Genomic DNA, 248,671 nt, shown 5'->3' with positions numbered 1-248,671 from the left:
CTTCTAATTAGCCCTTCTTTCTGTTTCTCAATTTCCATCCCTCATTCAACCCTTGCAGACATTCAGGCATGACATTCTATGGATCCTTTTCATCTGATATTTCTGTCCTTTGTGGACCCTTTGCTTAGGGGAACTTTTCCAACAATCCCTAACTGGTTTTCTCGTTTGTGTTCTTCCTACACATCAAGAGTCATTTTGATTAGGTCATTTCTCTCTTCATACCCTTTTAACGAGTGTCCTTGCTTCCTTCCATCAGCTGGCATTTGCTCTCAAGCCTTCCTTCTCCTGTCCTCTGGCCTGGACATCTCAAACCTCACTGAACATTAGAATTAGCACCTGCCACCTCCTATGGGCTCCGGCGTGATTGTTTAATCTCTTCTATTAGATTATAAAGTGCTCTAAGGAAGGGACCTCATTTGTCTTGTTATTTCCCAGGACACATTAATTGCCTAATAAACATTTCTTGTATGAATAAATGACTAATGAAAAGGGCATAGAAACGTATTACAGGTGGTTCTTTAAAAGGAGTTAACCATTTTTCTGGTTACCTGGGGCTCAGTTGAACTCTATTATCTGGCATTTTGCCAATCAGACTTCTCCTTCCCAATATTAATGATGATAATTGGTGTTCATGGTGATTACCCTAGGGCTGTACAAAATCTTGAAATGCCTTCTCAGTCATTTAAAACAAGATCATATTAAGATGTTTGTTTCCTGTTAAAAGATTCATTATATATATCATCATAGATTATCAATTTTCAAAGAATTAAAATACAATAAAAAGCACAATAATATCACAATGAACATTAATCTTCCTTTGATCATCAGTTCATTCAACAAATAATTAGCACACGTTTAATATGTGCAAGTTAATAGAGTTATTAAGCAGGGCAGCCCACTCTAGTCAATTTATATATATTTGAGATGGATTTTTCATCTATTGTGCTAGATAATGGTTTACTGTAATTGGCATACAGTGTGATATTTAATCACTCTTTTCAATAGACATTAAGCGAAATATGGCTACTTAAAATAGTGTTTTTTACAGAGCAATTACTAAGAAGTTACCTACGAGAAAAGTTCTATAAATCAGATCTAGTTCTCAGATATTTTTTCAAAGGTGGTTGAGGTCGGGCTGGCTGCCTTATCTAGCGCTACCTTTGGTCTCTGTCCCCAGACTTCAAGTGATGGGATGTGCATAGCTCTTCTCCCCACATTTGCTCGGTCTGGGACAGAGTCAAAACTAGAACTGCAGACCCTTGCTAGACACTTTACACAGTGGTTCTCAATCCTGGCTGCACTTGGCAACCATCTGGTGACTTTTAAAAGCCACTGATGGCAAGGACTCCCATTTTATTGCGGCAATGTGTACAGCTAGCGTTACAGTTCTTGACCAGGGAAAGAACTGAGCGGCACACGAAGAGTCAGACAACAGTCTTTATTCTTCCACAGCAGGCTCAGCACCCCTAGCCTTACAGCTCTCCTCCCCTCTTCTGATCTTTTGACCCTTCTGCCCTTATTCTCCTCCTGCTTTTATACCCTTGGTAGGGCTCAAAAAGTGTCCAATCAACTACAAGCTTTAACATCCAATCAACATCAAGCTTTAACGTCCAATCAACATCAAGCTTTAACATCCAATCAACATCAAGCTTTAACATCCAATCACCATCAAGCTTTAATATCCAATCAAAAACAGTGGTATTCAAAGCATGGCGGAAACAGGTAGCAGCACGTGGGGGGGGGGGGCGCATTCCAGCACTCGTGGCTCCGTCCCAGCAGTGTGCCCTCCAACTGGGCACTCACAGCGCTGGCCTGCAGAGATGCAGAGCGAAGGGGAGGCGGCAAGCGGTGTCTTCCTGGTGCCCGACATTTTCCATATCAATTTAATTGTTCTGAGATGTTTCCCTGCATCTCTTTCATGGTTCCAGTCTCACTGGATGAGCCTGCCGGCCTCTCACAGGTGACCCTGGCCCTCGGGGCCCAGTAACACGTCCTCCTTTACCCCGTAGCCCAGGGGAGGTGGCAGCTTCCTGCTGTTGCTCCCTGAATTTCCTCATCGTCCCCTGTTGGCTTCCTGGATTGTCCGTCACCCACCCCTGTAACCAGTTCCGTGTGTCACATTCCTTCTGCCGTGAAATCTCCAAGCAGGTTCCCTGTTCAGCTTCTCCTTGGACCCCAACACATCCAGCTTGCAGTGAAAACAACAAGCATCGTATGGGGCAACTTGGGACAGCCACCCCTCACCTGGGTGAGGAGGCAGGACAGCCTCAGACAGGTGGAGACGGGCCCTGGGAAGGGCACACCTTTGGTGACCATTTCTAGAGGCTACGCATTTAGTGGCAGAGACACCTGCAGATCTTCTATAACAAATCTCATGGATGAATTTAATGAAATATTACAGCTTCATCATTTTTGATGATTTAATTTCCTTGTAATAGGTCACACTTATATTTTATAAAGTCTGTCAAGGAAGAAATTAATTTTTAGCATGCCTATCTATTGGCATATAGGGTTGATTAATTCACCCTAATTGACCTTTTAGTCCATACTAGCCAAGCTGATGGAAGTTAAATGTGAATTTCTTTTTAAATTCTGAGTTTCTTTTTTACAGAACCTTGCTATTGCTTATGCTTCACATTCGTGATCAAACATAAGGAAGGTTTGAAAAGCCTCATCCCTCTTAAAACAAAACACTTCAAAAAAATGTCTGCTCTTTGTCTTGTGTGGTAAGAGGAGGTGTTCTGTTCTAGATTACTTAACTGTGCTGTCTCGCTGGGGCTCTGCTGACAGCTGCCTTGTAAACAGGAGGAAGCAATCCCAGTAATCAAATGAAAGCCACATGTATTTGCTGGTGACATACATGCACACGCAGGGCCTTCTTTCAAGTAAGCACAGGGTAGATCACATGCAGACCCAGAGCCTTTTCTACACACACACACCCCTACACACACACATACACATACGTACACACACGTACACACACATACACACACCTACACACACGTACACACATACACACATGTACACACACATACACACACGTACACACACGTACACACATGTACACACACATACACACACATGCAGACTCAGAGCCTTTTCTTGACACACACACACATACACATACGTACACACACGTACACACACATACACACACGTACACACATGTACACACATACACACATGTACACACACATACACACATACACACACGTACACACACATACACACATGTACACACACATACACACACACCAACACACACATACACATACGTACACACATACACACACGTACACACACACATACACACACGCACACACACACATGCACCCTCAGCTGATCCTGCAGCCTTCACCCAACTGTACTCTTTTAGTGGCCTTGCTGAATTGGATTCTCATGTCTGCTGTTTTGTAGACCCCTTCAGAAAGCAGCAGGGAACATCCTCTCCATTTTATAGAAAAGAACTATGTTGGTCAAACATAGCATTTTTGCCTTAGGAGCATCACCGCTAAAAGCCAAGAGACTGAACCCCATTTCTTTGGAACTGGATAGTAATAAACATTTATCAACCCCTATCTTTAAAGGGCCCGCCATTTAATGGATAAATGTCATTATCTCCATTTTAAAGACGGGAAACAGGCTCCCAGAGGTTAATGGCATGCTGTCTTAGTCCGCTTGTATTGCTGTAACAGAATACCACGGACTGGGTCATCTATAAAGAACAGATATTTAGTTTTCACATTTCTAGAGGCCGGAAGTCTAAGATCAAGGAATTGGCACGTGGTGAGGGCCTTCTTGCTGCATCCTCACGTGGTAGAAACAGAAGGGCAAGAGATCAAACTAGCTGAATGCTGTATGAAGCCTATTTTATAAGGGCCCTAATCCTATTAACAAGGAAGGAATCCTTGTGGCCTAATCACCTCTTAAAGGTCCCACCTTTTAATACTATCACATCATTAACACCTGAATTTTGGAGGGGCCACATTCAAACTGTAGCTTATGCCAAAGGCTTACAGCAGGAAAGGGGAGGCAGAAGTGGGACCTGAGCAGGCAGGATTGCTCCGGAACTTGCACTCTGAATTATGCATGGCCTGCGCTGATGGCTGTGATGTTTTCAATGGCTGGATGAGGCCGGTGCTTCTCTGCGCCTGAGCTAATAACTCCTGGGGAAAATTCAGGGCTCAGAAAAAGACCCAGCAACTAATTTAAGTCATTAGTGACTATTCAAGTTAGGTTCACATGGGTTTGCTTGAAAAAATAGCCACTGATTTACAAGGAGAAGAGACGCTGCTGGCTTAGAGAGCTGCACAAAGCCCCTGCCGTTTCTTAGACGGAGAGATTGTAAGTGGCACAGTTGTAAGACAAAGTACTTACTTAGATTGGCAATAAAAAGTGCCTTAAACACTCCAATCCAAACCACTAGTGAGTGGGGAAATCAGAAATTACCATTGCTATGGCTTCATGGCAGTGTGACCAGAGCAATTATATGCACAGGTCCCGAACTTGGTTAATGTTCTTCTGCGACTGTCTTAAAATTCTTAATATAATGTTCTCTTTTTGAACTTGTGTTTTGTGATGCTGTCTGATGGGCCAGTGCAGCACGCACGTGGGCAGTGGGGACAGGCCAGGCAGCAGTGCACACAGGACAGTTGTGGTACAGCAACAGGCAGGGGCGTGGGGGTGGGGAGGAGTGTGCGTGCCTCACGTGCATGCCTTGGGGACATCCAGGTACTGCGGTTTTCTGAGGGGGTGGTCAGGCCAGGATCTGCCATAGCAGCCGCAGAAGTGGCAATGGCAGCTCCAGAAATTATAGAAAATTTCAGAGATGATATTCAAGTAACATTGTATCAATTCACATTGAAAGTTGACTTCAGACTTACATAAAACCGGTTTGCATAGAACTAAAACTTTTAGGGAAATCGTTCTGTGAGAATCATCAGTTTCAGGTGTAATAAAATTTGTATTTTGATATAATTTATCAGAAATTTATCCCCATACAATATTGCAAAATATTCCCAATGATGTTTTCACAGCCCAAAAAATACCCTTAATAACTCCAGTAACAGTTACATACCCAGAAAGACCCTTCTCAAAATTAGAACTTATTGAAAATTATCTGTAATGTTGCATTTGCAGAGGTAACTAATATTGCTTTCAATTACCTGTCTACTTAAAGTTGCCGAATGTATAGATTTTCATGGTCTAATCAATTTCTAGAAAAGTGAGCCCCCAAAATCTTATGATGAATCAAGACATCACATTAATTCAATATTATCATTTATTGCATTATATAAAATTGACACCAAAATAGTATTTTGCAAAACTATATGTTCACATTGTTATTTGTGCATGACTATTACCCCATTACCTTTTTGTTAAGTATGAAGATATTTTGAAAGGAAAAAATCTATATATTTCATTACCTTTAATAGTACTTTTTCCTGCTTTTTAAACAAGAGGTCTTCATTTTCATTTTGCTTTGGGTCCTTCAAATTAAGTATCCAGTCCTGATTCCGGGAGAAGGAAAGAAAAAAGGAGGATTCGGTTCTCTTGCAAGAGTCCACACTCCCCTTTTATCATGATGAAAACTACAGACGTGCAGCAGAGGAAACAGCTCGGGGTGGGTGGACAGCGGGTCTTGAAGCAGAAGGAGCAAGTGCCACCTCCTGGCGTCTGGCCAGGCCACGCCTCGGTTTAGGGACAGGCAGAACTTTCTCCTGGTTGCCAAAGAAGCACATGAGGTGCTGGATGATATTAAAGATGAAGGAAATCTAAGGAAAAGGGATCTTTTTCCCTCAGCCATTACTCTTGCAAAAAACATTGGCATGTTTTATGAGTATTTTTACTTTTCACCCTCTTTTCTTCCTCCAGAATCCTAGCTGGGTTATTAGGGAAAAAACGATTACGGAACAGCCCAGCATCCGCGGTGCTGGAGGTGAGCCCAGCTTTGCCTTTTATCACAATGACCTTTACAAACTACTCAAGTCCTCAACTCTCCACTTTCTCCCTATGTGGTTGTGAAGGGCACGATGACAACTGGCACATTTTGGGTACACTGCTTTGCTTCATGCTGAGAAATCAGCAGTTCCTCCTACCATTGCTTTTGTGTCATTGGAGCAAATGTCAACACAGTGGAAAAAGCAAATAACATGTTATCATTATTATGAAAGTAATTTTGATCTTGTAGATCCCTGGAAAGAGCCTCAGGGACCTCCAGGGCTCTGCAGACCACCTTGGAGAAGTGCTGTTCCCTGGTGTCATTTGGAAGATTCCAGAAGCAAGACCTGGGGCCCAGGATTGGGGTGTGAGGGAGGAGTCCAGGAGGCTGAGAGAGGAGAAACAAGCAGAGCACACATGGGAAGCCCTTTAATGAATGGATTAAAACTTAAACCAAATGTAGAAACACACAAGAGCAGTCAATTATATTTTTAAAAGACTTTTGAACTGAAGATGCTAGTAAATGAATGGAAGAGAGTGGCAGTCACTGCTGAGACTTGTCCCACTGTCCTAGAAGTTCAACTGGAGGTAAAATACAAGGAGAAGACCATTGTGAGAGAACATAATAGGTTTCTGGAGGATGTATCTTGGATACATGAATGTGAATAAAAGAAGATCCACAGAAGAGAAAATGAACAGATGGAGAAGAGGCAATGGTTAAACTAATGCAAGAAGAAAATGTCACTGAGATTAACAACAACCTGACAACCTGAATGTGCACATTGAAACTATTCACCATGCTCCAAGCAAAAGGGGTGAGAAAAAAAAAAAAAAAACAGTTGCTGAAGTTAGTCTGGGGAATTTTTAATTCTCAAGAATGAAGAGAAAATATGACAAATTTCTAGACAGAAATAACCAGTTATTTAAAGAATCAGACTGTCATTCAATGTTTCCTGTGCAACACCTTAAACAGAAGACGGTGGAATGGCATCCGACTACTGAGAGAAAGGGAGGCAACCTGAGACCCCTGCACCCACTCGGGATGCCATTGGCCTTTCTGGGAGGAGGAGGAAAGCACAGGGGTGCTGTGATCCAGAGCGTGTCACTCACACATCTGGGATACTAGAGGAAACTACTAGAGGAAGACTATAGCCAAGCAGCATGGTAACCACACAGCTCCACCACCAAAGACAGAGCAGAAGAGCAGGGAAAGAAACAACATTCTGCAATGCTTATGTCATTAAATCCAATGACAACAACAGACCTCAGTGAGAATTCCGAAACTAAAAAGGACAATTCTAATAATAATCTGGAACTAAAAGTATTAAGCTATTTCAGAAAAACCTAAAAGTTAGGAGTGAAGGAAGAGCAAGATGAAGTGAAGCAAAACACCTTAAAAGATTTTATCTCGGTCTAGGTAAAGGTAGAGGTGGGAAGAACAGAGAAGTGAAAATGTTCTAGAAGAATAATCTTGTTGGGATGACTATCTTGGTGAAGGAAATAAATTACAGTTTGTTTAGTTAAAAAAAAAATATGACAGGAATATGTGTTTTCTTGTGAGCTCCGAGAGAGGGGAGGTGTTTATGGAACAGAAAATTACAGGAGAATAGTACCAACAAAAGCAAAAAGATAATGAAAAGAAACTTATGGAAACCAGCAAAAAAATAGCAAAAGGAAAAAGAGGAGACAACAAAGTAAATCAAAGTGAACACAAAGCAAACATATAATTAGGCGGAATAAAAGAAAGTACAAAAAAATGCAATGAAGTCATCAAAAACAAGGGAAGTCTGAGAAACTGTCAAGCCAAGAGCAGCGTGAGGGACAAAACAACTGAGTGTCCCGGATGGGATCTTGGAACACAAAAGGGATATTTGACAAAAACTAAAGAAATCTGCTATTATTTTTAGTCTAAGCCAAAAATGGAATTATAAGGCTACAGCAGGTCTTACAAAACCCAAGGAATGGGAGCAATTCAGCCTCTGATTCAAACTTTCAGTGGGGACTGATGTGCTCTCATGAGCCAGGGCATTTTGTTTTCCTCCATGCGTCAGTTCGGCTTTTTCCTTGCATGTCTGTCTCTGTTATCTTTGATGCGGTGGTCTGGCTTTCCAACCCCATGGTGGAAAACGGCCAGTGACAGTTCCTGGATTTATATCTCCTCTAATTTGAACACACTCTTTGTTCATTCATTCATTCATTTATTCATTCATATAAAAATATTTATCGCTTGCCCACTGTGTGTCAGGTTGTCTGCTATGCTCGACTATGTTTTGAGACTAAGATAAAGCAGGCATCCCATCCATGGGGCTTCTTTGATAGTAGGAGAGAAAGACATGACTCTATTCCCTGTACACATAACTATATCATTACAAATGAGACAAGTGCCAAGAAGAAAAAGTTCTGTGCATTGTGACACTGCTCCCCAACTGAGTCTAGGGTGTCCAGGAAGTCTCCTGTGGAAAGTGACATGAAACTGAGACCTTAGCCTAAATAGGACCTACCCAGCCTATGGGGACAGGTGTGGTGAACACCATTATTGAAAAGCTCAGCGATGGGCCAAGGGAGAAAGGTGGAAAGTTCACCTATTTATCCTGAGCCCATAGTGAATGTTTAATACAAGGTAGATTCAACAAATTTCTGTTTACTTAATACAAATTTATTTATTTAGTAATTCCTAAAGAATGTGCAGTTTTTTTAATGTCCAGGTAATATTTACAGAAATAGTTGCTCATATACTTGACCACATGCAAAACTTTTAATCTCAAAAAGGTAATTTGGAAGCCTAGAAAACATTGAGGGTTTCCTAGGAAAATATAAATCATTAAAGTGAAGTGCAGAAGAAGTAGAAAATTTGAATAGAATAAACACTGTAGAAGAGATTAGAAAAGTGATTAAAATGTGTTGCTAAAAAAGCTAACAGGATTTGATAACTTCATAGCTGAATACTATTTAACCTTAAAGAATGAGCAATTCTGATGTGACTTAAGCTATTTAACATGACAGAATAAGAGGGACAAGTTCTTATTATATCTATGAAGCCAATCTGATTACTAAAACCTGATAAAGATACCATAAAAAGATCAATATCAACTATTAGAGGCAAAAAACTCTAAATATGATTTTAGCTTGAACAATCCCCACATTGTATTAACAGGCTAATACATTATGGCCAAGTAGAATTTACTGCAAGAGCGCAAGGTTGGATGGGTTCCAGGAAATCCAGCAATGTAATTCATTAAATCAGCATTTTAAAACAGAAAAACAAATGATCATGTCAATAGATGTTGAAAACTCATTCTGACAAAAATTCAGCAGCTATTCTTAATAAACAACTTATGAAAATATGTACATGAGGACCCTTTTAAAATATGATGAAAACTACAAAAATAAGCAAACATTGTTCTAAACAGCAAAACACTTCAATTAGGAACTAGATAAGATCAGGAACTAGATAAGATTGCTTGGTCTTGCCATTATGATTACCTTAGAGGTTCTAGCAAATTCAATAAAGAAAGCAGTAAAATAATTTTTAGAAGCCAGGCAAGGTGGTGTGCACCCATAGACCCAGATATGCAGGAGACTGAGGTGAGGGGATCCCTTGAACCCAGAAGTTTGAGTCCAACTTGGACAACATAGTGAGACCCCTGTAACTAAAATAAAATGTAATTAAACTAAAAATAATTATTTGTATAAACACTGGAAAAAAAACCAGTAAAACTCTTTTTGTTGATAATATTAATATATTCCTGGAAAACCCAACAGACTTAAGAAAAAAAATACTTAAATTATTAAGAAAATTTGATAAAATGAAGAGATATAATATAAATATACATAATAATCAATAGCAAAAATAAACTAAACATGGAAATGGAAAAAATTAATTCATAATTATAATAAAATGCAAAGAAATACTGTGTGAAGAAAACTGTAAAGTCCTGAGAACCAGACTCAAACAAATGAAAAATCATACTAAGTCCTTAAGGGTACTAAGCTTTTAAGTATGTAGATTGAAAATAATGAAAATGTTAGATCTCCCAAAATTCAAATAATATAAAATAATATACAATGATCTTAAAGCCTATATGGAAAAATAAAATGTCCAATAATAAAATATATGAAAAGAATAGCGAATGTAGATATTAAAACATACTATAAAGTCACTACAATCAAATAAATAAGGCACTGATTTTTGAAATAAACATGTTAGAGGCATTGAATAGCAAATCTAGACATAGATTCTAAAGTACACACTATTTTAATATATTATGAAGCTGAGATTTCAATTCCATGTGAGAAGGAAGGTGGTGGCTCAACTTGCTGTCCATCCAGAAGGAAATAGAAATGAGCCCTTGTCTCTCAGATTATATATAAATAAATTCTGGATTCCTGAAGACTTCAATGTAAAAATAAATAAATAGATAAATGAATGAATTAAGAAAATCTAGGAACCTATGCATACAATTTAGGATTTGTGGAGACTTCCTTCCTAACCAAGACAAGAAACCACAAACTGTAGAAGGTTGAAACAAGGTCAGCGAGAAATTACAGTAACAGTGTATCTGTATCATAGAGGATAGATAAAAGTTAAAAAAAAGTTAACAAAACACCAAGAGTTCTTACTAACGGGCAGCAAATAATAGAAAATAGACGTGGATGGATAATTTACCCAAAAGTGGGTACAATGGTCATAAACATACAGATACTCAAAATTACTGGTAACCAAGGAAATGCAAATTAAATTAACACTGCAGTGTTCTTTCCCAGGCATGTCATTGACAACATCAACAAAATAGAACTTTGATAACACTGTCACCCTCTTTAGAGATAAGGATGTAGAGAAAAAGGTACTGTCATTTTTTGCAAATGAAGTGTGAATTTTCCTGGAGTTTTAGCACATTAAGAAGAGAGGCAGGAATCTGTGCGTGTAAAAGGCTTTGCATGGTAACTCCACGCTGGGAATGTCAATAAAACTGTGAGACTGAGCCTTCCAGCCGTGCTCAGGCCATCTACTCACCTGGGGACCACAGAGCGGCTGCAGAGGGCGAGGAGTGCTGACTGCTCTGCATCCGTCAAACACCGCCCAGCCCGTGGTCGGACCTGGTCCCCTGATTTTCTCCTCTGCTGGGCTCCTCCTTCTTCCCCTGCCATCGTCTGCTCATTCCCTGACAGAAGTCTTAGGGGCTTTGAAGACCCACCATTTATCCTTATTGATCAACCACAAGGTTAGTTTAGAGCCATTGCCGTGTTAACTAACCTTTAAAGAAAGTGCACCTGTGGATAAATAAAATGTGGTATATGCTCACAATGGAATATTACTCAATTCTAAGAAATGACACTGAGCTAGCGCCGTTTATGCTATCCTGGATTAAGCTTAAGCCCGTTATCCAAAGTGAGGCTACACAAGACATGGAAAACGGGCCCCACATGTACTCGCCATCAAATTGGTACTGACTGATTAAAACTACGGTGCTCAAATGGTGTTAATGTTCACCAGGGATTTGGGGGGAGCGGGGGGAGAGACCCAGTCTTAGGGATGTGGCGAGCACTTTGGAGGGGAAGGGCATAACTCGAACCCTTAGGGAGAGGCAAAGATATACACTGTAACCAAAATGTCAAAAACAAACAAACAAAAAAGAAAAAAAACCAACTTTTCATCGGCTGATGGGCAGGTGGGAGGGGGAGGAGGAGAAGGGTGTATACTTACTTGTGCGGAGCGCACCACCTGGGGATTGGACACGCTTGAATCTCTTGCACATGGGGGGAGGGAGGGGGGCAGGGGCAATATTTGTAACCCTAACAATATTTGTACCCCCATAATATGATGAAATAAAAGGAAGAAAAAAAAAAAGAAAGTGCACCTTTTGAATGACCCTTGCTACATACAGACTTTGAACAGGAGCTCAGCGCTCTCAAAGCAGCAGACTGGGGAGGAGAGGTCTTGCAGCCCGTTCCTGTCTCTTCACGGGAAATGCTGCCTCCTCTTCTGCAGATTCTCTGCTGTCACACCCCTGTCACTCTCTCCCTCCTGCCTCCCTCTGGTGTGGCACTCTGAGTATCCTGAGCTATTTTTCTGGTATTAGAAACAGAAAGCAATTCATAGCATTACTATGATACTTACACTCGCATGGAAGGGTAGAGGTTCAAGACAGAATGTTTGAGAACAAACCTCTCACAGCTTGTCCTCTGGGGGAAAAAAAAAAAAAACTCAGGCTTTCCAAATTTTCAGGCTTCTCAGAAACTGCGTTCCGCATGCTGCTAAGAACTGCTCTGTTCCCGTAGAGGTGGGTGATTATGGGAAAGTCATTTCTGGGAGAATGGCCACATTACGCAACAGCAACAAAAGACCCGATGAATTGTGCCACTTTGTGTGACCCCCTCTTTCATCTAAGTTTCAGAGATGTTAATGCACTGATAAGAACGGCTACCACAGCTTTAATTTGCATAGAGTTGCTCGGAGCATAAGTTCTTTGAGAACAGCTGGATTTTGAGGCTGTAGATTCAAGAGTCCTTCTGCTGGGGCCCGAAGTGTGCCCTCATATGTCCACTCTTCAGGGCTCCACTTTCTTTTATAGGTCCTCATTTTTGAGAATGTCCAAGCATGCAAATGTCCAATATGGTTGGAAATGGTCATTCTTTAAAACTGCATATGAACTGGCTCAGGCATTGCCTGCTGACCCAGTGGGTATTTGCTCAGGAGGCGGGGGGTGGAGGTGGGGGAAGAACAATATCTTCTGAGACCTGGAAGCCCCATTATAGGGGTCCTTTTTTTTACTCCTCTTCCTCAACGAACTCTCTCCCCAAATCTAAAGCTGCCTTTCTGCTTTGAGGTCCAAAAACAGCTCTATGAGGCTGCACACGCATTTTCTCTCTCTGAGCTCCCTGCCTGGGAGCGAGATCGCACTCAGGCGGTTGCTCAGTGAGGACAGAGTTAGGAGGCAGGGCTGGGCCGCTGCGCCCTCCGTCTCCTTGGAGAGATGCACAGACAGGGGAAGCAGCTCGGGAAGCCCATGGCCCAAGGTCCCTCTTCCCAGGCAGGCCTCTAATGGGCATTCCCGACTTTCGCCTCTGAGATCCTTTCCTGTGGTTCCAAGACTGGCCAACTGCCCATCGGGGCAGAACCTGCTTTATGGTTCTATAGAACCAGCTTCCCGTCACTCCGAACGCAGTCACTCAAGGTGACTGCGCTTCTCTGCTTGGCGCCCTGTGTATGCCTCTCACAGGTTTACCGGCTTTGCAGGCCTAAGTGTGAGAAGTGCCCGGTGCCACCTCCCAGCCCAGTGCTGGGCAGCGCCTCCAGCCGGGAACTGATGCGTTTACTTTCCTCTGTCCTGTCTTCCTTGGTTAAGTCTATTGCTGATCAGGGCACATGGAAGGGGTGTTTATTTGGCACATTTCTCTTCCTCTCTTGCAGGGGGAATCTAGGCAAGGAAGCTAGAGCACGAATAAGCACAAGCACAAGCCCAGGTGGGTTTCAGATGAGGGTTCCCAGGGCAAGAGCCGGACGTGCTCTCCCTGTCGCCCTCATCACCATTTTCTAACAAACAACCGGCCAGATGGCCAGTGGCCCTTAGCAAGTTCTAAAGGTGATAACGTAGACTGTAACAATTCACCCTCTGTTTACAATACACACCAGCCAGTCACAGCTTCCTCCAGAAGCGAGGGTGACAGTCCTGGCCGGGCGGGGTGAGGGGAGCCGTGAGCAGGAACGTTCATTATTGCACCACCCGAGATGATTTAAAGACAGAACACCACCAACTAAAATTCAAACTGCTTTTTATTACCACCGTGAGTTGGCATCAGCGCTAAACACTTTTAGTGACACATTATTCTTCCCTGAGAAAATATTTTATTGTTCTAAGTTCCAATGAATTGCTGCAGTGGCTGCTGGGTTTTGATAAAATCCGTGTACGCTTCAAATTAGCATATTTTTATTATCTATCCTTCCGTAAACATTTTAAAAGGCTACATGAAAGTTAATTCGGAGAACTCATGCTTTTAATCAGTCCCTGACCCAGGCAGACTTAGCTACATGGGTTTGTTTCCAGAGTAAATAAGAGTTTGGAATTGTCCTGTTTTGCTGTGGGCAAAATTCGGTTCCCATTTCCAATCCCCGTGATGTTGTAAACTGTGGGGTTGAAATAAACACCGACAGCACAGTGATTGTAAAGAGGAAGAAGCAGAACTTGAATTAGTTGGGTTCTTTCATTTCACGCTATCACTCGGAACTTTGATTTTCGCTGAAAATTTAGAACCGTGAACGATATTGAGATGGCATTTCACACTCGCTGAGATGACTACAATCCAAAAGGTAGACAATGATGTGAAGAAATTGGAATCCTCACGCATTGCTGGTGGGAGTGTAAAATAGTGCAGGTGCTTTGGAAAATTGTTTGGCAGTTCCTTAAAAAGTTAAACAAAAATCTACCATATGGTCCAGCGATTCCACTCCTAGGTATCTACCCAAGAGAAATGAACCTCTGACAAACAAACAGGCTTTGCAAACCTGTTTTTTCTTTAACCTACCCTTGGAATCACTCTCTGTTATTTCTGCCGCATTCTGTCGTTAAAGCAAATCACTACATATAGCCCACACTTGAGGGGAGGAGAATTAATTAAGCTCTACCTCTTGAAGGAAGGGGCATCAGATAATTTGTGAACATATTTTAGAAACACCATGCCCTCTTAATCACATTTTGATCTACACTTTTTTTAGGAGGGAGATGGCTGTAAATATGAGATTGCTATAAGGAAAGAATCATTTTGCTTTCCTTTTGTCTTCCATTGACATTATATCATCCATGTCAAGCAGATGCCTGTGCCTTTTAAATGTCTTATTTGATTATTAAAAAAATTTTTTTCTGTTTCCTATACATTTGGAAAATATCAGTACATTTTGGGCTTTAGGCATCTTGACACCATTCTTAGAGGTTATGTTCATCTTTTGAATTTCTTCTTGGTATTTTGCCCTATTTCCAAGAAACAAGGCATAATGCTAATGCCATTATGTATTATTATTGCCAGGAACCCTGGAATGCTGAAATTTCTAGCCCCTCTTACCAATCCCTCCCACTAGGCTATGAAGAATCTCTGTGCATGGGAACAATAGCAGAAGGGAGTCAAAATGTGTCTATATTAATTGCTGTGCAAATGTCTGAGAACTACAGTGAAAGGCAAGGGCTACTACCATGAGTCTAAATCTTAGGACCAGCATGCCGAGGTTCACCGCCAGCCAGGAGGAGCAGGAGAGAGGAGATTCATCTCTTTACTCACTGGCCAGCTGCATGCTCACGGGAGTGCACAGGATGTGTGCCACCAGGCAGTGCTGGGACCACATCCAAACAATGGCAGGAACCCCAGTGAATTACATTAGCATCCCCCCTCCCCCAGCCGGGTGCTGGGAAGGGCTGAGCAGAAGCTCCCAGGCTGGAGGAGTGGGAGGTGGCCCTCCCTACTGTGCTTCTTCACCTTTTTAAAACCTGAATTCATCAGAAAGCTTGCTGTGCAGTCTCCTTGTCGGTAGTGTCTTCTTCACTGTGGAGATTATTTGCAATTATATTCAAAATTATACTCTTTAGACAATACACTCAGCTGACTTCTGCCCTGGGAGAAGCAAGCAAAACCTCCTGACTTCCACTCTGCATGGCTTATTTGATCCTCCCATCACAGAAGAGCCCTCCTTCTCATTAAGGGCATCAGCAGAGCAAAAGCCAGATTGCCTGGATCTCAGTCCTGGCTGAGTGATTTCAGGGAAGTCATTCATCATTTCTGTGACTCAACTTACTGTTTTAAAAAATAGAAATAGTATCTTGTTGTTGCAAGAATTGACACATAAATTATATAAATATATAAATATACATATACATTGATATACATATATATGAGGGTCTTCAAAAGTTCGTGGACAATTCATATTATGAAAAAACTACACAAGGATTTCAAAATATTTTTGCACTAAAATAAGTTCATACTATCTTGTTATAACATGTCTGAACGGGACCTGGTTGGAGGCTCTAAGAAGGATAAGACATCAGTTTGAAAAGAGCCCTTATCAGAGAATTCTGCTAAAGTTGAAGCAAGAACTAACAGACATCAAATTTACGGTGTATCTTGGGTGCAAGAATGGTGAAATCATTGCATCTTTACAAAAAGTTTATGAGGATAATGCCCCAAAGCAATCAGGAGTTTACAAATGCATAACTCATTTTAATAAGGGAAAAGATGATGTTGAAGATGAAGCCCACAGCAGCAGACCATCCATATCAACTTGGGAGGAAAAAAAAAGGCATCTTGTTCATGGCCTAATTGAAGAGGACCAATGACTAATGGTATAAACAATAGCCAACACCATAGACATCTCAATCAGTTCAGCTTACACAATTCTGACTGAAAAATTAAAGTCAAGCAAACTCTCCACTGGATGTGCCCAGATCAGCTGCAGACAAGAACAGAGCTTGCAATGCAAATTTTAAACAGGTAGCATCAAATCCTGAAGCATTTCTTTGGAGAATTGTAACAGGAGATGAAATGCCGCTTCACCAGTACAATCCTGAAGACAAAGCACAATCAAAGCAGTGGCTACCAAGAGGCGGATGTGGTCCAGTCACAGCAAAAGCAGACTGGTCAAGAGCAAAGGTCATGGCAACATTTTGGGGGATGCTTGAAGCATTTTGTTTGTCAACTTTCTGGAGGGCCAAAGAATGATAACATCTGCTTGTTATGAGAATTTTGAGAAAGTTAGCCACAGCTCTAACAGAAAATGCCCAGGAATGTCACCAGAGAATTCCCCACCATGACAATGCTCCTGCTCATTCCTCTCATCAAACAAAAGCAAATTTGTAGGAGTTTTGGTGGGAAATCATTAGGCATTCACGTTACAATCATGATTTGGCTCCTTCTGACTTATTTTTGTTTCCTAATTTAAAAAAAATCTATAAAGGCTAGGCATGGTGGCACACTCCTATAGTCCCAGGTACTCGGAAGGGGCTGAGGCAGGAGGGTCACTTGAGGCCAGAAGTTCAAGACCAGACCAGGCAACATAATGAAACCCCACCTCAAAAAAATCTGTAAAGGGCACCTATTTTTCTTCAGTTATTAATGTAAAAAAAGGTTGCATTGATACGGTTAAACTCCCAGGAATCTGAGTTTTTTAGGGATGGTCTAAATGGCTGGTATCATTTATTTGCAAAAGTGTCTTTAACTTGATGGAGCTTGTGTTGAGCAATAAAGTGTATTTTTTATTTTTATCTTTTAATTCCATTTCCATAAACTGTTTGAAGTCCTCTCATGTGAATAGTATATATAGATATGCATGTGTCCTTGTGTGTCTGTATATGCACATATGAGTGGCCCCTGGTACATAGTAAGACCCCAGTGTATGCAGTTGTTGCTTAATGGGGATTTTATTTCACATATGGTTGGTGATGACTGAGACAGGGAGATGAAGAGCACAGAGCATGCAGAGCATCAGCAGAGCTGCCCAGTGTTTACGCGAACTCCTAGGCCTGGAGTTCTGATCCACCACGGTTCTCCCTCAGTAAGCCTCAAATTTCCACTTGGAAAATGCACAGGCAGGTTGCCATGCCTGCTCTCTGCTTGGCACGATTTTTTGTTGTCCAGCAGGACACAAGTACTGTTCAGCCCTGGGTCCTTCTTCTGGCCTGGATTCCCTTGTGGTGGTGCTGCAGCCTTAACCCTGTCCTGAGAATGACAGCCCTGTCACAATGTCACGTTGAGCAATCTAGTTCCAATCTTTGCATAACATCTTGACTCTAAAATGTGGGAACATGAGGAGCTGTTTGTTTTGCACTCCCAAATCCTTGAACAAAAATGACAAAGTGTTCTTTTTTTCTTCTTGGAGTGTGAAGGTCCCTCTCCTGTCGCTATTCAGTTCCACGGAGCAGCAGCTGTTGCTGAGTGCGCCTTTGTTCACGCAGAAGTCTCCTGCCGGTGCCTCCTCTGCGATGAGCTGAGCCCTAAACAGTCATTTAGTTGTAACGGCCGAGGGGCAGTGGTGGAGCTCTTTTAAATATGAACTTTGAGATTTATGAGGAAAATTAGGACAGCCACACAGCTCTCTGAATAGTGAGCAATGCCGTCAAACAACTGCTGCATTTTGCCTGAAATGCTGCATAGCTGCTTCGAGGTTTCCGTTGAGCTGGCTGGTATTTTTGTGCTGTGTACACACACTGCTGGACTTGCACTGCAACCCCTGAAAACTGGCAGAACACAGAGAAGAAATTTGCTCTCTTTTGCCACTTCCAAGTGTCTTTGGAGTCGAGCATTCTATTTCAGGTGGTTCTAGAGGAGAAACATAGCTCTGGAGCATTTGTTCCTTCCACCTGCTGCCCCAGGCTCAGCCTCCCAGGTGGTGGTTCCAGCAAAGCCCAGTGACGGATGGTGAATCCCACCAGTGACTCCCTTTTGGAGAACTTATTTAATTTCAGATGACTGGAAGTCTTATTTCTTATTTCTGATTTGCCCATTTCCGTGGAAGACAGTGCTCTCTATCTGTGGCTTGTAAGTACCAATCCCAGGACTGGTGGTTAGGCTGATTTTCTTTTTAGTTTTCCCTGCAAACAAGGGAACAACAGAGAAACTAGAGGACCACAAGGAAAAGCAACGAATAGCACAAAAGTCCACTCATCCTATATTTTTGTCCAGTGCTCCTGGTTTGGTGCTTCCTCATACGACATGGGCAACTTGAGTCCCTTTGGAGCTTGTGCACATCCTGCCTCTGTTGCCTCACCAGGCGGCCCCTTCTCCCCTGGCTCTCACCTTGGTCCGCCTGGGTCTTCCTTGGGCAGAAAGTTCCTGACAAAGCTGTGAATTACAGGATCGAAGCCAAGTGGGTACCACACATAATCTTGGTAATTTCTTCAGCAAATGCCTGATGGGCTTGGAAAACCTGAAAAACAAAAGCACTGGGGGGTCTCCCAGAAGAAAAGGTGGGTTTGGGCGGCAGTGACATGGATAGAGAAGAGGGACAAGGTGAGGGAAGGGTGGGCTGGGCAAGGCCACAGCAAGAGCTCCTCTGAGTTTAAGGCAAAGCTCCCCTCCCCAGACTGTTCTGGGAAGGTGCAGCCCCCCCCACCCAGCCTCCCCGGGGAAGTAGAGGCCACGTGAGGGCAGAAACCCCTCCACCCCACACAATCATCTTAGAAGAAAGGTCAAGTCGACTTTCAGGTTTAGGCTTTTCTATGTTGCAGTAGCATTTCCAGCTCTCCTTTGTTGCAAAAATAGCTCTCATCTACCTGCTGATGCCTGAAATCCACGTAACAGGAGACAAAGCATCTGATTCCCAATAAAGAGATAAAAGGCTTAATTATGCAAATATGGAGTGGAGTAGCTCTGGCTGAAACTCATTCATATTAAAATGTCATCAGTCAGCTTTTCAGCAGGTGGGATGACTGATACACAGGAGATGGGGTTCTGGAACAGGAAGGTACTAAAGACACCTGCTCCACCTTGCTGCGAGAACAGGGACCCTGAAAGGGAAGGCGGTGAAGTCATGTGCTCTACCCACCTTCCCCGGGGCTGCCAGAGGGGGTGGGGGTGGCTCTTCAGCTGTGCCCAGGAAACTACATGCTGGTGTTGCCCATGAGATAACCCAGATTTAGGGAAATGAATCAACATTTTGTCCATTGTGTGATTATCTTCTGGGGCCGAAGGGCTGAGCCATGACTCATAGGTAAGTAGATGAGAGAGGCTTTCTCCCAAAATCAATTGCTATATTCCTGCTGCTGTCACATCATGTGTTCCTCACGTTATGAGGTCTCAGGGGACTCAGGCCTCAGAGCGAGGAGGGCTTGGGGTCCCTGGGGTGCTTGCCTCCAGCTGAAGATGTTCACTTTTTCCTGGAGTGGAGGGGCCAAGCCAGGGCAGGCTGGGTGGACGAGGTCAGGTTTGGGTTCATGGGCGGGAAGAGGGGCCACTTTCATCAGCGGCTTCAGGTTACGCTCTGCAGGCGCTTCCCTTCTGCCCAGTCTGTCGGGTGAGTCTGACTACCAGCGACAGCCGGCTCAGGTGTGCCGCGTGATGTAGCATGCCTAGCTAGACTCGGACCGGCTCCAGAGGGGTGTCAAGGAGAGAGCCGGTCCTCCCCAGGGGGCCTGGTGGGTGTTGACGGAGCAGAAGGGAGATGTGTCCAGCAGGCAGTGAGCTGTTGGGGTGGCAGGCACAGGGGTGGCAGTGTGTGGGAGACGAGAATATTGAAACTGAGCAACGGGGGCCACCTCTGAGCACCCAAGAGATGCTCGTCTTGGAAACTCTCCGAAGTATCTGGGGGCCTTTGAGACATGCTAATTTCTGGAAATCAGATCAACTGGGGACTTGTTCTGTTATCACATAGGCATAAAAAATAAACATTGCAGCCTGGGAAATGTGGCTTTCTGACATCCGTCCATCCATCCTTGCCAGCCCCACCTCCTGACCGGCTGGAAGACGTGGCCGTCTCACCTCAGCAGGCAGGGCGAACACAAAACGCAAGTTATTTCATTAGCTTTGGAGCACCCTGCACAGTGTTCCTGGGTTATGGCTTCCATTTCTGTGAGTTTTATCATCTTCATGTGCAGTTTTCATATGCCTGGTTCTTTTTAACAAACACTTATAGAGTGATGCAATACAAACATCCTTCCAGATGGAGGTTCAAAATAACATAAAACATGGTCCCTGTCCTTAAGAGCTTATAGTCTAGCAGGAGAGCTAGGCTCTGGATGATCACCAAAAAGGAGGGGCGGGGAAGGCCAATGCAAAGTCACTGGGAGTGAAAGACTGATTGGGTATCGCCGAGCCATTAGGTGCATGGTGAGGAGAGGCAGGCATGACATGACTCAAGTGAATCAAGCAAAATACCTCCAGGCTTGGGCACTCATCACTCTCTGGAATTTCAGACCTTGTATTAGCCAGAGTTCTCCAGAGAAATAGAACCAGCGGGAGATATATATGGAGATTTATTATGAAGAACTGGCTCACATGATTATGGAGACTGAGAAATGCCCCAGTTTGCTGTTTGCAAGCTGGAGACCTGGGAAAGCTGGGGTTGTAATTCCGCCTGAGTCTGAAGGCCTGAGGAGAACCAATGATGTAAATCGCGGTCTAAAGGCGGGAGAAGATAACATGAGATGTCCCAGCTCAAGCAGTGAGTGAGGGAGCAAAAAAGGGCAGATTTCTCCTTCCTCCACCTTCTGTTCTATTGGGGTCCCCCATGGATTGGGTGGTGCCTGCCCACATTGCAAAAAGCCGTCTACAGTTGACCTTTGAACAACGTGGGGCTGGGGGACACTTGATCCCCCCACACAGTCGAAAATCCACGAATAACTTTTGTTCCCCCAAAACTTAGCTATTAAATAACCTACTGTTGACTAGAAGCCTTGCGGATGACATAAATAGTTGATTGACTTGTATTTTTTTGTGTTATATGTATTTTACAGTGTATTCCTACGACAAAATAAGTTAGAGAAAAGAAAATGTTATTAATAAAATCATAAGGGAAAAATATATGTATTATTCATTCAGTGGAAATAGATCATCATAAAGGTGTTTATCCTCAGTCTTACTGTTGAGTAGGCTGAGGAGGAAGAGGAGGAGGAGGGTTGGTCTTGTGTCTCAGGACTGGCAGAGGCAGAGGAGGTGGAGGGGGAGGGAAGGCATGCTCAGTGTAACTTTATCGAAATACATCATAATTTCTATCTTGAGTTTTTTGCTTTTTCATTTCTCTAAAAATATTTCTATATGGTACCAATCCTTCTTCAATCAATTGCCTCAGTGTCGGTGCCTATATCATAGAAGGGTCCGTGTTGTACAAGAATTCAAAAGCAGTCTTCAACAATCAGAACCCTCTGCCAGATTGTCCAATGTCCATTTGTTTTTTGGCACTGCTTCTTCTATGTCTTCTTCCTCATCATCTGGCACTGATTTGGAGGCACTCACCTCTGTCCAGTCATCTTCTGTTAATTCCTCTGGTGTGGTGTCTATTAGCTCTATTTGCTCTTGCATTTTTCCAAGATCTTGAAACTCTTCATCCCCCACCTGTGTTTGGCATATTCACAATCTCTTTCATGATCTACTTCATTGTCTATGCTGCAAATCCAGATGCACAACATCTGGACACAGTTTTTTTCCAGCAGGAATGTATTGTTTTGGGTTTGATGCCTTTCACATTTTTTCCTATATCTACGACAGCATCTTCAATGGTGTGATCTTTCCAGACCTTCAGGTTTCTCTTCTATGACGTTGACAATCTTTTCCATTAAGTACCTTGTGAAATAAGCCTTAAAGGTCCCTACGGCTCTGTGATCTAGAGGCTGAATTAGAGACCTTGTGTTTCAGGGTAGGTGGATTACTTTGACGCCTTTGATGTTAAACTCATGTGGTTCTGAGTGGCCATGGGCATTGTCCACTATCAAAAGAACTTGAAAAGGCAGTCCCTTATAGGCAAGGTACTTTGCTGGCTTCAGGGACAAAGCATTGATGGAACCAATCCAGAAATAGGGTTCTATTTCAGGCCTCCTTGTTATATAACCAAAAGACTGGCAGCTGGTGTTTATCTTTTCCCTTCAAGGCTCTGGGTTAGCAGCTTCCCTTAGCTTTCAGGCTAAGGGAAGTCCTGATCATAAACTTGACTGCATTTGCAAAAAACAGTAGAGTTAGCCCATCCCTTTCTGCCTTAAATTCTGACACTTGCTTTTATTCTTTACTAATAAATGCCCTTTGTGGCATTTTCCTCCCAGAATAGGGCATTTCATCTGCATTAAAAACCTGCTTAGGCAGATATCCTTTCTCCTCAATGATTTCTTTAAGGTGTCTGGGAAACAACTCGTCTCCTGCCTCTTGGTCAACAGGAGCTACTTCTCCTGTTATCTTGACTTTTTTTTTTTTTAAGCCAAACCTCTTTCTAAAATTATCAAACCATCCTTTGCTGGCATCAAATTCTCCAAATTTAGATCTGATCTTTCACATACCTTTTCCTTTAAGTCATCATACAATAACCTTGCTTTTTCTTAAATCATATTAGAGTCTATAGAGATCATGCCCCCACCTAAAAGCTGCATTTGCAATACAAGATAAGAAGGTATTTCACAAAAAGTGCAAGGTTTTCACGCCTGCTGGTATACCTGCAGCCATGGCTTCATGAATTTCCTTTTCTTTTCTTTTCTTTTTTTTCCCTTTCTTTATCTTTTTACAATGATACTTACAATGGATTCATTTATCTTGAAATGGCAGCAATCCTAGCTGCAGATCTCAATCTAAAGCCGTATCAAATTTTCTTGTAAAGTCAGGACTTTTCTCTGCTTCTTGGGAGCACTTCCAGCATCATTAGAGGCACTTCGTATGGGTTCAATGATGTTATTCAAGGTTTACGGTATTTCACTAAACACCATAAAATACAGGAAAAATGCTGAAAAATATGGGAAAGCTGCAAGAGATCACTTTTTACTGTGATAAGCAATTTATTGGAGAGACAACTGCTCACATGGAGATGATTAGCATCACATGGAGTTTTAAGCAAATACTTGCAACACTTGAGCTCACTGCAATAGCAACAGGAGGTGACTACAAAATTATTACGGTAATACAGCATGTACTACAGTCAGTTTTACACAGTTATTATTTAATACTGCATCTTTATGTTTGTTTACATTTCTCTCTCCTGTGAATGTCACCATATATGATTTGTAAGTGTATGTGTAAATTCTGATATATTTTAATTTTTTATAAAAGGTTTGTGTACATTTTATGGCAGAAAATGATAAAATATAAACTAGTATCTACATATATTTTGTGCATTCATAACATACCTAACTTTTTCTTAATTGCTTGACATTTCTAGGCTACAAGTTTCTTCTGCGAGTTTTTTCAAGCTGTTGAAAATTTTCCAATATATTTATTGAAAAATATCCACATGTAAGTGGACCCGCACAGTTTCAATCCCTGCAGTTCCAGGGTCAGCTGTATTCTACTGACTCCCCTGATTCCAATGCTAGTCTCATCTGGAAACAGCTTCGCAGACGCATCCAGACACCATGTTTAATCTGGGCATCTCGTTGCCCACTCAAGTTGACACATGATATTAACCATCACAGACACGGATGTCTGACTGACAGCTGGGCGTCTCCCCTGGCTGGCTCAGTCATCACGCACACCGTGTCACCAGAGCTCACCTGGCCGTCCTCTCTCGCATGGCTCCCTCTCTGCCTGCTGCCCGCCAGAAACCTGGTCTTCCTCTTTTCTGTCCCTGTATCAGCTAAAGCATTCACCACACACCTGTTTTCCAAGCCAGAGGACTAAGAGTCATTCTGAGCTAATCCTTTTCCCCACCCTTATACTACCAGGTAGTACACAGATCTTATTACCGTGTTTCCCCGAAAATAAAACAGGGCCTTATATTTGTTTTTCCTCAAGAAGACACCCTAGGGCTTATTTTCAGGGGATGTGTTATTTTCCCCTCAAAGCCTCAGCTTGCAGCACGGACAGGATGGCCGGGACCTGACAGGGGGAGCTGACCCTGTTGGCGGGGCTGCCCGCACCTTTCCAGTCACTTCTGGGATAGTAGCTGTCACGAAGGGGCAGATGAGAAGGTCTGCTCGTCCTCTTTACTGCTCCGAGACGAAATGCATGGGTTGTGCAGATGCGCTGCGTAGCCACGCCCATCACTAGGGCTTATTTTCAGGGTAGGGCTTATATTGTGCAAATGCTTAGAAATCCTGCTAGGGCTTATTTTATGGGTAGGTCTTATTTTGGGGGGAACATGGTAGTTCTACCTTAGAAATATCTTTAAAAAGCTATCCACTTCTTTGCTCACAAACATTTTTCACCTGTTACAACAGTCTAATTGCACTCTCACCATCACTGTGCCCTTCATCCTGCCAGTCCATCCTCAGCAAAGCCACCAGTCATTCAGTTTACCAGCCCAGAGAATCTCCTTATCCCCCATTGGGTCCTTCACTAGCCAGAAAAGGTCAGATTCCAGTGTGGCCCTCGGGAGGGGTCTTAGCTGCATGGCTTGGCCATGGCTGGAGTTGTGGGAGGAGGCAAAGGGACAGCTCAAGCTTGGCTTATACAAATTAAAGACTTCTTCTGACAGTGAGAAGTGGTCCAGGCTTAGTGCTCTCTCATCAGCTGGGCCAGCCTACGCCTGTGACAAGCAATGGGTGTTATAACAAGACAGGGAGGACTGAGCCTGGCATTCCAGCCTTTCCTGCTGATTTGGAGTTTGTCGTTGGAGATCTCACCAGTAACCTCCTCTTATCAGCTCGTGCCATTTTCGGATCATGTAACACCCAGACAGATCTGGTGCTCCCTGGGTCATGGCACTGAGGGTATCATTTTGGTTTTTAAAAGTGTCTTCTTTGAGATTGATCAGATGAATACCAAATTTACCTAAATATTCCACATTAAGTAGGAAATGGGACAGCAGTGTGTCCTCAAATGAGTGAAAAGGCAGGTTATCTTGGATTAGTGGCCACTCAGGAAGGCCAGGTTGTGAGACAGCTCTAATGCTGTCTAACACGGAAACCAAAGGGGTGAAGAATACCGATAAAGATGGGGATAGCTTCAGATCCCTGCTCCTGCACCTAGCAACAAGCCAAGTCTGCTTTAGTCCATTTTAAGTCTCTATCATCAAAACTAATGTGATTTCACTTCTCTGCCTCTGGGCTCTAGTTTGCTCACTAGATAGAGTCCAAACTTCTCTGACCCAGGGAAGACATCTTGTCCTCTGACTCCCCTGGGAGTCACTATTGCCTCTGGGCTCTCATAGACTCCACTGGGTATTCTATATTTGTGAATTCAGCTACCCACTAGCCTTTATTTGTAACCCCAAATCAATATTTGCAGTGATTTCATGGTCATTTGTGGACATTCGCAGAGTATCAGAAATTGGAGTCACTGATGTGTGTGCACATTCCCAGCTGAGGTTGAACAATGTCACCTCTGCCTTCTTGCTTCAGCTCCCATACTTTTCATGGCCATGTTTATTTATTACCATGTCTTTCAAATTTTTGTGCTTTTTGCTGGTAATTTCACTATTTAAATGGCACCCAGGTGTAGCATTAAAGTGCTGTCCAGTGCAGGGGTATGCCTTATGGAGAAAATATATGTATTAGATGAGCTTCATTTAGGCCTGAGTTATAGGGCTGTTGGCTGTGAGTTCAATGTTAATAAATCAACACGATGGTACCTCCAGAAAAAGGAAGAGGAAATGCACCCATCTGTACATGAGGCTGCTCTGGAAAGTGCTAAAGTGACACCCATATTATGTGATAAAAAGGTGGAAAAGTGGCTCAGTTCATGAATTTATGAGATGACAACTGATATTTTAAAAGTGTATTAAAAACTGCATTGTTGTGAGACTGAAAGCCCAAGGATTTACAGTCCCATTAGCCAGGGTCAGAGAAATGTTAAACCCTTCCCGGCTAGGATTTTATTTCAAAGAACTACTGCAGATGACTGATTCATAAGAAATATATTAATGTATTAAATAAGGTGTCTTTACACAGAAACACAATAAAAAGGTCATGTAGTGATGTTCGTACTGTGACCAGAGGCTCACAGGAACCTCACCCTGTATTTCCCCTAGGAGCAGTGGTTCAGTATTCACAAATTCCGTGTTCACATGACTTTGTAGAACAGAACTACCATGAATAATGAGAATCAACTGCATGTCACTGTTTCTGCTCCACACTATGTCTTCTCTGTACCAGCACCTCTGCCTGCCAGTGTCCCGCTCCTGTTCAATGTTAAATAAAAGCGTGTTGAATAAATAAATGTCTTTGTGCAGGCAAGCTTGCTTCAGATGCAGTGTTACTTGGAATTGTGAGCCTCCACTGTACATGAGGAGTATGTGGGCTAGAAGTCATCCAGATGGCCTCATGGGTAGGATTGTTAGAATGGAAGTAAACACTACCTTTAAGAAAAATCTACAAAAGATGTAGTCTGTCTAAGGAATGTCAAGTTGCACATTGTCAGTTGTTCAAACTTCATGCCTTTGCAAAATTACAATGCATCAAGGTCAGGTATTTAAACTCCTTGTACACTCAGCACATATTGATTTTGCTTTTGAGTCTGCATGTGACATTCCACTTGGCTGGGGTCTATTTTATTCTTTTACCTTATTTTCCTGAGAATAAGTCACATGACCAGTTTTTCTGTGACCCAATGTCAAAACACAGAAGTAGAACAGTTTCATATCTAAGAATTTCAGGAAATGTGTTTGGAATCAAATCTGAGTACCCAGGACAATATTCATAGCCTGTGGCTGCCAGAATGACAACCATGTTCTCTTCTTTCATGTAGAAGAGGAAAAGGGGCCACTGAATTCCCCCTTTGCCTACCATGAAAGTAGAACTTTCAAGTAATGGAAGAAGGTTATGGGTGAGATGAGCAGAGAGCAGAGTTGGGATAATTTTTATGGGGACATATCATCTTTTGGGCTTCTGTGGTTTTTGAAGCCTGTAGCTGAGAATGTTTCAGAGCTCCTGCTTATTTAGTTAGGGGTTATCTTTACTGTGTTTTAGAAGTAAAGCTCAGAGAGAACAAGTACCAGGATGGAAGGGAAGAGGTTCAGAGTCACCTGTGGCTACTTTTTATGGTCTAGTGGTGCAGCTGAAAGTCATTTCCTCAAATCTCGATTTCTTGTCCACTCAACAAAAATAAAACGTAGCTAATGAGTTCACTAAATCTTTGAAAAAAACATACTATAAATGTGCTTTTCTAACTTTCAGATTTAAGAACAATAACATGTAAAGAAAAACCAAAATCCCCACCCATCACTTTGATGCCTTAGACCCAGGTTAAGGTAGCCTGGCTGTTGGTGAATGTTTACTGATAACAGCATCCTTGTATTTGAAGACAGTATTGACTACAGGCAGTACCAAGGAGTCAAGGTCATGGCAAGCTATCCTTGAGAGAGATCTTCCTCATGAAACAGGTTTTCCGCTCATAGGATGAATCATGAAAATCAACATCTATTTTATAGAAAATAGGAAATATTTAATATATATAAATTTATTTGCCTTGGCAATTATTTATTTACAATTAATGATTGATACCAACAAATGAGGTAAAATATACATGAGGTATAAATATAATATTTAAATGCAATATTATACTTTATTTCCGTTGGCAAGATAACAATGAATAAAATACTGTGGTATGACAAATAAACTTGATGCATCTTTCTTCTCCTTATTTTCCCTTTTTCTTTTTATTAAAGATGCACTGTGTTGTTATGCAGCAGTGATGTGATTAGTATGCGCATAAAAATTTAAAAAGTCAGGTAATTTGAAGAGGAGGGAGTCAGAAATACAATCATATTTGTTTTTATTTTGTTTAACACATCCTCTAGATCCTTGTTTCTCAGAGTGTGGTTTTCTGGGCAGCAGCATGGGCTTTCCTGAGGCTCATTAGAAATGCACGATCTCAGGCCAACCTCAGACTGTCTGAATCCAGGCTGCATTCTAACAAGATCCCTGGGTGGTTTGGTGCATGTGAAAGTTAAACTTGGAGAAGCGCTGCTTTGGGTGATACAATGCCATTCGTCCTTGTGTGCCTATCATATTTTCCAAACATGCAGGGTCCCATCTCTGGAGTAGAACCAGTGTTTAGCCAGATTCAACTTCACTAATGATCTTGTCGGTGCATATAAAGTAATCCAGCATATGTGGTTAAATTTAAGATGTGATGGCAGAAGTGAATTTGTTTTGCTCACAGAGCATTGCCCAAATGGTAAATTACGGATTTGCTGCCACCTTCTAAGGTACACATGAGAATGAAAAATTCCTAGGTCATAATTCAAACAGTATGATTTTTCTCGCACCATACCAAACTCATATATAGCTTTTTTATTCTTCTCAATAAAATAATTGCACATCACTGATAACAGAAAATATCACATAAATGCATATGATACAAAATAATACCTGAAAACACTCCTTTGTTTTTCTTTTTCCCTCCAACATCAGTTGCTAAATCAGATATCAATCTGTTATGGACAACCAAAAAAAAAAAAATCTCTCTCCCTGAAACCAAACGCAATAAGTTATCCTTCTCTCACAGTTGTTGAAATACAATAACAAAAACAACTTCCATTCAACAGCAATGGGTTAAGGAGAGTCAATTTGCTTAGTCTGTACAATAATAAATAAGGCTGGGTCAAATGCATAGGTAGCCTGAAATCGCTAAGGAAGAAACATGGAATTAATCAACCTGATTATATTTTCTAAAACTAATGAAAGAACATAGTTTTGGTCTTATGTTAGTTTAAAACCCTGTCTTTCAAATTGCAAAATTTCAATGAATTATATTTTAAGAGCATAATACATAGCAGAGTATGAATTCCCTGAAGCTGTGACGATCCAGATTCTTGAACTGAATGACCATCACCTCCCTTTGTGTGTTGTCCAGACTTAAATTCAGTGCAATACATTGGTAAGAAAATGCCAATTAACTGTGACCAAATGGGCCACTGGTCAAATAGAACGACATTTAACAACATTATGAAATGTATTTATGAAAACCCGGGGCAACACAGAGGCTCCCTTCGGCAGTGAATACGTAAAGGCTATTATCTCCAGCTCGCCTGGGGGAAATACCATGTCTGTTTCAGTCACTGTTGCTGACTTCAGGGGCCCACTGAGGTCTGACACCTCACGGAAATTGCACCTGGTTGGGCCCAGTGGCAACTCCCAATTTAGCTTTGAATTTAGGGATGGCTTCTCACCCTCTGCTTTCCTTTAAAGAGAAGTAGATACTGTTTCCCTGGCTTTCTCCCAACACTCTACTCTCAGGTTTTGAATAACAGAAACAAATTATCGACACATAAGAACCTTTTAATGGCATTTTCCTTTGGTTAGCAAATCTTTGGTTAGACATCAGGGCATTTTCACACCTTGGTATTAGCAGCAGGTTCTGTGCAGCTTAGAGGACAGTGGGAAGAATGGGCCCAGAGCCACCTGGATAGAGCAATGTGAGGGAAGGACTCCCCGAGTCAGACAAGGTCCTTTTCAAAACACTCAATTCTATATAAAATCGGTATTTTACATATATACAGTAAAGATGGAGATATGCACACATATGTACATATGCTGTACATACATTTATTTACAGTTAAGAATATGCTTCTTAGAAGCCTTTAAATAGAAAATTAGGCAATGCACAAGGAATAATCCATTTAATTTTAAGTAATATAGATAAATGTTCAGATTTTAAAAAATATATTAGTAGGGATATAGCCATCTCCAGGAAGGCTAGGAAAGTTCTCAGAAATTCTTGCATCTTCAAAATCCTGACTTCTCAACGTCTCCATTTTTAAGCATTAACCAAGTCCGTCAGTTCCTCTTCGTCTTGTTCTCTCACACACACTCTCTGCCACGAGCTTTCGCTGTAGCTTCCTCTTCCCTGAGTTTGAGGTCATGCTGGGGAAACTCAGATTTTAGTTTCTGGACCCTCAGCAATGAGGGGCTGGAAAGAGTTTCTAATCCTGGCGACTTCCGCTGCACACAGATGTCCAAAGCCTTTGCTGTACCATTCGGGGGAGCGGCCTCTGCAGGGAAAGAAAGCAGAAAGGAAGTGGGAACTTTTTTTCTCCCCAAATCACAGAAATTTGTCATGGCAGATGGGACTGTCCCTGGGCTATGATGACCGGTGCACTTGCATACAACCCGGGCTGCTGCCATGAGTTCCGAAGGACCTCATTCTGTCATCAGGTGCCTTGAACAAGTCTTGGCTGCCCAGTATTCACTCTGTCTGTTCAATATTCACCGGCCAGGGATGGGAACCCTGTGGCCTTAAGGCCATATGTGACCTTCTTGGTCCTTAAGTGCGTCCTTTTGACTGAATTCAAATTTTACAGAACGAATCCTTTCATTTTTATTAATACATTTTTGTTCATCTTTTATATATATATTTTAAATGAATGTATTTAAAATACCATAGAATAAAATAAGTTTCAAAGAAATAATCCTCCCAGATTGACCAGCACAATGAGAACATTTGTAAGCCATGAGGGCTAAACTGACGGCTGCTACGCTCATGGTTTAGTTCTAACTTGCCCCGCCTGACTGGCACCACTACTGCAGGAGGCTAGTTGGTGAGAGTTTATGGGGGTCAAGTATGCAGTACACTGTGTTTTTGTTTGAAGTGGAATTTGTGAATAGTTAAACAATTTGACGTTATTTTTTAACTCTGTCTGATTAATAGCCCATGATGTCAAAGAAGACCAAGAGAATGCTGAAGAAAGAAAACACATTTTTAAATGGGGATTGGGGATTGCAATATTATCTTGTTTCTGCTAAAGATATGATGATTCGCATGCTTTGTGATACTGAAATTATCAACATTTAAGAAATTTAGTGCTCATCAGCATTATAACACTCATAAGGAGCATGAATATTTTGAATTAGAGAGACAGGCATGAAAGGTTATACTGCAGAAATTAAAAGATGAAAATCAAAAGGAAAGACAATTCTTTTAAGCAGCAATGAGACCTGGAAATAATGCCAATGAAGCAACTTATAAAGTAGCTTATATATTCAGGGGGAAAAGGGAAACCATTCAGTGATGTAGAAATTGTGAAAGAATGCATTGTCGAAGTTATAGGATTCTTAGATCCTGATAATGTTTTAAAGTACAAACAACTACCTCTTTCAAGGAGAACCATAACTGATTAGCAGCAAGAATTAGCTTTCAACTTAACAGAACAGCTTCATGCAATACTTCAAAAGGAAAATACATATTATTCAATTGTTTTGGATGAATCAACTGATACTACAGACTTGGCGCTGGTTTTATACTTCATTCAGGTCACAATGGAAGATTTTCTTTGCTATGAAGATTCTTGCAAACAGAACACATTGCTGCTTATCTTCAACATCTTTCAAAATAAATGTGAAGTTGGACTGAATTTGGTATATTTAGGGAGTGTATGTATAGATGGTGCACCTTCCATGACAGGAAAACATGAAGGGTTTATTGCACAGATTTAAAAAAAAGTATTAACAGATCCAGATGCTCTCATTTCTTTTCATTGTATCTTGCATTAGCAAAATCTCTGTGCTAAAGCTACTATTTTATTAAGTGACACTTTGCAACAAGTTACAAGTATTGTTAACTATATTAGTGCAAATGCCACATGGCACCATCGTTTTTATAACATACTAAAGTTAAAGGATGAGGTATTCAATGTGGATTTGCTGTATCATTCCAACATGTATTAGCTATCACAGGGAGAGCTGTTAGCCAAAATTTTTTCTCTGCAAGAGCAGATAATTAAATTTTATAAAGAACAGAATCAGCGATGTGAATTATTGAAAGATTTCTATAGGAATGCAGCATTTCTTTGTGATATGTTAAAGTGAAACTTGAATATTTCTTTGCAAGGTAAAACTAAGTCTATATATGATATGTGGCAAAAAAATTCCAAGCATTTCTAAGAAAGCTATTTTTTCCAAACATTTCTTCAAAAGGAAATTTTGGATGAACATTTTCCCCAGTTAGCAAAAGTCATCGATGAGCATGATGATATATACTAATCATTTGGAGAATACATAGCTGTTACACACCTATTAATCGGAGAATACAATGAAAGGCTCATTGACTTTGAGAATCATCACATCACACTCGAATTAGCATTTCAGCCTCATTTAGTTGATATTACCAAGTCACCTAAAGAACTACAGATGGAATTGATTGAGCTTTTAGTAGATGACATTTTAAAGTCATTGTTTGATGCTAAGAAAGATCCAATTGAAATATGGAAAAATGCAGTAGAATATCCACAACTTTGGCAACATGCCGAAAAAAATGCTTCCTTGCTTTTTAATCAGTTATTGCTGTGAATTTACATTCTCCTGCCTAGCCCAAACCAAGACATCCTTAAGGTCACAAATGACTGAGACCCATCTAGAGGATCCACTGAAACCATGCACCTCCATGCTGCAACCAAATATTCCAATGCTTTCCAACAAAAAGCAGACACAAGAAAATTATTAAAAGGTTAGTTAACTTTAAAATTAACAAATAGTTTTCAATTTTTGAAATTATTACATATAGTAGTTAAGATTTTTACAAAATAACGCACATTTTTGAGTATTACTGATTGAAGTTTCTCGAATGCGGCCTTATTTGATTACAGCTAAATTAATGCAGCCTTCCAGCATGAAAAGGTTGCCCACCCCTGGACCAACTCCTCGGGGTAAAATGGGAAGATTCTGACTGAATCTAGAATTTACCCAGAAAACTCAATTTATATCTACCCAGACCAAGGACTGTTTCACATCATGAATACCTTGAATGGGTTGGGTTTAAGTTAGTTTCTTCTCAAAGTAGAGCAAACTAGAGGCGGCCGCAAAAAGGGGAAGGCATTAAAGAAGCCCGAGAAGGGAGCTCAGATTCGCTGAGCATCTACTCTGCGCCGGGCCGCATTGCTCGTGTGTGTTCCATGGGAGAGACACAGACACAAAACCAGGCAGAAAACAGAAAATAAGCAAAGCAAAGGGGCTGCAGGAAGAATGTCTGAATTTTAGGAACGAGGGAAAGGGAGAGGGGAGGCATATGTAATCAGGTGTGAGGGCATGTTCATGGCCGCGAGGGGAAAAGTACAGTGAGTCAGCCCTTACTTCAGGTCTGTCCTGCAGATGTGGGTCAGTCTCGACTTGCCAGAGCCGCACGGCTCTATCAAGTGCTGCGACTCCATCACCACGGCACGCACGCCACCCAGGAGCGGGGCCTCCTCGTGCTCCACGGAGAGGGACACCAGGGCGCACATTCCTTTGGGCAAATCGGTCCTCCAGGTCCTGCAGCAAAACAGCCCGCACCTCAGAGTTATGGCCGAGAGAGAGAAAAAAACCTGAACACAGAGCTAAGGTTCACACTAATATTTTCCCGTCAAAAACCTGGGCTCGAATCCCAGTGCCAGTTACTTGGACTAAGCTGATGGTTTCCATAAGCTTGGGTCAAGTTTATGCAGCGCGGTTCAAAGCAGGATCTCAGCTCTTGGACTCAGAGGCCAGAAATGTTTGCAGCTTTCAGACCTGCGTTTGGAACTCCACACCGGGGCCCCACTCTGCTGCAGAGGCTCCTGCCTATTATGGAAGAGGTGATTTTGCAGTTTAGGAATTAGGACTTGCTCAGTCAATTCATTTAGCAGACACCTAGTAAGCACATAGAGGAGCCAGCCTCTGAGAAGCCACCAGGGACACAGAGATACACACAGCCTGGTGGGAAAAACCGATGACTCTCCAAAGGATTCTAAAAACACTGTGGCTAGTGCAGTGATAAAGCTATGCACGGTGGGATCACGTGGGAGGCCTGGGGGAGGCATCTGGGAAGGCTTCCTAGAGGAGGTGATGCTTGATCCAAGTCTTCAAGGATAAGTGAACCAGTGATGTTTAGCTTGAAGAGAACAAAACATACATGGACCTGCTAATTATGTTTAAATACTTGAGTGGCTCTTGCATGGTAGAAGAGATAAACATGGTTGATTTGACTTCAAAAGGCAGAGGAACAGGAAAGCACCTTTTGGTTCAGTATAGAGAAGAGCTGTCTACCCATGTGTACTATCCACAAGTGGACGGGGGTCAGGGGCCAGGAGAGCGTCTGTGTGGCCACCTCCAACTTCTCTTTCTACCCAGGGATCTATAGTAACAGACTGTATCATTAGAATTCCTGTTACTTACTGCACGAATCCTATTCCCTCTCCTAGTCGTCTCGGTCATGACCACACCAGGGAGAGAAAACGCCATACGTGCCCGGCAGGGGCGTGGGAAGGACCCAGCCCTGCACAGGTGCTCAGCCACGTCCCCATGGCTGTGACCACTCTCTTGCCATGCACGACTGCACGACAAATTCTGAAGACTGAAAGTTGTAAAGATTTGTGGAGATAAAATGGGAAAATCATGGGAAAATATTCAGTAACTCTCTAGCTTCTAAGGAGCTAGCGATGGATATAAAATGAGAGATAACCATGGCAACCCTGAAAGGTGACCAGCCTTGTACGCATCTCAATCCTGTGACTTCTTCACCATACTTGTCACTCTCTACCTCCTCTTATCACACACATAAGGAATTCTTGTTGGCAGGAACCAGGGCTGGTTCACTGTTAGCCCTTAGGGGGTGGAGGCCTCATGGTTCACACACCTTCTTCTCAAGTGTTGGATCAAATACCTATGCAGTGAGACTCAGCCCTGACTATCACGTTTAAATGCCACTCCTTACTCTCTCCCTATCTCACTTGTTTCTCCCATGATAAGTAAGCCCATCCCCCTTTATGATTTACTGACTTTCTCTCCCCACTAAAATATGAACCCCAGGAGAGTAGGACAGTGGTTTGTTGCATTCACTGCTGTATCTCCAGAGCCTACGACAGTGTCTGGCACAAGGCAGTGATGGGATGTAATAAACACTAGTAAACAGCAGGCTAGGGGACAGCTGGGAGGATGGAAGCAGGGGGCTTCCATGCATAGCCTCCAGCCCTCAGGCTCCTCTGGAGGGAGGGAAGAGAAACACTATGTGTGTCTCTATGTCACGGCTCCAGCCCTGAGGCTGCCATCCTGCAAGGACTGTTCAACTATTCAATTTTCCGTGAGAGTGAGGGTGTGAAGGTCACCTCCATAAGATGACTAATGTCCCAATAATGGTGGTAATAAGCCACCTTCTAACTGCCCACATTTTCCACCAGGATCCCAAGGATGCTGTGATAAACACATATATTTAGGGAAAATTGACCTTTCAAAGTCAAGGTCTCCAGGACCAATTCCAGAGGCATAAAGAGCCCATGTGAAAAGTAACCTTTAGTTTGTCATCAAAACTAGTTTCATAAAGAAACTCTTCCAAATATACACTTGGGAATTTCCTTAGTGGCTCCTTTTATATGGCTGATCTGTGAGATAAGACAAGGTTTGCCAAGGTTTTCAATAAAAAAGGGATATATTGATCTAATTACATTTTATTTGAGTTCTTTAGTACCCTTGATCCCTGCTCTTGCTGATGCAATACTGTATTTGTACTGTGCAAACTTCCTACTGTCAGCTGAACGCCCCACTCCAAGCCCAGAGAGCCGGGGTCTGGAACTCAACCCACAAATCAGTCAGAAGCGACATTTCAATGGCAGATGCAAGACTCGGCACGCCCTGACAGGTCCTGAAATCTGACTCTATGGTCAGCATAGCTGGACTTTCAGGGCCGTGCCAAGGTTTCCAAGCACGGTGATTAGTTACGAACATCTGAAGTGGCACAGATGAGTTTTGAAGTTACACGTACTCCACGTGTTGAAAGTTACACAAACGGAAGACTTGCTTTTCCCAGGGGAAGAAAGGCAAAATCAGGAGAAAAGCCAGTCAGATTCAATTTACGTAACTTGGCTGAAAGTGCAACTGGACAAACAGCAGCGATTCTGGGGCCTCTGTTCTGAGGAAATGAGCACTGTTTATGGCCTAATAAACTGTGTGCTCCACCAGGACAGGGGCCACATGAGGGCCCAGGCGGAGCTGTCAACTGGGTGAAAGCAGCAGGAAGTTGGGCACAAAATACAGCAAAGTCAGGCTGCACCGAGGGAGACGGGGACGGGCCTGCCCGGTGTCCCGGTGGAGCTGGACTCAGGAGGCAGAACTCCACACTGAGCTCTCCACAGCTCTCGTCTGCTTCTGGAACAGATAATCACAAGCCCTGGAGTCGGGCTTACCTGAGAACCACGAAGTCTCTGGAAGGGTGGGGGGCCATGCTGTTCAGCACGTACTGGTAGATTTCCGTCTGCCTGTCCAGCGTTTCCACGACCTTCCACTGCACAAAGTCCTCATCCCACAGGTGACGCTCTCTCAGCACGCGGTTCAAGACCACCGAGGGGGGAGCTTCCACTTCCACGGAAGCCTTCCACAGCTTCAGCGGGTTCCCGTCGCCCACCTGGGACAGACACCATCAGAAGCTGAAGAGGCCACCGGGTCTGGCAAGCACCTACCATGCTTCGCCAGGCGCTCAAACACCATCACTGAGGTGCACTGAAGGAGCGACGCTGCGTACCTCAGCTTTGACGTTTAAAAAGTGCAATCCTTAAGCTTAAAAGAATAACAATGATGGTAAGAGTAATAGCCACCAACACACATGGTGCTTACTGTGCGGCAGGCACCATTCGAACCCATCTGATTTGTGAATGGCCTTTCTCTGATAGTGGTTCTCTTACAGTGTCCACTTTGCAAATGAGGAAACTGAGGCACAGAAAGGAGTGTGACACAGCGAAGGGGGAGACAGGACTGGGATCCAGCCACCTGGCTGCCCAGACGGCACTCTGGTTATCCGCAACAAGGTGGCTGAGTGGTCTCTACACTGGGTCTTTGAAAGGTACATGTGCCTTAACCTTAACGTGTGTGCCAAGCCCTGTGGATGCAGCAGGCATTTTAAAAGTAAAAATAAATTCCTGGTTGCTAGATGTGACTCTGTGAAGGTAATTGTTTTCCAGCCCCTGAGGTTACCTTTTTGAAAGCAAGGTCTGTATTGTCCATGCTGGAGCACACGACCCATCCTTTGAACTTCTCCCTGGCTTCTTTCTGGAGGCCCTGGATGAGATGCTCCAGGTACGTGTGGAAGGTCGCCCCACTCTCCTCCAGCTGGGCCCCCAGGTCTTCCAGAGTTGGCAAGTGGATCTCAGCTTCCATGTATGAGCTGCGGGACTGGGCCACCATCTCATGTGGGACCTGGACCAGGGGACGCAAGAAAGAGCCACACACTGAGACAAAGAAATGCTGACACTAATAGAGAAAGCAAAGCCATTTTACCAACAGGCAAGGTCTGAGCAACGGGCCGAGGGCCGCAGGGATGGAGATGTTTTTCTACGATCAGTGCCAAGGCCAGAAGGGGCCTTCCTGAAGTCAGGAAATACAAATATGTTTCCGAGGCTATATTTATCATTCAAAACATTGCAATGACTCCCATTCATTCTTTCCATTTCCCTTTCATTTTACTTTCAATGTCTTTGTATTGTTTGGCAGAAGGTGGGCTCAGACAACTTCACTCACTGCGAATAGACTTAAAGCATATAGACTTGCTAAGGGAAAGAAACATCAAATGTGACTTAGGAATAGCTTTACCTTTTTAGCACACTTTCCCCATTGACAAATGCCAGCTTCACCACAAACGGCATGCCAGCAGTCTGGTTTGCTCACTTCTTTGACATACCTGCGGCTGTATTCATAAGCTGTCATTGAGTCTTAGCCACAAAGATTGCTCAATATCACACACACTCTCCCACAGATGCTGAACCTAATCAAGTCCTGAGGTAAAAATCAAATATAACATAATTGGCTGACTGGCCTTGAACCTGACAATGCCTGGTGCTACAACTGCTTGCATGAAAACCATCGGTATGGTAAACCCGAGTGTCTTTATCAAAGCCTCGATTGTAGAGCTAGCTAGCTCCTCACATTTCTTAGAGGTAAAGACCGGAGCTATAGAGCGTACCATTGTCATTGTAAGTCAGGAACAAACAGATAGAAACCATAAATGTAGCAACCATCCCAAGCGTCGTCTCATCTAGTTCCAAGAGCTACAAGGGAGGCGGTTAGAGCCTTTTGCTCACCTCAAAAAGTCTGTCGCATTCCATGATCATGTGCGCCAGCCCCTGAGCTGCGGCCAGATTCTCATTGAGGTCCTTTTGATCTGGCTTTCCCGTGGCATATTTCTTCTGTATGACTCTGTAATTGAATGTGAGTGTGCTAAGCAGATCCCACACCAAAGGGCTTGTCACAATACCCAGCTCATCCCTTCTGTTTTCTGTTCATGCCCAGATGCTAGCCAGATCCCAGGCTGTCTCATTTCCAAATAAAAACAATGACCACACATCTTAGATATTCCAAATCAGGCTAACAGTCTTGTCAGGTCAGAGCAAGAAAAAAAAAATCTTGGAAAAATACAAGGGCAGGAAGAACTGTGGGGTGTGTGTGGGGGATTAATCTGTTTTTCCAAAGTTTGAAACCACTTAAGTGCAAGACCCTGTGCTTTGGTCTTATATTAATATATAGCCTTTTTATTCAGGATTGTAAAATACTACTTTGTGTACTTTTTCCCTCCTTCCCACTCACACAAACAACAACAACAAAAAACAAAACAAAACTCCTCTGGCTTTCTGGATCACCACCGACATTCTTCAAGGCTACTTTGATCATTCCGTGAACTGGGGACCCATGAATTAGTGCCTCAGAACCCTTTCTGCTCATGAAATGAGGGCTGACAAATCCTGAAGTTGAAACAAAATGTTTCATTCATTCATTCATTCATTCATTCATTCATTCATTCATTCATTCATCCTATGAACTGTGGGGATGCCTCGTTTGGGGTTACTATGATGCTGAGAAAAACCCACCTTGGCGAACTTTCTTTCTTCAATAAATTAAGGTGAAATAGGGAGGGGGCCAGACACACGGCCAGGTTCATGGGCGTCATCTGATTCTCTTCCACCAAGTTGACGACGTCGTTCAGGAAGCACAGGAGGGTCTGCAGGACCTCCCTGTTCTCGTCAGCCAGCAGCAGGATGGCAGCCTGCACGGCCTGCAGCCGCTGCTCCTTGGGGACGTCTGAGGAGAAGTGGGTGGCAGGTCATTAGAGGGACAGTCACAGGAAGAGCCTGCGGGGAGACAGTGCGAGGCTCCACCTTCCTGACCTGGAGACAAACTCAAGAGACTTCAGTCCCCACCACCAGAGCCACAGCTAACAGCACAGAAAAGCGACTGCGCAGGCCTCGTGGCTCGGGAGAGGCTGAGCTGAACGCCAGCCCCAGCAGCTGAATTCTAGAATGGTCTGGATGTCCAGGCAGGACTCAGAAAGGGGTACTACCATCCTGGCGGTTCATAACCTGAGCGACAACCTGCTCATCGGCTTTCTGAGCCCTTCCTGTTCTGGCTGAGGTTGGCGACTGACTGGGATTCTGTCAGCCTGGCTTCCTGCAGGACGGCAGCCGGGCTCAGTTAACCATGAGTGGGGTGGAGCTGGCTGGTCCTCTGGCCTCACGCCTAAAGGGTGAGCTCCTCCAGGGGAGGCCTGGTACCTCTTCCTCTTTCCCACTAGTCGCCCAGGGTTTGATTTGCAGGATGGACGCTGTCGACTTCATCTGGAGACCAAGTGTCACCTGTTCCATCATCTTGGGGTTTATGGAAATTAAGGTTATGCCTGGGGAAGAGGAATCAGGCTCCCTAAGGCAATGGGCCCTTCTCAGTCCCATTCCCCTTGAGGGTGGTCACAGAGGGCGTTGGTTATGCATGCTTAAAGGGAATTGGTCCCAACACCATGAGGTGAACTAAATGGAAAAATCATAGCAAATGGGTGTTAGGTGCTGCCCTCCCCCACAGCTGTGTTTATTTAGTGATCATTTAGGTCTGAGTCCCTGTCCTCAGTCCTCTCTGAAAGAGACAGTCAGGGGAGCTCTCTTCGGTTAACATTGTTGTCTCTCTTAAAATGCCACCTTCTGGAACAGCAGTCTCCACAGTAGGCCATCTGTACTCCCAACGGGTGTGGGCATTGCTTGAGGTGTGGGAAGACAACAGTAGAACTTGCAACTGTGTTTATGTTTTCTCTCATCCATTAAAGGTACCGACTGGGTGTGCTTTATAAAGTGCACCGTATATCACAGTATGATTACATTATTAGAAATAAATACATACTCAGATATTTACTACTGGGGTGCATGATGAAGGCATATTTGGAGCTTGCTGCTTTAGAGGGGCTTATGTGTGACCTCCTGCCTGGGCCCTGGGTGGCCACAGGTCCTGTGGGCTGGCGATGTTGGGCTCTCTGTCCTTCCTCATCGTCATGTAGGAGGATCTGCCACCCCAGGGATCGCCACACTCCTGGCCCCAGTCATCCAGCAACTCCAAATCCCTGGAAAAGTCTGATCATGCACCTGGCATTCTGAAACCTACCCAACCCCACCACATCCACTGTGTACTGGCACAAGATACACCTGGGTTCACAGAGACAAGCTTTGTGTTAAAACTACAGCAAAACCATTTTCTTTTTACTTGCTTGTGTGAAGCAGAAACAGATACTGCTAATGATTTCAAGCTTGTGAGAGGTGTTATAGATTCAGCTGGAGCCACTGGACTGTTTTTAAATATGCTGCTACAGGCAAGCTGTCTAGTGTGTATATTCTCTTCCATGCTAACATTTTTCTCCCAAGCCATCATTTTTGAAGAGTCACCTCTATATGTTGTTTCAATTTCCTTTCTATTCACTTGTTCCTTTATCTCTCAGAAAATACCTTCTGTCTATTATTTTCCACTAAAAATGCTTGAGAAGGTCAATTATTAATCTCTAAATTCAGCATTTGTTTGGGATTCTGTCCTCTTTGATCTTTCTGTTACAAACCACACGGCCGTGGGTCCTGCTCCTCTTTTGACTCTCAGGAGACTATTCTAGATCTGCATTTCTAAGTACTGAAAATTTTCAACTATGTGGATGGCTGTTGGCACCTCAAAGTCAGCCTCCTGGAATTCTGAACACTTTTCTCTCCCCTGCCCTAAATCCTTCTGCCCCTTCTCCCCATCACCTTCCACATTCTCTCTCTCTATTTTTTTTTTATTTCTGAGACAGAGTCTCACTCTGTCATCCCAGGTAGAGTACCATAGCACCATCATAGCTCACGACAACCTCAAACTCCTGGGCTCAAGCGATCCTCCTGCCTCAACCTCCTGAGTAAGCAGGCACCATGACGCCTGGCTAATTTTTCTATTTTCAGTAATGATGGGGTCTTGCTCTTGCTTAGGCTGTTCTCAAACTCCTGAGCTTAAGTGATCCTCCTGCCTTGGCCTCCCAGAGTGCTAGGATCACAGGTGTGAGCCACAGTGCCCGGCCTACCTTCCACATTCTCTTGGTCATCAAGCATTAAAATCTTATGGTTCTTGGATCCCTCCATCCTTCTCTCTCCTGTAGACTGGTAGGCTGCAAATATTTTCATCACCCACCCAGCACTCCATCTGAGTTTATCGTTTGACGAAAGCTCAAGAAGTGGCAGAGCTGACCACAGTGCTGGAGGAGGAACGGGTCCCCCCCCACCCAGGAGCAGCTTGGAAGCTTTCACTCCGGGGTCTTTCCATGAATATCTTATCTCCAGTCTCACTGCTGGAAGTCGCTGCAGGTAACTCAGAGCCTCAATTAGTGTGCTGACTCCCTGACCCTCTGTTCTCATCTGGTTTCCCCTCCAACAGATTCCTGGGTCACGAGCACAGTGCTGACGGACCTGACCCTTGTGGCAGACACGAGGTTGGCCACCTACTCAATACCCACTCTCCCCTTCTTCCTCACTAAGGAAACTCACGTTCTGTTCAGGTGTGGGCGGCAATGTACTCAGGGACACGGCCCCTCCCTCAAACCCAGCAATGACCCATGCTGGCCTAAACCAAAAATGATAATCATGTTCCCCTTTTCACAGTGGTTGGTTTAGGGAGGAAGCTGTAAATCATTTCTGGCCAAGGGCACCAAGAGAAATGCTAGGAGCTTCTCCAAGATTTACCTCTCTGATAAAAAGAGGCATATGCCCTAGGAGATGTGCTTTCACTCTCTTCTTGCCTTGAATGTGATTTTGTGTAGATGTCATGATCCTGAGCTGTGGCAATCATATCATGACCCCCGGGGGAAAGCCAGGAGAAGCTGATTTAGCCCTGGCGTCTCTGAACTGTGAAATTACTTGACTACAAAATTATTTAATTCCAGATTTCTTATCATGTGAGATAATAAAATGTTTAAACAATAGTATGTTGGATTTTTTGGTTCTGTCTTCACAGCTGGGAGCATCGTAACTGGTAAGTCCCTCGGCAACAACCCCAGGGTTCCCCAATGCTTAATGAATCAAGTCTGAACTCCTTGTCCTAACACTCAAGGTCCTTCCTTGTATGGCCCCAGCCTAATTTTTCAGTGTCATTTGGTGCCACCTTGCACATTTACCATACACACAAGCCAGACGCGCACCCTGCACTCTGCTGATACGTGCGTGCTCTGCTGCTCTCTTCCCCAGAACGTGCTCCTCACGTATCTCACCTTCAGTTGTCACTTTCTCCACCCGCCCTCATTGCTCGTCTCAACCTCCCTGGACTCGTCTTTGTAACCTTTTTAGGGAGTTTCTCCAACCTTGTTGTGTGGCAGTTATTTATGTTCATGCCTCGTCTCCCTCAGTTGTAAGACCCTTAAGAGCAGAGAGCGAGTCTCACCCACCCATATGCTCTGCCACGCTCGGCACGGTGCCCCTACAGAAGCCGCGCTCGGTAAATGTTTGCTCAGCTAAAACAAAGCCCTGCTTTGATCTAGCTTCTTGCTTGTGAGTCTCAGAAAGGGCCAAAGGCATTTATCTCTTGGAAATAATCTGTCTTTAGCCCTAGACTAGTATCAACTGTAACCCAAGAACTGATTAAACTTCCAAACCACACTTCCAAGCCATAAAGGAGTCTTAATTGAAAAATGCAGTTCAATCTCTTGTGACAACAACATGAACTCTGTGTTTGGGCTCTAGCAATGTATATCATTAATTTAACTTAACCTATTCACTTTGACAAAATAATATTTATTTAGGAGGTTGCCACTTTAATCTGTTTTTACAAGTGGTACTGATTAAAATCCTTTGAGTTTGGAATATTATAGACTCTTTAAACACATTTCGTACAGAATTCTCTAGAGCAGGGATCTTCTTCAAATTGGATCAATTCCATGTCAAGATCCATTTCAGGTATATTTTGCTGAAAACTCAAAATCCATGGGCCAAATGTTTTTTCAAGAAATTGGGACCTAGGCCATCAAAATAATTCATAATCCTAATGTTATTGTATGTAGAAAAGAGTCATGTGTTTATTTCTAATATCCTCCATTGTAACTGCCTTTAGTAGGATATACTTAATTAACAATTGTTACTTTCAATGATTATTTCAATTTTATGGGCTTGCTGAGAACTACTGATTTAATATCACTTAAAAAATTCTAAGTGAAAATATAAATTAGTCGGATTAAGCTTAAGCCTTTGGTCTGGTTACTTTTCACCAAGTAAAATACATTGTGTTAAAAAACTCTCACTTTTTATTTCTAGTCATTTCAATACATGTCACTTTGAATTTCCTATAGTCCAAGGAAATGCTTATTTTTTAAAAAATTATATAAGTTTGAATAAATACATGCATATAAAGCAACTTCTATTGTTTCCTTTTCATTTTAAATTTATTGTAAGTATATTGAAAGTTGTTTTAGATCTTACACAGAACTCTATAGAGGAAGAATATTTTGATGTCAAAAAAGGTATTTTCAGAGGCATAAAAATGGCCTGGAGGCTTCCATAACAAACTACAAACAGAGGTTACTTCTGGAGAGGAGAGTGGGATTATACACTTCTTTATGAATTCAGGTATTATTCATCTAATTAAAATGCAATTAGTAGGGAATTATTCTTTGCCCAAGTGGACGAGGCAGGCGAGAGCCCCATCCCATCGTTCGCACTTACACTGGTAGATGTGGAGGAAGGTCTCGCTGAGCTTGCTGGTGAACAGGGGCTCAGGAAGGTCCCGGAAGAACTGCTTCACCATGTCGGCCACGTCGTACGCAGACTGATCTTCGTAGCTGACGTTCTCAGGGAAGTTCTCGTTCATCTGGCGAAGCGCGTGGATGCGAGACTTCACCCCCGACTTGCGAAAAAGCCCCACCTGAAAGAAGCCACAGGGACGCGTTAGCCAGGGCGCCTGTCCCGGTGGACCCCGTGGGTGTGAAGGGGAAGCAGGGCGCCAGGATGGGACCTGCTGCAATTGCCTCTGGGTTGGTACCTTCTGGATTACCGGTGTAGCCACTGTCGGCAGTAGCGGAACACGAACTTCTTCTCCTATAACACCAAGATAAGAAAAATACCCACCTCGCAGGGCCACTGCGGAGACTAAATGAGGAAATAGACGTGAATGTGCTTTGTGACCTGTCAAGTCTGATCACATCGTAGATGCTATTATTTTACCCATTTATTCAGCAAGTGGTGATTCAATTCCCACTGTGTATCCGATATATCTAGAGTTGCAGACAAAATCCCCTGCCCTCTAGCGTTTACACTTTTCTGGGGGTTTTGAGAAAGTCGGTCAATGGGAGGTTTGGTGGAAATAAGTGAGTGGCGGAAGCAGGGATCCAGGATAGGCAGCCATATCCTGTCCTCTTTGGGGGAGGGTTTATGGGGAATATGTTCATGAAACAGAATAATAACATAAGCATATGTTTTGATTTAAGGGTCTTATTTGCTTTCCCTTCTTTGGAATCTTTGCCACTCGCCAGTATGTTTCTCATGTTGTGCCTGGCACTTACTCTACCTGGTTAGCTACCATGTGTATAATCTTTGGCTCTAGTGAGAATGATTCCTGGGTGGCTTTTTTCCAGACTTCAAGATAATGTCACAGCATGCCCTTTCACCCTAGGGCTTAGGCTCCTCCCCTGCCTGACAAGTCAATGGGGTGATAAGGTACCCAGGACAATTAAGCTCTAGGCATCCTAGAGGCCCCTTCCACTCTGGACTTGCCTCTATCTAAAGGACTGAGCTTTTCTGGGAGCCCTGGTTTATAGCGGAATAATACATCGTCTATGTTTTAGATGCCTGTAAGGCATGGAGTTGCTCCAAACTTGCTCCTTCAACCCTCAATTTCCACTGCTGTCATTCTCCAGTGGCTCACCGGTCGGCCCGCTTCTGCAAAGCAAAGTGGGACCTTCCGAGTGGTCTAATGGCAGTGGCTGCTAGAGTGGCCACTGCTCTTCCTCCCTCTACCTGGATAAATAAATGCATAGCGTGGGTCATCTCACCAGCCGCTCTGTTTGCCAGGCTGGCCTCGACTCCAGTTCAGGTGTCTGAGAAGGCTCTCTTGATTGTTGCTACCAATGGAGACAGCCCTAATTCTTTTACACTGCAGTAATGGCACGGGAAGATTCCAAGCCATTAGAGAACACTCAGGTTTTTGCATGTCAGCTGCACGGATCACCAGGGAAATTACACACTGCTACTTTTTGTGCCCATAAAAACACAATTCTTAGTCATACGTCCTTGTATTTTAAGGCTTATCACCCTAATCCCACCGATCAGGATATTCAGGTGTATTGCCACTTAAAACGTTAATTATCTTCTTTTTTATTCTTAAAGTTTGGAATGTCTAGAAAGTGCAAAACTTTGCCACACTTAAAGGACTTGCCATGACGTAGCTAAAGAACAATTTATCTTCCTTGATCTGGCAACTACTCCAGATTTCATCAAAGTGCATGGGAAGAAAGCATTTACTGTCAAAAGAAAGAAAGAATTCAAGATCTCAAATGAGTGATTATTGAAGTGAGATCCACCTTCAATTTGTTTATATCCTCAACTTCTCTAATTCTGGACGGAGGCCCAGGACTGTGCACGCCACGAGGCTGGGCTGCACAGGAGTTCTCAGAAGCTAAATGCCCCGAAGGTGAATTCTTACATGTGACTCACAAATATTTATCCTCACGTGAGTCGGTATTATTCCATTAGAGAAGAATTCCTATGGTTTTTTAACAGCAGAGAAATATTGATCAGGATCTATAAAAAGAATAAAGCAACAATGTTTGTATTTAAATTGTTGAGCATGTTCCTCTTTTGCCTACTGCGTCTTGCGGGCTGTTTCTGGGTACACACTGATGAGCCTGCACACACACATCCCGGCGATGCTATCTTTGTATTGTTCGGTTTCCAGGTTTCTTCCTCGTTTTAGCAAATATTGTTATTTTAATTATTTTAGACATGTCTGGAGCTTTCCAGCTCTGGGCTCTGAGCTGCTTGTTCTGACTCAGATCTCAGGATGTCCAGAGGGTTGTCGGGATTTATTTGTTCTGCCTCAAATTCTGACAATAACCTTCCCACCCCACCCTTATCTTCCAGGGGATGTGGGAAATATCTGTGGGTTTTGTGGATTTTTGTTGGAAGCTCAGAAGGAAATTTTTTTCCTAAACCTAATAAAGAAAAGGTGGTCTCAAATCAGATCAGATTTCAGATGTAGTAGCTGAGGATGGCAGGAGGGAAAAGACAGAAAGCACCCTGGTCTTCAAAGATAACAATGAGCTGATGAAGGGACTAACTCCAGAACCTTCTTGACTTTTTGTTATTATTAACGTGAGATCATGAATTTCCTATTGTTTAAGCCATTTAGGGCTGGGGCTTGCCGTGGAACACCCTGGGACACAGTGAGTAGAAGGTCCTTCTAATGGCCTAGTGGTCCTGAGACCAGAGGAGAGCTTCCTCTGTCTGTCCCCCTAGAGCAACACCGGGTGATGGCACAAGGCATTGCAAGTCATCATTTCTTCTTCAACAAGTTTCCAAAGCAAGGGTAAAGTCTGCATTTTTGACTAGAGTTTTTTTTTTTCCGATGTAAAACATGGAGAACTGAAGAAACCATGCCTTTTCCTTCTTATCACAGCTGATGGGAAGCAGCTCCAGACCCCTTAGCTGCATTAGGAGGAAGATGCCAGGAGGGCAAAATGTCTTTAATTTCCCTCCGTGTCTGTCACCCATGGGCAGGTGGCCTGGGCAGTCACACAGGGCCCCACATTTGGTTTAATGTGCTGCTGTCCCCGTTTTGAAATTCTCAATAATTTATTAACATGAACAAGGGATCCCAAATTTTCATTCTGTACTGCAAACTACACAGCCCAGATACGCTGTCTAGAAAGGAGAGAACGGCCATTAGCAATGCAGAGTTCACTGGAAGCATCTCTCTTGCCTGTGATTTCTCAGGCAAGAGAAATCTTTTAACGCCTTGACTGCCACACTAGAAAAAATTTCCTTGGGGCCACAGTGTTTTATTACAAAAACAGAATAAAAACTTTGAAAATGAAAGGATCCTTTCTAATTTAATGAAAAATTTGTTATTTTTTATTGTTTTCTGTGCGTGAGTTATAAGCAACTTGAAAAACAGTTCACGTGGCTCCCAAGGTAAAGAGATCTGTGAGTTACATATGCTTCACGAGTCCCCGGCCTCAAAACCAGCGTGAGTTAAATGCAACTCATGTGGCAGTTAACGTGTTAAAGGTAAAAGGATGAGGGATGAGTGTTCCCTTGGTCCAGTTTTCCTGTCCTCTCTCTTTTGTCTTCCGCTGAAAAACCCAGCAATGCAAAAGTGAGGACTTAAGGTGTGACTTAAATGGATGGGCCCAGAGCATCACTGTTTCTGAGGTGGGCACCGGGCCAAATAATGAGCAGGCAGAGGGGCAGGGGACACTTGTAGTGAGGATGAAGTGTCTTCCCTGCATAATTAGGCTTTTAAAGCTCACTGTTCTATTAGGAGGAGAGATTGAGCATGAGTGCTGCATTAGAATTCAAATTTCATCTAAATAATATTAAATCTCCTCCATGGCATCCTGTTTATGCTAATTCTTTTGGACTTAATGATGTTTATCAGGACTTACATTTCCTCTTCTTTAGAAGTGTGCTCAGCTAATGAAGAAAGGTTGGTTTTGTTCAGAAAGAGAAAGATTCATAGGACGCGCGTGCAGTGGGTTTGCAGGTTTAGCCCCTCACTGCAGCGACTTCATATTCATCAGGCCCTGGGTATAACCTATCCTCTGTGCACAGTTGATTTAGAGCAGAAATAAAAGCTCGAACAACAAAGCAAGGCTCCTCTCCTACACTACTACGTCTGAATACAAATGGTTCATAATTGAAGGCTAAACTTCCTCATTTCATCCGCAGCCAGCTGCAAAGGATGCAATAGATACTCTGCTGCGTCGTATACAAGCATCACATATGTCATGAAAGTGCTTCAGCCCTTGGAGCTGGGTTCCACTGTTTGAGTGCTGATGCTCGAGGAGGATGCTCAGCGTGAGGGGAAGGGGCTAACGCACTGCAGGAAGCCTGCTCCCTGGCCCAGCGTGGCTTAGAGGGAGGATGTTTGGAGCTGTGCTGGTCCTCTGCAACTCTGAGGCCGCAATCTCAAGGCCCAGTGAGGACCTGACTCTCTCCAATCCCAAGAAGGTGCTGTAGGGGAGGAGACAGCACTTGTTTGGAGCTGGTCTCCTTTTCACTCTCGCTTCACTTTCTTTCGGATTCACTTGCTTTCATTTGCTCTTCCTTGTTCCTAGATCTCTGGGACGGTCTTCTTCCTGAGCCAGGTGTTCTCTGATTCTTCCTTTATGTTTTTCCAGTTTTTCCTTCCCATTACCACCTTCCTTTCTCATTGGGCCTGGGGGTGGCCTCTGCAAGTCCCATGCTGTGTGACAAGGAAAGAGAGAAACACCAGGCGGGAAGCCCTGCCAGGGCTGGGTGCTTCATAAGGGAGTGACTGGCTGTGGTGACAGTCCCTTTTGACACCCTGTAGATTCTTACCTGTGACTGACACAAGAGAAGCATGGCTTTATCCATTCTGGTTACATTTAGAATCAGTATTTATGTCCTTGAAATCAGTCTGTTTCCTACAAAGCTCTGCCAGCGCACTGGTTTTCAGCGTGGCGTTCTTCTTCCAGATTTAAGAAATAGACTCGACATGGACACTGGGAATAAGGCAGTGAGCAGGGATGGAGGAAGTTCTGGTGCCACTGTCCGTCTCTCTATCTGTAGGACTTTTGCTTCAAAAGGGAGACTGGCCCCAATAACAGCAGTAACACTGTTGCTACACGTTATTCAGAATCTATGGGAGGCGGGAATGGTTTATATTCTACACTAAAGACTCGGTGGTGAGTGGAACAGTGGCATTACAATTCATTTATTTATGCCCAACCTTGTTCAAGAAAATTCAAGGTGACTTACAATAACCTATAAAACACAATAAGATACAATTAAATTAAAGATAATAGATAAGAAAATTACAGCAAAAGGAAAATAAAGATAGGAGAGGGTAGCTGAAACTAAAGGTGAGGTTGATGCAGAAAATTCACGCCAAAAAATTACACATTTTTACTACGGGCAGAACACATATTAATTTGACTTCAAGCTTTCTAGCAGCCAACACAGCGAGGAAAACACTCCCAAGTAAATAAATTTGGTGTCCATATATAAAAAAAAAGACCAGTTGTCCAAAAGAAGCACAATGCTTTTGGATGCTGAGGCCAGAGAAAAAAATGCTCCCTCCCATTTTCACAGAAAGGACAGTATGTGATATACAATGACCAACAGTCTGACGGGGAATTCATCAGTGAGCTGTGTCAGGCCACTTCTTATAGCATCCCTCAGTGCTGGACCCGGCATCACCCCGAAGTCCGCTGGGGAAGAGCAAGTCTAAGGAGCAGCCATCGAGTTCAGTGGTTAGAAACTTGAACTCTGGAGTTGGACAGATTGGCAAGCAAGTGTTGGCTCCACCACTGTGAGCTGGGAATCACACCACCCAGGGTGGGCGTGGGACTAAGTCAGGCAACAAATACAGAACACTTAGTACGAGTGCTTGAAACCTTTGAAAGATGCCAGGGAGTCCAGAGAGGCTATTATTATTGAACCAATGGCGTAGATGGACTGCATTTTCTTTAGGCATTACCGAACAAACACTATTTTCGCTTAATGGAGCTTTTGCTGATAAGCATCAGCTGGCCTGGCTTCTGGAGCAAAATGTTCTCTGTGCTTGGTAAAGGACTTTAAGAGAGCCAAGAGGGAGGTGAGTCTGATACATAGCCTTACAGAAACTGAGAAGCCTGGACAAACATGTGTCTGAATAAGAGGCAACTCTCCATAAAACACAATCCTGGGTCTGGACCAATAAACACAAATACAACTGAGGCCATAACGTTCTATGCTGAAGAGCATGGTTGCAATACTTTCAGCATTGGAAAAGAGATTAGATTGGCCATTCCCAAATATTCACCGTCTAAAATTTTTCTCAGTAAAACACCCTTACAACATTAACTTTGAATAAGGTATGTATTTGGTAAAACCTCTAAAATAAAAAAAAAAATCAAAATTTATGCTTAAGTAACCAGATTCATTGAATTAGTCTATTGGGACATGATTCACACGTCAATTACTATTGGGACATCTGCCCAAGAAAAGCTCCCTAGAAAAGTAGTTTGTTGCCCTTATTTCTGAGAAATAAGAGGCAAGCTCTTAAGGACATTTATCAACACAAAACAGCCATCATCACAACAACAGTGACAACGGCCACCCACCCCTCCCCTATGATATCTAAACATGGACAAATGTATATCTTTATATTCTCCAAATTAGAAGGGGGAAAGGACAAAGGGGCTCATATATTGGATTTAATCAGAGACGGTTTCAAATGAAATAACTGCTGTTTTGCTCCACCGAAAACTAGTATCTGATTCATTAAGAGACCGGCCTGATTTTAAGTGTGCTCTCAGTATCGGGGTCTCTACAAGCATCAGCAGCAAGGATCTTTGAGTTCATGTAGCTTAGCTCTTTCCTGTCTACTGAACCCAGAGTAAATCAATAAAGAGTGCAAATAATCTTGGGTTGGTACAGATTCTCTGCAGGGCATTGAAGAGTATTATGGGCAAAGACTATTATAGAATTGCCTAAAAACATCCCCCCTATTCAAGGTTGCAGTTTATAAATTAGGAACCTGGCTTTTACTTCGGACAGAATGTCTAAGAAACTAGTGGGTGTTACTATGGAGGGACAAAGGCTTTGCTTTGTAAATTACAAGGTGGGCTGCGCTCTAGACCTAATCACAGTCCACCGTTGTGGTGGCCTCCAAAGAGTCCTGGAGGTGGAAAATGATCTCTGAATATTTTATTTGGCTTGAGGTTTTAATCAACTCTATAAAAGGAGAGGATATTTGATTTAGCTGATACTGTTATCATAGTTTACTTGCAGATTTTTAAAAGATGTAAAAAGAAGTCTGTCTTTGGTTTAAGTTTTACTGGTCTTGATGCCGCTTCAAAAAAAAAAAAAAGAATTAATAAAGGGAGACATGAGAAACTAATTCTGTTTTCAAAAATAGTATAACAGGGATAAAAGAATGCTGTGCAATCAACGGTGACATTGGAACAATAATTAAAAAGGAAATGCAGTACCTAGCTTAACTCCCGTTTCTAGGGAATGCAAATTAGACATCACAGGAACAAACTATTAAGGTTAACTTTCTGCAGTCACTCCAGGGTGTCATTTCAGTTGCCAGAGAGGAAACAGCCTCAAATAGCTTCACAAGGATGTAGCCTGTTCACATTCAATATTGCCAGATAAAGGGTCACGATGCCTTTTTTTTTTTTTTTTTTTTTTTTTAATTGGTGAGGCATGTCTTGCCTGATTCTGGACAGATCTGACTCACTCTGGCACTCCACCAGCCCCAGCCTGCACTGGGGATTTCAGCCTTACCTGATCCAGGCAGTTGCTGCGTAGGTATCTCAGCGCTTGCTGAATGCTCTGCGGCAGGGGCTGTCCCGTTCTCTGGACGTGGACTATGAGAGGAACGCCAAAGACAGCCTTGTCTCTGTAATCAGGAACTTTCATCCTCTTCATGAACTTTGGAACTGACCTAGAATTCACAGAAACCAGGTCAGGCAAGCCCCCTGGGGCACCATGTGGGGAGGGCCCCTGGAAGTACGCAGAGGGAAGCCAGGCCTTTGTTTCAGTACCTGACAGGCACAGGGGGAATTCAACATTCTCTGTGAATTAATCACATTACATGGCACTGCTACATGGGGCCTTGTCTATGTGTTATCTACCAACCAGCACGGGTCAGGTTAGCAGAATGGATCTGTAGCTCTGTTTTCAAGTCAGGTGGACAACTTTCCAACGTAATTGTGACTGACACATCTCTCAAGTGATGAACACTTAAAAGTCCCCAACAAAACAAAACAACTTTAAAAATTATAAGAGGAAGAAGAAATCTGGTTGGGGTTGGGGAGAAAGGAGAAGAGATAAGATGGACCATATTTCTTGGCCATATCCTTACTTTTGTAGATATGTAAGTGCCAGTTGGATTTGTTAAAGGGAATTTTAATACACAAGCATATATTGATTTGACCATGCAGTTTATACATTTCTAAAATATTTTTATAAAAGCACCACCCCTTTTCTATATACATAACATATAACATTGGACAATTACTGACATATTTTGCATTTTTTCAAATCTACCAACACATCTACAAGGGGTCCATGTTCAAGTTTCAACATATGCTTTTGTCAATTCCTTATTACAAAGGTTTACTCCATATTCTTGTTTTTATTTGCCAATGAAATAAAGGCAGAAATGAATTTGAAGAATTAAATGCCCTTTGAACGAATCAGTGCTCTAAATGGTGAGCTCTGCATCGGGCCAGAAGGTACAAGTGACAGATGTTTCTTTGCAAACTGCCAGAATTATTTTATGGCAAGTTTATTTTTATTCCCTCTGTTCACAATTAATCACCCTTTACTTGTCTTTTCTTTCTTTCTTGGAACCTGACTGCCTTCCCTGGAAACCAGCTGAGAGCCACAAATACAGCAAGGCCTTCCTGAGGCCTCGCTCGCAGCCGGGCTGCGGCAGAGCTGGGCACATCACGCCCAGATCGTCGGCCAAGGCAAGGAAGGGGCCCTTCAGAAATCGGCGAGCGAACGCTGAAGCTTTTGCCATCGCACCCTTAGCTCTGGAACCAAGGGTCCCCTCCCAGGTGGACGTGCTACGCACCAGGTCCAGCCGTGCTTGTTGGACATGGAGTACTTCTCCATGACGGCCGTGAGGCGAAGCAGCGAGAAGCGCTGGAGCAGGTTCAGCTGGCCGGCCGTCTGGCTGCTGACGTGGGGCGACGCGGGGGCCGGCCGAGGCTGGTGCGAGAGCTGGAAACTGTTCCACCGGAGTCGCCTTTACCAGAAAGACCGTCAGAGAAGCCAGTCACAAAGTGGGCTTGGTCTCGGGAAACACGGGGCGTTGCCAGTACGTAAGTAGCTTAATCAAAATAGTTTCCGAGCCAAGAACATCACAACGCAAATGGAACAGAAGACACAAATGTGCAGGATAAACACAAGAAATGATTTTTTTCCACGTTGGATAAATCCAGAAAAAGTCACATTATCTGTTTTATGAGGAGGTTTAAATAAATGACATAAAAATTTTTGTTTGGTTATTCCCCAATTTGTTCCCAAAGTGTTGAGAGCAGTTGAGACAGTGTGTGGGTGTATGTGTGAGAGACAGAGAGAGAGAGAGAAGCATAGAGAGACAGAGACAGAGAGAAATAGGACAGAGAGAGACAGGGAGACCTCTCAAATGTTTGGGGGTGATAGAATATGTTTGCATTGCCTTCTATGTGTCCATGCTGTAATTCTTGTTTGGTGTACAGATGGAGCCTAAGGTGACAGGCACAGATGATGACACATCTGTGAGCTCCATCACTGCCTCAGCCAGAAACCTAGCAGCACGCACAGTGAGTGGTTCTGTTCCTACTAGTTAGGGCCTCCCAGGGCCATTTTTCTAGTGTGCTTCTGAAATGGCCTATGGAAGTCAGGTTTTATGTACTTTGTAATCAGCATTTTAAAGCAAAACCAAACTTACAAAGTACACACTGTAGGCCCCAAGAATTTCTCACAGAATTAAACAAAGTTTAAAATTTGGGGTAGACACATTTTGATCAATAAATACTATTGCCAGGTAGTGTGCAGGGGCTGTGCAGAGGAACTGGATCTTGGCTACCCAGGACTCCCCAAGGACAGTGCCTGGCATAGTGCTTTGCACAGAAGAAGCTGAAAAATTTTTTGTGAATAAAACTAAGATTGGGCTGGGAGCTGGGCACTGGGCACAGTGGATCATGCCTGCAATTCTAACACTTTGGGAGGTTGAGGTGGGAGGATTGCTTGAGGCCAGGAATTTGAGACCAGCCTGGGCACCAAACATAGCAAGACCTCATCTCTACAAAAAGCACAAAAATTACCCAGGCATGGTGTAGTGTGCACCTGTAGTCCCACCTACTTGAGAGGCTGAGGCAGGAGGATCAATTGAGCACATGAGTTTGAGGTTGCAGTGAGCTATGATGATGCCACTGCATTCTAGCCCAGGTGACAGAATAAGACCCTACCTCAAAAACAAACAAACAAACAAAGAAACAAACAAACCACACACAAAAAACCCACAAAAAACAAAAAACTAAGATTGAAATACAGGGTAAATAGGCAGAGAAACAAATGTGAGTCAATGTGGATTCAGTCACCATGGTATCTATACAAAAGATATACTTTTGTTCAAATAATTCCTAACCACATATTATCACTTAGAACAGCGCCGGGCATTGATTTTAATAGTAAATGCTCTATAAATGATTGTTAAAGAAACAAAGCACAATTACTAGGAGTGGATGAAAAATCATTTCACAAAAGCATGCCACCTACCTGTTCGGCCTGGTCAGAGAGGCCCCTACACCAGAATCCCTCCTTTCTCTGACCCCAGCGGCCTCAGCGTCATTAAGAGAAGTCCCATCTCTTTCCACATCGCTGGGTGTTGTCCGACCTTCTGAGACAGAGTTACCTTCAAAATCTAAGGTGATCTGATTGGGAGACGGGAAGGGGGAGGAACCAGGTTCCCCAGCCAACGCATCCTGCGTTTGCAGCTCGGGCAGGACGTTTTTTGACCAGTCATCGACCACCTCCTGGAGCCCGTTGACATGCTGCAGAATGTCGTCCAAGTGAGGGAAGAGGTCATCTTTCTCCAAGTCCAAAAGATCCCCTGTGCTGGCGTACAGGTGGGAGCCCGGGACGTTGTCATAGATGCTGACGCGGCTTGCTCTGTGGCAGGACGCCGGGAGCCTGGGCTCCCTGGCGCCGGGGCCCTGCTGCCTGCCCAGGGAGATGCTACCCGTCCTCCAGTTCACCCCGTTGCTGTTGTCCGTGGGAGAGAGGCTTTCGATAGAAAGCGCCTTGGGGAATGTTCCCGGTTTGTGATCCTTGGGAATATGCACCAGCAAGTTCTCTTGGGAGTGAAACTCGTGCCTGTGGCTTTGGTCCCCTGCATCCCTCAGTGCTGGCCCCGCCAGCACATCCAGGTCCTCCAGGTACATGCCCCCGCGCTTGCTGGCCTCGTGGCACTTGCGCTCCTTCAGGCACGGCGTGCTCACCCCGCTGCTGCTGTGTTCCGACGAGCTGCTCTCGCCGCTCGATTTGCCGGAGCACGGAAGCCCTTTCTTGCAGGCAGCTGGGGGCGAGTTCTGGAGATCTCCGTTTGGTATCTGGATGCACTGCATGGCCTTGAAGGACTCTGGCTCCTGTTGCAACACGGGCCCGCTGATCACCAGGCCACCTGTCCGCCCTGAGCCCTTGTGCCTTCCATGTGCGCCTTTCGCTCGGAGTGTCTCCATGCGTTTCAAAAATGATTTGGCCCTGGTCCTTGTGGGCTTCTCATTCTTGGGGTGGAAAGGGTGGTGGAGGACGTCTCTGGGGGACGGTGGGAGGCCGCTGCTGGCCGGCGGGGCATCCAGCATGACCGGGCTGTCCGTGCAGAGCTGGCCCGACTGGCTGCGGCCGTCACTGCCTCCGCTGCTCTCGCTGTGAATGGAGCAGACCTCGGGCTCACTCAGGTCTGTGAGGACACTCTCACTGCTGGTCGTGTTCCTCATCCCAGTGCCTGCCGGCGACCCATTTCTGTCTCCTCCAGGGAACAGTGTGTGGAGGTCATCCACGCGAGACCACCTGCGGCTGGTTCTTTGGAAAGTCCATTTGTTGCTGATACAAAGATCTTCCTCATCGGAGTCGTCACCCTGCAAAACATCAAGGAAAATGCTCATTTGCAGGCAGTGTGGCTGCGGTGGGAGCTCCAGGTGAGCTGGGGACAGGCCGGCATGGTCCTCCACCTCCCTCCCCTCGGTGCTCCCATGCACGGGTACCCTTGGGCTTCTTGCACACCTCTCCTCCATCCTTCCCCCACTTTCACTGTCCTATACATCCTCTTCCTCTCCTGTGGCCTGAGGACCTCTTCTCAACCTGCCAAGCTTTCTTCCTTGCCATTTCCATGGAGTTTGTGAAGCCTTCCTGCCTCTCTGAGAAGTTTTCAGACTGATTACAAAGAGGGTGTAATTACCATCTGACTAGACAGTCTAAATATAAAACACCTGCAGTCCTCTTTTTTGCAAAGAAACTCAACTCGGCCATAAAAGGCACTAACTTCTTTCCAGAAACCTCTTCACGGAGCCCCGCTGGGACCATATGTCCAGCTTTCCTCTTCTGAACCTTGGCGTCCACGTATCTCAGAGCTAACACTCCTTACCTGAGTCTCCCAAACTTGATTTTTACTGTGTATTGCCTGTATAAGTTAACAGCAAAACTATCTCCTGAATTTCTCTAAGCAGCAGTTTGGGAGCCATTCTAGGGGTCACTATTTGAAGAGTGTCCACTCAGCTGTGTCACTCAGACCCAGAATCGGAATGCCTTTGGCAGGACACACACTTCCACGTGGCTGCAGAGGGGCCCCGAGGCCTTGCGCTGTCTCATACTTTGCACCGCACACATTTACCTTAGCTGTCTGGTTTCTGCCTGAATTTGCGGCCCCTGAGAGATCAGAGTCAGCCTTCTCTGAGGCCAGAGACGACTTTGTTTTATCTTTTCATATCCTTGGGCCTAGCACAGACCTGACCTAGAGCATACAACTTTCTTCTGAGATAAACAGAATTATCAGCTCCCACCTGCTCCCCCTGCATGTCACCAAGACCCAGCTCTGAAACGATTTTCAAATCTGTGCCCTCGTTTGCATGTTTGATCTCATTCTCTTGGGCTCAGCCCTTGCCACCTCTATCTGGATCTATTACGGTAAAAAGCTGGCTAGAATCCTTGTCGGCAGCATCTTCCCCATCTAAACGGCTTTCCATGGTGCAGTCCAAATACAACCACGTCATTTTTCAGCCTAGAAGCATTTAGCTTGCGAGGGGTGAGCTCATTAAGGGCAGGGCCTGTGTTTCTCTGTTTTATTCATATAAAACATGTTTAGTCATATGTCTTTCCTTCCTAGTGCCAAGCACAGAATAATTTCTTAATTAGATTGAGTTTATTTCATACCACTTGAGCATCCAGTTTTAAAACCTGGTTCCAAGCGTCAGTGGTATCAGTTACGAGCTATGTGACTGTCTGCAAGTTACTTCCCCTCTCTAAGGTTTCTGTCACTTATAAACATGAAATCTATAACAGGCCCTGCCTCATAGGTTTACCTAGGGGATTAAATAAGGCAATGCATTTAGTAGTTCCTCATTGAGGAGTGTTTGTTATTTTTCAATGTTTCTTCAGTTGCTTATCTACCTTTTTACATATCTAGCATCCACGTTAATTCCCCTTAATCTTGCAATATAGTCTGTTTTCAAGGAAAAGTAGACAAATGCACAGTTAATAATTGTTGGGATCTTCCCATTCTTGTTTATTCCTTCAAAAATCTAGTTTCTGTATGGGTTGGACTAAATGACAAATTCAAACATTCAAGCATAAGATGGAGGGAAGTACAAAGCCAAGGCACTAACAAGAATTCTATGGCTACGAAGCCAGGTTGGTGGTATGCACTGTAATGCCAGCTACTCGGGAGGCTGAGGCCATAGGAACCCTTGAGCCCAGGAGTCCAGCCTGGACAACACAGAGAGATTCTATTTCTTTAAAAGAAAAGACAAATTCTATAGCTTTGAGATCACAATGGAAAATTACCTTTGGTTTTTAAAAAGTTGTAGAAAGCTTTAGTGAAAGAGTTTAGAAAGTTGTAATTGTACAAGTGGAAAAAAGGCAAGATTCCGGGACAATGACTCAAAATACACTTTCTTGGTAGACTTTCTATTTCCTCCTTCCCTGCGGTTGATATAATAAAAACCCACATCTGAGGGCCATTTATATTACAAGGCACCATGTTAGGCTGAAGGTTGGGTTTATTGGACTTTCTTACTGCATTTTAGGAAGCTGGTGAAAAGAAGTTGATACTAACGTAAGCATTCAGAAGAAGGCCTTTTAGCAAACAATGTTTGAGAAGGCAAGAGAATGATATGCTTTTAAAGAAAATGCAGATATTTAAAAATAGAAACTACAGTATTTAGTGCTGGCTCCAACTGTGTCTCTCAATCCCGGTTACTAATGCTAGCAAACCACATACTAGTTGGATAAGGACTCCTTTATTTCAGTCGAGAAGAGATGCCAAGCTAGGCACTGTGGCCTGAGGATGGAAGGCCTGGCCTTGTGTGCTGGGCTCTGGGAGCTTAATACTAGCTTTGGCCAACAGGAATATATTTACAGCCCAACTATGGCATGTGAAAAAAGTGGCAAACTCCTGGGAAAAAAGACAAACAGTTCAGGAAAATTTTGCAGTATTTAGGTCATTTAAACCAAAGCAAACAAATAAAAACCAAAGCAATAAAAGACAAAACAAAACAAAGGAAAAAAAACACCAATTTTCCTTTGGCACCCTGAACATACAATTACCATAGTAGGTCCCAAAGGGTATCAAAATGGTTCTGTGACTGTGTCTTTCACTAATTCTGGATCTTTCAAACTACTGATAGTGACACATGATAAAAAATATATTTTCCAATTTTCCATCACAAATCAGAGCATGCATACAGATTACATTAAGCTAAAAAAAAATTTATGGTAAAATAATTATCGTGATTTATTTGTGCTCTGATATTTTATAGTTTGGTTTCGAATGTTTCATTTTTTAAAAATGTTATTTGTGGCCCACCAAATTCCTTTGACAACTCACCAAGTGGCCATGATCTACAGCATGAACAACACACTGCAGGACAGTTTACGTTTTTTTTACATACTTGAGACACAGCAGAGTATCAGGCACATGACAGACTCCCCAGTAGTATTGGTGGAAATGTGCCCACTATCTAAGATTTCATTTGTTTGATAATTTTTTCGAGGTTAAAATGGAATAATTTGTGATGACTCTGAAATGCAAAATGGAGCTCTATAGGAGTGAGATGTGTTTATGAAGAAAAAAACATACTTTATACTAACTTTATTCTTCTATCTCCATGGTTTAGTAGACCATGGACATATTGTGGACATAGAATGTCAGGACTTCAGAAAGCACCTGACAACAGGCTCTCATGATTTGCTGTGGTCAAGATGGCCAGTGGTGCTGGATGCCACAGAGAGTTTTGTTAGTAACTGGTTGAGTGACTCCACCAAAACGTGTGACCAAAGACTGTAAGCCACTGAGGGAGGGTCTCTGGAGGCATGACTTAAAGTTCTGATCATTTTAAGAATAACTTGAATGAGCCAGAACTCATGTTTTTCAAGAGTAAAAGTGGCACAAGGCTATTCAATAAGGGATCTTTGAGACTCAGCTTTTCCAGCTGTAAATGAAAATGATAACAAACACATCTAGCATGGTTTATGAATGGAACCAAATGAGATGATAAGGGAAAATGCCATATAAACCCTAAAGTGATGGCTCTAAACTAATTATTGTTGTTAGAGAATAGCAATATAGAGATACATAAGGATCTAAACAGAATTGAAGGATGGCCTATAAGTATGATGAAATTTCATAAAGCAAAATACAATGAACTTCAAAAGTCAACTACAGGATGTGCAGAAAGGAACAGAATTTGTTCAACAGCCCTTCCTGTCAAGATGTGACCTTAATGTGACTTAACCATGTAATAGGGCTACCAAAGACATCAATTTTAGGATGCATGACCATGGCACAGATCCCAAGACTCAGAATGTCAGAGCCCATTGTATTCCACACTGGTCACATAGATTGAGAACAATGGGCTCTCAGTGCCACATTTTAAAGGGTGCATTTCTAGAGAATAGTAATCATGATGGCCAAAGATCTAGGAACCACAACCTCCGGTGATGGATGATTGAAAGAACTACTAGTCTGATTTAGAAATGAGGAACTCTAGACAGTGTTACTCAAAGTGTGGTCGGGGGGGCTTGCCAGTCCTCAAACTTAGTCTTTCCTGAGTTAGATACAGAAATTGAGAGTAAGCATTAACACCATTTGACAAGGCTGAGCTAGGCAAGCTCATGATCAGTGGACTTGTCCACTGAACAGGGTAGAGACAAGTTTGGGCGCAGTCAAATTTAAATAGCAGGTCACATTTGGTGACAACTGTGTACTAGTCATGCATGGTGGGCCTACGTTACAACATGTGCTAATTCAAGGTTCATTTACCTACTATAACCCCAATGAATCCATTGTTTCACAGAAAGATAATTTAAATTTATAACTTTATAATTGTACTGATTGGCTAATGATAAAGGATTGAAGATAAATTCTGAATAAAAGTTAAAATGGAATACCCTGAGCTTTCAAATTACCTGAAAACGTCTTCTTTCATTCAGTCAACATACTCTGTAAGGCTAGTTTCTCTAAGAGGCTTGGTAGTCAAGGAAGTATTTTAGATATACATTATTCCCTGTGAGTAGTATTGTTGTCAATCCCACCTAAATTAGATAACAAATAAGAAACTCATTGCCACGTTAAAAATCTTATATGCTTACAGAGTGTTTGTTTGAAGTAGGCATATATGTATTTAATATGAAGGATTGCCATTTCAAAGTAAACTTTATTTAGTTACAACAGGTGAACAACAAAAAAGGTATGAGTGTAATCATGTATATGCACACTTTTAAGAAAAAAAATGTGAACTTTTTTTTGTAATTCTTTTTTATTTCCTGTATTTGTCTTGATTATATTTATTGGAACATACTTTTGTGTCTTTTAGTTGAGCCTAACAATAAAACATTAAGGTCTGTATTTTCTATAACTTAAAAAAAATTCATCTATCTTAATAATTCCTTTGTATTGAGCTCCACAAAAGTATCTTGGTCTGTGGCAGACTGGAAAGTGAAAATAAAACAAGAAAACTGGTCATTCACCCCAGACAGTTTGGGAAACTTTGCTTTAGATTGGGCAGGGATAAAAATACTTTTTCTGTAAAGAGACAGAGAGTAAATATCTTAGGTTTATGGGCCATAAGGTCTCTGTCACAACTACTCTGTTGTCTCAAAAAGAAAGTGCACAGCTACATTCCAGTAAAACTTTATTTACGAAAGCAAGAATAGTGGTTCGTTGACGCCTGCTCTGGAGGATAGAGCCGAGGCTGCCATGTGAAAGGGGAAATCCAGATTTTGTGCTTCTCCTGAGGAAACATCTAGGATCGTATGGGGGCCAGTTTACAACGAATCGGCTTTTAGCTTATTATATGGAAGACTTTTCTAGTACAGAAAATAAAATAAATTGCCCTGAGACATAAAGAATTTACCACAAGGAGGCTGACTGAATTACAGGGGATGCTCTAAGAAATAAATCTTGCAGTGAGTGGGTGGGAAGTTGGAAAACATGACCAAAGATCCAACTCAAAGATCCTACACTTCTAGGACATTCACATGTAATTATCTGCAATTTAAGATGGTTAATACTTTCCAGCCCAGTGAATGATGGAATAAAATGTAGTTTTTCTCTCATTTGACTCAGCTGTTTGGAGCTGCCAGGAGGTGTCTTATTTGGAGGGAGACGCTGCAGTGTGCAAGGCAGTGGGGGCTGGGGTGGAAGCCAGGCCCCTTGTCAACAGCTGCAGAGCCTCTGAAATGCCAGGAGGTGCTGGCTGCAAAGTGGCAATTAGTCACGGTTTCTGTGTTGCTTTCCACCTTTGGTCATGATTTCAGAGAGCCTCATTAAAACTGTAACTTTGACCAGGACCTTCTTTGGAAGCTGCTCTTTCTCTCTGGCGAAAGAGGAACGCAAGAGTCCTGTGTGGGTATGTGTCCTTCTCCTTCCTCATTTAACAGACAGACTTATTGGAGTCTTTCGTCTCCCACTTTTACTTTGAACAGAAATTGTTCTCAAACACTAACCATAACCAGGGGACTTCAATGATATCGTGAAGCAAATGCAGATTTTGTAGGTAATGAAGAAGAGCCATTTTTCTGAGAATGAGCAGCTTTGTGTGTGTGCTTCCTTGGAGTTTTTAGTTTAGATGAGCCTCCAATGTTTGTTTTTTTTTCTTTTTCCTAAAAATGAGAACATTCTTCACTGAAATTATATATTCCTTAGAGACAGATGCCAACCAGACAGACATTCCAAAAAGAAGAGCTTTTTTTTTTTTTTTTTTTTTTTAATGGAGCTTGGCTGTATCTTTACGCCGGAAACAGGAACCCACACGGATCCACAGCTGCAAAAGGCGGCTTATCCATAGTTACACAGACATTTGGAAGTTCACTGGAGCTAAGTGGCTAGGCCCGCCTGTTGGGAAGCAGGAATGGGCCACTTAGAATGTTGGCAGAGTGAGGAGCCCGAGCCGCAGGCCGCAGAACCGCCGTGTCCTTGGGCTCTCCAGAAATGCCTGTTGGCTGGGTCGTAGCCAGTCTTCCGTGAGGCGCGTGGCCAAGATCGAGAACACACTTCACCTGCCTCTCACAGCGGCAGAGGTGATCTTGGATCTCACGCAGGGAAGGTAATCTTGAATCCTTAATGGACCACTTTTCTCTTCTGCAAAATGGTTAGGAACTACCTTGTGGGAGGACCGGTGCAAAGTCACTTCTGCAGGTGCCTCACAAGCGACATTTAACGTACAAGGAAAGCACACGCCTAACCAAGCACGAAGAAGTCTTTGCCATTGTCACCTATTTGTGGGCTTTTCACTTTCTTCCTTGGGTCAGCTCACCCCAATCTTCAGAATTAAATAAAATGGCCGTGAAGACAATAAATGAATTGTGGACTTTAGTAAAGATGGCAAAAAACATCCCTCTTGTGAAAACAATAATACAAATAGTGCACTGAATGTATTGGTGGGGAAACACCAGCCCCTCCCAGGTCTGAGAACAAGAGCCGGCTCACTCAGGCTCCAGGCCGTCTCTGAATATCTTTGAAACGTGAGGAGGGGCAGGGTGGGGCCAGGTTACCTGGATTCAAGTCAGTCGTGCCCTGCCATTTCTGCGTGGCTTTGGGCAGGTGCCCGAGCCCTTCAGTTTCTGCATCTGTGATGCGCTGTTAATGATGGGAGTAGTGCCTGGCAGAGAGGGGGTCCTGTGCCAGTGTCTGCTGACAAAACTGCCGAGCACGACATGCAGCCCTTTCCTAGGCCCGACAGCCCCAAAAGGAGAAGAATAACCATGACCTCAGATAGTTATGCTATTTGGGAACAACTTTCTACAGAATTAAACAAGTCTGGGCCTCTGCAGATTGGAGATAAGGATTCTATTTCTTAGATCACTTAAAACGGGGACATACCTACAGGAAATGCTGTTGTCTTATTTTTGTTCCAAATAAACAGATTTCAAAGTTTGTTGAAATGTTCCAGGGTGCTTGGCTCGCAAGTTTCCCTTTCTATTTTTGATCATCTGGCCTAGTCTTACCCGCTATTCATTTTTTCTATTTTTTTGTTTTTACAATAAAATAAAGGACTTGTCCTTTGTGCAAGGGGCAGATCACAGAAATGGGTGCCACTGCACAGCACGTCCTGCGTCGTTGCTTAGATCTGGCCACGGATGCTGGTGGTTACTGAGACTCACCTGGTGAAGACCACATGCGGGAATTATTTTTGTAGAAAATTCAGGCCACGACTCTCCACTTAACAATGTGAAAAGCAACATTTTACTCAAGTGCATGCATTTGTGAGGCCTATAGCTAAGCAGGGGCTCTGAGGGGGTATGCCACTGGATCCGATATAAGGAATACATTAAGAAGGTCGGAGGACCAAAGTGACCCATTTACAGAGGTGCTTTTGTGCAGGTGACGCATAAAGAGCTGAACAAACGTTATTCAAGCCAATCTCGCCTGTGGGTTTTGAAAAGCCGGTGACAGCGTAAAAATCCAATCTCTCCATTTGTGGAAAACAACTCATGTCATTAGTTTTTGGCATTTTCTTTTGTGATCCACTGCGGCTAATGCTCAGTATTGGCAGCTGTATGGACCGGCCATTTGAGGGCCCACACTTTAGACACACAGGCATGGCTGTGTTCAGTTTAATAAGAACCATGTGTTCCAATCAAAACAACATCTGACCCTCATGCTTCAAATAGTATGTATGCTTCTCAAGGGGTCCATTCAGCCAGACAGCTGTTGGGAGGTTTATTCCCACACTTTTAATTTGTCTTTGGCCTGGACGAATTGCTCATGTTTTAATATTTCTCTAGATATTGTTTTTCCCCCTTTTACCTCCTTAGTTTAAATCTTTCATTCCTAGCTCAAATCCCCATTTTTTTTTTAAAGGTGAGGTCCAACAAAATTCATTTTAATTTTTTTTTTTTTTTTGTGGGGGGAGTGCTATTTTAGAACAGAAATTCAGGTTAAAGTTATTTTTAAAGATTAGGTTACTCAGGAATGACTTCAAATCTACTGGATTTAATGATTTCTCTGTGTAGACCAGAATAAAGAAATCTTTCTTTCGACTCAAAGATCTTTTCTCTGCTCCTTCAAAATATACTGGGGCTTGACTTGTTACATAGTGGAGATGTTAAACAAAAAAAGTAGTTAACGATCTTAACTCTGAATTTCCTAAAAAGGCCCAAGTCAGTGAGAAAGGGAGAAAGACAGCACAGTGGAGAGGAGACTTAGTTTTGGATTTAGACACACCTGAGGTTGAAACCTTGCTTTGCATTGGCTGAAAGATCGTGAGTAAACAACTCAGCCTGTTCGAGGTTTACTTTCTTTATCTAGAAAGCAGAGAAGCCCTACCTGTCTTAAATAAGGTGACTTATGGTAAGTACATAACCTAGCTCTTGGAGAACAGTAAGTGCTCAATAAAGTATAGCTTTATTTTAAAACTGAAATCTCTGGTCTTATCCATACAGAGGGAGGAGCACACACAAAGCCCTATTGGGGTTTTGAAAATCCCAGTGAAACAGTGAAACAAACAGATCTCAGCCTGGGTTTATAATGGATTTCCACATGACAGTGTGATAAGATGGGGTATTTGGAGAACACATAGGTGGTCAGGCATTGCAGAATTTTGCTTAGGTTCATGTTGTTTTTCATCTGTGAATGCAAGCTGCTTCTATTGGGATAGTCAAGGTCTCAGTAAGGTATGGACACCTACCTTTTTCCTTTGGAAGTTCACATCAAGTTTCATTGAGGCACACTTGTTCAACGTATTTAGTCGTCTAAAATAAAAGAAAAATGTGATGATTATCACCACTAATGAACCTAAATCTTCTTCCCAGTTTGATAATCCTCCTTTATTTCCTTCAGTAAAGTTGAAAGTACAGAAACAGCCAATTATGTCCCAAGACAGACCGCACCCATGGAAAAAAGATGCTATAAAATAGTTCCATTTGTGCTCCAGCCTCCTGATCTAGGAGGACTCTACCCTAAAGCCTGTCAATCTCTGCCCCTTCTGTAATCTAAATCCAGGCCTTTTCTGATTTCTCTTTCCACCATTCTTAGAACGCATGGCCAATCATTCCAGCCATACTTTCATCAGCCCTTCAGTTCCTTGACCTTCCATCAAGTCTATCCTACTAATCCCATGATATGGACCAACTTAACCATGTGTCTCCTCGCCTGCTCTCAGTTGGGTATAAGTAGAAAGATAACTCACATTACAGTTCTGAATTATAAATGCTATGGACTGAACCGTTTCCCCAAAAAGATATGTTGAAGCCCTAACCCCCAATATGATTGTATTTGGAGTAAAGGAGTAATTAAGGGTAAATAAGGTCATAGGGATCAGATAGGATTAGTGTCCTTACATAAAGAAACACCAGAGAACTCCCTCTCTCTCTGCCATGGGAGGACCCAGAGAGAAGACAGACTCTCAAGTCAGAAAGAGGGTCCTTTCCAGGAACCAAACACTACTAACTCCTTGATGTTTAGCTTTCCAGCCTCCAGAACTGTAAGAAAAGAAATGTCTGTTTTTAAGCCAATAGTCTGTGGTATTGCCATGGCAGCCCATGCTGACTAATACATACATTCTGATTTTCACCCTCCACTGGGCTCCCCAAATTGCTACCAGCACTCCTCGCATTTTTTCCCCCTCTGGTTGGCTCCCAATCTCAGTCAGATCATCAAAAAGACCCAATCCCTCAACAGAAGATATTGCCACTGCTGCCAGTGAGAAAATATAAGCTATTAGATTTGAATTCTTTTAATAATCATTTCTGTCATCATAAATTGTATCTATAAAATAGTATGTCCTGACACTTTTCTGCCTTACAGGAAAAGATGGTCCTTTGCTTTTTCAAAGCTAACCATTTATCGTTGTTTTGTTGTTGTTGTTGTTGTTGGGGGGACAGGGTCTTGCTCTGCTGCTCAGGGTACAGTGCAGTGGCATCATCATAGCTCACCGTAACCTCCAAATCCTGGACTCAGCCTCCTGAGTAGCTGGGACTACAGGTACACGCCACCACACCCGGCTAATTTTTCTTATGTTTTGTGGTAATGAAGTCTCGCTTAGTTGCCTGGACTGGTCTTCAACTCCCAGCCTCAAGCAATCCCCCCAACCTTGGCCTTCCAAAATGCTAGGATTATAGGTGAGAGCCACCATGCCTAGCCCCTATATCCTTTTTTTCTGATTTCAACATCCACTACTGCATCTGGGACTTTAATATCTCATTTATTACCTATCACCTCAGCATTTTTCTCAACTGCTTGCTTCTCTTTAAGCCCATTCCTGTCTTAAACAAATGGACTAAACATTTAGTTAGCTACCCCAAGAACTATAATCGAGCAAACTATCAATCTTCCTTCAAAACCATCTTCCCATCAAGTAACTATACTAACTACCCCCACATTCCCCTTTCTTTTATTGCTTAACTTGTTGAGAACATCCTCAGTTTCATTCACTTTTTAACCCTTTGAAACCTAATTTTCATGAAATTCTCTTTGCAAATACCCTTACTGTTTTGTTTTACTTGATTACTGTAAAAATAATTCACAATTATGAGTGCATATGGTTTAAAGAGTCCAACATTCCCCTTGTATCTTCTTCCATTTACTACTCTGTGGAGGTGACTCTGTTTCTTTTGGAGTTTGGAAGATTAGGTTCCCAAATTCCACCTTTGGCTGACCTTGATAATACACATAAATAGGAAGTTATGGCTCAGGCAGAGTCATCAACTTCCTCCTGGAGCATGGAAACCATAATGTGACATGCACAAAGAGCCCCATGGCAAAGGCTGTGAGACATATTGGTTCAGGGTATTACAGAAAGCTCCATCCAACTATTTGCTGACCACAAAATTAACTGAGTAGAGACTTCAGTGGCCCTGACAAAGGGTACAGACTTCAGAAAATTAGTTGAGGAAATTCACAATAGCAAACCCTGGGAAGGGAGAATCTGATTTTGAGAACATATGAGAATGTTACTATACTTAAAATGTCTGGTCTTAAACAAAAAATTATAAGAAAGTAGATATCTACAAATTGATTCTAAAGTTTATATGAAGAGGCAAAAGACCCAGAATAGCCAATACAATATTGAAGGAGAAGGACAAAATCAGAGAACTGACACTACCCAAATTTAAGACTTATTATAAAGCTACAATTACCAAAATAATGTGGTATTGGCAAAAGAATAAACAAATAGCTAAATAGAAAAGAAGTGAGAGCCTAAAATAGATCCACATAAATATAGTCAGCTGACCTTTAGAAAGGAGCAAAGGCAATACAATGGATAAAAGACAGTCTTTCAACAAGCAGGGTTGAAACAAGTTGATATCCACATTCAAAAAAATCAGTCTAGATACAGACCTCATATCCTTCACAAAAATTAAGTCAAAATTCGTCATATACCTAAAGGTAAACATGAAACTATATAAATTCTAAAAGATAATAAAGGAGAAAATCTAGATAACCTTGGGTATGATGATGACTTTTTAGATTCAATATCAAAGGCATGGTCCATAAAAAAAATAATTGATAAACTGTACTTCATTAAAATTTAAAACTTCTGCTCTGAAAAAGAAACTTCAAGAGAATGAGAAGACAAGCTACATGAGGAGAAAATATTTGCAAAAGACATTATCTAACAAAGGACTGTTACCTATAATGTATAAAGAACTCTTAAATTCAATAATAAGGAAGTAAATAACCCCATTAAAAATATGGGCAAAAGATCTCAACAGACACCTCCCCAAAGAAGAGGTACAGATGGCAAATAAGCATATTAAAAAGTGCTATAAATCACATGTCATTAGGGAATTGCAAATTAAAACATGGCAAAAATCTAAAACACTGATAACACTAAATGCTGGTGAGAATATGGAGCAACAGAAACTCTCATTTATTACTGGTGGGAATGCAAAGTGGTATAGCCACTTTGGAAAACACAGATGGGCAGTTTCTTACTGCCAAACACACTCTTACAATATAATTGAGCAATTGTACTTCTTGGCATTTGCCAAGAGAACTTGAGTCCACATGAAAACCTGCACACAACTGTTTATGGCAACTTTATTCATAATTCCCCTAACTTGAAAGCAACCAAGATGTCAAGTGAATGGATAAATAAACTGTGTTACATCCAGACAATAGAATATTATTTAGCAATAGAAAGAAATGAGCTATCAAGCCATGAAGAGACATGGAAGAAACTTAAATGCATATTACTAAGTGAAAGAAGCCAATATGAAAAGTCTACATACTATATGATTTCAGCCATATAACATTTTAGAAGAGGCAAAACTATGGAAATAGTGAAAAGATCAGTGATTGCAAGGGGTTGGGGGAAGAGGAATCAGAACACAGAACATTTTTAGGACAGTGAAACTATCCTATATACTATTGTAGTGGGTTTGTGTCATTATACATTTGTCCGAACGCATTGAATGTACAACTCCAAGAGTGAACCTAGTGTAAACCCTGGACTGTGGGTGATAATGATGTGTCAATGTAAGTTCATCAACTGTAACAAATGTACCACTCTGGGGGGTGCTGAGAGTGGGGTGCTGTGCAAGTGTGTGTGGAAAGGCAGTGTATGGGAACTCTCTGTACTTTCTGCTCAAATTCATTGTGAACCTAAAATTGCTCTAAAAAGCAAAGTCTATTTTTTAAGATGTAGCCTTTGTTTTACTCATTTAAAAATAATTCTATTTCTTGGACTTTGAAATTACTAACATAAAGTGACCTGCATTTCTTTTGCTCTCAGTCTACTTGTTAATCAGTTCTCAACCCTACCTACAAAATCATCATCAGTGAAGACATCTTAGAGATTTGGGGTATAATTTGATTCAGGAATCCCACTACTGGGTATTTACCCAAAGGAAAAAAAAAACTTGCTATAAAAAATACGTCTGCACTCAAATGTTTATAACAGCACAATTCAAAATTGCAAGGATGTGGAAACAATCCAAGTGCCCATCAATACATGAGTGGATTAATGAAATGTGGCATATATATACTGTGAAGTACTACTCAGCCATAACAATATGGTGAACTAGCACCTCTTGTGCTATCCTGGATGGAGCTGGAGCCCTTTTTCTAAGTGAAGTATCACAAGAACAGAAAAGCAAACACCACATGTACTCACCATCAGATTGGTACTAATTGATCAAGACTTATGTACATATATGGAAGTAACATTAATCGGGGATTGGGCAGGCAGGAGGGGGAAGAGAGGATGGGTAAATTCACACGTCATGGGCGAGGTGCACACTGTCTGGGGGATGGACACAATTGTATATTTGACTTGGGCAGTGCAAAGGCAATTTATGTGACCAAAGCGTTTGTACCCCCATAATATTCTGAAATAATAAATAAAAAGTAAATAAATATTCTTCGGTATGATCTTCATATAGGTAAGACCATGTCAAGGCAGTGTCTTTATGTAGGTAAGATGGTTTCCCTGTGTCTAGAAAGACGAGAACAGGAACAAACAGGACACACAGAAGAGCTAGAGATAGAAAGAAGATGGCAAAGAAGATGCTAAGGGCTATTTTTAGAAAGAAAGACAAGAGGGAAGGGAGTGATTGTCAACCTGGAACACTGTTGAGAATTTGGAAATAATAAACCAGCTTGGCTTCCTCCCTGAAAAAAAAAAGAAAAAGAAATTTGGGGTAAAAACAACCATCCAACTTTTCTTAATCTTGCCATAGCCAAAGATGAAAATACTCTCTATGGTTGCCCTAAACTAGGCACACATTCCTGGCATGGTGTAGCACTGGCCTGGGATTCATTTTGCAGAAGGTAAAATAAACTATGGCTATACTCTGCAAGAATACAAACTCGATGAAACATGTATCCTAGAGAGACGCAAATGCCTCTTTAAGTTCTGCCTGCTTCAAATAAAAGAATAGGTCAAATAGCAGAAGTCATTCATTATACTTTATAAAAAAAAAACAAAACTGTGAAATTCTGGTGTAAGAGAAGCCAACCTGCATTGTGGAAAGATATTTAGCGTCGGTATTTGCTTCTCTCTAACTTAATCATCAATAAAAAATCCTTCAGATAATCTGAATTGGTCTGATTCTTGTTGCCTGGAAAAATGTTTCTGCATGGATATACATTTTGAATATAAAATTTATTTTATTTGCTGCATGAATGGTGTGTCCTCCACTGGATTAGAGCCTTGTTTGAGGCAGGGACTATAATTTATTCTTCTAATCCCCACAAATCCTAGAAGGAAGTTTTATACATGACAGGCTTTGTAGGTTTTTCTTTTTTAACTGAACATACTTTGTTTATACAGGTACAATCAGTGATTGACTTTAAGTAGTTACAATAGACCTTGAAGAGTCAGAATAACAGAATTATTCTCCATGGCGGGTAGAGAGCTGCATCTCATTTGCATCTCTAATGTCTAGCACAGGTGCTGGCTCAGAGCGAATCCACTCAGCAAATGTTTGCTAAGAAAACGTTAGCACTTGGCCCACTCTAGGGACCGTTTGGACTGACACTTTTATTTTCAGATGAGGAGACAAAGCCTATGAGAGGACCACTTGCTCAAGGGAGACACGCATTAGTTGGCAGCTGAGCTAGAACTTCTTCCTGCTCCATGAATTTTCCGCTCCCGCCTACCCGAGAAGAATTTTAGGATGGCCCAGAAAATGAGAGCACACATCATGTACCTAGCACAGGCTGTTCAGTGAATGGCTGTTTCCATTCCCTCTCCACATTTTCATGGAAGGAGAAAGCCCACGACACATGATGAAGTCTGTCTTCTTTGTGCTTTGAGTAAAGTGAATTCATGTGTTAACACAAGCAAATCAGTTTGACCCTTTCAGAAGAAGTGTCCACAATGATATTGCTGTCAGAACCTGTTAATTTTTACCGTTGTCTTTAGAATCCTTTAAAAGGGCTAATACATTAGTAAGGCGGATATAGTCGGTAGTCTCAATTTAAGAGAGAAACTTGAGGTTCTAATAGAAAAGTCAATTAAGAAGAGAAGGAGCCAAGGTGCTTTTATCCAGCAGTGCACTATGTGCTGGAACAGGCTAGGTGCTGGGAGTACAGAGGCGAGCAAGTGTGGTTCCTGCCCTTGAGAATTTCATGGTCCCATGTGGGATATAGACATGATAAATAAGAGAAGAAACAACTCACTTCCTGGGAGTAGAAGGACAACACCCCCCAAAGGAGGCAAAATTTGAGCCGGCCTCCGAAAGTGTAAGAGAAATTTGCTGCTGAGGCTAGGAGAATTGTAGGCAAAGGAAACAGGTATGGAATAGAATGCTGTAGTCCAGGAATTGCATTTATGTGAGTGGGAATAAGGCTGGAGAGGTAGACAGGGGCTAGATCACAAAGGGTCAAAATGAAGCTGTGAGGAGCAATCTGTGGGCAGTGGAGATGTATTGAAGGATATTAGACAGGAGTGTAACATCATCAGCTTTGCATATTAGAAATGTAACTGGTGGCAGAATGGGAAGAAATAGGAGAGAAATTGGACTGTTCCAACAGTCCAGGTGAGAGACAGCAAACAGATGAAGAAAGCAGTAGGAGTGGGGTTGTCTGAGTGAAAATGAAGACTTGGCCATGGGTTGATGGGGAAGAGGCAAAGAGGGAGAAACAGAGGACGACTCCCAGATTTCAGGCTTTTACGAATGTGCCATTAAACATAGAAAACAGTGAAATAGGGAAGTCAGTAGAGAGCGATGATATGGGGAAGATAATGAGTTCATGATTGGATATGTTAAATTTTAGGGGCCCTATGACTTTCAGACCCACTTGTGCATGATTTGCATATAGATGAGCTACATGGAAGATATATGATAATGAAAGCAAACCATCCAGGGGGGATTCAGGACCCTGGAGAACTCCAGTGGTCAAGGCCCGACCTGAGGAAGGGGGCCAGGCTCCGGAAGGCACAGTCAGAGATGTAGGGGGTCAACAAGGACTCACTGAAGGTGGAGTCCTGGAAGCCAAGAATGAGCATTCAAAACAGGAGGGAGTACTTGGTTGGTTGTATCAAATATTTAAGGAACAGCAAGTGTTATAAATCCTAAAAAAAATCCTTTTGGATTTAGCATTTGGCAAGGGCAGTATTAGTGAAGGCAGAGATGGGACAGAAGCTTGGGAGAGGGGCCTGGGGAGTGAGTGGACCCTGAGAAAGTGAGGACAGTGGGCACAGTGTATTCTTTTAAGGAGTCTGGCTAAGAAGCAGAGTGATTTAGGGTATTTGGATGAGAAGCTGAAAAACTTATCATCACATAATATTCTCTAACATGAAGATGCAATAAAATCATTTGTGAATGGGCAGGTTATTTGCTTTCAGGTTCCAGTTCAATGTCACAGTCATTGAAGTCCTGCTCAATATAAGGCTGGGAGATACCTAACGCTCATGATGTGCGACTGACTGATGCAGTCTCCACTACCGAGCACTGAAAACTGGTAGAAAGTCCCTTGTATGCCCAACAGACAATAATGGGGGTGAGGTGTGGTCAGCAGAAAATGGAGTGCACACAAGACTGCCCCGCACACAGGAGGGAGGACCAGAGAGAGGATGCCCATGGCCCAGGAGGACGGCCCAGGAGGACAGCCTGGAGCACAGGAGCAGAGAGCTCATGCAGAGGGGCCAGAAGAAGGCTGGGCAGCTGTGTGCTGGGAGAGCCCGGGAGTCCACGCTATAACAGAAATCTGGGGGAGACGGCCAGCAGCCTTCTGCCCATGGATGTACAGGAACCCATAGGACCCTTTCTCTCCACGTGTTTTAGATTCATACTTGACATCTAAGCTGCCAAACTTCAGATTGGTCATGAGGTCACCCTCACTGATTTAATGGCCAGTTTCCCGTGATATTTCTAATATTCCTGCCAAAAGCATGAGAGGAATAACAACCAGGGGTACAAGTTCATCTCTTGCGGACGATTCTGATTGCAGCCCGGCAGCCTGAACTTCTCACCCTGGCTCCCGAGTCCGGGGCAGGAGGTATCTAGCCCTGTCTGCCGGGGCGTGTTCTGGGAGGGGCCCTCAAAGACATTCAAGAACCAGAGTCACTGAAGATGTGTTCCCAACCCAGCGATCAGAGGCCAGCGAGTCAGGGAGCAGCTCCTCCTCTCTGGGCCACAGCCGCAGGGCCTGGGAAAGGTCTCCACGCTGGCGGGGTTTAGAAAAATACAGGTTCTGGAGCGCAGGGTGGATATGCTATGCCAAACAGACAGTGCTGGTATGCAACTCTGGGAGGGTGGGGTCTTTTGAAAATCACAGGCCATCCACCAGGAGGGTTTTATGATGTCTGAGGGGTAAAAAACCAAAAGAGTGTAGTCGGGAGTCGGCAAGTGGCTGCCACCTGCCACTCTGGAGCCAGGGGAAGGCCACGCCTCTGCTCCACCCAGCTCTTCATTCTGGCTGTTCTATGCAATGGTCAGGCTGCAGCAGGGATACTGACCTCCCTTCCAGCCCATATACCTTACAACAACTGCCTATGACATGGGCTGAGATGGGGGCAAAAGCAGTTAAGCATCAACTGGTCTAGTTATACCAAGAAAATTAAGTATGTGCATGCTGTCCAGGCAGGGGATATATGTGTGGAACTGTGTGATTTTATTTGGCTTGTATGAGAAAATCATTTTAGATAAGTGATATGCTCCACTGACCACGGTTTTAAGGAATAGCATAATCTTTCTTGTCCAATCAATGAAGGATGATGGCCAAAGTGGGCCAAGGGTAAAGAACTCAAAAAAAAAAAAAAAAAAAAAAAAGTCCAGGTTTTCTTGGACTTCTTTAGTTTGTACAATTTCAGACAAATTTTATATTCACATATGCTTGTATGGGAAAAATTGGATGGGATGTCCTTACTTAGCTTCTTAACTGTTTACAACCATTGCATCTGATCCAGATAATTTCCCTAGTGAGAACTAGTCCAAGTTGAAGTAAGGGTCACAGCTAGAGATTTCTGAGAGAGTTTCAAACACTGAAAGCAAAGCAAAAGCAAAAGCTGGTGGGAAGGGCCAGATGGACCCACCCACCCACACACTGATGCCATGGGGGCTCCTTCCCTTCCGTTCCCCAGTGCCCAGTCTTGGTCCTCTTTTCTTATTTTGCTCCCTCCTTCTGCTGTTCTCGGGTGACCTCACCCACTCTCAGGCCCTCCAGACCCTCATGTGTTGGTGATGTCACATCTGTGTTCATCAGAGGCCAAGCTCCAGGCCCACATAGGGACATCTCTACCTCAGTTCTGCTCCTCAACCCACCACATCTCCCCTCCAGCCCCGCCTAGGCCTCTTCCTGCTCCAGGTGCTCCCTGCCTCAGGGAAGGGCATCTCCACCACCCAACTGCTCAAACCAGGAGGAGTCTGATCACTCTTAATTCTGAATAACACTGCCACCACCTAAGCGTTCAATGTAAACAGAGTTGAGCACACGGCTTACACCACTGCACAACGACACTCCCTAAATGCCAGCCATTATCATCTGGCAAAGCAAGGTGTTTTTGAAAACATTGCTTATGTTTTTAATGATGCAATACCAATACTTAAAAATTATATATAGAGAAGTGAGTAACACTAAAAATATAAGGTCCCTCTTTCCCCCTCAATCTCCTGCTGATTTTGTAGCTTCTTGTTATTCTTCCTGAAAGTTTAGGCATATAAAAGTCATTTCGAGCCGGGCGCGGTGGCTCACGCCTGTAATCCTAGCTCTCTAGGAGGCTGAGGCGGGCGGATTGCTCAAGGTCAGGAGTTCAAAACCAGCCTGAACAAGAGCGAGACCCCGTCTCTACTATAAATAGAAAGAAATTAATTGGCCAACTGATATATATAAAAAATTAGCCGGGCATGGTGGCGCATGCCTGTAGTCCCAGCTACTCGGGAGGCTGAGGCAGAAGGATTGCTCGAGCCCAGGAGTTTGAGGTTGCTGTGAGCTAGGCTGACGCCACGGCACTCACTCTAGCCTGGACAACAAGGCGAGACTCTGTCTCAAAAAAAAAACAAAAAAACAAAAAAACAAAACAAAACAAAAAGTCATTTCGAGTAGCTGGTTGGAAAAGGTCAATGTTTTATACGAAACAATATATACCAGAGAATTCCCCTATCTGTGACCCTATCCTGTCCTTTCTTGACTGTACCCCAAGCCTTGCCCTACTCTAGCCTGACCTCACCCCAGGCTAGCACTGGGGTGAGGTCAACAGTGCAGGCTGGGGGTGGGGATGAAGATGCCTTCCCTGCACATTCATTTAGTTAAAAAATAAATAAATAAAAGCTAAAAGTTCAAACCAGCCACATCAAAATTTCATGTGTTCTTGCCTGGGTAATTACTACTACCATTTACTTAGCTGTTAGTGGGCAAATTATTTCACACTTTTGTGCCTCAGTTTCCTCTTGTAAAACAGGAATGTGGCTAGAGCCTGTCTTATGGGGTTGCTATGAGAATTCTATGAGTGAATATTTGTCAAATTCTTAAGAGCAGTGCCTGGTACATGGTGAGCACTTTGTAGGTGTTTTTAAAGAAATAAAATAACTGTGTATTGGGATTTGTATTTATTTATAGACTCAAGATTCTAAAGGTAGAAGTGGTCATTATATCACCCCAGTGACTTGTCAAGGATTCAATAATCCAGTTTATTGTCACATATTATTATGTGGCACAGTAATATAAGATGTAATATTGCACATTTTCTGTGATAAATATTCTAAAAGGGAATGTTTAAAATACATGATCAGCATTCATAAAGACTACTGCAATCTAATATACTTCATGTTATTTAACATACCCAAATCAAGTATAGGCCTTTGTGCACAGAGGTAAATTGTAAATATTGTTCTTGTCAGGACTCCCCTGCCCCATAGGAAACTAATTGTCATTCATTATCCTTTAAAATATGAAGGGCAATGATAGATTCTTGTATAATCCTAACAAATACCATAGCTCCAACAAGCAGTACTGAACAAGGTGAATGCCCTTGTTTTACACATGGTATAATTAACTAGTATTTATTAATAACACAAATTATGCAAATGGTTTATACTGGCTTAACATTAAATTAGCTGTCATCTTGAGCATCAAGGCCCTTAGCAGCCTGAATGAATACTGCACACCAAAATGGTAATAGAACATATCGCTTTTCCTTTAAAAAATTTCATTCCGGAGCTTTGGTTTGTTGCAATTTGCCTTAAAGATGACAAACATTGCAAGCTATTTTGAAACCTTGGCTATTTCTACATTCTGATATAGTGACAGTTTCAATTAGCTCACCTATGTACTTAAATGTGCAATTAGCTTTTTATGACTCACAGGAGAAAATATTTTTCAGTTAAGAATTCAGTTGAAACATCAGAGTTATAACTATGATTATTAAAATAATAGAGAGTAGTACACTCTCCTGCCTTGCAGAAACAAATATTTACAGAGCGCCTACTATGTGCTGGTCTTGTCAGCATTGCTGGAGCAACAAGGAGATACAACTGTCATTTTGGAGGTCACACCTTCAGCCAACACAGCAAACCTGTCTAGTTTATGGGGCCTGGATGAGAGCTACAAAAAATAAAAATAAAAAAGAAAGAGAGAGCTACACATACACATATTTGGGGCCAGGCCGAGGTCCCCTCTGCCAACCATATCCCTAGAACAATATATACTTCCAAACCAATCAAAAAAGGTAACAGTATTTAAACAACTTTCCAAGAGCAAATTGGGACCTAGAGCACTAACTGTCTGTCTGCACAAGACAGATACTTGCAGAAAACCAAAGGGGAGTAAAATTCTCGTGGTGGCTGAGACTTTCAGGAGGTCTTCAGCTCTCTGGTCTCCCTTTGTCTACCTGGCATAAGTTACCTGCCTTCTGGATGTGATTCCCTTTATGACCTGCATTAGCTCAGCATTTCAAGGCGAGATGTAGAGCCCGCAAAGCTTTAAAAATAAAACAGAGACAGCTCCATCTCTAAGTCTACGGCGCACAAGGAAGAAAACGAATAAAATCACAGCCCCCTGCTGCTCTCTTGGCATGAATCATGACTTCCCATCTGAGTGGGCGAGTATCTAATGAACCACTCATCAATCTCAAAGTTTTAGAAGTGCTGTCCTTCCTTTCTGGCTGGAGATCTTCCTTCTGCCTGCTTTCCGCTATTTGCAACTTGGGAAATCTGTCTTGGTGAAACTTGCAACGAAGGGAAAGAAATTCCACACTTTTTAGCCAAGACAGCTCTATCTGTCTACCTACTCTGCCTGCTTCCTTTGATCCATCCCAGGCGCGACTACTCCTTTGGCCTCAGTTCTACCCACAGCTCCTACGCCCCGAGAATCTCAGTTCACACACCTCCAGCCAAATGGTTTTCTTGCTTCGCAATATTTTTGGAGACACAGCTCCTGTAAGAATTATTCCACTTATAACAGCCTCTGCCGCTCTAACCATTTTTACACAGCTGGGCCCTCACCTAGAGCGCTGCGGTGTCTCGCATTGGAGCCCTTCCCCATGTTGATGTGGCTATGCCTTTCAGGGTATGTATGTACAGGCTGCATCATGATGGCTCATGGGCTCTACAAGAGAAGACTTCCTGATTTTTCTGACACTAGAAACTTTATATCTCTAAATGATTTTGTATTAATTGTACTGGCTGATTCCTGTAATATGTCGGAAAGACTTTTTTTTTTGTCATTAAAGCACAGACTTTGATGGAAAAGCCTATAACTTAGTCAAGGCATCTCAGATCACATGCAGCTGTAAGCAGATAAGGATTTACCACCCACATGTCTGAGAGTCAAAGTTTGGCCCACTAAGCCACATACATCATCCTGTGAATAGAACTGCACAATCAGAGACAACGTTTGCCCCTGCAATTCCCATTTAAAAATATGTAATAGAATTTTTATTTTTGGTTTAAAAAAATGTAATCTTTCATTAACAGTTGAGACATGAATTCCTAAGGAAACTAAACTAAAGCTACTGGAAATAATGAATGAGTTTAGAAGACTACAGTATACAAGGACAACATACCAAAAAACATTATATACTAGCAATAAACAACTGGAAATTAAAATGATAAAAAACTATGCCATTTACAATAGCACCAGAAGCATGAACTCCTTAGGTACAACCAGTGTTTACTATCCACATGCTGAAAACTACAAATTGCTATTGAAAAATATCAAAGGAGACCTAAATAGAGACATACACTGTGTTTATTAATATGAAGGCTAAATATTGTTAAGATATCAATTCTTTCCAAACACAATTCAACACAATCCACATCAAAACCCTAATAAGGTTTTTAAAATAGTTCTTGACAATATTGACAAGTTGTTCTAAAATTTACATGGAAAGGCATAGGCACTAGAATAGCCAAAATAATCCTGGCAAAGAAAAACAAAGTTAAAGGACTTGCATTATTGGATGCCAAGATTTACTTAAAGCTAAGTAGTCAAGAAGGTGTCATATTTATGAAAAGACAGACACAAAGAAAAATAAAGCAGAATAGAGAATCTAGAAATAGACTCATACATATACGGTCAAAGACAATTCAATGAAGCAGTACAATTTTCAACATGGAGCTGAAACAATTGGACATTGTTATGCAAAAAAATGCATCTTGACTCATATCTTGCACCTTTTACAAAAATGAACTCAAAATGGACCATAGACCTAAATATAAAACATAAATCTATTAAACTTCTAGAAGAAAAACAATAGGATAAAATAGTTGTGACCTTATGTTAGGCAAGGATTTCTTAGAAATGACATTAAAAACATGGTAAAAATAGATAAATTGGACTTCAGAAAAATTCAAAACTTTTGTTCTGTGAAAGACATTGCTAAGAGATTGAAAAGATGAGCTATAGACTGGCAGAAAATATTTATAAAACACATCTGACAAAGGATGTATATCTAGAACATGTAAAAACTCTCAAAACTCAACAATAAGAAAACAAACAATACAATTAAAAATAGACAAAAGAGGTGAACAGATACTTTGCAAAAGAAGATATGTGGATGGCAAATAAGACATGAAAAGATGGTCAACAGTAATAGTAAGAAAGTGCAAATTAAAATTACAAAGAGATAACACTGGACATCTACTAGAATGTCTAAAAACAACAAAACAAAATGAAAACTGACAATACCACGCTCTTAAAAAGATGTGGAGCAATTGGAACTTTCCATGTATTGTTGGTGGGAATACAAAATGGTATGATCACTCTGGAAAAATCTGTTGGTTTCTTATAAAGTTAAAATAGACTTATCATATGGACACCACAATCTCATTCCTAGGATTTTATCCAAAAGAAATAAAAACTTATGCTCGCACAAAAACTTGAATATGAATGTTTAGAGTGGCTTTATAATCACCCAGACTGGCAACAACCCAAATGGCCTTCAACTGGTGAATGGATAAACAAACTGTAGTACATCCACACAATGGACTATTACTTAGAAATAGAAAGGACTGAACTATTGAAACACATAACAACATAAATGAATCTTAAACATATTATACTGAGTGAAAGAAGTCAGACTAAAAAGGTTACATACTGTTCAATTTCAATTGTGTGACATTCTGGAAAAGGCAAAACTATAGGAACCCTCCCCCCCCCCACACACACACAAAATCAACTCTTTCTGGGGATTGGGAGTAGAGGTAGAAGTTGATGATGAAATATATGTTCTATGTTCTAAATATAAGATATAAGACCAACTGGTGAATTGTGGAGGGTGATGGAGCTGTTCTGTATCTTGACTGTGGTAATGGTTACGTGGCTATAGGCATTTGTCAAAGATCCAAGAATTGGATACTGAACACAGTGAATTTTACTTTATGCATGTTGTACCTCAATTTAAAGAAAACATAATTTTGAAAATTCAATTGGAAAAAGATAATGTAACATAATGCAATTTTAAAAATAAAAATTATTTCTTTTTAATAAATGACAACTAGCAAAAAATACACTTGGTTAACACTAAGAGGGCGAACTCAGAATGAAGCACTGGTTGAATAGCTCCGAGTGGAATGAATGCTTATGAGGAGGAATCCACTCCTGCTTGGCAGGTATCATGGACATGCAGACGAGGAAAGCATTGCTTTTCCAATCCATTACCTTTAAAGAATCACAACCAAATCATCCATTCATCTCATAAACTCTCACAAATAGCATCTTGTGCTTGTTTATTTTCTTGTCCAAATAGCCTGTTCCTGTAATTTATGATTTGAAGAGTTCTTTGCTCTTCTGCCCACTTAAGCAAACCCACATTATTGTTTTCTTGAACATTAAGAGATCATTTCTTAACACAAATCTATTTTCTCTTTATATAGGAACCACAGAACGACCAGCTTGTGAACACAAAAACACATACATCTGAGAACCAGCAAGCCTAAAATTAGATTATTGGCACACTATTGTAACATACCTTGGTCTTGTCTATGTTGACAAAGTTGCTCATCATTACTTTTCCCTTAAATTACCACCTTTTCTATGCCAAATGCAGAATGTACTAGAAAGAGCACTGGATTGAAAGTTACAAAGACTGGAGTTTAAGGTCATTTTGGTCCCTACCTAGTTGTACGGCCTTGGTAAAATGACTCATTTCCCATGACTAATACCTCCAGCTCTGACCTCTTTCTCTAGGACTTTCGTTAGGAAGCTTCAAATGCCTATACACACACACCGATTCTCATGCAGCATTTCATTGTCCAGGGATATAGAGGCCGTTGGATCTTTTATTATTACCCAAATTGTCATTCTTACTTATTTGTTCTTGCATTCAGACCTCATTTCTTCAACTAGGTTTCTTCAACTGGACCATACATTATTTTAAGGGAAGAAAATGGTTCATGTATACACCTTTGTATATCATACATCTATCATAGCAGAAGCTCAAATATGCCAGCTTGCTGATATAATTACTTGAGCTTACATAGCTCAGTTTGAGGATATAATCACCTGACTTTGCAAAAAACACAGCCAAGCTCGACATACTCATGGAGCTTTTCAGAGCCTTCCCTGATCACACATGCTGTGGCCACCAATGCTGTGACCCCCACTAACCCATTCATGCCCCACAATCACTGTCTGTGTCCTCATCTTGTTTTACTTTGTGCATAGCATTAACACTCTCTGAAATGTCCTTTCCTTCTCTCTTTCTTTCACTCACTCTCTTTTTCCTTTCTCTTTTTCTTAATCTATTGTCTGAAGCCGCCTACTAGAATTTAAGCTCCATGGAAACAGAAACTGATTATGCTTGCTGTAGTACACTTAGAACTTGGATCCATGGCCAGCACATAGTAGGCATTCAATAAATACTGACTGAATTATAGAAATCACCCCTCAATACAGTGATACCTACTGGAGATTGAACAATAGAAGGAAACAAAAATACCTTACATGACTTACCTGTAAAGAGGTTCTACAAGGTCCTTTTCAAGAAAATCATGATCGTTCTTGACAGCCACAATGTTGATGGGAAATTGTGAATCTGAAAGAGAAAGAACATGATGAAAAGATTTATCACCTTGTTTTATTCAAATGGGCATCAACATATGCAGGCCATCAACATCTGTACAAGCCACTGATTTTAATACCAGTTACTGCCCATCACCGTTGTTGGTAAAGTTTAAGAGAGCAGACAATTTTAATCGCAATAAATGCTTTTAAGAGTACAACATAAGTGTGAAATATGAGATCAAGCACTTGACCTTAGTAGGATTTAATACTAAGTGCTTGCGTTTTTATAGCTCATCTTCCTCATAGTCATAGGTTGACATGGACTTGGGGAAGAGTGTTTACACTCTTGCCATCCACCCAAGGTGTAGGTCACTGACTTCTATTCTCATGATTTTATGAAATACTAAGTTTAGCAGATTTTTTTTTCCCTCAAAAAGAAAATTTCAAAAAAATACCCAAAGCTCAATGGTCTCAAGAGTTTTCTTTTGCAGCAAAATCTTGAGTCACTTTGGAGTATCAGTGAAAAACTCAAACAACTTATTCCATCCAAAAAGAAGAAGAAATCTCAACACCATAACTTTTCTCCAACAGACTATTCCTGCCAACTTTGAAGGTCACAGGCAGTATTTGGAACATGGTGTTAATTTTGGGTATCTCACTCATGGAGGTAGCAATCTGGAGATCATTGGAATAGAGGCCAAGGGTAAATCTTACAAGGTTGGTTCATTATCATTATCTTGGCACTTTTTTTCTCTTTTTCATCTTATATTTTGTATCACCTACACCTTGCCAATCATGATAAATGTAAGGGTATCTAAATATGAGTGTGAGTTGGAAATAGAAAAAATTCCCTTTCTGATGAAAACAATAATGTGAGTGACTTCCAGACGGCACCAGGATGAAGACTGTCTTGTCCTGCTAGTGAGGGAGTGTGAGTAACAGGGAGAAACACACACAGGGAAGCCTGTCTGCCCTGGCCTTGAGTCCCGGCTCTATCCCTCCCTAGCTGTGGAACTGTGCACGAGTCACTTAACCCCTTTTGGGCCTCTGTTTCCCCATTTGTAAAACAGGGATGATGATAACTATATGACCTATCTTATGGGGGTCTCGTGACTGTTAGATGAACAGTATATATAAAGTGCTGGGAACAGTACCTAGCACACAGCTCTCTAGAAGTATTTGCTCTTACACTTGTTGCATTTATTCAATACATTTGGCTAACCTTAATTCTTAGCCATTTATGGACTCTTCATGTTTAAATCTCATAGTATTTTGAGTTTACAAACAGTGCACATTGCAGTGGAAAATATACCATTAAGGATTAAGAGACTGGGATTTTAGTTCTGACTCCTCCACCTTATAACCTTTGAAAAGTCACTTAATCTTTCAGCAAAGCTGCTGATGGCAGAACACTGGAAGGGGAACGAGAGTATGGGTCTGTGGTGAAGAGAGGAGAATAAGCAGTGGGCAGCAGAAAGTAGCATGGGGCTGGCAAGCCACACTCGTTTCTAAATTGGTATCAGGATAAGCCCTAGGCACTGCAAAGGCTGATGGGAAAAGAAAGCAAAGCAAAATGGTCAAGAAAAAAACCTGGAAGTCTAAACACCCCATAGCATACATGAGAATCATTATGGATTTATTGTCTCATCAGAGCGAAGAGAAGGGCCCGTGTACCTTCATATAACTGGGCGTATTGCGGAAACCCAGCCGCGCGGAGCCAGTCACATGCTTCCTTCGCCTCGATTTCTGAAACATACAAGAGAGGGAAAATGGTGAGTCCAACAGCCGCACCCTAGCACTCCGCCTTCTTAATCACGGAGACACTGGAGAGCTTTATGGGAGTTATTACAAAGCAAAATTGTTCCCAGGGAAGTCCGTATGAGCAGGCCTACCCAGGACTCGGGTAAAGTGAGGCAGGTGAGACAAAGGTGCTAGTTTCATGTCTACTAAGATTATCTTCTATATTGAGCCATAAGTATGTGGATAAAAACAAAACCACAGGCGACAGAACACAAAGGCTAAGTATCAGGCGGGGAAAATTGTCTTATTTATACACCAGGAAACCAGAGGACTAGGGGGAAGGAGGAAATACTTCTTTATAATCCATTTTTTTAAAATGGATTTTTTTAAAAAAAATTCAAAGATAAGGCTAAGCATGTTTATGCAACATTCCTTTATTCTTTCACTCTTGGGATAACACAAGAAAGACTGGATGGTCTATGAAAATGTATTTTCTCATGAAAAAAGGTATTACAAAAATCCAACGTATTTTTTTTTTTTTTAATTTCACTAATGGCCTCAATTCCCAATGCATTATAACAAGATGTTCATTCATCAGGCACATTGGAACAATTTCAAGCTTTGGAGTGCAACAGGGAAGAGGAAAGTTGACTATCCGGAACTGAAATTTGAGTTTGATGGGACTGCCAGAAGCTCTAAGGACCAAGCCCAAGAGGTTGAAACGTCCCTTGGGTGACCATTTTTGGAGTGGATGTACTGACGGCCCACCAGACCACCTGCCTGGGGAAGCTGCGGAGATGGGAAGAGCCTACAGTATGTGAACCAGGTCACTTTTTGACCTTGTGAATCCTGGATCATTTCCCAACCACAACTCTGTTAGATAAATATGCATTCAAGGGAAAAGAAGTTCATCTGTCAAAAGTCCAATTTCTCCAAATGAAATTAAACAGCCTATTGTAACAAGTCTTCACCACGGCCCCTTTCTCTGCTGTTAAGGATGGGTCCCTGTCAGGTCATTTCCATTTACTCTGACATTTGTTTCCTCCTCGTAGTCAAAGCTGGGGAGTACAGGGCGCTCCTGGGACCAGTGCACAAAACCGATCTCCACTGACACCTCCCTGGGCCAGATAATACCTCAACGTTGAAAGTCAGTGTCTGTGCAGCAAGATGTTGGATGTGACAGCTATTTTGGTATATGTCAGGAAAAGAGACCAAAGGCCAGATCTTAGTCAGGCCCCAACAGGAAGAGCAAAAACCTACAGCCCGTTTCCACCGATCTGGTTAGATCTAGATTGAAATTTGTCATTAAATTTGGGGAAACAGAGCCTGCGGTGGCTCCCATCCCAGAGCGCCTGCTTCCCTTGGCATCCTTTCATCTGCTGACACTCGAGGGACTGAGTTTCTAAAGCTCAAGTTTTGTGTCAGATGTGAGGGTTTTCCACGTAATTTCAGTCAGCACAGATACACATTCTGCCATGTGCACGTGGCTCAGAAATACCCAGAGCCCAAGCTGGAAACAAACGTTTCTGTCAGGAGGGGAGTCTCTGAGTTCCCCAAGCACTGTTGAGATCGGAGCTTCCTCTGAATTGTGCTGCACTGGCTAACTTGGGCTTTCCCTTCGGAAGGGACGAAAGGCAACGATTGATTGTGTCGCTCGAGAGTTCTACTGAGCGCTCGATTGGGAGTCCTTATGTGAAGGACTTTGATAACCACACAAACATTTCAGAGGAAGTAGGAAACCCATATTCTATTTGTAACTTGTAGAAAATGTGGCCAGTCGCTCCTGATAAAATGTTGCCGTATAACTTTTCAAGCTTCAGCTTTGCCTTCACTATAATACAGTGGGGATAGAAATGAGAAGATGTCTAATGTCTAGACATGCTGTAAACCTAATACCAGTCAACAAGTCTTAGAAACACAGAATTCTGCATTGTCTCTTTGAACTACATGAATACTATGCGTCTTCTATTTTATTATTACTTTTACTACGATCAAAATGTTAAGCTAAATTGTTCACTCAAATAAGTTGATTTTTTAACAGGTAGGCATTTAGCTTTTAGGTCTCAGAGAATCAAATAATGACAAAAACTGCAATTTGTAAATGATAATGAATCAGAAGAAGCCACATTCCAGCTGTGGCAGAAGGCCCTTTGGGCCAATGTTCCCCAACACCCAATTTACCATACTATTTGCCCAAACATCCCTCAAGCCCTCACCCTCCTTCTACATCCCCCAACCCTAGCTGTAGGCCCAGCATCTTGGTATCTCAACTTTTATAACAAACTCTCATTTACCAGTTGATGACAAAGAAACCAACAAAATAATCTGACATAATTAACCACAATCAAGTTTGACTTTGCCCAGCCAATTGAGTTGGGAGAAGGTAAAACTGTTTTATAATTATTATCAATTCCTTACAGTCCCTACTAACTCTTATCAGCCAAATGCTCATGTTTTCCCCAGGGCCCTTGCAGTGGCCAAAATGACTGGAGAATTAAAAAGGAATCATTATTGCCAGTGTCATCATTTCACAAGGATCTACCTAATGAGATTTAAATGACATCTGAAGAGCAAAGTGTGAAAATTCTCTTTTTTACTATGCTCTTGGTAGCCAGTGTAATATTATGTGAAAACATGAAAAGCTATTAAAATCCCATTTCGACAGTTTTATTTGTTCTCCACTTGCAATCTTTCCTGCCCCTGCAGTAGCTCCAGGGCTACGAGGCAAAGCATCAACTCATGTACGTGGGGTGGACCCAGAGAATGCCTTTGGACAGAAGGACCCACAGGTCTCTACCAAGGTTACTGCACTACTTTGCTGGGGGAAAACAATCCATTTGGCTTGGTGTCATGATAGGATTTCAATAGCACTTTTGTCATTATTCTGGGTAATAATCATTTCACTTTTACTCTCTAACAGGTGTCTATTTTTGCCTGTCCAACATCCTTCCCCACTTCTTCCGATAACAGACCCTCTCTAAGCAAGGAGCCTTCTTCTATATGGTTTATGTGGGACTGACAGCCTTGCTACCCAACCACACACCCTAACCCTAAGATCAACACCCATGCAGGGGTGGCCTGTCCCTCACCAGCACCTCATCCCCCTTGGTCTAAGGAGACAGAGGAGATTAGGGACCTTAAGTCAACAGTCCTATGAGAGTTGAAATCAGCTGGATGAAGAGGGAGGTACCCACTGTATCAACTGGAAGCTTGGTTTGCACAGAAACCAAGCAAACCCTTTCACTTGTTTACTCCATAAATTCAGTCAATGGTTTGGTGCTAGGCACACTCTCTGCCACATAGCTGTCACTCCACTTGAGGAAAGGTCACTGCATCAATTGCCTTATCTATATACGCTTAGAACATGATGTGACACATTACCATGGACCTGAGAACAAAGGTGCTGTGGAAACAAACCATGGCCTGTGATAGGTTTTTTACAAAGCATTATCATGTTTCTTTTTTTTTTTTTTTTTTTTGAGACAGAGTCTTGCTTTGTTGCCCAGGTTAGAGTGAGTGTCGTGGCATTAGCCTAGCTCACAGCAACCTCAAACTCCTGGGCTCAAGCAATCCTTCTGCCTCAGCCTTCCGACTAGCTGGGATTACAGGCATGCGCCACCATGCCCAGCTAATTTTTTCTATATATATATTAGTTGGCCAATTAATTTCTTTCTATTTATGGTAGAGACGGGGTCTTGCTCTTGCTCAGGATGGTTTCGAACTCCTGACCTTGAGCAATCCGCCCGCCTCGGCCTCCCAGAGTGCTAGGATTACAGGCGTGAGCCACCGCGCCCGGCCATGTTTCTTAAGTATACATGCTCAGCGTTGAAAACGTGCTAAAAAATACAGGAAGCCTCAATGAAAAGAAAAAAGTCAAATCTTGTCCCATTATTAACACATAATTTGATATATGTTATCTGTCAAAATGTAATATGGTTAATATCTTTGGTTGACTGCTTTTTACACATAATAATGCATTGTGAATATTTTCCCATAGAATGATATTGTTTGTAAAAAATGGGAAATTCACTTTGTTTTGAGAATGATGCTCATTTTTTAAATACTTGAATTTTGAATACCGCCAACTGCATTTCCCTGCAGGGAGATTATAACAAGAGCAGCCAAGAGAAAACAGTTTGGTAGGACCTCACCAATGCAGAACGATTGAAGGGAAGGCTGGAAGTCTATGTGAGTTAAAACAGATTTACAAGCTGTTTCTTTAAAGAAACGTCATTTGGTGACTTGGATACAAATAGTCAGTGGGCAGGAGGCAAGATGGCCTCATCAAGTAGGGGTTATACTGAGCACAGCAAATTTGCAACCCAGGTTTGCAGGCCTCATCTCAGGTTACAATCTCATTGTATTTTTAAACTGGTGCTTCTTGCGTGCTTGGGAACAGTGTGTTCTCTTAGCTAAGCATTTTAAGTACATGTACACTTTGGTTTACATTATTCTCAGCACAACAAATACTTTTCCCATAGCTAACCCATAGGTATTGAGTATTCTTTATCAATGACCAAAATTTCAAATTTAGGGCCAACTTGAAATTTATTATCATCAGAAATTTAGCTGGCTAGAAAGAATCTGTTCCACCGTGGAAAGTTTATGAAATCATTATATACGAGCACACGTATTTATGCTGTTCTTACAAATCTCCTTGAATTTCCATAGACAAACTGGCTCCAATTTAAGTAGGTCTTCTCTCCTAAATGGTCATTAAAAGGACTCAAGAGAAGTAGGGGAAGAAAGCGTGATCTTTGTGTGATTTAGGAAAGGAAGCTTGAGAACAGTGTTCTGTTTTTTGATTTCAACTGGCTAACTTGGTGGGCACCCTGTTTCTGAAAGATTACGGTACCACCAAGCTCAGCAGGATTACTCAGCCACCACAAGGAGTCTACAGTGGATGCAATTATCACTGTTAAAGTATATCAGAGGTATTAAGGTTTCAACGAGCTTTCATGGTTGTTGGCTTAGGATAATTTATATGGCTGAGTTAGCTTCATTATTAATGTACTACTTAAGGAGAATGACTTCTTTGTCTTCACACAGAATTTTTCGAGTGAAGCCTCTATTTGTTGAAGGTGTATTTCTTTGGCCATACACTAGGCCAGTTTTGTTAAAAATCAATGCCAGGATATCCATCCCATCTATATATGGACATGAATAATGCAATCATTAATATTACGTAGAACCACACACGGGCACCACAATCATCCCAGGAGGGTTTATAACCTTAATCACAGGTACAGGATGGAATGTCAGGTTTTTAGTAGTAACAGACCTTGATTTGGATCCTGTGGCATGGTGTCAGGATATATCTTTTTGTACTTTTAAAATTATCTATTATAATACATTATTTTGATGTGCAAAAGGCCTGAATGAATAAGTCTTAAATGTATACCAAGTAGAATTTTTTCTCCTAACAGCATAACATTTTCTTTCTATGATATTTTAAATCACTAAGAGGAGTTAAAATACAGGTTATTTAGAATAAATTAAAGATTATTAATCGTTGAATACTCAAAACAGTGAATCAACTTATGAATACCGACTTTATTGCCCATAATTTCAGGCAACTTTTTCCTTGATGTGTAACAATTATCTCATTGTCAGCAACTATGTAACTGTAAGAGGAAGAAATCTGGAAGAGCCACACTTGCTGTGACACCTAATTGTATTCAGTTAAGACAGAGATTCCTGGCCGGGTTTATGTGGACTTCTTTCCCAAAAGCAAGAGTCATAGACATAATATTCCTTCACCAATTCTAAACACTAGCCTTATTTCCCAGACCTTGAAATATCTTCTGCAGTTTGCATTCATAGCAAACCTAGTCACTTAAAATAATTTCTCTTAGAGTAAAAGAGGATCGATCAAATGCTGTACCTAAGTAGTGGGTTTGTTCCTAGTCACTCAAGAGTTGTTTTTAATCACTCTTTTTCAGCCTGGTTGGGGAAATCATATATATAATACAATATATATCATATAACATGTGATATATATCATGATATATGTGACATAACACATGATATTATATAATATACACATAACATATATGTATAAATCAAATATATTATGCACATTATTTATTTTAAATTATTAAATATATAGTTAAAACATATATATACTGTATATACACAAACACATACACTTTGTTTTTCCTTATATGTCCCCAAAGGTCCCCTGCCCTTTCCAGTTGCTATGTGATTTGCAGTTCTCTGCTAGGCCATATGACCCACTTTGGCCAGTGAAATGTGAGCAGAATTAACATGTGCTAGTTCCAAGCAAAATACTTCATGGGCCATCCCCTCATTCTGCCAGCTGTCCTGCTCTTTTCCCTCCACCATGAGTCTAGCAGGTCTTTGATGGAACTATTCCTTCAGCCTGGGTCTCAGAATGATGACACTGGGGACAGAGGCACAGCAGAGTAGCTGCTGACATGGAATGTAAGCGACAAATGCAATTCTTTTGTTTTATGGACCTATAACTCGGGGGACAATTTGTTAAAGGGGCATAAGCCAGCATAAGCTAATGTAACGCAGCTGCCAGCTATTCATTCTATAGCCGAAGGGTGTGGAAGGCGCTATGAACCTGTATTTGAACTTGAAGCTGTTGCTGGATGTCTGTTAGTTGTGGCATAGAAATGAACAGTCAGTCTCAGTAATCACTTCTGCTTGGAATTCTGCTTCCCTGCCCACAGCGCATGGCCTACATGAATTCAAAAAAGTGTGTAAATGATCTTCACATGCATCCACATGTGTGAGAGTACACACACACATACATCTGCACCACAGAAAATCAAAAGTTCAGTGGTAATTGAATAAGGAAACTCTTCAAGCATATAAATACTATTTTCCATGCACATATTCCCTATAGTATTTACAAAAATTTTACAAATCCCCCAACCCCAATCAATCTCAAAGAAAAAGCCGAAAATATATGCTCTCCCAGCCAAATAGTTTCTGACCAGATTGTTTTGACTCAAGTTTTCCATGAGGCAGAGTAGTTCTTTATTCTCCTCTTTCATTTGGTACAGATTGTTCCCATCAGGCGCTTGTGGTATTTCTTAGGGAGGCTGCATACATACACGAGCGTGTGAGCATCTGCAGCTTTTTGAAGTTGTGGAGCCACTGCCTACCACTAAATCCCATGAGATTCTTCAAGATGGAGGCAGTTAAGCAACTGAAATGCAAGGTAGGGAGCAGAGAGTTGATTCAGACAATTAGGAAGAAGGTCATAATATGTAGGCTTTGTCCAAAGTGCCTCCATGTTGACCCACCAAGCTATGGAATAGAGTCTTCAGTAACCCTTCCTGGGACAAGTGCATGAGATTCTGGAGATGGTCTTAGTCTTGGTCTCTCTCTCTCTCTCTCTCTCTCTCTCTCTCTCTCTCTCTCTCTCTTCTCTCTCTTTCTGACTCACTTTCTCTGGCTTCTGTTGGAAAGATGGTGAATAAGAGTCCATGGTAGCTTACTAGATATTGGCGTCCAGAGCAGAAGCTCTAACTTCCACTAAGTGTCAGAATGGCTCATGAATATTCACCCTGTTTCATGTTAATGACTTTTTCCCTTGGGGAAAAGCAAGTGATTTGGACTAGTCCTGCTACCACTAGGAAGTAAGATTTCTTGGCTTTTGACAGGTACTCTATCATCCTACATTGTTTCAAGACTTTTATATTTTAAATGCTAAAAATATCATGCATGTTTTTACGGAATCAAACTCCTTCTGTACTTGTTTTCAGATATATCTGAATGTCTATACAGAGGTTATCTGCTGTTCGATTTGCTTAGCTCAACTCTTTTATAGCTCTGGGTACTCCAATTATCCCAGAAGCTTTCATGGTATCAGGGAAAACTTTGCTATGTAGGCAAAAGAAGGAGCACAGATTCTGTTAGGATAAAGTCACTCCAAGAATTCCGCAGGCCCTTTCCAATTCTTTCACTCCTTGTAGGGTTGTCATGGCAAGATGCAACTTGGCCAAAGCTTCTGATTCCTTTCTCAAGGGTTTCTGCAACTGTAATACCTGGGTCGATCAAAACTAATTTTTTCTTAATTTAATTCCAAGGAATGTTTTGCACAACTCAAATATCAGTATATTATCTGACTATACACAAAAACTGGATATTGTATATATATATATATATATATATATATATATATTTTATTCCTTGGCAATGGCTCAGATTGGTAAATAAAATGTTTACTGAGAATTTTTCGATGTGTCTTTGCCAGTTTTCTGAACTCCTTTCTACTTGTCTTCTAAATGTAGGCAATAGTATTGGCTGTGTGAATGATTTTCTAAATATACATCACTCATTCCAGAAAATAAGGGTCAGATTCAAGAAATTAAATTGTTATTAGGTTTTAAGCTGCTGATTCATTTTTCTCCATGTTCTTCAAGGCCAAAGAGACTGCTGAGCCTAGAGGTTTGCTAAGTATTGGGATTTTTATTTTGTAGTTTATTAATAAATATTATATATTGCATATTCCTTATAGAAGGAAATTTAAGATGAGTCAGGTAGTTGAAATAGCTCTACTGAATTTGGGATGGAGATTAAGCTCCTAACTGAATGGGTGGAAAAATTAGCTGGCATTGTTGGAACTTCCTTTTTTTTTTTTTTTTTTTTTTGAGACAAGGTCTCACTGTGTTGTGCAGCCTGGAGTTCAGTAGCATGATCATATCTCACTGCAGCCTCGGACTCCTGGGCTCAAGCAATCCTCCTGCCTCAGCCTCCGCGAGTAGCTGGGACTACCGGCACATGCCATTATACCTGGCTAATTTTCCTATATTTTTTTAGAGATAGGGTCTTGCTATGTTGCTCAGGCAACATAGTACCTCAAGCACTCCTCCTACCTTGGCCTCCCAAAGTGCTGGGATTACAGGTGTGAGCTACCATGCCCAGCCTGGAAACCCCTTTATTCATCAGACAGAGTGATGCATTCATGATTTGTGTCATGCTATGATATAACCACATGGCATATTGATATTAAGGTCAATTGAGGTATCCCATAAACATATTACAAATGCAATCAAATAGGTAAAAAATAGTTACACAAACTATAAAAATGTTTTGAAAATTTAAAATATAATAAAAGTCTAGAAACTCTTGAATATTTCAAATTATATAGTAGATAACATAAAATTTTAAATAATTTGCTGGGTCTTTATAATTATTGTCACAAAATCTTAATTGGCCCTCTTCAAATTTGAAATTTAAGAAAAAAGGAAACGGCAGAAGGACACACCATACCATGTAAAGATACAGTTACTTCTCAATGAAAGCCCAGGTAGCTACCTCGTCTAATATGAATATAATTTAATTCCCTGGCTAGCATTGGTGGATATAATAATTTTCATTAATATCGTCAATATGATGGTCTTGGCTAAAATGCTTGCCCAAATACTCACTGAATTCAGGGATAAAAGGATTATTTTCCCCAACAATAGACAAATAAGGGATAAAAGTGATTTAAAATTCTTCCTTAAATAAAATCTAATAGAAGAACAGCTCAGTGTAAACCTAAGACATGAAACAAACACACACACTCAAACCAAGGCTAAAGTATACTCAGGAGGAAAGAACACAAACCAAATCTGCAATTTTAAGGCATTACCAAAGACCATTTCCTTATTAAAATACCAGCAAAAATGGGCACTATTGAAAAATTTTGGTGATGTTAGTTGCATAATGACACTGAATTCTAGTGTACTGCACAGGATGGAAAATCCATCAGAGCCAACTCAAGGACTGCTGATCCAGAGACTGTGCTGGGTTTTAGCTGCCTTCAAGTATGGTGGTATGATACATGAGACATTGTCAAGTGAAGGCACTATATGCGTTTTTATTTTCAAAAATCTAATAAGAATAATTTCAATTTTCTGTTCCTAAGTAAAAAGATAAGCAGAAAGAATAAAAGGAAGGAAGGAAGGAAGGGAAAGGAAAGGAAAGGAAAGGAAAGGAAAGGAAAGGAAAGGAAAGGAAAGGAAAGGAAATGAAAGGAAAGGAAAGGAAAGGAGGAGGGAAAGTAAGGAGGGAGAAAAAAAATCACCATAGTTCTACCATCTAGAAATTGATTTACCTTTTGTTAGCAGAAAGTTTCTCATTCTTTTATTACAAAGATGTGTGTGTGTGTGTGTGTGCGTGTGTGTGTGTGTGTCTAGGTGAAGTATACAAGCTATTTTATATAATCTTTAAATAAAATTGTAGTCTGTTTTTTCGCCTGACAATGCATTTTGAACATCTTTCTATGCCAACAGATGCCCCTCTCGAACATTCTAGATGGCTGAATAACATTCCTAGTGCCATTACTTTAAAAAGCATCTTCTTTTATCAAGTCAGGTTTCCATAATCATGAGTTAAAAATAAGACATCCAGTTAGTTCTCTGGAGGCTTTCATTCTAAATAAAGAATTTCACCAGAATGTGCATCCTGATGAATGTATTTCAGGGACTACTTCTGGGTTGACATTTCTCATGTTGTTTTACATTCTGGATTAAGACACATCTCATATGGTTTTGATTTATATTCTCAGCAGACTTCAAAAAGGAAATTCCAAGTGGAAGTTTATTCATACACCAGAACTATGTTTAAATGATGCTACAGGGATGTCTTAAACTAACAGGAGTCAGGAAGTTCAAAGTTAAGGTTAGGGCCCGGGCCATGTTCCCACCTCTTCTTTCTTGGATGTCTTAGGTATTTGGAAAGTTGAGATTTTATGTAACAGCTGCTCTACTTGTCTTTGACCTCCTGCATATGTACTTAGACAATTTCAAAGATGCACTTTATGTAATAACCTGGTATTTCCTGGTTGCTGTAGTTTCAAGGTTGTACTTAAGAAACAAAACAAAACAAACAAACTAGACCAAATAAAGAAAATCTCCACATCTTGTTTTAATGGCTAGATGAGTATCTGGAGTCTATGTGACTCCCAAAATCCTTTAAATAATCAAAAGCAAAACCTGACCCAAGTCTGTAAAACTAGCAAATTCACCAAAAGCACATCTTTAAGACAAGACAATTCATTTTTGTGCATGGTTAATGTTATTGCTTTAGAGGAGAGTTTACAATGAAGACACATTCTAATTTCATTTTGCTTTTAACTAATGGCAAATCTATTTCTTAAATAAAACTCAAGTTTATTCTCTTATTGAAAAAAATATATATGTACACTTAAGTTTCTCAAATGAACTTTTAAAAAAGAATCCGACAAGTTGTTTAGAAAATGTTCCTCCATCTGAGGGCATAAAGCAGACTAACTGGGTAATATGGCATAAAGCAGTTAGAAGTGAGTACACATTCTAGCTTCACTTCTCAATTCCTTTGTGACTTTGGGTAGGTCAACTTCAGCATGCCTCAGTTTCCTCATCAGTAGAATGGGAATAAGCAGCAGTACCTACTTTAGAGGGTTGCTGTAAGGATTTAATGATTAAATCACTGTGAAGTGGTCAGATGTGTAGGCGGGGCATAGTATTTGCTGCTATTACCAGGGCAAAGGTGCTTATTGTTACTTTCCCATGATGGAAAATAGTGGTTCTGATGGGTGGTTCTTGATTCTTTCCACTCAGCTCCTCTTCATTTGGCCTTCACAAGTAATTACAGAAAGCATTTGTCTATTATTTATTCAATAGACATCTGCTGGGTGCCCCTGCTGTGAAAGCCTGCTGTTAAGTACTATGGGAGGATGCAAGGCCCTGGGCAGCGGGGCCCTGCCCTGCAGGTCCCTAAGCCAACCCATCTAGACATCACTACAACCCAAGAAAGCAAATGCCTCTAGAGCAGGATAATATCCTTTGAGGCTTAGAGCAAGAGGGGGAATTTTGGATAAGGTGACCAGGAAAAGCCTGGCAGATGGGGTGGGGTTTAAGTCAGAAGGTTAGCCAATGGTCTTGCCATGACAACCCCTCTTCTGCCCACCGATTGATTTTGGAGCTGGGATTCTTGTGAATTTGGCGCCTTCCTGGAAGTAAATCTTATGCTCCTCTATCTGAGCCTGCAGGAGGATCTTGGGGCCACATGCTGCCCATCAACCTGCACTGAGATTCTTATGACAAGTATCTAACAGGCAATTCCTTTTTCACAATCCATAGAACATTTCATTATACTCTTTCTGCTAAATGATGCTGTACCAAAGAAAGCCATGTTTCATACATGGTCTTCAACAAGACGTAATGGGAATTATAAATGAAATGTGACACTTTGGATATGTGACAGTTGGACACATTAGGAAATGTGACACTTTAGGGTAATGGCAGTAAGGGCCTTATCCTAAAAGGCTGTTACTTTTAAGATATAAACACCAGGTTGGGGAAGACAGTCTTGCGATTATGGTTTACAATGTGCTTACCAGTTAATAAGTAAAATATTAGCAGCAATATGCCTGGCAAGTGGGGATCTCAAGGGCAAAGATGTGTTAAAACATAACCAAACACAGCAGAACCTTGGGAAAGAAATCTGTATCAGACATGTGGGCTTCATTAAGGGAAATGCCTTCAGAAGATTATTTTTCCATGTTATGAGAAAAAAAACTGAACAAATAAGTAAATTATGAACAAGGGATATGGGCTTCCTGTGGATTAATGACTGGTAGAAGTTGAGGTTAAGGTGGAGCCCAAGGTCACTGACCTCAAGGGGTCATGAGTCTCCCAAGTAGGCTTCCTGCCAAGGTCATTCTCACTTTGAAAAACACTGTAGGTGTATATTTGGAGATCTGCTTTGTGAGGAAGCCACAGAGTAATTCAAGCACTATGCAAATACTTAAATGCATTTACATTTGAAAGCAAAGAAATACTTTGCTCTTATGCTTAAAATGATTATAATTAACGTTCCATGACTACTCAGATTATACCTAATGCTGAATGGAAAATTTAGAAAGCAGTCCTCCTTGAACCTTTTGTTCCTCCAAAATAAGGAACAATTAAATATTAACACATAATTTTTTTCTTAATTGAGATGTGTCTTTTTCAGGCTAATGCATAAACTGGGAGTTCCTAACTCAGGACTTTAGATAGAATTTAGGGCCTCCTGGGAACTGGGAGGCTTTTTGTATGCAAACATTGCTGTGTAGGTGCTTTTTGTTTGCTGAGGCTAAAAAGCTTTCATCAAATGGTATTTATCTCTAAAGTACTCAAGCCCAAGAAGAAAACTTTATGCAGAGGCTCTAAGAGTGTCAGCTTTATCCTGCTCTCTTCCCCATGGCTATCAATTTTTGATTTTGGAACTCTCTCTCTCTCTCTCTCTCTCTTTCTCTTATAAACATACACACACAAATGTATATTCATGCACATACATTATATAACTACATCATAGGTAAAACTGCAAGCATCTTTAAATAACTATGTGGATTTTTTTATCCTCTTAAATTAGGACATTGCAGGTACATGTTACCAGACTGTAAACCAGACTGCATTTTTAACATCTCCAGTTCTTAGCCTAGAGCCTTGCGAAATGGTTATTGGCTAGTGAATGTTGACTGAATGCATAAATGACTATATGAAGAGGTAAATATTTATAGACCTGGAAGCCAATAAATACCCTAAGGGTCTCTTAGATACTCAGGCCCCTCCAAACTCACAGGGCTATTGTAAATATGGAAACATGTATTGTGAAAGTCCTTTGCAAACTGTAAAGCCCTATATGAAAATAAGGTAACATTATTCATCTCGTGATTCTTCCTCTGGGAGAGGCGTGGCTATCCTTGGGCAGCAGTGTCTGTGTATCTCCACATTGCCCTGTTTTCTGAGGGGCGGGGAGGCTGACGCTGTCCTGGCCCTGACTGGGAGGCTGTTGCTGCTGGCACCAGTCCCTGCTCCCTTTCCCTCTGCGCAGAATCCTTGGGAGCTCCAAGTGCACAGAGTGCTGTGGGACGTAGTCTCGGAAGAACAATAGCAAGAAAAGATTTTTCTGTTTGCTTGCAGAGGAATCAGTCTCCCTTTCAAAGATCATCTTAAACCTGATTGGGGCGTACTCACACCTGAAAATGACCAGTCAGGACCACTGAAAAATAATATCATAGGACTTTCAGGACTTTCAAATATTTTGGGCACAATCTTTAGTAAGAAATACACTTCTATAGCTGTGAGCACACCCACGCATGCACACAAACCATACACACATAGACAGAAACGAAGTTTTGCAAAACGAGAGTTATACTTCAGATACGGCAAGGCCATGTGACATTTGCTGTCCTATCCTATCCTATCCTATCCTATCCTATCCTATCCTATCCTATCCTATCCTATCCTATCCTATCCAAAATTGCATTAACTCACTTCACGACCCCGTCCTGGCTTAAAGAACATGGTCTAGATTATACTCAGTTATACAAAAGCATCTGGTTAAACTCAATGATGAATAAACTGAACACAGTTCTATGAGTCTGATACCGGGGGTCTTCTAGGCACCTCCTCTCTCTTCCAATCCCCATATTCTCACCACATCCCCCCAAGGACCTGCTGAATTTTTCTTTTAAATATAATTCTCAAACTCCTATTCTCCTTCCAGCTCCCTTCCCTTTGCCTTGGTTTTTAGACCCTCACCACATCTCCAGGACTGCAGTAGAATCCCAACAGTTCCCCCTGCTTCAGTTTTTACTTTTCGTACATCCCTAAAGTGCAACTATGATCATTCTCCTTAAAACTTTTCGTGCCTCCCTGTCACCTGCAGAATAAAGCAGTGGCCCATTTCCCCAGGGTAGCCTGGCTCTTTTCTGGACTTTCACACATCTATTACCGCCCTTATGAGATTATGCTGGAATGTTCTCCTTACACGTCTGTCTCCCCCACAACACCACAGCTCTTCAAGGGCAGAAGTTGCCTCATTCATTTTTTGTGCCACTGGCGCCCAGGAAGCATTTGGAACCCAGCGTGTGCTCAAGATACGCTGAATGAAGGAAGAGCTGAGAAGTCCTTTTCTTGCTCTGCATTAATCTTGCACTAGAATTGACTGAAGCCCCTTGATTTATTCTCAGCAAAGGACCTCCACATTGCTGCTGGTCCCAGGTCTTTGGCACAGGGACCTCCTGTCCCCTGAGAAAGCTCTCCTGTTTTCTTTTTCTTTTCCTGGTTTGATTTAAAGGGGCTGAGAGGTGCATGCCAGGCTTTCCTAGCTTTCCGTTCCACTCTGCTTGAGAAGCCTGCTGCTGCTGTTGCTGGGGCCGAGGCTGGGCTGGTGCCAGGCCCTAGCCTTAATTAATAACAAATTGATGACATGAAATCTCAGGCAGCTTAGAGGCCGTCCAGATGTGGGCTTGGAATAGTGCTAGGACATCAGATTTGGTCAGGGGAGTCATTTCCAATCCGTAGGACCCTGGGAGAAGGAGGATAGTTCTGGTGATGAGTAAAGGATTAGGTCCCCTCATGAGCAGGTCTGAGGCCCAGTTCAGTCGGGACCATCCAAGATCTCCCTGGATACACCCTGGAGGAAACCCAAGTCCCCTAGGCTGCCCCATCCATACCCCTAAGGGAATCATCCAACCAGTCCATAATGACACCTTTGGGCCAGTTGAGATGTGGGGATGCATTTAATTGGAGTAGAGCAGGTGTCCTCAAACTACGGCCCGGGCCCGCGGGCCACATGTGGCCCACCGAGGACATTTATCCAGCTGCCGGGTGTTTTTGTAGCCACTGCCTGTCCTGCTTAGCAGCCAACTCGTCCCAGGTCCACAGAGCGCATGTGTGGAATGTGCGCCGCACTCTCCAACAGCCCTCCAACGGTCTGAGGGACAGTGAACTGGCCCTCTGTTTAAAAAGTTTGAGGACCCCTGGAGTAGAGTAATGCCTCCCTCCCCCAAAACCTAATAAATAACCTTCAGCTATGACTGCTTTGGTTCTCAGGAGCAGCAGGAAAATGTGTGATATAACGGACTGAGCTTCTTTTGAGCACTGAACTAGTTGGCCTGTCTAGAAGACCCTCCTCTCTACCCTACTTAGATAAAGCTTCTCCTTCCTTGAAGGTGTAGCTTGGTGGACACCTCCTCCAAGAGGCCTTCCCTGAATCCTTCTAACAACTTGCAGCCAGCACTGCTCTAGGACCTCTGGCAGTCTTGAATTGTTATTTGACCTGTTATAGGTAACCCTGACTTCCATCTCTTTGTAGATTAAAGTCTGAGCTCTGTGAGTCTGCACACAGTGAGGGCTCAACACAGGTTTGTGGTAGTTGTGGCTGCTGTGGCTGCTGTTATAACTAAGATGAAAACAAGGTTGTATGTAGGCTCGGCTGATGGTGGATGATGATGATGATGATGATGACTGAGGGCCACTGTCAATTTCTAGAGAGAGAAAAGTGGATGGACTTGGGGGAAAGAAATGAATGTCGTTAGTAGATAAAGTAAAGGTAGAAACAGATAAGGGGAAGGAGACAGCAAGTTGGGATAAAAAAAAATCTTTCAGAGAGGGAAGTGGCGAGGGAAGCAGCACTGAGCATGGGCTCACTGTAGGGGTCCGCTGAGCAAATCTCATTACAGCTCAAATCTCCAGTTCCCTCATCTGCAAAATGTGTACAACGTTGCAAATACTCTTTGGAGTAGTTGTAAGTATGTGAGAAACTCCAGAAGGAGAAAGGGCATTTAGTTTACCGCTGCAATCCTGGTTCCTGGCACAGGACTTTGGACTTTATGTTTACCTTTGTTGAACGAAATGAATTATGTAATTTGACACAGACCAGACACTTAAAAATCGGAGCTATTATTATTATTATTAACTGAAATGAATACTTTTCACATTTTTCCACGGAGATACCCAAATGGCAGAAGAGAATAAACAGATACCCCCAATGGATTTATTTACTTCCTTCTCCCTAGAGTTGGAATATAACACAGATACACTTGTTTTAATAAAAAAAGCTTCACTTCAAATTTGAGGGAGGCCGATGCTCCAAGAAGATGTAACATCCTGTAGCTTCTAACACTCTGGACATAGTGCCTCACTGAAGAGGCTCAGATGTAAATTTAAAGAAAAAAAAATCTCACTTTTAGAGAGATGATCTATTTATTTATTTTTAACAGCAGCCTCCCTGGGGACCAGAAAATGTGGGGTTGAGGCAAATTCTCACTCCATGGAAACCGGATGAGATTATGTTGGACCCAGACATCTGACTTTAAAGACCTGAGAGACACACAGGCCACCAACAGCCGATGCTGGCTAAGCTCAGGATCACAGGATGAAGGCAGAAGCTCTGCTCAGCAACATAAAGTGCTGGCTTGAAAGCAAAGATTTTCTTGAATATATTTCCATAAAATATCAGGACATCTTATATTCTGAAGGCAATTTGTGCATTTTATTCAGAAAGCCCAACACCATGCTAAGATAACTTCAGGTTCAGAACCCAAATCTGATCACTCACTCCCCTGCTTAGCCTCCTCCATGGGTCTCACATCGCTCCCAAGTAAAATCCAAACTTCGGAGGACAGCAGGAAATTCTAAGTCCAGCATGGGTCCCTGGCAACTCCTTCTGTGCCTCAACTGCCCACATGCCCCGGACAGTTGGCCGGTGGTGCTAAACAATGTGAGGTTCCCTAAAACTGACACCCCAACTGCCATCCTCTGTTCCCTGGAGGCTTTTTTCCTTGTGTCTAGAACGACCTTCTTCTACTGCATCTGACCAGCCAGTTCTTATTCTTCTGTACCCCTCTGCTCCTTTGATTCTCAGCTCCAGTTTCATCTTTTCTGCTAAGTCTTTCCTGACCTCCACTCTTGCCACCCAAGGCTAAGTAAGGGTCACTGTAGTCTCTTCTTGTACCCTCTGTGCCCTTCTGACCCTGCACTTACCCTGGTGCTGGAATGTTCAGTTCACTCTGCTTTTCCATCTCCCTCCACTGGCAGTGTCTTTGCAGTTCCCTGCACCAGCACAGTGCCCAGCACCCCAAAGGGGCTTGGTTCACGTTTGTGTGGAGAATTGAGGAAGCTTCCAGCACAGAGGTTCAAAGAAATTTAGAGCAAGGAGCAGATAATTCTCTCCCATGCTTCCAGCTGCCAACAGTGCAGAGGAACCTCACTGGTCCACTGTGACCTTCGAAGCCTGGGCTGAGATTCCAAGCCTCCACACTTCCTTCCCTCATTGTTTTCGTTCACATTAAAAAGGAACACCAAGGATTTGCATCACAGCCTTAAAATAAAGTCCCAGGGAGAAAGGATTCTGTTCAGAACAGAAAGAACCACGCTTTCCAACTGAACCAAACCCCTAAAGAGGACTAAAACGTAAGGTGGGGTATGTTCCACTCATTCACAGTATCAACAGGGTCTTTTAGTAGTGAACAGAACTCTCCACTCATAAAGAAACAGTGCGAGAGTTACATTATAATTCCAATGGTTAATCTTTTGTTTGAAATTTCCAAATCTTTTCTTACATGCCCTTTAAGACCATAAAGACACTTTAATAACATTCCCCAGTTGACTAAAAGTAGCAAAGATGATGTTTCTAAGAGACATCTTTCTTCATGGTACCAAAAGTACCCTCATAGTACAAAGCAGGTACTAAGGAGCTGATGCTTGTGACCTCTATTAAGTTTTATGCTTCTTTTCTCTGCCAAGTGTGGTTTCTATTTACATTGTAAAAAGTATATTATTAATTATACATTCCATAAACTCACTTATTTCATAACACAATAGTGGACATCAGCAAATTTAGAGTATTCAAAATAAATAATCTCAAAATAGCGAAACAATTCTTAAGTTTATTAAATGCTAGGTTTTGAAATTCTCTTTGGTATAATGGCTTCTATTAGCACAACCCAGACACCACCAAACTACCCATAAATTCTGCCAGAAACTTCCTACACAACTCTGATTCAAGCATTTACAACACTCTCTTGAGGCTTTACATGGATGCCTCCTTGTTTCTAGTCGTGCTGTGCGAACAGCTGGGAAGAGATTCACAATAGTGTTTTCAGATGCTTGTCTGGGAAAGTGGAGGAGTATCCCTAATGCTGATGTCATTGTCATTTCTGAAATTCCAGTCCTGGTCACTCTTCCATCTGGGCTACTTTTTAAATCTGGAATTCTCCCCTCTTTCTCTCACTACCCACACACCTGACCCCCAGGGAATCACTGAGTCACTTCCTGTCCCTTGAATGCGTGCCTTAACTCCCTTTCCATAAGATCCTTGACCTGGGGTGTGAATGACAGAGAGAGGGTTGCCAGGAAGGCAGGCAGAGGGAGAGAAAGGTCCTGCTCCACTCCATCCTGGTGGGACAGGAAGTTGCTGAGCAGGGCTGACTTTCAATTTTTAGGAGATAATCATTGCCATCACAGTAATGACACGAGTTGTGCATTACTCAATACTGGATTTCCCTCCAAGATCCCCTCTTTGCCTTTCCATTGCTTCTTTGCAACTTCAGAAAGGATGGAGGGTAAAAGAAATAAAAAGCAAATTCTATCTTACATTTATGAAAAGTCTGATTGTGTAAACCTGAGAATCTATCTGATCAAAAGAAAGGGTTTGGATGCACATAAATTTTATTGAGACTCTTACCCTTATTTATCATTAACTATTGATTTATAATTTATACATTAATGAACAAATCGGATATAGCACATGAATGTTAGCTTTCTAGGTCAGTTTTTAATAAAAGGATATTTTTATTATATTTTACAATACATAGTAAAATACATAGTACTTTTACTATGGTAAAAATAATTTTTTAATGAAGACTTTTAAAGCAATCTTGTGGCAGAGACAAGCTAACTATGGAATAGATGCATGGGTGGACCATGGCTCCCAGCCTAGCTGGCTGTTAGGACAAGGGCATGTGGGTGAGTCTGCCATGTGATCTACTACCTGTTCTCCTTCTCTGTCCACCAGCAGATGTGCCAGTGCCCAGGAGACTTCAGAAGCTTGTGTTAATGTGGCAGAGCTTCAGTCAGCCCGGATGTGAGGCAGCACCTCCTACCTCCAGTGTGAGTGGGAAATAAACTTTTAGTTGGTTAAGACTATAAACACTTTGAAGACAGGAAGTTCTGCCATATTGGATAACAATCCCCAGTGGCCACTATATGCCTGGGAATGAGTAGGTATGTGGCTAATGTTTGTGGGAATAATGAGATCAAACAAGATTGGGTACATTCAGGGTGGTATGGCTGGAGACTGTGGGAATAATGAATATTGCATGAGTCATGAGAGTATGTACATAAAAAATAAAACTGAACATAGAGAGTTAATTATGAGAAGAATTTCTGATTAACTTTGCTACTACATACACACACATACACTCAATACTCTCAACGTCACTATAAATATTACTCAAACACTCTTGTCTTTTATGTCCGTTTTTGTTTTCATGGAAACTGCCTGACTTTCAAGATAGGTTGTGAAACAATGTCTATTGAAAAGGATTCATTTTTTCCCCTCTACAAAACTATTTCAGTTGACTGAATAGGTTTGTTTCACTGCTCATGGGTTTTGGAGAATTGAATACATTTAAAAGACAGTTTGGGGTGATCTAGATGCTAAAGGAGATGCCCTGAGAGAATACTGACTAGGTGGGTAAGGTTTCCTGGCTCCACGTTCTCTTCAGAAAGAATCCCCTTACATTAGTCCATGAGAATGACAAACAGTACCATACTTTGGCTAAATAACAAAACCCGCCAAATCCCTTATTCTTTTGTATTTATTTTTCATGCTAAACTTGATTTCTAGGCTTAACACTATGAAGTGACATTCAGTGTTTCCTTTTTAAACTAATTGCCATTGTTTACTGAGACAGACACTTACTGTCTATCAGGTGTAAGTCAGGGATTCCCACACCTTGTATTTATGCTTCTCTGTTGTTTAGAAATGTTTCATTTTCTTTCTTTTAATTGTTTGAAAGATATCATGAATAGCTTGATGCCTCATAAAATCATGAGGAAGAATTACAAATTAAGATTTTTTATTACTTTTGCATATTTTTGAGAGGTAACACATTTATAATTTGGTTGGAATCTCCAAAGTGGCTGTATCTTTTAAAACTAGTATTTAATGGCAGGTATAACCAATTTTTCGTTACAAGAAAGAAGGAAAGGGGAAGGGAGAATGACAGGAAGGAAGGCAGGAATAATGGAAGTGACTCAATATTGCGCTGTCTTTTCAAATTGCCTAAGCAAATCCAAATCTCTTGCTGACACTCTGATCATCTAGCACGAATATGCCAGGACTTCTGTTTGGTCACCCAGCTGCTGTATATCAACCTCCCTCCCAACTAAGACCTGTTATTTGCCCTTCCTGTTATATATATATTGGTGCACTCATTATGGCCACTTCCCAGTTATAGCTATTTCTCAAATCAGAAACTTCGACAACTCTCTCAATTCCATCTAAGTACAACTTTTCTGCTTGGCTCAGTTACTCTTCCATGTACAAAATGGTTTTCTGCACCCTGTTCTGTCTCTGTCCTCCCTACCTGTTCTGAGTTTCTAGAATGAGTTAAAGGAAGTCATTGACTGCAATGTACCACCTTAAACCTCACCTTATTTTCAATTTCAACCCACTCTAAACTATTTTAAATACTATTGTAAAAATGATGATTCCCAAACCTAACCCTAGATTTATGTTATTTTAAAATTTAGCTTCTCAACCCCCTCTGGAACAAAACAACCTTCTCATTATACTAGGTACTCTGTAATCACCCAGTAAATTCACATTAACTGCTGAATAAATATTTGGCTAAAGTTCTATCATGGCTAGTGAATACCTGTTTGAGTTGTACTTTACTCTATACCTGGTTTATTTAAAAAATATTGTGAGGAGTTACAGAGATAGGCATGAAAGCAATACCCCAAATGTTTTTAAGTCCCCAGTGTGGCTCTTAGCACCACCATGGTGACAGACCAAAAGTAAAGGGTATACAGTTGGAGTATTCCACTCATATCTCAGTGTGTCCAATATAAATTACATAATCTTAAAAAAATTTAAGCATTCAAAACACAAAACTAAAAAACCCAGTATTATCCCAACACATTATTATACTCAAGTTTCTAAAAAGATTTTGGGATTTTGTAAACAATTTACAAGGTATATTTATTTTAATAAGTTATGACATAAACACAAACAGTTTTTGAAGTGAAGTCATATAAAAAAAGAAACAAACAAAACCATGGTTTTCAGCTTTTTAAGTGTATTTTTTTTTGGTAAGATTTGAGGATTGGCCTACAATGGATTACTACTTAGTAAGTTAAGTAACTTCTGAATGCTTTTTATTTAATTCTTAAAAAACTATTTGGTTGGTCATAGTCCATCTCTTATTATCAAAAGGTTTACAAACACTTGCCTTCAACTTTTTTTTTGGTGGGTGGGGGGAAAGAAATGTATATAGTCAGGAAATAAGAGAAAAAAGAGAGTCTGCAGAAGGCAAAGGCTTTTACAGAACAAGTATTTGCTCCAGAAGAAAGGTGAGAGGTGCCAATGAATGGACCTGACAAAGTGGCTAGCTAATTGTGTGACCTTGGGCACAAAACTTTACCCTCTCTGATCTTAGTCTACTTGCCAGTAAGATAAGGGCTTTTTTAGATTCTTTCAATGCTTTAAGTGCTATGATTTGTAAGAAGAAATGTTATGCCGAAGTCAGTGAAGCTAACGTCACTTTGGAACAATGTCACTAGACAACAGAGAAGGTAAAATGTGCACCAGTGTCCTGGCTATCTGATTGTAGACAATAGCCATACCATGCTAACTAAACCCAAGAAAACCCATATGAATGTTGTGGGAAAGCTAAGGTTTGCCTGACACTTTGTTGCTAGGAAAGCATTGTTGATGACCTCAAACCCAAACGGTTTATGTGATTTCATACTGTGGTCTCTGACATAACAAACTAAACATCCCCAGAGACCACAGCCTCAGCTGCTGTGTCTTTGTCCCTGACATCAACCCCATTGGTTCGTTTTCAATTTTATTCTTAAACATAACATTTCTGATCTATCCTGTTTTATAATCCAGTTCCAATAAAAATGAGAAGACTGTAGGGAGATGAATAAAACTGCATTTTGCAAGGCAGTCAGTTATTATAAGACAGGTATTAAAACATTGGGATAAATGGCCTCAGACTGCAGGCAGCCTGCAAATCAGTCGGGCAGTCTGGCCCTTGGTACATATGGCCTTGGATGGCTTTCTCTGAAATCAGGGTACAGAAGTCTGTGAACTTGAGTCTGTTTTTCAGCAGTTCTCACAGCACTTGACACAGTGTCAGGCATGGAGTAGCATGGTAAAACTTGTTGGCAATTCATGAAATAGTTATTACTGAAAAAGGAAAAAAAAATTTCTAGAGCTTTTGGCATTTTGTAGTTTGGAGAGAAACATTCTTTATAATGGCAGTACTTACTAAGCAGGGAATATGCTACTTAGAAGCTAAAACCAGTATATTGGTAATGGAATTTGTTGACTGTTTGGGAGTCATTAGAATGTTGCAGGGTTTTTTTACTCACATTCAGGAATGTTCTCCCTGATATAAATTGTATGAGGAATGTTTATAGGGCCCACAAAATCCATTCAGTTTCTTTTTTAATTCTCTCATATGCATACGCCATTCAAACATTCTGCTAAAAGGTATCTGCATTGTTAACGTTGATATTGGGTGCCAGGCAAGATGATAAGCATTTTATATACAATGGCTCATTTAATCTTCACAGGAACTTTTAAAAAGGTGTTACCATTCCCATTTTATGGAGGAAGAAACTAAGGCTTAGGGAGGTTAAATAAGGTGACCAGTGTCACACATGGGCATATTAAATCAAGACCTTCTGCTCCAAATCTAGTCGTCATTCATGAAAAAATGGGAATAAGTAGTGAGAAAATAGCAACGCTTTTCCAAATATTTTTGAAAGAAGGTAGGGCATAAATTATAAATTAAAATGCAGCTGAAAAAAAACAAGAAAAAAACTGTTCACATAATTTCTTCATTGATTTATCCATATTTAATCAGTCATTAAATATACATGTTCACCACTGCACTGGTAGCACGAGGAATAGAGAGGTTATCTATGCAGCAGGGGTTAAACTCTGATGAAAATTGGGTTGTGAGTGATAAGAAGGAAAAGGAAAAGTTGAATCATTAAGCAATATTTTCCAAAGGTCTTGACTTCTGTGGAAGGTTCTAGGTGGAAACATTGGGTTTCCCATCAGAGTGAAGTCTCTAAGAGCTTTTTAAGAGGTGAGGAACAGTAACAACAAGAACATCAATGTAATCGAGGTTGTTATTGGACACACACTCAGCCAAAGCACAGCACGAGGCCCTTTGCTGCATTCTTTTGTCACCCTCATGACACTCTGGGGTAGATGTTATTGTCGCCATTTTGGAGTTGAGCAATGAGAACTCAGAGCAGTTGGAAAGCACACACAACTAGTGACAGTGCAGGATTCAAACCCAGATCCATCAGGGCCCCAAACCTTCCACCTTTCCACAAAGCCATACTGCTCAAAGTTGTCTTGCCACAGTGGTTGTTTTGTGTGTATGTTGTGTGTGTGTGTGTGTGTGTGTGTGTGTGTGTGTCGGGGGGGGGGGGTTGGCTGCTATGTATTATTTGCAGGAGGAAAATGAGGAAACCACACGTGCACACCCACCCACACACACAAAGATCTTAAGTTGGGGGACAAGGGAGAGAATGTATACTGATGAGTAAAATAAATGAGGAGGTTTATCCAGTCATCTGTACTATTAATTAAATTTCTCTATCTACCAGCTAAGTACTGTGTGGCTCCATGGTGATTATCAAGGCAGTCAGGATTTCAAATGGCGCTGATAACTAAGTATAATAGGATTATGCATTTTTCCCCCCTCAGAGCTGAAGCAAAAAAGTTCCCCTAAGCCGAGGTTTTCATGTTGTTTTTTCCTATTAGAAATTAGTCCAGATTGATGCCAGAGACCTCAAGGAGTGTCGGAGCTTACTTTCACTTATATAGGGGAAAAGAAAGAATTCTTGCAAGATAAATACAAGAGCCCAGAAACACTTGGCTCATCCTGCCTCAATCTGGACTTATATTCAATGGACTAAACTTAGCAGAAAAGCCACAGGAATGGGGCAATGAACACAGCCCATGCCTAATACCACATTTTTATTTGATGATGTTTGAACCCTAAACATGCTTCACTTTTAAATACTGATATTTAAAAAAAATTGTGTGTTAACTGAATTTTTGTAAATAAGTCATAATTTAAATAGGGAGGCATGGTTAATATTTCATTTTGAAAATATTCTTCTGTGAAATTCAGTTTCCCAAGGGGACTAACTTTTTCACTTTAAAAAAAGTATTTTGACTGAATCTTTTAAAAAACACTCCTGATTTATGTATCTTATAAATGTAGATTATTTTGGGGTGAGAATATACAAAAAGTTTAACCAGCATTTGTTTTAGGCTTAGAAACATGTTTATACCTAAACATAGTTTAAGGTATTTAGTACAGAATGAAACTGCTTTAATATGAACTAGATATAATTTGTCATGTTTGTGAACAGAAAACTTTTCAATGCTATGTTTTCTTTGTTGTGGGCAGACTATAAAACAAATTAAAAATAGCAAAGAATTAAAGAAAATTTCTTAGAATGGTTCTTAAAACCCAGATTAAAAAAAATGGTTCTCAACTCTGATATATAGGCTTCTTTGGAGAAAGTGAAAATGAATTTTTAAAAAATCATAAATGGACAACACACTGCTTTTTAAAAAAGAGATTTATATGTTGTTAGTCATTTTGAAAAATGACCATAGCTACCATAGAGACTTTGGTTCACATTTTTCTGGTGATACAACCCCCTCTTGTATAAACATATACACATACCAATATGTTATGTGAACTGCAATCTTGCAGTAACTTCAAGGAAAAACTTGTTTTTATAAAGGAACTCATATTTTCCCATGCTTCTTCACTTCTTGTGCAAGAACTTTTATGAGATTCTTTATTTATTTTCCTTTGTTCTTCTCTTTTTACTGGAAGAGAACATTATCTGGATGTAATCATGTTCAATGAGAATAAATTCTGACTAAGGAGATGATTTAAATCAATGGCCAACAATTAAAATGCCTGATCCTACCATCACTTTGGCTATGGCAATTGAATTTTACCAGGTCAACACATTAATTTATTCTAATGCAATATATGTTCCCCCCACAGGAAGGAATGCTATTTCAGTAACCTTCTGTTTCATCTTTGCAGACTTGGCTACCCTCTCTGTAACTTAGCTGGCTAAAGTTGAAGTTCTGTAGTAGTAGAAATACAGTGTGAACATCTCTGGACTACTTCATCAAAGTCCCCAGAGACTATGTTTTTCTTTCAGGAGACTACCCTATAGCACGCTAAATCATTGCTTGTATTTATCTACCAGTAAGTCTGTCTGGTGTTCCAGCCACCTGGAGCTGACACAGATTTTTCCCGTGTGAAGGATGCCATAGCAACCAGATTTGTGGCATGGACAGAAACCAGCCATAATGATGCTGCAATTTTAGTCAGGAAGCCAACACATAGCACCCACAACAGTATTATTATAAAGAATGTCTTAAGAACTCAAAATTCATCACTTTTCAGGGCTTAGTTTTTTAGACACTAGAATGGAAATTACCCCAGACTCTAAGAGAAGGAAGGTGGTAGTTAAGATTGGAAAGATCTTCCTGTTTCAAATCTGTCCCTGTTTCTTACAAGCAAAGCCACTTTGGACAAGTTAACAAACCTCTCTCCGCCTCAGTTTTCTCTTCTGTAAAATGGAGACAATACTCCTGCCTCAAGGGGTGGCCGTGAGGATGAAGGAGGTGATCTGTTCTGCGGCTGGCAGAAGAGAAGCACATCACAGCTAATAGTTTTTAATCATTAGGTTAGGGAAGGAGGCAGTAGACATGGGACAAGAGAAGAGTGGTCCCCCAAATAGGGTGCGGATGAGTAAATTTATTAGAAATGTTGTGTTTATTTTGAATATTTTATGTAAATACTTTAAATATTTTTTAAAGAAATAAATCGTTATGCCAGTATTAGATGGCAGGACGTGATAGGAGATGCCCTCACATGAGCTGGAAGCCTGCTGGTGGTTTCTGGGAGGGAGGAAGGGAATTTCCCAGTAGGGAGGACTGGCACCAGCCATGTCACCTACATCCCTGCTTTCAGTGCTGCCCTATATCATGCTGTACTGCAGTCTGCACGGACCCCATTGAGAAGCTATTTGGGCTACACTGCTTATTCTCAACCGACCTAACCCTCACACAATGGAGTGGTGACTTCAAAAGATTCTTGTAGAGAAACCACGAAGAGAAAATATTAATTACCAGCAACAACTAGTCAGCAAGGAAGAGGCCAGACCTGAAATGTTCCTACTCCTAGTACTGGCCCTGTTAACACTCACATCTACAAGGCAAGAATGATAAAAACAGATTTAGACGAGACAAGAAGCCAGCTGAATTAATTTAAAATTGTCTGGAAGACTATTTGAAATAGGAATTTATATAATTGTTAATGAACATTGGCCTTTATGACTTGAGATGTAAGTTAATGATAGCAGAACATGTATGTAGCTTATAAATTATGCATAAAGACAGATGTATTGGGAGTATTGCTCAAAATTTTGTTACTGATAGGAGTGCACATTCATAAGAGGGTGGGGCCACAGTGCTAGGGAATGTGAGTACCGAGTGGGCACATTGCGTGCCTTCTGACCTCTTCCACACGTGGCACACACAGTGAGCCTGCACTGCATGCTGGATAAAATACTAGGCGATGGGAAGCCCAGGGTTGCCAGACAAAAAGCCTTTGGCCACCCCTGGTCCTACTCAGCCAGCCCAAGGCAGAGGGGGTTGGTATCTTCGGCACATCTATTAACCCTTTCAAAGCACACTCATATCCCATGTATGGCACCCTCTGGTTGGAAACTCAGTTCTACAGACAAATTTAGGGAGGGCTAATTACTGAAGAACACAGCTACTTGGTTCTAGGTGAGTTAGCTCTACAGACAGGAAAAGAGAAAGTTTTTAAAACAAATGAACCTCTTGAGAATCAGCCCAATAAAACTCATGGGCTTGTTGTCAGAGTTAAATATTTATGCTACCTCATTCTCTCAAATCTGATAAAGGAGCAAACTTCATATATTTACAAATATTTCCTTTCCTCTCCTCTCCATCAGCAAGCATATCCCAGCTCTGCACATTCAGCATTCAGCCCAGTAAGTGCGAACTGCATGTTTGCCGAATGGATAAACAAGCCACAGTTAAGCAAAAACACTGTTCATCAACCCTTATATTCCTACCTACGAAGGTCCTTTTCCTCTTCCTCCCAGAGGCTAGTCCAAAACCTCGGCACAGATTTCCACGTCCCAGCCCTGATCCCATGCTACTAACTCACTCTTAGCTGACTGCCCCTCGTCCTTGATGAGTAGGACAGTCTCAATGCCAAATATATCATCCTAAGTCATTCAGAAAAAAACCCAAGTTGTCTTTGACTTATTTTTTGTTAACCAAACCCAGCAGTCACCAAGGGATGCTTTGTTGAAATAACTCTTCTCAGTCCTTTTCCGTTTTCTGCCCTCTCTGCCCCAACTAGCCAGTCAGCTCTCGAGGAACCCAGGCTCAGCCCTGTTTGTTTCCTCTGCTTGATGCGCTCTTAGCTCAGACATCTACAGACCCTGCCTAAACTCCCCTTCCTTTGGGTCTTCCCTCAAGTCCCCTCTCCAGGAGACCTTCCTTCGTTACCTCGTATTTGTTCTGTGCACTGTACACAAAGTTAACCTCTCTCCCTCACATGCATACCGCCTTTCCCTGTTTTATTTCTTTTCTTTATCAGTTATCGCTAAACTAAACATAGTTCCTTTATATTAGTAAAAGCTGCTCATATAAGCTCCATGAGGTAGGAAACTTTGTTTTGCTTATTAGTATATCTCCACAGCCTGAAATTGGGCCTAGCACATGGTAGGCACCCAATAGTTTAATGAATGGATGGAAGGATGGATTTCTGCAATGGACCTATACATGGTGTCTCTAATGCACCCTTCTACCAGAATATTCACCCCAGATTACAATTTAGAAATCACTACCCTCATCATAAATTGTAACTACACATGATTTATTAAATAAAATCTAAAACCCTTTAAAACATCTAGCCCTTAATGTCCCTTTCCAATTCCATTTCCCAGCGCAGCTGTCTCTCCATACATCCTAAGGTGTAGCCAAACTGGGACTACTCATTTATTTTGAACACATTCAATGCTTTAACGTCTTTGTGTTTTTAGACATGTGTCCTTTGATCTTGAGTATCTATTCCCTCCTTTGCCTCCTACTGAAATCTATTGATGTTTCCAGATTGTGTTTCATATCGCTCATGAAGCTTTTCCATCCTTCCACTTAGATTCAAACATGTGCACCATATAGTACATTGCTTAAGCCTCTAATAATTAGCATAAAAACCATTCTTTCTTAAATTGTGCCCAAGATGGGACTATAACATCCCTGAGAAGACATTATAGGCCTGTTTCCTTTTTGCAGTTCCTTGCACATCGTAGATGCTCAACAAATGTTTTTTAAAATGAATACACAATGTCACTAGCTGTGGATTTTGAGACCAGAGAATTTTAGTAAGGAAAACATTTAGGTCCTTTGTAGATGTAAAACACCAACATCAAATAAGTGAATGGCAGTGAGACTGGAAAGAAAAGTAACATTATAGCTTAAACTACCATGAAGCAGGAGATACCATATCTTCTTTCTCTCTGTTGTAATGCCTGGCACAGAGAGGTCACTTAATCTGGAGTTTGATCCTCAGCTAAAAATAAAGTGCTTTTATTTAAACTGAGCTCTCACTATTGTTGTTTAAATCTTTTGTGGTTTTATTCAAGTACTTGCAAGACCCAAAGAACATCAGTCAGGACATCTCAGTGTTATATAAGCGTTCTTTTTATGGAGTAATTTATGGTTAATTCAAGAAATCATACCTCAACTGCATACTGGGTTTCTCCTCCCCCGGCACGTCCTGTAATGTATACAGCCAGTCACTGGCCGGGCCCAGTGCAAAGGGACCAGGATGCAGGATAATAAGCACATGTGGAAAGAACAGCAGTTCTCGGGAAATTGTTCTAAATCATTGTTTTCTTGTGGGGAGTAGAGAACCAATAATTCTAAGAATTTTTTATAGCACAATTTTGCTGAGGCAGTAGAGTGAGTTTGATTTCTAGACCCGGGAGCAACTAACAGTGTCCTCTGGCCCCTTGCTGAGTGTAGAATCAACAGGTCTCCCAGGAGGCCTGAAGGTAACTGCTTGTCCCCTCTCGCTCTTCCTCTTTGGCATGCCGACAGAGCTCACGCCCTTCCTTGGCATCCTATACGGCCTCGCCTCATGGGGCTGGAAGATATTGAGTCTTTCTAGTAGATGGCTCTCTGATTCCCTTCTAGCTCCCGTAACTAGCTCAGCTCAGCTCCAGTGTGGACAAATGACCGGCCCACCCTACACTGCCCACCATTTGAATGTGGAAGCCACTGGCCAGGCACGAGCCACCGTTCTGCCCTGTGAAGGCTTCCTCTCAGTATTCCAAAGCTTCACTGAGAACGAGACCACTTTAAGTAGCTCTCTTAATCATTAAGATTTAGGTTTCCTGTAGGGTAAACTTCTCAGGACTCCACTTTCCCTTGTTCCTTCCACCCTCAACCTGCCGGCTCTGACATTGCCTGTTTGCTTGGTCGTGGCCCATTCGGGGACTTATTTGTGTATTTCCTACTGTGTTTTTACTCACTTTTGAAGTTGGCATACTTTCACCATTTAAACAATGAACTTTCTGAAGCAGAGGACTTGTATCATTTCTTCTGTGGCACATGGAACATACATCCCAACAGGACCACTTAGAGACGTGCTTAAAGAAGACTCCTGCTTCCCTATACTTGTAGGACTAGATGGATAGAAAAATGTTCCTGCCCACTAGTGATGCTCTGCTCTGGCCCCTGTACTGAGAGCTTCAGGGAGTGGCGCTATTAGTGGGGATGCATTTTGAGTATTATTCTGAGAATCGAAAACAGAAACCCTCCCCGCATGAAGACAGAGGTGGGTGATGGGGGTACATCTCAGTGGCACGGCCCCATCCAGTCTGGGGCTGCTCCTTCCGCTCCACGTTCAACAGGCTACACAGCCCCGATTTGGTTGGAGGCTATTCCCGGTATTCCTGCGGTTTATCCTGAAATAACACGTAGAAACTATTATGATAACACGGCTTTGCCTCTGCCAGTTATTCCATGTAAAAAGGGATTAAATAAGAGATTACAAAAACCTTCTACAATTTACATAGTTTCCTTCATCGTCATTTAACAAGTAGACTCAAGTTTTCTTCTTAACTGTTTTAAACCTCTTAGCTCAAGAGAAAAGTTAAACCAGTCAGAGTTTCTGTCTCTCTGTGACAGTCTAGTTTTGAATGGAAAGGGATGAGATAGGCTTTCTATGCCCTTCCTGATGCTAAGATTATTGTTCTGTCAAAGAGTTTTCAAACTTCGGCCTCAAAGTTTGCCTTATTTTCAACATTTTCAAAATTTTTTTTTTTTTTTTTAAAAGGAGAGTAGTAAAATTAGAAGACTGGTAAGAAGTTGCTAAACTTGATTGCTCCAAGTATAGACTTGGTTCTGAGTAAAGTACCTTAAAAAGGCGGCTCTTGGACCAATATGATTAGTAGATAATTGATCAGGCAACTTTTGGATTCTTAAGAATTGTTTTCTGATTATAAAAATAATGCTGGTCACTTATTGGCCATTTTTCATTTTATTTACGAACAATATGCTAAACATCTTTGTTCAGAAAGTTTTGTCTATTTTTTTAATCATTTCTTTAAGAGAATTTCCCAGAAGGAGAATTATTGTCAGAGGGTCTTGATAAATACTGCCAAACTGCCTTTCAAAAAGATGGTCAGGCCGGGCGCGGTGGCTCACGCCTGTAATCCTAGCACTCTGGGAGGCCGAGGCGGGCGGATTGCTCAAGGTCAGGAGTTCAAAACCAGCCTGAGCGAGACCCCGTCTCTACCATAAAAATAGAAAGAAATTAATTGGCCAACTAATATATATAATATAAAAATCAGCTGGGCATGGTGGCTCGTGCCTGTAGTCCCAGCTACTCGGGAGGCTGAGGCAGGAGGATTGCTTGAGCCCAGGAGTTTGAGGTTGCTGTGAGCTAGGCTGACGCCACGGCACTCACTCTAGCCTAGGCAAGAAAGCGAGACTCTGTCTCAAAAAAAAAAAAAAAAAAAGATGGTCATATTTTCTTTTTAAAACATATCTAGTCAGATATATTAAGCCCCTCCAGGAAGAGAGACAGTTGCATGATAGTTTTAATTTTTAGTTATCTAGATGTGATTAGTAGGATTCAGATAGGACTAAAAGGCTAACAGTTTATCTACTGGTGACTATATACTGGGCTTTGTGTTGTTGGAATCTTAGGTTCCTAGCCTAAAACAGTCTATATGTTATTATACTATAAAGGTCAGATTATTCCGGACACACAAATGGGTTCCTGGATTCTGTCCCAAAAGGTATGTAATGACAGTCACCACAAAGGAAAGATATAGAAAGGCTGACTCTTTCATTCATTCAACAAACATTACTTGAACGCCAGTAAGATGTGAAAAACTCCAGTAAGCAGCAGGAAATCAAAACAGCATGACACCTCCCCTGTCTTTGAGGAGCCTGGGAAAGGAGGAAGGTGTGTAAACAAAGAATGAAATAGAACAAGAAGTTTATATTAATGAAACTATGAAAGAAGAGGACTCCAATTCTGTAGAGAAATGGTGTTGGAGAAAGTTTTGAAGACTAGTGATGTTTAAGGTAGCTTTGGAGGATAAGGAGAATGTTGGAAATTAGTGGAGAAAGTATTTGGTAGACTCGGGGACTGAAGTTAGGAGAGCATGGAGGTGTGAAAACATGGGGTATGATGGTGAGGTCACCTGGTGGGTAGCAAAACTGGTTCTTTCTGAGAAGTGACCTGGGGGCTCCACAGGAAAACACCTTTGAGGGGATCACAAAAGGGCAAGGGCTAAGAGAAGCCCTTGAATGATGGTCAGGATTTATTAAGAAAGGGAAGAAAGGAAGATGTCAATGTTTACTGACTTTAAATAACTTCAAAGTTTTCAAAGCATCTTCATACACATTGTGCCATGTGAGCCTCCCAACCAGCACGTGTGGTAAGACGTGCATTCTTATTCCCATATTGCAGCAGCAGAGCTGGGGGGCAGTGGGGCTAAGTGACTTGCCCAAGGTCACACGGTTGAGTAAAGCTGCCACGCTTCACGATTCCAGGGGTCACCACCCCTGTGTTTGCTGACTAGCACCCTGGTTCTGTGTGCAGCACAGTGGTGTTGGCAGCTGAGAGCGGCAGGTCTGACTTCTGATGTCCTTTGCACTATACTAAGCTGCTATCATGTTCATCTTTTACAATGAACATGATTTAAAATGAAAACATACTAATGACTCCTATCTTTTACTCAATATTTTATATGCTATTGTGCTGTTACTTTTATGGGATTATTTTGAAAGATAATATATATATGAAGATAAACATATTTATTTTTAGGTGGTATATACATGTGTATCATTAAAATGCAAGAAAATATTAGGTACCTTAATTTGTACTACCATCCATTTTCATTACATTAAGAAGTTTAAAAATTACACACATTCAGTCATTCTAGATCAAAGCGGTCTTGTACCAATTTTAACCCAATTTCTAAAACTTCAACCTATTTGAGGAAATGAGTAGTTTATACATTGCTAGAAATTGTGATGAGAAAATCAAAAAATAATTCCACATAGAGAAAAAAGATGAGTGCAAGTAACTTCAAGAGTAGGCCCCTACAAACAACATTACTTCTACATAAGATCATGGAATTTTTTTTTTTAATGATTCAGAGTGCTTTGCTTTTTCAGTGTGGTGCAGAAGTTCTGTCTAAAAAAATAAAGGCAATTTCATCAATGGCATATGTACTAAAAGCTAATAACACAAGATGCATTATAAATCATCTCACTAATGTTTGAAATGTCCCTGGGAGACAGAGATGGCTAGAATTACTTACTATATTTGTAATCAGTGAAACAGATTTATTAAAAGGTTAATTATCCCCCTCAAGGTCGCAAAGTTAGGCAGCATACGGCAGTGGCTGAAATCCAAGGTTTCTGCCTGTTACCTTGGTCCTTGCAATCAATCTAAAATGTTTCCACAACGTCTGACGTGGGTACTGTCAGAAGTTGGCGAAAATTCTTTTACACATTAGAAAAACAGGTCTGGATGCTACCCTGTCACATGCCAGCATGTGTCGGCACATGTGAGTCTCGCTCACACAAAATAGGCTGGCTGGCACGGAGGGGTCCCTCGCGTGCAGATAGGAACCTACACATCGACAACAGCACGCGCCAGCACTGCACAGAGGACCCGGCGCACGTCACTAAATGACTACATAGGTGGCTCTGAGTCTACGGAGAACCCTGTCTCCTGATATTTTCTTCCTCTCACTTTTTCAAACCTAGACTGTAGGAAACAGGTTAAGCTACCGAAAAGAAAGTAAGAGAAAACCTTCAGTTTCCGATTTCCCCGAGAAGAAAAGACCTAAATGTGGCATTTCTTATGAAATGTGTGGAAAGGGCCCTGCAGAAAACCATATGGCTGTCAGTAACAGCACAGTCTCATTCAAAGGTGCTAAGAACACTAAGGAGACCAGGATGTCAGGAAAAGCAGAAATAGATCAATACTCCTCCCCCACGTGTAGGTGTCCCCACCATCAGTCTCTGTGCCCACTCTATGTAAATGAAATCAATCAGTGAGGATTTCTGCAAAATGCATAAAACAGTTGTCTTCTAGGCTCTACCAGAAGATAAATGATTCCAGACGTTGGCCTGTGGCCATTTTCCCACACATGCTACAGAGCTCCGACATCCATATTGGGCCATAACACTGAGTGGTTTCTGCTTTTGCGAGTTTACAGCCAGTGCTTCCACTTCTGGCTTGGACGAGATAGCCTGCTAACGCAGATGCTAAATAAGTCCCTTTTCTGCCTGCTAAATAATCCCTTTTAGATTGTAAGAGAATTGCCTTTTCCCAATCAAGGGGCTCCTGCGAGGGGCTCCTCCTCTTGAAAACTTTTTGCCATTCCTCGTAGACTCTCACCATCCCAAATCGCTGCCTTAGATCCCTTCGGAATTAAACACGTCCCAGCCATAGAATGCAAACCACTTAGATGGGACATACAATTACAAACAGCACGAGTCCAACTTTGAAAACGAAGACATTGGAAAATGCATGAGACATAAATAGCAGGATTGTTTCATATGGTAGTTTATGTTCTGGAAGAGGATAAGGGACTTTTAGAGAGAGATAAACTAAAGACTCAGAAGCAGCTTCCTTTAAAATGATGTCAGCATCAATAACATTATTTGGAAGGTACATGGGAAGTCTAGGTCAGATTCAGGGCTATTTAAGTAACCTCTCCCATGGAATTAAGCATCCTAATAGACAGTATTGAGTGCCAGCCTCTTAAATCTGAAAGGTGGGTCACTTTCTCACTAAACTGACTTTGAGGAAAAATACAGATAATTTTGCCTCTAGTTTAAAGAAAAAAGAAAGAAAAGAAGGAAAGAGGGAAGGAAGGAAGGAAGAAGGGAGGGAAGTCCTTATCTATATTTATAGTCTGAAATAAAACAATTCTCTCTGAGGTTAAATAAAAGTAAAATAAATCTTACTAGTAACTTCCAAATGTTTTTGAAGTGAATAATCAAAGTGACAGGCACTGCTTTTTAATTTTAAATCAAGTTCTTGTGAAAAGAATGTTCTTCTAAATATCAAATCCACCACACAGAAAACTTTACACATCAATAACAAAACTCACGATCCAAGTAGGAAGTAACTGTTGTCTTTCCCACCACCACAACCTCTTTTTCCATGGCACACAAAACTTACTTTGTTTAAAAATGTCCTTAGGCTGTGCTGTACCTTTGAAACAAAACTCCTCTCTTCTTCAGTTCATTTTCTGCTTTCTTGAAAACTGCTCCTCAGAAACTGACAGACGGTGCATCTGTCACCGAATGTTTTCTCTTCATTATCTCTGCCAGCTAATATTTCCTCTGTGCTTGGCTGTTGTCTGTGAGACTTGTCCACATCATTCTAGCCTGATCAATGGTGTGCCTGGTTTTGGCCCCGCCTCCAGCTCTAAGAGAAAAAATGAAAACTCACAGCTGGATTTCCTATAAATCCTCTCTTTTAAAACTGGCTCTGCTGCTCTGGCACGTATCAGAGGAAAACGCTGCCAGTCTATCGCAAACCAAGAGGGGCACTCCTTCTCCCAGGTCCCCCTGCCACCAGTGTCAGGTGCCTTGGTTATGTAACAAATCCAATTTTAAGTGAGTCTAAAACTTCACGGGAGAGGAGGGAGCATTTTAAACCTGGCTTAGGTTTCTTCATGCCTGATAAGACTCAAAAGAAGATGCCCAGGACTGAAACACACACGCACATCCAAGACCAAATAATTTTTAACATGTTAAAATTGTGAAAATCACTTCCAAGGAAAAAAAACATGGAAAAGGAGAAATCACCAAAATAGGACATTACAAAATTGGTGCCTGTGTAATTTTCTCTCCTAACACTCAGGTCCTTATTCACATTCCAATGACATTACACCCTAAGCAACAGGATTTGCTGGTATTTATACTAGCAGTGAAATTGGCGAATCAGGAGTACACACAGGATGCATTTCAGGTTCTAGGTTGCATCGCTGGGTTAACTGCTACCAAGTGGGGTTGAAGAGGCCACCCTGGAACAAGCAGTCTGTTCTATAAACTAGCAGGACAAACGGTGCCTTATAGACTTACATATTTGGCACAGTTAACAGTAATCAAATTTTATCAGCTAGTAGAGACCACACTTTGAGTGCAAATAGCACATGTGAGTGTTCCTAAAGTAAGGCTAAAGAATTTGAATACTGTACTAGGATTCAGAGTCAGAGGCTCTGGATTCAAGTCTCAGTTTTGTTTCTTGGCAGTGTCCTTGAACATGAAAGGAACAGAGTATGCCCTGGAGACCTCACAGATGACTGCAAGATTAAATGAAAATGATAAAGTACTTTGTCGTTATTGTGCAATGCTCGTATTGTTCCTTTCCACAACAGAGAGAATATTAAATACATATAAATATTTAATCTGGCAAAGGATGATACCAAGCAAAATACCACAGTCCGTGATAAGGAGAGCTGAAGATAAAAGGATCCTGGGAATAGGGTGCAGCTATAAAGTGCATGCCGAGGACAACAGCAACTCATACTCTCAATATTTGAACTCTCCAGTGAGAGAGAAAAAACCGGTAAAACAGAGGTCGGAGTGGGACTGAGCAGTGAAAGTTTGACACCTTAGTTCTCCGTCCACGTTCTCACCCCATAGAATCCTGGAACTGACATGTGCCATTAGTCAGTGAGCCCTTAAGGGCAGGGACACACACAATTGGTGTCTGTCCAATAAGTCAATGAATGATACAATGGACTAGAGAAGAGGGTGAGCTTGGGATTGGTGGGGAGAGAGGCTTTCTGAGTCACTGAAAGGTAATATTTTGTTCAGGGAGCCCTGATCTGATCTGGCTTTCCACACTCACCCCCCCACCTCCTGCCCTCGCCACTTCCTCCCGTGACATCATCCTGTGACAATGAGCTTGAGTCAAGAAACAAGATGTTTGTAAACATCCTTTTAATGAGAGTGCATGGATTTTTCGGGTAAATTCTTACTAAATGGTGTTGCAAGTCCTTGCTTGCTGTGGCTACCAAGAAGTAGTTTTTCAACTTCAGGGGGGACTCTGCTCCATGAGGGCCGTGTGACAGGCAACTGCGAACCCCTGCCCCCAAGGAAAGGTGGATAAGAGGGGCTGTGCTTGCTCCTACTCTGCCGGGCACCTCACCACCCATGAGTTTCTGTGTTCTTGACTAAATACACGGGGAAATTAATCTACTTTCATAATAGCTTCAGGTGTGCTCTCTTGTCTCCAAGCTGAAGGATTATGCCAATTTTGGGTAAGGGAATTTGCCAACTGTGAAGATCTAATCTAATAAATACTCTTTCTTTTTTACTCCTATAATGTGCAAGGCATGCTATGCCAGCCACCCCAGAGGATGCATGCTGCCAGCTCCCTCCGGAGCAGCTGGTCTGCGAAAGCACGTGCAGTCAAAACCTAAAACAGGATATGAGGGTAGCAGGAGGTAGAAGGAGCCAAGATTGGGGAGCCGGAGTGGGGGAATCCAGAAACATGACGAGGATGGTAGCACAAAGCTGCCCAGGCAGAGACAAGGGAGGATATCCCAAAGAGACGGACACTCCCAGAGCAGGCAGTGAGCTCTAACGCACCCAAAAAGACAGGAGGCAAAGTGAGCCTGGAAACTCATGCACCATCTGGCACTGCCGAGGCAGAAGGGGACTCAAGGGGAACCAAGTCTCCAAAGATGAGATGGAACCATGTATGGTATGGCCTTGCATGCTGGGAGGGGGTGTGGGGAGTTCGCTACCAAGCTCAAGCAGCAACTGTGAACCTTTGAGCACAGGTGCAACTTAATCTGAGCTATGAGATCCAGAAACCATGCTTAGGATGGATTACCAAGGGAGGAGTAGGTAGAATGACCCATTTAGGAGATCACTGCAATGATTTAAGGAAGAAGTCAGGAAGTCTGAACTAGGAGGCGGCTGCTGACAACAGGAAGGGTGCTAGAGGCAACTAGAAAGGCATGAGAGTTGGGGGAGATGAGTCAAAGAAAATCCATGGAATTTTTCCTGGAGATATTTGCAGACAGGTGTACAAATATATGCAAGTTTTTATATTGGCATTATTTGTAACTGTAAAAGATTGAAAATCACTTATATGCCCACCAATAGGTATTTAGTACAAATAGATTACAGTACAGCCATATAGTGAAGTATTTTGCAGCCATTTAAAATAGTTATCCAGGTAGAAAAGAGCTGTTGTAGTGTGTGGGGATAGGCACCAGATTGCCAGTGGTTACGGAGTATGTATAGAAGAGAAGTTGTAGGCAGGGAGTAAATTCATAGCAAAGGAAGGAAAATGGTGGGGAACAGTATAAGCACAGGCAGGGACCTCAGGATTTGCATTGTGCTCCTGTATTGGCACCTGGTTCCCCAGGACCAGGACAACCTAGAGGTGTGCAGTGTACAACCTACCCAAATGTATGTGGCAGCTTTGCTCACAACCACCAACGCGAAGGTACAAGAAACCTGACCAACCCAGCCCTGACCACTCTCACGGTCAAAACCCAAGAACCTGTGTGCCTGAGCAAATCAGCATTGGAGAGGGAACAAACAGCAACACCACCCATGCTTGGGACCTAAAAGTGCCTTTAAGGATTATACCAGATGGCAAAGCAAACAGCCTGACATCTGAAGCAAAGAAAACAGCATGACATCTGAAGCTTCCCAATTTTTTTCAAACTCTAGGCCTAACAAGTCAGTTAACTATTCCAAGGAACATTCATCCCCAGGTGTAAGTGCACTTCCAGTCCATAAACCAAGCAGAGCAGTAATAATTAGGATGGATCTGCTGGTCCTCAGTCCTGTGTTCCTTAAGCTAAGGACTGATATCTCAATCATCATTTCCTTTCTTCTCAATGACAGGACATCTCTAATGACCACATGCAAGAAGTAGAGTCCAGTTGCACAACAGGGGGTGGTGCAAGTTCAACAGCAAACGGGGGCAACAGCAGTTAAGTGTTGTTTGAAGGGACAAGGTAGGAAGGACCCTAGAGACAATGGATATGGCTCCTAGGGGACTTTGCTTTCTTTTTTGCAAAGAGCTAGGCCTGACTATGAAATACTTTCATCAGCTCTGCAGAGAGGACAACACACTGAGGAAGCAGGATGCCACAGAAGAGCACTGAACTTCAAGGGAGGGGCTGTTCCAAAGTAACAGGATGTAGACAGTTTGCCTTGTGCACAAAATCCATGCAAGACTAAATTAACAGCAGTATTTCCCAGCTGGTGATGACAGTATGGCTTCATGGATAAGAGTGTGTTCCCTCTTTAATGCAGTGAAAAAACTGCACTTAATGTCCCAAATGCCTGGATTCTAATCTCAGCTCTGCTGGTACAAGCTGAGTGAACTTGAACAAGTTGCTTATGATCCCGTATTGTTACATGGATGATAATGGTACCCATTTTAGAGTGGTTGTACAGATTAAGTAGGTTAATATATATAAAATGTTCACAACAGAGCTTGCCATAAACATTCAACACATGCTATCTATCATTCCATAGTTAGAATTTTTAAAATAGAGGTGATTATGGCTACACTGAAAGGGTTCACTTTGATTAACCACAAATCAAGGAACTGAGAATTCTCTGCAAGAATAGCTAATTGTAGTACTTGTCTGTAATTTAAAATACTTGAGCATCTATGGTGCAATATTATGTGTGTGTTACTTAGGTTAAGCTGTAATGCAGGTGCTGCTAGCATCTAATCAAGCATTCAAAGTCTGGGAGATAAACAGTTGAGCTGGCATTCTCAAGAGGGAAGCTCTACCTCAGAATTGGCTGTTACAAGCCCCGAGGTTACCATCTTCATCAATAACCTCCAGTTAGCATTCTGAATGGGTTTTGATGGGTGGAAATCATTACTGTTGATGGACTGGCTAAATGTATTCAATGTAAAAATCCAGTAAAACCTTTACCTGTGTATCTCTGGTGATAATGTCCTAGTCTAAATCCCTAAATGATGCACAAGTTCTGGAGGGCTCTCCTTGCCTGGTCCTGGCTGTAAGAGTGACAGCATCTGCCCTTGGAATCTCAGTGTTTGCCTTAAGCCTTGGGTGAACCTTTCATGCATGGCTGTGGTTGAAGCATCTAAAAGGAAAGTGAAGAACTGGGACTTCTTCAAGCCTGCACCTAGTTTATATGAACTTATGTGTGTGCATTGCTTGTTCATAAATGTTTGCATATCTGATTGAATTTAATTCTACATTTGGTTATCAATATGACATGGTTGTGAGGTTTTGGGGAGAGTAGTTCTTCTTTAGTTACCATTATCTGCCAAAAAACCCCTAGGCGTTGTGCATGGCCAATTTGATTACGTTAAGTCACCAATAAAGACAGCATGAAACCCAGAGGACATTTAAGAAAATCAGTAAAAGTTCCAAAGTTTGCTTGACCAAAACAACCCCGCATAAAGATAACTCCTTTTTGGTCATATCTGGTTTAGGTCTTGGATACTGAGAAATTCACCAATTTCTTGGCAAAAAAGAATTAGAAAAAAACAGACCAGAAATATACTATTGTTATTTAATTATCTGTTTTATGCTATGAATATAATTATAAACATGAAAGTATAGTTACAGTATAGGATGGGTTCACTCATTTTTAATAAATTATTTTCACAGAGTGAAATCAAAGAATATCTAACATTTTAATAACTAATAAAATCATTTTTAAAATATCATTTAAAAATATTTTAAAATAAAATATTACATAAAACATTAAATATATTAAAATAAAAATATTATTTAAAGTATTTTCTTAAAAATATTTTAATGACACCAAATAATGCTCATTGTAAAATATTCAAACAATGAAGAAGTGTATACTAAAATGGTAAAATCCCATTTTTATTCCCAACTCCTTATTTCACTTGCCTCCCTGGAGGTAGTAACTATTAATAGTTTGGTGTGTGTATCTTCCTGAACATACATACACACACACACACACACACACACACACACACACACACATACACGCACACACACACATATATATATATATACAGTCCCTTGGTGTCCATGTGGGATTGGTTCCAGGACCACCCTGAGATACCAAAATCCACAAATGCTCAAGTCCTTGTTATAAAATGGTGTAATATTTGCACTGAATCTACACATGTCCTCCTACGTACTTTAAATCATCTCTAGATTACTTATAATATCCAATACACTGTAAATGCTACGTAAATACTTATTCTGTATTGTTTGACAAGAAAAAAGTCTGTATATGTTCAATACAGACTCAATTAAAAAAATATTTTCCATCCTTGGCTGGTTGAATACACAGATTGAGAACCCATGAAAACAAAGGGCCAACCGTATGTGTGTGTGTGCATATGTGTGCATATTTTATGCATGTAAAATATACACATGTCTATATATGTATGCACGTATATACCCATGTTACATACCCATAAGATAATTCTTATCCACTGAAACAGAATCATATCATTTGTATTATTCTCAGATTTATTTTGTTTATTTAAAAATATGCCTCGGAGATCTTCAAATGAACAAATAAGGAAGCTACTAGCTTAGCTTAGTCACCAAAGTGACTATTGTAGTCAAAAGTGTGGTCCAGGGGTGGGGGAGGCACATTGCTCCAAACTGTCCTCAGAAGCATGACTGTGCCTTCCTGGGTGGATCACTTGTGTACCTGGAGCTGACAGATCTGCCCCTTCCTCTCTAACAGTTTTACATCCTAGGTAGTGTGGTAGAATAGATGAGTGGGTGAGTAAATACTCAAACTCATAAATGAAAAAAATTCATTGAGTAGAATGCTAGTACTTCACTTCCTGAAGGTGACAGACTGCTCCTCTAGCATGCACAGAGCTATTCAGAGTATGCCCGTCTTATTTTATACCCCATTTTAGGCAGAAAATAAATGCCACCTTCTATGGTTGAGTTGTTCTTATTTATAGCAGTGGAAATGTGGAACTTTCAGATTTGCCCACTGAGTTGCTTGGACACATGCACCCAGAACATGAGCAAGTGGCGACATGTATTGATCCTCAGGGGCCCTGCAGGCAGGTACAGGCAGGTGCGGATGTGTATAAGGAGGCCTTTGGGACTTTCCACAGTCTGTGGGGTCATGGAGCCCATTTTCAAGTTGCAACTTGTGTTTCTCAGGTTCTCAGAATACTATGTATGCCTCCAACACAATTTCAGTAGCAAGCATTCCAGGTAATGCTGAGAACCAAACAAACCTATGTTTATAGTGTGCTCTGAAAACAAACCACTCCACAAACCCGTCTTCTCACATTTTACATTCCTAAACAGGCATAACAATCTATCATACAATTTCTACTATTATTAAATTGCCTTTATTTTTCTGGGAAAAGTGTTACCTTTCCTTATAAAATTATAAATGTTGACTTTTTTGTCAGTAAGTTGTTTAAAATGGAAAGTTCGGCGAAACCATTATGTTTCTAGATCTAGGCAGCCTACCCTCTGTCTCTCACATGTTCTTATTTTGAAGCAAATCAAGGTAATGTGCTTGGCTACTTAGATTATTGGTCCTGACTTTTCCCACTTCCTTCATCTAAAAAGATTCCGTAAGAAAAGTCAGACAGCACATCTGCAGCACAAGGGCTCTGAAAGTGAACTGTAGGAGTGGTGCCAGCTGTCCATGGAATTCAAGTAAGAACTTAATTCCACATCAGGTGTGGTTTGACAATGTCAGTGCTCCTTGTCTCTGTGGACATTCCACTGTACATATATGATTTCTATTTAAATATCTGTAAAATTCCAAAAGTTCACACTATGGCTTATATTACCTAAAAAGAGAAATGGGGTGGGGGCAAGAAATTGTCAGCACAAAGGCAATTGTGCATTGGGAAGTAGTATTGAAAACAGAAAAACACAATTAAGTGGTACAAGAATAGAGGCTCAGAAGGATGTGAGTGATAAAAAAAAAGAACTTCTGTCACATCAGCATCTTTCTTACAAATCTGATGCTGCAGAGAACCTGCTCTTTTGTCTCTGCTGCAGAGGAATGGCTCTCTCTCATGCTAGGGAAAGTGTGTGTGTGCAGTTCTAGCATTCAGCAGCCGCAGACCAGTGTAAGTCCAGAGCGAGGCAGAAAGCATAAACTACCTGCTGGGATGAGCCAATTTCATGCATTGTGCTCATGGCGATACTACAAGAATGGATTTGCCTCTTGGAACTGGCACCACTGCGCTTCAGGATTGATTACCCTAATTCTAGGCTTATCTTGTCCTTTCACCCCTACTGATTACTTGACCTGTAAATATCACATCTCATACTGCTTTCAATTTTCGGTGCTGGTTTCTTTAATCCTGGGCACTGAAATCTGGACTTCCTTGGTATAACACTTAGCACACGGCCTGTTTTAATTAAGATGCTAATGAGCATCAATAGTGAAGCTGCAATTTGGGAAGAACAAAGCCCCTGGTCATGTGGAAGCCACCAGGCTGATCACTTCCTAAGCTGGATTTCTTCCACTGCTTTGAGGATTACTTCACCTATCACCATCTCCCCCTATTCTCATATACCCTAGACTTTTTACTTTTATCCAGGGTTAGCATCAAAAACTGGATTGTGCAATGAAATTTCTAAAACATTCTAGCATCTCCTTTAAAGTTCACTTTGAAATGTGAGGTGAAAGCAGACTTAAAGAAGATTCTGAAACTATAATGAACATTATCTTTTTACAACCTTGTGAACAAAAAGTACATTTCTCATTTGGGGGTTTATATCTGACTGCTTTCTAACAATAGCTGTACATGATTTGATTGAAACCAACTTAACGACCAAACTTGGAGGCATACTTACTTATCTAAAAGGTCTAGGAATCCTAGCCTCCTGAAACATGTTTCTCATTTTGCTGTGAAGCGTGGGTGGCCATAAGCATTCCTGGCAGCTATAAGGCATTTGCTCACATATTTGACTTTTAAAGTTGTTAATCACACTTATCAACACAGGCAAGCAGTGCTGGCCACAAAAGATTAGCTATTCTACGCTAATGCTCCCAGTAAGTGAGTGCAGGAACATCAACACTGAGTGATAACTGCATCTGCTAGCTCCGACAACCCTTTAGTGATTTCAGAACTTATTAAAAACCCTAGTTTTTAATAAATCCCAGATTTTCTTTTCCATCACCTTATACACACACACACACACACACACTCCCTTTTTTAGAATGGTAGCCAAGACCAAACATTTCCAGTGCTGTGAAGTGTATGAGTTTTTTAAACAACTAAGGCGTGCTTCAAAACACCACAGTCATTTTGAGTTTTAAGGGGGCCTTCACTGTCAAGAGATTCAGGGGCTACTGATCTCCTTTTGCAGGTGCTTCTATGGAAAATGTGTACAACCAGCAGGAAACGGCCCGGTTTCCAGGGAAACGGAATCTTGTTTAAATGCTTCGGAAGCATTAGGTTCTACTATAGTTTTCCCCTAAGACACACAAACGGTTGCTTCTTGCAAAAGAATATATTTAGAGAACAAGAAAGTGTTTCACCCAGCTAAGAGATGAGTGAATCAGAGAATTCAGGAGTAGAAAGAGTTTTCTTGGAGGAAAAAAGATGAGCACCTAGATCTTAGCCTGCTAGTCTCTGATTGCTGAGATCTTGCTTTCACTTAAGAATTCTTCCTTTAAAAGATCACATTTCATCAGCAGACATGTTTCTGCTTTGTTAGAGTCATGCTAAAGTCCCCATGCTTGAAGCATGTCCTCTTATTTCCAGCCCATCTTAACCCCACAAGACTAACATTTGTTTTACTTCTACAAAACAAAACAAAAAGAGTGAAGGTCAATCCCCTGTTTCAACTGCAAGGCAACTTTCCAGTGTCCTATGGTAACCTATAAGCATTCTTTCACTTTGTAATATAGCATGCCTTATTTTTTTACTCCAAACCTGACACTCTGCTCTTTTGATCATGACACAGTCAGAGTTTGGATCCATGATGTTTGGACACAATAACGCTCATCATATTTAAAGACACTTGCATGACCCAGACATGTGGCTGCTTCATGGCTTAGATGTGATTTAAGAGCTACTGGAATGGAAGACTAGAGGAAGTAGACGAACCTCACTTTCCTTGTTGTAAAAGGAAGAGAGAGTATCATTTCCCTAAAGCAGTTGAGTGCAGACCACTCTAAAACCAGAGATGGACCAGACAGGATCGAGGATGGACCATATTCGATCGAGATGGACCATATTCTTAGGATCGAGAATATGGTTGGTAATATTTGACCATATGTCACCCATCATAGCCCATAGGACATGAGATCTGAAAAGACATCTTCTCCCTCCCCAGCTCCTTGTTTTTGATGATGTACAAATTGAGTACTGACATGCCACTTGGGGAGTGGGTAGACCAGAGACCTGCCAGCCCTGCTGGCTTCAAAGTGGGAGAGCCTCCTGCCTCCTGCCTCCACCTTCATTGCATGGCCTCTTCAAAATCCCCTCCCATCCAGCCTGCTCCTGCCAAACATGCCCCTTGTCAGGCTGAGCAATGGGGAGAGCATTTGTTTTCTAGGCAAGAAGCCAGAGTGGCTGCTGTGACGTGTGACTACACTCATGGTACAAGCACAGTGACACTCATGGGGACAGCAGGCCCTAGAGCTTCATAGGTCAAGGAGGAGTGAGCCACCGTGGCTTCTGTGCTCTGTGCCTTGCAGGGCCACTGGGCCTCATTGGATGGCTCTTCCAGAGCAGGAAGACTCAGAGTGAATGCGCCAAGAGAGTGAGGGAGGAGAGTGTTGCCCCTAAATTTAGGGAAGAATCAACTGAGCCAGAAATAGGAAATATCTTCATTAAAAATATTTTTAAAATTATACTTAATATTAAATTTTTAAAAATACAGTTTTACTACAAAAATTACAAGCCTGGGAATTGTGCTGGGACCAGAGATTTAAAAAAAAAAAAAAAAAAGCATGGTTCTTTCCAATAGGAAGCTCTCAGTCCAGCAGGACAGGTAAATCAGGGAAGTGATTTATTTCTCAAGAGGCTGAGCGATGGGGAGAGCATTTGTTTTCTGAGCAGGAAGCAAATATTAACATTTACTGAGTGTCTACTTAATGGCAAAGCTTGGACCAGGCTGTGGTGCGCGCACATGCGCGCACACACACACACCCACACACACACACACCCCCCTCATTTTATCCCTATCTTACAGAGGAGGAAACTAAAGCTCAGAGATTTACTTGGTATTAAAGGCTACACAGAAGTAGCCCACACTATCCCTACACTGTGATGCCTGTTTCACTTCACTCGTCTGACTTACAGCAACCTGTTTAAACTCAATGTTAAATAAAACAGTAGAAGAAATTCTGCCAATACCTTACCACAGCAGGGGTACTATATAAATTCAAGACACACTCTCATAGCACATCTACTTATCTTTCATTTTGTTGTCTGTGAAGAGCCGTTTATATATTTTTGAAGCTCTGCTTTGAGATTTTGATATTAAAAAGACAGAGAAGGACACTGTGTGATAAATACATATTAGGTCACATCATTCCGTCTTTGGTTACACTGAACAATACAGCACTGAAAAAACAGAATAACTGAAGATGTTTTTCTTGAAAAAGAGAAGCTAAAGGTAAATCTGGAAGTTGGATGACTACAAATAAAGGCATTGGAAATTTACAGTGCATCTTCCCTCCCTAATTAAAAAAAATACAACAAACATGTGTACTATATCTATTGTACACAGAGTACTATGTAAGATGTTAGGTGGTGGATGTGAGAATAATTAAAAGAAATCGCAAAATAACTTTCCGTGGAGTGAGGGAGATAATCACCATGTGGTACATAATGGTTCAAGGATGTGACCACAGTTAGGGAAGGGGAGGGGTCCAGAATAAAAATAGACAGGTGCGGGTTCCTGATGGGGAGCTGATGGGCAGAAGGAACACTTTTACATCGTATTCCCATTGCACTTTATCAAAAACTCACAATCACACCTTCTTTCCTGCTTTAATTTCTTCCTTTCACAGTACATTTCACTTTCATACTGCTTGCTCACTTTTTTGCTTAAATGCCCATCTCTTCCCAGAGTAAAAACTTCATGAGGCAAAGGTGTCTTTCTGTTTTGAGCATTGATATATATCTTCAGTGGCTAGAGCAATGCCAGGCACGTAACAGGCATTCAAACATACACCAGGTGAACCACATGATGAAAGAACGAACACACATGAAAACTAATCGAAAAACACCCAGCAAACTTAATGGCTAGCAAACTTTTAAAAATAGTTAAGTGAATGAGTTTCCTCAGGGTCATGAAATACATTTATCTGAAATTCATAGGAAAGAGACTGTAATTAATTATTATTTCAGGTTCTAGAGAATGAGTATTAGCTGGTTGTAGACCATGAGTATTCTCTATAAGGGTGGAGACGATCCTTATAAAAATGAGTGCATTTAATATTTGCTATCTTTAGAAAACAGATGACTGAAAGTCAACGTATTCTGATTCTAATAGATTATACCAGGTCATTAGTTATTCCTATAATTAGCACAGGTAATAAAAGAATAGCACTTTTACATTAACAGAAAATGTTTGCTGTCTATAAAGTGAATGAAGAGAAATAAAAGGTTATAGAAAATTGCAAGAACCCTTGCAATTTTGAAAGATGAAAGACTGACATGTACATCAGTGGAGCAGTTAGATGGGTTCACAGTCATCTTCACATTCATTACAATAGTTAACTCCCCCTGACCGCCACCCCTAACCCTACCATTCCTTTGGATAAGTCTCTGGAAGAGTATTCAATAGCATATGGACTACTGAAATAAAAACACTCATCATCAACTTAAAAAAAATTGTAGTAAAGACATACAACATGAAATTTACCATCTCAACCATTTTTAAGTGTACAATTCAGTAGTGTTAAGTATAATATATTCACATTCTTGTGCAACTACTATCCAGAAATTTTTTCATCTTGCAAAACTCAAACTCTATACCCATTAAACAACTCCCCATTCCTCATTTCCCTAGCCCCTGGCACCCACCATTCTACTTTCTGTCCCTGTGAGTTTCACTTCTCCAGGTAACTCATGTAAGTGGTGGAATCACACAGGGCTTGTCCGTTTGTAACTGGCTTATTTCACTTTGTGTAATGTCCTCAAGGTTCATGCATGTTGTAGCATGTGTCAGAATTTCCTTCCTTTTTAAGGTTGAATAATATCATCATTACTTTTTGCAACTAATTATAAATATGGTAAAAACTTATCAAATTTTCTTTGATGTGTGTGTGTGTCTCTCTCTCCTCTCTCTCTCCTTCTGAGTTGAGTTCGTGCTGGTCCTCTGAGTGGACCCCTTCTCCTGTTCCTCTGTTTGGCCAATTCAATTCCTCCTTGGAGTTCCAGCTCACTGTCATCCCACTCCCCCTGTCCCCAAACAGGCTGGATAACTTGTGGATCTCAGTGCAAAATGAAAACACATGCCATTTGCTCAAAAATATTAATAAATTTTATCTCAAATAGATATTTGTGCATCCACATTCATAGCAGCATTATTCACAGTAACCAAAAGGTAGAAGTAACCCAATATCCATCAATAGATGAATGGATAAACAAAATGTAGTATACACTTGCAATGGAATATTACTCAGTTTGCATAAAGCAAGGAAGTTGTAGACTGGGTTTCTTTATTTCTTTTTCTTTACTAGTTCTCTATGTTAAAGATGAAGAAGAAGTAAGACAGTGATATGTGTTATCATATACAAATGGCAAGGTCTTAAAAATTCTGAGCCATTTGAAAGTTTTAGCAGCCAGCAAAATATTCAAAGTTCCTCTTTGGTAATAAATAACGTCATGGAGAGAACGTTTCAGTCATCTGAAGAAACGTGGCCCTGAGTGTAACTACTGTAATTCTTATTTGTTCCCAGGCTGACTCTTCTCAAGACTGGATTGATTTCAATTTCGATCCCTGGCCTGTGAAGCGCTGATAAATTAAATGATGGGTAAGTACAATAACTTTCAAAGGGAAAGAGGGGCCAGGAATCCATTTTCTACTTTGGGATTACTACGGAATTTCAGTTCTGAAAACAGTCCACAGATTCATTTAGTTAAGATCTGATAGTCAACTAAAACAACCTCTGGTGGAAATCATCCAGCTAGTCCTAGATTACCCAGCATGTATTGGCAGTACTCAGAGTCTGGGAAAAGATGTTCAGGAGTTATCTGAGGATAGCAGTTCAGATACTACCCTGCAATCCAGAGCTCCCACTTGCTTCTTCAAGAATAATGTCTGTATGTTGCTGTCATACAACACAACTAAAATAACCTGGATATATTTTAGAAGCTCATATGTAACGCATTTCTGGTTGTATAGGTCAAATACACTTAAAACATTTCAATTCTATATATATTAATAGTAGTGAAAAATGTGGGCTCTGTCATTGAAATCCTACTTCTACCACTTTTGGCAGTTGCTATGAACAATTTACTTAGCTCCTCTGTGCCTCAATTTACACATCTGTAAAATGGGGATAATAATAATACTTATGTCATATGGTGGTTGTAGAAGTAGATGAGTTCACACAGGTAAGTACTTTTAACAGTGCTTGGTACATACCACATGCTAAGGAGACCTACTTTAGAATATTCTGTAAATAGCCCTAATTTCTACTATATCCTCCTTTCATGGTTCAGCCAGTTTGACTGGGTCTCTCTTCCTTCAGAAAACAACAACAGCAACGTTGACAAGGATATATATGAGATGTGAAACATCACCATCTCTGTACATGTCTCTCAAAACTACGCTTTTCTGAAAAGAACCAAATCTTCTCCACTCTGTGCAGACACGTGGCTTACCTGACCTTTGATTCCCCAGTTGGACAGTTACCTAAGTCATCCCATTCTTTTCATAAACAAATGAGAATAAAACCTGAATATTTTGGAAATGAAGTATTTCAGGATAACTGAGGGCTTTTGTGTGTGTGTACCTATGAATTTAACATTAGAGATCTGAACTTAAAAATAAATAATATTTTTTGGATGGCAATATTTAAAAATTTGGACACATTTCTTTCTTTTTAAACAAAATACACATATATAATTTAACATTTTCTTAATCACTAAAGATCAATATTATGAATATCAGATACTGTACTGTGATGTCCCTGGTACCAAATAAAATATTAATTCATTCAACAAACATGTATCAATTGCTATAGCAGAAACTGGGAATACATGGGGAATAACACTATCCCAGACCTCAGGCAGCCATGTAGGGCTTTTGAGCCAGATTGGCTTTTTATGGTTATTTTCTTCCTCTCTATTGCTATCAACAAGTCAGCCACCACTTCTACCTGCCACCTGTACATTTTCTAATTTTTTAGTTTTTAATCCTCTAAAGGTATGGAAACAAAACTTATTAGAACTGTTTGTAAAGTAACAGTAAATAAGCCAAGTTGTAAAGATGCCAGGTGTTGTTCTATGAATAAAACACAAGATCTCTGGTGCATAACATTTATGCTGCTTGTTTTTAGATCTTTTCTATATAGCTGATGCTGCCACACAAGTGAATTGTGGATAAGCAAAGTATCACTGTATTATGAATTTAGAGATATTAAACACCTACCATTCTCACTTCCTCAAGCACAATTACCTTTAATTGAAATTTTTTATTATTTTATAAAATACTGCTTTGTGTTACTCTCTAAATCCTTTCCTTAGTAAAAGAAAAAAAAAAAAACCTCCTCTTCATATTAGTATGTAATTTCTTTCTGATGTCAACATTTGATTACAAATTTAGAAAACTACATAACTGAAGTAACACTTGTATCAAATGGCTTGTTTAAGCTCTGATATGGACTGAACTGTATCCCCCCCCCCCCACAAATTCATATGTGATCCCTAAAGTGATTGTATTTTTGAAGATGGGGTCTTTGGGAAGTAATTAGGGTTAGATGAGGTCATGAAGGTGGGACCCTCATGATGGGGTTAGTGCACTTGTAAGAAGAGACACCAGACAACTTGTCTTCCCTCTGGAATATGAGGACACAGCAAGAAGTGGCCATCTGCAAGTCAAGAAGAGAGCCCTCACCAGAATCCAACCATGCTGGCACCTGATCTCAGACTTCCAGCCTCCAGAACTGTGAGAAAATACATTTCTGTTGTTTAAGCTACCCAGTCTACGGTATTTTGCAGTCTGAGCAGATTAATATAGGCTCCAAACAGCTTATTTTTAGAGATAAATTTTACTTGTGTTTTTTCATTATTTTGTAAGTTGTTCTTTCAAGCCAACTCATCACTCTAATTCCTTAAATTTTGTCTCATAAAAGTACAAGAAGTCTTTAGTAAAACACTGCTGCCAGCTATCGCCATAAATGATAGGATATTTGGGCAATTGTTTTCAAATTCAATTATATTATTCAGATAAGAACATTTAGTAAACAAATATTTGGATAATATATAAAAATGCAATATTCATCCTAGTCCAGGCAATGTTTAGACAAAAAGTCTATTAATATAACCCATACTATAAAACATACTTTCTCTTAAAACAGTAGTTCTTAACCTTTTTTTAATTTTTCAAGAATTCTATCAAAGTTCTCTCCATTAAACATATGACATATGTATATTCATTGTTCTTTATAATTTCTGAAGTTTTACAGAGAAAAGAGCTCACCAGATTAAGAAACCTTGCCCCAAAGAAAATTAAACAAAGTGTGTTTTTTTCAGCAAATGTCGTCCTACTTCAAAAACCCTTTAGCAGCTACTACAAAATGCCTCAGTGACCAGTTGCATTGAATCAGTTTCACTCACAACCTGTGAGCTTTGCTCAACCCTCTAATGTGAAGTAACATCAGATCACTCGCCATAAAGCCATCCTCTTTAAAGTTTCATCCTCAGTCTTTTCTTTCTTAGTTCAAGGTCTGTCTAGCAGTAATGGATTCAAAATAATCTTACTGTCTTTGTATAGAGCTCAAAATATGAGCCCAGGTGGTTCAGCTCTATGCAGATTTAAACAGATAGCTAATTTGTTCCAGAACTACTTACCATGTCAATACCTTGAGAATACTTTGCAAGTTTAATTCAAAAGGAGGTATGGATGTTCTTCCCCCACCCCCAGAAAGAGTGAAGCTAGTCTAATTCCTAGGGAGAAGAAATAGCTGTTAACTACATATTTAGAGCTAGGCATTCCATTCTCCAAAACAGCTCTCTCACTGGCATAGTTGCTTGAAATTCCTGTTCTTGTTTAACACTAGGGTGAAACATTTCATTTCAAAATCAAGATAAGGTTTACATTTCAAATACCTCCCGAAAAGGTTAATTCAGGTAAATCACTTTAAGTTGGAAATGACTGTGGAGGGGAACCTGATACTAAAAACAAAATTAGGGGTACTTCCCTGCTCCCAGTTTTTTCTAGGACAGGCACCACAAGGAATAGGAGTCGGTTAAAAAAACAAAAAAAAAACTTTACTAAATGTTAGGAGCTGTGTTAGGTACTGAGGATAAAGTAATGATGAGAATGTCGCTAAACACAACACTGTATTAATATATGAGAAGTTCAAGCCCCATCAGCAGAAAGAGACAGGCCCTTTACAAGTCAAGTTACAATTACAGATGGAATGTGCAATAGTGAAACTGAACAACGCAGTTTTAAACTTAGGTGGTGGTGGAGGGGAGCTGCAAATAAAAAATAGCATTTGACTTGGATTTGCAAGGATACAAAGAATTTTGCCAGGTGGGGCAGTGGTGGAAGGGAGGAGCTATTTCAGGCTCAGGGAACATGAAAGCAAGGCATGGAAGCATGAAGAGTACATGGAATGCTCTGGAAAATCACTGAAGGCTGGGAGAGAACTCTGATGGACTCTTATGGATTTTAGTATCTGGAGGAGAATGAGGCTGTCTCTGGACATTACTTCCACATATATTTCTTTATAGAGACAAACTATTTTCAACTCTTTTGAGATGAAACATTTAAACTAATTATTTCTTATTTAAACCATGAATCTATTAAGAGATGTTTCAAATTCTTGATAAAAATTATTGATTAAAAATGAATTAAGAGTACAGTAGATTAAAAATTATTATTTGAAGTTAAAATTAAGCTGCTATTACAAAACAGAGACTATATGGACTCTTGAGTCAAAGAAACTCAGTTCAGTTGACAATAGGCAACAGTTGACAACTCAATACTCTGTGGTTCAGGTCAACCAAAAGTTTGATTCCACCATTGTTCTTACTTTCCTTGCCTCCAAACATATTATTTATCTTTAAATTAAATATGAAATGAAGAACATATTTCTGGGATTGCCCAGTTCTGATACGGGTCACACCATAGTTTCATACACTTGAATATAAGATTTCTGCAGTTCCACCACATGTCCACTAGAGGCCTGTGAAGATCTTTTTTCCCGTCACGTAGAGTCTCATAACCAAATAGGCCAGGATTAAAACAAATAAGAAATATTGATTAAACATCAGTAAGGTAAGGATCAAATGGAGAGGTAACTTCACAATAAGTATCATAATTTTGGATAAAATAATTAAAATGCAACACTCTTTCAAAACTCCAAGCTAATACATTGCAAAACTTACAAAACTACTGATATATAACCGAAAAACAGCAAAGTTAAAAGTAGGGTTTTGAAGTCTTCAGCATCCATTCCAAAAGGTCACCAGGCTCTGGCAGGCTTTGACTAGGCGGAAGGGTGCACCAAGTGGTGAAGCAGCCGAAGTAAAAATTGCCAGCAGCCTGTATGAGCTTTTGAGGAAAGGGGCTCCCAGATCTTCAAATGCATCCTAAATCCAAAAGGCATGCAATGGACAGAGGGGTCAGTTCCCGGGTGGGAAAGTAAACAACACAGTAATTTAAGACAGATGCGCCGAGAAGGGACTTCCTAAATAGCGATTCTATGGAAGTAAACAAAGGAAGACAGATGAAATATGACCAGGACACTGAGAGGACACAGACCAAAACAGACCCCACAGTGAAGATTGTGGTAACTCACCACTTAAGGGGAAAGAGGGCGACTTAAAGCAAAACATGTAACACATCCGATTTGCAAACTCAACTGCAAGACTGTGTGAGTACTGGAAAAATTACTAGAAGGATGACATGCCCTGTGACAGTCCCCTTCCCATCTCGTTATACTCAAAACAGGGCTTTATGTCATGGCCTCCTCAAACAAATATAAACAGAAACAAAAAACATTAAAACTCACATCCACTGTGCCATGCATGCACACGCGAGCGCACGAGCAAGCACACGCACGTACACACACACACACACATACATGCACACGCACGCGTTGCTTCTAGTCTATTTACAGAAATGGCCTGTTTTTCACTAGCTTTGGATAATTAGCAATCAGAAGAGAGTTGTATGGGGTTGGAAGAGAGAACCCTTTGTTTGGAAAACCTGTGAAAATATTCCCTCAGAAGCTTGTAACTTTCCCTACACATCACCCTGGCCCTGAGGACAAGCCCGTCTGCCAGAAGCCTCTCTGAGTCACACAGAGCTCACATTCAAAGGCAGTTCTCTTTGTTGTCCCCCAGGAGTTAAGCCTTAATGGGTTTACAATTTGCAGGCTTTTTTGGAGAGTGGCTGGGTGGCTGTTGCCTGCTGCCAGGAACGGAGCAGAGACAAACCCCAGTGCATCCCACAGCTGTTGCCCGCTGCCCTGGCCCCTCCATTGGAGAGGAGGACAGTCGCCCGAGGCATTTCAAAGACATGCGAGAACACAGGGAGACTTTATGAGTCCTGGAAGTGCATTTGCAATTATTGGGAGCAGATGGTCAGTCCACATGGGGAAGAAGGGGATTGGAAACGTTGTTCTTCAGTGAAGACCACGGCAAATGGTAATTCACCAAGTCTGAGTGTCCCCAAATAAATCCTGTATGGGAAAAGTATTCAGCTATAATGTAAGAGGATCATCTGTGGCTAGTTAGCTTTACTCTCACACTCCTGATTTCTAGACCTAAACAATCACAACCCAAGGACAGGAAAAAGCCAGTACATGCACATCTTACCTTGCTTAAAAAGAGAAATGGGTGTGGCCTCTCTGGTGGAGACAGGCGGAAAACTCATCCCGGCCCAGAGTTCCGGGAGGCAGCCTGCCTGAATACCGTCTCCAACACGACTTTGTCCAGCCCCTTATTTCAGAAAAATCTTCATTTTAAATCAAGATACATGGATGGTGGGACACTGTTTAATGATTTTGAGAGTAGAGATGTTATAATCTCCTTTCGCAAGATATACCCACTTGTTTTCATGGCCCTTTCCGGTCAAGGGCTGCTTTTTGATGCAGGGAATTCTCTTTTGCTGAAATCTCAGCTTATTTCCTGTTATCCTCATGTTGATTCATCTGAGAATCACATTATCTCTTCTAAAACACTGTTTATTTAGCCCACTGTGACGTCTAAGGTCAGCCTTTACTCATTTTGCATCCGAATGATTAATTTCTTTGGTTCACTAAGTACTTAAGTACCCCTGATGGGCACAGCCCCCGCTGGGCACATGGAGGATATGAGAACCACCACTGTAAGATGCTAAAAATCTGGTGAAGGAAACAGAAACATTTGGAAAAGAATTCTAATGCCTGAGAAGGGCTAAGATAGAGGCATAATCAGAATGCCGTGGGCATATAAGGAAGAGAGACAATGATAATTATATCCTATTGGAGAGATTGGGACATTAGTTTTGAAGGAGACAGAATTTAAGCTGTGCCATACATAGGGTGATCTACCATCCCAGTTTTAAAACTGAAAGTTCTGCATCTTAGTTGGGCAGAATAACTATAAAGGACAGCTATAACTTAGGAATTTATCCCAAGGGCAAGACATAGTAAGAAAGGGTCTCAACAGCAGGGTGCCGGGAGCAGTAATGAGCAGCTGGCCAGGCGCTAGAGCTGCTGACTGAGCAGCCTGCATCAGGCTCTGGGGAGGGCTGAAGATATTCAGGAGAGCAGGGCCGGCCCCTTACTGTGCAGCATGTTGTACAAAGGTGGTAGCTGAGTGGCTTTCTTTAGACTTGACGTGTGCCCCCGAGCTTTACAGTCCTAGGACTTCTGCAATGCACCCATGGGGGCTTACTCAGGCTGCATCACTGCCCTGTAGGAATGGGAGTTGGAGAGCCCTGCAGTATGAGTATGGGATAGAAGGAAGAGCGGATTTGGAGGAGTTGTGGTTTGGGTCCTCATCTCAACCTCAAGTTGAAGGGTGCACGATCAAAAAAATTGCAGCATGCTCTCACATGTACTATCTCACTTTGGAGCTCCATATAGACCCAAGAGGCAGGAAACTGACTATTTAAAGAATGGCTTGGTCACATGGCCAGCAGGGGCAAAGTTGAGACTCAAATTGTAGGTGTTCTTTCTGACCAGGCCCAGGGCATTGCTCTAACTTTTCAAGACAACTGAACATTACCTGAAACTTTGAAGATTTTAACCACCTCACGATTCAGTGTTGTCTTAGTATACAGTGATGACAACCCCTTGGTATCTGTGGGTGCTTGGTTCCAGCCCCCACCAACTCCATGCCAAAATCTACAGATGTTCAAGTCTCTGATATAAAACGGTGTAACATTTGCATATAACCTATGCACATCCTCTAGTATACTTTAAATTATCTTTATTTTTTTTTTTTGTTAGAATCAACTTTATTGGCACTCTGGAAACTAATCAAATGTTTATAGCAATGAGGTAAATGCTTAATCATGAAAAAACCAGCTGAATCCTAGTAGGAAGACATCATGGTGTTTTAATGTGCCTGAGCACCATTCCCCTCTCCCCACCTTGGTGACAGCCTGGAAGACAACAGCCTGTATTCTTAGTATAGGTTCTCAAAACCAGAGGGCGCAGAATGGACCTTATTCTCAAAGAATTGTGGGTGTTTGTTTTGACCAGCAGACATTGTTGAAATAAAGAAGACCTCAATAAATGGAAAGATAGTCTATGTTTATGGATTGGAAGACTTAATATTATTAAGACATAAATGCTTTGAAACTGATCAACAGATTCAACACAATCTCTATCAAATATCCAACTGCCTTTTTTGCAGACATGGAAAAGCTGATCCTAAAATTCATAGGTAATTGTAAGAGACCCAGACTAGCCAAAACAATCTTGAAAAAAGAAGAACAAGGTTGGAGGATTCACACTTCCAGGCTTCAAAACTTACACTTTAACTATTATAATACTTAACAAGGTGAACATGCTATGTAAATAGTGGTTATACTGTATTGTTTGTTCACTTGTATTATTTATTGCTTTGTCTCTTGTAAGTACTTTTGATCCAGGATTCGTTGAATCAGTGAATGCGAAACCTGTGGAATGTGGAAGGCCGGACCGTACTCTGTGCTCAATCATCTAGATCACTGGTTAGTGTGTTAAATCTTATACACTCTGGGGCAGATGAAAAAGCAATCACTGAATTTACAATCTCTCATCTCCGCTCTTGACCTCCAGCACCTTGCCACCATGCCCTAGAAATCTCAGCCATGTACATCAAGCACCACCCAATGCGCAAGCCACTCACTGTTGGAGACGCTGCAGATGCGCCAAAGACACATAGGGCCATATTTATGCACACACGTGGCTTAAGAAAAACATACCAGGCCGGTTGTGTCTGAATAGAGTCTCTTGATCTTGGCTGATGCTGTGATTCAGTCAAGCAGATGCCGGACACCTCCCCCTGGAAGTGGAGTACGACTGACTGGTACCTGCTTTTCTGGTCATAAGCTCATTTCTCTGTCCCTTTGTCCTCAAGGGGCTTTGAATTTTGTTCTTCTGAGAAGATGCTCTTGAGGGTACAGGAGTGCAGTCCCAGCTGTTTTCAGAGGTCCCCCTCTCTGTAGCTAGTGTCTTCAAACTTACCACGCTGTCTGCTCTGTTCCACTCACTGGGCTCTCACAAATCTTTCACTCACTTCCCCCTGCCCACAGACACAGCTCGCCATGAAGTCCTCATTTGTAACAGGAGGCTACTTGATAGTCACTCACCTCACATGATTTTTGAGAAAATTAATTATGAAGTGTGAGGGAATTTTTGAGTGATATGAAATGATAGGCCAGTTGATTATAACATTTTTTTAAAAAAAGAAAGCTCAAATCCTGCGATAAAAATCTGCCTCCAAGAAATTCACCTCACTTTGGCTTAAGGCAAGTCACCTAGTATGATATCTCAGTTTCCTGTGTGTAAGGCCAGGAGACAGCAATCGTACCAAGCTCACTGGGATTGCCAGGCTTAATTACTTATGACTGAAAAAAGCTATAAAGAAAAAAGTTGCTCTGTAAGTGCTCCATGGCAACAATCGCACACAACTCTTCAAGTTATCCTTCTTCATTCTCTAATTTCTTCCCTGTTTAGTTTCTCTGCTGTACTAAAAAGTCATTAGTGGTAAATCTGCATGTATTTATTTGCATTTCTTGCTTTTTAACATTTTAAGGACCGTAAGTATTATCATAGAAAATATAAAACAGCTCAGAATGTTCCCTCCTTATGTCTCTTTGAGCCATTATAGTGGCTCTCAAAGTGGGGTGCTCAAACCAGAACCGGCAGCAATACTTGAGCCTCTAGTTCCCCAAATGTGCACCAGGACACGCTACAGCACTGCAGCAAACTCACAGGGGTGCGGTGGGATATTTTAAAATTTTGAGATTGCTCACAGCAATACTGTACATCTGTCAGACGCTGAGCAAACTACTAGTTCAAGGTAGTTCATGCTTTCACCATGAGATCCTTTCCGTGTGGTCATTTCTTGTGAAGCTGGGTTTTTGGCAGTTGTTGTGATAAAAAGCAGGTGCTGTGTGTAAATCAGTGTTGAACAGAAAATAAGGGTTGTGAGAGCCAATCTGATTCTCAGGTTTAAGAAACTGTGCAGTGTCCAGCCAGGGCACCCATCATCCCACAATTATTAAGTAATTGTGGTTATTAATAATGAAATAAAATATTTTTCTTTCAATTTAGGGTATTAAAAATATAGCTACTAAGTTGTTAGGACACAGATACTTCTTGTTTTAACCTAACTACTTAATAAGTGCAACTGTTAGGTACTTCTTTTGGCCTAGTTATAGGGCTACCAGAGAAGTCTGGCATTCCCCCCTAAGGGGGCTGTGAAAAAATTACTGAGACACGTATGGAGGACACCATAAACAAAGAAGTTTGGAGCCTCTCACATGAGAACTTGGTACAAATGCAAATTCTTGGGCCCGCTCCAGACTTACTGACTCAGAAACTCTGAGGGTGGGGCAGTGATCTGTGTTTTGATCAGGCCTCCAGGTGATTCTATTGCACGTTTAAGTCTGAAGAACACTGCAGCAGTACACATCCTAAAGTAGCAGGTGTGCTTGTGCATGTGGATATTCAGTTAGTAAATTAACATCAGGCCAATCTCACAGTTTGAATGAAAAAATACAGCAATGACCCAACGAGGGCAAAAACACCCCCAAAGTTAATTTACATAAATACATGCATGCATACATCTTTCTGTCTTGAAGCTTATTCTATACTTTTAAAATGATGCAAACTTAACTGTTTTCATTGCAGATTTTGAATGATTCATGCATTGTCTTTATCTTTGGCATTCTGGAGAACCCACAATGCCTTGTAATTCTGAAAATGGAATCGTTCTATTATTGAACATTTCAGAGTGTTGAGACTGCATCCTATCATTTCTTTCAGAAGATGAGATTTCTGGCTGGCCAGTTAGGCATGGTCCCAGATCTTCGACAGGAATCTGATTTGCTGACCTGACAGCAGCAGGACCCACGCACACGCGCTGTTGGTATTTCTGTGGCAAGGGGTATGGAAGGATGAGGCTTCAGGGGGCTGCTGAGTCTGGTGAAAACACATGGTTGGTTGAGGGTTAGAGATTTTGAGGAAAATCTCCTGTGCAGAGTAGCAGATCTCAGTATTTCATCCCAGTAAATCCCCTTAAGCTTTTGTACATACACAGAGATTTCCAAACTTTTGAGTACTAAGTCAGGAGCTTTCAGTAACAATCTTCCTTGGGAGTCCTGAGCTCCTTGCAATATGGCGGGGAAACCCTGAGCATAAGGAAGCTGCCCGGGAAGGCACATCTATTTGGATACACGGGAAGAGAAATCTTTACTAGTTTGAATTCCCTGGTACTGGAATGATTTTAGTGTTTGACCTTGAGGTGACTCACAGCAACACTGGACATCGGTCAGACCCTGGGCAAACTACTAGTTGGAGGAAGTTCAGGCTTTCACCATGAGATCCTCTCAACGACATTCCTTTCCATGAGGCCATTTCTTGTGAAGCTAGATTTGGAGCAGTTGCTGTGATAAAAAGCAAGTGAACCCCGTCAGGGATCAACTGGTCCTCAACTTCTTGAGAACAGTTTAGGACAGTATCTTACAATCACTCTCTGGCTCATGACAGCTACCCAACTGCTCTCTTCAATGTTGTTATGTTACTAGATGCATTAATTTTTAGAAATTAAATCGTGATCATCTTCTGGAGGTCAGTATATATTCATTCACTTCTCCTAAACATTTCCATCTCCTCTTCAAAGTTTAATACTTTTTGACCACTGATTCTCATCTGAAATTCTTTTTTCCCTTGGATATACCCTTATTAAATTACTTTTGGTTTTCTTTGTTCAGTTTCCTTCTTTCTCCTTCCTCTAATTATATATATATATATATATATATATATATATATATATATATATATATATATATATTTTCCCCAAAGATCTGCACACTAACCTCTTCTCTTTTCTTCCTACACCAGCTCCCTACAATCTCATCCATGCCAAGGAGTTCCACTTTCTCCTGATGTTATCCTCATCTCTTTCCACACTCTGCACCTCTCCTGAAAATCCACCCTGGTCCTCTTTCCAAGTTCTAGTCTCAGATTTCCGACTTCTACTTGACTATCACAGTCACCCTGATCAAAGCAAACTCATTATCTTTACCAGTCAGATTTGTCTTCCCGACAGGCTCAATATTCTTAATGGAGCCACCACTCTTAGCTAACTAGGTTAAACAAAATAAAAAAATCATGAAGTCATCTTGTAATCTTTATTTTTACTTGGCCCTAACTTTCAATCAGTTCATAAATTCCTAAAACATCTATAGGTTGAGTGCCTGCCAGCTGAGGGCACTGACTGTATTAGTGCTTGGCCCTGCCTTCAGGAAGGTAAACAAGCCGTGCTCTGTAATGTCTTATTCCTCCTTTATATTTGTTATTCCATTGACCAGTTTTGGAGCAGCTTCACTTTCCACCTAAACTATTGGCCTTCTTGCTTCCAGCATCTTGCTTCTCCAGGTAATTCTACTCCTTGGTGCTAGGAAAACATTTCTGGATCACAACATTTATCAGTGTGATCCCTTGATCAAAAACGTCCGATCTTCCCTCACCACCACCACACCCACATACCCACTAGACAACAATTTTTAAGCAAAAGCCTGCCATAATCTCTACTGATACTCTGGGAAATACTGTATCTTCTCTGAAAAGAAGATTTTTTGCCTTTAAAATAAACTATACCAATTGGGTTGATAAAGGGTCTTTGTGGCTGAGAATCAAAGGGAGCATCCCACCTGGTGATCAAAGGCAGCGTATGCCAGATTCAGAGAACTGCTTCATGACTGTCTATAGAAATGCTTCATTAGTATTTTTACAATTTTTTCAAGACCACATCTTATGTAAACCACACAGAGTAGCTGATCAATATTACTCATGAACGGAGGAGTAGAAAGTAGAAATATGCTTTAAGACTAGCTCTTCTACTGCATAGTTATGGGTGACCTTGGATTACTTTCCAGCTCAGATAATCAATGAGTCTCTTTTAGATACCATTTACCTTTCTTTTATTTACTAATATATAAATATAGCACCACATAAAGCCCCAAGAATCCAACAGTGAGCACAACAGACACAATCTCAAAACCCTTGGATTTTTTTCTTTGTTTTCTCCCATTCCATAGGTTGCCTTTTCACTCTCTTGATTGTTTTCTTTGTTGTACAGAACTTTAAAAGTTTGATGTAGTCTCATTTGTCTATTTTTGCTTTTGCTGACCATGCTTTTGGTGTCATATCCAAGAAATCATTGCCAAATCCAATGCCATGAGGTTTTTAGTTTTATAGTTTCAAAATGGTCTTATATTCAGATTGTTTTTTATCCATTTTGAGTTATTTTTTATGTATGGTATAAGGTAAGGATCCAACTTCATTCTTTTGTATGTGGATATCTAGTTATCCCAGAGCCATTTATTTAAGAGACTATCACTTTCTCATTGTGTAGTCTCGGTGCCCTGGTTGAAGATTTAACTATATACACGAGGGTTTATTTTTGGGCTCTCTATTCTGTTCCATTGTTCTATATGTCTATCTTTATGCCAGTATCATATTGTTTGATTACTTAAGCTTAGTAATATGTTTTGAAATAGTAAGTATGAGGTCTTTGGCTTTGTTTTCAAGATTGTTTTGGCTATTCAGGGTCCTTTGAGATCCTACATTCATTTTAGGATTTGTTTTCTATTATGCAAAAAGATGCCATTGGGATATTGATAAGAATTGCATTGGTCTCTAGATCCCTTTGGATAGTATGGACATTTTCACAATATTATGTCTTCTAATCCATGATATCAGATGTCTTTCCATTTACTTGTACTTTCTTTAATTTCTTTCAGCAATGTTTTGTGGTTTTCAATGTACAAATCTTTTGCTTCTCTGTTTATTTCTAAGCATTTTATTCTTTTTGATGCTTTGTAAATGAGATTGTTTTCTTAATTTCGTTTTCAAATTGTTCATTGTTAGTGTATAGAAATGCAATTGATATTCGCATGTTGATTTTATATTGTGCAATGTTGCTAAATTTGCTCATTAGTTCGAACCATTTTTCAAAGGAATCTTTAGGGTTTTCTACATATTAATATAATATCTTGTCATCTGGCAAACAGAGATACTTTTTTTTCTTACTTTCCAATTTGGACAACTCAGGTATGGTCCTATTATTAACATCATTTACAAATAATGAAACTGTGTTCTATCATATTTATGAAATTGTGAGCATTCCATGAGCTTATGAGTGTGAAATTGTCTTGTAAACCATATGAGGACCATTGATTTCTACAATCAATTAAGTGTCAAAACAGACCTCTATTCCTGGAAAATAAATCTAAGTTAATTCTTAGCACTAATAGAGGTCAATAAAGATAAAAACAATAGAATGAATATAAGGAACCTAGTGAATGTTTAAAAGAAAGCTAAGAAATAACATGCACCTTCAGAGTTTTTGTAGCACAATAATAAAACTGCAAACTCAACTTTCTATTAATGTTAAACTATAACAAAAGCTTTGTCTTATGATAAAGCAGTTTTAATTCTGACTCAGATGTATTTTCTAGGCAATTTCAGTCATATGTATAAAAATGGATACAAAAATTAGTATGGCATTAAAAATAGTTTTGTGGCTAAAACTATTTTAAAAACACCTCTTTATTATGTATTAGGTCTGAGATATTTGGAGCTTTGGCTGGTATGTCTGTGTCTATTTTTCTGTTCTTGGAGCCTGCTATATATTACTGCTCACTGTACAACAAAAATAACCCCAGTCTCTTCCAAACTGCTGGTTTCTATAGGCATGTATTCAGCCTTAGAAAACACTTCTCCATTGCAACTCTCCTTTCTGGCAGGTCTGGTTACAAAAATTCCTATTCCCTCTTTACTGCTGTTTTGCCAAGGATGCCTCCTCCCATCCCATTTCTAGCCCCCACCCCTACAGAGCAACACACCTCCTCTTCCTCCTCACATTACTCTTTGGTGGACACCAACCATATTCAGCTACCCCATATTTAAATACCACTACCTCCTACCTCTGACTATCCCTACAAACATTCATTCAACAAACACTTATCGTGCACTTATTGTGTTCTAAAGCTCTAAAGTATGAAAGTAAATAGAAATGGTGTGTGTGTGGTAGGGGGAAAGGTAAGCACCGAGGAGAGGCATTTCAGAGTAAGGACTTTCTCTGAAGTGAAGGCACAGATTCTGGCAAGAGTTTGACCAATGCAAGGAGCCATGATGAATGTAGGCTGTAAGGATGAGGGGCACCTGGGTGGGGGAGGGGTGACAGCTGAGGCCAAGACTGAAGTGTTTCTTAGGCAACCTTGAGGAGTTTGGATTTTAAATCACATGGGCCGAAGGAATTTTCAAGTAGGGAATTAAAGGTGATTGTTTTTTCCTCAAAAAGATGTCTCTAGCAACAAGTGTGTAAGATAAAATGGAGAGAGAACCTGTGTTCCTGGGCCACAAGTGTCCCTGGCCCAGCCAGGATGCTGTGGAGATGAAGGGTGGACAAAAACGGGTTCCCCAGGGCCCTTAGTTTTTCCTCACAAATCTTGTTTCCTTCATAGAACTTGGAGAGTCTCATATTATCGATGAAGTACAAGTTCTTTGGGGGCAGGAACCACGTCAACTTCATCTACCTGATCAACCCAGGCCTGGTGGCAACTTGGGTATCTAATAAACACTGGTTTAAAGGAGGAAAGCAGGAATGAACGGATAGGAGTGGGATGAGAGAAATGCAGTGCATGGCTCCTGGGTCCTTAACTTTGAAAATTATTTGGACAGTAATACAGTTTGAGTATCCCTTATCTGAAATGCTTGGGATCAGAAGTATTTTGGATTTATTTTATTTTGGAATATTTACATTATCCAAAATGCTCCAAAATCCAAAACTTTTTGAGTGCCAACATGATGCTTCAAGGAAATGTTTATTGAAGCATTTTGGATTTTCACATTAGGGATGCTCAACCTGTACCCCAACTTGGGAATGGGGACACCATGAAACTTGCAAATCAGGATGGGGAAGTAAGGGAGGAAAGTTAGTGAGTTCTCTGTGGATAAGCTGGTTTCAGAATGCCTGAGGAGCATCCAGGAGTAGATTAGCAAAGCCTATGCCTTTCTGCTGCCTTTGTGAGCTGAGGGAGAATAGATGAAATATTAATTTAATTGCTACTGACAGTTGCTATGTAACTGGTACTTTGCTAAATGGATTAATAAGCATAATCTCTAATTATCACAGCAATCATTATAAAAAAGAATTATTCTCAAGAGAAAGGAAACTAAAGCTTGGGTAGGTTAATAATTTTTCCAAGGTCACATTAGTAGGAAGCAGTAAAGTGAGACTGGAATCCAGGTCCTCTGAACCTCAAAGTTATCAGTCACCTTCTCACTCTCTCTCACCACTTCTCACCTCTCACCACTGCACTCCAACACCCCTATAGCAGTCTCTTTACACAGATGGCTGCAACAATTCCTCCCATCCCTGCATTTCTCTTTGTAATTTGACCTTGCCACTGCTCCCATCAAAAAGAGCCCTTGAATCTGGGTTTGGCCCAGTGACTTGTTTTGATAAACAAATGAAGTAGAAGTTATGTGCAACTCATGGGCCTAGGGTCGAAGAGATCTTTCCGCTTTCACATTTACCCTCTTGGAAGTCTGAGATAAGAACTGTGTAGTCTCCTTGAAGATGAGAGACCACACAGTGAGGGCCTAGCTGGCAGGTGAAACCAACCACCAGGCATGTGAGGGAGGCAATACTGGGCTGCCAAACTCCACCAAGTTGCCAGCGAACTGTGGCTCCATGAGACAGGAGATACCAGCAGAAGAACCTACCAGCCAAGCCCTGCCCAAATTGCCAACACACAGAACTGTGAACCAATAAATGATTGTTGCTCAGTCAGTACAGTTTGGAGTTTTTTGTCACATAACAATAGATTACTGATACATCCCTACATGCAAATACATCCTAACAAGCTGTCTCTGAAGAGAAGGAGAAAGAATCTCCTTATCACTAGCCAGGAGAAAAGAATCGCCACATGTCAGAAGCAGTTCCAGATGTGTCATGTTATTGGAAACATCAACTCCTTTTCCCTTAAAAATAAAGAGAAACTATTAATTCTGCAGAATTGAGTTTACTGTGAATTAAATAAGTTATTGTAGGTCATCAGGAAACTCAGTATCCTTTACTGTTGGGTCTATGGGAAAATGTTTCTCATTTGAATGAACTGATTTATAAACTCACTTGTTGGTAAACAGTATAATTTGTCCTAAGACATGACCCTGTACTTCATGAATAAAAGCAGATCAGAGAGAAAAGAGACAACACTGAAAAGACAGACAGAACATAATCCTCATCTGCATTTACATCCTTGCAAGAATGTTTATGAAAGAAAGAATATCCTGTGAATGCAAAAGACTGCAGATGGGTTTCTGTTGTCTTGTGCTCTGGGAAGAGAACGACTTTTAGCTGTAATTGAATCATGTGGGGCCACATTCTGCGGGTACCCTAAGGTGATTATGCTCAGAATGGAGGCTTTCAGAATGTCATTTAGTGAAGGAAAACATGGCTGGATACCAGTAATAAACCAATGCCCTTGAGCAACTCATTTTTTATGGCAACCTAATTGAAACATACAAATTGTATAATGCTCCCTGCCTGTGAGAGGGGGCAAGACTGAACTGCAGATGATTGATTCTGAAATGTAGCCACTAAGATAAGGTTTCCTCTTCAACAGAAAATATGTCACTGATCTAATTTCCGAGCAGCCAAGATAAGTGGAACTGTCATTCTGTCCTCCTATTGGAAAGATCCTTTGTCTTCCATGTGAAAAGAAAGCTGTATGGATACATTTTTGTTTCTAAAATAGAATTTCTTTCCTTTCCTTCTTTTTTTATTTTTTATAAAGTAATTTAAAGAGAGTTGATTAAATTAACCAGTAACCTCAAGAGGCCAGATTCTACTTTTAAATGCATACCCGCAGTTACTGTGAGCAGGAAAAGAACAATATGGCCTAAGGACAAAAATGACATTTTATTCACTGTATGAGTAGGGATAGCTGAAGGGTGCAGGAAGGGACAGGGGTGGACCTGTTATCCAGCGGAACATTGTAAAGAATAAGCTCAACCATGGCAATTTATTATAAATTACAATTCTTTTTTTGGTGTGTGGGTAGAAGGGCAATTGCACTATATTCCTAGACATAAATGCTTTGTCTTATGAAGCAAAAGATAAATCTCAGGATTATAATTTAAGACATGACCATCGAAGTAAAGCAAGAAAAGTGGCTTAACACGAAGTGACTATCTTGCTTCACAAAAGAGGAAAGTACTACCATTATTAAGTTAGTGTTGGCTAGAATATTACCTATTCATTCACTTTCTATGTACCTAATGCACCCAGAACGTGCACACAGATCTCTAGTTGATGTTGGCCAGAGCCTAGAAGAGATTAGGGGCTCATAGCTGTGTCTTTTTCTAAGTCTATATGTCTAGGAACAGAGAAGCATTCCCTAAAACTGCCCATTTACTTCAACAAACACAGCTGCCTAAATTTTAGTTGCATATTTCAATTGTTTTTCTACCTCAATAAACATATTTTTTATTTTATTAATGCTATTAAATAAATATTTGTTGAGCACTTTCTGTGCAGAACACTGTGCTAAGCAGGCACACCAGGATCCAAAGATATTCTCGACCTTCATTCAGCTTATTAGGCAAATAAAATAAAAATATTCATGACCATAAAACAAATACAGATAAGCCCACAGAGAGAGACAGAGAGAGAGAGAGAGAGAATATATAGGAACATGCAGTGGGATTTCAAAGATAAGAAGGATTGTATCTGTTGGCAAGAGAATTAAGATTGCTTCATGGAAGAGGACCTTGAAGGATGGATAAAATTTCAATAGACTATAATGAGGGTGTGGTTATGGAGAGTTGTAGATTGCTCCATTTTAAAGGAATGGCTGGAAAAAGGCCCAGAAGAGAAAGTGCATTGCGGCTGAGTATGTCTGGAGCCAGGGTGCCAGGCAGAGAATCAGAATGGAGGGGCACTCCAGGTGAGGACTTAGTACTTAACCTAGCAGAAATGGGGGCATCATGATGAGAACTGCACTCTGATAGTTGATAAGCAGACCCAGATTCAACATGAAGCCTTCTCCAACATTACTGCCATGACAAGCACACCACATGACCAGTGCTCTTCTCCTTTTTTAGAGCTAGTCTATTTATAACATTTTTCAGAAGACCCAAAGATTCCCACATATATAGGATATAATAGATATAATATGTAATATCTATCATGTATTTTGATAATCTGTTGTGTGTATATGTATATACATATAATAGATATCAATTTATGATATCAAATATATTACATATCTATTAGATATAGCTTTTCAATTTGTTTTATATATATATATATACCTCTCTTCTAGTTTTATATGTGTGTGTGTGTGTATGTATGGATTGTCCTTACTAGTAAGTGCTAGAACCATGATTCACACTCTGCTGCCATAACCCCAAAAGAATGATTCTCAACACTGGCTGCATGTCGCATCAGGTGTTTACAAAATCAGGGTGCAGACACCCCAGGCTTTAATAGCTGGCCAGGTGATTCTAATGCGCCAACAAGGTTGGGGGCCACTGATGCAGAGGATTTCTCACTTAGGCAATTTACATTATCTTCTCAGGGCTCCTTATATTATTGTACTTCAAGACACATGAGGCTAAAAAAATTAATTTTGAATAAATGGGCATATAACATTTCACACTTAGATTCCCATTGGGGTCTTGAGTTTTCAATGAGCCAGGGCTTTCATCAAGAAGGAGAAGATAAAAAAGAAAGAAGAAGGGAATATAACTTAACAGACTTTTAATGACAAAGGAATTTTTAGGCACTACTTATGGGTGTCCACGACGATCCTGGGCATGGGAAAGTGTGTTAGAGATTTGTGCACTTTCGCTTCTAGCATTACCTGCCCACTGCGGCCCAGACTTGGATGGAGGGTGGGGAAGAGCAGCAGGGACTCTGGCCATGCGTAGAGTGACCCCCACTCCACACTGGCCCCACCATCCCTCCCTTTCTCTTCCCCATTCTTTCTGCATCTCTCTTTTCTCATGTTTCTTTTCTTCTTTCTTTTTCTTTTTTGTATTCCTCCCATTTCTTCCTCCTTTTTTGCCTCACATTTTAATTTTTCCTCTTCCTTCACCTCTCCAGTCACTTTATTTCTTTCTCACCAACACCCTTTCCTTTATTAATCAAAACACCTGAATTATACAATATTGAAAATTATTAGTTATATTTATTGAATGAGCTGATGCTCCTTAGTCTTAGATTTTATGACAGCAAGTTTTTTTTATAATAAGAAATTTTTAAAATAAGCTTCACTAGTAAGTTGGGAAGTAGTTTCTGGTAAAGAAAAGCAAACAAAACTCCTTGCCCCCTTGCCAGATATTTCTGATAAAGGAAGAGAAATGAGCACTATATTTTACAGGCAGCCATCACAAATGTGCTTAATGAATATTCTCAAGAAAAATATTTGACATGCTACATGACATTAAAATAATGGTAATTTTTGTAAGGTAAAGTGAGAAAAACAATTTGGGAACAATATAACACCATTACCCAAGTGATAGCATTTAGGAGCAAGGAAATCAACACATGACCAGAGCTTATCTCCAGCCACCAACAGCCATCAAATTTCAACACCAAGGAAACACACTATCAAATGATGCTGCAGTTGACCAAAGAGAAGACAAAACAGCGTCTATACAAAATCTTGACCTTACATCTTTGTTTTGTCACTTTTTCTTCTGCCTGTAATGGGTTTCTTAATACTCAATCTGTGTCCATGATTTCTTAAGCATGAATCTCAAAAAGCATTTCTTCCAAGAATTCATGCTTGACTCCCCCTCCTTTCTTCCTATGATTTTTCTTAAGCTTTCCTTAAGCACTTGCAATGTGCCAGGCACTTTGGTGGCAATTTAATTTAATATTATTTCTAATTCCTGCGACAATCTTACAATGCAGATATTTGTATACCATTTTACAAATAAGGAAACTAAGGCTCAGAGAATGCTAAGTAACTTGTTTGTATCATAATTAACAGAGGCATAGTTGGTATTCAAACCCGCATGCTTAATTCCAATGCCTGTGTTCTTTACACTTCCTCATACTGTCTGTCTCTCTTCCCCGTTTCTCCCAATGCCATCATAAACTATCTATTATTTTATAGCAGCTTTCTCCATGCTTATTCTGTTTCCTCAATCACATTAAAATAGTAAAAAGAAATTCTGGAGAACTGTACCATGAACATTCTGAACAGTACACTTACTAGGTATTGTTATGGAATGTCAGGTACTTTGGGAAGCCAACTTTAATAGTTCCTAGTTCATCTCTACTAGGCCAAAGTTCCCTATAGGAAAGCACAGTAGGGGAGAGGAATTATTAAGAATTAGAGTGTGCCCCTCACCTTCTACCAAGGGAAATAGAATCCTGGATAACTTTATTCTTTCAAAAACTCTATTCACTATCTCATAACCAGTGTCTCCCTTAAAAAAAAAAAAAAAAAAGCAAAGCCCTATAGAGAGTTCTAGATGTAATGTGGAATTTCCAGCATCTTCGTTTTGGAATCCATGCTGCTACAGATCTAGCCTAAGACTGCATCCTTTCTAAGGCATTACTTCACTGTACTGAGGCTTCAAACTTCACCTGAAACCTATGAAGACATATCTTCCTGATTCTGTATTTACATAAAGATAAGGGTCAGTGGATGGCTTTACATTTATTCCTGTTTAATTTCAGCCTGCAGTTTTGGTCCATTGCCCCATCCCGTTGAAATCTTTAGAGAAAATCTTTAGTCTGTCAACAAATACATGGCCATCCTTCTTAGGAAGCAGCCCTTCTGGAGACACCGCCCTCTCCCCACGCCCCCCAGTCTGCTTGAACAGACTTCTGCTCGTTTGCTAGATCATAAGCTACGCGAGGACAGGGCCTTGTCTGTCTTGTTTGCCACTGGATCCCAGCATTTAGCACAGGGCCTGGCACGGTGCTGAAGCTCCATATGCTTTGAATAAATGAAAAAATAAAAAGGGGAAATGTGGATGGGACAGGGAAGGAGGGGGAAGTGAAGAGGAAGGAAGGGAAGGGAAGGACGACATTATAGATACAGGAAGAAAAGAGAACAGCATAAGATTAGGGAACAGCAACACACATGGTTTGGAATCTAAGATGATCGCATTGTAAGTTATTTGACTTCTCTGAGCCTCATATTTTATTTGTGAAATATCACATCGACCTCAGGGGATTGTTGTGAGAATTAAGGAATAGAAGACGTGTGCACAAACATCTAGTATACAGAGTAATGTACAGAAGGTAGACCCACTGTGGTTGACAAGCTGCCTGGGATTCTTTCACTCCATCATCAGGGCTGCCAGTGGGATCAAACGGCAGATGATGTGGCTCTGAGCCATTTCGGGCTGCTTAAGGAAGGATCTGGGCCTTAGGCTCACTGCATTGCCTCTCTTTCCAAATGAATCACTTCATTAAAATGGAAGGTTTACTAAAACCGTTTGCCAGGTTAGGATGATTCATCCACCCCAGCTGTGGCCATCATTAGAAAACCATGTGCATTGAGCATAGTTATGAAGCCTGAATAGCTACTAATTTGCAGATCTTTTGGTCTCTATGTCATTTATTTTTGTATTTTAAAAGAGGAAGTGCACAAGACATCATTATGTCAGCCCCACATAAGAGGCTGGTGGACTCTTAGTAAGTGGATGCACCTGTTTACACTTCCAAAAGCTTCTCTTTTCCTCAAAAGAAAATACACATGTCTAATTGGCTGTTTGTATAAAGTACGGGCATATCTGTGTGTTGGGTTATTCCTTCCCTTGATGGTGAGCTATAATGAAATATATTTTTAATGTTAGATGGGAATTTTAAAAGTCTACTCTCTGCGAGCCTCAGATTTAGCACCCTATTTAGCTTGTCAAGTAGGACTGCTGCTTACATTAAACAAGTATTAACATCTAATCCCGAACACAATTTCAAAAGTAAATTCCCTTCCCTTTCAAAATAGACCAACCAGCAAAAAACCCTACCTCTGCAGACTTCTGATAAAGCCTGAAAATCAAAACAATAAGCTTTATTCACCCTGAAAGGCTACAGATACAATAAATAATCACATATTAAATCAGATATTTATGTCATTACACTATTAAATATTTCCCACATAATAAATGGCCCTCTGCTACTAAAAAAGGAAACAGCATCATCTTGTAATTCAATTTATTCTGGGTAAATATAGGATTTATCCATGGTTTTGAGTAGCTTTTGTGTCTCAGAAGCTGCTCTTTATTTGGAATCCCCTGCCTGTAATCCCGCCCCGGTTGCCACACCCCTACACACTGCCTATTTTTGACAAGGGGGAGAAGAGAATGTGCTGAGGCTCCCTGGGATGGCCTGCGGGGCCCCGAGAGGCTGCCGTGGAAGCAGCGATAACAGAGTGCTAGACATTCCATTTAGAACACCGAAATAGCTGCACAACCGCTCTCTGTCATTTGTTTTTAACCACACGGAGTGACTAAGAACGTTTTCACTCCACAGGCTGCACTGAGGTCCCTCCTTTCCGCATATTTTCAAATGGACTAAACAACCAGTTTCAGCTTTGAACAGCTCTCACTTTATAAATCGCAGCCTCCAAGACCTATCCACACAGGGCTGCCAACGCGATGTTCAAGCTGCCGGAGGAAAACCAATTTTGTCACTATCAATAGTATTGACCCAGCGGGTGCGTGTTTCACTTGAATTACGGGGGAATTGCTTGAAATCACACAATTGGAGGCCACATCCAGAAGAAGATCATGTGTTTAGACGTTTTTCTAACGTTTTCCACATCAAGTCATTTAGTAAGATTTTCATCTGAAAATACTTTTCCAATAAAATTGAATTGTGTGCAAGTGGCAGAAGTTTTATAGCTGTGCCAGTAGGTGGTACGATTAGGGCTGGAAAGGATCGAAACGTGCTTCCTCTGCCTGAGAGTCCCAGAGAGCTGGTGTGTTAGAGAAGACGGTGAGCCTGGCACCCTCCAAGACAGCTTCCCTGAGGTTCCAACCCCGGGGCCCACACCACTTAATGATCTGATCCAGTTCTTTTGCATTCTTTTTTTATTATTTTAAGGACACATAAAAAGGTCACCATCAATTTTTCCATGACACCTAGATCCCAGTACCATATGATATTTCCATGAATCAAAAAAGAGGCCTACCTTTATACCTCCCCAACACTGTGTGTATTTTTCACACACCATTATTGCAGTCCTGCTAAAAGGACTTATGATCTTAAGACTACGGACTCCCTAAAAGACTTCTTAGACTTTGGTAGAAAGAAAGGTGCTATATTTCTCTTTCAGTCATGGTTTATGGTGTGATGCTCACTATTCCTGCCCTTGAGAAAACTTCTGGCTGGGTGCAGTGGCTCACACCTATAATCCTAGCACTCTGGGAGGCTGAGGTGGGTGGATTGCTTGAGCTCAGGAGTTGGAAATCAACCTGAGCAAGAGCAAGATCCCATCTTTAATAAAAATAGGAAAATTAGCCAGGCATGGTGGCACATGCCTGTAGTCCCAGATACCTGGGAGGCTGAGGCAGGAGGATTGCTTGAGCCCAGGAGTTTGAGGCTGCAGTGGGCTATGATGACTGACACCACTGCACTCTACCCAGGGTGACAGAGTGTCAAAAAAAAAAAAAAAAAAAGAGAGATCTTAACATATAAGCCATTTAAGAAAATATATCAAGCCAATGGACAGTGTAAACATGGCTGAAAAGAATGTATGCAGTAAATGTTTCATCCAGGAAAAACACAACTATCCCAAAGAACATACAGAACTTAGGTTGAGCAGTAAATGAGGAGTGCACCCACAGCAAGGGGCACGGCACTCATTTATATATAACCTTGTGCATGTCATTTGGCTCCAACTGCAGTGCTAGTGGGCAAAGGAAGACATCCTTGTGGAGGCTGAAGGCCGAGGCTGCTGGTTGGTGATGAGGGCAGGGTGGCTCTCCCAGCCAGCTCTGCTGATGCCTCTGTGTGCTTCTTGTGCCTCCCAAGCCAGCTGTATGACCCACCCTCCAAACAGATGGGGTCAATTCTCCTGATTTATGTCCAGGGTAGCTCTGCTTTATGAGCTTAACATCAAAATCAGGAATTAAACTTTCAAGACAATATGAATCTAAAGATGATGCCTGGGTTTCAGCTAGACTGAACGGAATAAGAATAAAGGCCTCCCTCGAGTGGAAACAAGTTCGGGGAGTGATGAACAAACACAAGGGAGCACTTTTAACAGGCCTGCCATGGGTCCCTGGGGAACCTCACACCGTCTGCAGGTGCGCTGCCAACTGGCGATCAATTTGTAAAAGTCAGCAGTGCTGCAACTGACTATAAGCACACTATTGACATGACGTCTGCCAGACACAGGGCAACCAGCTGTCTCAGTCTGCCTGGGACTGTCCCAGTTTTGGCACCAGAAGTCCAAAGTCCCAGGAAACCCTTGAAACCCAGGCCTAGTGGGCGGCTTGGTCCCCAGCAGGCAGGATGCTGGGCTGAACAGGTAGTGGCTGGAGAGCTGACTGCGGTCAGAGGCACAGCTCAAGGTCAAGTCAGCTGTGAAGAGGATAACTCATACATCTGACATGCCAGACACTTTCACACAGTGGATATGAGAAGATGAAACCAGGGCAATAAGTTTGACAGGGAGAGCAAACTGGAGAGAGAACAAGTGTGGACACCTTCACAGGCACTGTAAGACAATGTCGCTGTGACGCATTGTGGCTGTTGCTTATTTGCTTAGTGTTGTTTTAAGTATCTCACTCCCTGCATAGCTGTCTCCTATATTCTAGTGTTTGAAAGTTTTCTGTAAATACAACAAAGTTGGAGCCCAGATGTGTAGACTGACGTGTGTATCATTCATAATACTCAGAAGTATCCAAGTGTCATATCTCTGCTTGTGGCTTATGATAAAGGATAGATAAATCCTCATCTTTAGGACGCTGAGTGGGACTTTCGCTGTTATTATTGAAGCTAAGAATAAAGATTTACCAAGTGCCCCACATTTTAAAGAGAACCACCTACAGCCGGGGCCAGACTCCATCCTTCAGAGTGTCCAGACCCTGTCACCACTAACCACACCCCTGTCTGCCCTCCCTAGGCCTATATAAGGAGGTGAGTGGGGAAGGAAGGAGTTCATGGTATAGTGAGCCTTGATGGTAATTTATTTCAAGGAGATGAATCTTCCTTTCTCATTGCAAAGGCCACATCTACCAAGCTGCTGGAGACAGGAAAAAATCAGACTGAATCAGAGTGAGCCCAATGATGCCCGTTCATCACCAACAAGCAAGGGTTGTGTATAGAAAGATCTCCACCCTGGCACTTCCTCTCTGCCACACTCTCTCCAGGGCAAGGAGGGGCTGGTTTGTGGCACAGACATAAACTCTCATTTGCCACTGTGGAAGGAAAAGCCCTCCAGAGGGTCTAACTACTCTGAGTTGAGAAGAGTTGAGCACTCTGAGTTGAGCACTAATTACCAGCCCTTCTGCCTACATCCCCCAAGCTGACATGCATACTGATGATCTACAGGTAGCATAGTACAAGACCATAAGCACCAAAGAAACAGTACGTGTAGTCTGCAGGTCAATTTTTATATCAATTCTAAATGAAAAACATAAATATACACATACAAGTTTCATTATCTTCATCACTTTCCAACTGCGTAGCCAACTAGGCCAACTGAAACATTAAAAGAACTGACCAGACACTTAACAATAATAAAAAATGATTCATTTTCAGAAAACTTGGTTTCATGGAGTCCCAAGCTCTGAATGTGCCTTGGGTCTATCGCCAGCCTTGAGCGTAAGCACTGTGAGGTGCAGAACTGTATAGGTTTGAGGCCTAAAAACCTACCCTGGGCCACGATGTGCATTTCACTAAATGCACCTCCACTCGCTCAGCCTTCCTGAGAGGGCTCCTGCTGGCTCTGGTGGCTCAGAGCTGCTCCTCCTGCCAACCAGTCAGTAGTGTTGCTGTTTTGTCAACCTTGCTTCCTCCCCTCTTGCAAATTATTGCTGGGCACACAGGCTCCACACTCTTCACTTGTTCTATCATTTATTACCGTTCCATTCCTTCAGAGCCCATTAACATTTTGACAGTTGAACAGCTAGCAAACTATTCATCCCAAGTCTACATGTAGCACATTTTCTTCCCTTTCAATTTTTTTAAAAACTTCTGCTTTCGTTTCCATGGTAATCATAGGGGTTTTTTTTGTTGTTGTTTTTTTTCCTCATTAGAACTTTGAACTGCTTTTGAGTTTTGAATGGTTACTGGTTTTATGTGTATCAGACCAGAATCAGTTTCAAATGATGGCAAAAACCCTTTCTAGTCAAGCTTAAATGAGACAAGCACATTAACAAACATGATGGCAAAAACAAAAATGTTGACTTGCTGCTGTTGCTGACCCCATCTGCAGGTGGTGAGTAGCATCGATGAGGATTTCAATAAAGTATAATTTGTTTATATGTTAAGCTTTATAAACTTTAAAGTAAATAGGGAAGTTTACAGTGGAAATAAAGAATAATTCAATCCTTATGCAGACCCAAAGATATTCTTAAGGAAAAATGGTGGTCCTTACAGACCAAATACAGATATGAAAGCTAGTAATTAAAAGAAAAATGACTCTAAGTTTCTTATCAAGAAGATGGACAAAACAAGTGAAGCTCTAACCAAAATAGGAAAAGTTTCTAGACAGAAAATTAATATATTCAGTTGCTACACTTGTCAATTATAAGTGACATGGTTATATCATTAGAGATGTTCAATTAAGGAGACATTAGTAAAAATAGTCAAGAGAAGCAGAGAAATGTGGTAACAAACAGTGAGGTCAAGGCAAGAAGACAGGCAGGCAGAAGTCAGTTAACTCCAAAAACTTTCTTCTCATTCAATCTTGCACATACTAAATGCTGAGGGCTGTATATGAAGATGATAGATATAGGTATGGATGATATAGATCGATCTATCTATCTAGGCAATGCAGGGATACAGAGGGAATGTGCTGACACCACAACAGCTCCCTTGGGGCCTTGGAGCCCCCTAAAATCTGCAAGGATAAACTTAAGGAGAGGAAGAGAAGGCCACAGACCAATTTGAAAAAAACGTGGACTACCATTAAAAAAATGATTTTTAGGCAACTTATAGAAATATAATCTTTGAGCCCCAGAAATGATTTAACCCTTATTTCTTAGAATTGGGATTATTACACTCATAATAAGAGTCATAAATTATGAACAAGGAACTGGTTATGACCCTCCGATTTTGCCAGCCTTCTCAGTCCCACACAAGAGGGCCACAGAATCAAAGCGGCGACTCGAAATTGCAGTTTGAATATCTCTGGGAATTTGCATTTAACAAGAAAAGATCATCTCTGTAAATATATTTTCCAATTTGTAACAGCTGAGACTCATAAATGGAAATTATATGGCACATAACAACTGACAGGTTATCAGCATGTGTTGGCAAGAGCCCTTTGGCTATTAAAAGATAATTAAAACTCACTATAATCTTCCAGCTGCTTCATTTAGTCATTTTGTTTCATACGATTGTGATAAGGCTTCGAATCATTTTAAACGGACAGCTCCCCTTTATCAGCTTCTTGGGTTGAGTGAGTAAGAGTCGCTCATTTGCAAATCTCCTTCCAGCTACACAATTTACTCAAACCATCTTGCTCTGGCTCTAGCGCCAATGATTCTGGGTGCCACAGAGAATTGGGTTCATCCTTTATCTGGCACAGTTAAAGCAAGTGATTGACTACCCGTATTATGTTACCGGAGTAAATGCTTCCATAACCATTTTCCCAAAAGATAGACGTGCTAGAGAGCAGTAGTTGTTCTGTGTTTTCAATTGAAAAAGAACAAAAGAGAAGAGGTTTCCAGTGAATTTTGATTAAACTTAGAAATATTTTAATGGCTGTAAAGACCAATAGTACAGGAACATATTATCACAAGAAACCATGCAATCTTCATTCTAAAGACTAGGCAGGAAAGAAAGAAAGAAAGAAAGAAAGAAAGAAAGAAAGAAAGAAAGAAAGAAAGAAAGAAAGAAAGAAAGAAAGAAAGAAAGAAAGAAAGAAAGAAAGAAAGAAAGAAGGAAGGAAGGAAGGAAGGAAGGAAGGAAGGAAGGAAGGAAGGAAGGAAGGAACGAAGGAAGGAAGGAAGGAAGGAAAGAACCCAGCTTTTTTTTTTTTTTGTATGTTTGTTTATACTCCCTAGCTGGAAGGCACCTCGATGGATTACAAAACATTTGAGGCTGTTTCTAAACCCAGAGCAGCAGAATATTTCTGAGAACCATTCTTGCAATTTTGAATTAAATCTTTATGTGTAGTTTTTCTACATAAGGACCAAATAGAGCCACACACACTTTTACGGACAGGCTGATTTAGAGAAGGGCCACAGTGATGGGTTTCGTGGAATTCTGCACTCACAGCAACTCTGGAGCCACGGTGACCTATCCAGGACTCTGTTTCCAGAAAGAAAACAATTTGCGCCTTAATTTGTTCTTCCTAGAACAGATCATGTTTTCTCAGACTGCTTGATTACAATACACCAGGTCTTTCTCCTATAAACATCTTTCTGTTCTTTGAGTGTCATGCTGTATTACTGGAAAAAAAAAATCTTTCTGTTCTACCTGTCTTTGGGTGTCTCCTTCAGAAGTCAGCTGGAACATCCCCTTATCTTGGGAGCCTTCCCTAAGCATTTAGTGTGGACTTTGGGGGTCCCCTTGCAAGCTGCACTTACACCTACCACTGTCCTTTTGTCCTGTACTGGTATCACCTTTCTACCTCCCTCCCTTCCTTCCCAGCCCCCACCAGAATGGAAGCTCCTGGAGAGCTTCCATCCTTATCATGTCTTGCCCAGCTTATAGCAGGTGCTGAATAAACGTTGAATGAATAAATAGGGAAATGGATAGAAGAAATTATCTTTTGAGGAAGAAACTGGTAAGATTTATATGGTCCTCATTTTCATAGGGACTGACAATATCCTTTTTCTGATATTTTGGTAGAAATTAAAAATTCATAAGCATATCAATAAGGAAGATAGATATTCAGGCAAGAATAATCACAGAAAAAGAAAGGACCTCTTCGAAATGAGCCTCTCATCAATGTCTCCACTCAGACTTCACACTTGTTTTGGTGTCAGTTCCCGTGACTTGATTTAATCTCAACCCTGGCAGAGGATGTGTCCTTGTCTTGACATCACTATCCTCCATCACATCTACACAGTTGTCACGCAAAGAGGGCCCTGAAAGTGATTTTGTAACCGGCTCCACAAACAAATTTCAATGACCCCTATATGTTTTTATAATCCTCTCCCTCTCATGTTTTATTTTATTGTATTTATTTATTTTGAGACAGAGTCTCACTCTGTTACCCAGGCTAGAGTGCCGTGGTGTCAGCCTAGCTCACAGCAACCTCAAACTCCTGGGCTCCAGTGATACTACTGCCTCAGCCTCCCAGAGTAGCTAGGACTATAGGTGTGAGCCCGAGTGCCCAGCTGTTCTCATGTTTTAGATTCTCAGGCCAGTAGGGCATGATGACCAGAACCCTGAAAATTTTAACTAACTAACCTTTCTGATTTTTTCCCAGAAATCACAGAATTTCTATAAGACAAGGAGCTGAGCTTCTGAAGGCTCCTAGGCAGACTTCCTGATGCCAAGGCTCACTGTCCCCTACAACATGCCCCAGTGCACGTAGCCTCTTCTTAAAAAGCCCATACTCTCTGTTAGTTGGAGAGAGGCATTGGAGGCTGCTTCTCCCGTTCTCTTGACAAGATATTTTTTGTATTAAAACTTCCTTTCTTCTTTGGCAATCCTTGTTGTCTCAGCAATTGGTTATTCTCTGCCTCCAGCAACTGGACCTAGGATGGAACCCCCTTGCAGGTTCTGATAACAGTTTATACACCTTCTTATTAGGTCTCGAAGACAAAAGCAAAGAACCCTTCTGTTTATGATTGGGTACAGATCCAGGAAATCATGGAAAAGTGGTAACAGCTTTGCTTGAGTTTTAAAATCATTACTGATATTCTAAGTTACATCTGAACTAAAAGTAAATTAAAAGTTTGATTCATATCTACTTTTGCAGGCCTTTCTGAGGCTGTGATGACTTTCTGGATCTCCCCTTCTCCAATCCCACCTTCTCTCACGGTTCATCTTAAATGCATCAGCTCTTTGATCAATGATAAATGCCACCACAACCTCATTGATACTGGTTTTATTTTGTTGAAGAACCTCCGAAGGCTTCTTAGCATTAGGAGGAAAGTCAACAGTTTTAGATCTTTGGTTTTAAGAAACACAGCTACTCTGTGGACTTATAATGCTTCCTGGTTTTGCACCTCTCTATCTTTAAGATGAGAGTCTTCAACCCCACAGGGTCATGGGCACACCAGTGTGAGGTGTGTGGCAAGTGACGTGTTACTGACAGTACTGCCAGCGCCTCGTTCACCAAACACTAGATCCGGCCATTTTTTAATATCTCATATAGTCCTTATAGTCCTCATAACAACTCTTTGCTATGAGGATGGGTATTACTATTCCCACATCTACAAAGAACCTGAGGCACAATGGGGTTACATAACTTGTCTGCAGTCAAATGGCTAGTCCAAGCTCAGCCTGGATTTTTCCCAGGCCTCTCTAACTTCCCAGCCAGCGTGCTTCATGATTAAATCACACTGCCTCCCACATATTTAAAACATACAAATGACTCTAAATATAAAATGTTCATAGATTCAAAACCATCCCTTATTATAGCATCTTTCGCACTTACCCGCGATGACAGAGAAAGGGGTGGATTTCTAGCTGGTGGGCTGGGAGCTGTGCTCTTTGCAGCAGCTTGCAGGGAGCAGCCATTGCCAACGCTGCTCCAACAGTGGAGGTAGGTTTATTCTAGTTTCATTTTACTATCCTCTACATTTTATGGAGAAGTTATCAAATCCGAAGCCCAAAGGAGTGTAAACATCCACTTTTGTCTGTTACCTCGAACAAAGGTTGAGAACCATGACTTCAATGCATGGTAGACACCTTCCTGAGACCAAGCTTGGACACTATCCAAACTCAGGGCTCACCTAGCTCTCTGAACTGCCAATACCCATTCATTCAGATCCTTTTATGTCTATGTCTTGTACACCAATTAATATCAAGACATTAGGGCATTTTTAAATCTACATTTGATAATCAAAATTTACCTTACCAAACATTTATAAAGAATTCACACGTTTAGTTTTAAAATTGTTGATAGTGTAAAATCTTGGTAAACAGGATTTTACCCTCTGAAAATATAAGTACTTTCTGAATAAATGGAGAATCAGAATTTCCAAGAAGTCTGACAACTTGAAGCAGAGTTAAGACTCCTTCCTCTGAACTCCCAAGCCAAGTCTTCCCTATCTTCATTAGAGGACACTCCTATAATTACTTAGATTCATGTCTGTCTTCCCGACAAGTTCCTGTCGGGCAATAATTATGATCTATTCCTCTCTCAACTAATAATCACCAAAGAAGATGCCGGCACACTGTAGGCATTCAGGAGACATTTGTTAAAAGATAGAACAAAGATACAAATGAATTCACTTATATCTGTCCAGGTATTCTTATTTTATCTAAATCAATAGCTCTCAGCTGGTGCTTTTTGCCCCTGTGTGGACACTGGGCAGTGCCTGGAGACATTTCTTGTTTTCACAACTTGGGGAGCAGGATATTTTCTGGTACCTGGAGAGTAAAACCCATGGATACCGCTTAACATCCTATAATGTGAAAAAAGGATTATCTGGCCCCAAAAAGGCAATAATCGTGAGGTTGAGAGACCCCAATTTAGATATAGAGTATCCATAAAAATTCCATAAGCACACAAGAGATCTCAAGAATAAGCCAGCTCTCATTTTAGAAAAAACGCTATGGCACCCACTCATATCATTTATAGAAACCATTTCATGGAAACACAAACCAAATTGGAGATCCCAGGTGGTCATTTTCATCTCACAGCTCATTTTTGTTTTCCCAGCATAAGCCTCAACCAGATAACATCTTTGGACTTTCAGAGGTCAGCATTTAAATGTTGACCCATAGCCCAGAATAACCGAAAGAACGAGACTTTCATTGAATAACAGTGGCATTATTTTTTATTGTGGGTCACGGCTCATAATATACAATTCAGCTAAAAGGGAAAGATACAAAACATTCGAGATGACTGGCAGGAGAAAACTCTAAAAATGCTCTGGCACAAAGGGGGATTAAAATGTCACAGGAAATTTTTTTCTTGAAAATGGAAGGGCTTATGAATGCTTCATTCTTTCCCGAACAGTTAAAACACTGTATGTGCGGGCTGCTTAGGTTCGGAAGGCAGGGCAGGCCTTGCCTTTTGTTCTGTTGCTCAACCCTAGAAGGCTTTCCCTGGTGAACTTGGGCCGCCAGAGGAGAGGAAGATGCTTCCTCTAAGTGAACAATCGGGATTGTATTCATCGTCTCTTTTGGAAACGAAAAGAGATTGCCTTAAACCGGGAAGCAAAAGAGACCAGGCCGGGATGGCCAAGTCTTTCACTGAGGATAACATGTGCCTGACATTTTAACTGTCATCTATTACCTGGAGACTCATTTTTCCAAGGCCAAGTGAAGCCAGCTTTTGCACTGACATGGAATCCAAACTGATGAGTGGGTCTATCAGAAAGCATGACTCACAGTGAGACATTCTGCATTGGGTGGCATGAATTAGGTGTCAGTGGGGAGCTGGGTCCTCTCTGCATGGAGTCTGCCTTGGCCAGATGCTTGGTCCCGTTTCTCTCCAGCTACTGGTGGGCAGGGGAACCTCGGGCGGTGGTGGCAGCCCTGTGCCACAGCTGCAGTTCTCAGCCTTGGTCCCTTAGACATGATGGAGGCTCTAAGGGTATAGTGAGTGCTTCTTTCCTGACAATCTGTGGATGATTCGAACTTTCTTGGGTTTAAATAAATTTCCTGTTCGGCATGTTTGCAGGATGAGAAAACAATTATCTCTAAAATTGCAAGTAATTAGCTGTTTGCTTGTCCTTGTAGGATAAGATCTTACTGCCCTCCCACACCAAACCCAGACCACACACACACACACATACACACACACACACACACGCACAAGGACTCTGTGCTCCAGTTTTTCAGTTGTTATTTACAAGTCTCAATTTAGGGAAGGTAACCTGCAGCCTCAAGGCCACATGCGGCCCTCCAGATACTCAAGTGTCGCCCCTCAACTGAGTCCAAACTTCCCCTTTATTAAAAGAATTTGTTCTGTAAAATTTGGATTCAGTCAAAAGGCTGCACTCAACAATCCAGAAGGCCACATGTGGCCACAAGGCCGCAGGTTCCCCACCCCTGCACAGCTCACAGAAGCACACTGTCCATCCCAGTGACTTATGCTCATTAGATGTGTGTGGTGGAGTCCACACTGCGCAGGACTTGGGAAAAGTGAGAAAAACCACTTCCTCTTACCAGTTCTCTTCCCACGGGCAGGTGACAAGGCTAGCGCAAGTACCATAAAGAAATAAAGACACGAGACTGGGGACCTCAAGATGGAGTCTGCATTCTGGCTTCATCACTTACTAGCTGTGGATTCTTGAGCAAGTCACTTAGCCTCTCTGAACACCAGTTTCCTCATTTTTATAAGAAAGATTATAAAATGCAGGTTTTCTCACCAGTGGCCCTATTGACATTTGGGGCTGGATAATTCTTTGGGTGGGGGCCGTACATTGCAGGAAGTTTAGCAGCGTCACTGGCCCCTGCCCTCTAGATGCCTGCAGCCCCCAGCCCCCAACTGTGATAATTAAAAGTATCTCCAGATATTGCCAAATGTTCCCTGAAGGGAGAAACTTCCCCTGCTTGAGAACCACTGCTATAAAGGAACCCTATCTCCTTTAAATTTTTAATAAAACATCACCTAGAAACTTTAATTCTATCTCTAGGTATTTAAGGTTGCAGGAAAGAAAACAGCTGTAAATGACATGAGAGAACCCTGGGTGGGACACAGAGTCTGGGATAAAATTGAGGACCACTTGGCCTTGCTAGGAGAGTCTGGATTTTGTTTTGGTCTTGGGCAGGAGGGTGAGAGTAGCAGTATGTTCTCTTTGGCTCCCTCCCAGAGCTGTAGGGGCTTCAGTGAGCTAATGTATACGAAAGTGCACAGAATGATGTCTGTAACACTATTCATGCCGTCACAACAAAAGAATTAGTGCAATGCAGCTAGCTCACATGGAATGTCACCCAGGCACTCTCTTCACATCAGGGGCAAAACCACATTGCGTGATGCTTCTAGTTGTAGCGTTCAGTCAAATGAAGCAGTTAGGCGCCAGCCACATGCCAACAAGAATGACAGAAACCCAGCCTTATTGAATGAGTCAAACATATCTTGTAGCTGTTATAAACTATATTTGCAAATTCTTTGACCCTCTGCCCATGGAATGGTGGATCAGTGTCCCCTCCCTTTGAACCTGGGTAGACCTTTATGACTATGCTGACTAACAGCATACAGAAAATGTGACACTGTGCAACCTCCAATGCTAGGTCATAAAAAGGCGTGCACGTTAGCCTTGCTCACTCTTGGAACACAGTCTGTGTAGGGAGGAAGGAAGCCTGAGCCACCACGTGGAGAGGACACGTGGAGATGTGCCAGCTGGCGCCTCTGCTGAGGTCCTGATTGACAGGCAACACCCAATGCCAGTTAGGCCAGTTGACCCCAGAGCCCAGTCTCTGAGCCACCCACAGCCTTCAGGTCTTTCCAGCTCAAGTCACAATCATCATGAAACAGAGACAAGCCATCTCCACTGTATCTTTTCCAAACTCCTCACCCACAGAATCCATGAGCATAATAACACGGTTGTTTGGTGCAACTAAGTTTGGGCTGGTTTGTCACATAGCAACGGTAACAGAACATGCCTCCATGAAGTTCAACCACTAACTGCCCAAAGAATGTGCTTCCTGGGGAACGTGGCTCCTGTAGGATTAGCTCAGCTGGAGGCGACATCAGAAACAGTCAAGGAAGGAGTCTGTTCCTGGCACAGCGAGGAGCTTAGGATCACACATTTCATAAGAGGTGTCTGGAGGTCTTTCTTGACACAGTTGTAGAGTTGCGGAGGTTGTAATTTCTTCCATGCCACCCACCTGCAGAGCAGCTTGGGCAACAGGAAAGAGGGAGTTACTTACATTTACATATGAATATTGAACAAGAACACTAAGTGTGAGCCTTGAAAGAAGAATGCTCCTGTAGGAAGCTGTGGACATTCAGGACCTGGTTATGGGGTCAGGAGCAGCCTGTTCTGGAGAACAACCTGGCATTGACCCAGATGCTGGGCATTGACCTCTAGTTCTTGCTTGTTGGGAGAGGTCACAGGAACAAGTATGGCTATATGAGAGAAATAGTACAAGTTGCTTTCCAAACAGGAGTTAAGAGACTACAGTGCATTGAGACAATAGCAGAACGTGCAGAGGGGACTCAGGAGCACACATCATTCAGTATCATTTGTGCATTTTCCGAGTAAGCCAATTCTCCCACCCGGCTCCTCGAAGCACACAAACTGTGTTCCCTGAGGGCTCTTATAGTCACCTCATTTAATTTTAACTTGCAGCTAGATTCGGAATGTGAACTACAATTCAGGCAGAGAAGTAAAACTTTATATTAATAGCTCTTATGAAATACTATATAAGTATTTTTTATTCAGTATCAGTGGGGTACCAGCCTGAGGCAAATATGTGTGATTTCACACTTCATAAAATATTTAAACATCTTTAAATTACTTCTAGAAGAACGTGCATTTAAAAATCTCTTTCTTGATAAAACGCTCACTGGCCACTTAAGAATTTGGTATAAACTACAAGCACAGGTATCCTACAGGGACATTTGTTTATTGAGTTTCTTTACAAATTAATCTTGTGGTTTATAGCTATTTCAGACAAGTTGGACCAATTTAACTAGTGTTTTGGTTTATTCACATTTCTAAGATCAGGCACTAAATTATATTTGTATTTGGACACATTTTATTCTTAGAAAAGCCATTTTCTTGAAATATGAAATAATTCCAGCTAATTTATAATGTTCAGGAGTTTAAGGTTCAAATCTGCTTACTACACATATTAAATTCATCTAATGTTAGCATTTGATTTTGTTTGTTCTTTATTGATACATTTTTTAATCATGCTGAACGCAGGAAGAAAATGCATAAAGTTCCAGTGAAATTTGTTGTCAAGTGACTCAGACTTTACCAAATATTACTGATAACAAATCACTGAATAGGTGTCTTGAAGTAGAATGAAAACCTCAAGTAGAAGGTATAGTAATAAATTCAAATTAATGGATTCTTGTCATGATGAGTGGGGAGAAAGCTTGCAGAGATAAGTTAGGAATTGGAAACATTAAAATTTTATAAAGCACAGAAATATTTTCCATTCTGAAAAGTTATGGAGCTATATCCTATATCAATAATTCCTTTATTGCCACAGTTAAGATTCTCATCCTTCATGATATTTTTGGAGTAGTCATTGTAACTATAGCAGCAGCAGCAGCAGCAGCAGCAGCAGCAGCAGCAGCAGCAGCAGCAGCAGCAGCAGCAGCAGCACCTTTAAGGAGAAGACTTAAGCTGTGCAAAAACACAGACTTAGCATCAGACAGCCCTGAGTTCAATTCCTGGCTCTGCTAGTGGAGTTTAATTGGAACAAGCTACTTTAACCTCTCTGGGTATCAACTTCTTAATCTTTAAAAGGGGAACATCAATGGTATTTATTATTTTGAGGATTAAATGAGATAATTATTTATCATGTTCAGACAGCGCCTGTGCAAAATAAATGCTCTGTAACTATTAACTATCTCTCTACATTCAGTCTGACCACTTCAAACCCATGTTCATCCATTCATCTTTCTAAATGACTGTTCCTGTCCTAACACCCTACTCAAAAGCCCTCAGTAGCTCTGCATTACTTATCAAATACATTTCAAACTCACTGCAGTCTGGCCTCAAACGTTTTTTCTAACCTTATAAAACTGTATTTTCTACAGCCCCCACATTTCACTGAATTTGGATCATATTCTTAATGATGCAAATCATATTTTTCCACTTATTCTGTTGCCCTGCTTAGGATAACTCATTGTGATTTTTGCCCAGGGGAAACAGTTGCTTCCTGTAGCTCAGGCCTAATGTTCTTCCCTCTTTATCTTACTGCTCTGCTGACTGTATATACTTTTGAGTGCCTGTTTTGAAAGCCTGTTAGTCACTGAATCATATACTCCTTTGAGTTGCCAATATTTACAATAGTTGATATTGCATATCTCATTTAATTATAATCTCCTTGAGGTCATGGTCTATATAGTTTTGCATCATATATACCAGCAAAGATCTTGTACACAATCAACATTGAACAAACAAATATTTGTTGAGATATTTATTAACTAGTCTATGTTCTCCACTAGTATAGTTGATGCAGAACAAAGTGATCTTTGTTTCTAAGAGTAGCCTCTATTAAATATTTGTGCTATTTATTGCTATGTCCCTGAAGTTGATTTCATGAGAAATTTGCCACTATCCTATCCTAATCATTTTAGGGGGGGCACAACTCAAGTGCAATGGTGTCAGCACAGGGATAAACTCCCTGTAGATAATGAGCTATGATTTTTCAAGGACAATATGCTTTTCACAGAAAGGAGAGGGCTCCATGTTCCTGGACTGGAACCCCATTATTTGAATTCTAAGGAAGACACATAGAAAATGAACAGGGCAAAAACTGATGAAACCCTAACCTCAGGATTCCCTGGGCAGCTAGGAAGAATCCCTCCCCTGGCCCACCCCCAGTAATACCAGGTCTGACAAAGAGATGGAAGCTAAAGCAACAGAACAAAAAACCACGAAAACAGCAACAGCAGCAACAACAACACACCAACAGCTACAGCTAGAACTCAAACCTTTCCATTGTGGCTCTACTCTCCCTGCAAGGGTGCCCACCGCCATGCCTGTAGCACTCTGTGCAACCTGTGTGAGGGCCACCCATTGACCTGTGGTGTGGATTATGTTTTCATGTATTATCATATCCTGAGGACCTACGAGCACCTAGTGCATAGTAGGTATTTAATAAACGATTTTGTGAGCAAGGAGTGAATGAATGACTATATTCCTCCACATAGAAGTGGAAAGACAATAAACGCACTTCATTTTCTGCAAGCCAGTGGACTGGGTTACAACAAATTCAAGATTCAATGTTTTAAGTTTAGCAAAATGTAGTAAACACAGAACACTTAAAAGGCTGTCTTTGAAAAAAATCCAAGGGGATGCTGGGCTTTGAAGGCACATTGTTCCCATTGCTCGTGCTGACTCTTTCCTTCTGGGCTTCCGAGCAGGCTGCGAACTTGAGGGTGGGGTGGAGGGTGCTACAGCAGGCTTCCTCTGGGCCTGTCTCACCACATCTTGTAAGAGGACTTAGGACGTTATATTATTAGCTCCCAATTAACCGTACTGCTAAGGCAAATGTTTGAAAGATTCAGTGCTTCATTTGGGGAAGTTAGATTTGAAATATTAAGAGTAGACATCATCGAAGGTTAGACATGCTTCTATCAACTTCATGCCAGCGTCAAAGTTCACACACTGGACTTACGGAGGTTGGGTCTCATTAGTTTAAGAACTAAAAATATTATCTATTATACCAAGAGCTTGATAGCTGTCTGCTCTCAAAGGTAAGCCCATTTGATTAGAAAACTCTGTTTAAAATTGCATAGTTTCTAAGCTGTCATACTTTTTCTCCTCTGAGGATACTTTAAAAACTCTATATTCAGTTCCACTGTTATTGTGGCTCTTTCTTAGTTTCCACTTTATGTAAAATCCAAGCCTGGGTATTTTTATCTTCCCCGCAAGTAGTTAATCCATAGCAGAATGGGCTGTGTTGCTGGTCGTTAATAGATACTTTTTATTTTCGTTTTACGGTAACACACATTGAGCCCCGAGTAAGTGCCAGGCTCTTTGCTAAGCTCTTTGCACATGTGATAGCATTTCATTCTCATAACGACTTCAGGCAGTAGACGTTGTTATTATTATTATTATTATTATTCTCATTTTAAATGAGTAAAAGGCTTACAGAGGTCACGAAACTTGCTCAAGATCATACAGCTAATCAGTGCTGGAACTACGATTTGAACCCAGGTCCAGATAACACCAAAGGCATTGCTTGTAAGCAATGCACATTGCATCTACAAATTACAAGTTTCAGAAAAGGTAACAGCCTCCCAGAGCCAAAGAAAAAAAACGCCTGAAAGATTCTTTCTCTGATAAATCAAAAGATCTGAAGGCTTCATAACTCCCATGTCAGATTATTAACATCAATCACAAAACACAGTCATTTATTTAAATGCTGTTTGCTGAGCAGAGCCAGCTATAAACAAGAAATGTGTTCTGTTAAGCCCAGGGTTGCAGGGAGACTCGAGGGCATCAAGTATCTGTGAGGAGGTGGAGAGAAGTTAGGCTCAGCCTCGTGTGTAAGGAAGAAGCCAGTGACGTCTAAGTTCCTGTTGGGGTGAAAGGTTTCAGCAAGCCGTTCCATGAGTTTAGATACTTCTCTGCCACACACACTCTTTCCCTCATCATCATTACATCCCCTTCAAGTTCCACTTCACTTAGCGTACCCAGCCTTTCCAGATAATAGTCAAATGTATATACAGGTGCTTAATACATTTCAAAGACTTCTGCACAAGTCTCAGCTTAGTAACTGCCGTTCGCCCTGAAAACTACCATCGTTGGCACGCTAAAATATTTAAAGCAAACAAAATAATATTGATATCAAACAAAACCCAAACACTTCAAGGGAAATATTTATAAAGTTTCTAGTAACCTTTCACCTTAATTTTCTAAGACTTTCCAGTCCAGGTTGTGCAGGGCTGGATGGAAGGAGAGCACTAGGCACGTCCTTCCTTCATCAGATGGCCTCGGCTGATGGGTTCCTTTAGCTCCTCTGAGGCAGATAGCCCACTGCGACCACAGTAAGCACTTTCAGGCCTCCAGCTAGACAGCCTCAGCCTGCAATCCCACCTACAAGCAGCCATCCACGGGAAATCTTAGCCTTAGGCAGTAAGCTCCATTTACATTTGGAAATTCACAACTCTGAAAGCCTATGACTTATGACACTTTGACTGGTCAAGGTCCCTGAATCTATGACACAATGTTTTTCACTTTAAAAGGTTTTATTCTGCTCCTGGATAAGGGAAACTATTTATTAAAAGTGAAACACTATTTATTAGCTGAGTGAAAACACAAAAAATAAAATTCTTGACGCCTCAGAATGGAAGAATAAGAAGAAGGAAACCTAGAGTTTCAGAGGACTCTGATTAATTTATATAGTACATCACTCATAGTACATCAAATACATAAAAAGAAGATTTAAAATGAAGCTAAGAATCAGGGCAGGCGCAGTGGCTCATGCCTGTAATAATAGCACCCTGGGAAGCCGAGGCAGGAGGATCACTTGAGGAGATCTAGACCAACTTGAGCAAGAGTGAGAGGCCCATCTCTACAAAATATAGAAAATTTAGCCAGGCATGGTGGCAGGAGCCTATAACCCTAGCTACTTGGGAGGTCAAGGCAGGAGGATCACTTGAGCCCAGGAGTTTGAGGTTGCAGTGAGCCATGATGACACCACTGCACTCTAATAGGGTGACAGAATGAGACTCTATCTCAAAAAAAAAAAAAAACGAATAAAAAATTAAAATAAAATAAAGTATAATGAAGCTAAGAATTAGTAGACAACATCCGTAGTCACAAGGTGAGGACAAAGGTGTTCTAGAACCCAGGCATCCTGTCTCCCAGTTCCCTGACCTTGCCATGCAAATAGGTCTCTTTTCCTACTGGAAACTGACTATTCTACCTAAAGATCACATTGTTCCTATGTTTGTAAGATTCATTTTCTTTCCCTGCACAAGTTTTAAAGCTGCATGTAATTCATGTGTCTGGATGTCTTATCCACAGTTTATGCTGCTTGCAATAGAGAAGCAGTGCTATTTATAGTATAGGTTGTGTCTGCAAACCCAATTATTGGATAAAACCTCAAATCACATGCAATCAAGCACCCCCAAATTAACCTTTTCTCCTTAAAAATTCCCTTCCCTGAGCACTCGCACAAGCACAGTCAGTTCATAAATCTCTTTATGTAAATAGCAGTCATGAAGCAAGGGAGGAGGTCTGTTTATTATTTTTGATCCTGTTTTGCTTCTGGCAAAATTTCACAAACAGCAGAAGTTGGCAGAACATTGATATTTTCTTCTGACTGGCTACTGTTCTCTAGCTACAAGTGCAGAGTACAACTGAGACCATTCTGGTTTGTAGGCCTCAGTGGTGACTGAGGTCAGAACTTTGAAATCTGAGGGGAAAGATCTCCACTCAGGACTTCTCTCTTGTGGGCCCTCCTTGCACTACTGGGCTGCTGAGTTCCAGATCCATGGGCCAGAGAATGACACAGGTCTGACCTGATTCCTACCTCATTCCTCACCTTCCTGTCTGAAAAGATCCACTGTGAAGTCACATGGCCCCTGAGCTCTGTGAGCCCCAGGGACCCTAGGAAAACTTGGGGGAGGATGGGCACTCTACTTCCAGAAATTCTAGGAAGTAGGGAAGCGTTTTGAAGGGTCAGAAATAGAGAAAGGAGGTTGGTGGTGGAAAAATCCATCCTTTCCCTCTGTGATGCCTGTTCCTACATAACCATGCTGGCTCCCAGCCTTTGGCAAGGAATCCTGCTGCCATGACATTTACTTTGGATAAACAGCAGCCAGCCCTCAAGAGGGCAATGGAAGGGCAGTTAGTATAGGATGGTCATGCGGCCTTGCTGCTGGCCTTGGTGACACAATGAGGTCCTCCAACAACTTGAGAGGTTGGTGGGGGAGGGAGGAGCAACCAGGTCTATAATGATGAAAAACAACAACAAAAAAAAAACACACCAAAACCTTCTTTGGTTCCAAGTAAACACGTCTACCTATAATTTTGAGGATGATGGGGTTGCACAGTCATGAATAACGTGGGCTCCCACATCATCCAGACTTGAGTTCAAAGCCCACCTCTGCTACCCACTTATGGTATAACTTCGGAAAGGTTTATTTAACTCAGAGAACTTGTTTACTCATCTGGAAAATGAACACAGTAAGACCTCCTTACTATGTTTGTTTTCCAGATGAGTAAACTTAACTCTTAGGTCTTCATGAAAATTAAAGGAAAAAACAATACATGCAGTGCTGAAAATAGTCCTTGGTACATCATAGAAAGCCCTCAGTAAAAGCAGCTAAAGGGTGAGTATCCCTTATCTGAAATGCATGGGACTAGAGGTGTTTTGCACTGGGAAGTTTTTGGCGGGGGTAGAATATTTGCCTTATACCAGTTGAATATCTTTAATCTCAAACTCCAAAATCAGAAGTGCTCCAATGAGCATTTTGTTTGAGCACCATGTCAGTGCTTGAAAAGTTTCAGATTTTAGAGCATTTTGGATTTGGAATTTTCCAATTAGGGCTGCTCAAATGGTTAAGTATATTGTTACTATATTTTAAATTTTGTAAATGTTTCAAAAGCTAAAGATTGTGGTGTAAGATATAAAAGTCAACCAATCCCAGATGTGAGCATTTCATCTAAGTACATCTAAATATTAATAAACTCAGCTGACAACTTGTCTCTCCATGACAAACCCCAAATCTTTTCACTTGGGTGACCCAGTGGAAATGTTCTCCCACAGCCCAGAGGCATGGCTTGCCCAGGCCTCTGGGTGCAGCTGCACAGACTCAAGCAGCCTGAAGGAAGCGTGACTGACAGTTAATGAGCTGAAAAGAACTTGTCTCAACGCAACGTCATTCCTGGCATTACGGAACAAAGCAATAAACCTCACAGAATACAAGCTGCAGTGTCCAGGGCCAGCTCGGCTAAGGTAACCAAAGACGGAGAGGAGACAAAATTGACAGGAGAAACGTCATGCGAAACAAACAGAAATATAATGGCTTCGGCAGAAATACAATTAAAAAGTGGGAGGAGAGGAAGTAATTTTACTCTAAATGGGGTGTGGGGGGGGGAGTGGACTCTGAAACAATCTCTATTCTGCCAGTTAATGTTTTACAACTGCAGCTGCTTGCCGCCAAATTTCCCTATTATATCCAGGAGTCTATACTTACCATAGAGCCCGCTCGGATAAACGTGTTTTTCCACACCACAAAATTCTGCTCCGAAAAAAATGATTTAGGAAAACGAAATCAGAAACTTTTCAAAGTAGGAAAACTTGCCTATGCATTTGTCAGGTCTCTGAAAGACAGATTGTGGAGAACAAAGCTTCCTAACCCAAGATTGTTGTACCATTTTACACATATCTTCAAAAAGATAATGCATGTGGAACTGTGCCACAAACTGTCATGCGCTATACCAAGGAAGGAAATAATATTATAATAGCTTTTCAAAGTTTACAAGATGCCATATGCAGACATCAAACAGTGCATCCTACAAAACAAGGCTTTTACAAGGCTCAAGATTAACATTTAAGTTATAATGTATAAGACTGTACTAACTGCTGTTTCTATTCTTTGTGAAGGACCTCCCAAATACAGAGAGATCTAGAAGTATAAGTAATCCATAAAATAAATAGGACAAAAGAATCCATAATGTTTTATCTGTCAGGATTTTACTCCATTCAACTCTAAGAGCAAATTTCAGCAAATGATAATGATCATATTTGTATGTAGTCTTTCATTGCTGAACGATTGAATAAAAATGAAGAATATTCCTCAATTAAAAGGAATGGAACCCTCAGAGGAAATAGACAATTGAAGTTTCTTAAATAATTTGAACCAGCATGAGAAACAGAAAGCTAAGTTGTTAGTTGGGCATTATAAAATTTATATGCACATTTTACAGCATTTTTCTCTATTTATTTCTCTACATGAAGACATATAAAACTGGAAAGTTTCTACAAAATTAACAGAAATCTCAAAGTTAACATCCATGTAGAAAATCAAAATAATTTGGGAGTTCAGATTGTCTTTTCATATGTGCTCTTATTCTTTCATTCATTTTCTTTCAATGTGTGATGATCTTTTCTCAGTATCCTCTGAAACAGGGAGATACTATCTACCTTCAAGGGCTGTCATGAGTATTGAACAAGAGGAAAACGTGGAAGCAACTAGCACAATACCTAGTAAGCATGTGCGTACCATAAAAGTCAGTCCCCTTTATCTTTTTTGATGTAGCAAATAAAATTGGAAAATAAAACATTCAGTACATGTTATGGGCTGAATTGTGCCTCTCTGAAATTCATGTGTTAAAGTCCTCACCCCCAATATCTTAGAGTGACACTATATTTGGAGATAGGTTCTGTAAAGAAGCAATTAAGATAAAAGGAGGTCATATGGGTGGGCTCTAATCTGATATGACTGGTGTCTTTAGAAGAAGAGACCAGGACACAAGCATACACAGAGGGAAGATGACATGAAGGCCATCTGCAAGCCAAGGAGAGAGTCCTAAGGAGGAACCAACCCTGGAGACACCTGTTCTTGGACTTTCAGCCTCCAAAACTGTGGGCAGATACATTTCTGTGGTTTAAGCCATCCAGCCTGTGGTACTTTGTTACGGCAGCCCTAAAACACTAATATAGTCACTGACAGCATTAGCATGTTCTATAATTATAAAGTTATTAATATTTTCCATGACTAGTGTAGTGCTAGCCTTTGTTCAATTGGCTTTCCAGAATGTCAGTTACAGATGGATCCATTTACACCTCACATTATGGAGATTTAGGTCTGGAAGACTTAGGTGACTTATCCAAGGTCACCCCAAATTCAGGTTTGGTGCCTTCCTACTATATCTACTGTCATTGCTGGAGGAGCAAAAGTGGATTTTGGATTGCTCTTAAAAAGTTCGCTGTTACACAAATATTTGGGTTCTAAGAAATACAACTTAAACCTGAATGTCCCATCTAATAAGGCCCCATCTATTACTGGTTAATAACACTTGCCTTGGGCCTGTTCCTACCCCTCCATCCCCACTCTGATGTGAAGCACAGACCTTCTCCTCCAGCTGCCCTGCCCTCTCTCAGCTGTGGACTTTACCACCTAGTGATTCCAAGAGCCAGGAACACTTCCTGCCAAGAACTGTCTCTTTTACTGCCGGAAGGCAAGGATCAACATGCTTTGCTATTTATCCATAGGAACTAAAACTTGACCTAAACCCACCATTTCAGGCCAGTTCAGGGCAACCAAGAGAGTAACTGCCATCCATGGGATACCACAATTGGGAAAGACAATAGTTTCCATTATAGTTTAGGATATATACCTCTTCTGTTCCAAATTTTGGGGTGGACACATTTTAAGGATACACCAAAAATGTGGCATTATGTATGTCTGCCTTAGTAAACACGGTATAGAGTACATAGGTTACTCTTCCTTTGATGATACAGTACCTTGACGAGTCATATGTACGTGGATGTTTAACATATATTTTTCTTATATTGAGCACTTAGCATGTGCCAGTCACTGTGCTTTGTGTATAGTTATATTCTCTCATTTAATTCTTGCAATAGCTCTGAGATAGTTGCTATTATTAGTGCCATTTTGCCCACAGGGGAACCACAGCTTAAACACATTAAGTAACTTGGCCAAGGTCACTCTGCAGGGAAGATGTAGAGCTAGAGTTCAAAATCAAGCTCCATGACACCAAAGCCCTCTAACTGTTTCAAGTTGTAGAGGCAGAAAGTTTGAAGTTTGGGTTGAATGGACAGTGTCTCTGGGACATTCTTTAGCCCATGGGGCTATTTGTAAAAGAGAAGAAAGTGTTTCTTGAAATTTAACCAACACGTTTCAATTATTTGCCCCTAAGAACAATACAAGTATCAATATCCTGCCAACAGAGTAACTCTTGGAAGATTGGCACAGGGGAAGGCAGGAAGCAGATATCCATCTCTCTGCACCCATGTCATGAGCTGTTACAGGCAACTCCAATGGACCGGCTGCCCTGGCCAGTGATAACATGTAAATATTCAAATGTGGAATTGTGTCACACTCAGTGTTGGGACCAACAGATGATGAGCAAAGTCAGTGGAATTCCTTTGCAGCCTTCTTTAAGATATCCTGTAAAACTGATTTCCCTTCCTCCTGCCAAGTTCTTTTCCTCCTTCTTCTAGGAAGCCAGTAATAAAAATATCTAAGCAGCTTTGTCTGCTTTAGGCCTTCCACCTACAAGCACAGCAGGTGGAGTGGAATACTAAGGATGAGGATCCGAATTTTCAATGAAGGGGATTAGCAGTCCCTCCTACCCAAGAGAGTTTAATTGTGTAAATGAAGGTGGTTTGATGACTGAGAGCTCAGTTTTACAAAAGCCCAGACAGTAAGGGCCTTGAAATGGATTTCATGCTCTATTTTGAGAAATGCATTTAGTGGGAAATGTGTTGTGTCCCTCAAAGCATCTGGGAGAGATTCTTTAAATTAGATTCTAGTAGATTCTAGTCTACTTGGGTGGGAATCATTGGAATATCATCAATATCATTAATTGGTGACTCCTATTTCTTATAGTAATTTTAAATAGTGTCAATAATTTTAGGGTAGTAAAACTGTAAGAAGAAAATATGATTTAATGACTATATATATATACTTTTTACCAGTATGTCATTTGATGAATAAAAATGTATGTGCAATGCTGCTGTTCACTTGTAGAGATTGAATGCTAATCACAGGTTCTTGCCATCCATATGTATGATTTTCAAAACTAACCAGGAGGAGGAGAGTTGGAATGCAGGAAGAGAATGACTACTTCAAAATGCTGACATGTAAATTGGGTACTTGGCGACTGCCAAGTTCCTTTACATTCCCTCTACACTGTTGCATCGTTGTGTTGTATCAGTCTGTTAGAGCGGCAAAACAACACACGTCATTTGTATTTTAGTCAGTCTGCCTCTGTCAGACCTTTAAAATTGTCAGGATTCCTACGCCTTGTGAAGGAAGTCATTTGGCAGTCTAGTCAGACATTTTAGATTTATTTCTACTGATTTCCTTTTGCTAACAGCATTAGCATATTCTGTAATTTTATTTTTCATGTCCTCCATCTAAATTCCTTTATATCCTAAGCTTCTCCAAAGACACAGAGAGAGAGAGAGAGAGAGAGAATTCATGTCTTTTCAAACAATAGTATATAAATTTTCATGCTTCTCGTTCCTGCCCTTGATGGCCCGGTGACAGAATGATTGCTGTGGTCTTGTGTGACTTCACAAAAGGGTAGTCTGGGCTAGACGGTATGGACGAATTCCCCATGCATTCCATCGTAGCTCTTTGATATTTTGTGAATGTCTCTCAAAAAGCTTCATTCATAATGTAAATGCTAATGTGTTATCTCTTTGCCAGCAGGAGGAAAAATATCTCAAGAATATATGTGCAGGCTTCCTGGAAATTGATAAGTTGCTTATACAAACTAAGCCAAACAAATTGTACTAATTAAAATTATCTACATAATTTTACTTCATTCACTTCATTCTGCCATACTGGGAGAGACTTTATATAATTTTTGGACCATGAAGCCAGACATTGATTCCCAGTCACCCATCAATGCTTGAGATTCAGTGAGTCCATATCCCATGTCACCTACAGCAAGGATGAGTTTAAGACTCCTGAAGAGTTTCCTGCTTCTCTCCTGTGGGGAAGTGATTTCACCTCTCAGCAGTAATGGAATATCTTGAATTAGCTGCAGTAATGTCACACTCCTTCTGACCTCACCCAGGATTTCAGCTATATCATAGGTTAGGCAAAGCCACAGCTCAAAAGCAATAATTTATTTGTTCTGGCCCAACCATACCTATGTATCAATAGAGTTGTTTGAGCTACTTGGGGACTGGTTGTATTCTTGATGTTGGCTACAATCATTAACTCTGCCCATGCACTAACTCCTTCAGTTTTTTTCCAACAAATGTGCAGGAGCTGCCTAATCAGGTTATAATCTTTGTTTGGCTGTTAGTTCTCATAAAAAGATGTCCATCTTGCCTTTACACAGTTGATTTTTAAAGTATATAGAGCTGGCCTTCTTTGGAAACATAGAATACTTGCAATATCACTCTCCAAAGTACAACTTCAAACTATCGACTGCCCAATCCATGCATGAAATATATTCAAAGACAAATTATCTGAATGAACCACAGGCCATCCACTCTCCTAAATCAGCATTTCTAAAATGTGTTCCCCACGGAACATTGGTTTTGCAAGATATCACTTCCTGGTCTCTAGTAAAAAGTGGTTTCCTGATAAAATACATCAGTTTAAACAAAGTTAAACTATTTTTTGCAGGAATTCTCTGAGCTTTTCTTAAGTGTGAATTTCCAAGAAGGGAAAGAGGATGTAGCATTTCCCAAAATTACTTAACTGTAGAAACATATTTTCCCTTGAATGTCTATCTGATGGGACTAGTGCTCTGTGAAGCAGAATCTGAGAAATTGCTTCTAGATAGTCTCAGTGCTATCTCTAGATTAAGACAGAGAATCAGAGGACTGCACACCTGAATGCACTCCACCACCAAATATTTTTAATGGGCTATCATTTGTTGTGATTCCCCCACTTCCACTTGGGGGATAAGAAATAATCAAATGAGACTCACTACTGAATTTACAGTAGGAATTGTTTGAAGGCACCATTCAGTGTAGCTTGTAGTGTTCCCTTTATGAGATTTGTATGAGAAAATGCTCTCATATGTCAAGTTCTTAGGTGGAAATTCTCCCAAATATCAATTCCCAGGAAAAGCTTGGTTGGTATGTTTTCATGTTATGGACATGGTAAATCATCCCTTGGTGATGTTTTCCTCTTTGCTTAGATCAGGGAAGAACTCCAGTCAAATTTGGAGCCCATGTTTAATAATTACTCAGGGCCTTATATTTTATATTCCTATTTCTATATTATTAATTAACCAACATTTTTTTCATCAGATTTCTATTTTTATAATCTTGAATTGTATATTCTTCCCTAAACTACCTCGAATCCTTTTGGTAAAGAGATAGAATGTAAATTAATATATGATATCTTTACCCATGTCAAAATCATGTTCTCATTGACCTTGGGGAGACAGTAAACTATTTTTATATGATCCTTAATTCATTCAAATATCTGGTGTGTGGTTCATGGGTTCTCCTACCTTCATGTATCTCCTTCAACAGTCTCGCCACTGTGTTTCCATAGCTAATTAAACACAGAGACAGTGTGTAGCCTCATTAATGACCTGTCTCCATTAAATCCTCACCTACCTATTTCTCTTTATATAAGAGGTTTATCAAAACCCACGTATCATTTGCTCTCTTATTAAACTTGTTTTGGGTCATCAATTGATACTGCTAAGACCACCAGTGGTGATGTTTTTTCTATTTTGAGCTATCTGTGTTGATGATTAATTTGCTAAGAAAATGAGGAAACTTGCCTTATAAGAGTTGCTGACCACCCAGAATTTACTAAGGATTAAAGCACTGATGATAAGAGGAGAAAGTATAAGAAAAATGAAACTTTATTCACTTAAACTAAAGTCACAGAATCCAAATTTGGCAACTGCCTGCATCTGGACTGTGTAAGCTATAAAGCAACGACATGTACGCATTGAACCCACAATTTGGTTAAAGTGAAACTCTAAAGTTGTACTTGTTTACAAGCATATTGACCCCTTTGCTAATTTCCTTCTAGCACTCACTTCTTGATTGATCACAATTTTACCGTGCAATAATTTGCGAAACGCTATTCAAAGTTAGTTAACTTAATTCACTGGGCAGATTTTCCTGTAACTTTGGTTAAACAGTATCCTTTCTGAGTGGGACCCTTCCATCACCAGTACAGAATAAAAAGAGGCTCTGATTCATAAAATGTGAATTTATGACAGTTGCCACTCTTTTCTCTTTTTTCATACACAACTTGAGCAATACATGACTGATGCATTCTCAGCCTGCTTTCTGTGTTCCATCTGTCTTTCAGTCAGTGCATTTACTCTCCAGTTTTGAAAGCAGTCGGGGAAGAAAGTACTAAACATAGACAAAGGGCAATTCCAAAAGAACAAATGATTGTTTAATTTAGGTTGACGCTACCCAGTTGGTGGGGTCTCATCCACCAGGGACGGGTGATGTTCACCACTTAGGCTGGGCAAATTCCCAAGATGCCAATTGACAGAGTCATGAGTGAGAATATATTACTCATGCCCACTCGCATTCCCTGGGGACAAAAAGAAAAAAGGCAGTATATTCCACTCTAGTTGAATTCAGCTCAGGTGCAATAGCTATTGAAAAATAGTCTCAGATAAAAAGTCAATGAAAATGACAGTCCAACTTTCACTCCTTACCTTAGCAGTGCAATTTTCTACATTCTACATTTTTAAAAAAGAAAGTGCTTATTGTGAAAACAGGACACACACACACACACACACACACACACACACAGACACACACACGGGCATTCTCCAGTCCCTTCAGTTCTTGCGATAGGCCAGGCATAGTGACAACTCCACTTTGCAGGCCTGGGCTCCTGAGAAAGGAAGGTATTTCCAAGCTTCTTTATAGTTCTATGGACATTTAAGTAGCCCATAAGACTGGACTTGATCATTTCCATTAAATATGTCACTTATAAATAGATCTATTAATAGATCATTTCTAATAAATTGATAATGAGAGCATTACAGAGATATCAAAGAAGTATGTCCAGGTATGTGATGAACAATGGCATAAGAAAAATGTAAATAAGAATCATCTTTCTCTTAAGGTGATACCTATGATTACAGAATCCTAGACCTTTCAAGATGATGGGACTTCAGAAATCTTTAATCCAAATGCTTTATTTTAAAGGGGAAAAAAAAGGTCCAGAGAAGTTGTGACTTACCCAAATCACAGAACAAATTAGTGGCAGAAGTAGAACAAAAACCTGATTTCCACTTTACCATTTCCTTGACAAACTGCAGAAAACTTATAATCCATTGATTTATTCCACATAATAAAGCTGCTCTATTTCTTTCTTGGGTTCTATTATATTAGGTTTAAGTTTCTCTGCTGTCTACACTCTTGTTCAAGGAGTTACTGACTTAACTACAGAGAGAATTCCAGAACTTGAGAATGAGAATAAAGTAAGCAATTATAATCCATCCGTTCTCATCAAGAAATGAAGGCTTAGTGAAGTTCTAGAATGTGACACTATAAAGAAATGAGGGAGTGTCACAGAGTCTGGTTCCCTGTCTCCTTTTCCTGGCTCAGTGAACTTTGCTGCAATCTAGGTCATCTCATGAAAGCACTTAAAATAAAACAAAAAGTTTAATAGTATGATAAATTCTTTCTAAAAGCAAGTAATGACATTCATATATCTACTTAGATTTGGATTTTCCAGATTTTGTGTTTCTGTGTGTGTATGTGTAGACTTTAAAGATGGTGCATCTGTACCCAATAAATCATAGCCTACTTAGATATCTACTAGATTCATATATCTACTTAGATTTGCATTTTCCAAATTTTGTGTTTCATATATCTACTGAGATTTGGATTTTCCAAATTTTGTTTCTGTGTGTGTATGTGTAGACTTTAAAGATGGTGCATCTGTACCCAATAAATCATAGCCATCAAATAATGATACATAAATCCAAGTTTCCCACTTCACACCCATTAGAATGGCTACTGATGATATCACACACACACACAAAAAAACAGAAGTGTAGTATAGACATACCATGAAATATTATCCAGCCTTAAAAAGGAAGGAAATCCTGTCATATGTTAGAGCATGAATGAACCTCAAGGACATTGTGCAAAGTGAAATAAGCCAGTCACATAAAAACTGAATGATTCTAATTATTTGAGGTACTCAGAGTAGTCAAATTCATAGAGACAGAAAGTAGACTGGTGGTTGCCAGAGGCTGAGAGAAGGGAAGGAATGAAGAAATGTCATTTAATGGGTACAGAGTTTCAGTTTTGCAAGATGAAAGGAATTCTGGAGATGGGTGGTAGTGTGGTAGCACATTATGAATTATGAGTGTATTTAATACCACTGAGCTGTACACTTAAAAATGGCTAAGATGGTAAATCTAATATGTATTTTACCACAATAAAAAAAACTGGGGGAAAAATCCAATTCTCCTTTCTCTTGGCCTAACATGGTATTGCTCCACCCCCAGCATCCTCTCTGGTCTCTACTCCCAAGTGCCTGCCACTGAGGGAAATAAGGACCATTATTATTTCCATTCTCTCTCTCTACAACAATTTCCCTATTGATTCAAGCAAGAATGTGGGGTAGGGATTATGGGGAGTATGACTTACAATAAACTTTCACTCTGTAAAACAACACGCTCTTTTAAATATCTCTTCTCTTTTTAACTGGACTTGAAACTCCAGAACTAAAAAATAGGCTAGGGAAATGATGCATGTATGCTTTGGAATATACCCTAAGATGAGCAAGTTTAGATTCATCTGGGGTTTGGGTAATTAATTCTGATCCTGTGCATCATCAAAGATTCCTTTATTTCTCCTTGTTTTTCCTCCCCATGAGTGTGTCTGCTGTTGAATCATGTCCATGACATTCAATGATTATCTCACCATAATGAGGTCAGTGGGGAGCAACTTACTTTGCACTGTCCCCAACAGCCATGAGAAATTATGATGCCTCAAATTATATTAACATAATGCTAACTCTTCCTTGAAAGATCTAAAGGAGAGTAATGCAAACACTTTCACTGATGTGGCTATCGTTTCAAGATACTAGTATGCAAAATACAAAAATAATGTTGTTATTAATTTTATGTGCACTCGATAAACTTTAATTGAATGATTAAAAGCTGTTAGTAAAATAACTTGGCATCCTGTGCTATTGTGTACTAACTGATCAAGGAGCATAAAACACTATAAAAATAGAACCTCACAGGAAATCCCATAACGAGTGACCAATTCTAATTCTGTAATATGGTTCATTGCTGTATCCTGAGTAGAAAAGGCTAAAAAGTCCTTGGTATATTATAAAATATATCCCAAACTCAATCATAGGTTCAGTACTTTAGCACACATTATAAAAATTAAAAAATGGTCTAGTGTATTACAGAGTATGGGCTCTAGACCTGTATTCAAATACCAGTTCCTACTGTGTGACCTTGAACAAGTTACTGGAACTCTATGTGCCTCTGTTTTCTCATCTTTAAAATGGGCATAAAAATAGAACTTAACTGTAAGGATTTTTTTTTTGAGAAAAAATAAATTAAAATTTACACAGAGCTCTCAGAGCAGTGCCTGATGCATTATAAATGCTCAATCCACATTCTGTACTACAGTAAATCCAATAAAATCATCTTGCATCTGCTTTCTCATTGTCTTACTACACAGTTATATGATATTAATAAATAATGATTTCTGAATCATTGGACTACTAGAATTCTTTCTTGCTTCCCTATGATCTTAATGATCACTTTTAAGTTTTAGACATTCGCTGGCTTCAAACATTCCATTACTAGTATAAAAAGGTTGGAAATGCTCAAATTTTCTAATTAAATAAAATGAAACATAGACCTGGAGTGTTCATACGTCTGTATGAGCAGGAGCTTTCGATGAATGACAAGTGTGTTCATAGATTCAAATTTTTAGTGAAAAAATAACCCTCATTCCAACAAGAACATACATAATTTTTAATAAAATAAATTATTGTTAAATACATCTAAGGAAGTTTGCAAAGTAATTTCAACTAGTTCTATGCCATATTTCTAATGTGACATACACTTTATAAGCATGCTGAGAAACATTTGCAGATTGTAGATGATAAACCATCATCAAAGAGTTATTAAGCCCTTATGTCCGTAAGAATGATAGCATCTGGTAAAGCAATATTGTCAGAAATTTCTAAAACTAAAATGGAGCTGGTTTTTATCCTAAGCCTAATGTATTTTTAAATTAAGCCACAGGGAAATGATTACTTTTGTTTCTATTCAATCAAGACCCGCACACAGAGTTTATGGAATGACATAATATCCTTCCTGAAATCAGACCAGCATGTAGGACCAGTATCCTTTACACATAACTAGTTCCTGAACCTTTACAAACAAATCCTAATTTCCAAGGAAACAATCTCATCAAATGCTGCTCACTAGAATACATATTGTTCTTTTTGGAAACATTACGATAAGATTTTCACGATTACAAATCCCAACTTCCCCTCTAAAATTCAATATACCCTTAAGCTCATTTATTTAAGTGGAAACTGTATTTTTATAATGGCTCTAGAAATTCCTTGTAAACTCATATCACACCAGTGATAATAATTTAGCCATTTTTTCAGTTCAGGAAAGGGGTGGTCATTAACTGATTACAGATATGTGCACATTAGGAGCTTCTTAGGAATGTACACCTTTCTACTTTCCATGGATCTATCCTATAAGGAGATATTTTAAACTTTTTTTGGAGAAGGTAAGTTTTAATAATTTCTAGCCTTCCATGCTTGTATTTTTTGGGGACTGACAATAAAAAGAACATCTAGAAGCTTATAATCAATATTCTCTCCTCTTTGGCTTAGGAAGATAGTGTTTTCTGTGTAGGTCACAGGATTTGTTTTGAGATGAACAAACACATTTATTCTTTAGTAGAAAAGTAATATCAACAAATCAGTGGCAACTACTGACATCAACATACAAACAGGAAGAGAATGTGATTCTAGCTGTCAGCCGATGGCCTTAAGAATAGAATTCTTTCCTCTCTTTACAAAGGATGTTCTAAATACTATGGGCAGGGTAGGGTGGACACTAGTTCCCTGCACCCTCCCTAATTAAACAAGTGTCCATGTTCTAAATATGACAGAGTACGAGGAACCTACCGAAAAGCTCCTAAAACACACACTGAGTAAGCCTTTCTCATGCGTTCTGTAGGCACACGTAAATTTTGTCATTTATGAATCACTGTCCCACCGTGAAGTTTACTGTGCACTTTATGTTGAGTTATGTGGCAGCTAAGGGCTGTCACTGTTTGCTTAAAAACGGCAACCTAAAGTTATTTTTCAAAGTTATGTGTCATGTGGCATAGAAATCCATATACTGTAAAGTGAAAACAATCATTTTTCAAACACTGGGTTAGCATGAAATAGAGCCAACAGAAATCAGAATGAGCAAACAGCCTTCCACTGCCGGCAACTCACCTTGTTGAATTTTAGTCACTAGCTGGTGGCGTGCTAGGATCCGGCTCATCCTGTAAGGAGAGCGTCTTGCAGTCTGATCAAATCGCAAGTACATCTCCTGGCCCTCAGGTGTCATGGAATTTAGATAGTAGCAGCCTGAAGCTGGGGTCCTGGGCACCTGCCTGAACATCTCGGCAGATTTCCTTACTGCCACCTCAGTCTGCCTGTGGCTGTTTCCGTCTGTCCCCAGCCTCAGTCAAAGAGCAAGGCACCAAGCCCAGGAGAGACCAGGCGATTTTTAAAAAGAAAAAGGAGTGCCAAAGCCACAACTCCGAGAATTCCAACCCCCGGGGCCCTCACATGACCTCAGGGAGCCAATCAGGGGAAGAGGGAGAAATGGGACTGTTCACAGTGAGCTCCAAGCCCAAGGAAAGGCAGCGCCAGCAGCCCTGATCCCCCGCCCCACACACACACACACAATGCTGAAAGCAAATGCAAGCATTTGACGTGCCTCAGAGCCGGTGAGGCACCCAAAGCAGCACTCACTAAAAGAGTTAAAAAGAGAGAGGGAAGAGAAAAGTCTGGAGAAGCAAAACAAGCCCCAGGGCATAGGAAACCTTTCAGGCTGTAAAAGTTAGAGAAAGTTCCTTCACTTTCTTTTTGCAGCCAGGTAAGAAATGGACAGTGATAAATATCTTAAATAAAAAGACTACTTGGAATAAGCAGTCACAGCTGAGTATAAACTACCACCCTTCAGTAAAAAGCAATGAATCCAATAAAAGCTTTTCCAGTGAAAAATAAACATCAAGTGTTTTAACACCAGGAGTAAATAAATACAGCTCAGACGCCTGACCCTCATGTGATGGGAGGTGAGGGCTCTTACAGATAAGACTCGGAGAGGCAAAGGACACGAGTGTTATTTATTAAGCGTCCACGCCTCTTTAATTTTTCTACTCCCCCAATTTTTAAATCACCAAGAAGCAAAATTCTTCCCAAGTAACATATCATATTTAAGACACTGCCAAGAGTCATTGCAAAAGCTGCAAAGATCCTTGCAAATATACCGTCATCCACCTGCTAAGCATCAATAGAGAAGTCCGACAAAAGCTTGTTACATAGGACCATATATGAAAGGTCCTTTAAAAAGGTATAAACACCATGCTAGGTGAGCAATATTATTTTTGACTGAGGTGATGATTGCAGGCCAGATAAAGAAAGAGACATTTGTATAGGCTTTTAAAAAAATGGGGTTGGGGGAATTCTGAGAGGCAGAGGCTTAGGGGTCTTTGCAGGAGAGTCTGTGCCCCCGTGTGCAGATGGGGAACTAGAGTGTGTGTTTAAGGAAACTGCTAGTAACTCAATTTGGTCATATCTGAATATACATATGGGACTCATTAAGATTTTTTTTCCAGAGTTTTCCCCTTTAATATTGTTTGATGTGAAGTGAAAAAAAGTCCATAGAAAACATGTTACCGAATTCTGAGGCTGGGGCTGAATGAATAAAGTTCTTTGATAAAAAAGCATATGGCCAAGTTTGGCTGACTCAAACTGAAACATTGCCTGGCTGGAGATTTATAGTCCTAATAATAAGAAATTATTTCTAAATTAGTTCCAAATTAAAAGTCTAACTGGACTTAAATTAGGACCCCAATTCTTGTTACTACAGCTCTGTACTGGTGTTCAGCTTAATACCTTTCTCTACGTGAATTTTTGCTGGCCTAATTCTGAGAAGCAGCTCAACTTGTGTAACTGTCTCACTATGTAAATAAACAAGTTTAAGATCTCTAGGGCCCAGTGCTAGAACACACTCTCTCATGGCAATCGTCAGCCTCGTCCGATGACTACGCAAGAGTCAGCAAGTGTTAGTTTTCAAGTTGGCATCATAGCAGAAAAGGAAAGAAAGTTCTTGCTGGACCATATTGTGCACTTTCCATTCTTATTTAGGATTTGGGCAGAAGTTTTTCTGTTCCATGGGATCCTCTGTGGAAGGTGAAAGACATCTAAGATCTAGTGACTTGGCAGACGCACAGACATGAAGAGAGAAAGGTTTAGCACTATGTGGCAATGCTAGATGCCTGAAAGGTCTGTTAGAGTCAGCACTGGTTGCCATCTGACCAAGGTGCTGGTGTCAGCCACTTTGTGCACATGCTTTTGGCTTGATAGTCCAACACTGGGGGCATCCCTGTCATAAACCTTTTGTTCAAGTCAGATACTAGGCAGTTGCCACTTTTTGTGCTAGGAAGGAATAGGAGAAGGATGGAGGGAGAAAGAAGAGAGAAATATGGAATTTGGGAACATTGTACGTGTTCTGGGAAACCAAGTAAAGATGAAGAAAGGCAGGAAATAATATGTAGCTGTTTCACAGCTCTGAATTGCACTTAAAGAAAGACTGGCCATTCCCAATGCCAACCTTGCAGCTCATTGCTAACCTGCCTACATTTTAGAAAGAAATGGAATGATTCTTCCTGAAAATCACTGCAGTTTATCATGGACAGGTTACTAGGGGGAAAAACTAACATTGCCTCCTTTTTTGCATAATAATAAATGTGTTGAAAGTCCTAGGGTGGTCTTGTTCTGAAATTATCATGATTAGATATATGTATTCTTTGACATGTAAGCAAATGCAACAACATGAGACATAATATTTCATAGGAGACTGGCAAGGAAAAACAAGAATTGAACTTAAGGAAAAAAAGGAATTTATATTCCCTGATTAAAAGAAAGACAACTTAAAATAAAGCCTAATTTAGTCTACGGCCATACCACCCTGAATGCACCCAATCTTGTCTAATTAAAAAAAAAAAAATCAGTCAGTGTTTTGATGAGGGGATCTTGGAAGGATAATGTATCAAGATCTTAGTCCTCCTTATGCATATACAAGGCCCTACAGTTTTATTTTATGGTTCAAATAGTATCTATAAATTTGTGTACCTGCTCACCATAGTTTTGGCATTTTGTATTTCCAGAGTACTATGTTTAAAGCAGATACGTAATATTATTTTTTCATTAGCATGTCATTAGTACCTTGTTTTATGCTAATGTATTGCCATCCCTATGAAACCCATACTCTTTCAATGAATTCTTTTTTGATCATTTAGTCCCAGTGCTAGAAGAATTACCACTCTGTTGGGCAGTTATGCTCTACTAGAAGCAAGAAACTGCTGGTTATCTCTCTGGGCTTGTCCCGTCTGCATGCCCTTGAGAGCTGGTCCCCTTCACTGGTGAGAGAGTGAGGTCCTGAGGAATCAGAGAGAAGGAGAAAGTGCCAGAAACACACGTGCATCTTCCAAGGCTGATAATGTATTTCTTTCTTTCTAATTTTTTTAAAAATAAGGAAAATGGATAGCATTCGTTTTTACTTTTTACCCCCTTTTCCTCTCTCCTGATCTGATCATCAAGAGCAGTCTTCGCTCAGATTGTCTCAGAGATGAAATAAACAGATGACTATTTTTGAACCAAAGAGACCAAAAAAGAAAAGAAAAATAAAGGGGGAAAGGAGCACCTACTGTGTGCCAGGCCTCATGCTATTTACATTTCATGTTTTTAATTGATCTCCACAGCAACGTTTTGAGGCATCTGATTTCATGTAAAAGAAGCTAAGACTCGTGGAGATGAAGCAATGGCCCAGGTCATATAGCAAGTGTACGGCCACAGTGTATCTCCAAGCTGATGATATTCTAGTTCTTTCCACTATCACATATCAGGGGCAGGAAAAACTGCAGCACTGAAAAGGCAAAGGGGAGAGCATTTTGGAAGAATAGATTGAAAATCATTTAATTCTATTTAATTATATATGACACTGGAATATCTAAATGAAAATAGAGGTATAAGATGGCTAAAATCTCATGGTGATTTGATCTGGTATCTTACGGTAAGAAGGACCGAGCCCAGAGCCATTAGTTAATCAAGGAGAGCCATGGGACCTCTTAGGAATAATCCATAGTTGAGGACTGGAGATGCCCTCCCCAGTCCTAAAATGAAGAAGCAGCTCACCTTGACCTCCCCTTGACAACTATTCTTTTGTGGGGTAGCTTGCTGGTCTTGTGCTTTCTGCTCTTCTTCAAAGCTAACTCAGCATGAGCCTTGCCTTTTCCATGGCATTCATTCTCAATCCAAACACTCCAAATACAGTCAAAACTCAGAAATTTGACCTCTAAACAAAATTGTTGGTATTTAAGATTTTCAAGTCTTTTGATAGATGATCCCAGAGCAGCACTCACTGGAATTTTGTGTACTCAAGGCAGAAAGCTAAGGAGTGCTTTTACAGAAGTCAGGAGTGGGTCGCTGTGCGTACATCCGTCTGCTGCTGCTTCTACTCCTTCACACACATTCCAGCCTTCTCGTCAGTCTGTTCAGAGGCAGCCGCGGTAGTTCTGCCAAGTTGGAAAATGTTTGAGATACAAGTGGCAGGTGGAAAAATGCAGAACTGACTTGGAGGGCTGCTTTCGAAATTACGTGAACCCAAAGGTTGTGGGTTGATGTCAAAGCCTTCCTGTGGGCTCTGAAGCTCGGTTTTTGAGGATTTTCACCAACTGATTTGTGATGTGTGTGCCCAAGTCTGTGCCAATAAGTCCTCCCAATCTGCACACACCACATGCCCATTGCCCAATGTGAGGAAGCCAGTGATATTAAACACAGACTGGATCTTCTTCTCAGCAGCTTCCCCAGCCCATGGCTCCAATTTGGAGTCCAGATCCTGCCATGAAGACTTGTGGGTGGTTGTAGATTTCTTGTATTTTGTCTCTCAGCCCTCCCTACTGTCTTTGGTGATTTTCTCGTCTATGGGCCTCTGGAGGCATGTGTTCTGCCCTGGGGACCCAACCATCAGCTCCAACCCATATGGCCAGCAGCCTGGTCTGTCCTGTCCTAGGAGTATTACCTACACCCACCCACTCCAGCCAAACCAGAATTCTTTCACTTTCTCAGTTGTTTTGCAGATCTAGAATTGTGTGATTCTCCATTCTTCCATCCATGCGGCTCTGTTAAAACCTATTGCATTCAAAAACATTTTCATGACTAATACAAAACCCTTTAGTATTACCTATCATGTTAATACCTGTAAACAGTCATTACGTGGCCCATTAACTTATTGCATGCTCATATGGAATCCACTTGTTCCTTGCAACTACTATGGACAAAAGGTTTCTACATCTTGGAATGAGAAGGACTGTTACACACTTTCTAATCCATCTACTCAACTATTGCAGTTGCCCCATGAGATCAATTAAATAAATCTCTTCCTACATATACAGAGTATATTACATCACAGAGGACCCCAAGCTGTGGGAGAAAGTTTTTCCTTTTAATTTCCATTCACTGCCTCTGATTCTGCCATTTGGAATTAGACAAGACAAATATTTTCCTTCTTCTATAGGACTGTCTTTCAGATGTCTGTAGAAAGCCAACATACCCCTTACAAGAATCTTCTTTTGTAACATTTCTTTTCATTAACCACACAACTTCTAACTATTGATCAAACTATTCTCTTGCAGATATTTTGCAGTCTGAAGTAACCCTTTAAAAATAGGCAGGCACTTACTCTATGCTTAGTGCTCTAGATGTGGCCAGGCACGGTAGAATGTGTACAATGTGGGCATACTTCCTGCATTCAGGGCATTGCACTTTTGCCAATCCAGTCTGAGACTATGGGAGGTTTTATTTTTTATAATCTATATTCACTCATTCATAAATTTAACATTGACTGAATGCCTGTACAGCACTGCAGCGCAAAAGTATAAAAGGTACAAAGGTGAGTACAATGTGGTCCCCGCCCTCAAGGAACTGTCTGCTAAGGAATACGGAAAAGAAAGTCCCCATTACACCACATGTTAAGTGAAGTGTGGGAAGCTATCTCTATTGCCTCATGCTGTTTTATAGAGGATCTAAGTGCTTAAGCTGCCTGGTGTTTACGTATTTTCATAAAATATGCTGTTAGGTGAGTGTTCTGTCTTCTGTACTTACCAAATGACCTTTTGCCCTTATGCATAGGTCTTTAAACTTATTGGAATTGTTGAGATATTTCCAATTCCTGACTTCCTTCTCCAACTATTTATTTCTGCCCTGTTATTTCTGCTAACAACAACAACAACAACAACAAACCCCTATATTATAAAAGTAAAAAAATAAACAACCAAGTGACTTTGAAAAAGTTAAAGTAAGAGGAGGAAAATAATAAAGCCACGGGTGAAATCAGTTCACAGAAATACAAGCCACACAACTCTCTACATTTGCTGCAGGTGGGGGAGACAAAGGAAGCAAGATCCATGACAAAATTCAACCTGTCCATAAATGGAAAACAAAATAGCGATTCAAGATGAACACAAATCGCCAGGTATTGCAAGCCCAGGGAAAGTTTTCCTGGGTCCTTATAAAGAATCAGCATCCTCAATGATACTGGGTTTGGGAATAAAACTTAATTTGTGGTTGCTTAATGGTATCCTTTGATGTCAATAATAATGCACAATCTAATCCCTGGTTACCACTCACCCCATCGCCAATCTCCTGGCTGGCCTCCTTCATGCTGCTGCATGTGCCACTCCTCAGCCCAGAACCCTCTGTATGGAGCCCTGCCCATGCTGGGCCTTCTCCGCAAACATCCTCGGGCAGGCCATCTCTGCCCACTTCACGTAAGAGGAAGCGGCACCCCATTGATTGTCCCCATGTCACCACCTTTCCCAATCTATAATTACATAGATGTTTCTTCATTGACTTATGTGTGGCTTATTTTTTTCCACCATAGACTGTTGTGGAGAGACCATGTCTACTTCATTCACATTCTATGTACTTCATGCCTACCATAAGGCCCGGCATAGAGTAGGAAATCGATAGCGATTGGTTGAATAAATAATTGAATAAATGATAATCTGAATTGTCCCAAAGACAAAATTTAGAATGTCTAGAGGAATGGATGTGTGCTTTTTAGGCAATCATTATAAATATTGTTGTTCTTGCTGTTGATGTAACAGCTTGGATTGAATAAGGATTGGCAATTCTAGGTTTTATTCTCTGGAAAGAGGCTTAAATATGCATATTTCACTTTGTTGGTTAGTGGCAAAAACATATGCTTTGACCATCAAACAAGGGGAAGTTTAAGGTCCCTTATGAAAATGAGGGAGCCTGGAGGGATGAATAACTCCTTGATCCACAGAGAGGGGCCAAAGGGCATCAAACATTTTTGGTAATATTTGCCTTCGTTTTGCATCAGTTACAAATGTCATAAGCATTCTTGCTTTGCCTTTAATTAAACAGTTGAACAGCACTGGGCTTGCTACCGCAATGTTCAGCTGACCTTTCTGAGCAACTTCAGTCCATTGGTCTGTTTTTTATGGGAATAGCTATCCAACCAGATGCAGTTCTCCAAGCTGACTTGTTTTCTAGCCTATATTTTTCCATGGTGATATTGTGCAGAATATCCTGAGACCATCACACACTGAGTGTGTCTATCACCTTCCTGTGACTGGCTCGTCCTGCTACATTACCCAAATGGGAAACTGTATTGATTTAGCTTCGTTCATTCTTCATGGACCCAAACTGCATCTTTATTATCAACCACCTCTGTTTCTTCATGCTCATACAAATTTCTTTAATAATTCTTTCAATAATTTTGCTGGAGATTTTGATTAATTTACTATCTGGTATTATCTAGAACCTACTTATCTTTGTACTAATTGGAAATAAAAGCAATTGCTCATTTCTTTTTTATGAGTTGCTAAATTACTAGAAGAGAATTTTTAGTCTCTTAGGTAAAATTTGTGCTTAGAGACTTACTTTCCTTTTACCTCAGGTAGGATTCTATAACCTCCTCCCTGAGCTTGAACAACAGCAAATATCTTTTGTTAATGTTAACTTAAATTATAATTTGAATACACAAGAGAAACGGCTCATTAAAGAAACACTAGGATGGATCCTTTTGAAAATCCTTTGATTCTCATGTCATCTGTCCTGTAAGTGTTTGGGACTTCCCAGTGACATGCACACCGTTACTAAGACTGTGTGCTCGCCTGTTGCCCTGGGTTCTGTACCATTTTTACATGAGGTCCCTTCCTGGATGGTGTCATAAAGTTGAGCGTTGAGTAAAGTTTGGAAATAACTATGGCTCACAAATAAGAGTGAATAAGAGTGTGGTATTAAAAATGAAATTACATTTCTCATATATTTAAATTGCATGTACTGTCTTGGATAAATCCAGATCAGTACACCAAGGAATATGATAGAAGTTTTCCTTCCCAAGTCCTACTAGAAGACCATCCATTTATACTTTAAAGAATGGAAAGTGGTGCAAAGAAGAGCAACATTTTTTTTAATCCCATAAAGGAGGAGCACTACGGAGTTTGAAAGGGCAGCAAAATATCTCTCCGGAGGTCTAGATCTAGGTGTCCATGAAATTCTGAGGTTTCTGGGAAGACACCTTGAAGGCTTAGGGCTGCGCAGCAAGTGGAGATTCCTCTGAGTTGGGAGGAATAATTTTAGCCAAAAATGATGCTGATGTGATGAAAATATGATTTCTCTTTCTGGCATCTTGTTTGTCAGCAACAGAGACAAAGCCACTAACTAACTCATGCTACTGCTTCTTTCTTTTATGCGTTCTTTGTCAAATATTCCTAATGGATATTTCATGCCAGACACAGTGCTGGGCGCTGACTGTACAAAGATGAATAAGACACTGTCCCTCTTCTCAACAATGATTTATAATGGCAAAGGATGAGGACAGTTACAAGTATAGGACTGCAGTGCTGGCACTACGACACAGGTGTGCAGAGGTTGCCCAGGGGAGTAGAGGAGACACAGCTAAGTCGGAACAGAATGGAGTCATTCCGTACAGCAGGAAAAGTGGTACTGGCGCTGAGCCTGGGGGATGCACACCTGGGTGAGAAAGTGGGGAAGACAATATTGGGGAAATACAGATCACGAAGAAAAAACACACCTAAAAACCTCCCCATACCTTACATCTTTTTCAATTCATAAGGGAGATTAGTATTCCAAATCACCACAATGCAGGGCATCTAAGGTACAGCATGGGGTGGTGACGGATGTGGTGAGTTAACGGCAGTAATCATCACACAGTGTATACGTATATCAAATCATCATGTTGTATACCTTGAATATATACAATCTTTGTCAATTAAATATTTTAAAACAAAAATCACCATGATTCATCACCTCACATAGTTTCATTTGTGTGTAAACCTTGAGATCTACTCCCTTATCAAGCATACAATACAGTATTATTAACTATGTCACCACGCTCTACATTAGGTCCTCAAAAATCATTCATCTTATAACTGAAAGTTTGGATTGCCAACATCTCCCCATTCCACAACCTCTGTCCCCACCCCAGCCCCTGGCAACCACCATGCTACTCTCTGCATCTGTGAGTTTGACTTTTTTATTTACACTTTATTCCACATATAAGTGAGTTTATGTGGTATTTGTCTTTCTGTGCCTGGCTTATTTCACTTAGCTTGATGTCCTCCAGGTTCATCCATTGCTATGCCTGTTTTGTACAGCTTTTCTGGGGGAATCCTCTTCTATTAGAGAATATATGAGTATATAAAAATACAGAGACTCTCCTGAGACTTTCTACCTTTTATCTTCAGAGCTCCATGCTTATCGTAGCACACAGTGGCCTCTGGCCAACCTCCCAGAACACCACCATGATCACACTGTGTCTTATGGCCCAGACCTGTTTAAACACACCAAGTACAACACACAGCCAGGCGTGGTTACCTTCTCCTGAGCTGCCCCACCAAGATGACTCAACACTAATCAATCATCGGAGAATATTCACTGAGCACCAAAAATGTGTTTGCTACACAGAGGACAGAACATACCGAAAGCTACTCTCAGTCGTCAATGAACTTAAAACACCCTCTTTAATTCCCCGCCTCTGGGGGTCTCAAGGGCTGTCCTTGGCTTTGGCTTATTTTTCCTTATTTATTGCTTTAGAAAATGCAGTCCCAGCATTCCATTAATCAATCAGTACACTGTGGTTACTGAAAAAGTAGGACCAAAGTGATGGTGTGTACCAAGATTACAAGTTTTGAAAAGTTTAAAAAAAATGCATAGTCAAAAAAAAAGCTTAGAAGAAAACACACTAAAATAATCATAACCATTTTTAGGATGGTGGAATTATGGGCAAAATTTCTTCAATTTCCATTTTCCAAATATTCTATACTATGACTAATTACATTCCTATGTAATGAGAGGTTTGAGCCTAACCAATGATTTAGGGTAGGGGGTGTGGAGAAGGGGCCTCAGCCTTGATTTATTTCTAATTACCTCTGTGTATTACAGATGGAAAATAAGCAAGAAAAGCAAGAAAACCCTGCACAAAGATGGTAGACACTGTCTTACACAGCTTGAACTCCCTAGCACCTAATACAGTTAGGCAAAACCACAGTGTTCAAAACAATTCCCTCCAGGAAGGAGAAAACTAAATAAGTCTATTGATTCTTCTTTCAAAATGCCTCTCATCAACTCCTTGCTGCATTCTGCCTGCATTCTGCCTGCATTCTGCTAAAGGACTCTGACAGTCTCACTTGTGTCTCTGTGTCTGGTCTGGCTCACACCCCATCCACCCTGGAACATTTAGCTTCTCAGGATACTGCTTTGATCCTATTACTCTCTTGCTGCAAAACACCAAAATGCCCCACCTTCACCACTCACTAGCTGTTTAAATTATTTAACTTCTTAAGGGCTCCCTTTTCAAATCTACAAAATGGTTTATATGTATATATGCATACATACACATATTTCATATCAATATGTAAGCAAACCAAGTATATCTGGTTATCAATTCCTTTTCCACTCTTGTGTCAATGAGATCAGAATCTAAGCCAAGAAAATATAAACTAGTTGGAAAAGGATTTTGTATTGCTTCTTGAATGTTGCCTTTTGGAAAAATATTCAAGGAGCATGGCAAGAGCTGTCAACTGCCGAGATCCAATTTGTAGTTACAGGAAGTCATCTTTTCAGTTGTTTCTGGTTTTAAAACCTGGGGTAGATACCATATAATACCCTTACAATTATTTCCTAAGAGCTGCCATTTTTACAAATACAGTCTTGCACTGTATAACATTTTGGGCAACGACAGTGGTCCCAATAGATTACAATACCATATTTTTACTGTACCCTTTCTATGTTTAGATACACAAACACTTACCATTGTGTTACAACTGCCTACAATATTCAGTACAGTAACATGCTGTTCAGATTTGTAGCCTAGGAGCAATAGGCCATACCATATACCTATGTGTGTAGTAGGCTACACCATCAGGTTTGTGTCAGTACTCTCTGTGATGTTGCATGACAAAATCACCTAACGATCCAATTTTAGAATGTATCCCTGTCATTAAACGACACATGACTGTGAACACAGGCATATTAAAGTTCTAGTCTTACAACAACAAGCAAAATCCATTTAAATAATAATAGTAGTGACACTAAGAACCGTTTGGATAAAGTAGTCTAAACATTTTTTATCCAAATACTTCCTAAAAATTTACTCAGATGTGCTATTTCTACTAGTTTGCCTCATATTCTAATTTTTAAAAGGAACTATTAAAGACATTATCCTTTTTTTTTTTCAGGATAGAGGAAGAGGAAGTGTCTTTAAAGTAAAAAAACAAAACAAATTGAAACAAAACAAAACTCAGCCTATAATTTTTCAAAGCTGGGCCTCGGAGGTCCCTTGAGGTCCTCTGTGGTTGGGGTTGGGAAGCCATCCTGCGGTTCTGTTGAATTCTGAACAGAGGCACCCTGTCTACACTGTTTTGTTAGCATCCTGCTCTAAGGAACTAGGTGAATGGGCCCAGGCATTTGGGATCACTTGCATTTAACAACTACTTAATGAATGCCTATTCTGGTCCAGGTGTAGTTCTTGGTGTTTGAAATGCATCAGTGAATAAAACAGACATGAACCCTCTCCTAATAAAGCTTAGGTTCTAACCAATGAACATAATAGCATGAAAGTTATTAACTTGTGACCTATGGGCCACTGGGAACCTGGAAGTGCATGCAAAACATCGGGCGCACATTCACTTTTCAGAAACATAGGTATTTAGATTTCATCTGATCTTCAAAGGATGCTGTAACCCTCAAAATATTTTTTAAATGGCTCTAAAATATTGTTCTAGAATACCTAGCACTGCAGCTTTGGAGTCAAGTTGACTTTTATTCAAAGTCAGGCTCCTTATTAACTATGTAGGCACGAATGAATCAAATTAGTTCATTTTTTTGCACCTTGGTGTTCTCATCTACCAAATTCAAGTAAAGCATCATAAAGCTCAAGTGAAGGTTATATTAGATTATGTATATGAAACACTTAGAACATTGTAAGATTAGTACTTTCCTCCCCTCCCTTCATCCTACAGGTTTGACCTAAAATATAGGTAAGAACTTTGAAGCAAGCTCAAAGTATAAAGATAGGACACCTTCCATAGTTAGGAGGGCCTCATCCCTAGAGGCTTTCAATTTCAGTGTGGTCCATCACACTGGATATGTCATAGGTCAGTGGGGAAGGTCCCTTCCAAACTAAGAGTTTATGATGCTATGGAATCACCAACTTTATGTGTACTTAACAGGTAGATGCCTAGTCTTTTCTCTGGAGAGTATTTTATGACCTCAAGACACAGTTCAACCTTGCTCTTTGATTCCTTAAGTGGAATATATCCTTACTTGATTTAAAATGCTTATTTTACAGCTATGCAATGATAATTGGTGCAATTCTCTAAGTATAACTCAGAAAGACAATACTCATGATGGTAACACAATTGCTTTCTATTTGTTCAGTATTTTATAACTTTCAAAGATTTAAAAATTATAAATGTACGCCCTTCATTTTATTTATTATGGAAATTATCCTTTAAAATAATATTTTAAAAGGGCCCACAGGTTCCTGCTTGGTTTTGCCTTTACTTCCTCGTGCAGCCTCAAATGCACATCCTCCTCACATTGGCCTTTTCTTTCCAAGGCCTTTGAACATGCAGTTCCTTTGAACACTATCTCGATGGTAGCATAATCAACTCCTGCTAAACACTTATTTCCTCAAGGATGCTTTCCCAGTTTTCCTAAGGAGCACCCTGTCCATCTCCTTTGTAGTCTCTGTCCTACCTGCATTGTGATATTTGGGGGAAATTAATTTGATTAATACCTCTGTTTATTCCTCTAAGTTATACATTCCAGGAAGGCAGGGTCCATGTGTATTTCTGCTCATTATTGCATCACAGCATTTAGTCCGTTGCCTGGTACATAGCAATGGACAATACACTTTGACAGAATGGAATGTGGATGAAAAACCAATAGAAAGGATATTTTCACTACTTTATCCCTGCTCCCTATACCATCTCTTCTCTTCTCTCTCTCATCTTATGGATTTGACTCTGGTCTAACTAATGATGTCTAATGTGCCTTTTACTTCACACTGTTAAGTTTATAAAGGGGGACTAACCTATAAAAACTCAAAGCTGCTGATACATATCAAATGCCTTTCCCAGTCAAGTTCTTCTGCAGGGAATTCCCACTTTCAGTTTCTTTTTCTTAGAAAACATGGACTCAAGTTTACATAGGTGGACTACCCTATGAAAACTCACAGCTGCTGATAGATATCAAATGCCTTTCCCAAGTTCTTCTGCAGGGAATTCCCACTTTGAGTTTTTTTTTTTCTCTTAGAAAAACCAAACTCATCCATTTATTTTTAAATTGTTCTTGGAATTAAAGCCCTTCCTTTGTACTTGTGCCTACAGGCAGAGAGCATGCTCAGGAAAACTTCTCGTGTAATAATTGGAGTAGAATTAAAGGAGGAAAGACCCACACAAGCAAAAAGGCAACCTTAAGCCAGAAAAGAGTCATGGCCCTGATGGTAATTAAGGACAGAGGAAAGGTGACACAAATGCACCTAGCCAGACGAAGAGGGGAAGAGGGAAACAATGACACCACCAGCAATGCTACCTCACAGTGAGTACTTCCATGTGCCTGATACTACGTCGTTAAGAGGCTCTAAAAGTGAAGAATTGACTTTAATATTTGCTACATGTAAATCAATTCAGAATTTGGGCTCAGTCACTCTCATGATTAGAGTACTGAAGTAGTGATGGCTCACATTTTTTTGAACACTAGTGTGTCAGGCACCATTCTAATTCTAAGTGCTTTACATAATCTCACCTAATTCTAAAAACAGGCCATGAGGCAATTACTATTTTTTCCCCTCATTTTACAGATGAGGAAACTAACCTCCTATCCTCCTGCTGTAGTTATTCACATACATGCTTGTCAGATTAATCTCCTATAGTTCTGCTATATTGTTCCTTTTACAATATAATTCTGATATATTATTTAAAAGTATTAAGACAGTCTCCCACTGATAAAAAGGATAAAGCCAGATGCAGTGTCTCACACCTGTAATCCCAACACTTTGAGAGGCCAAGTGGGGAGGATTGCTTGAAGCTAGGAGTTCAAAACCAGCCTGGGCAATGTAGTGAGATCCCATCTCTAATTAAATTTAAAAAAATATTAGCCAGGTATGGTCCCAGCTACATGGGAGGCTAAGTTGGGAGAATCACTTGAGCCCAGGAATTGGAGGTTGCAGTGACCTCTGATCATACTCCACTCCAGCCTGGGTGACAGAGCAAGATCTTGTCTCAAAATCAAACACAAAAAAGATAAAGTCCAAATTCTTCAGTCTGGCATTAAAGGCCTATCGTGGTAGCCTCCCTGTTTTTGTCTTAAAAGTCTTTGAAATCGTTCATGTGTGGAAGGAAAGTGATTCCACCCCATCCCCATTGCCTATGAAGCTCTCCTCTCACTCCCTCAGTCCCTACTCATTTTTCAAGACCTGACTCAGAGGCTCCCTTCTCTGGGCCATCTTCCTAGCCCTTCCTGCAAACACCACCTCCTCCCTCCTCTGCACTCCCACGAGACTTATTTCTGGCAGAGTCATTGAGCATTTCATTCTGTGTTGCTTTTTTGTCATTTCTTACTGCTTTTAAATTAAAAACTTCTTGAAGCCCACAATATGTACTGTGCCCGTGTGAACCTCCCTCTCAATCCAGCCCACTGGCTCTCGGAGCCAGTGTGCCACAGTAGAAAGAGCAGAGGCTGGAAGCCGGCAAGACGTGGGTTGAAATCCTGGCTCCTCTTACTGGCTGGGTGACCCTACACTTCACTTTATCCCTCTTGGCTTCAGCGCCCTCATGTGCAAAGTAAATGACAATGATATATACTTTGCATTGTATAGAGAGTCTCTGACACATATTAGGTCTCGATAAATTATTAGAGTTCAGATTGACAGATGATGCAATAATTATCGGCCAGATTCCTAAAAGAGCCTGAAGTCACACAAGGCATATTCTATTATGTCCTGGAATTTGAATATCACTATGCTCTGGTCCCTAAACAGGGAGGACTGAAGAGAGGACACTGAATGCCAAAGACATCCAGGGAGACTGCACCTTTGAAGGAGCAAAGAGCACTGGGCACATTCAGTGTGAAGGACTCCTAGATGCCTTCTGTAGTTGAACCATCATCCCAGCTAATGTCTGATGACAAAGTCTTCACACTAGAATCCTGGAAACCTGACCTAGGACTCTGGGACTTCAGGAACTTTAAAAGATTTCAAATCTTTTGTTACTCAAAGTGAGGTCAACAGCCAGCAGCCTAGCTTCCCCAGAAGCCTCGTTGGAAATGCAGATTCCCAGGCTCCGCCCTAGACCTACTCAATCAAAACTCTCATTTTAACACGATTTGCAGGTGAATTGAAGGCACAGTGAGGTTTGAGAGGCAATGCTCTAATGTAATCCCTCTTTTCACCACCAAGGAAGATGAGTGTGTGGATTTTCCCAGGTTGTGAAATCTGCTAATTGCAGACAAGACACATGCTCAGTGCCCTTAATTTTGAGGATTTTGATCTTGCTACTGAACCATGTGGGTAGGTGAATGTTTTAGGTATTGCTTTGATTGTTTCTATTTCATTTACATCATATTTTAAATGTGATTTATCACTAAAAGTAAAATTATTTTTCTTAAAGATCTTATCAATATTTAAAAGAACTAAAGTCTATTTTCGGGTGCCAAAATAGTTTAAACTCTTCTAGGAATGTGTTTTCGTGCTTAACATTAATCTCATATAATTAAATTCTGAAGCTCCTCCTTTTTAAATCATGAAAAGAAATGTATGTCAACATTCCATGGGATAAAAAAAATAACTTTAAAAATATTTGATTTTCCCTACAGACATGAAGATAAGAATTCTGTGTAATTTTTATACTCCACATCTCTGAATTAAGGAATTCTATAACTTTAAAGTATGAGTTTTTTAAAAAAGTATAAGTAAATGCCCTCCCCGATAGCTATACCTGTTGAAATTCTACCTGTCTCGTTAAGACTTATCCAAAATAATATTACAATTATTAAAATTTATAAATTTTATTTATAAGAATATTATACTCACAATAGGACATTATCTTGGCCACAAGTAACCCCCCCAAACATTTTATTTTATTTCTCTTTGACTCTGTGTTTTCCATAATAGCTATTTGTTTACTTCTAGCATCTCTTCTACAGAGATAAAAAGGGAATATCGAAAGTTTCATTCATCTGGCAATTATTTAGGGATCATCTACTATATATTTGAGACTGAGAATGCAATGGTGAACAAATCAGTATAGTTAATATCCATCTCAGGGACCTTATACTGCAGTTCAATATTGAGAATGCTGACCACAACTGGCTGGAAAAACAGCCCGTGCGAGCTTGGAGGATTTTGTTAGTGCTATTAGCCGTATTAGCCCTAGTGACACCAAGCTTTTGATGTCGAATTGACCACAAGTACCAGGGAGGTTCATTTCTCTATTCCTTCACCAGACATTTATAAGTGTCTACTTTATCCCAGTCACTAAGCCTCAAGGAATTGACAGACGAAGATTCACAGTGAGTTAAGGACGCATGTTCCATGTAAGCCTGGGGATGAAACTAGGGTTAGGTGTTGTCTCATAGCTTTTACATCTCTGTGTCTTCCCTAGTGACTAGCAGAACACCCTGCACAGAATAAATGTATACCGTCTTAACCCAAAATGCAAAATTTACCTTGTAGACTAGATAGCAAATCAGCAATGAATGTCCCCATTGATAAAACATATCCATGTTGATTATACATGTTTTACCAATTAATTCAACAACCATTTATGTATTATTAATGAGTACCTACTGTGTACCATGAACTATACTAAATATTGACCATAAGAAACAAAGGACATAGACCCTCCCTGCATGGGCAGCCAACAAGTAAAAGCAAATATAATATCCTCTGTAAGTATTATGATATATTAAAGTGCAGAGTTCTATGGAAACCTGCAGGCATGTCTCACCATCCCTGTGGAGAATGAACAGTAAGGAATCTGGGAGGTTTTAGATCCAGTTTGAAGGATAGCATACTTTCTCTCTGTCTGCATCTTAGAGGTAGATCTTGCATCTACGGAAGTCTGGGATATGCATGAAGGGCTCCGATTCTACGTTAATCCTTCTGTGCTTATCCTATATCCATAGCTTCTCACTTTTGGAAGCACACATAAAAATGTGAATCTTCTTGGTCACAAACTACCACATATTGTTCATAATCAAATATTTTAAACAATTACTGGTAAAAGAGCAATTGTGACTTTTCCTTACTAATCAGTTTTTATCAAAAGGATCATTATATACAAAAGTTTCTGGGCAGAATTCCATTGTTTCATTCCATCATTGGACTTCCTGGCCTTTAACACAAAGGGGCTGTATTTGGAGAGACAAGAGACCTGCTTCACACGGAGCTTTTTAGTAGCATTTGCTTCAGGAGACCTGGCAAAACCACACAATTGGTAGTCCCTAGAAAAAGAATAATGAAATCATGGCCATCTCCTCTGAAAACACTCACCACTGTGATTCTACAACTACTCTATTACCAATTAGCTGTTGTTTATTTCTTCCTTTGACTATTTCTTCTAACTGAAATGTTTCTATACACATAAATAAACACATAGACAGTGCATGGAGAAAACAGAGCAGAAGACTGTGTTGAGGTCAACATGCCTGAAATGGACAGCAGAATAGGGTTTATAGTATATTTTTTTAAGTGCTGAAAAAGCACACGTCAATATGCATACCTGCATTTCTTCAAGGAGTTAAATTTGAACATCATTATAAACTTGTTTATTTTCTTTTTCTAATTTTCAATCAAATGTCTTGGCAAAACATAATTAGTCTCTTGGGACTACCCATTTCCTCCCATAGGGTGCCTGATGGCTGTGCACAGTAAGTGTGCGAAGAGCCTCTTCTGAGCTCCTGAGGTCAGCAAGAGCCCTGGTGAACCTGAGGGTCACTTTGCTTCTTACCAGCCTCTTCCATGAGGTGCTTAATCTGTGAATCTCTAACAAGCACAGCTTTCTGTGGACTTAATACTGAATCAGATGAGCAATTTAGATTTAATGAGAAAGCTGCATGTGTATTCCAAGAAGTCAACACATTTTCTTACTATAAAAGCTCTACCTGGGCAGTTTTAATAGAGAAGATCTGAACATTACGGCAAGTTTAAGCCCTGCCTCCTCCATGACACCTTCTGGGAGAACACATTCACTTTTCCTTCTCTGAACTGCTGATGAGTTTGAAGTGAAATTAGAGAGTTGTGGGTTCCAGAGATGTCTCCAGTGCATGGAGGAAGCAGGAGAGCTGGAGGTAGGGAAGTCAGTGTCTGTGCAATAGAGGTGACAGTGAAAACTGGAGTTGAGGGTCAGCCCTCAGCTCTCTGCAAGGAGACACCTGACCAGCTAAAGTCTCAGGACGCAGGTAGAGGTTGAGAGAAGGCAGAGGAGAGAAGCTGGTGCAAGGATAACATTTACAAACCATAGAGTGAGCCACTGAAGCAGAAGGTGAGCAACAAGGAGAAGAACAGGAGAGAACAGCTGTATTCTGCTGTTGTTTCACTCAAACACTGTACACCAAACAAGGACCCTTAGAAAGCACTGACAAGTCGCCTGTGGCAATCTGTAACTACTGCCCTGTGTTTAAGATGTCCTATTCCCACTCAAGACATCTGTCACAGTTTTGCTAGAGTTTGCAATGTTTCTTAGACTGCAAATAATAGCAGAAAAGATGGCCAAAAGGAGATATGCTACACTGGAATGGGTGGGACAGGAAGAGTCTCTTCAGAGTAAAAAGTTTTCCTCCAAGAGGGGGATTGGAGATGGGAATAATACACGTTCTTAAGCCCTCACCGGCCTGTTCTGTATGTATGATTTTCCTCCATACAGAATCGCATTTCTAGAAATTGACAAGTACTATAAATAATCCACCTCTAATTCATTTTTTATAACCTTCTTGTAGAGTCTATTGACATTATGATACCCTAAGGGGAGGAAGAGGATGTATATAGAAAGAAAAGACTTCAAAGGCCTTTCCCTTCCTTGTCTTGGACAGTTAGGAATATAGGATCATGCTGAGCTCTTTCCAACCACAAGTCTAGAGGGCAGCAGGCAGCTGCTGCTCACTTAGTTCTTGGGAGACCATTGCTGACACCTTCCTGGAGGCATTGGTGGCTTCAATTTCCCTTCTGCTAACAAAGATGCTGGTGGTTCTTCCAGGTATAAATGAGTTAAAGGTAAGATTGCAGGAAAGGAAAACACTACGGGATTGCAAAAGGGAAATATATTTTAAAAAATATTTCTCCAGAATTATAATAGAATGCTTGGCACCCTCCATTCTCCTTCTCTGTAGGTGAAAGTTACACGTTTCTAGGCTGTAATTCAGGACATGTGCACAGACTGATGAATAGCAGTAATTATTTCACTGAAGGCAACCTAGCAGGTCAGGTTAATAAAATACTGCCAACTCTCTTGTGATATTAAACTTGCATTGCTGGTTCTTCTTCTTTCATTATAAAGAATAACAAACCAAATGAATGCGGGCACTCATGAAATAGCATTAGTATTCTGAACTATTTGAAAATAGACTGCTTTTTTATTTCGCCTTGAATAAAATTCAATATTTTAGATATAATCTTTCCACCTGCTAACTCATTGTGTATAATACTTCTCAGAGGCAGCAGGATGTAGAAGAAAGTACAGTCATGTGTTGCTTAATGATGAGGAGATGCTCTGAGAAATGTGCCGTTAAGTGATTTTGTCGTTGTGCGAACATCACTTGTACGTACAGGAACCTAGATGGTACGACCTACTACACAGCTAAGCTATATGGTATGGCTTATTGCTCCTAGGCTACACACATGTACAGCATGTTATTGAATACAGAATACTGCAGGCAACTGTAACACAGCGGTGTTTGTTTAGCTAGATATATCTAGACATAGAAAAAGTAAAATTAAAATATGGCATAAAAGATAAAAAATGGTACACTTGTATATAGGGAAGCTCCATTATACTCTTCTGGAACCACCATGGTATATGTGGTCCGTTGTTGACCAAAATGTCATTATGCAGTGCATGACTTATAGAATTTAGGGAAGAATTGGGTTCAAATCTCAACTCACTGACTCCATCAGCTGTGTTCTTAAGAAGCCTGCTTAACCTCTCTGAGCTTCTGTTTCCTTATTTATAAAATGGAAATAGGAGATATTTACCTCATACTTCATACCATGATTTTGAGTATAAATCAGATAATTAAAAGTGCTTTGTAAACTGTAAATTTTAGTTATAATCTTATTTACATATTTAATCACTTGGAGTCTGAAGTTATTCATTTCACTGTTCATTTACTTAAAAAATATTTAGTGGACTCCTTTTAGGCTCTGAAATGGAATGACAAAAGGCTCAGAGGTTCAAGAGCACATGGCAGGTTCAGAGAGTGCAGGAAGCCAGAGGTGAGATTAGGCCACTCAGGGTCAAGTCCTGTCCTCAATATAGGTGGGAAGCAACGTCATAGGCAAAAGACGTTTTACACTATGCTTTGATTGCATGCAGATTATCTCACAAAGTTCTATGTTAAAGGAAAAGAGAAAGTGTGATTCTTTCAATCTCTGAAAAACACTTAATGCTATCTCTAGGAGGAAAAAAAATAATGCTACAGGATTTGTCCACTCTTGAATATGCAGTTCATATCAGAACAAATGGTTGTTTTCTTTTATAAAGCTATGTTGGAAGCATTTCATTAAATAACCATGCTTTGCTTTACAAAATATACATAAAAGCTGCAATAATGTCTAATCAACAAACATTTTTGCTGCTTATCTGATGTCTTCCTTTGCTTTGGCTATAAAATCCAAGGTTCCATATTTAAGCCCATACATTTATTAAAGAGAAACAAGCCATTTTGCCCTAAGAAGAAAACACTATGCTCCTTTTTTTTTTTTTTTTTTCCTTTTTCCTTTTCTCTGAATGGCAATCCTAGGTTCTAGATGCCACCTAGCTGGGGAAGACAGTCTTTCAAGTCGAAATTCCCTTGTCAGGGGCATTTTGTGCCTGAATTCCTATCTTGAGAAACTAAAACATGCCCTTCCTGCTCCTCCTCTTCCCCTACCCCCTGCTTCTTCCCCCAGCTTCCCACCCCATCCTCTCACTTTTCCTGGTTCTACATTTCAGCACTTGTGCTTGACTTAGGTTGCAGATAAAGGTCAAGAAAGGGTGTCATTAAAACAAGGAGAAAATGAAAAATCAATCTGTTCTTAATGTTTTTTGCATAAATACTTTCTGATATATGTTACACTTTTTTGCTATGTGGACTTGTTTCTTCCAAATGAGTCAGTTTAGATGGTAGTGTTAATTTATTTGAGCAGACATGTGGCAACATGGCTTTCCTCTGCAGATCAAAACAAACAAAACCTCTGCTGGATAATTCTGTGAATACCTGTTGTTGGACTCAGACAAATTTTATTTTGGAACATCTCAGTCAGATCAAAGTAACCCCAAATTTGTAATAATAAACAATGACAATTCCATGAAGAGCAATCCATTGGTTGAACCAGATTTATTCATGTTCTATTCAAAGTCTCTTCCTAACTAATAACTTTCTCCCTAAGTAATAACAATTCTAAGCTAATTGTAGTGAGTTTCAAAGTGTTTGGATCACAGTTAGTAGAACAGAAGTTCTGAACCCAAGGTCATAATTTACTTTTAATCGGTAATTGAAATGGCCAATTTTGCTGTTGGATGTTTTCAAAACACTGTAGATTACTTGGGACCATACATAAATAGGAATTGTATAAGCATCCAGTAAAAATAAGTATAATTTAAAATGGTATTGTTGAGAAAATATTTTTTTAACTACATCACAAGAGAGATTGCTTTAGATATCTGTTTTTAGAAAATAAGATCCTTGGGATAAAAACTGTGCTACCCGTGGTGAAATTTCATTACTATGCAACATGAATAAATGCTTGCTTTATTAATTAAAAATTTGCATGAATCCAGTAAGTAGAAACAACCAATCCCATTGAAGGTTTCCATTTGTACATCCTTCAGCACCCTGATATGGGATCAACAGTCCACTTCTAGACCCCTCACTTCCCACTTTCTATGCTTTCGTGCCTTAATGTCTTTGCACATGCCACTGGCCCTTGCTAGAGCAACTTACCTTCCTTCACCCTCTGAGGAATGTCTACTTACATTTACAAATTTATCTTGTGAGTCCTCTTTTCTGGAGAGCTTCCCACAATCTACTTGTCCAAACTCCACCTTCCTCTAATTTGTTGGCTGTCCATGGTCCTCCTGTAAAACCCCAAGCTGGCTTTGTTATTTTTGGCTGTCATGTAACACAGTTCCCCTCCTCCTCTTTATTGTATTAGTATTGAAACTGAGGTCAAGAGACTGGAAATGATCAAGACCACACTGCTACTATGTGACAGAGCCAACACTAGCCTAATGCAAGTCTTCTTACTGTAGGGCAATCATTAAATTCTCCTTGATTGACTGACTTCCTAGCTACTTGACCTTATTTGGAAACTTTTCCTTTTGCCCAGCAAAGCAACTCATTATTTTCTTTTCTCGAGCATTTACAGATACCATTTACCATTTTGCATATCCCTGATGTGCTCTTCGACTTTCTTTAGGTCAATCTCTGTCTTTTCTATAATTATATTTTGATACTATAGTGGCATACTTTAATCCTTTTCCATGTATCTCCATCACTCACGTTGCTGTGGCCACATGCCACTGGTAACTGCTATCTGTTAGTCAACCCCACCATCAGTGTACCAATCCGGAGTGTTAGATGTGGCACAGTTGACAATGACAGGAGGTCATGGTAGGGCAGACACCTGGAGGGAGGCCCCTTTCTAGGTAATAAGATTAGGGCAAATCTAACTGGAGTAAATGTCGGGCCGAGCCCAAGCTGAGAGATAAGAACTGGACAGGTACACACGAGTCCAGCCAGACAGTGGCATCAGAGAAACTCCAGAAAGTGGCATCAGAGAAACTCCAGACAGTGGCATCAGAGAAACTCCACCTTGGGCAGAACCCAATGATGGCTAACTCAAGGGCAACAGAGATAGCAGGCAAGGGTCAATGGATACTCCTGGGCCCGAACAGTGATTTGGAGCAGGATTCCAGCTCATGGTAGTGGGAATGTCATGGGAATGGAGAAATGTTTAGATGTGTTAGCAAGATAGGGACTTTGGCATGAGAGACTATAGCAGAAGGCCAGTTATCTGATTTAAGACATGGAATGAAAGTTGAAATAAATAATTGCAACTGTGATTAAGTACCATATTCCAAGTTCTTTGCTAAGTATTTTTGTTTATGCATGTAATAGACATTTCATAAATATTTGATAAATGAATGAATACAGTGTCTTAATTCTTACAATAACCAATAATACAAATGACCAACTATTGAGATCAGTATTATTATCCCTATGCTACAGATAAAAAGAGGACCAGAAAATTAAGCGGTAGAGCCAGAATTCAAACCCAGGTCTGTCAGGACACCTAAGTTGGTATCCTTCCCCAGTCCTGGCTTGCATTGGTGCTTTATTCCACCCATTTATTATCTAGTTATCAAGTTCTATCCACCAGAAGTTATGTCTTTTATAACCACAGTACCTGGTAATATACTCTATAGAGACTGTATGTGGTTGACTAAGTATTTAGGTTATAGAATGAGATAGAGCTAAAACAAATGGCACAGGTTTTTACGTTTAGGAAAGCTCTCTTTTTCACTGATAGTTACAATATACATAAGATCTGGATGTGTGTCCTCTATAACATCTTAAGGGAGAAACAACATAAAATTACTTTCTAAAATATTTTATCAAGGAACAGATATATGCTCATCTTCACTGATGTAAACTGAAATGAGCAGTTCCCCTTGGATGCCTGTCTTTGTAACACAAATGTGAAGTAAAAACTATAGACATTTGATCTAACACATGAAAGCTTCTGGCAAAATCTCATTTTTCTACTTCATCCAATTCATCAAATTCTTCCACTGAATGGAGAGAGAAAGATTTGTGCAAATGAATATTCAGTATGATCTGATCTGAGCATCTGGTCAACCTCTTTCAATAAAGGTTGGGAGTTAAAATTAAATAGCACAGCTGTGAATTGATTTGCATATACCAGACCTCACATTTTGTACGTATACAGAAATTTCCTTTAGGGACTTTCAGATGGCTGCCTCCAGAATGAGAAGATTTTTAAAGACCCATGGTTGGCAGAGCTATCATCTACTAACAGCAACTGTAATTAAAAACTCTTTGCGATGCCTTCATAATTGAGTGAACCAATGTTTACAGACTTCAGGGTTAGTACACCTTAAAACATATGATCCCAGACTTTGGGATTTTATAGATGGGAATAATTTCAAAAGAAAGTTTGAGAGTAAAACTAGAATTTAACTACCTTTTATTTTTGCTAGGTCAAAGTATTCAACACCAACACCATCATTTCATTAAAACAGCACACCAAGGGCTGTCTGATTGTCTTGCATTCTATTTACTAGGTGGTTCTTCTAGCTAGTAAGTGTGGCTGCTTTAAAACTCAGACCTATGGAAGAATTGGGCTCTGATAATGAAATAAAAATAACTTTCATGATGTAAAATTTATCTTTTAAAGATTATATAAAGATCACATTTACTTTAGGTAATAGGGTCTTCACATTCTACCTTCAGCCTTCTTCTCCAACCTAATCTCTTCTTACTGCCTGAAGGGACTAACAGGAGATTAGGTTGCTCTCTTTACTGCCTCTTACATATGTGTTTTCCTATCAGAAATATGTCTTCACATCTTCTTTACCAAAAAAGCTTCCAATCAGCCACCAAAACACAGATATGACTCTTCCTCTTTTGTGAAGTTTTTCCTGTCATCTGGTTACAAAGCCTATGGATTTGTCTACAACAAGCAATGTAGCAATAAGCAATTCCAGTCCTGATTGGATCTCATATTATATGCTTTCATAATATTTACTGAGCATGTACTACAGAACCTACACAGGACTTTCCTACTGCATTCATTTCTTCACCTCCCTATTACAAACCCACTTTCTCAGGCCTTTGTCCCCAACACCCCAGTGCAACTATGTTCATCAAGATCACCAGGGATCTCCATCTTGCCAATCGAATGATAATTTATTAATTCTTTCTTTTCTTGACCTCTCAGAAGTTTTTGACACTTGTGATCAGCCTCTTCTCCCTGAAATTATCTCTTTACTTGGCTTTTGGTAAAACATGCTTTTCCTGCCACCCCAGTTTCCATTGCGAGATTCTTCCCTTGCTGATATCTGGCGTTGTAAGGCCTCAGGGCTCATTCCTTGCCCTCCTCTCTTCTCTGTATGCACTCCTCGACTAGGTGATCTCATCCATTCCTGACTACAAACACTAAATATAACCTGATGAGTCCCCCAGTCCCATCTCTGGCCCTACTCTCTCATCTGAATTCATGACTGATATCTTAGTGTTCTACAGTCTTCATCGGAATCTCTACCATGTCCCAAACAGAAATCCACGCCAGTCCAACTCAAAACACTCTTCCCCGTGCTCTTCTCTATCTCCCTGAATGGCATCTTCATTCACCCAACTTCTTAAACCAAATCTTGAGGCTTTATCCTACAACCAACTAACCAGCAAGCACCTGATAGTGTGACTTACAAATGCACTCTCATTTGTAAGTGAGACATGCACTCCCATGTCTCATTACCCCCTGGTTCAGGCAACATCCTCTCATCTATTGCCTACTGCAACAGGCCTGCCTCCATTCTTGCCACTAACTGTCAATTCTCCACATTCTCTTTGACTGAAACACACATCCCTCTGAACTAGAGGTTCATTTCCTCCTTTCATCTGGATCTCTTATGAAATTTCACCTTCCTTGAGAAGTCTTTCTCATTATTCTATCTAAAAGAACACCACATTCACTCCTTGTTCTGTTAAATGTGCTTGGCTTTTCTTCTTATACACTTATCCCTACTTGGCACTATGTTATATATTTATTGATTAATTAGTTTATTGTCCGTGTCCTCCAGTACAAAGTAAGCTCCATGAGAGCTGGGACTTTGTCTATTTAATTCATTATTTTAGCATATTTTAAGCACTTAAGTTTTTCCAGAATGAATGTATGTATGTATGGATGAATAAATGAATGAATAAGTACCAGTAATTTTGTTAAACATTTTATACATTATTCAATCAACACAATAACCCAATTCCCAGATGAAGAACTAACTTGCCCAAGGACACAAAACTAACAAGTAATAGAGCCAAGATTTGAACCTGGTTGGTCAGACTTAATGAACTTTCAACAACATCAGCATCAATTAGAACTTTAAAATTGGGCAATCTATTGGGAGATTATTTGATCTGGGCCTCTGTCTTTAGTAAAATATTTTATGTTTTAAACAATACTAAAGTGTTATCACTCTCATTTTATAGATAAGACAATAGAGATATTATTATTGTTCAATAAGTTTGGAAAGCAATGCAACAAACTAACAATTGATTCACTCATTCTGACTCATAGTGAATAGGTATTTATTTTAATATAAGAATGAATGTGTCAACAGGATGCCAAGAAAATTCAATGTAGAAAGAACGGTCTTCAACAAATGATACTGGGACAATTGGATATCAATGTGCAAAAGAATGAAGCTGGATCCCTACCTCACACTATATATACAAATTAACTCACAATTAATCAAAGATCTAAATGTAAGAGTTAAAAATATAAAACTCTTAGAAGAAAACATAAATATAGAACTTCTTGATCTTGTATTGGGCAATGGTTTCTTAGAAATGACATCTAAAGCAACAAGCAATCAAATAAAAGATAAGTAAATTGAACTTCATTAAAATTAAAAACTTGAGCTTTAAGGGACACTATCAAGGAAGAGAAAAGACAACTCACTTGAGAGAAGATATTTGCAAATCATGCATCTGATAAGAATCTAGTATCCAGAAATATGAAGAACTATTACAACTAGATAATAAAAAGACCAAAATCTAAAAATGGTCAGATGATTTTAATATACATCTCCCAGAAGAATATATACAAATGCACATGAAAAATACTCAACATCATTAGTCATTAAGGATATGCAAATCAAAACCACAATGAGATACCATTTCACAACAACGAGGAAGGCTGTAATAAAAAAGTTAGACAATAACAAGCATTGACTAGAATGTAGAGAAATTTGAACCATTGCTGACAAGAATGTAAAATGGTGCAGCCACTTTGAAAAACAGTTTGGCAGTTCTTCAAAAAGTTAGACACAGAGTTACCACATAAGCAAGCAATTCCACTCATAGATTCCACCCAAGAAAATTGAAAACATGTTTACACAAAAATGTGTACATGAATGCTCATAGCATTATTCATAATAGCCAAAAAGTGGAGACAACTCAAATGTCTATCAACTGATAAACTGACAAACAAATATGGTATATCCATAAAATGGAATATTATTCCAGTCACAAAAGGGAATGAAGTAATGATACATGCTACAACATGGATGAACACTGAAAACATTATATTAAGTGAAAGAAGCCAAATGAAAAAGGCCACCTATTATATAATTCCATTTATTATAAAATGTGCAGAACAGACAAATTTACAGGGACAGAAAGTAGCTTAGTGGTTGCTAAGGGCTGAGGGGAGGGAGAAATAGGGTGTGACTGCTAAAGGACATAGGGTTTTTCATTTGCAGTGATGTGAATGTTCTGGAATTAGATAGTGGTGATGGTTGCACAACTTTGTGAATGTATTAAAAACCATTGATGTGTACAGTTTATAAGGGTGAATTTTATGTAGATTATATCTCAAAAATTTTTTTTTAAAAATGAATGTAACTTTAACAATAAGTTAAATTATCTCCTATAAAGCTAGAGAAATAGCACAGTGGAATGGGAAGAACATTGACCAGGAGACCTAGGCACCTGCTACCTCACTGTTATCGAGATCACTGCCTTGTTGGGTCAATTATTTATCCCCTCTGGTCCACAGTGAAAACTTGCAAAATAGAGGGTTGGACTTGTAGATGAGCTCTAAGGCTCCTTCATTGCCATAGCTCAATGTTTGTAAGTCTGTACAAAAATTTAATATTTGTACAAAACCCCAAGAGAAACAAGATGCAAACTTGTGTAGCCTTGCTCTATTTCTGATATGCATGAGGCTCTATAGCATGATGGGGAATCATGCCTTCCAGGCTCAGAGCCCTTCTCAGCTGCTTGCTAAATGCCTACTCTTAGAAGTTATTTCACCTCTCTCTGCCTTGCTTTCCTCCTCTATAAAATTGTGTAACAGTAGTGCCTGTTACTGTAAATGTTAAATGAGTTTGTAATGGAAAGCCCAAATCACAGAGCACACTAATAAAGGCTTAAAACAAAACCAAAGGTAATCATAGCCTTTGGCTACTGCTAGAATTAAAGAGAAATTGTTGAGTATCTACATTACAGCTGGAGGTATGTTTAGAGACTTTCACAAATGTTATTTCTGTGGTCTTTACACAAAGTCTAGGGGTACATATTTTATACAAGAATATAGATCTGACTCTGTATTCTTGTGATATGGATAAGAGTGCTGTCCAGCTTCAACTCCAGGGTTCTTTTCTTCCTCCTTGGGGGCCACACTCCAGGATTCCAGGGGCCTGTGCTGATGTCAAATTATTAGGGTTTCCCGGAGTAATGTGGTAGAGATTAGTTAACTATGATAGCCCGAGAAGAAAACATGGAACACACACCTCTGACATTCTTCTGAAGGTGACCCCAATGATTTAGGCTCTCCTCCCAGTTTTATGGATAGGATTTTTTCAGAACCTGGAAATTCTCCAAATATACTTAGACTATATATTTTACGTATGTTTCTCTAATCATATTTCTCCCTACAGATAATTTTTGAATGATCAAAAAAATCAACTTCCTATATGCCATTCTAAATGGAAAATTGGATTAACACATTTTCAGTAGATGTTGTCACACCCTCCATCGTTTATGCAAGTGAACATGTGCTCATTCTTTCACTATGAACATACAGCTAACAGCTATGGACTGGTCACATTTATAATTCTGGATGTATGTGAATAATTTCTAGATTTTAGGGATATTTAAAAGCCACACAATCAGCTTTATGGACATCATTAAATATTGTGTGTTTAAGATAACATTTAGTGTATTCTATTTGCTAGACATAACATTTCTATGATGTAAAACTGAGTGACTATTTCCATGACAGGCTTGGGCTCCCTCTGTGCTTTTGTATACAGCATTTCCTACACTGGGATAACCCTGACTGCTATTAATGAATAATGATAATAAATAATAAAAGGTGACACTTTAAGCACTTACTCTGAGTCATCGTTGTTCTCGTAAATATATTATCTTTTTAAATACTCACTCAAAAGTGATTATTAGCTCCATTTTATAGATGAGAAAATCAAGTTCCAGTGGTGAAGCATCTTGCCTAAAGCCACACAGCTAAGAGGTGGTAGTACCTAAGAGCTGGGCTTTCCTACTCTTTGGACCTCATCACTGAGCCGCGGTCCACATCACTTACAGCCCTCTGCAGCCAAGCCAAAAATCACCTCCTCTGAGAGGAGTTCTATAAGTAATCCTTGCTGATGGGAGCTTGTTTTCTTCTCTATTTTTTTGGTATTTAAAAACTCAGTTTGTAGAGCGTCCATTTGTCATTTTTGGTAAATTTTGTTACTTTTTAAGAAGTATCATCAAGGGTGCTTATTTTGTGTATCACGTTAGATTTTTATTTAATTACAAGGAAAAGACTGTGTCCTCTAATTTTTTTTCCTCTTCTGCTATGACTTGTGAGCAAAAGAATGTTCTGAATTAAGTAGGTGTTCAGCAGATACTATCAATTCACTACTCATTAATCACAGTGTTGAGATTTACATGTAGGCAACTGCTAACAAGGATTATATCTCATTTCAAAATTAACTACTCACCATTGTATCAAATATCTTCACTTATATAACTTTTCAAATCTTCTGATGACAATCAACAAGAATGGCTTAGATTTCTTCATAATGTACAAGATGTACAAATAAACAGCCCAAAGTCTTAGTAACACGAGCCTTCAAAACAACGCAATCGATAAATCTTGTCCTACAGGCTAAGGGAGCCCTCTGTTCTCACCGTTGTTTATGCTGTTCTCCACATAGTTTGGCTAAGAAGTTAAACCACCATAAGTAGATTTAAAAAATGTATCTGATATTTTCATTTACTAATAAATAAACCAGATAATCTATTTTGCAAATCAAGATGGTATGTTTTCTTGAAATAAAACTTATAAATTTACATCTTCTCAGAAAAGTGTCGAACATCTGAAAATATGAACAAATGCAGAAGTTGTAGGAATGACCTAACAGCTGTCGGACACGCAGATGTGATGTAAAGGCTGCAGAAACGTTATTCAGCTATTCAGAAATAGGATCTGGAAAGCCTTCTATTTTGGTACCCAAGAGCTGATTTATTTTTCCTCTTTATAAACCAGACTTTCCAAAAGTTAAAAAGAAGAGACTACCATCTTTAAAACCTAAACCAAATACATGCTACAATCATGCAATTTAGTTCACGTTTCTACCAATTTGAATTAATATTCCAGTTTTTGAAAGATATACAACCTAAACATGGTCTTGATACATTTAAATTAGTTAAAATTGGCAGGCCATTCTAAATAGTAGTATGATTTTCTTAGGAGACACCAAAAAAAAAATAAATAAATAAAAAAAATTTTTTTTGTCTTTTTTTTTTTTTTTTGAAATTTAGAAATGGAGATAGACACAGGTAAGAAGTGTAACAGAATAAGAAAAAAAATGTGATGTCTCAATATTTTTTCTTCCAGCCAGAAAATTAGTAGCACCAACCCAAGCCGTTATGTGAAGAGCCGCCTTGCACCCCAGCATTGCTTTGTTAACAGCTTCTACCAGCATTGATTCCCATGAAGTCTCTGTGCTCTGGCCACTCCAGGCGCCTTCCAATTCCCACTCAGAGCCTTTGTACATGCTCTTCCTACTGCCTTATATGCTATATCTAACCTTTTTCTCCTAAGGAATTGGCACTACCCTCCAGAACTCAGCTCAAACACTGTTACTGAAGGAAGCATTCTCAAACCCTACCGATGCTGTTAGTCTCCCTGCTGCTCTCTCCTATTGCAACCTTCTTCTCCTATACAGTACTTCCCACAACTGGAATTAAATCATTACATGGACAATTTGTTGCATACAGCAATCCACCCCCTAGACAGCATGAAAGCTTTATGAGAGCTCTTGTTCTTTGGCTATATCCTCAAAACCTATCAAAGTACCTTGCCCAAAAGAGATACTCAATATAGTAACACGTGTACGGTATTTATATTCCAATTATACCACCTTACACCACCATCTCCAATCTCCCGCTTTCCCATTTTCCTGTACTTTAAACTTGATTCTTTATCTTCAATTAATTTAATATCAGGAGAAAATGGATTTTAGAAAAAAATATGGCCAGAGATGCCTCACGCTCATGACAAGACCACTGGACTCCACAAAATTGCTCCAGTAAGAAATGCCCTCTTGCTCCTTGAGCTAGTCTGATTTCTATTCTAGTGTGATTCCCTTTTGGTCTGGTTTCACAGTCTCTACTGAGAGAAAAGAAAAACAGCAACGGGATCTTGCATTCTTCTCAAGGATTTCATAAGGCTATTTCCACAGCTGATGATCGCTCTGACTTTGGGCAGGGGGAGGTAAAAAAAAAAAGTGTAATATTTCACAACAGCTGAAATAATTTTCTGCCAAAGCCTGGTTTTAAATTAAAAATGTGTTTTCTCTGTATGTGCAAGGCAGCGAAAGTTCTAGAGATATAAAATGACATGTGAATTTAGCACTCTAAGATGCAAAAACAGAACAGATATTTTTATATACTATTAATGATAATAATTACTATTGACTCTAAAGTAAGCAAATCCATATTTGTTTTCAAGTTAAGTGTGTTACTTGAGAATATTCAAAAACATTTGCCAAAGGGGTGTGAACAGTGCAGACTCTCATCAAGATCCATCTGTCTGAATCTATTAACTGGCATTTCCCCAGCTGGGGCATTCCTCAAGTCCTACATAACAAAAGCTCCTTATGCCAGGGTGAGGGCAGATACTTAACTTAGAAACTGAATTTATTTTATCCAGAATTAAAGATTCCAGATAGATTTTGTCAACATGTTTCTTTACGACCCAGCTATATCAAACACAAAACTAAAAGCTGATGTTGAAATAGAGAATTAGAGTTTGAGCTTAAGGTAGTTGCAACTACTTTTCTATTTTTTAAAAAATCCTGTACAACTTGTTCACAAAAACAACTTGAAAATACTCATGTAAATTCTTCAGAGAAAGAGGTGTTTAGGTGTTTCATCTTTTTCATATCCTTCCGTAGACTTCATTGCTTTCTATTTTTTTTACTCAATGTTAATGAAGAGATGTTATATGTGATTTTTGAAATTTGTATGTTTTCGAGGAATTATAATATTTGGATTACCTAAATTCAAAAAAGCTCTACATTTATCATCTCTAAAAAGGTTATGTGTGTCTTTTCAGTACATTAAAAAAGGTCTTAATAAATACTTGCAGATTGATTGTCATATAGTGATCTTCAAAATCCTTTTCAAATTTAATGCTAAAACCTTCCCTTCTGAAAATGGGTGCCACTTCTCCAGCCTAGGCAAGAAATGTCACTCCCACTGGCCCTGTGTTTATAGAACTTGGAATCTCTGTTTTATGGCCATTTACTTTTTCTTTCATGTATATCAAAAGTATATATGCTATTAATATATTGTGTGTCTGTGTGTATATATAGACATATATACACATACACACATCATACACATCATATATATTGTGTGTGTATACACTTACATATCATATATATGTCTTTTGAAGAAGTAAACTGAAAAGCTTCTGAACCTACACATGGAAAAGTTGGTCATAGTTTTCTTCAGTGTCACAGACAGCTTGTCTTTTTTTCCCAACACCTCATTGGCACAACTGTGATTTTAGTGCAACCGTCACTGTTTCCTACTGATGCTGAAGATGTGAAGGTTCAGTTTAATTCTTACCTCCAGCTTTTGTCAAACCCTAAAATGGCTGGCATATAAGACCTCAGTAGCTCCAAAAGAAAATAGGATGAGAGATTTTCCTAAATACTCTGCTTCTGGTTATCAACCAATAGTTCCGCCCACAGATACCTTCTGATTATTCTATACACACAGAGAAAAGAAAATGAATGAAAAAATAAAATTCAAAATTCATATAAAGTCTTAGTATAACCTATTATTTTGAATCCTTTTTTTCACAAATTGTTTTTTAATCTGAAGTGGTTTAAAGAATGTTTCTAACCCCCTTCCCATGATTCCGGTATGGGCTGAATTAAACTCTCCAAATGTTACACTTGGAAGGAGAGGAAAAGAAGAAAAAAAATAGTCAAAAAGTGCCTCCTGAAAGAACCATCTGACATAGAACTTCTGAACCTTAGAAAGTCATCACTCCTCCTACGAAGCCTAACATAGTCTCTGTTACTGAGAAGCAGAAAAGCGAAGTTGAAAGAACATGTAATTCACCAACTGGTGAAAAGTGCAAAGATTTGTCCCCATCTCCCCCTCCTCCAAAAACACAAGCACTGCACTTCAATGGAGTTAAAAACGTAACAGCTTCCTTTCAGAACAACTGTAAAAATCACAGGATGTAGAAAATCATGTTAAATAGGTAACACAAATAAACAGGAAATCCCCTCATCCCCACCTGGGCTCACTCTAGCTGCTCCCTATGCTGGGGGAGTCCTGAAGAGACTTATCAACCAGAGCTTTCTGAGAGGACTTTGTTTAGTTAGACACCACTTTTGTGCACCAGAGTTTTACAAAGAGGCAAGAAGCTAAATTTGAAAAGAAATTTCATTTTGGTGTATTTCGATAAAGTAATGTAAACCAGACACAATACCCTATGTACTGAGTTCCCCATTTTACTCTATTGTCTTTGGTTTCTTCCTGTACTCGGACATTGAGGGAAATGAAAGGAAACCGTATTTAGAGCATCTGCTACATGATACAATGGTGTTTTCAAAGTGGGGTTCACAGCTCAATAGCCTCACAATTCCCTGGAACGGGTCTCAAAATGCAGGTTCCTGGACCCCCATCTGTTCAACTTGACTTTCTACGGGGTAGACCCCAGATTGTGTACACAGAAAAGGCACCTCAAAGTGACTCTTTTGTACTAAAACTTGAGAATTAATAAAGTGATTTTTGTCTAAATGCTTTCACATAGGTTATCTTATTTATTAATTTATCTCACCTCAGTTTTAGTAGTCCATTAACATTCAAATGATGTTTTTATAATTTGTTTTGTGTATTCACCCTCCATTTAAGAAGAAATAACTGTGCAGCTCTTCTACCTTGGACATTTCATGATTAAGTGCATGAGTCTTAAGAGAAGACAGACTTAGCCATTTTGACTTGTTCATGTTCCTAAGCCTCGATGAACTCTGGTTGGATCATATGAAATATGAATATAATACTGACTTTTTAGGACCACTCTATTAAATTCCATAACATGTATGCCTGGTACATGGTTAGCCCTCAAAAACTGGTAGTTATTATAATTTTCCTTACAGAAAAAAGTGGTATACCTAAGAAATAATTGTATATTTATCCACAGATAGAACTTCAGTCTTAAAACACCATACTACATATGTGATTAAAAAACAATGTTAAATGTTACCATTTAAATGTTGTTAAATGTTATCATTTAACAAATACATGTAATAGCTACATATCTACTGTCTCCATTAAAGGAAGTCTATTGGGAAAAAATTTATTTTTTTAAATGCTGGCTTGCTTGAAATACTCTTTTGAGTATACTTTAAAAGTATACAATGATTATCTTTGGGTGATTTTTATAATCAATATGTTATTTTTATCATTATAAGCAAGCAAATAAATAAATATAATTTAAAAGGAGGAGGAAATCTGTCCTTTTGAATACATAATGTTGACAAATGTTGACACTTGGAGAATGGATTTGCTCTTTAAAGTAATTAAGTCTTTCATGGCGAAATCAAGTGAAAAATAGGTGATTGATCTTCTTCAGTGATCCAAACTTGAAATCTGACCAAAAAGGAGACTCATTTTCTTGTGCTGTCAAAAGTTGGAAATTCCCAGAGAAGAACTTCAAGCACTTATTTGGATAAGGAGGTGGGCTACTAATATCACTTGGATGTAAATACTTCAGTATATGTATATTTTAAAATGTTTGTCTTATTTTGGCTTACTCATACCTAGAACATCCTATGTGGTTTATTTTTCATAGACTTTCTTTCCACAGGGTTTTTGAATTAATATACTTAACTGAGTGTAAAAATTGATAGAAATAAAGATTTCTATCTACCGCTTCTAGAATAAGTAGAAGCTACATATAAAGGTGATAGAGAATGTGATATGAAGTAGTTTCCTCTAAACCAGTATGTTCAGAGATTTGAGGGCTCATGAGACAGATCACCTGGTTCTAATCTTCGGAATACTTCTTAGCTTTGAGAACCCAGGCCAAGAATAATGTAATATTTTAGAATCTAAATAGCCTCATTATAAAATGTTAATATGAATAGTCCTGACCCTACAAGCCATTAAAATGCAATACAATAATGCATGTCAAGTGCTTAGCACAGTCTCTGGCACATGGAAAGGACCCAATCAATGCTAGCTATTGTTGGTTTTGCTAGGATCTCCATGGTAGGGAACAAAGGTTGCAACCAGAGTGGGGAAATTCATTTATCTTTTTGAAAGGTTGACCAAGAAAGGGTAAGAGGAATGGAGTAGAGAAAGATGGGAGTTTTTCTCTAAGCATCTCAACAATCTCCCTAAATTAGCTCATAATTCCCTTGAGGTCATAAATACAGCATTAGTATCTCCCACATTCCAAGTAGGGGACTTGGGTCACAACAAGATTCCTAAGGGTGCCAGTGAGTTATTAGTGGAGGTAGGAATCAAATTCAGCATTGTTTCCTACTGGGTTCTCTAGTAGTTCACTGCCTTTCATATGCAGATGGTGTGTTATGCAATAATTTAATTCAAGTCTTTTCATAAAGAATGCCACAGAGGGCTTGCTTCATGTGTGTTACTTTGTTGCTGCCCTGGTGACATTTGAAGAGCCCTCAGGGCGACCACCTCGGATATCTGAGGATTGCAGACAGCAACTCCATGTGAACAAGAGGGGTAAGTGTTACAATGCAGCTGTTCAGTGGAGGTTCTCAAGATGTGCACCATGAAGGAGCACTTTTTTTTTTGGCTTTTTTCTCCTTGCCTCTTGTCAGTACGTTAAATAAATTCAGCTTTCCATGAGAGGTTAAACTTACATATAATCAAAGAACTCAAAATTTCTAATGAAATTTTATAAAATCTTTACAATTATTAACCTAAAATCATTCTGTAAAATACTAAAGTCATAGGGAATTATACGATTTCTTCTAATAACTGTAAGAAGCCATTAATAGTTCCTTTAAGCTCCCAGAAATAATTTTATCTTATTCCTTTCTGTGACCTCAGTTCCTGGTCACAATCTTCCATAAACTTGCAGGTCATCAAGAAATAATCAATAAATATTGCATTCAGGGTCCTCCAGACTTTGAGGAACAAGACTGCAGGGGACCTCACTACCCACCAACCCCTTTCCCCATCACTGTACCCCTCAGTCACTGCATTCCTGCCCCACCAACCTCCTGCCTCTCCTCCAACACTTCCATGGGCTCTTGCCTCAGGACTATTCCTATTCCTATCCTATTCCTTCTTCCTAGAACATTCTTTTCCCCAGATCTTGGAATGTCTCTGCTTCAGTGCCACTTTCCCAGAGAGCTCTTTTGCAATGTACTAAACATCTGTATTCCCCTAAAATTCACATGTTGAAATCCCAACCTCCAATAGATGGTATTAGGATGTGGAGATTTTTAGGAGGTAATGAGGTCATGAGGGTGGAGCCTTCATAAATAGGATTAGTGCCCTTATAAAAGCAACCCCAAAGAGTTCCCTCACCTCTTTATGCCATGTGAGGATACAACCAGAAGATGGAGGTCTGCAACCTGAAAAAGAGTCCTTACCAGGACTGGACCAGGCTGGCACCCTGATCTTGGACTTCTAGCCTACAGCCTGCAGAACTATGAGGCCTGGGATTTAAGCCACCAAGTCTATGGTATTCTGTTATAGCAGCCCAAACTACCTAAGACAACTTTTCTGACTGTTGTATCCAAAATAGCACTCCTTTCATTCTCCAGCTCCTTTACATTTTGTTTTTCTTACAACACCGACATGTAATTATTTACTCTTATCTGTCTCCCCCACTTGAATACAAGCTCAATAAGGGCACTGATTTTGTCTGTTGTGTTCACCAGTAAATCCCCAGTTGCTGGGACAGTGTTTGGCACAGCAGGTCCTTAATAAATATTTGTTGAATAAATTAAGTGAATGAGAACCTGGGAGACTCTATAAAAATAAAGTTATATGATTTGGGAGATTTTTTTTTTTAAAAATCACATTATTTTTTTCTCTAACTCTGAACAATTTTTTAAATGTCAAAAAAGGACCATTTCCATTGTAAACAGATGACAAATGTTTACATTTCTACTATGCCTTCTCCATTTTCCCCACCCTAAGAGTCAATTACAACAGAGTCCTAGTTTGCTTTAGCTGTAATATGAAAATTTTCAATTGCATCTTAGAAGCGGCTGGAGGATAGGGAAAGGTTATCTCGCACAAGCACACAAAGCTGACAGGTGTGCTAACACCTGAGGGTGGCATCATGGCAGGGCAGGCAGGGCTTTGGGTCACTAGAGGTGAACTCACTTAGGAGGGAGCAAGCAGATGTCTTTCACATCCTTTGGTCCAACAGCCCTTCCTATAATCAGTCACTGACTCAGTGGGTCGGTCTACCAACAAACACTTATATAATATGTCTCATGGAGAGGCTTTGCTCTTGAAGGTAAGTAAGGTACTATCTTTTCCCTCAAAAAGTTTACACTGCAGTAAACTAATTTCAGAAATAGGCATTTTGCTTATAAATGGGTGGCCAAGTACAAATTCACCCATATCCCAAGAGTTTCTTCTGGTGACTTGGAGTTAGGCTCTACTCTAAAATTTATCACTAAGAAGACATGTGACCTAGAACAGGTCAATTTAACCAAAGTTTTTCCATCAGCTCTTCTAAAATGGATGGCATGGCCAAGATCATCTATAAGGCATCAGTGTGCCCAAACATTTCATGACTCTTTGAGTGAAAAAGAAAGAAGAGGAAGGAATGTTGGCTGGAATTCCCTTGTATTACAATATGAAAAATCTTAAAGAAATAAATAATATCATATCTCTATCAATATCGATTCACCTTTTGAAGCTTGTTAGGCCATGATTCACAAAAGAAGTAAAGAAGGCATTCATTCTTGTATATTCTCAACCACTAGGTTATTTTACTATGTGGATTACACAGCAGCTGGCAAAAGACTTCTCAAGGTTTCTCTATTCTGGTACAAAAGAAGTCTTGCCAGATGAGCCCCCGCTCTGCACTTCACTACCTGTGCTGAACTTGGCCAACTTCCTTCGCTCACCACATCTTTAAAATGGCGATGACGATCACGACCTCAGCATCAGAGAAGGACAGCATACAGATAAACACTGACCCAGGACCCTGCGGCACAGCAGGTACTCACCAAGGCTGATCCTTCTGCCCTCTCGTCCTTCAAAGGGCACTCGACATGGAAGAGGAGACCCTCTCAAAGTGGGAGTGGGTATCCCCACAATGGCAATGAAATCATGAAGGCTTGAGCCAGCCCTTGAAAAGCAGGCAGGACCCAGGTAGGCAGAAGGGAGGTAAAAGTACTAGACCTGGAAGACATTCAATGGCACAAAGCATGCAGCCTGAAATAGCTGTAGTTTAGACCCATTTCCAATTGTTGGAGGGAGGACAGTGGCAGGCCGGCAATGAAAAAACAAATCACCTGGAAAGCTTGTTAAAAAATACACACAGGCCAGGCCTGGGGGCTCACACCTATAATCCTAGTACTCTGGGAGGCCCAGGTAGGAGGATCGCTTGAGCTCAGGAGTTTGAGACCAGCCTGAGAAAAAGTGAGACCCTGTCTCTATTAAAAATAGAAAAACTAATTAGCTGGGTATGGTGGCTCATGCCTGTAATCCCAGCTACTTAGGAGGCTGAGGCAGGAGGATCACTTGAGCCCGGGAATTTGAGGTTGCTGTGAGCTAGGCTGACGCCATGGCACTCTAGCTTGGGCAACAGAGTGAGACTCTGTCTCAAAAGAGAAAAAGAAAACAACACATAAAATGCCTTCCACCAACACACACACACACACACACACACACACACACACACACACACACACACACACACAGTAGGTCTGACGAGGAGTCCAGGAGTCTGGATTTTAAAAAGCTTTTCTGGTAGTTCCGGTGCTCAGTGAGCTTTGGAGCATGGGTTTAGTTAACAGCAATTAACTGACCTGGACAGAGCAGAGCTCACACTGGGCAGCAGGAAAGTGACCAGAAGAGCCAGCACTGGGATAGGAGTCTGGATTTAAGTCTCCTCTGCCACTCCCTGGCCATGGGACCCTGGGGAGTCACATGTTTTTCCTAGCCTCATTTGTCTCATTAATGTAATAAAGATCATGGCACCTATCCGGCCTCCCTTGGAGGACTTTCGTTAAAATCGATTGATTTTAAGCCACTGTCATATTACATTAATGGGCAAACACTTAGCTGTAAAGTGCTACACAAATATTCAGGATTCTCATTAATCATCATCATCGTCAGAGATTCTGGGTCACCAGAACAGAACGCCACGGCAGGCTCCCTCCCTTACACTCTCTGGTTACCTTGAAGTGAGGGTGGGGCAGGGCTCCAAAAATGGTTCCCTGTTGTCATTACAACACCCGTGAACTTTTGTGCCTTTATAAGTGCTGGATTAGGATTAGGGTGTGGGTCCTGCGGTCATCCAGATCTCACACATCCCATGAAGTCATGAGAATCATGCTGCTCTCACAAATCTACAGAGTTACAAATAGTGGGTATATGCCTTGAACAAGCTACTTGACCTCTCTAAGCCTTGGTTTCTCCACCCCTAGAGGAGGGTAGTAATAGCACTCAGGGCCACCATGGATCATTGTGTCAGCTGTGTTCTACACACAGTGAGTAACCAAAGTGGGGCTGCGGAGGTTGAAATTCAGCTGTGGGTGCATTCAAGAGGAGGCACCTTTTCTCAGTTCATCAGCCCAGAGAGGAAGCCTTTTTCTAAATCACAGCAAGGTGCTGTATGTGCTAACAGTGACCGTGGTGGTACCCGATGAGAAGCCTGGGCAGTAAATAAGAAAATGCATGAAGTCCTCAGCACAGGCATACAATGGGGTCCAAGGCTGGGTAGCTGTTAATATTGTAATACCATTAATTCACTTACTGAACAAGCATTCCCTGTACATCTCCTGTGTCCCAGCTACTCAGCTGCTCTGCTAGGGTAGCCAGCATATTCACAACTAATAAGACATTACTCTTTTCCTGGAAAAGTTTGTGGCCTAGGGGCAAATACAGACACGAGTCAATCATTAAATTCAAGTATGAATACAGGAGACCTTTTCTAGAGTGATCCTACAGCTTGAATTTCTAAATACTGATGATTGTACTACAGATTTAGTATTTCTTACGTGATAAGTAAAACTTGTTAAGGCTCTTCAATAAAGATGCTTACATATCTCATACTTCTCTTGTGTTTGGAGTTAGAAGCACAGAACAGGCTGACCAGGCCACTGTTGCTACTCAATTCTCTTCTTGAGTAACCACTACCTGTATCCACCAGGGTTCCTAATCCCTGCAGTCAGGCGGGTCTACTTACTTACAACTAGATTAGATTTGCCTACTTATTTGTGTTAGTATTCAGAACCAGTCAAACACATTCTTGTACAAAGTAACCTGAGAGCAAATGAAAATGCATATGCTTCTATGCTTTTTTTCAGGTGCCCAGAAATACTTTCCATTAAACAACAGTTTTCAAACAAAGCTTTTACATTGATAAATGGGGCGTTCCATGTATAGCTTCCTTTAGCAAAGGAGGAGTTAATCTATGCAACTTTATGAGACTAGACTCTAGTCAGGTTTAGTGTTCTTCCCAGAGACAGATGGGAATAATGACAAAATAAAATGTTGGCAGATATATACTGAAAATCCCTGGTGATAAATGATAGCCTTATTACTACCTCTCCTAATTTCCTTTTCTGAGTAAGTACCCTACATGAAGCCTACACAGGAAATAGCTTTAATGGTTTTAATATAAGTGGTTTAATGAATTAATCTAGTATGGGCATTATAAATAAATATTTAATTAAGAAACAGCTTAATTAAGTTTTCAAAACAAGGATCTGAAAGTCTATCACACCAAGAGTCGTACCTTGTCCCAATTTCCTATTATATCTAAGTGCCACAATACTTTCTTAAAAAACCAATTAAAATATTTGCTTCAATATACACAATAGCTAAAATATAATCATTATAACTCTGCAAACATCAGGGGCCATGTTACTGCCTTACTGAATTATGATGCTCTCAGAATCAATAAACAATAAAATAAACCAAACATACTTTCTTTCTTGGGAGTTCACCTTCTCCGAGAGCAAGGAGCAGAGAGGATGTGGATTGTAGAATATGGATGCTAAGGGAAGGCTTCTAAGGTCCTTTACAGATCTAATACTCTGATTTACACATTGCTTTTATCTTACTATGTAACACTAAGTCATCGATGAAGGTGAACTCACAAAGCAAGGCAGGATTCTACAAGGGACTGGCTTCCCCTGAGTGCAGGACTGGCCACATCATTTGCGGAGCCCAGTGCAAAATAAAACTATGATCCTTCCATTCAACAATTATTAAGAATTTTAAGATGGTAACAACAGAGCATTAAACCAAATGAGGGGCCCTTCTAAGCACAGGGCGCTGTGTGACTGCACAGGTCACATTCCCCTACAGCCAGCCCTGAGTGTGGTGCAGGGACTGTTGAGGTTTTAGAGGTGTTTGCAGGCCCTGGACTCCTGGCGTGTCCTCCCTTTGTTCTTTCTTCAATTCTGGCAAATGCAGTTCCAATAACAGAAGGTACCAGTTATAAGTCACTAGTATAAGTTGCCAGGGAACCAAAGCCACATGGGGAATGACACAGGTAGGTCTCCCGTGGTGCACTTCTGGGCTTCCGCGCTTTGTCTCTCAACTATCCGAACATCCCATGAAATCCACATGGAAAAGGAAGTAAAATACTTACTTAGGACTTTAAGTTTCTTTTAGACTCATGGTTTAGTTTTATAGACTCATTGATCTTTAAAGCTAAATGGGACCTTAAAGATTATCTGACTGAACTTCTCTCATTTTAATTAGGTCTCCATCAAATTCCATTTAGGCCAAGGGCATGTAAATTAATTTTTATTTGCATAGCTCTACTGCTGATGGTGATTTTGATGATGAAACCATAATTGATGATCTTTCAGAACAAAATGTTAGTATAATGAATGATTCATGCTATAACACTAATGGATCTATACAAGATGCTACCAACCATGCTAACAACATATTTAGCATTTGATTTTTTTTTTAAATCCCTGTCAGAGAAAGGAGAGTGAGGCAAATGTCTTAGCGCTTGGAAATCCCTGGATATGGGATCTGGAATAGGTTCATAATATATGAGAACATGACAGATCAATCCAGAAGTAAAGAAGATTGGTGATTTAAGGTTGGGGTTAAAGGATCTCTGCTACCAGGAACACGTCTCTCTCTGCTGCTGTATTCTCTATTTACAGGCATACATATATTATTTTTTCCTAAATGAACTCTTATATAGTGTTTACTATGGGCTGCACATTATGCTAAGTGCTTGGCAAATATTAACTAATTTAATCCTCATAACAACCTTATGAGATAAGTACTATGCTTATGCCCCTTTTTAAAGATGGGGAAACTGAGAAACATTGAGATTAATTATCTTGCCTGAGCACACACTGCTCAAGTAGTGGAGGAAGGATTCAAACCTTACAAGTAGTCTCGGTTCTATTAGCTGTTCTTAACCACTAGATCACGATGCTGTGTCAATAAATTCACATCATGATCCAGTCCCACTAACCCCACCCTCCACTACATGATTGTATAAACCAAAAGTTAAATGACATGCATTTAAGACACTGGGTGATCAATGTTCCTAGCAATATAGCCACAGTTGTTGCAAATATTTATATCAACATATGACTAAACTAATGCTAAGTTCACAGATGTTAATCACCCATTATACAGTTGTGATTTTATACATATGATATCCCAAATAGCTTCAATCCCTTTCCCATAATTATGGTGCTACTCTAAAGCTGTGGTCCCCAACTCCTGGGTGCAGCCTGGTACTGGTCCGTGGCCTGTTAGGAAATGGGCCGCACATCACCGCCTGAGCTCTGCACCACCTTCCCGCAACCCACAGCAGCTCACCCTTCCAGTCCATGTAAAAATTGTCTTCCATGAAACCGGCTCCCAGTGCCAAAAAGGGTGGGACCACTGCTCTAAAAGGGTTAAGAGTATGCTTTCCATTTGTCATTGTTTTGATTTAGATGTAAGAGCTAGAAATCAAACACTTAACACAAAGCCTCTCTGCTTTCTTTTTAGAAAGAATAAAACAGCCTATAAGACAACAGTTGATATATGCAAAAGCTTTTTTGACTTATTTTCATTCTAACAATTGCTCCTCTTTTTCTATCCATTGGTTATGAAGTCTTTTCATGGCACTAAAAGAAAAGATGCAATTTATTTCCAAGACTATGAGAACAATTCCTTGTGGCTAGGAAAGGTACAATCCATCATTGTTTTTGAAGAGTTCTGTAATAAATATAATTCAACATCAGGCAAGGGAGAGAAGTACTATCTTGCCATTTTTGTGATGTCATTGCAGCAATTCATACATTCTCAAGCAGTGACAGATTAGCATAACTTATACTTGTTACTCTTCCCAGATAGTCACACATTCATACTTTTATTCTAATAATGAGTATTCATTTTCAATGTAAAACACTTTCAAAGATTTTTCAAGAAGCCTGAAAATGTTTCCATTTTATCTCGGTGCAGAGAAGATAAAAAACATAAGATTTTCCAATTTAATACTACAAGCAAATGTATTAATTTTTATGGAGTTGCACAGTTGTCTCTATTGTTCATTTAATTTCCTATATAGGAAGTAGAAAGAAGTATTCAAAGAACACAGTATGCCATGATGAATTATATATAATAGGTTTTCTATTGTGCAAAATAACAGAACCGTAAGATTCTGAAAATTTTATTTTTGGATAAAAATGTTACTAAGAAAATATTCTGCCTGAAAATGCAGGATGTCTTGACACAGCAGATTTGTAAATACAATATTGTGTAGTCATGGCACATTCTATACTGCCCTTTTGCAATGTCTGGAAGTTTGCTCTATTTCTGGTCAAATAGATGAGTTAAGTGATTTGGGCAGCATAATAAAATTTATGTGCTTTGCCCGGATACAACCACAGTTTTGAATTAATATCCTGCATTACTGTCCCAACATGCTTTGACAAGGATGCTATTTCATGGCTCAATAAATACTTATTGACTAACTAAAAACACAACAAAAATGTTTGTCCTTCAACTCAACTGTTTTAGGACTAAACATTCAAGGGCTCTGAAAAAAGCCCAGGAATGTTGTAATACTTTTCAAACCACTTTTGTTTTCATTTTGCAATATCACTAAACTTGAAAAAGGGCAGAATAGAAATATACTGTTAGATAAACCCCCAGAAAATGACAAGGTCTCAAAGCAAAATTTTCTTTATAAGTTGTTTTGCTCAACATAAGATTTTAAAATCACAAAGAAGGAGATATTAATTTCTGTTCCATTGTCTAAATGATCAAGTTGGTGACTTAACAAAATATCATATCAAATTGTCTCTTCAAGGCATTTCAGTCAACTAGCTGGGCTTGTGTCTCTTAGAGCAACCACCAGCAATTAATGAACGTGGTCTTTCTTTTTTCCAATTCCAGGAGGAAACTGTGTTGCTTTCAAAGATTAGCTAGCATATTGCAGATAGGTTGGGCCAAGTTTAAGTAACTTTCCTTGCAAACACAAAAATTTAAGAGGCTAATTATCCATTTTTCTCTGAGAAATTATACCTTGATCAACTTCACTATGGGCAAAGTGTAACCCATAAAGGTCAGCAAATGGATGCTATATTGGAAAAATCAATACACAGAACCTTTCCTATGAGCTAAGCTTTGTTTGATCAGACTATTCCCGAGTATCATGATAATGGAGAAGTCCCGAGGAAAAGAGCTCTTACCCCATTATATGTGGGCCCAACATGTTACAGTAACCAGTGAAGTGTTCATGATAAGACCATTTTTTTATTAACTATTTTTTCTTTTTCTTTTCTTTTCTTTTTTTTGGGGGGGGGGGGGAGACAGAGTCTCACTCTGTTGCCCCGGCTAGAGTGCCGTGGCTTCAGCCTAGTTCACAGCAACCTCAATCTCCTGGACTCAAGCAATCCTTCTCCCTCAGCCTCCTGAGTAACTGGGACTACAGGCATGTGCCACCATGCCTGGCTAATTATTTCTATTTTTAGTTGTTTGGCTAATTTCTTTCTATTTATAGTAGAGACGGGGTCTCACTCTTGCTCAGGCTTGTTTTTCTTTTTTATGAGCCTGGGGGGCACTCTTGAGAAGTCTTTTCTTTAAATGTTATTTTAAAATGTTTATTTTTACCTTGCAATGTAATTTTCAATTAAAAAGGCATTGTGATTAGTGAGGTATATATTCTCCATGGTTATTTTTATTCATCAACAATTCTGAGACCAAACAAGTAAATCTATCACAAAAGATTACTGAATATAGCACTACTATTGTGCTAGAAAAATGTTAAATTTGGGAACAGTGTTGCTATCTTTCTAATTTCCTGGAAATTCAAGACATCCATATGTATATTTATGTGCAAATGTTGTGCTCTACACAAAGAATGCTCCAGGACTTGGTCCTTGGTCCTATCCTTTTATCCATATTATCTTCCTAAGTAGCTCCATCCAGTTCCAAGTTGTATAGTCAAATGCCATTAACTCCCAAATTTATATCTCTGGCTCTGACTTCCCTACCAAGCCTATACTTGTGCATCCAATTCTTTGACTTTGGCTTTTGGATGTCTAATAGGCATTCCAAAGCTAATGTGGTTGACAAAGCCTCCTTCATGCCTCATCTCTCTCATGCAAATCTGCCAGTTGTCCCCATCTCAGGCAGTAGCACTACCTTGTACTTAGTTGTTCCTATCAAAAACCTTCCAGTCCCTTTCCCCTGCCTCCAATGACCAAATCTGTCAGCATTATTGTCTCTACTTCCAAGATATACTACAAAACTGTCCCCTTCTCTCCATTTCCGTCATTATCACCCTGGTCTGTGTCTCTGTTTATCTCCCACCTGGACCACAATAGGTAGTAATTTATTTAGGTCTTGTCACTCCTCTGTCTAAAGCTCTTTGCTCTTATCACATGTAGAACCAAATCCAAATTTCTTGCCAGGCCTGGCAACAAAGCCCAACCTGATCTTATAACCTGATCCTGTCTATGCTTCTGATATTGATTTCTACCACCTTTTCCATTATTCTCCAGGGACCAATAACCTTTTTTTTTTTTTTTCCTGTCCCTGTAATATGACAAACTCATTCTGATGTCATTTAAGCAAAACTTTTCTTAGGGGCTTAAAATATGACATTGCTGTAGACCCAGAATTCTGTGAGTTATCATGTGGTAGTTAATGTAAGTTAGTAGTTTTCACCCCAGACTATACAGTGAAACCTTCTGCAGAGATTTTAAAAATACTGATACTCAGGCCCCATCTAAACTGAATCAGAATGTCTGGGAGGGGCCAGGGCATTCATAATTCTGAAGGGCTCCAGATGATCCTGTGTGTCACTAAAGTTGAGAACCCTCATATAAGTGGTGTGCTCTCCTTCTCTGGTTTCAATTGTATATTTACTTGGCAGATTTTTTGTTATTGTTAATATAAATCACATCTAAATGTAGTACCATCTCAAAGGATTTTTAAAAAACAAAAAAACCCTGACAGAATAGGATGGTCTATTCTTCACCGTAAAGTGATAAAAAAAGGGATATAAAAAAACATGAAGAAGATTGATTAGTGTCATCCTGTACTTTTGATATTATGGAACACATTTAGATTTTAATAAGGAACTTTTTTATGCTTCATGTTTTATTCTTGATCTTGCTTTGTATTAAAGTCCCAATCTCGTGTTTACATCACATCACAGGATGCCACCGTTGACTTTGAGAATGAATGAACCTGTTTTAACACGACAAGAACTCACGGAAATTTGGTGGAATTAATGTTTCTAACAAAACTCAAACTTTTCAGTGTTTTAAGTTAGTATATTCTTGGCAGCAATAGAACTTCCTGCATCTCAGATAAATGATTTAAAATGAGACTATAAAAGACATCAAAAGACTTGGACATCAATTAGTGCTCCAGCTACCTAAATATTGTTATGTGAGCATAAAGGAATAAAACATATGGATTAAATTTCCATTAAAATACAGTAGGGTTTTAAAGTAAAGAAGCAGAGTGCTTTAGAAAAGTCATTTGAATGTTCTTAGACTTTAACAGTTAAAAAGTAGCATAAGCTACTTACAAACACCACAAGCTAAAGGGTATGCTTTTGCCTAGAGAATTTAATGATGCCATAAAAGTTTAGAATTGTCACCAATGGTGGCTGATTAAGGAACTGGGGAAGCCAAAAGAGCCTGTCACTCTCCACCTTGAAGAAACCTGCTGTGCATTTAAGGTTTACAGCAGCATCTCATTCTTGTAGCTGTCACAATGGTATTGGGTAGAGTGAAACCCACATAGGATCCCAATAGGCTAGATGTATTGCTGTCTATCTGTTTCAAATCTCTAGAAGCCAATACATTGCTGAGCCCAATGGGATGTTAGCAGACAAGGTTTTAGATGCATAGAGTTATCCCTGTTACTCCAGGGGGGAAGAAAGAGTACTTTTCCCAGTTCTCTTTGTTATTGTTTTTAAATTCGAACTGGAAGTGATATAGGGTCTTAAAAAGGATTTAGGGGTCCATGTGTCTCCACAAAGTCTAAGGGAGGAGGCAGTGTGGTACAATTGGAAATGGGCACAGATGGCATATGACTTTTGATGACCTGAATTTGACTCCTACTTTGAGTACTGACCAATAGACAACATTATCATCATTATTGCAATCATGAATATTGAGACGACAGTGAAACTCTTGCTGACCCCTAAGAGGAGTAGTATCTTGGGAAATTAAGAAGCAGGCATTGGCAAAATGCCACAATTTGGAAGAAATTTAGCAACTACCATAGAACTGGAAAGCCCAAGAAAGGCTCCCAATATCAGTTCTTCTTTAACAATAACTCGCTTTCGTAATTTTGCTATGAAATGAACATACTGAACACCATTCATATCTTATCCTTCCCTTGGTTTCACCATTTGTGTCACTGTGACTAATGTTAAGAAATACTTTTTCCAGGCTGTTTGCTCAAACAAAAACTTGTCTTGCTTTTGGGCTTCCTTATTTAGGAAGATTTCAGATGTGAACTAGCATTTACTAAGAACAATTTTTAAGAAACAATGGCGATATAGCACCTCTTGTATATTCCTGGATACAGCTGGAACCCATTCTACTAAGTGAAGTATCTCAAGAATGGAAAAACCAGCACCACATGTACTCACCAGCAAATTGGTATTAACGGATCAACATCTCAGTGGACATATAGTAATAACATTTATTGGGTGTCGGGCAGGAGGAGGTGGGTATATACAAACCCAATGAGTAAGATGTGCAATGTTTGGGGGATGGACATGCTTAAAGCTCTGACTCGAGGGGGGAGGGGAGGCAATATATGTAACCTTAACACTTGTACCCCATAATTCGCTAAAATATAATAAATAAATAAATGCTTTTGTACCTGTGGTACCCAGCCTCCAAGTTGACCCCTAATAATCCCCACTTCCTAGAAGCCACCTCTTGTGTAGTCAGTTCTCTCCCACATTGCAACAGCATATAGTAGAGATAATGACAGGTCACTTCCAAGATGAGGTGATAAAGACTGCAGTTTCTGTCTTGAGTGCATGCTCTTCCTCTCCCCCTCAGATCTCTGCCATGCTGTGTGGTCAGACACACATGGAAAGGAACTGAAGCCTCCAGCCAACAGCCAGAGAGAAACCAAGGCCTGTCAACAACTACATGAGGAAGCTTGGAAGCAGGTCCACCATTCCCAATCAAGCCTTCAGATGACTGCCGCCCCAGCTAACCACTTGAATGCAATCTCATGAGAGACCCTGAGCCAAAACCACTCAGCTAAACTCCCCTGGAATCCTCAACACCCCAGAAAATTGTAGGATAATAAATGATCTTTGTTTACCAAAAAAAAAAAAAAAAAGGAAAGAAAAGAAAAGAAAAAACAGAAATGCTATTCCCAATTACATAGGATTCCCTCCTTCCTGAATATGGTCCCACAGCACAGAAACCCATAGGCTTCAAACAGTTCTACTTCTTTTGTCTTTCTGTTCAGTAGACAAGACAGCCTTTCATGAAGAAGAGAGTGAGTTCGAGGAAGGATTTTCTTCCTTGGGACATAAAAAAGCAAAAGGGAGAATCAAATACCTCCAGAATGTTCTAGACAACAACCACAAGTTTGTTTTAAAGCACTTTGAACAATTCCATTGATTAAGCGTGATAAGAAGAAAATTTTAGGCAAGTTAAAGAAGTCCCAGCACAAAATTTATCTGATAGAAAAAGATAAAAAATAAAACAAAAACAAAACATAGCCTATTATCTCTTGGCAGTACAGAGGCCCTCCTGGGGCACATTCATATAAGCCACATTATGATGTTTTGATCAAAGACATGCTGGGCTACATATAAGATGGTGGTCCCATAAATTTATAATGTTGTATTTTTACTGTACCTTTTCCATATTTAGATATAAAACTACTTACCAATGTGCTACAACTGCTGACAGTATTCAGTAGGTAACATGATGTACAGGTTTGTAGTCTAGGAGCAATAGTACCACATAGCGGAGGTGTGTAGTAGGCTACCCCATCTAGGTTTGTGTGAGTGCACGCTATGATATTCTCACAATGATGAAATCGCCTAAGGACACACTTCTCTGAACACATCCCCATCGTTAAGCCACACATGACTATAGTCGGTTATTTTGGTATTTTGAACTGAATCATACAAAGAACACTTTTACAAATGAAGAACACTTTCACCTAGAATTGATGCCAACATTAATAACTTAAGTATTTCAGTGTCTCGTGGCCAAAGTTCCATATTTTAGCTACCTTAGCAAGAAAACCCAAGAAAATCAATTTGCATCTAAAAGCTCCTTCATGGAGTTGGCTTGGTTTTGTGGCAAGCATCCCAGCTTGCTTAGAGAAGCAGAAGTTGAAGTCTGCTTCACAGAGGATTGTTTGGTCCCAGTTGAATGACCTGCTGGCATCTACTGTTAGCAGAGTGGTAAGCAGATTATGGGTAAGCAGATATTAATATTCTGATTAAACATTTTAAAACCTCATACCTCTATTTTAAAAAATAATTGCGCTACTCTGAAAGAACTCTTATACTCACCATTCTGAAGCCACTTTTAGCCTTGATTTCTAGATATTCATGGTCTTAAAGTCTCTACCTATAGTTTATTTTCCAGAATCAAAACTTTTTCCCTTTACCACCTTAACTGCAATACAAAATTCACATGAATATATGACATTCCAGGATAATCTTAATAGCTTAAAGTCTTTACATTACACTCTGTTCCTACCCAGATCTCCTTTTAAAAAGGACAAGGCTGCAGTCATCTTTGGTCTCAACTTCTACAAAAACCCAGCAGAGCCTTGGCAGCCCTCCTGGAAAGACTTCTTGTGTCCTGAGGATCCATTGATTTAACAAACTTAAATAACAGAAGCTATGAAAGAGACATTTGCAGTAAGCATTCTGAAGCTATGAAGCAACAAAAGTTTACTAGACCACAAAAATTCCTCTAACACCATCCATCATGTAGATTATACAATGTAGCATGATAACAGAGCAAGTTATTAATTGTTATTAATTGAGGTCTACAATACACATACAGGTCTTTAAAAATCAACAGTCAGAACTACTGGGTGACCACAATTTATTTCTGTGTCCAGACCAAAATGTTTGTTTATTTCTTGGGTGCTTACTAAATGTGGGCACTGTTTTGGAGAGAAAATATGGGATGAACGTTTTATGCTCACAACATTGAGCATTGGAATCGTCCATAATCCCTACTTGCAATTTAGTTAGCTTGATAAGGACCTTCTGCTCAAGGTGATACAGACTCCAGGCATCTACTTCAGAATGCTCTAGGCTGATGGGGGATGAGTTTGCGTGGGTTTAAGGGCAGAACATCCAGCAAGTACTTGTTTTACATTCTAAGTAAGGAAAAGAGGGAGGAGCCCAGAGAAGGTTAAATTTCCCACTTTAACTAGGCATCTTTTCCTTCTGCCCAGGCTTCATACTTTTTTCCTCTCTAGAACTTTCTTCCACCCCTGCAGTCATTGCCCAAGTCAGGAGATAGTCCTGGAAAGGACACAGAGGCAACAAGGAGCACAGACCCGACTCACTGTCACCTCAAAGCCCTTCCAGTCACACTTCCCCTGATTCCTGAAGCATCTTCCAACTTCCTTAGGGGAAGGAAGATACTAAACCCAACACTGCTCAGGGACTGTGCTATGGAGTTGGACCACTTTCCTTGACTGGAACAGGTAAGATGCAGTTACAAAAGAGACTTAGATGTCCTAATGAGGGCTCTGAGATGGCCGGACCACTCACTGCACCCTTGGCCCTACCCTGCAATGGCTCCATGCAACATGCACAGAAGTGAGGCCCTAGCTAAGGCTGGGGGTGGTGCTAAGGAGGGGCCCTCTGACCTAAGTGAGAATTGTTAAGGACCCCTTGACTCAGAATACACCTACTCCCTTCCTCTGATTGGGCAATGTTTTCCCGAAGGGAGGCTTTACGTTGCGACCCCAGAGTGAGTAGAGTCTTACTCAGAACTGGGCAAGGACAGGGACGGTGGGCAGCTAGCTACCTGCTCCAACAACTGTCCACCTGTCTTCCTTCGAATCGTCCCCCTGTACCCCCAGACGCTTTGGATATGCTCCCTTTCCTTGTACTGGCTCTCCCTCCCACGCACTCAATGAATGTGCCCCACGTGGAAAAGGGGAAGTTGGGAGAGGGGCGGCCCTCAGCGAGGGCCTCTTGGTCTGGGCACTTATTCACTGGGGTGGGATGGGATGAGATGGGTTGGCGAGGAAACATGGCGAGGCGGCTGCCCAGGGGAAGCCTCTCCAGGTAAGCCCTGTCCCTCTCCCGCCCGCATGGAGCACCAGGCCGGGCTGTCAGCGCGCGCGCCCGGCGCGGAATCCACACCCACCCGGGGCGCGGCGGGCGGACGGGGGCCCAGCCCAGGGAGGGTGGTGCAGGCAGCCGCCGCGGGCTCGGAAATCTGTGCCCTGGACCCCGCTGGCGGCGGGGCGGCGGGCCAGGGCGGGCAATGCGGCTGGCGCCTCCTCCCGCCCCCGCCAGTCCCGGCGTCTGGGGGGCACCGACCTGCCAGCCGTCTGTCCCGGACGTTTTTCCACAGCAGATCCCAGGCTCTGGCCGTGGAGTCCCGTAACTGCTCACTGATGGATCTCCTGAGCTGCGTTTGGAAAGGTCTCCGTTTGCTGGTCATTTTAGATCCGTCCTCATAACGATCAGCGGGCTAGCCACCGCCACTCCCGCGTGGCCCGCGACTCAGACTCCCCGCGACTGCGGCGACCGGACGCGGCACTCCCGCTGGGGTCCCGGGACCCGCCGCGTGCGCGACATGGGTCTGTCCCGCGCCGGGAGGCTCCGCCACGCGCGCGGACCAGGGCTCCTCGCCACCCGGAGCGCTGCGCAAGGTTAACCTCTAGCTCCGTCTACTCCTCTACTCCTTTCCCACTTTCCCTCTCCTCCCCTCCCCTCAGCTCGCGCTCCTCCACCCCCTTCCCTCCCCCTCTGCTGTACTGTGTAGCGCCCCACTCTTTCCCGGAGCTCCCTCCCTCCCTCCCTCCTTTGCCTAACATGACAGTCCAGTCCCCAAGGCCCCTTTCTCAAAGGGGCATCCACCCCTCTTTTGCAGTTTCATCCACTCGCAGGCTATATCATATTCCCCTATTTCTTGACACTTTCCATTATTTTCAGTCTCAGAAATGGCCATCACAATAACATAACAACAAAGAAAAAAGTTAAATATGCCACAGTTAGTGTCATAGTAACTCATCACAGTTTCCCTGAATTCAAGTCACTTGAAGTCAGCTACTCAATTTGGCTGGCATTCTTCTGAGGTTCAATATTGCTGCTCTTGTATTATGCGAGTTAATCCTTCCTGGTTTCGTCAATGAATTATTTATCTGGCTGCAATCTATGACCAAATTAAAATGGCTTAAACAGTCAAATATTATTTCCATTGCAGAATCAAAATATTTTCCTCCAATGCATAGGAGGAAAATAACTTAAATATTAAGGTCAAACTATGAGGAACCTACATAAATTAGATTTACATACTCTGGGAAAGCATTAAAATCTGTATGCAGTTAAAGTATTATGAAGAAGTAAAATGGAAAAATAGAAGAATTTTAAGATATTTTAGCCCAAAACATAAAGTAGGCTTATAATTAAAAAATAACTCTGATTCCTGCACAGAAGAGGGAGGGAATGAATTGGCATTTTAAGAAATACATCATGAGGTAGTGTCCAGGTACTTCTCCTGGGCTTCAACTGTTCAGTCAGAAGATGAAGACAGTGCTATCTCAGGCCTAAGGTGTCCTGAAATTCCCAAGGTTTTGTTTCTAAAATGTCTTGATGACAGCACATCAGAGAAAGTAATTATGACAACATTTAATGCAATTCAGTGATGTGATTAATGTCTTGCACTTCAGGTTTGGAGAAGGGGACAGAAATATTTTAAAAGGGGATTTCTGAATTCTTGGAATTGCTTGATATAATTGCTTGAATCTCATCATTTCTTTTTAAATATTCTCCTACCAGGCTGCCAAACAAGAACCAAAATTTAGTCAGCTATTTGTTTTAATTTCACCTGTTCCATGTGCACATGAAGTTTGAAAATTAAAGAAAATTATTCAATTCTCCCTCTGTAATATGACTTTAATAAGTGGAATCTAACAGCTACCTAAAGAATCCTCTCTACAATTCTACATTTTTGGTAAATATTTCCTCCATCAGTTTATATTGTTGGTTGAAAATGGGGGGGGGGATTGTCTTTTTATCTTATTTTGTTATTTTAAATATTCAAAACTGTTCACGTATGAGTCATGCTTAAGAATGAGCTAGAAATTAACGATGAGCATTTTTGTGCCATCCTGGTAAACCTTTAAAATTGTCAGTTATGGAGCAATAAGTCATGGATCAGAAATGGACTTGAAGCTATGGCAGCCAAGTTATAGACTAATCCAGATTGCTGTCTGGAAACATGCCAAATACCCTTTTGATTATATCCTTTGCTTTATATGCATGTAGTGGTAACAAAATACTCTGCAAGGAACAAGATTTGTGTTATCTTAAAGTGGCTGCTATACAGCATAACAACAAAATCTGTAACATTCATATTCCCAGGGAAGCCGTGTATTTGACTTTTAAAAAGGGATCTCTAATTGAATCAAATAGGCAGTAGTTGTAGTCATAACATTATATACACAAAAATAGAACAGTACCACTCAAGTTATTTCAGTGATCATTTGGCTCTAAAGAGCCTGGACTCCAACTACTTTTTATTCTAATACATATTTTATATTCAGATGTCATAGATTAGGGCTTTTCCTTCAATGACTAATCTGAAGATAAATTCTGGCATGGCACATTTGTTTAGTTCTGGCTGTTGAATGGTCCATGAATTGAGGACTGTCCAAGAGAAGCCAGATGAAAGACGGAAGTGAACTGCCCAGAACAGGTGCCGCCTGAGCAGCTTGTGCCGCCGGCACACCCGGCTCTGTGCCAGCCCTGGCTGCTGCCCTGCTGGAGGAAACCTCTCGGCTGTGCAGATGGAGCTGCCACAAGTCAGGGGCTCCAAACTCAATGGGAACCCCAGAGCAACTTGAATTCATTTTTATCCTTAGACAGAATATCCACTCTCATTCTCCACAAGGTCTGTTTCAGAGCTGACCCTTAGGTAGAATCTCTCCCCCAACCCTGGGGCCTTTACCTGGAGCAGAAGGAAATACCAGCTACTTCAAAGAAAGAAATCAGGCAACTCCCTGCACCTCCCCATCTTCTTCCTTACTCTCTTTCCTCCCAGCATAGTGGAAGAGGTGTTGCTCTTCCTGTCTGAGACCTAGACCCTGCCCTGCACTCTTGCTTTTCTTCCCTTCTTGTCCCAAGAGGGACTTTACTACATCAGTTATTTCCTCTACTTCACATACCCACAACCCCTCCCTCTCCATAGGTTCAACCCTCAATTCTCGCCTTTCCGTAAACCAAATCAAAACTGAAACAACAACAGTCATAATAAAGCCTGCCGCCTCTATCCTGTGTCCTTTGGAAGAGAGGCCTCCTTATCAACACTGCGATCTGGGCTTCCCCATTGCCTCACTGAAGCTGTTCTTGCCAAAGTCACCAATAATCATCTGGTTGCTAAGTGTAATGGGTATGTTCCAGTTGTTGTCCTTCCTGGGGCATGTAGACTGTTGGACACTGTTGATCATTCCCTTCCTCCTGACACAGTCTTGTCTCATGGCTGTCAGGTGACACCCTCCCCTGGGTTCCTCCTTCTCACACCAGGACCCACGGTGGACCTTCTCAGGCCCAACTTGGTATAGCAGAAAGTACTTGTGGTTACAAGTGTGGCTAAACACAGAGTCCCATTTGAGTCTGGGCATGTTTCTCCCCCTCTATAGTATCTTCCTAGAAGATTGTATTGTGGATTAAATGAAACAATCCACTTGGCATGTAGAAAGGATTCAGTCTATGCTACCAACAATGTGATTATAATTACATTAATATCCTAGCCCAAATCCATCCTGAGCCCTTCAAAGAAGCCTTCCCTGACACTCAACCTAAATAACCCCATTTTTCTTCTCCCGCAATTCAGTTTATTATTCTTTATAGCACAGTAAACACATGTGGAATAAATGAATGATTGTGCTCTAGGGCCACAAATCATTTACCTTCCTAATGGATATTTCCAACATTGTCCCTCCAAACCTGCTCCTCCATCTCTATTTCCTATGTGGGCCAAGTGGTGCTACCAGCCATCTAGTGTCTGAGAGAGAGATCTAGATGAATTTTGAAATTCTTTATAAGTTTTTATATAGCTTCAATTTTTCCCTGTCTCTCCAACCCCATAGTAACTGGTATAGCTTAGGTTTTCTCATGAACTTCAGCAGAATGAGATTCCTACTAGAAAGCCATTGCTTCCACTCCATTCGAGGTCTTTATATATTAGTTCTGCATCAGTACCCTTATCCTTAATTTTGTTTTCTTCACTCATCTTTCAAGATTCAACTCAGATGTCACCTCCTCCTAGAAGCCTTCCACAAATCCCCATGACTGGGTGGTTCTTCCTCCTCCATTGCAGTGTCTTGGGGCCCCATCCAGGGGAGCACTTGTCACAGGGCGCTGAGTGTAATTGTCTGTTTCCTGTCAGCCTTGCCACCAGTCCTGACTTCCTCTAGCTGGAACTAATACAGTACTTTTATTTCTGAATCCCCTTCTTCCTTTTTAGTGAACAGCACATAATGGGATCACTTACTGAATAAATGCTTATTCCTATAGATTTAGATGACTGGTAGACCTTTTAGACCCTGCTAGGATCTGCTCCTTAGTATAAATATAAATTTTAATTATGCTTATGGTGATATTGCTTCACTGTCATGAACTATCCTTCTCTCTTCTTATATAAAGTTTATTAATTTTAAACATAGAGGTAAACATATTGATGATTGTAGTTTTTTTAAACATATAAAATTATAAATAGAAACACTAAAATTACCTGTAATATTACCAGGAAGAGAGAAATGATAACATTTGAAAATTTTCCTTTTCAGTTTTTTCTTTGCATATTTTTTAAAAATTGGAATAGTTTTTATACCAAATATTTCATTTTTTTCACTTAGCATTAGATCGTGAGCATTTTCTCAATTTGTTATCTTTTAAAATATGGTTTGTAATCAACATATAAAATTCTGTTGAATAAACACACCATAGTATATTTTAAAGCTTTCATAATTTTAGATATTTTCCTCCAAATTTCTAAAATTACAAATAATTTAGTGATGAACAACTTTGGCAAATGGAAAAATATGTATGTATATATATTTTTCTTTCTCCTTTTCTTATTGCTGTATAATTAAGACCCATCACCATTGTCTCCCACAGCGAGAGGCAATCAGCAGGGCTGGGCCACCCACCCACCTCTACATCTGAACACCAACTCTGCAATTCCATTACCTTATCTTGTCTACTCCCCCTCCCACGTTGGACTCTGATTCTGTGCCATCACCCCAAACCGAAGAATGGAGAAGCACATTCCACTGTCTGCTTGCTGAGTAATTTTTGTTGGAAGCCTTTCCTTAAGGACAGAGCCCAGTTTCTAACTGTACCAGGCCAGGAATCCTTTGCCAGGAGTCGGCGGCTGTGGCGCAGCGCTGTGTGTTGTTTCCAGCAGTACTGTAGGGAATGGCCTTCCTTGCAGGGACCCATTTCACTTTGCTGCAGGACAGAAGGGTAAAGGGCTCTAGGAACTTTTTCCCTTCAAGTTCCCTTCCCAAGAGAGATGGGATGTAGCAACTATTCCTTTGGTGCATCCTGCAGACTACATTTCAGGGCCTCAATATTGGAGATTCTGAAATGCAAACTCATATTATTTATTTCCTCACTAAAAAAAAAAATGTTGCTAAAAGTTCTGGAGAAGTTGACTTTTCATGCTGGGTCCTTGGCAGTCACCAATCTGTGCCTGCCCTGTTTTGTATGGCTTAGTGCCCCATTGCCATGCTCTGAATCTGCCAATCTTCTAATGCTAACAGTTTTGATTGCTTTTGGGGCTTTGTTCTATTAATTAAAGAAGCATCAGGCTCCATCCTTGCCTGGAAGCAAAATTTAGTGCCAGCTGTAAGCTCCCCATTATCAATTAATAACTTTTGGCTATGTTTAGTATTTTCCTGATGGAGACTGGTAAGTGCTTTGAATATTCAGGCTTAATGTCATATCATAATATCCCATTGACTTTATAAGTATTGTAATTCCTTTCTATATTTTTCATGTACACTTTGGGGAACCATCATTACCATATGGGAGACTCTGGATCAATGTCT

At 40.6% G+C, this 248,671-nt stretch overlaps 1 protein-coding gene across 3 annotated transcripts; it reads right to left on the bottom strand.

The window, feature by feature from the left end:
* Positions 1-28,763: 28,763 nt before the first annotated feature.
* On the bottom strand, positions 28,764-243,054 carry STARD13 (StAR related lipid transfer domain containing 13). Of its 3 annotated transcripts, none has more exons than XM_020290435.2 (14): positions 242,931-243,054; positions 84,168-84,239; positions 82,443-82,524; positions 65,794-65,857; positions 55,169-56,529; positions 53,478-53,651; positions 52,181-52,340; positions 44,393-44,591; positions 39,284-39,494; positions 38,501-38,615; positions 37,398-37,619; positions 36,614-36,831; positions 33,552-33,728; positions 28,764-30,478 (listed from the first exon to the last, which is right to left on the bottom strand). In XM_020290435.2, the coding sequence occupies exons 1-14, from the start codon at positions 243,052-243,054 to the stop codon at positions 30,361-30,363; spliced, it is 3,297 nt and encodes a 1,098-aa protein (XP_020146024.1). In that variant the 3' UTR covers positions 28,764-30,360. The 3 variants fall into 3 exon arrangements, with proteins under 3 accessions (XP_020146024.1, XP_020146023.1, XP_075865612.1); XM_020290434.2 differs by lacking the exon at positions 242,931-243,054 and adding an exon at positions 189,833-192,530; XM_076009497.1 differs by lacking the exon at positions 242,931-243,054 and adding an exon at positions 120,073-125,526.
* Positions 243,055-248,671: the final 5,617 nt, after the last annotated feature.

The sequence above is a fragment of the Microcebus murinus genome, chromosome 13 (genome assembly GCF_040939455.1).
Source record: "Microcebus murinus isolate Inina chromosome 13, M.murinus_Inina_mat1.0, whole genome shotgun sequence".
Lineage (NCBI taxonomy): Eukaryota > Metazoa > Chordata > Mammalia > Primates > Cheirogaleidae > Microcebus > Microcebus murinus.
The sequence above is the reverse complement of the archived record's forward strand: the minus strand, read 5'-3'. Positions and strand labels throughout refer to the sequence as shown.

What these genes read in the sequence shown, in the direction of transcription:
- STARD13 (XM_020290434.2), bottom strand. Translation starts at nt 190,001, where the DNA reads ATGTTCAGGCAGGTGCCCAGGACCCCAGCTTCAGGCTGCTACTATCTA. An exon ending in CTTGTAGAACCTCTTTACAG is followed by an intron (nt 65,858 to 82,442) that starts GTAAGTCATGTA and finishes CTTTTATTTTAG; the next exon opens with ACGACTAAATACGTTGAACA. An exon ending in TGAACTTCCAAAGGAAAAAG is followed by an intron (nt 56,530 to 65,793) that starts GTAGGTGTCCAT and finishes GATGTTTTGCAG; the next exon opens with GGTGACGACTCCGATGAGGA.